Source organism: Passer domesticus, chromosome 1 (assembly GCF_036417665.1).
Source record: "Passer domesticus isolate bPasDom1 chromosome 1, bPasDom1.hap1, whole genome shotgun sequence".
Classification (NCBI taxonomy): Eukaryota; Metazoa; Chordata; class Aves; order Passeriformes; family Passeridae; genus Passer; species Passer domesticus.
Window position 1 is genome coordinate 65,427,690 of NC_087474.1, and position 222,531 is coordinate 65,650,220.

Consider the following 222,531-nt stretch of genomic DNA (forward strand, 5'->3'; position numbering starts at 1 on the left):
TCACAGCCTTCCCCAGGAAAATGCCTGGGAAAGTTGTGCCTGCTGCTCTCTGTGGAGAGTGCTGCGGCTACACCAGAGAACTCGTTTTCTTGTTACAAATAAAAACGTGGTGGTTGTTCATGCCAGAATACAGAGCTGCTGGAGAGACATTTATGAAACTGCAAATTCTTATGCTACTGTTTATGTTACATTTGGGGCTACTTAAAGCTATTTCGTGATCTCTAACACTGAAGTCAGATTACAAATTTATATTAAATAGCCTAGTTTGAAAGAGTGTACTGAATTTTAGGAGACCTTCTCAAGGGAAACTTGGTATCTATCAAGTGCTCTTGATGCAAATGTGATATATATATAGATATAGATATGCCTTATGAGTGGTTATAAACATAGCATATGCCATCACTGTATGTATTTTATGTGCATGAAAGACTACTGTTCTGGTTTGTATTATTTAAGCAAAATAGCAATAGCACTGAAACCATTTTTCTGTGCCCTGATTTCTGCATAACTTCCTTTCCAAGTTCTTGGTTGCTGGTAAGAATAGATGGTTAGTTTCAACATAGCGATAACTGACCAAGCAATCCTTCCTCCTTCTGATATAAAAACTTTATTTGTTCACCTGATACATTACTCAAACTTGTTTGCTTCTGTAGAAACCAGTAACAACAAAGCACATCAGGGCAAGTAGTAACCCAGTGTGTGAAATCACTACCATAATTACTCTTATTCCATTCTTTGGGATATTTAAAAGTGTTTGTGGTGTCATTAATGTAGAAGACAAGACTGTTTTGGTAGCAGGCTAGCATAGCACACAGCGGATTCCTTGACTCAGCAAGTTTGTGTCTGAGATGAATGTTTAACATGGTCAGTGGCAACATCTCTAGACAGGTTCAAAAACACTGAAACCTCTTTAAAACACAGACACAAATTTTCTCCTTTCCTGTCCTTCCCAATTCCTAGGGAAAAAGTGATGTAGGGAGGAATTCACAATATAGAGGTGATAATTACATCTGTAAACATATTAGAAGTTATTATTTACCATAGAGATGCTATAAAATGTAAAGAACATTTATGCTAGCCTAACACTGTGGTATTAACCCTATACACTGAACTTCCTGGCACTGAGCCTTCACATTGCAGATACTGTACAAAACCACTTTTTTTCTTTGGCTAGTGTCATATGTAAAATGCGTGCATCTGTAAGTTGGTATCTGCATATATGTGAAGTATTGCCTAAGTGCAAGAATTTAAAAGCCATGTGTCAGAGTACTAAATCATGACAGTTTAAATTTTAAAAAATATAGTAATTTCTGCCTTCTTTCTTGGAGGTCAAGTTTCGAAACTTTTGCTTGAAAGCTAGAAGGTGATTGTAATTCTGCTTTTGTTTTGTTGGCGTTGCAGGCACTTTGCCTATTCCCATAAATATGAAGCATTGCAAAAAACAAACTTAACATTGAACTTTGAAACCCATCTGTGGGATCTCTAGAGATTTCTCTTTCTTGGTGGTCCTTTGTCCTCAATGCAACGGAATTGCAAATATTAGCCACTGTATTGCCTAAATCAGCCAGAGGAAGTGCCTCGTGCTAGAATAGGCTGGCTGTAAATCTAGCCTCTAAGAGTAATAAGGTGTTTATTACTGCTTATCACCTCTATGAGCTTGTTTCTGGAACTTGCTACAACAAGGTCACATCATGTTTACATGGGGTCCTAGTCATAAGAGGCATGCTCAAATCCTTTTCTTTGTCACTAGTAAATATGCATTCACCTCAAATGAGGTCTCAGTTACCATCTGAGTGTGGTGTGTGTCAGCAAATCCAATCCTATTAATTAAGTTCCTTTTTGTTAATTTTAGCTTCTCCCCCTCATCTTGTAAATCAATCTTGGTTCCTCAAAGTCTGAGCTCTCCTGATAAGGAGGCAATACTTGTCTTGGGATCTTGGTGTCTGTTGCTGTTATCTCTATCCAGTTAGGATAATGCAAAGAATTTCTTGGTTATCTTTTCCATTCCTTGAGCTAGTTACGAAAAGTATCTTACATCACACAGTTTCTATTTTAATATTATGCTATAGCCTAAAACCTAGATTTACCCACTACTTAAAAGAGATTAATACAACGTAACTTTCTGACATAACACATATAGTATTCATTTTAATATTTGCGAAGAGCCAATATTGTAATACATATCTATAACAGGCAGCATCTAAGCAGTGATTTTAGGGATCATCTTTGCATCTCTGGCGCTGTGCTGAGAAACTAACAGGTGCAAACCTCTCGGCACCCAATTATTTTGGCTTCCTTATTGTGGCCGCTTTGCACGTGGCTGCTTATGGGTGTTAGCCTCACTTCTCTGCCGGCAGCCACGCCAAGCCGTCCCGGAGAGAGGTAAATGCTCTGGTTCCAGGAGTTGCAACTTCTAGCCTTGCACTTAAGCTCAAAGTCGCCGGGATACAGGGAGGAAAGCCAAGCCATGCAGGGCCCTAGGGGTGGCGGCACTCTCCCGGCCTGAAGATTCCCCACCCCCCTCCCAAACAGACCAGCCTTCCGAACGCGTCAGGCTTGGCGCGGAGAGATGGCGCCAGGTAGCAGGCCACAGGAGGGGGCCAGTGTCGCCGCTTCAGGGTGAGGGGCAGCTAGGCTGCCCCGTACCCCCCCACCCCAAGCCGGGAGCAGTGCCACGCGCCTCTTCCCCGCCCCCTCTTCAGCCTTGATCGAGACGCTGGAGGCTTCTCACGGCGGGAGGGAGCACAGGAAATAAAAGCAAGTGTGCGCGGCGCTGGGGGAGGGGGATCCCTGCTCCCGCTCCCCGGCCTTGTCCTGTCGCGGAGCCAGGAAAACAAGGTAAACTTTGTCTGCCGTCGTGATCCACGGGCGCGGTGCAGCGGCGCGGAGCTTTGTTCCTGGCGGGGCGGAGGAGATTCGGCGGCGGGGAGGGAAGGGAGGCCCTTGGGCGGACCGCGGGGCCGCCGCGGTGGGGATTGAGGAGATGCGGGGCCCCCACAGTCGCCGCTACCGGGTGCCAGTGCTCCGCGCGCTCGCCCCGGAGCGTGTTAGGGCGGGAAGGGCGCAGTTCCCGGTAGTGAGGCCGGGAGGGGGTTCGGGCAGTCTAGAGGGATTGGGAGCGCCGTCTACTGGGACAGTATTCGGGAGTTCATATTACTGGGAGGGTAGAGGTGGTGGAGCACTGCCGCAGAGAAGGCAGGATGGCGCCGGGGCTGAGGGCCCCGCAGGCAGGCTCCGGCCAAGGGGGCGGGAAGGCGCTCCCGTATCTTTGCAGACACGCTAGCTCTCTCTCCATGCTGGGCAACTTAGTGGCCGGGCACTCGCTTCTCTCTTAGAAAGTTACTTCAACCTGTGGGTTTGTCAGGCAGGGAGACCCCCGGTCTGGGGCTGAGGTGCGTCCGCCAGCAGGGAGCCCTTCCCCTCGCACTTAGCTCGTCGTCCACAGACAGCCCTTGCTGAGGGTGCCCTGGACCTCAGCACATCTGCTGGTGTGTGTGATAAATGGTGCTGTGTTTGGTACTCACCCAGATCTCTCCCGATGCCAGCTTTTCTGAACTGTTGGCAGTGTCTTGCCATCACTGGCTAAAACTTCCAGATGCTTGAAGCTTTCTGGTCCCTTTTTTAGATAAATGATCCTTACTGAGGATCGATATTCAGGACCTTTGTATGTCTTCTCACAAACGTCCTGGTCTTGAACAGCTTTTGACATTGGTGCTGGCCAGTAGTGCAGGCTAGATGGCTCAGGCTCCACAGCTGTGATCCTCCATGTCTCGTGGTCTCCTGAATATTAAGGAGTTGCACCTTAACCAAGAGTCACATTTCCAAGTCTAGGAAAGTGAGGTGAGAAGTCTAGGATTAGGTGAGAACTACAGTATTTTCTGTGACTTGAATTTTTTATTTTTGAATGCTGCTTATATGTTTAACAGCGTTTTTTCCTTTTTTTCCCCCTTTTTTTTTTGGTAATGCTGAGAACTGCCTGGTGGTAGTCATTGAATTGGTAATTGCAGTGTTTACTGTCTACAAGGTAGGAAATAAAACAGTAGTGAAAGCTATAAGGGCTTTGGGACTATTTCATGTGATATTTGATAGGAAATTTCTGTGTGCTGCTCAACTTTAACTGATTACAGATGTCTTAAGCTGGCTAAATTTTAAAAGAAACAACTACAGTTAGTCTAGGCTAACAGGACTTTTGCTTAAATAAATGAGATTTTTGATGAGGTTGAAGTTGTGAAAGAGAACCTCGGGTATTGAAAGTAGTGGGTTTTTCTTCCTACATAGGCAGAATTGACTTTTTTTTTTGTGTAACTAAATTAATTACTTCTAATAACTCATGTTTATTGGAAGTTTTAATTAGTCATGTAATTTGTTGGAAGTACATATGCTCATGAATCAGTGGTGCATTACCAAGAGTTTTCTGTGATTTAAGTTAAAATATTCTATTTTAGATTGTGTATGTGCCCCACGGAATGATTATTTAGAGAAGGCAGTGGTCACAAGTAGCTTAATCCGTGTTCCTTGCAATCTCTGATTAATCCAAAGTACCTTTCTGCAGGTCACACTTTGTTTTACTAAAACAGCTGTGATATTTTTGGATATCATCACCATTGCCATTACCTTTTTTGGCCTGCTCTTTTTTTCTGGTCATTCAGAAAATATTTCTATCTCGAATACAGAACCCACAACAGGGATCTTTTTCTTTCTCTCTGTGGGCTGCTTGCAGGGAGGCATGTGAGTCCATTCCTCAGGGTTATCTGTCTCTTTGACTATAACCTCTGTAGCTAGCAGATCAGAAGATACCACTGAGATAGCAATATAATAATGCAAAATACTGGAAAAACACAGCAATTTCTTTTGCATTAGAAGAAGTCTCTTAATCCCTTTTGTCTGACTTCCCTTCTCTGGAAGTATCCATAATGACAGAGAATGAGTTGGTATTTTTGAAAGATAGATGGCACATATTTGGGTAAAACCTTGTTAGTATAATCACCTACGTGTCTCTTAAATATACTCTTTTACAAAAAGAGAGATGGTAACTAAAATAGAGTAGTTCTGAAATTGCAGAACAGGTATAATGAAGGAGAACCAATATAAAGAAATGATTTTAGAAGTCAATCAAAATGCTATAGAAACTTAATAATTGGTTAGCATTTAATTTTAGGGCTTACAGTTCCATATTACTCCTGATGAGAATTTCCAGTGGTGTTTTTCTGGCTGCCAGTTGAAGAACGGGATTATTAACTTATTTGCATTTTGGAAGTATCTTGGCTCAAATAGAGGACTGAAAGTAACCAGAAGTTACCATGTCATAATGAGAGTCTATATATCAGCTACACACTTGACCTATTGCTGAAGAGTCTCTTGGAAAATACCTCTTGATGGAGTCTCTCCAGCTGTGAAGGAGGATGTGTGATAGGGGTGGGAGACAGGGAGTGCATGATTCAGCTTTTTTTTTTTTTCCTGTGGGCTTTTTTTGTGTGGTTTTTGAGTTTTGTTTTGGCTGGGCTGGGTTATGGATATTTTGTTCTATTGTTTCTCCTGGTCTTAGTACCTTTGTGGGTGGAAGGTGAGAAGCAAACCATGTGACTGGATACCATGTCTGAAAGTGAAGTTTGGTTCCTGCTTAGTTATTTCGTACACAGCAGGCCAGTAAGACGGATTTGTATGTAAGTATTTGCAGGTGTTTGGCAGCAAATTATTTTAGTGAGGGGTAGGGAAAGCAAGCATCTGGGAAATGTCAAAGCTGTTAAAGGTTTTGGCAGGCCAACGTCCCCAAAGCCTGCCATTTGATGATGAATAAAAACTGAGTTTCAGAGAAATAGGCTGCAATATGATATTTTACAACTAGGGATAGAGCAGGCTGCTGTTTCTGATAAAAGGCATACAATAGCATATATAACAAATAACAGTTTGTTAAAAATTCCATTTCAGTTGCAAACGTGACAGGAAAGTCCATCAGGTAAACAAAGCTTAGCACATATTTTCAGAAAATCAGATGTTCCCAGAAGTACACACTACCCACAAAGATATTCTTTATAGCTACTATTTCCAGGACACTGACTGTTTAGAAAAGTATCCTGTAACAAGTCACTATCACCCTGACCTACGTCTGAGCTTTTCTTATATTTATGGTAGTGTGAGGTCCCGGGTTTTCTGCTTTTGGGATGACCCACGAGTCTTTTTTTCCCAGCCCGCTGGCTGAAGAAAGAGTCGGGATTCTTCAGCTCATGTTCACAAGGTCGTTTATTGTCTATTATCCAAAACATTTCCTCTCAGACCCGCAGAGGTCTGATCTGCAGGTCTGTGAAGGGCTCCCTGCCCTGAGGTGGTGCTATCTCTTTATACTACTTTATTTAGAGTTATTTTCCAATACCTATCATCTATGTTAGACTGTGTACTTCTACTTTAGGCCAATCCAAATGTGCCACCATCACCAAGAAGATGGAGGCTAGGAGGAAGAAGGAAGAAGCATAGGACAACGCCCAAGTCCCTCCATCTTGCCTCCTAGACCCCTATAGCAGAAAATCTTCAAAATTCCACTTTTCACCCGGTGGCAACTATTATTATGCTACTTAAACTTTTGTGACTTGTGATTCTTCATACAAGTTTGGTAATTTGCTCCATGGGTTAAGATCAAAATCCCAAGTGTCTTTGGCTTCCTGCCAGGGTCTCTGGGCCCCTGCCAGGATCTCTGAGCCATCCAGGGCACCCAGAGAGATGTTCTGGGTTCTGACAGTGAGGGAGTCTGCAGTGATAATGGTAATACACTTAATGCGTGTAAGTGCCCTCTCACCCTTTTTTTCCCCACTTGATTTGGTAGTTTTCTGTATTGATGTATTTCACAATGTAACTGTGCTTTTAAAGTTGCTTTTTTCACAGCTTAAGAATGTAACTGAATTTGCATACTCGGGACTTGTTAACTTCTGGAAAAGAGTATAGCTTTTCTGTGCTTGATATATTAAGCCAGAATTTTCATAGTCTGCAGGGTGTGTTGTAGCGATCTGCCAGTGACAGGAAATTAACATTGCCTTGCTTCATGGGGATTAGTTGTCCACCTTTCTTTTTTCTTTTGCTCACTACTCCCTCTCTCATCTTGCCTACCTCACCATGCTACTATCTAATTACCCTGCAGGTACAGACCTGTGTGATAACAGAATTGAGATAATGAATTACTTGAGGCATAAGGTGGCAGATTGATAGGCAGAAATCTAATGCACAGATGTGTTGATGCAGCCTGCTTTCAGTGTATATCCCCTGAAAAGGATCTGAGGAAATTAAGCAGCCTTAGAGACAGGGGAAGGGAAGATGCTGTTACATCTTTGTAGTTCTGTGAGCTGCACAGACACTCTCTTAGCTGTGGGCATGGCAGAAAGCTGATATGAATCCATTTAGGAGTTATTTATTGTGATTTGGGGAATACGAAAAAGAATGGTGGTGTTTGGAGAACAGTCTATTAGGTTTTATATGTTCAGGAGAAACCTCTAGAGGTTAGTTTTTTAGTCTTGCATTAATTTACTGAAAAAACAAAACTTTGGTGATGATATCTTTTAAGCCTTAACCATGAGACAAACAAACAAAAAAAGCAGAGTAGAGGGCATATTTTTCTTCCCCATTTGGTCAAATCTATATGCTTGCAGATAGACTGAAAAGGTGTTTGTAGACATCTGATATTACTTGCAGTTAAAATGCTGTATTATGGTTTTTCTTGAAGGATAATTTTAGTTGGGGAAACTGTGCAATCCTGTGATGTGAGTTTGAGCTCTTTTCAATACAAGGAAGTTTGTACATTAGACCATATATAAAATTTTTGATGTACTGTACTACCTTGTGTACCTTGCATACTACCTTGTGTACCTTGCATTCCATTTCTCAGACTCTGCTTTGTAAGCACATCATCATTGATCAGTAGAAGAGCTGTATTTACAGCTGTCTTTTTAGTTGAAGAAAAATGGGTGGCCTTCCTTCTTCCTTAGGTCTTTCTGTACTTGTTCTTTTTCTGCAACTAGTACTACTAAAATTATTTTGAGGAGATAAGGTAAAAAGAAATCGATAGTATCTAATTTGATGAGGGATATTTATATTTGTGTAATATTGCCTTGTTGGATACCAGGGTCTCTGCTGAAATATTTTCTCTATCAGTATTTCTTTGTGCCATATAAAGCATGTTGCACCTTTTATCTTTTGACAGACAAAAATGTCAGGTTTTTGCAAGGCTTCTTGGTTGCGAAAATAGGACATTTGTATGTCCTAATCATCTTTATTCGTCTCAGTCAGTGCATTTTGGAGCCTTTTTTTGTGCACTCAGGTTTCCATATCTCTTGGTTTAGTGATTCAGCAAGTTGCTGCAGTTGAAAAGTGACCCAGAGAAGCTTTGATCTATTTGGCTTGTCACCTGTTCTCTGGAGGGGATGAGGAGGGCCCAGAGAGCTGTGTTCTGCATTCTGCACCTTCTTTCTGACTGGTCAGTGTCAGGATGCTGCTGTTGCTTCTTGTCCTTGCATAAGTGGCTACATCCTCCTCCAGTCCTCTGGCAGCAGTAGTGTCAGTAGCTCAGTCCTCTGATACACTGAGGTTTTTTCCTGTTTCAGGGCTGTGGCTGTGCTTATAGTGGTTAGCAGAGATAGCTTGCTGCCGTTAGGCAGATAAGTTGGTAGTTTAGCAACATAGGGGGAATTGAGGGCAACCCACTGTGAAGAAGGGGGGTAAAATTGGTGTTGGAATCTGAAACTAAACCATTGTGGTAAATAATCCACTATTCAGAGAGCCAAGAAAAGATCACACCACTGTGTTTGTGTGCTCATCTGCAACCTGGAAGAAAAGGTGATAAGGAGCTTGAAGGTGAATCTTCCACATCAGAGGACAGTGTACTGGTTTAGAGGTCTTCCAGTGTCCCTCTTAGTATGCTGTACGTGCAGATTATCCCCTTCCTGCTTCAGTGCTTCAGTATGAAGAGCAATTGCTGTAACAGGAGAGACTGAGATGTGCTCAGATCAGGCATTCCTGACTGTTTTATACCAGCCACAAGCTAGTGGATTACTCCCTTAGAGGTTTATTCCAGAGCTGGACGGTTTGTAATGCCTAGCTTTAGCAGTGTTAGATTCTGTACCACATTGTGAGCATCCTTGTTTTCTGCCTCTCACGGAGCTAGCGAAGATCGAGACACGATCTGTGTTCCACAGCCTGGTGTGACTTTTACCCTAATTGTAAATGAGTTAGTCATGGAAATGCAGCTTTTGTGCATGCAAGCTTTTGATGATAGTGTCTTGTTACAGGATACTTTTCTAACAGTCAGTGTCCTGGAAATAGTAGCTATAAAGAATATCTTTGTGGGTATTGTGTACTTCTGGGAACATCTGATTTTCTGAAAATACGTGCTAGGTTTTGTTTACCTGATGGACTTTCCTGTCACGTTTGCAATTGAAAGTTAATTTAAATTGCTGATATTCTCTGTCTGCCAGGTTATGGGTGATTTGCTGTTTTTTAATTTATTATATATACATGAAGAAACTTTAGTTGCCTGGATTTTGGTAACAAGCTGTTCCCTCTGGCTTTGATGAATGTGGTGTTATCTGATTGTAGCTAATAAACACATAGACTGTTATAGTGGTCAAGAAATGAGAATCTAGGTCTGTGGTTTAATTAATTGCTGTTGATTTTAGTATGTAATCAATTTAATTTGTGCTTGAAAAACCTCTGAAAACACTTCCTTTAAGAACACAAAGTATTTCACTAAGTTAAAAATAAGTAATTCCTGAGGCATGCTATCTTTTTTTGCAGTCATTCAATTATTCTTGCAGTTATCAGCCACACTCAGTCTTTAGGACTATTTTTATTTTCAGTTGAGATGGATTTGATTTGGAAGATGAAAAGTCAAGTACAACCTATTACTGCAACTATTCCCAGGTTTTGGGAAACCTGGCATTTCCAGTGCAAATTCAGTAAGTTAGGGTGTTTAAGATCAAACTCTGGGGGAAAATGCAGGGTTTTTTTAAGTAGTGGACTGGATTTTAAGACTTGGGTTTTAAGTAGTAGACTGGTTTTTAGACTTGGATTTTAAGTAATAAATGTTTGGATTAGTAGATTTCAATTGAACCACTGAGATAGTTATTAGCCTGTTTCCTAAAATTTCTGTCAGGTCTCTACTGGGGCTCTGGTCTAATCCCAGTATTAGAAATTTTTTTGGATCTGTAAGGTTATAAACATCTAAAAAAACCCCGTTATTCTATTATAGCTGCTCTTGCTCTTTGAGTATGGTTTGTTGAAATAAAACTTGTCTTTCAAATACCAGCAATATGCATGTTTTAGAAGTGCATCTTCATGAGTAAAATATAGCACATAAATATGGGCAAGTCTTACATACTTTCTTTATGATTGTGGAAACAAATGACTGACAATTCTGTGCTTTTTGTAACTTTGCAGGTATTCCCTTTCAGCAGGTATTCAGCAGTGGCCTTGCTGCAGTTGATACCAGCTGTTCTGTGTTATTTTGGGAGCTTTTTGTGTTCTGCAGTATTTTATGGATGCTAGTATTCTTTTTGTCTGATTTCTTTCTGTCTTATATACTGTGGTTACGTAAAGTATTTTGGTGCTGCCCCACTGCTCCTTTACCTGCCTGCCTTCCAAAAGTATATTTAAATGTGTAAGCTTGAATCTTATGTTAAGATTTCTCTGTCTATATTAAATTATGTGTGTTGTTTCAAGACGCTTAATGATGGGGCAGAGGACGAAATAGTTTTAGTTCTGCCTTGACACTTAATATTCTTCCATAGAGCTCTTGCCTTTTGAAGCTTAAAAATTTTGCCTTTTCAGTCTAATATTTTGCTTTGACTTCTGTACTGCTTTCTGAAATGTGGTTAATTTGTGATATTTTTCTCCTCCCTCCCCCACCCCCAGCCTTGGTAAGCACTGGACTTTGCTCCAAGGAGTAGCTTTGTTGAAGCACAATAGTTTTATTGTTAGTATTGATAAAATGCATCATAGGATTTATAGCTCCATCTAGGAAATGAACCTCTAGAGGAGTTATGCCATAAGCCAGTTAAAAATCCATTCCCCAGGAAATGCAAGAGTAGCATGTCAAAATCTTTTAGCTTTTGCAGGAAGTATTCTTTTGTTTAATACCTGCTGTCTCTGCTGTACAAAAGTAATTTGAAGAAAACTAATTTTTAAAAAAATTGCAATTTTAACTTTTTATGTCATTGAAACATTTTGACTGTTCTCTGTGTGTATATATGCTGTTACTCTATTTTATTTTGAAATGCAGATGCTCATTCTGCCCTGAAAAGAGAATAGCTGTTCTCTTCATATGCTAAGGTAGTAGTGTATCAACTAGCTGACCTTTACTGAAAGCTGGAGACTACTTAATGAGGCACTCCAGCTTTCATTATGGTCTGCAGGAGATGATATGCCACTTACCAAGAAAGAGGATTTGGGGGCTAATTGGGAAAGAGTGGCTGTGTTCAGCTGTGACATCTTGAGTCTTAAAGTACAGAACAGTACTTCTGAGGAAAACCAGGATTCTCAGTCTAGTTTAAGATTATAGATTCAGAATGGTCAATGATCATGTGGTGCAAGATCACATTTTGCTAGAAGGAACTGTTAAATAATCAGAAGAATCTTTGAGAATTGTTTTCTAATGGCTTGTGCTTATTTGTGAAGAAGGCAGCCCCTAGTTGAATTAACAATTAATATAAAGGATCCAGTTGTCCTGGTTAGTGCTTTTAGCTGTGTGCTTTTAAGTGAGACTATGTCCCCTGTAGGTGTGAGATTTTATGAAAACATAGTTATTCCACTTAATGCAGAAAATTTTTAGTCTGAGCTGGACTGAAATGTGAGTAAAGCCATATTGGTTGTGTGTGGCCTGGATTTTGGTACTCGTGGTGGGGGGGTCACAGAGGTGGCTTCTGTCAGAAGCTGCTAGAAACCTCCACTGTGTCCAGCAGAGACAATTCCTGATGGCTCTGAAGATGGACATGCCTCTGGCCAAAGCTGGGCCAATTAGAAATTATGGTAATGCCTCTGTGATAGCATATTTAAGAAGAAAATCAAAACAAAGAGGGGGCATGGTGTTTTTCTATCCAGAGAAGAGGAGGAGGTAAGAACATGTGAGGGAAGCAACATGGAGACACCAAGGTCAGTGAAGAAGGAGGGGGAGGAGGTGCTCTAGCTGCTGGAGCTGAGATGCCTCTGCAGGCTGTGGTGACCGATGACCATGGTGAAGGAGCTGTGCCCCTGCAGCCTATGGGGATCCACGGGGGATGCAGAAATCCGCAGCCCATGGGGGAGGTGCTCATGCTGCAGCGGGTGATGCTTGGAGGAAGCTGTGATCTAGTGGGAGACCAAATGGGGAGAGGAGGTCCCTGCTTCCAGGCTGGAGCAGCCTGTCGTTAGAGGACTGCACTGTGTGGAAGACTCACCCATGCTGCAGCAGTTTTGGGAGGACTGTTTGTCTGGGGAGGACTGTTTGTCTCTGGGAGGGACTCATGTTGCAGTGGTTTTGGGAATACTGCTGCTCATAAGATTGGAGCCACATTGGAGAAGTTAATGGAGAACTGTGTCCTGTGAGAAGGAACCCCACGGTCCCTCAGGGAAAGGACTTCTCTCCCTGAGCAGTGGAAGAAGATCTGGGGTGATGAACTCACTAAAACTCTGCTTCCTGTCTCTGTTGGTGGGAAGGAGGGAGGCATTGGGGGGAAAAAAGTGGTTTTACGGGCTTATTTTACTTGTCATTATTCTCCTCTGATTTTGTTAATAATAAATTTACTTTGTAGTCTAAGTTGAGCCTGTGTTGCCCTTGGAGTGTCTTCTTCCAGTCCTTATCTCAGCTCATGAACCCTTTGTCAGTTATAGCAGGGGAGGGTGACTTTGATGGGTGCCTGCTGTTTGGCCAGTGTCAAACCATGACAGTATTCTGGGTAATCATTCTAATTTCAAAGACTTTAACTTCTTGCTCTGGGAGGGACAGGAGGGATATAGTATGTGTGAATGGGTAGGTGGTGAACATTCCTGAAGGGGATTAATTTTGAGGTGACTTAGATGCTTTGATCCTTGCCATCTGCAGGCTGGCTTGTTTTAGCTTGCTAATATAGGGATAGCAAATTCCCGCCTTCCTTTTATGTTTGGAAAATTGCTTATAGCCCACACATGACTCTAATTGGGGAGAGATTGTTCATTCTTGCCTGCTGGAAGACATTTCTCTGTCTGCTGATACGGAGTTCCAGACTAGATAGAGAAGAAGAATGCAGATGGGAAGTAGGGCTGCACAACTTCTAAGCTACAACTCTTGAAGAAATTTACACTAATTGTCCAGAACAACATCATGTATTCTTCAGAATGAGGGAAGTAAAATTGCTCAGTAGCACTCTGAGCCTCCTCTAGTAGCACTCTGAGCCTCCTCTATAGTATTTTATTACTGTGTAGAAACTTCAGTGAGTTTCGGAAAATTTTATTTGTTGACAATCCACAATAGTTCACTCTCATGAATATGTTATTCTTGTTTATTTCAACTTCAGACCTCTTAAATGTGGGTAGAAGGGATCATATACATAGACAAGGGGCTGGTGATAGCAAATTTTATGCTCTGCTTTTCAACCAAACATCTTAAAGACTGTTAAGCTTGTTCTCTGTTGAAGTTGTATTGCCCTGGCTCCTCTTAAGTTGCTCTTTTTTAAGTCAAGATTTTCCAAAAGAATGAGGATTTTCTTTGCTTTGTATTTTCTCAGAATTCTGCTTGGGTGCTTATCTTGCAGGTAAGATAGCACTTGTTGGGTTACAGAGAGATTTAATACCTTACCTCTCCCCACCCCAGAAGACATTTTCAAACGTTTTTTATGTGCACATGTGTAATTTGGAACTTTTTGTCTCTCTGAGGGTATTTATTTCTTATTAAGATAGAAACTAGCAGCACATGAGTCAGAGTCCTGGCGTCAGCTTATAGGTTTTTTTTAGTGGAATTTCCCCTGGTGTTGCTTTTGCATTTAAAGACTTTAGGAGTTTGCTTTGGATTGGGATCACTCTTTGATTATTTTAAGATCTCACAGAATTTTGTTCAGAAATGTGTTTGACAAAGGCCATATTCTAGGATGAATAAATGTAGTCTGTCCAGCTTTGGTTAGATGATTTACCTTGATGCTTTTGTAGTTTGTTACTCATTCTAGGTGGATTTGGGTCCTAAGGAAAGAATATTAAGCACTCTTCTCACCTACCTCACAGAGGTCTTTTAAAAAGAAGCCAGGGGCAGTTGAAACCTCCTGAACTCACAGTGACTGTCACGTGCTGGTAGCTGGTCCTCTGCTAACAGGAGATTGTGTATTTGGGGTTAAATATGAATAAACTGAATGGGACGTTTTTGTTTTTTGTGTTTGAGAGACCTTGGGTGATATAGTAGTGTTAAAAAAAATTAAAGAATTGGCAGTTCTGCCATGGGCTACCATTTTTGAGGAGCAGTAAGTGGTTTCTAGTAATTGAATTGCTTTCTTAACAAATGTCTCTTTAAGAAGCTGATGATTAAAGCAAGTTGAGTGAGTCAAAGAACATAAACTGTGCAATGCCTATAAAAATGATTTTTTTTTTGAGGACTGTGTTAGATATTGGCACTTATTATAGAAGGACCTTTGAGACACCTTGGAGGTTAATTTTTTATTGCTGTCTTTGTGGAAGTATTTGCTTCTAGATTTAGATAGATCAGTCAGTGGTGAAGAGGAAGTCTTTGCATAGGTCATGATGCAAGCAAGCTTATAGAGTATAAACTATACAAGCTTATGCTGATTGGAATGCTTGGAAATGATGGTGTTATAGGTAACAACCAGATAAGGCCAAATCAATAATTTGAGAAAGCCAGATTAAAATTCAAAGAAGACAGATTTTATTTCATGAATCGAAATGCAATCTTTGCCAGCCACAATCAAAGGGACAGTGCCGAGCCTGGGACTCGACACTGGGTGAACACAGATCTGACTTCCTCTCATCGTATCTACCAATTTCACAAAGTTGGTTCAGTGAGCCCTGGTTATATACAGTTTTTCTTGCCCAGAGCGAAGTTTCCTTTGTTTCTTTCTTTTTCCCAAATATTCATGTGGTCTTCATCCCCTGTCAGGTGTTGGAAGAAGCCTATCTTCGAGTAGACAGAACTGCATCCCAGGAAAGATTCAAATATTCATGCAGTCCTCTATCCTCCTTCAGGTGTTGGAGGAATTCCGTCTCCTGCCCCAAGACAAAGCTGTCTTGGGCAATACAATACATAGTCTGGGAAAAGATACATGTAAAGTCCGAGTTATGGGAACTGGGTATTCACATTCCAGGGCTGTCCTCGGTTGTCTATGGTTGTTATTGACCGATGATGACTTGGGTGTTCACTCAGAGTTTCTGCCAGAGCTAGTTCCTTCACTTGCAAATTAGGACTCCTATTCAGTGACCACCTGGGCTTTACAATCCAGTGAGGTAATGGATTTCCCAACCCCTGTGTAAGATTTCTGAAACCTTGGTGCTTTTTATAACATACATTCTACAAACATGATTTAATATATATTTATACAAGCACAATATCACAATGTCATGAGCTGGACAACTATGAGTCTAAATTCCAGTCAACTGATTCTGCTAGAAATTTTCACTTGGATGACCTTGTAGGATCACCTTGCTTACCTGAGACTGAGCTCACTGGAACACTGAATCTCAATTCAGGCAGTCTGATGTTTGGAGGATGCTTTACATAAACCAAGTCTCTCTCCTTTTCACAAAGCACATTCAGTCACAGAGAGACAGTTAAACACAACATTCCTTCAAGAGGCAGAGTAATAGAAAGCTAATAAATTTTCTGCAAACTGTTACTATGACAAGACATATCATTTAGTCTGAAGACATCTGTCTGTACTCACAGCACCTGCAAGCAGTAAGAGGAAAAAGGGCATCTCTGTGTTGTGGTACAGGAATTATACAATTAATAGATTGTGTATATGTGCATGTTTTGCATGGAAAAGATTAATTTGTCATGGTTGGGTGACTAGAATACAGTAGTTCGCTTATGAAATTGCAGAATTTTTTTTGTCTTAACTTTAAAAGAATTTTATCACTTATTCTAAGAAAAATACTTCATCCTTTATTTGCTTGCAAAATGGTATTTCTTTGTTAAAAGTTTCTGCACTGTTCTATCAGCAGTAAATTTTGGTTTCCAGAGTTCAAGCTGCTATCATATATAAACACAGTACCCTTGTGACTATTTGGAGGACTTGGAGACAGGCTGGAGTCTCCAGTTCACATGGTGAACTGTGGTGTGTTAGGTTGTTCAAGGTGGTGAAAGAATAACTGGAAAGCAAAAAGGTAGACAATTAATTGCAGGTAGGGGAAGGTGACAGTTGCAGTCAGTGTAATAACAGGCTGTGAATTGAACTTAAGCTGAACTGAACGTTAGTTTTGTTATAGGCAAAAATAAAAATTGACCCAATCATATTAAAAATAAAAACAAAGAAAATTTATTTGTGACCATATTGCAGCCTCGACAGCCACCAAAAAAATTACAGCACATGAAATAAATGGGCAGGAGATCTTTCTCCTTTTTAATGCCTTCATTACGAAGAATCAGCTCAGGTGGGGAGAAATCGATGGATCGTGCCCACACTGCCGTTGCTCCCAGGAGTGGCACGGAGGGGGAGGGTGATGCAGCTTTGTCCGCTGGTCTGCAGGCAGAGCTGGGGATTCCGTCCTCACGGGAGATTAGCAGATAGCAGATTGCGCCTTTTTGGTTCAACACCCCGGATCATCTCTTTAATCAACATCTTTTGAGGTTAGGGTGAGAAGCAAAAAGGATCCAAGCAGGTACTGGACTACATTCCCATCTTTAGACGTCACTTAGGTCACTTAGTTCTGTGTTGGCTCGTAATTCTTAGGGGTTTTCCTGGAAAACTGCAAAATTCGGGGCGCAATGCATTTCTCATCTGCATACTAGCTCTGATGCCACTCCCATTCTCCTGGTACCTGCAGGGTCTGTCCCGGTGTCCCTCCCTGGTAAGCATCAGGGTGACAATGGTTAATCAACAACCATTAACAGGTAATTGAAGAAGAACTCTTAACAATGAAACTAACTTAACAGCAACTGGTCTGACTTGTTTTTAACTCTGCAACCTAAAAAAAATAACTTTTTATTCATAACAGCGCAGACCTCGGGATACAGGCTGGGTGGACGGAGATTCGGCCTCTGTGGCACCAAACCCCGCTTCGTCCACACTGCTTTGCAGGGACAGTTCTTATACTCTTTTTCTTGCCATGGCTGAGTCCCTTTGTCTCTTTTCAAAGTTTATTATATTCATGTTGGTTCTTTTCTTTACTCGAAGCTGCACAAAACGCCAGCCGACTGGGAAGGGATTGATGTTCCTTCTCTGATTCCGGAATCCTGTATTGCACCTATGGCAGGTGCTGATGGCCCTGGTTATCTGGGATATGTATCTTCATGGGCCATCATTACCGGTTGTCCTCGGGTACATGCCACCTTGAATGACCATCTCCTGTGCAGCAGTTTCCTTCGTATGTTAATGCTGCATTCCCCCCTTGTCAGCCAGCTGTGGTCTCCTCATCCTAGGATTACACCCTGGTCCCCCCCTTTAATAGCATAGTTAATACATGTACCTATATTTCACAGGCACGAATTTCTATCATATCCCTGACAGTCTGAACAGCTGTCTAGCATTTTGTTTTCCTTTACTCATTTCCCCCTGTGCCACCAGCCTTCCTTCTCCCTGTAAAAAAATTCAGACCAAGTGGGATCTGATACAGGTCTGAAATAAGTGTTGCCTTCATCTCTGCTAATAACATTGGAAAGCTTTTACAGATGCTTTGGTAAACATTTTTATTTCTCACTTAATTGCTCTTTTGATGTACAGAGGAGAAATGGATATACTTAGAGCATACCTATATGGCTGTGTAGGGGTTAAGTGCTATTTAAAAATTGTTTTAGTGAGGGGAAAATGGTTTCTAATTCTAGTGAAGTATTTTTGGAATTTGCCCTGTCAATTAGTAATATTTCACTAGTTGAAGCAACCCTTTATTTAAAACAGGCTCACAACAATTCATCTGGAGAATTGGCTTGTGGGCAAACAGGGTACGTTCATTCATCAGTGATTCAACATATTTTATATGCTGATGTTTCTGAAGTAATGCTTTTAACTTGGAAGAATGTAATCACATCTGTGCATTCCTTGTGGTTTCTCTACTGCTGAGGACTGCAGGTTACAAAAAATTGCTGCCTTACAATCTTGTGTGTAGTGGAAATTAAACAAAACAAGCTTATAGTCACTAGGCTCTCTTTGGCTGTTAGTATCAGGTTTGTTTGGCAACATTAAGGCATTATAAATTTTTGCTGAAAGAACACCATGAAGAGGCAGGTCTCTCTTTTCTCCTTTCTCTTCTGTATGCTCTTTCTTGGGACAACAGTGTGTATTCTGACTGTAGTTTGCTCGATATTCTCATATGTGTTTGTAGGAAAGTGAGTTATTGTTTGGAAATTCTGCTTTTGCTGTAAGGGAAAGGACAGGACAGAGCCTATGTTGATATACAGTGACAGCTGAAAAATGTTACACATTTTCCTGCCCTAAGCTGCATTATACAAAGAAAGTCACGTAATTCTAAAAGGTCAACATACAAATCTTGAGTAGCTCACTGTACACTTGCAGGTGATGTTTTCCCTGTACTGCAGAATCACTACTTGTTCTTAGTTGCTTAGTTTTGCCAAATGGCTTGCTGCTTGTTAAGAAGTCTACTTTGCCAAATAAAAATTTTTGAAAGAGTAAAACCTCTAACCATCTGGCTTTTTGGGTGAAATCTGTGGAATGATGAAGACCTGCTAATACTTTTGGCTGGACTGAAACGTGGTAGCTTTTTTTGGAAAGATTGCCTCTTCTTCATTAATAGATGATCGCAGATACACCTCAGGTTTTAACAAAACAGTATTTGTGCTTTCCCTTCACAGCATTTATAAAAATACCAGCCTGCAGACCTGCCTTGTCAACAGACCTGCAAAAGAACATGTCCAGGCAATAAAGATGCTTTAGAAGTTGTAGTTGATTTCAACAGCAGTATTGATACACCACATGATATACTCTGTAATAATGAAAATGATACCGGAATGATTGGATGTCAAAACTAACTAAACCTTTTAAATAAGCATTCAGTGGCTTCACATGTTTTTTGTTATTTATTTCCACGAAATTTCAGATTTTGGCAAGTGTATCATGGGACTAATGCTTTTGTAAATTGCTGTTATCTAGAAAATTACTTTATTTGAAGAATCTATTCTAGCAGTGCTTCCTGGTTTTTTCCTGTGGGGCAGAAGGAGTAGTAACTGCTCTGATAATGAAACCCTCTAGAAATTTCTTTTTCTAGCAAGAAAAAGAATCTAACCTATGATAAAGTAGAAATTATGAAGGCTTTAAAGGAAACTTTTTTCCTGAGAAAATAGTAAAAAAGCAGAGTACTTTTCCAGTGTGCTAATATGAAAGTACCCTTGGTACTACAGATATGAGTGGAAACCAAAGATCCCTGATGAAGTGATACTGATGAGATTGGAGAGTATTTGATAAGAATAAGGGTTTGTGGAGCTTTGTTGTTGGTAGAAGGAAGAAGTTGGTGTTTCAAGTGGATTCTCTGGGCCTTTGAAAAGGATAATGAAAATCAAGTTTGGCATGTCTTGCTGCTCAAGTTTGGCTTTACTTGCTGTGGTAAGAGATCCTGATTTTAGTGCCAGAGAAATAACCAGGATAGCTATTTAGAAATTCAAAGTACATGGTTTTTTGAGCCAAAAAAAGAGAGCCGGATAGTTGAGTGAAGCAGCAGTTGCATTTCATGTAATTTTCTTGATGTAATAGTTTAACTGTTTGTCCTTGGGTGAGTGTCCAAGTTAATCAGCTACAGAGCAGCCACTGTATAATAACTCTATAAATGTTTCTTGTGTTTGATTTCCATTTCCACAAGAGCTTTAGGTCTTGTACCTGAATATGATCCTTGTACTTATGCCATTTTACATTATTCTGGTTCATTCACGTGGTAGAGGAGAGGAATTAAAGTTCCAAGCCTCGGGCCAGTAGCAACAAATCTTTTTTTGGCTGGATGAGAACGTAGAGTGGTCCCAGTTGGTTGCAGCCTGCACTTGTCAGTGACCTGAATTGATAAAGTTTGTCAAGACGGCTATTTTCTTGTACTCTTGCTAGAGGTAAACATTTAAATGGGAATAGCTAACTGAAAAGGTAGAGACCATTTGGACAGGCAGGCAAGGGTGTTATCCCATCTCCAGCCTGTGACTGAAGTGACTGTGAAAACAATTATTGATAAAAGGTGGGATTAAGGTTAATTTATTTAAAATTCTTTTATGTATAAAAATCTGAGGTTCAGCAGAAGTAGGTATAATTATGGTTACTAGCTTGCTATTGATGCACTGTTTTACCATAACATGGCACACTTTGCTGCTAAATATTTCTTACATTTGCTCTCTCAAATAGAGGGAAGGTTGAACCTGACATGGCAAGTGCTTTCCCCTTCTGTATGGCAAAGTGTAAATGCATTTTGTGCTTAGCATGTCTGCCAAAGCTTGAACAGCCTACTTTCTATAGTACTGACTCAGGTACTAGAGTGTAAAGGATGGTTAGAGCTGGAAGCAGTGTGCAGATTGGAAGAAGAGCCTTATTTTGCTGTTTGTCACAGTGAGCAATGTGTTTGTTATCATCAGGCAAACACTGATTCCTCCTTAGCATTTTTAAAATTGTTGTGCATCATGAAAATGTTGTAATATAAATGGCAGTTTTAACCAGGAAGTTTTTACACTAGTGCTTGCTGGTTTTTGTTTGTTTGGGTTTTGGTTTTTTTTTTTTTGGGTGTCATTCATGTTCTTTAGTAAAAAATACAAACCTACCCAGTACTTGCCCTATCTCAAAGTTTCCTCTGATTTGTTTAGATGGTGGGTGTGGGTTCTGTATATTATCTGTGGTTAGTAGCAATAAGGGAATATGATCAAGGCTTTGATCCAGTATACTGCTTTAACAAGAAACACTTGTGTTAGTGGTTGGTACCACCAATCTTGTATTATCAAAAATTAAAAAAAAAAAAAAACCCAGAAGGTATGCAAAGACTACAGTTCCAAGTAGAGTGTTTTTTATCAACTTGTGCTTTCAAAGACCACACAGGAACACCAGAATAAATGCAAAATAAATGGCTAACCACAAGTTGTCTGCTCTCCAGTGAAAGTAATGAATTTGCATCCCAGAGCAGAACTATTGAGTAAATATTTCTGATTTTAGGAGTGGCACTTATCCTATAAAATTTTTTGTAGAAATCTGTGTAATACTAGTTAGATTCGCTTTCCTGAAAATGGTTGATTATAACTTGATGGAAAAAAATTGTCAAAGAGCAGGAAAAAGTGAAACTAGATGTTGTGAAGGAAATTAAACTTTACCCAAAAGTGCACAGTGGAGATTTAAATTTTCTGCATGAGGTTCTCTCCTGTTTCCTAAATTACTGAATAAAAAATTTTGTAAACAAAAAATGTTGAGTCCTCAGGTTTAATGAAATGCAAAAAATGTTTCAAGTTGTTATATGAAATATGTTGGTCTAGATTACTGTTTGGAATAGTCTAAAATAAAAATAAAAAGAGAAAATAGATAAGGACATAATTCCAGGCATACACACAGAGTGTTGTTTTCAATATGAGTTACTATCGTTAGTATCAGGTAGTAATCTGTATGCGATTGGTTGTTTAACTAGAGCTGCTTACACACTGAAACAGGAGTGTTTGGAATACCATTGCTTCTGACCTAGAGGAATAAATTTAAGTACTTGCTTTGGTGTGGAGAGTGAAGGTGTTGAGTCAAGATGTTTTGGGCACAGATGCTGGTCTGCACTCTGTTCTTTGCCTCCAGCCTTTCAAAGTGTAACAGCCAGGTAGACTTCATGCAGTCACTAATACTATGTTTGTCAGTAGGTCTTATGAGCCAGGATGATAGCCTGGGCATAAATTATGTACGTAAAATAAGGATGTGTGTGGGGAGAGGAGGAAACTGAACTGAGATTGCAATTTTTTCATCCTGCTGAATACCTTTAATAAGATCTTCCTGCAGACTTGGAAAGCTTGTTAAGTTCTGCTTTTGAAGATGTAATGGTCTGACTGATGACCTCCCTGATAAATGCCCTTTCAGTGTGTATTCTTCCTTAGTACAGCAGCTGCTGAATGCATGTATATATGCAGTGTGCAGCTGTCAACTTCCTTACCTCTGTGTACTTCTATCCTGGATGGTGATTTTTTTTTTCTGGAGGATAGTGGGTAGAAAAGATATATCTGTAAGATATCACTTCTGTGTGGCATACATTTGTGGATGGGTGGAATGTAGGAAAATAGAGATAGTGATGAAGCTAATCTCACCCCTAAGGAGTTACAGCTGTGCTAATTATCAAGAAGTAGGAACAGGCCTTCCCTTAACAGGCCACAGCTGGATCCAATTAGGATAGGTGTTGTAAAAGAGTAAGTGAACTGGTTGAAAAGTAAGATGGAGTTTGTTGGCTGTGCAGAGGAGGAGAAGGAGTCTGTGCTGAGAGGAGCTGCCCATGAGAAATCACCAAGAAGGTATGAAACCTTTGCAATAAGATGACAACAATTGGTGATGCTGACGTGATCAAGGACCCAGGATGGTGCTGGGTTCTCCCTGAATGGCAGTGTGTGCAGCAGGACACAAGCTGTGTGACAGAAGTGGCAAATGGTATGGCCACAGCAGCAGCCGGTGCCTCAGCAATAGCATGGCCGCCAAGGAGTACAGAGGGAGGTTTGCCAAGTCACTGCTACATGAGCACTGGAACAAAAGCAACATGTAGCTGTGAGAGGTAGAGTCAGAGCTGCATAGAAAATATGTAAGAGGAGCCCTCTAAAATTGCATAGTGGCCACCTCCACAGTAATCTGACGTGATTGGGAGTGGGCTGGCTGCAGGGTGAGGTGCAGCCAGAGATGGAGCCCAGTGTAGCAATGAGAGCAGCAGGGGAAGCTGCTTGTTCTGGACCTGACAAATTTTGACACCTGAGGTACAGGTGAGCCACTGGGGACACAATGAGAAATAACACATGGAGTGCAGAACAGATTGTTTTATATACATGGAAAGAAGTTAAGACTGTGAGATACAGTGTCAAAAAGGGGGCAAGGCAACTGCAGATTTGGCTGCCACCTGGAAATCACTTCATAAGACTTTAAAAGAATGGAAAACAGAGCAAGACAAGAGAGGCTTTCAGTGATCAACTAATACAACAAAAACTGTAGTAGGAAGAAGAGAATTATTAAAGCAGCAGTGGGGGCTGGAGAAACAGTAGCTCTATTATTTAGTGTGGTGTATTTGTTTGCTGATGAAACGTGCATTTTGTTTGTGACTTACAAGTATGAATCTTTGATTAGGCATAAGTGTAAAAGTTTATCTTCCATAAGCATAAGTACACTTGGCAGATGCTGGATCAGTGTTGTTCAAGGTTCTATGGCTGTTGATGAAGTTATGTGGCTGTTGATTTGTTGCTGTCTTAACATATAGCCTTTAACTTATTCTTGTGAGTTGCCTTATAAAGTTGTACAGCTGTGGATATTGTCAATATTCTAGAGATATAAGTTTAAAGGTTTCTGGTGATACGTAATGTGAGTTTGGGTAATGAATCAAGGTCAGCACAAGTGCATTCCAAAGTTAAATAGAAATTACACAAAAGATGATTGTACTGGGTTTACTATCTTCTGCAATGGGCCGTGCAAAAGATAGTAAACACGACATTATTTTAACTCATTCTTGTGAATTTATCTTTGATTAGGCAATCAGGCATGGATCTAAAGATTTTGATGGTAAGTACTCTGGGAATTCAGAGAATGAATCAAGTCTGTACTGTGAAAAAGCAAAACTGAATTAGAATTTAGATACATATACTTTCACTGTGATCTAGAAGTCTTAAGTACAAGGGATTTTGATGATGAGCCTTAAGTTGATGTTCTAGATTCTGAAAAGGAAAACTAAATCAGAACTTAGAAATATATGTTCTTACTGTGATATGTTGCCTGAACATTCATATTACTGTTAGTCCTAAGTAATATATGCACATATGTTATAATGTCAATTTACTTGAATATATCTACAGAAACTGAAACTTTGTAATTAAAAGAAAAGGGGGAATTGTGGATGGGTAGAATGTAGGAAAATAGAGATAGTGATGAAGGTAATCTCACCCCTAAGGAGTTACAGCTGTGCTAATTATCAAGAATTAGGAACAGGCCTTCCCTTAACAGGCCACAGCCGGATCCAATGAGGAGGGGTATTGTAAAAGAGTAGGTTGGCTGGTAGAGATGTAAGGTGGAGTTTGTTGGCTGTGCAGAAGAAGGAGTCTGTGCTGAGAGGAGCTGCCCATGAGAAATCACTAAGAAGGTATGAAACCTTTGCAATAAGATGGCAACACACATTACCTGCTTGAAGTGCTAAATTGTATATGTATTAGTGTAGCACACTTACCTCAAACAGGATTGTTAGGGTAGGAGAGAAAACTCAAGCTTTGAGCCTAAATGAAATGGGTAAAAGTATCCACTGCATTAGTATCAGTAATATTTCTTCTACTTTTTAGTGACATCTTCATTCCTCTCAGCTTTTTCTTCTGAGCAATGTTCTGACACATAGCTGTTTCTGTCTGTCCTTTCTTTAGTGCAGGTATGACCTCTTCTTTTGCTTTCTCTTCTTTTTCTGCAGAATTTGGTAAATTTCCTGGTTATTCCTTGTTATATTGTTCCTAGTTGTTTCCTTGGGAGATTTCCTGTTTGGGATTTTTTGTGATTTTTGTTTTAAATTATTATTTTGTTTGGTTTTTTTTTTAGTATCTGGTTCTTAGCACATCAGAAATCGCTGCAAGAGAACTCTTGGTAGCGCTTCGGTGTTTGGCCTTGTATCTGCATTATGTCATAAGGGGTTTACTTCACACATTACTGCAGTTCTTTGTTGCTTCTGGAAACAGTCTCATTAGGGACTATCAAGACAGAGAGAGGAAACATGCATGTAAACTCATGCATGTAAAATGTGTGTACCTGCAAGAATTCATCTGCAGTGGGAAAAGATTTGATTGGAGATTCTGTGTGTGAGATGATTTAAAAAAAATACTGGTTACCTGGCAACATTTTGAGGTTAAATGCCTGATGTATTTGAATTGTAACTTTTCTTATGCTCTTCATTTTTTCCCCCGGTAAACAGAATAAACCAAGTATGTTCAGATATGGCCTTTCCCCCCCTGTTATGTAAATAGATGAATTCTAGTCTTCAGCTGTCTAGTTCTGAATATGAGGGAGTTCCAGTCATGATGTAATAAAAGCAGTGTTATAGTCTCAGAGAAGACAGAGTTCATTTAACGAAGAAAAATAGCCATTGACAAACACTGAAATTTCATGGAAAGCAAAGGATAGTCCTTTGCTGCTTTCAGACATTTCCTTTCTGTGGTATTTTCCCATACAGAACAAATGTTGGCTTGCCAATGAGATGAGGATAAAATAGACAAGCTTTTCCGTGTCTGGAATAGTGATTGTCTTAATGGGCTGTCCATCTGTCTCCTAATTGCTATTCTACTTATACAGATGCCTGAGCAGTGGAGAAATGGAGGTGTTGAAACAAAAATGCAAAGAAGTGATAAAATAAAGGATGTGAGATCTGCTGCTATTTTATGTGAGGAGTGAACCTCAGGCTCCCCTGTTTGTTCCTGTTGGGAGGAGTGGGAATGAACCACTGCTCTATACAGGTTACTGATTCCTAGCGATATTAGGATAAAAGAGAGCAGTGAGGATTTGGCTGGAGAAAGGCAAGAAGGTTGTGTTCCTACAGTAGGCGTGTCGCTCTGCCTCCATTCTGCTGGAAGAAATGTTAGACTACTAATGGGCATGCAGACAATCCTGGGTGCTGTTTTTCTTCAGCAGGTGTTACCTACCTCTGTGCAGATCTGAACCTATTATTTTCTGGGCTGAAATCTCGGCTAGATCATAGAGGAAGAACTTTTTGGAAAATTGCAAATACGAAGTTTGTATTTGTTGTTTAAAGTTGGAGGTGGTCAACTTCAAAGTTTAAAAAAGGAAAAGAAATTTATCTAATTACCAGTCTTCTTCAAACACTATTCTCTTATGTTATGTTTGCATCCTGTAGAAATAGTTTTTCAAAGAAAGCTGATAAGTGCTTTTTCTCAAGAATTTAAAATTTTGAGAAGAGCACCTGCAATTGATGAAGGACCTAGATGGTCTAGATAAAGGACCTCCTCTGAGGTGAACTGTCTACAAAGGACAAATGTGCATGAAAGAATAGTACATGAGACACAGATCTACTTTCAGAGTACAGTGAAGATGCTATTATATTTAGTAATGGCATTCTTTGGACAGGTCACTCAGTAGAGTAGCTAAGGCTCTGGACCCACATTCCAGAACCCAATGCAAGACTAGATTTGTTCTGCTGCTTCTCTGTTGCATCTTGCGCTGCCTTGTGTCTGACTGGCTTTTAACTTGTTAGTTCAGAGCTGTAAGTAAGAAAGCTAAGTTGAAAAGCTTTGTGTGAGGGCCAATACAATTTTCCTTTCATCTACCAAGGTGTTTTCTTTTATTCTAACAGTAGGAATTAGAAGCAGGCATGTCTGGAAATCTAGATCTAGAGTACTAGGCTGTATGAATAGGCTGTGGAGCAAATTTATCCTTTTAGGTTGTTAACTTGAGACTTTGAAGTATGTGTCAGATCCCAGCCTGTATAAAAGCATGTGTCGCAAGTCAGTGTGGCAGGGTTATGAAAATGGTCAGGGGGATGTAACAGTTGCTTTTTGGGAAGGGACTGAAAAGATGGGGACTCTTCACTTTGGTTTTCCAAAAACATAAAGATGTTGGGTAGGTTAACATACAGGACAAGTTATGTAGACCCATGATGCAGAAACTAGTAAGCATCAGACACAGTGGGAGTTTACTTTAAAGTGAACAAATAAAGATGTCACCATGATATTTTATGAAAAATCCTTTGCTATGTTTTTTCCCTCCTGGGAAGCTGAGGAGCCTCAGGAGAGAAATGTAAACAATAACTATCTGCTGCTGTGGAATGCAACAGATGCACCTGTGATTGGGGCATGTTGGTTGTTTCTAATAGCCAATCACAGATGCAGCTGGCTCAGACTCTGAGAGTCAGAAGTCTTTGTTATTCATTCAATTCTTGTTCTTTCTAGCCTTCTGATGAATCCTTTTCTCTTTTAGTACAGCATTTAAATATAATATATACCCAAATATAATAAACCAGCCTTCTGAAACATCGAGTTGAGATTTGCATCTCTACACATGGGGCACCAGACACAACATAAAGATATCTTAAGCAAAGGAGAATATAACTTTTTGGAATATTCTGCTGTAGAATATTGTGGGGCAGATAGTACCAATATGTTCAAAGCAAGAGTTTGACAGAGCTAGTGGGAAATGGGTTTATTAGCATAAATGGGGAGGATGGGTCTGTGATAGACCTTCTAGCATGCTTGTACATGCAGGAGCATGAAGGGAGTGGGACACAGAAGGGATGGGCCTGGCTTGCTCTGTTTGAATAGTTTCTCTAGTTTCTGTCTGAAACAACAGTGAAGTACTTTTGTGAAGGAGGTGGATGTTGTGCTAATCCAGTAAGGCAGAGTTATGTTTTGAGCCATGTTTTTTGCAGTTGGCTGTTAATACACTGAATAAACATTGAGTGTTGGTGCTTTTCACTTCTGACCTTTTTCTTTAAATCTGTATGGCTTGTAAGGTCATTTGGACCCTGCTTTTTAGGGGCTTTTTTGGTTGGATTTGTTTATTTATTTGTTTTTTTGAAAAGTGTGTAGGTTTGAAACCCTGGTACCTGGGAAGAATTTCTTATGAAAATAATGAAAACCTGGATTTTTTTTTAGTCTGAGAAACTACAAAGGCCTCTGCTGCTTGAAATTGTAACACCAAGTATTTTCAAAAATCTGGCATAAAAGTACCTTCTGTCATTTTTATGTTACTTTTTTGGCCCCTTATACTTCTATAGTAAGGCAGTTTTGTACTACCAAATTACATTACTTTTTTCTTTTTGACATGAACTTAACTGGTTTGGTGAGACATTTTTTTCCTCACTAACTTCTCCATGTGCTGTCACTTGAATCACAAGTCAGGAGCAGACTCCACTTGGAGACATATTGCTGGTTCAGGTTGTATGATCCTAAGTCATACCTCTCTACTCTAGCTTGGTCTATTTGTTAATCTTTCTTTGAAACACCTTGAATGAATGAGGAGAAAATGGGGTATCTATAACAAACATTCCATTGTCTTTGAAATTCCTCTTAAGTTATTTAGTAATAGTGTTAGTACTATAACTTGCCATTTGTGTACATTTTAGGATGTGTGTGTAAAAATAAAACCATGTTGTTATACATACACACACATATATATATACAGCCAGAAATGCCTTATTTCAGCTAGTGTAAAAATACTTCAGTGTTCTAGTTCTTTCGCCACTATCCCATATTCTTGTCATGTAGCATAGGTTCTACAATATTTATACATTCATTGGTGGCACTTGTGGATGTACTTAAATGTGCGTGACAGGTTTAGTTGATGTCGTTTGGTTAAAATACAGTGAATTTGAAGCAGTAATATGTTTTCCAAGAGATTCTCATATGAGAGCTTCAGGGAATCTCATATGCTATGCTCTTTGTTATTTCTGGGAAGTTCTTAATTGTATATTCATACTATCCTTGTGTGAGACTTTTGACGTAATCACTTTTTTTTGTCACCAAGAAGTTGTGGTCTGCCCTGTTCTAAAAGCCAGGTTTAGAGGGAAGATGGACAATATATTACTTGGTCTGTATGCACAGTAGGCATTCTTAAATATTTTTCTGGAAATGAAATCTGCAGCAAATGTGGAGTACCAGTTCAGGAGGAGGAAAGTTAAAAAATCCTCTTTTACTGCATGGAGAGTAGAGAAACTCAAAACTATTAACTACTTTGTTTCATTGTATTGTGTATTGTATTCTCTGGGAAGCTCTATCTCATCAGTATTTGCTTGAGGAATGCTGGTTATGGGAAAGTGTGGGTAACCGGAAGAGATTTTATTATTTGATTTTTCCCTGGGATCTTTAAGTAACTGGGCAGAAATCATGAAACTTCTGTGGTGCATTTCAAGTAAGAAGGGAGAGTGGAACTAGAGAAGTAACAATGAGCAGACTTAACAGAAAGGACTGAGAGATGACATTCCTCTGTTTGGTGTGCTGTTTTCTTGTTAGTGATACAGTTTATTTATATACCTTAGTTTTGCAAAGGTTTCCTTTTTTGAACTGGGGCTGAGACTTTTCACGAAGACTTCTTTTAGTCATCTCTTGTCTGAACTTTTATTTTGGAAACATCTATGGACATTTTTTTAGCCTATGAAAGGTGGTGAAACACCTATTTTGCTAATACATTGCTGGCCCCTCCCTCCATGTGTTTAAAATAATAGTTGTAACCATTACATAATCCAGTGGATTTAAAGCTACGTTGGAGAGTAGAAGAATGCACAAGGAGAGTCCTAGGAAATTGCAGTATAGGTTGCTAAGTTAGAGGATAAGGAAAAGGAATTTGTATGACCACAGGTGGGAAGTGAACAAAGCTTTTTTTTTTTTAATATGATTCTCTGTCAAGAAGGAATTGCTGTACTGGTATTGCCAAAAACAAAGTTGTGGATCTTGACTGTTTTAATCTACATTGGATTAAATTTCAGTCTGGAGAGTTTTTTGTGTAAACTGCCTTTGACAGAGTTGCTGTGAAATTTGCATTTGATGATGTTTAGCCTGTAGCTACCTAGTGAAAATGCTCTGTCATGAGTATTATTTGAAGTTCATCAGCTGATGAGGACAGCTGAGGATGCATCTGTAAGTTTTTACACAGTCTGCAGAGTTACATTGATATAAGTCTGGGACAGAGTTCCAGCTTCATTAGATTTCTGTGTGCCAAAGAGAGCACAGCATGGCAAAATATTTCCAGAGTAATTTTTATAATGCTATCAATTGAGACCACATGTAATTGCAGCCTTTTCTTTTGACAAAACCTGAGTCTGGAGCCAATGGTTCTACGCTGTTTTCTTCCTGTTTTTGCTCCTAACAATTATGTGCACTTTGGATTCCGATCTTGAGCCTCATGAAAGTAGCATTGCTTGCTGTCTGGTGTATTTGCTTTGCCTTACCTTCCCATCCCCTGCCCCCACTTTCTTTTTATATATTTTTTCTTTTTCCTCAATGTCTTTCTTTGTGGTTCTCCACTAAAGCTGTACCAGGTGACAAGAAGAAAACTGGTTTTTAGGCTTCTGTAGATTTCACAGTAGGTTATGCTGAGTTCTCATATAAAGAGACTGTAAGTTGTGGGTACTGAATTTCCTAAATGAACTGTTTAACTGAATCGCTTGCAGAGCCCACAGTGGCCTAAAATGAACAACAGGGAACAAAACATGCATATTTTTAAATACAGATGCCAAGACTGCAATGCAGAATATTTCCTGAATACCACAGAGAAAAATTGCGATTGTTTTTTATGTTATAAATTGAATTGACAGGTTGACTAGTTGATCAACTAATGTCAAGACCTACTTAGACTAAACTTCAGTATATAAACTGTGAGTCTTTCTTTGAAATAGTAATTTCTTAAGGTCTTTCTTTGTAATAGTGCAAGTGCCAGGGTTTGCAAAGCAGTGTTTTTGTTAGGTAGGAAATAAGGAGAAGCAGGCCTAGCAACAGAATAAATTTACAGTGAAGTTTATCCATTAATTTCTTCAAAAGTGCAAGCTCTGCTGAACTCATTTTCAGAGAAAGTCACAAACCTGTCCCAAAAGTAAAACTCTGCAGAGAAGAAGGAATGATAAATCTAAAGTAAGAATTGTGGGTTTTTGTTTAGAAGTCTACAAAGAGAAACTGCAGCAACCAGTGGAGATTGCTTCACCCCCCCCCCCCTTTTTTTTTAAAAATGTGTATGTAGAAGAGGCTATGAGGGACTAAGGGAAATGAGGGACTCCCAGCTCTTTGGGAACAATGCCCAAACCCAGTACAGAACCTCCTTGTCTTGGATTAGAAAAGTAACCTGTGTGTAATGACACTTTTTCTTCCTCCCAGACCCTGTCTCCTTAAAAACATCTGTAGTTTCAAAGGCAAAAGAACCAATCATGGCAAAGATTTTTCAAAACTAAAAATTTTGATCTGTTTGCCATCAGCTATGTTCCTATGTAATTCTGGAGTTCAGCTATTCTTTTTCTTTATTGTTTATTTTTGATATGAATCATACTTCTGACAATATCATCCAATTTAACCTGAAGTAACATGCTGCAAATGTCATACAGGGGAATTTGTGCCTTTGATTTCTACAAGGAGTGATCAAAGTGTCTAATTATCCTGGTTTTAGCTAGGGTGGAGGTAATTTCTTCTCAGTAGCTGTTACAGTGCTGTGTGTTGGATTTGGTATGAAATGGTGTTGATAACAAACTAATATTTTGTGTTTTGCCAAGTTATGTTTATACTAAGTCAATAACTTTTTTCTCCCCCTTGTCTCACACTCTGCTGGTGAGGAGGTGGGCAAAACAATCTGGGAGGGAGTGTAGATGGGACAGGTGACCTGAACTGACCAAAGGGATATGCCATGCCATAAAACATCATGCCCTGTATGTAAAAAGTGGGATGAATTACTGAAAGGGTGGCCAGTCTGCATTCAGAAGGGTGATCTGGCATCAGTCAGCAGGTAGTGAGCAATTGCATTATGCACTGCTTATGATTTCCTTTTTATTATCATTCTTATTTACCATTGAGAATTAAGTACAATAATAATTATTAATAAATTGTTTTTATCTCAACATACAAGTTTCACATGAATTCTACTCCCCATTCCATGCAGGGTGGAGGGGAAAGAGAGAGAGGAGCTGACTGAGCAGCTGTGTGGCACTTTATTTCCATCTGGGTTTAAACCACAGCAGACCTCTTCCTGGGTTTTGGCACCAAGAAGACTATAGTGGGTTGACTCTGACTGGATGACAGCACCCACCACAGCTTCTCTATCACTTTTGTCTGCAACTGGACAGGGAAGGGCTTGTGAGTTAAGGACAGAGCCAGGTGATGACGCCGCAGCCTGGATCCCGGGAGAAAGGGCGAGCCTCGCAACCGGCTAGCTGCCCAGCCCTTTTCCTCCAAGCGGCGCCACCGAGTGGCCGCTCCCCGCCTCGAGCTCCTTTAGCCGGGGCCGAGGGTAGAGGTTCGGCCTTTCGGCTGGAACCTCCCCTTCTCCCTGGCCTGGCCGAAGGTGGGCACCCGCAGAGATTCCTCCTCGACGCTGAGTGACACAAAGGGAGAGAGGGACTCTCTGGTGGCAAAGTTCCAAGACGTTTATTCTTCCCCCGAGAGAGAAGTGGCGCGATTGTTTTGTTGTACCATCTCGGAAGAAGCACACTCAGGAAAGAACCGGGAGAGCACCCATGACAACAGCTTATAAAGGGGGGCAGTCCCCCGGGAGGAGACTGCCTACAACCAATTAGAGATTAGCAAGGAGGAGCATAGGGTGGGCTTACATTAACATAACACCAATGAGGCAGAAAGAAGGAGGGGTGAATACATAATAGACAAATGCATGAGAGGAAACAGACAGGAAACTGACACAGAACTGACTTTCTGGTAAAAGGGGTACAGCAAACCCTAATTGACAAGCTGCAGGTGATGGGTTTAGAAGATTGACAAGGGAGGATTTACAAGTATGGGAGGGGTAAAGGGGATTGGCATGAGGATTGACATAAAGAAGGGCGGGAAAAATGGGGTAAACAACTCTGGAAAAAACTATTTTTGAAACTGTACAGGGGGGTGTGGAAAAAAACATTTCATAATGTAGGAAAATCTAACATATTACAGTTAAAAATCCAAAAACACACCACAACAAGGTGACTTGCCAAATGCCATCTTGGGCAAACTAGGCTCACATTAGAGATATTAATTTAATTTGTTGTTAACAAAATGAGAGCAGGCAAATAAAAAATGAAGTTAGACCTTAAAAATACCTTTCCCCACCCCTACATTTTTACCAGCTCTACCTCTTCCCTGCCCGCAGTGCAGGGAGATGGGGAATGGGGATGAACATCAATTGGTGACAAGTTGTTTCTGCTGCTGCTCAGGGAGAGGAGTCTTTCCCCTTCCTCCAGCATGAGGTCCCTCCCATGGAAGATAATGCTTCATAAACTCCACTGATGTGAATCCATCCCACAGGCTGCAGTTCTGCATAAACTGCTGCAGTGTCGGTCACTGTTCCATGGGTTCTTTGAGAACAGTCTTTCCCGGTCCTCCATGGAGTCACAAGTCTTACTAGGAAACCTGCTCCCTCCTCTGCAGGTCCCTGCCAGAAACCTGTTCTAGCACAGGCCTCCCATAGGTTTACAGCCTCCTCTCAGGCATCTATCTGCTCCAGTGTGGGTCTCCTCCATAGGCTGCAGGTGGATTTCTGCATCCCTGTGATCCTCCGTGGGCTGCAGAGGGACAGCTGCTTCTCCATGGTCTTTAACACAGACTGCAGAGGAAGCTCAGCTCCCATGCTTGGAGCACCTCTGCTCCCTCCGTCTCTACTGACCTTGGTGTTTGCAGAGTGGTTCCTCCTATGTATTCTCACACTGCTCTTCTCTGGCCAAAATTATATCTGCACAATAACTTTTTTCTTCTTAAAAATGTTATCATAGAGGCATTACTACAATTTCTGATTGGCCTAGCCTTGACCAGCAGTGGCCATTTTGGTGCCAGCTGGCATTGACTGTGCTAGAAATGGAGGAAACTTCTATCAGTTTCTCATAGAAGCCACTGCTGTAGTCACCCTGCCCATCAAAGCCTGGCCATGCAAACCCAATACATTATTAAGCACTATTAAGCATTATTAAGTATACAATTCAGTTGTATTTCTCAAATGTTTCATCCTCTCTTTTAGACTTCCAAGGATGTGGACTAGTAAATTATTTCTCTCACTAAATTCTGCTGATTAATATACTTTATTATGGGAAAGATTTTCCTGAAAGTTTATTCCTGTAGTCTCTAATTTATTGTTTATAGATGTAAGTGAATTATCTTGAATTTACACTGCGGGCAAGACCAAAAATACTTTGTGAAGCTATTCTTAAGATCAAACTGACTGTGAACTCCCAGTGGGGATAGCCTCTGAGTCCCCCCACTGCTAAGTGTGGTCAGTTGTTGTAATCTGTGCTCCTCAGGGCTTTTGTGGAGTTTTGGATAGGCCCATGTGGAGGCTGTATGTGAAAAGTGTCATTGATTTTTGTTACTGTTCTTGTGTCTGTCGTGTAGTTGTGTTGTAGTTATTTTTGGAGTCAATAAACCTTTCATCTAGAGTGATGGTGAAAGCAACTTTAAGGTTGCTTAAAGCTACAAAGAAATCTTGTGATACCTCTTTACCATGTTACCGTGTGCACTGCACCATGCTGGGAAGCTCTCTCAACCAATGCACAGGTGGAAGTCTGGTGCTACAATGGTCTAGCTTTCTGCTTCTAGACACTTGTGCTAAAGCTCAGCACAGCTGTTAGTGTTGAATGCAGGCTTGATTGCAGTATTTTAAGGACAGTAAGGTGAAATATGAAATGGAAAATGAAGAAATGTGAAGAGTGCTTGGAAGTTTTCACGGTCTGATGAAATGTATATTTATTTCTGAATAAGTGACTGATATTTCTTAGAAGTCTGCCAATGAACACGAATGTTGTTCTGCACCTTCTAGAAAAGATAACAATAGCTTTTGGTAGCCTTCTCTGTTTTTCTACCTAAATGTTTCCTAAGTCACAGAAGCCATAAAATACACGTTGCAAATATGGTATCAACTTCTTGAATTCTGTCCCCAGTTAGAAATGTAATAATTGCATTATGTTTCAATATGATATTTCAGCTACTGTGGAAATAATGCTATTTTAAACTAGTCTATGTTTCTTATGCAGGAAAGAAACAAAGGGATTTTAAGGCCTTGATTAAATTGGCTAATTGGTGATAGGGCAGTACTTAGGATATTTTTAACCGGTTTAAACTGAACCAATGCTAGTTTTTTTTGTAGATAAGACCTTACATCAGATGGCCATATGGTGACCCTGTGTTGGGTCATATCATAGACATTGTTCTGTATTTCCACTTAAAAGATAAGTTATAGAGGGAATTGTGAAATTATGATAAAAAAATAATTGCAGTGGTCATGTCCTTATATGGAAGAGGTTCCTCACGTTCTGTTGTCTCCCACACTTGAGAGTGGAAGAGCAAGGATGAGAGAGTGAGTGAGAGCACTTTCATATCACTACTATTATACTGCTAAATATAACATTACTGTTAAATTGTATTATATACAGAAGTATGCTGTTAAAGTGTTTTATATATGTACACTGTTATATATAACACCACTGCTATTTTTATTATAAATTATTTATATTTCCCTTAAAATTATTACTCAAAAGCTGAGTGATTCTCACTTTTTTTTATTCTCCTTGCTTCCAGCCTCAAGAAACAGCTTCAAGGTCTCACACCTTCAAAAATAAGTCTTTTAAGAAATCCAGTATATGTGGATTCTGCAAACAAGTCATCAAGAGACAAAGAATTTCCTGCAGAGGTGAGTAATACATGATGTGGTCTTTACCTTCTTGCTTTGTTAAAAAAATGAGATTTATGTTAAAGTTTCTAGGAATACATATTTCTGGTAATTCCTCTTGGACTAAGTTACCTTTGGTTTATTTCCTTCCTTAGTACAGCAAGGGTCCCTGCTACTGTCAGGGAATAGCGTTCTGTAGTAGGTAATTGGACTTGTGCTTTTACTACTATGCTATTGAGACAGAATAAGGCAGTGCCTGCTGAGGATCTGTGAGGGGCATATGAGTGACATTTGCACAGTGGATGACACTTGGCTCTGGAATTCAGTCTACAAATGAGGAAGTGTATGCCCCTTGCTCCCTAAGGCATGAAGGATTTATCTATGTTAATTTGTAAAAAAAAAAACCACAAGAGCAGTTGTCTATTTACTTTAATTTTTCCATTTGCATTATGCTCTGTCTAATCACTCACTGAAAGAATGAAGATCTCCTGGATAACACAGACTAGAGACTTTCTGCCTGCGGCATTCCTACCTGCACCTTGATGCTGTTTTCCCTCACTCATCTCCCTTGCTGTGTAGAATTGTGCATCCTTCCATCTTCTCCATGGGCTCACCTGTGATAAAATTAAATATTGGGAAAGCTTAATAGGTCTTTGCTGCAGGTTGTCCAGGGATAGGGCTTTTGATCCCCTGGTTCCAACTGTTTAATGTTTGACACTTGTTATTCTTGTTACGTTAATCAAGAGTTTCTTTGCTTGCTATATGCATGGTTTACTTCCTAGAATGAGAGTGTTATTGTCTGTTCATTTAAAAAGTAGTTGCTGTTTTCACTTAGAGGTGTTTGCACCAACTTCAGGTTCTAGTTGGATCTCGTTCTCCCATCTCCACCCTTCCGTATTCTTCAGACACCTAGGATCCCTCTGAGGGTTTGAGAGGGAAGTATGAGAGGATGTGGAAGGAATGTGGCCATTTTTTGAGCTGTGGTACAGACTGCACCATAGAACAGCTATATATTCGGCGTTATAGCTATCATCATTGTAGTGGTAATTATGTGTGCGTTTCTTTAAAAATTTATTCTGTCTGTCGTTCTGGAGGTTGGTTCCAAAGCTCTTACGATTTAGTTGTTTTCAATTTAGCAGAAATTTTGGAAGGAAGACTGTTCAGTGAAGGAACTGCCTAAAGACCCTCTTGATCAGCTTCAGTGTAAAAATTACTCTATCAGAAGAGAATCAGAACTTTGATTCATAGAATTATTTAGACTGGTAAAGACCTCTGACATCATTGCGTCTAAGTGCTAACCCATCACGTCCAAGTATAACACTATGTAAATCATGTCCTAAAGGGCCACATTGATGTGTCTTTTAAATGCTACTTCCTTCCAACACACTCCCCGTTCAAATACATTCATGTCTGTGATACATCTGTGTCTATATCTAAGTCAGTTTTGGATAAAAAAGCTGTGAGTGGGTGTTGTATAGGTTTTTAGTAGTATGTGGTACTCATTTTGGGGGTGTGTTTTTTTAGCCCTGTCTTGTAAATGTGGTGCGTAAAAACTTATTGTGAACAATTAATGTTTGAATGAAAGGTGCCTTTGAATGGTGTCCCTTTATACTTTTGTCGTGGTTTGGCCCGGAAGTGAGTTTCTGGAAAAGTTGTGGTCAAACCAATCAGTGGCCAAATTTGAAATTGGCACCTGTGGGTGGCCACTGAGGATTTGGATACGCCTCTGAGAACACACAGGGGTTAAACGCAGAAGATTCCCAGAGGACTTCCTCTTTTGATCCAGTGGTGAGTGGAGTCTGAACCTCTCCCCTGCCCAGCTGCGTCTGGGTGGGGGAGGGGAAGGCCATGCGGCCTGTGGGGAGGTAGGCTGGAGCCCTTAAAGGTGCAGGGGTGGAAGACACCCCCCCCCCCCCCCCCCGGGAGAGAGTGATAGAGACTGTGCTGGTAGCACAGCCGGCCAGAAGCGGGGGATGCAGGGAGAGAAGGTGCCCGGCAGCTGTGGGAGTCCTGGGCAGACAGAGGTGAAGATTTTAACCCCTTTCTAGAATAATGGAAACCTTACAAATCCTGAATCAGAATGAGGAGAGAGAGATGACGGACTGACGAAATGGGCAAGTGTGAGGAAAGTTGGAAGAGGTGAGAAGAAGGTGGGAAGAGATGATGGAGTGGCCTTGGGCTGGACTCTTTCTTGTATGGCCATGGACAGACCCATGTTTTTCCTGTGACCCAGAAACTGTATTTAGGGGGAGGCAATACCTTGGAGTCAAGAGTGAAGCAGTGGCATGAACAGAGACAGCTGAGGAGGGTGTGGGATGCCCTCTGTCTCCACAGAGAGGAAGATCTCTGTTCATGAGGCCCCTCGGCCCCAGGGGATGAAATCTTGGGGGGACTGGTGTCCCGAAGTTGAGAGACTGCTGCTTCTGGAACAGGGTGGAGCATCTTTAAACAGGGAACCCTAAAAGCAGTCCTGGCCAATGTCCAGTGGTGAGAGCACTGGACAGAGCGGGGGAGAAGTCACGAGGGCCGATGTTCTCTGGGCGGGGCCATGAGTGACACAGAACCACAGGAGGTTTCAGTTGTGTTTCTGGGGGAAGCCTATGGTGCAAGGGGGGACTCCTCTCTCCCTGATGGATTTGAGGGTTGATTATTTGAGGGGTGATGATGGACTGGAAGTTGATTACCTGAGAGATGGTGACTGGGTGGAGATCTAAGCTGTTATTTCATTCTGTGGAAAAGGGAGGGGGGAGGAGGAATGTATTTGGAGGGTTTTCATTCTTAGCTTTGTGTGTGTTCCTTTTTAGATATTGTAATTAATAAAGTGTTGTGTTTTTCCCTCCATCCCCAAGTGGGAGCCTGCTTTGTTCTGTTTCTGGGTCACATCTCACAGTAACCATTTTGGAAATACACCTGCCATGGGGGCCCTGGCATTGTGCTAGGGTCAAACCATGACAACTTTCATTCTGTCCCAGTAAAGCATTCATAAAAGTTACAGGTTTTTTTTTTACAAAAGCAGTGGCAAAAAGGAAAGAGTTGAAGGAGGGGAAGCTCCTGGCTGTTCTTCTGCATGGTAAGCATGTTTGTCTTTGATACAGATTCTCATTATGAAGGACAAAAAGTTGTGGATTGATTTGGACAGTACCTGCATATCTTGCAGTAAGCCCAGGACTGCACAACTCCCCATGTCTCTTCAGCGCTACCTCAAACTTGAATGTTCTGGTTTGATTTTCCCTGAAGTACAGTATAATTTAATTCATGGCTAAGCAAATAATACATAATAATCTTGCACATTTACATAGTTAGCAAAAGGCCACTAGAGTTACAGGAGCTTTTTGATTTTTTTTTTTAAGCTTACCCCAAATGTTGAATGTTCACTATTTTACCTTCTTTGTAAATGTAGAACCCCCTGCTGAGGATCCCCCTGATGGGGAAATCCCTAAAATGTTCTGTGCCAGTATTGAGAGACAAATGGGACTTGTGGTTTTTTTGGTCTTCAAGTTGCTGTTTATTTTTCTTCTTATCAAAAGTTCAGCACACTGTCCATATCTCAGACTTGGCATACAAGAAGAAGGCACCAAAAGTCACAGGGCACACAGGTTCAAGGTCTTTTAAAGCTATTTTGTCCAATTGACTCTTAGAACATATTTTATTTCTTCCTTTCTACCAATAACTAATTATTTATCTGTTCATGCAACATCTGCATTGTGGTTTTTTCTAACCAATCACTGTGCCACCAACACTGCAGAAAATAGAGTAGATGAAGAGCAAGAAGGATTTCAGACAATGCCCAAAATCTTCCATCTTGTCTTCTATCTACCTCCATACTAAAAACCCACAACTCTTAAGTTTTTCACCCTGTGATAAACTATACAACTATCACACACTCATAGACTTTAATTCATCCCAGAGTGTTGGAAGCTTCCTCCATGTTTGAAGGTGGAAAGCAGTGTTCTCCTGGGTATCAGGACTTCTCAGGACAGGCAGAGAAATATTCCCTGTGCAACAGGGTTCCTATTGTATTTGCAGGGTGCCCCAATGAAGGAAGGAACGATGAATCTGACTCCATGTTCTCAGAAGGCTTTTTTATTTATAAAATTTATTATTTTATGATGCTATATTATATTAAAGAATCCTAAATTATACTAAAAAATACAGAAAGGATACTTACAGACGGCTAAAAAGATAATAATAATGAAAACTCGTGACTCTCTCTAGAGTCCTGACACAGCTTGACCCTGATTGGCCATTGAGTCAAAACAATTCACATTAGAAACCCAATGAAACAACCACCTGTTGGTAAACAATCTCCAAACATGTTCCAAAGGAGCAAAACACAGGCGAGGCAAATGAGATAAAATTGTTTTCATTTTTCTTTAAGGCTTCTCAGCTTCCCAGAAGAAAAATCCTGGGCAAAGGGATTTTTCAGAAAATATGAATGTGACAGGTTCCAACAGTAAACAAGTGGTCATAAGGATGTAATTTCTGTCCTTACAAGTGGATTTCTATTTTATTATTTTTACTTCATATTTTATATTTATAAAATAGGTGCTAAAATTTCTTTTATTTTCCTTTCCTTTTAAAAATTATTATTTATCTTTGTGTTGTGACTAAATAATTTTTAGTGTAGAACAGAGAGCTCTGAATCTCTAGACTTCTTGGCAATTAAAAAAAATGGAGACCAGATTTGGGAGATGTGAGTAATTTGAAATAATAAAGTGTAATTTCACAGCTCTTAGAACATTGATGTGATGGGTGAAATATATGTGAAAAGTTGAAACACTGTATAAATGTCTTTTGATGAAACTCCCCTTATCTCCAGTTGACAGTTAAGTTACCTAGTTTAGGTTTAGCTGCTAGTGTGGCTTTACATGCAATACAAAGCATTCCATAAGCTAATTTTTGAACTTGAAGCAATGAATGGTTGTTTGAATGAATTGAGTATCTTTTTGTTAATCTAATGTAGCTATGAATGTGCTTGTTTTGGAAATATATATGTTAGAGTGATCCAAATAGGAGTTCTTGTAGAATTTTAGTTCCTCTGTCTTAGGTGTTTGTTGTTTTTTTTTATTTTTTTGAAACCTTTTTCCTGGATGCTTTGACTACATTTGAGTTTTGCTTTCTTCCTTTGATACTTTCTTACTTTAAACCTTGTATAAGTGTAAGCTGGAGGTGTCAAATTATGTTGGTATGTGCTGTTAGCTATTGTAAGCAGAGAAATGCTTAAGATGATATTATGTGCAAGCTGAGTGTAATAAAGAATACAATTTATCTTCTTGTCTTATTTGTAAGATATTATCCATCTTTAAATGTGAATTGTAAATTGTGTTAACATGTGTCTTATTCATTTGTTAATTGGCTTATACTTACTATTGGCTTATAGTAAGTAAGTCCTGGACTATTTCATTGAGCAGGTTAATGATAGAAACTATATTCTCATCAAATTGCAATATCTGTGTTTAATCAAGTGCTTTCACATGCTTACAGACCATAGATCAAGATTTGAAGACAATTGGAGCAATTCTTCTTTAAGAGGTTTGATATTTTCTTTTGAAATTCACTTGTTTGTGACTGTGCTTGTGGTTGGCTAGTGATCCACTTAATATCTTGCTTTTGGGTTAGTTGGAGTTACTCAATTGAAAAAGCCCTCTGAATTTAATCAAATTCATTGCTTGTCAAATTTATGGCAAGTCAAAATACGTTTTTTTTTTATTAAGACTCATATGGACATGACAAATTGTTTGGGCATACTCTGTGTCTAAATATATGTGTATTTAATTTTATATTATTATATTGCAGGTGGTTTTATATACTCTGTTTTTCAGTAAGTGTTAAGATCAGTAATAACTTACAAGCATCTTCATAATGTGCAAAGAATGTCTCTTGTTAGAGTCCTGACAGACACACTAGAAAGCTTGAAATTGAATTTGAACTGCCAAACTAGAAAGCAAGAATTTGTATCCTGCTTCGGTTAGTGGCATTACAGTTGGCTCTAAATAGCAAAGAGTGCAGTGAGATAGGAGTGTTTGTGTCAGTCTGATTTCCATTGAGTGATCTTTGTGAATTAAGGTTCTGTAAGGTGTTTACATGGGTGTATTATGAGATCTATCTATTATATATATATATATATAGATACACACACTGTAACTTCAACATAACTAAACCACCTTCTTGTTAACTATGGCAATGGGCATTGGTTGATTAACCATAAGATCATTAGTTATGGCAACAGGCATACCTGTCTACTCATGTCGATGTTATAACATGGGAAGTCTTTGAGAGAATGAAAAGATTGTCATCAAATTGAAGGGAATTTTCATCATATCACTGTTTGCTCTCTGTGTGGTGTTTGTACACTTTTATGTTTTCTTGAGGACTGATCCAGCAAATCAGATTGTCTTCTGCGGGATTGTTTTAAGATTGCTTTGAATCTCTTGTGTGTGTGGTTTAGACTCGCCAAGAAACAGCAGAAATCAAACCAGAAAACCATACTATTTTCCAAATTGGTTAACTGCCAATTACCTCCAAATTTAAAGCAGGACATGCAGCCTGTAGGACCAAATGGCATGGTCTGTTTTTGTCCCTATAGCAGATTAATAACTTACAGCTCTGGTAAACTCCAAGGAAGAGAGATTACAAATTGCCCAAGCAAGGCTGAGTTAGGTTGGGACCCAGGTTCTTGCTGTAAAATTTCATTTGACTGTCAGTCTTGTTTGTGAAGATGTCCAACTGAGACTGCGTTAACTGAAGCAGAGAAGCTTTTTAGTGACCCCTCAGAAATGGGTGGATGTTGACTTGGATATGACTGACACAGAGTGTACTGTCCTAGAAAGAAGGAGAATGAAAAAAATGTGGACTGCAGCCCATCTGTGGCATTAGAAGGTTGGGATTGTCAGCCCCTCTTCCCTAGATAAAAGTTGCACCCAGTAAATAGCAAGTTCCACTGGATTAGTAAAATGTACTCTAACACAATTCCTCAAGATATGCATTAATATTTCAGAGTTTAGCTAGTGAGACATGGAAACTATGCGCACCGTGGAAGTTTTGTGCATAACAACAACACAGACATGAAAGGGAATGATGATTAAAGATGTACTGGAGCATATAGAGATACAAAAGAAGCCACTGTAATCAGTAGGCACTACACAACTGGTACATAAGCATTCTGGCTGAACACAGCCACTCTGTAGCTGAGAGTGACAGTAAAATTGACATCCTTTGATGGAATATTTGTACCTTAGTAAAAAGTCGGGGAGAGGGGAGGAATTTTGGCAAAAATCTGAGGTAAGTTCCTACTAACTTAAAAATAAAAAATACACAAGGCAAAGACCTCTGTGGAATACTTACTGTTCACAGCTGTTACATGATGTTTCAAAAAATTGTCTGTAGAACCTGAGTTCCCTATTTGTTTACCTCAGAAGCACCAACTTAATGATACAAGAATTTGATCTGTGATTATTTAATTTAAAGTTAACATTTAAAGCTTACTTTTAACCTTAGTGCTTCTAAGTTTTTTAAAAAGCTGTAACTTCTCTTTATTATGGCCAATAAATAATTATATAAGAAGTAAATTTGATCCCTCACCCCACAGTTTTTGCCAGCAAAGTCAATGACTATTGGCTATTTCATCTGATATTCCTGCAATTTTATAAGCTTAGCCCACTTGAAGGGAACATAAAATTCCTAAGGGCAATTGGAAATCAGAATTATCTGCTCTAATGGGAAAATCTGAAATGAAATGCTAGTATCTTTAGAGTATATGATGTGAATGTGACAAAATTCATATGCTATGAGAGGAGAGGAACCTCAAAGTAATATTGATGCATTTCAAAAACAACTTCACCCTTCTAATTTTCTTCAGAACAAGGGGCGGGACCAGGGGAACAACTACAATGGGAGACAGAAATAATGTATAGGAAGATAAAATTTATTTAAAGAGGTGGATGAAGAAAATTGTTGTAATACTGAAGAGTTTGTTTTGGTACATGAAGAAAGCTTCAAGACCCTAACGCAGGCTACAAGCGTAACATATTGATTATATAAGCATATGTCTTAGGTTGGAAATGCAAGATGTGGCTAGAGGTGTGTATTCTGTTGCCATCTGTTAGAGGTGGGGCAGTTATCTTCTGTTAATTGGGCCACCACTGAAAACCAGGTGGGGCAGTTGTCTTTGCTCTTCAACAACCAGTCCTCCCTCTGGAAAGTACCTCCTGTTAATGGGCCATTGAGTATCACTGCATGACTGATAAAATTCCATCATCCCATTGTGAAATGCTCCACCCAGGGGGAGGAGCCAGGCATTCCTGCCTGAATATAATCTGATATTTGGGACACCACAGTCAGCCTTTTTTACTGGATATCCAGGGGAAGACCAGGCCCATCTATAGCACCACTAGACCTTCAGAGGAAAACTACACCCTTCTACAGGATCACTGCTTCAACGGAGCCACATCTGTCACTGCAGTAGGACTGCAGCCACCATTTAATCGGACTGCTACGAACACTCTGACCAACAGGGTGTCAGGTCATATTCTGACTCTGTTGGTGTTGTTTTTTATTACTGCATTTTTATTTTTATTTTTTCCTGATAAAGAACTGTTATTCCTACTCCCATATCTTTACCGGAGAGTCCCTTAATTTCAAAATTATTATAATTTGGAGGGAGGGCGTTTGCATTTTCCATTTCAAGAGAAGCTCCTGCCTTCCTTATAGGACACAGCATATCATATTGATGATTTCTTTTTCGTAGCCCATATTATATTTTCATCTGTTGGTGGTCTTTGTTGCATTTTTTGTATGAGCTTTAAGAACAACTGTGAATCAGAACCTCCAGGTCCATAAGGTTTTACCCACATAATCTAGCAACATCTGCCTTCTTACTTACTTTGGAGATCACCCATTTTAAGCTGATCTCTTTTTATTTTTCTTTGATCCTTGCTCTTAGCATAATTTATGCAGGAGGTATTTTCAAGATCCATCACAGACATGCAAGCTCTTGAGATCTTAGACTGTCTGCAGCTGAAGACAGAAGAAAAACCCGGAGACAGTCCAGCCATTTTTTGGGTTTCATGTGAGTTGCTGTCTACAGTAATCCACAGTCTTGTTGGAAAGGTTTTGTGGATGAAATGTTGCAACATGGGTTTATCTTTTTAGCTGGAGGAAGGAGGTCTAAAAATTACCTTTGTTTCTAAACTGGAGTAAGGTTGATTAATTGACAGGCAAGTGTACCTTAAAAAGATCTGAGAAATTAACAATGTGAGTATTTTTTTAAATGTTAAAACATTTTTATTGTTACTACTGTTCTGCCTTTGTAAACCTTTTGTTGTCAAGATTTTTCTACAGGACAGGAAGAAGGTGGGAGTAAAGGAAAAGAAAGGACATGCTATTGCAGCTGTAGGACCAAAATATTTTTTTCTTTATAAAGATTTTCCACAGCTGTTGCTGGCAACAGCTAGTGGAATATTTCATCTGTGGGAAGGTTCATTCACAACTCTGCATTGCCCCCCCCCACCCCTGCCCCCCATCAAAATGCTGATGTTCTGCACAAATTTCCCATAACTGTCTGTTAGCCTGGTCATGGTTTAAGAAAGTCTGGTTTTCAGTTGGGGGAGGTGGTTACTTGTGGGGAGCCTGGTGTTGCCAACGAGCTGGCTAGTTTTGACGAACCAATCATCTGGCCAGGTTTGAAGACTGAGATCCCGTTAAACCACTTCAAAGAAGTGAATACGCATCTGTGGAAAAGCACTTTTTAAAACTAAAAACATCAGGGAAAGCTTTCTTGGCTTCTGGCTTTTGAGGAGGTAGCTGGCTGACCTGGCCCTGGGTGACCAGGTTGAGCAGGGCTGGGCCACGCCTGCGTGGCTGGGCTGGTGCTGTGTGGCCAGGTTGGCTTCACCCACAGCACAGCTGAGATTTCTGCCCTATGAGGGATGGTGCATGGGCTTTTGAGCCCCTCACCAAGGAGCCTGCTGGGCCCCATCCTGGCAGGCGGCTGGGGCCTCTTCCCAGCAGGGCTGGGCCCCTTCCCAGTGAAGCCCGCTAGTCCTTTGTTCTACTGGTGCCGCTGTGCCACGCTGGCCAGAAGCTTTATCAGCACCAGGAGCAACCATGCAGTGGGGACCAGCACAAGGAGTGGCCCCATGGTTGGCGCTGGCTGCAGCCCTGAGGCCAGGAGTGGCCGGATCTGGGGTGGCTGTGTGGCTGCCACCAGCCTGGACTGGGAAGGGGCCACAGGGCCGAGACTGTGCAGATGAAATTGGCATGACTGAGACAAAGGCACACAGCCATGGCTGCCTCAGCATGGCTCATAATGGACTTTGTTTGTTTAGCCACTTTTAGTGAGCCATACTGTGGACAGAAGGACAAAACTGTCAGCAGCAGCTTTTCTTGGTTTTGGCACTCTGAGTGAAGGAAAAGCGCTAAGTAAAGCCAACAGCTGCCAAGGTTTGCACGGTGTCGGCAGAGACCACATCAATAGCAGCGAAAGACACAGCAATTTCCCTGATGCAGAGCCTGGATAAGATCAACCTTTGAGTGCTATAAAACTCTATAAAAACTGTTTCAGTTGATAAAGCTTGAGAACAAATGAACCTATGAACACCAATACTCTACCGAATCAGGAAGAGGAAAAGGTGAAGAGATGTAGGGAAAACAGTGTGAGACACTGATGTCAGTAAAGAGGCAAATCAAATTCTAGATGGGAGAGGATTGAGGAGATGCCTTAGTCTTGGACTGAAGTTCTTTGATGAGGCTATGGTGAAGACATAAATTTTTGATATATCTGACTTTGTTTTTTGCCTGTAATTTGTGAAGTACATGGGGGGATGCGGCATTCACTTGCAGCCCATGAAGAAAGGGCACTCATGCTGGAGTGTGTGGATGCTGAAAAGCTCTAATCTAATAAGAAGCTTGAACAGAGAGAGATGAGATAGAAGAAAAACCTTGTTCCCAGAGATAAAATAATAGAACTTTTGTTTTTATGCTAAAACAGCTCATCCTTAAAATTAGTACCCTGTAAGTTGACATGGCCCATGAAAGCAGCAAGACATGGGAGGGACTTTCACACTGTTTCTGCGAACAGATTTTCCTTACCCAGGTGGCTGATTGGCTGTGACATGGAAGCCAAGACTGCTGAGAGAATTGTTTGTTGTGGAGAAGTCTCCATAGCATGGCAAGAGCGACTCCTCTCCTGAGTGGACTGAAGAAAGATTATTTTTAGAGGTGGTAAACTGATTGAAAATTCCAAGTTTTGTCTCTTTACATTGTTGGTGGGAAAGAAAAGAGGGTGTGGGGGGAGAAGTGTTCTGAAGGTTTATTCTGATTTTTTTATAATTTTTCTTTAATTCTGTTAATAAAGTTTTCTTTATACCCTTTAAAGTTTTGAACCTGTTTTACTCTCCTCCTCCTAATCCATATTTCACAGCAAGAAATGAGTAAATAATTTCTAGTGGGTACACTGCTGTTTGACCAGCATTAAACCCACTACATATACTGGTGTATTGACTGGGAAACTCAGATTGGCGAACCAGTACCACTACAGTCTTCTCTTCAAAAACAATGGCACTGTCATGAAGTAGTGGGAGCAATATTCAGATGAGGAGACAGTGGTTGGCTGAATATGAGAAAAAGAACAAAAGAAAATGAAGGATAATATTTGAAGCACAGGAAATGCACCAGCAGATGTTGCTGTAATGTGGCTGTTAGAGTAGTGAGATCTTTGGCATGTGGCTTTGGTAACTTCTTAAAAATAGAAGTGTTTATTTTTGCATCTAATGACTAGTATTTCCAGCTAGTCTATACTTATCCCACCCTCTACACAAAGTGGGCTGGGAGAAGAAATGCACAAAACTGCCTCACACAAAATTGCATACCAATTTATTTTTAATGTTGCACTTAATTTCTGTGTGTCTGATTTTCATGCTGCTTTCTTTTGATTTTTTTCTTGAGTTGAATTGTTGCAAAGTTGGTAGGAGCAGGTCAGCAGAATTTTTTTTTTCTCATAATCTGATCACAACATTATTAAACACTTGTTGAAATAAAAATAGCTGGTAGACTGCACTTGTAGCAACATTTCATCCACAAAGCCATTTCAACCAGACCGGTTTGCTGTAGCCAGTAGGCATTTGGGAGATTTTGGTCAAAAAATGGCCTCTTCTCCTTCTCTACCCCAAGGAGATTATGTTGTGGTGACCATAATTTGCATTTTTAGAAACCAAATCAAGTTATTTTAACAAAAAGAAAATACATTTTCTTCACAGCCAATGACAGTCCTGATATTTTGTGCATGATATTTCCTGCAGGTGTGAGCTGTTGGTCAGTAGCAGTATCACTAGACTTCATATTAAAATAGCTGGGCTCTACCATTTCTATTACCCTCTGACATCCATCTGTGCTGGTATTTAAGAGAGAAGTCTGGAACTATAAAACTTTAGTCTTGATTACATGAATCTTTTTATATGCTTGGTTTAGATTACATTCTGTTGTGAATTTTCGAGAACTCTTCTATTACTGTCAAAATCTATCTTTAATAGCATGTGTCTGTTTTGTTGAATTGGAGTTGCTGAGGGAAAGAAAGCATCTTTCAGACATCTAGGCCTTTGATTTGATATCCCAGTTTTTTTAGTCACCAGGAAGTTAAAAATTAATATCCAGGCCTGTCTGGTGTATGTTTTTGGAACAAAAATTTTTGTTAGGGATTAGAAAGGTGTTAAACTGGGTTACATCTCTTTGATTCTCTACTAATATGCAAGTTTCTACCCCAAGAGTACTCCTGAATTCTCTTTTTTCTACCCTTTCCATACATGGTGGGGTTTAAAAACAAACACACAAAAACCTATCACAGAGGATCTCTTGATAAAAGCTGTGATTAAGTGCATGGTTGTCTTTATAAACCAGCCATATTCACTATGTGTGCATTGTGATGGAACATGTGAAACATTGCCATAACATAAGTCCATTAAATACTTAAATGTGTCAAGGTGCAGAGCCCTTACCAGACAGAGAAAAGTTTCTCCTGGTAAAGCATAAATCATTCTGCAGTTTGTTTACAGCAGTAGTTTCTTGCTTTGTAAATACATTGCTAGTGGTTTTCGCTTCTTACACACAAGAATGTAAGAAGCAGAACTTTCATTTTTCAAAACCTTTGGAGCTTAAGTCTAAAAAATATGATTCACTATGCTTATTCTTCTCTCTTTACCCTGGCAGCAATATTGGTAACTTGCAGGAGTTAACACATCTTCATTTTGATACCCTTACTCCCTTTTTCTCCCTGTTGTTTAGGAGCTGTTTTGAAGTGCAGTAAATTGACTAAATATGGCTTAGTCTCTATTTTGCTACTAGCCAGCTTGGGACAGTTTTTCTTGAAGCTTCTGAAAGACTTAACCTTGACAGCAACTTGATGACTAAGTTTACATCTGACTTGAGTGATTTGTTTCCAGAAAAAAACTGTAAGAGCTGTTGTGTTACACAAGTGCAGAAAAAGCTGATTTGCGTGTACATGAAAACTTAAAAAAAAAAAAATCAATGCTTGCATTTAGTTATCAACAACTTTAATAGAGACTTTGTGTTTTGGTGATATTTGTGATTTGGTTTTACATGAACCAGTAGCAAAATAATGGAAGTTGTCATGGAATTAAATCTGTTTTGTATTTCTTCTTGCCTCACAGGAATCTAGGTCTAAGCACCTATAAAGTAGATGAGACCTTATCTGTAATATCAGGCCTTTCTGTCAGGTTCACCATTTTATTATGTACTTTTTTTGTGGTTATCTTTATTTTTGGAGGAAATCTCAAAGTAGCTTATAGAATAAAGAAGTAATATGTATATTTTTAGAGCATTTTTTATCCTTTTTCAAAATTAAAGCTAATCACTGTACTTTGGACCTGATTAGCATAAGAGATGTGATAATCAGGATACCTTGGCAAGAACAATCAGAGCAAGAAGATAGAATCAAGAAAGAAGATTACATCAAGACTTCTACAAGCAAGAGGTGTTGCAAAATGTGTAAGTTTGTTGATGTGATGATTAACCCAATCATTGTAGTAAAAAATTACTAGCTTTCCTGGAATAGTACATAAGCATATGTAGTCCACAATAAAGAGATTCTGATCACCTCTCAGTCTCCCTGCCTCCATTGCCAATAAACCATACTGATGTAAAGTATGGATTCTTCTAAAAAACTGACAGTTTTGGTATGTGAAATAATTTAATGAATTTAGCCATTTATCCCCTATGCTGTCATGCAAGAAAATTGAGTTTTTCCTCATGATTTATGAAAAGTCTTCCATTTGCTTTAAGGTTGATAGAGTTTTTAGGTGGTATATATAATTATCAATGCTAATAGTGTATTTGTGTGAATGTTAATATATTTTGAAAATAAAGAAACTTGATCCTGTAAGGCACTATGAACAAAGAACTTGCTTCTAACTTATATGTGGGGAAAATAAATGAACATAGCATGTTGTCCTAGGGTGACATTATGATGCTTGTATCCCCAAACGTGTGTTCTGTTCATGCTGGATATTGTATCCTGTGCCTTCAAGACTGGCTCTGAAAGCAAAGGAAGGGAGAAGAATTTATCAGCCTGCACTTACTCCTCCACATTCTGCTGAACTGTGTTGTCTGGGCACGGAGAAGGCAGAACAGTTTTTTGCTTTTTAGTTAGTTTAGATAGCTGAGGCAGAAAAGTTTTGTGTGGTATGCTGAATAAATAAACAGTTCCTAGAAAAGGGTTTTCTTTCCCTTTTCTTGGAACTGTTTGAACCTGCTAAGAACTGGGACCTGGGGAGCACTGAGAGCTTGTACCTTGTGGCCTGCTGGGGCCTGCTCTGGGCAGCAGCCTTTCCCAGTGCTGGAGAAAATTATAACACAATAACCACCCACAGGAGAGACTTTCTGAATTTCTCATCTCTTCAGAGCAGCGAATGAGTTTCGTCATCTGGTATTGTTAATTTTTTTTGTGCTGGGGAGTGCTTTTCCTGTTAAATAAACAGGTTTTTTCCACTTCTCTCTGACTAAATTTTTCCCGAACCAGTTGAGCAGAGGGGCCATGTGGGTTTGCTTTCTGGTGGGCCCCTTTTGGAGATTTTCTCCCAAATCTGCCCTATACCAGGACACATGTACAAGATAGAATAGAAGATGTGTCAGTAAGCCTTACTTTTTTTCCCCTGAGCAGTGATTGGAGCATTAGGGCTTTTCATTCATGAATTGTTGCACTTGAATGAGTATGAGAATTTGCTGACCTTACACCTTGGTAGTTTTATCTTTCCTGTTGGGTCAGGAAGCACAGAGATACAAACATGGCTTTCAGCTTCAGTGGTCTGAGGTTATGCCCCAGTTAATCTTGCAGTTAAACCTCTATTGTATTCTGCAGCTTAGTCTTGGAGATTAAATAAGTAAATTTTCCCTGAATTTAAAATACACCTTACCTGATGGTAACCCAAAGGATAGACACTGCATGGTATTAAAGCAAATTTCAGAATAAAGGAGGAAGTGCATATTGAAAATCAAATTTAAAACAGCTTGTGTCAGATTCTAGATATTGTGCTTTGCATCACAGTTACATCACTGCTCATCTGGCTGCTTTTTAAGTTAAATGCTGTTTCCTGAATCTAAAATTGCTAGTACAATTCATCCTTTCCTGCTCTTAAGAAGAAGTAAATTAAAAGAAATCAAGTGCTCACTTCTTGAAAGTAATGTTTGCAACACTGTATAACCTGAATTTAATAATCAAATTACAGTCTGGCTAGTACTGCTGTCCTGTGACTTTGAAGTTAACTTGCTTTTCTTACATCTCTGGGCCTGCTGATATGACTAAGATTCAGAGGTTACACTGGGAGCAATTTCATCTTACTATCTGTGCGATGTAAATGGTAACACTTCCGGTATATGTGAAGCTTTAAAGGTGTCAAGATATTCAGCTCATGATGTTTAACCAGACATGTGGTATCGTTAGCTGATAGAATGCACAAATCGGACAACAGTGCTGTAATTAACTCGTCTTTCATGAATGGATGAAAGGTAAAACGCATATTTTCTTTTAATTTTGTTTTGATGTAAATACTTTTAGAGATATAGAGTTGAGTTTGGCTAGGTCTCTTACAGAAAGCTGATGTAAAGAAAAGGAGGGGACAATTCACTTACTCTTTTTATTTTTTTTTGTTTTGTTTTAGTTTGCAAGTATGCCTGCCACAGGAAATGTGAAGAAAAGGTAAGCATGTTTTTTGGCCTCCCTTCTTGCTGTTGATCTACATTTTTTCAAAACTGAGGTAAAAAAAATCTGTATGAGGTAATAAAGAATAAGATGGGTAGCTGGGGTATTATTCTTGCCATTGATTAAAAAAAAAAATCCAAATATAGTTGAAACATTTGCACCAATGGTTGAATTTCTCATTCTTTCCACAGGAGGAGATGTTTTAAGTTGAAAACATCAAGTTAAGTGGGTGAAATACAAATCACACAGTTCTGCCAGAAAAGAAAAAAAAAAAATCTGAGTGAATAAGGTATACATGCTGTTATGATCTGGCTTAAACCCAGAAAAGCAAAGAAAATTAACTCTCTGTGTGTAAACTGGAAAGAACTTGGGGGGTTCAAAATATACCAAAAAATGGGATTAAAACCAAACAAGGTTAGATGTTGGTGCCAAGAAATTGATGTACTTTATTTAATAGTAGAAGAGGCAGAAAGAAAAGAAAGAAAGAAAAGAGAAAGAAAGAAAGAAAGAGAGAAAAGAGAAAGAGGGAAAAAAAAAAGTACTTGTGGGGGGTGTGGGGAAAGTGACAGGAGTTAGGTGGAATCATATCACCCATCCAAGGGTCCCAATGTGGCCTTGTTGCTCCCTTCCATCTGGTCTTCTTGGTGGTGAGGGTCCCATGCCATGCTGACACATGCTGAGGAGTACATAATCCTGTGGATAAATACATGCTTTGCCCCACTTGCAGGGGGCCAGTTTGACATTGTCCTTTGCAACACTGAAGGTCTGTTGTGTCATCTCAGGTGCTGTGGTGCAGGGTCTGGAGACCCCTGGGAGTCTCCAGATTTGATGGGTCGTGTCACCTCCTTCAGCTTTGGATAAGCTTTCCCCTCAGCTGAGCTGGTCTGCACACTGCATCTCTCTCCCCCCCAACCCCCTTTGGTGGGAGGGTCTGATCAGCATTGCAGCTGTTGTGTTCTCCCCAAAGGTGCTAAGGTTGTGCTTTGTGAATGTCTCCAGTTCCTGAGTTTTATCTTACCTTCATCAGTGAATGGTCCAGGCCTCACTCTGAAGGCCTATTCAGAGTGTGGTGGTATTCTGTGCAGCTTTTGTAATACAGTTATAAAAGTCCTTCATGAAAATGTTTAAGTCAACAACTATAGTATTTCAGTCTCTGTCACTTGCACACCTGTATATCAGCCCCCATGTATGTGTGTATACATACACCTATACAAATATATATAATATGTACAGCAACAGACATTTAAAGGCAAATGTTTGGCATCTGATTATAAAAGTATAAACATATTATTAATTTTCAGTGATTACTGTAGATTCCCCCAGTTCAGTTTCATGACTACATTTTTGTTACTTTAGAAAATTTTCAAGTTCCTTTTGCACAAGATGAGATCAGTAATTCCGTGGTCTCACGTGACTTACTTTCCCCACTGTTAGATTTGTGTAAATCACAGACACTTAGAGATTCCGTCTAAATCTAGCACTCTTGGAGGGCTTTATTTTTCCAGCAGCACTTTTATGGGGTAATATTCCCTTCTTTTAACTTAAACTTTTGATTAGTACTTACTATCTATTACGACAGCATATTTTATAGTCTCTTCTAGAGACCAAAGATCAAGACCTAGTATCTGTGTTGTTACCTTGTTTGCAAGCATTTGTTTGATTCAGTGCATCCAAGGTGTATAACTAAATTCAAGAGAAGAATCTTCGCTTTGTGGAGGACTTAGAGACTTTTCAGGTAATTTTGGAAAATTCTAGTAAATACAAGTTTCAATAGGCTAAGCATTTCCCATTTTGAGTAAAAATGGTACATGTGCATTTGAAAATCACTGTGTAGTGTGGTATGCTGAATAAATGCAGAATTGTGGGTTTTTTAATGAAATAAGATGATAAAATACACAGTGGTAATATTTTAAAGTAAGATAGTACATTTTAAAGGGTTTCATCACCTATATACATTCAATAATGACTAGTAATAATATTATAATAATGGTGGTCTATTGGTAGAAGCAAAGCAGTTTAGTGGAAAGATGTATTTTTTCTTAGACCAGGTGATGTAATTGCTCCCTCTTTGCACAGTAGCTTTGGTTCTCAGAATAGTACTTGCAATATGGAATTCTACCAGTCGTATAAGAAAGAATCTGGTTTGTTGATAACATTGGTAGTTTGCAGATTTACTTGGGTAGGTGCTGCACAGAACTAGAGTTTCCAGAAATGATGATATTTAAATTATTCTAGAGACTGTTGTGATTCTTTGAACCTGTTTTGGAAATGAACAATTTAATATGTGTGCCTTATGATTAAAACAGGAAACTCTCATTTCAGCTTTCAGCCATTTGGGTGTTGACTGTTGAAAAGAGTAGTATATGGAGTACCAAAACTATATAATACCCTAACATCTAGATACTGACTGGCATGTTTTATGATTTTTGAATAACTGAAATGAAATTATTAGCATTTGTTACAGAATATTAAAAAAATAATGAAAATAAGATAAAATTCAATAATCAATTATTTCTCACAAGAAGCTTATTTTCTGATTTTCAGAGAAGTAGTCAGTCAGCACATAGCTTAAATTCAGAATTTTTTTTATGAGTCTTTTTTTCTTTCTGACTACTTTTTAAGGCTTGTGATTTCTGCACCCATCAGTGTATGTAGTTTCATGTCATAGTTGAGATGGTCACAAGACAAAGCAACACTCCATTTTCAGAAGGCTTCAAACCCTGTTTTATTATGGCATGCATGCTTTTTATACATTCTTACAAAACTCGTAATTTTACACCTTTTGTCAGGTGTAAATTTTCAGGAAAGACAAACAAAGTGCTAACTGGAATAGAAAGTTTCCCTTATTTATCCTTTCTTTCTTGGTTTCTATGTCAATGACTTTGGTAGAAAATTCTTTCAGGGGTGAACATGGATCCTCTCTTACCAAAGTTCTCTGGCTCACAGAAGTTCCTGTAAAACCTCTTCCGCAGTTTCAGGTAGTTGGTTGTGTTTTGTAAGATCCAGCTCGTACATTGTCTTGGTTGAATGGACGGGTGTCTGTCAAGGAAGGTGGGAACCTCCCTTGGAATGGAAAAATGTGACCCTCTCCCCTCCAAATTATTATAACTTTGAACTGACAGGGCTTTCAGACAAAGATATGGGGAAATGAATAACAGTTATATATATATATATATATATATATATATATATATATATATATATATATATATATATGCAGGTATGTATGTATGTATATTGTAAAAGCAGGCAACCCCGATGAAGGGAAAAATGATGCATCTGACTCCATTGATATCAGAAGGCTGATTACTTTATTATACTATATTATTCTATACTGTATTACACTACATCTAAACTGAATCTGCACAAGCACTGAACTTCACTGAACAGAATCTTGTCATTGTCTCCTGACCAACAGTCTGGAGACGTGCTTGGCCCTGATAAGCCAAGGAAACAAAACACCATCACATTGGGTAAACAATCTCCATATTGCATTCTACTTTTGCACAAACACAGGTGCAGCAAATGAGATAAGAATTGTTTTTTCTTTCTCTGAGGTTCCTTGCTGCAATTCCCAGAAAATATCCTTGGGAGGTTGTGCCTTACTTTTCTCTGTGAAGAGAAATGCAGCCACATATGTATGTATGTTTGTATGTATGTATGTGCAACGAGGCAAACAAATAACCACAATGGCATCAACAGCAAACAGAGCCAGAAACCCAGTAACAGCCTTCTCTCGGCTGCCAAGCACTTTTCCCTTTGTTGTAGTTACGGTTACAGCTGGCAGGGGTGCCGGTGGCTCCCAGCCGGACAGGGCAGGTGTGATGATTCCTCCCCAGCTGTAAGGGGTGCTGTGGTGTGAGCTCAGCTGTCTCTCTCTACATGGTAGTGGCCGCTCAGCCAGTGGAAGCGATAGAAAGGGGCTTTTCTTTACAACTGCACAGGCAGGCTGTCCTGGTGCCCCTCCAGACACTGAAATGGGCTGTAGCAGGAACCTCAGAACAGCAGGCTGGAACAGCAGAGGCAGGCACACCCAGAGTGACAAACAAAGTGTAGCAAAAATTCTAAAGCCATAGCAGGAGCTGCCGGGTGTCCCAGCAGACACAGGGCCGTGGATTAAAATGTAGCAAAAAAAAAAAAAGGCCCGAAGCAGTGGGGAGGCGGGGAGGCACTCCGTCCGGAGGTTGAAGGGGGTCAGGGCCCCGGGATTTCTCCTGAGGCATCCGAATCCGAGTAGATGGTGAGGGTCCTTTCCAGTGCAATCAGATGTTGAAAAGGTCCCGTTTCAATGGCAGCTGTTACAAAGAAAGGCTCACCCATGGTAAGGAGGAACTGTGATGGACAGAGCTTCGCGGTGGCAGTGAATTCTTGCTGCAGCAACAGTCCCACACTAAAACCATGACCGTCTCCCCTCTGATCCAGAGAACAAGAGAGAGCGAGGATGGAGTCCAGCCCCTCATCCCCCACCCAAAATCTTTTAAGACATGGCAGCAAACTGCACCCTCCCCCTCCTCCTCCTCCTCCCATCCTCATCTTTTGTCTCTTAAGTGGTGTACTTACCATCCCTTAGGCAACACAAAGGAGAAAATTCTCTGAGAGAAACAAAAATAAAAACATAAAAACATAAACCCCAAACAAACAAACAAAAACAAAAAAAAAGAGAGAAATTTTAAAATTCTAACCTCCAACAGCGAGGAGTTGCCTTACTGGCTTGATAGAGGATTGCAAACTGGAGACAGACATAATGAAAAACCACAATTTGGTGGAAACAGAATGACAGTATTATCCATTATGAAGCCTTATCCCAGCAGTTCTGTTTTTTTTATCAGCTAGCTGAAATGTCTAGGCTTTGTTAGAACTCGCTTTTACTACTTCTGTTGATAATACAGCATTTAATAGCATTTTACTAGTAATTATTTCTAAAAGGCTGCTTCCCTTTTCTTGTTCTGTGTAGCTGAAGAAAGCATTTAAAATACTTCCTACAATTAAAGCATAATAAAGCAAATTCAGTCTTAGTCTGGGAGAGCTAGTTTTGATGATGAAGTATGTATTTAAATGCCATTCTGTACCATTTAATTGCATTATCTCTTTCCTGAATAGCTGGAAAATGGAAGATATATTTGGAATGTAAATGTTTAAGACTTTATTCTAATGTGTTATGAGAGGAGGGACTTTTAAAATATTACTAGAGAGCTGTTAAAGTCAGTATTGTAATACATAAAAGTCAGAAATAATGCTGTAAAATTCAGGTATTTCCTTGCAGCCTCCAACAAAATGCTCTCAATCTCAAAAATGAGTGAATTGGGTCCTCACAGAGGGGGACCGTGTCTTTTCAACATGGCATTTTCCCACTTTTTCTGGGAAAGTGGAAAGGACCTGCTTGGTTCACAACTCTCTGGGCTAGTTTGGCCTCCTTTGGCTTGCTAAGCAGCAAAGCATTCCGAAAGTGCAAATGTTTTCTATAAACTTCCTGCTGCTGGAGAGATCACTACCTTTTTGACATCATTCTTGCAGGCCTTCTGTCACAGACTGAAATCAGGCCTGTGCTAAATTGCTGTTTGCATCTTAGTATTGCCTGATGCAAAGAGCTATTTTTCCTTCTTATGATTTAATACATTAAGCATTAAATTTACCCTAGGGAGATACAGAGTCATCCTGTAGATGGATGCTTTTCAACCATTTAATGTAGGGAAATAAAGCAAAAAACCAGAATGACCCCCAAACGAATTTTTGATTTTTGCTTTTTTACCATTAAGTTTGACATGTGTCTTCTGCCTTCATATTTTTCTGTGATGTTGAGTAGAGAAGACTGACATTGCTGCCTTCTGGTGCCTTCTCTACCCCATTCCTTTCTTTCCTGCAATATGTATTAAAGAAAACAACGCATACTTCTCCCCCATTTTAACCTATGCTTGTTGTTTAAATATTGCTTTTCTCTTTCATCCCTTTATTTGATGGGCATAGATCTGTCCCAGGTCTTAGATGTACACTAGATGCAGTGAAATCTGTGGGCTAAGCAGCGGTATCTTCAGTTTGTTGTGACAAAACTCCTCTCTCCTCACCCTAAAACTTCAGATACTGTTGACTGAAGTGCCATTTATGACCATAGGAACCGTAATGTCTAAAGCTTTTATCACTATTATTCAGGTGTTGGAAGCAGACTGAAACCCTGAGAAACCAGACCGATACTTAATGTTATAGGTCCAGAATTCTGAGATGCAGTTGGTCTGGTATAGTTTGTTTCCATTCAAGAAAATTCAATCCATGCTGGTAGTTTGTTCCATTGGGAGAGGAAAATGTTGGCAGAACAGAGAATCCCTCTGCTCCCTGGCTCCCTCCATATCTGATAAGATTGCAAGTTTTGTTTGGCTTTGCAAATGAAGAATGTTTTCTCATGCAGATTGTACCAACATACATACATATGGAATACTTAATAGGGTATTCACTGAGTAATCTATGCCTCATAAAGCTTGGAGAGGTCAGATGGGATACAAAGAAAACAGAAATTAAGTCTTGTTAATGATATAGTTAGTAATTCGTGCAGATAAAATATATAACTGTATGAAATATATATACCAAACCAACTGTACATAGAGAAAGGGGGGGAAAGAATTCCATTCTCAGGATGACGAAACCGCAGCAGGCTGGCAAGGAGACACCATGACATTTACATGCAAAGGAAACTTCGGCTGCACAAGAGATGGGCATTCATGGAGGCATGTATCCAGTGACGCCCAAGAGATGATGGCCCGGACGAAATACCTATCTGAGATAACCGGAGCCATCAACACCTGCTGCCTGAATACCAGATTCCGGGAATCGGGGAAGCGCATTAATCAATTCCCGGACGAAGGCTTTGTGCAGCCTGGACCGAAGAAAGGACACAACTTGAATATGAAGAACTCTGAAAAGAAACAAAGGGATTCTGCCGCGGGCAAAATAAAAGAGGACAAAGAACGGCTACCTCGGAAGGGCTAGTGTGGACGAGGTGGATCTGGTGCTCTTGAGGCCAGATCTACGTCCACCCAGCCTAACTCCCAGGGGTGTTGCGCTGTCCGTTTGATTGTCGGCTGTCAGGACTGTCATGAATAAATTAATTTTTATTTTACTAGAATTAGAATTAGGCGTATTTCATTTTTACCTATAACAAGTCTCAAAAAGATGTGTACAATTTTCAAAATTAAGATTTTTTTTTTTTAGCTGAGAGGCAGCAAAATGAGACATTTTGAGCAAATATACTATATTTTTGCACTTATTTGTGTTAAATAAAGCTCTTTCATGTGTTACACAGATTAAATCAAGAGGGGCAGTAACTAGCATTTACAGTTCAGGTTGGCAAATTAAACCACAGTGCAGAGAGCTAGTGCAAAGTCCACTAAAATCTAGTTTTAAGATCTTGGTTTCTGCTGTCTGGTTTAACCCCTGTTAGTAACACTCAAATTCTGACTTTAATTTCCTTTGCTTCTGAACTAATTCTGAACAAATCCCGTTATTTGAAGAAGGAAAGGACTTCATCTCTGTTTACTAGTTTACAGTTATCAAGGGAAACTCACCAACTTTTGCTTCTAAGTACCTTCTGTTTTTATTAGAGGATTAAAAAAAATATTTTCCCCAAATAACCTATGCACCAAGTGTCTTTGCTTTGTGTGTATTCTTCACAGAAGTGAAGAACTTTTATGATGTAGGTCAGGACTGTGACATTGCAAACTAAAATACCACAACATGGAAGAAAGCCAGCATTTGTCATGAGTGTTTTAGAGGGTAGGTTGGAAAAGGAGAACAATAACTGACAAGCATGCCAGAACAAGAAAACTGAGCAAAAAATATTTTTTCCTGGGCTTAACTTGAGAGCTCTTGATTGGAATAAATAGGTGTGTGGTTTTTGTAAAAAAAAAAAAAAAAAAAAAAGATGTGTGTATAAATGTGTCTGTGTATATCTATATATCTATCTAAATTCGTATTAAATACATCCATGAGCTTACCATATAGCTTACTATGTAGGCTTCTGACAGTCGTCTATGTAACATTCAGTAAATCTCCTAACATGATTATAACTTCATGCTATTTGCAGGATGTCATTGACTTCATTTTGCTGGTCTTTTCACCCTTTCTCCTCCATTTTGTAACGTAAGTACTGAACTAGGGTGAACAGGTTTTTTAGTATATTATTTTATAGGTGAAGATTCTTCCCCATGTGTATAGTTTGTGTTACACATAACCTGTGGCAAGCATGCTAGAATTTGTTACTTGATAAATCTGTAGCTTGAAAGTGATTAATTATAGTTATGTGGTTAAACTGCTTTTGCAAAAGCAATATAATAGTGATTGAGATTTGGACTTTGAAATGCACCTTTGGTAATAACTTGCTCATTCTTTGAAGATGGTTCTTGCTCTGAAAAGTCACATACTTCTTGCAAAAAGAGAATAAAAAGGAAGGAAGATAAAAATGAAATATGTATCTGGAAGTGGGAAAACAAAAATGTAACTGAAATGTAACTACTGGTTATCCCAGCCAATGAACTATTGTGTTTTGTGCAGGGGCATTATTGTGTTGCTATTAAGAGCAAGCAGGAACAGATTTTATTTTCCTAGCACCAGATATCCTGCCATTTGTTGACTTTTTTTTTGTTTGTTTGACTTAAAATTTATCTCATGTTACTCATTAACTGATATGGCTGATGCTATAGTCATGTGAAGGAAAATTACCCGCAGATTCACTGGAATCAGAATTCTTCATAAAAGAAATTATTTTTAATCTTTTCTCCATCAATATGGGACTTTTTCAAACTAAGACTGAATGAAGGAAATACCACACCAGGAAAATGTTTTCATATTAACTATGTATGCAAGAACAGGTAATTTGTCTTTGAAGTAGTTGCTTGATTATTTGTGAATAAACTAACAATGTACCTCTGTGTCTATGTGCTGGGCACCAAAAAGGTAGCTCTTTCTTAAAAGGCAAAACGTTCTTACATTCTGGTGTGGCTTGTTAATATGTGAATATTATTCTGTACAGAAGTACAGAAGCTAAATCCACCTTGATGTGGAGCTATAAAATATTCCACTAGTGCATATGCAGTACACTTCTTACAAGAATAAAGAAACTATTGAAAGCTGACAAACCTGGTTATTGTAGATGTTTTTAAGATTAGCTGTAGCTTCAGTAGGTGGACCAGAAAAGTCCTTCTGAAGTTTATTGTTTTGTGCGGTTGGTACTGAAATAAATGGGCAGGAGATCTTTCTCCTTTTTAATGCCTTTATTAAGAAGAATCAGCTCAGGTGGGGAGAAATCGACGGGTTGCGCCCTCGCCGCCGCTGCTCCCAGGCGTGGCACGAAGGAGGAGAATGATGCAGTTTTGTCCGCTGGTCTGCAGACAGAACTGGGGACTCTGTCCTCACGGGAGAGTCGTGGAGTCCTTGGTTTGTTTGTTGAAAAACCCGGGGGGTCTCTTTAATCAGTTTCTTTTCAGGTTAGGGTGAGAAATAAAAAGGTCCAAGCAGGTACGGGACTATGCTCCCATCCTTAGACGTCACTTAAGTCACTTGTTGGCTCGTGATTTTAGGGGTTTTTCTTGTAAAAACTGTAAAACTGTAAAAACCCAAGGTGCACTGCATTTCTTATTTGCATACTGGCTCTGATGTCACTCCTATTTTCTTTACCTCGGAGGGGTCTGTCCTGGTGTCTTTTTTTTGGCAAGTGGCCAGCATCAGGGAAACAATCAGTTAATCACCGGCCATTAACAGGTATTCGAAGAGCTTTTCTTTGGCAGCACACCTAAAGAAGTCTGACCGGTTTGACTTGCTTTTTTTAACTCTGAAACTAAAAAAAATACAATTTTCTATTCATAACAGGTACAGAGTGTGTAACTTTTTAAACCAATGACTGAGACCTTTATACTTGGTTTCCTATCTCTGCGTTGTCACTGTATTTAAGTCTTGCTGTTTTACTTTTTAGCTCTATACTTTTTCTATAAAACTTATTTTTTAGCATGTCTCAGACCTTTGAAAACTAGGAAAGAGACTTGGAGCCACTCACATATTCTCAAACTAGACTGTTTGGATGTCATAATATCCTCTGTTATCTGTTAACAGGTTAAAAAACTCTCTTGCTTTTAGCCTGTGTCTGGGTTAACAGTGGAAGAATTTGCTTCAACTGCTCACGAGAACTGAAGCTGGAATACAACAAGGTCTTGATTATTTTGCTTCATCTGTGAAGAAATGTGCTATCTGTGTATATGGAATTAGAAGAAAAAAAGGTCAGTGCATCTTGGGTGTTCATTGAGTTTTGTAGCTCAAAAACAGCAGTAGGACACCAAAATATTTGATTTCTGTAAAAAGGAAGTGCAGAAGACACAGAATCAGAAGAAGAAATTTTTTTGTAGTCAGTTTGCTATATATAGCTGTTTCAAGTATAAGGGAGCTCAGGGAAGAAAAAAAATCAAGTGTTATTTTTAGTGCTAGCTCTCATCTTCTCACAGACCAGAGTTGCCTGAATAAGATGCCACTAATCTGCAGAGATCTGCAATTCTCTTTTTAAGTTCTTGTCCACTGGATGTCCCCAGTGTTCTTATGTCAGAAGAAAGGGGATTTTTCTTAGGCAGTGAGTCAGCTGTAATTAGCTAGCAAATTACAGCAGAACTGTGTTTTAGTTAGCCAAAGAGGTAAAGATATGCTTGATTCCTCAAGGGTTTTGATCAGTGGAGTGAAGGCAGACATCAGAGATTATATTTATGTATGTCAGTGATGACAATTTTATTCCATAGTGGTTCCAGTAATAATTACATGAGCATGTAATGTTAGTTCATCTCTTCCACTGCACTACACAGCCAGTCTGCCAACTCCTTTGGTGTTTCCAGTAATTCTTTCTTCCTGGTGTATGCAGTGAGAGGAAAGAAATTGAAATGTCATGTTTATCTATTTTAACTTTAGGTGTTGCTAATGAGAACACAAGCAAAACCATTTTATAAGTATGAGGTAATTCCATGGTCAGGACAACTGAGACAGTCTTTCCTCCCTAGATGTAGGTGTTCGTTGCTTGTGGTGGTGGTGCAGGGTGCATGTGCCTTTGATTCTTTCAGCTGGGCACTGTTCTGCTTGGTGGTTTGTCACTTTGCTTGAAAGGAGAGTTGGTGGTTGTAATTTAAGGTGACATATGAAGTTTTACATGCTATGTTAGGCAAGAGATCACCAAGGCAGATGATGTCCTATTGGAAAAGCAGGCAACCCCAGATGCAGGGAAGAATGATGAGCAGGACTCCATGATATCAGAAGGCTAATTAATTACTTTATTATACTATATTATTCTATACTATATTACACTATATTACACTGCATCTAAGCTGAAGCTGAACAAGAACTCAAGAAAATCTCATGACTGTCCCCTGACTGACCGTCCGGACACAGCTTGCAGGGATTGGTCAAGAAAATAAAACACTCACACCAGAATCCAATTACCAAATCCCTTCAGGTAAACAGTCTTCCATAATGCATTCCACTTGCGCATAAACATAGGAGCAGCAAATGAGATAAGAATTTTGATCATTCTTTTCTCTGCTTCTCCAGGAGAAAACCTGAGAGAGAGAATTGTTTCTATCTTTTCAGAATCCTACAATGTCCTTGCTTCCCGCAATAGGCATGTTATTATGACAGGTTAGTTAACATCTTCCATGTATGGGTGTTTGGTTGGACAGAGTAGTGAATCATGAGTTGCAGTCACAAAACGAACTGCAGAGGTGCAGCATATTAAAACCTTGGACTTGACCCCACTGAGGAGTCAGAAGGGAGAGCAGACAAAGTGCAAGAGTTCAATCTGTCCTGTTTTCTTTAATGGTAGTCTAGAGATCATGAGTGAGCTGGGAGTTGAAGAAACAATGTGCTACTTTTTTTTTCCCCCTTTCTAGGAGTAATTTATGATTTAAGAAGCACTGACAATTGGAGATCAGTCTTTTTCATAACCATATATGGAGGCAAATGCTGTCTTTTCCATGCTAGTAGTTAAAAGCTGTTCCTGAGTGTTTAAGCTGGAGTTGGTTGTCCTTGTGTAGTCAGGTAGTAGCCCCTTTGACTCTTTGCCTGTGATGTGTACAGTTTTGATGTTTCTTTTTGTTCTTGCAGCTTGTTCTGTTGCATGGGCTGCATCTTCATTGTAATATTCTAAGGATCACAAATGACCTGAGTATGAGGCCCCCTGTACTCAGTAACCCACTCTGTATACCGTGAATTGAGTCATGATAGGAGTGTTCAGAACATCATAGCAGCTGTTCTGAAAGAAAACTCCACCTTTGTTGTCCAGGTGTTGCTGCAGAGTTTCTGGCTCCACTCTGCTGGCTGAGAGACAAATCTGTCTGTCCTGGAGAGCCATAATTTTGAAGGTGACATGGTAAATGAAACAGTTTTCACTGGGGTTAACCTCAAGGTACTTGTTAAAGTGAGCATTCATGATGACTATTACTGAAGCTTAGCTGAGTGGTGTAAAGGGATGAACCTACAGTCTTTAGACTGTATGTGTGAGATTTGAGGGTGCCTGCTATATGAGACTGTAGAAATAATCTAACTCTTGGTTTTCCCTAGATCATAATGTAATCCAAGTTAGTAATGCTTTTCCTGGCTTTCTTTGTGTTTTGGTTCCTGAATATCAAAATAAGGGGGTTTGGGTTTTTTTGATGTGATGTATACAGACTATGTTCTTCATAGGAAGTGTTTTTAATTTGGAGGCAAATCTCTGAAAATATGAGTCCACAGAATATCTGTTTTTCTTCCTCTGCTAAACCCATGACCCAAAGTCAGTTCCAGAACAAGGGTAAGGTGTTGGGAACTGCTGAAGTTCTAGATTTCTTGAAAAACAGAATATTTACTCATTAACTAAAACTGAGGTGATGATTAAAGGCTAACCCTTCATGTTTCCCTGTATATGTGACGTGAGGGAAGGCATTACTCTTCACCTGGTTTAATTGGTTAGAGTATGTGAGCAGGGCACTGAGTTTGCATTGAGCTAGGCTAATGTTTTAGGGAGCTGAAAGTAGATAGTACAGCTGACAGCAGCAATAGATGCTGAGGTTCTGTTCCTGATCTGATTGGCGCTTCTTTGACTGTCTGGACAGAGCTCAAACAATGCAGCTGGGACATCTCCAAAGGTACTATCTTTTTTTCCTTAATCATAATGTTTTATTCCCGGTGGTGACACCCTGCTTTCTTCCAAGTAGCTATGAGCTGGTAAGTATTTTTGGCACTACTCATATCCATCAGGTTTTATTAGGTTATAGGTTAGATTATTCTTGTAGTCTCCGGTAACCTCTTATTATTTCAGTACTGTGCTATCACCTTCCTCTCTGAAGGCTTGACAAATTGGTTGGCTTGGATTGGCAAATTGAAGGCTTGGTCTATTCCTGAAGCTTGTTACTGTGTGCTGTCCCATGCAGGAATCCACATGTTTTATGCTTTTATTTGTGTGTTTTAAATATAAAAAATACTTCAGTAATTATTTGTTTCAACATACTCACGTTTCATGCCAATTTGGAAGTACAAGTACCGTAAGATTTATTGGGACCTGTTATTTATTTGTTCCTGATGAAACCCATACTTGCTTAGGACAGGAAAATCTTAAGCCTTTTCTGGCTTGCAATACTGTATTTGGTTGTTTTAGCTCCAAGGATGAGTGATGCTAGGAAGATGGATTCTAACAGTTGCTTACTGAACCAGCACTGGCAGCTGCTAGTGTCATTACTAGGACTAAGCAGCCACCAGCTGATGCACAAGTGTCAGCCAAGAACTCTACGTATTTTAGATAAATGATACAACCACTGGCAATTAGCAATCCTACATCTCACTTCTGCATTGCTGTGTGAATTGGCCAAGTTACTTTGTACATTTTTGTGTCTTGATTTCCCTGTGGGAAAAATAGAGGGAATGGTACTTACCTATCATGAGCCATAAAAGTCAAAAAGTGCTTTTAAAACTATTGTCCTGTAAAGCAAAGCCTGGAAACTGAAATCAGTAATTTCTGGTATTATGAGGAATGTGAGTATCAATTCATTGGAGGTCTCTCCTAGATTTGATCCAGTAAATTTATGAATTAACCCATATAGGAGTCTGAGGATCTTGTATAGCATCACTGCTAAAATTATAAATAGAAAATAAACCATTTCTTTGTAGCTCACAGTATTAGGGGCATACTGGCAACAGCAGTTGCTCTTGTGCACACAACCCAAGTATTGATTCTGAAATGGAAAACCAGTTACTGTGGTTCAGAAGAAATTTTAAACATATAGCAACCTGTGGGATATGTTACTAGTTGTTAATAATTCTGATTGAAGTTGGTTTGTGTGAACTTGGTTTATGTGTACATGGGGCAACGGAGATAATGTAGTCCCAATGGACTCTGACCTGGTGGCACGTAAAGAGTGTAGATGGCATAACTGGCCTAACCTGTTTTAGTTTACTAGCAGGATTGTGGACTGAGGTGTATTCAGTCACCAAATAAACATTTACTAGTTTGGGCAGAAGGAGTGGAATTGTATTTAAATTTCTTGCAGGGATATCTGTAGGTGAAATATTTTCACTACACAGTATACAATATGTCTTATTTCTGAGAGTGAGACTGAATAGTGTGGCTTGCTTTTGGTGTGAAATGTGGTGACATTTTTATATTAGGAGTCTTTGTTCAGCACCAGTAAATTTTATCTATTTAGTGAAGAGTTCTGTTGTTCTGAAGGAGAAATAGCTGCAAGCAGTTTCTTTTACAACTGTTTTGAGTGTAAAGTTTTGACAAGATCAAGTAGTTGAAAGGTTTAGACAATAGGGAGGGTAACATCTATTGAAATTAAACAAAACTTTGTGGCATCATAATCTACTGCTGAACCATGGATTTATCCCCATTCACTCCAGCTAAGGAATTCCAACCTTTTAGTCTTCACATGAATAAACAATACATATGCCTTCTTTAAATCAGTGTTGCATCTATTTAATCAATGTAAAGGTTGCCTATATTGCGCTCCTTAAACTGGCTTATAGCAAGATAGTAGTTAGACTCTCAGTGAAGTATTTCTTGGAAGACTATTGAACCCTGATGAAATTCACAGATGTTCTTTTTCTTCAAAATGTGTGTTTTATTGAGTATTTTCTTTTGTCTTGTTACCAAACTGGCCCTTCACATTTCTCATGAACCACACATCTTGAAGCTTTGTAATGACATCAGGAGCCTCATATATCAACTCAATGCAGCTGTTTGGGCTTTCAGGTGGTAAAATATAAAGTAGTTCCTGTGTTCTAACACTACTTACTTTATGGTGTCATGCACATTCCTCAGAATGTGGGATGGTGTTAGTCTAGCTCTGTTAATTCAAATGTTTAGCAGAGATGATGTATTCTGTTGCACTTAATTTTATTTCATGAAGAAACAATGGACTATTTGTGGAAATGGTCTTTCATCGCAGAGATTTGTATCTTAACCCAAAAATGGAAGAAAAAAAAAGGGGGGGCGGGGGGGGGGGGGGGGAGTGTCATGGTCACTGTATTTGTTTGTTTTTACCTTAGAGGTGAGTGAGCTTATATAGTGCTTCTAAAATTAGATAAAAATCAAAGGCGGTAGATTTGTTTAAATGGCCTTTACTGGAATTATTAGATCTTATTTTGAAAGACTGTTAGTTTAATCAGTTGATAGTATTTCTTAAATTGATGTTTTTAATTTAAAAAAATGCTGACAACTTAAGTCTTTTTCTCTAGTGCTGTCAAAATAAGAAAAGGTTTAGGCCCTAACTATAAAGCTCTGAATACTTGTTTTCATCTATTAAAAAAGATAAAGATTAAAAAGAAAGCCAATGGAAGTATATTATTTTAGAGATAATTTTTTAATTCCAGGAAATAGTCTAGAGTATTTTAAGATGCTTCAAAAGTGCAGTAAGGTAGTCCTCTTCACTGAATTTCTTTTTTGTCCTTCATGAGAGTGTATATTAGAAAAGAATGAAGCAAACTAAATCTTAATTCTTCAGTCCCATCATCTATGCTGCCAAATTTCTTGAAGTAAAGAAATGTGTGAAGGCCCAAACCTCTTACATACATGAATTCTTATCTTAAAATGACTTAATTATGAAAGGTCCTTATGACTGCAGGACTTGTCAGTTTTAAGACACGTTTAAAAAGTGATCTTCAGCACAAACATTTCTGATTTAACCTTAATAGCCTTTCTTCCTTACTGCCCCCTTTTTTTCTTATGTTTTTTTTCCAAATGGTTACCCCAAAATTTTGCATACCTCTAGTCTGTCACTTAAATATCACTTGTCATAACTAGCTGTTATAATGTGGACAAATTAAATGGACATATATTTTATAATATATGTAAAGTAAATTTTACCTAAATATAGGTAAAGTATATTTTACCCTAACAGTCACTTCAAGCTGAAGTTTGTTTAGCTGTTTTGCTAAGTCTTTGACTGGAAGTTTGATAGTTTTGATAGAAATTCGGGAAGGGCATCAATGGTTCTGGTTCCCACCCCCTTCTGCTTCATTATGCAAGCTTCTTTTCTGCCTGTAGAAAGAAAAATCGAAGACTTGAATATTCAGGCCCCTCCTAACAAACCTGATTTTGAACAGTGAGTGAGATTGTGCTCTGTACTGTTTCAAAATAGGGGAAGAAGAGAATAAAAGTAATTGTGGGAGAAATAGAGATTGGTTTGCTTTTTTTTTTTTTTGGGTGTGTGTGTGTTTTTAATTTGGTTTTTTTAAAAGGAGCAGGAGCATACCTTGAAAAAAATGCTGAAGAAGTGAGTGTGAAGTCACAAAGGCTTCATTTTAATTGCCTATCTCATTTTTTTTACTTGAAATCCATGGTACATATACACCTACATACGTTAAACCTAGTGCCAGTATTTTCTCAAAAATGTTAAAAATTAAGAACTGGAAATACATGTTGATATGTAGAAGTTAAACCAAACTCTCAGCTATATATGGGTAAAGTGAGGAAGAGAACAGGAAACTTTAAGAAAATTCAGTACTCTTAACAGTGCTTGAAAGAATGCTTGTCCCCTGTTGCAGAAGAACCCTCTCCTTCCTTTTATTCATGCTGTTGAATGTAATCCTCTCCAGAAGCTTTGTATGAGAAAGATCAGTGAATATGAAAAAATTATTTTTTATTCCTCTTGCATTAATTTTTAAACATGTTTTGAGAAAAACAATGTGAGACAATTTACTGTTCCCATGGAACACAGTCAGTCTGTTTTTAATGTGGGCATGCAAGAGATTTTTTAAGAAATAGGAAGTTGAATAATTGTTTGTAGTATTGGGAAGGTCTGTGCATGTAGATGAAGGATTGCATTCTCCAATTTCATCTTAAGTGGGTGTCATTACTAGCAGATATGTTAATTTGGGTTAGTCAGGCACGAGCTTCAAACACAGTGGAGTTTGTAACAGTAACTAAACTGAGCTAAAACCTGACATATACGATGATTTTGCTCTGCTAGCTCTGAATTTGGTTTCTGGCTTACATCAGTAAATGCTTTTGTGAAAAATTTATCAAGTGGATTTGGTTGTAGTAAATGTCTGTGACTAATGGCTAGTTAGTTCTCATGTTTTCTTGTCTTCCTTCCAAGAAATAGTGTGGAAAGCTTATGGAAAACTAGGAACATGCCCAGCTCCATTATTTAGGTAAACTTCCTTTTTTTCCCCCTATATACTTCATTCAGACTTTAGCTCACAGGATCTGTGAGATGTATGCATGCATGATGTAGTGAAGGTGAAGGACATGCTAAATCTACAAGACTTTCCCATTGATACTAACTTTCCTGGCTCCTTCCAAGACTGTCACCAGAGCAGTTCTTAAGGCAGTGCTGCAGGCTATAGCTGCCTGTCTCATACAAGAGCCTGCACATCATGGGAAGGGAAATGCAACAGCTTTGTTCTGTTCTCTCGTTTGTTTGTAAAGGGTGGAAATATCCAGTGGAGGTTTGTATTTGTCTGTTCAGTTCCTGCTGTCACCATCCAGAGCCATAGTGCTCATGTCTCCATGAAAACTGTGGGCTTTGGAGAAACGTTTAAGGAGGGATGTTTCTTCACTTCTGGTTCATACAGCTTTTCTGAAGTCACAAGGAAGCAAAGGTGAAACTTTTGCTTGAAACTTCTTGAATTTTTTTTTAAAGCTCTCTCTGTCTTGCTGTTCAGTTTTTCTTTATTAAATTTTGATGTGTGCTTTTCCCTTCCTTTTTTTTCTCTTTCAGCTTCTTAAAAAGATTTTCCTAGTTTTCTCAATTTCTTGATTTGTAGTTATAGATATGCAGAAGAAGAGACTAATGAGACACTTTCTTGACAAAACGTGTGAGCTGATGCCTGATTTGAAATACTTGACAAGACTGTGTTTTAAACTTTTTTTGGATTTCAGTTCTCCAGAAGCGGGCTGGTGTGGGCCTCTTTGTACTGCATTTCTGTGAGGTTTGTTTTTTAGTTTTAGATTTCAAGTGCTTACCAGAGTAAGGCCACGCTCTTCAGAGACATGCAGAGTTGAAGTTCCAAAATGCTGCTTTAAGTGAAGTCAGTCTCTTGTTAGTAAATGTCTCTTAGTCATAAGAGAACACAGAGAATAAAACTGCATGAATTGGCTACTCCAATCCCTTAAATTAATGAAATGCAGTGATCCTGAATTGAGCTGTGCAAGGCACACTCAATTCAAAAGCTAGTCATTGCATTTGTCAGGAGGGAGGGCTCACATTGTTTCTGGAAATATTAGAGGATTACAAGATTTAATAGGAATTCAAATATGAAGTTTTGTTATAATACAGTATATTCAGTTCCAGGCATTCATCCAAAATTAAATGAAAAGCAGGCTTTCTTTGAACAATTGAAACAACAGAAACAGGGAATGAGCAAGAGGGAAAGGTTTGGTAGTTTCCAGAGCCAAGTTTGCCTGCTTATTTATTTTCTCAAAATTGACTTCAAACATTTCTACTGAGTGTAGTACTTTTTCACAAGGCAGAAGCTTCTCCTTTTCAGAAGTGTAACACTAATTACTATAGCAGACAAATCCAGAAGCCTGGTTTTCTTTCAAGATATAGCATGCTTCTTTCTGCCTTCCCAGCTTTCTTTTTCTAAAGCAAAATTATCCATGTTTCAGATTCCTCAGTATCAATAGTTTTCAGATGGCATAGAAATTTTTCTTGTATGTTTGACTTCACTAAAAAGTAAATGGGCTCGCATAGGTTCTGCTTGACAGCTTACACTGGAAAAGGGAAATACCCACTACAGGGTGTATTTTTTCCTGCTTATCTGCATAATTTTCTATTCTTTCGTAGCTTATCCTCTGAGTGACAGATCTTATATCCCTTGTGAAGATGACTCTGATTAATATTTGAAAATGCTTTTTTGACACTGGAATGTGTGAAAGGATAGGACAGTAATAAAGCCATCACTATAAGTGAATGCTAGCCAAATATTGAAATAATAAACGACTGTGGCATTACTTTTACAATGTAATTGAGGACTTGCCACTTGCCTTTCAAAAGGAAAACACAAATCTTTTAGTGTTAATTTAAAAATCTCTTTTTCTCACAGTCAGAATTCATTGTAAAAAGCACAATGAATCATGTATCTATGTGGACCCTTCCCTTCAGAAAGAACTGTGAAGGAAGTGTGATACTTTAGCTAAAAATTCTGATGTTTGGTCTGACTGCTATATAATGGTGGATTTTGTTTGTTTGTTGCATAACTAAACTTCAGCCTCTGGCATCCCATTCAGTTTTTGTTCTCTATCATGTCAAAAGTCATACTTGCTTCATTTAATTTAGGTTTTTCACATTGGTGCAAAAATCTAGTACTTGATCATAAGTAAAATGGTGTGGCAGAAGTGTTACATAAGAACTTGCTTTTGATTGTTCTCATTTAATGTCATTGAATGTTGGACTCGAACCTCAGGCCTGTTCTCGGGAGAAATGTCTTGGAGAACACCAGCTGGTAGGTTTTGAGGGTGGAAAGGAGGATTAATTGGGTTTTGGATGTCTTTAAAGTGCAATCCATGGGAAAAGTGTTCAGGGCAAGGTAGCCCTACTGATGAGCAAAACAAAGTTAACTGCAGTGGTGGCTGGCCTTGAAGGGGAAAGCGATTGCCCCTTCGGGATGCCCCTGCTAGCTGTGGCCAGAACCACCAGCAGCACTGGGACACTCTCCCGATCCTCACTCCGGTCAGGAGGGTGCCTAAGGCTTTCGCTTTGAGGGACGAGGATCAGCGAAGAAAGGGCTGCTACCCAACAGGACGAGGAAAAGTGACAGACTACAGCCGTAGTGTAACCCCAATTTACTGATTTATGGGCTCCAAGAGAACTGACAAGAAGACCCTGAATTGGGCTGTGACACTAACTTTTAAAGAGCAGAGGATACAGAGGTGGAGTCTGGTCTTCAACTAATCAGTGAGAGGGTGGGGGTGGGCAGATGGTGATGGACACAGTGGAACAACCAATAGAGAAAAGTCTGGGGAGGGGCCCTGACCCCTGAACCAATCACTCGATGCCCTGGCTGGAAGACTCTAGAGGAAAAGGATGGGCTGCCAAGTGATGGACAGGGCACCAGGGAGGGTCTAAGGAACAGATACATGGGTTGCCAAGGGGAATGGGGAGGAGAAAACTGGACTGACAGGGTGGGTGAGGAGAGAGAGAGAACCAGGGCAGAACCACTACAAACAAAGGGGTACATGTAACAAACCAATTTACAACTTAACAGTGCTAAAGCATATAAAACACACCACAACAGTTAACAAAGGTGAAGAAACTATAAGTGGTGTCATTTTATCTTTTGCTATAATGACTTCATTTTTCCTTCAGAGAGGCTGTTTTTAGGGAGTCATTGTCAAAAATCTGTGATGGTTTTCTTCAATAATGGTAGGAGAGTTGGGATTGGTTTTGGAATGATTTTATTCGTTCCACAGAAAAGTGTTTTTTATTTCTAACTATGTCAATCCAATTTCCTTTGAACTGTCTTTACTGGGGGGTGACAAGGATGCTTTGTCGTATTTGTTATTGAAATGCTGTGATTGGAGAGGTGCAGAGGTAGAACCATACAATCACAGAATGGTTTGGTTGGAAGGGACCTTAAAAGATTGTCTAATTTCAACTTTCCTGCCATGGGCATGGACACCTTGCACTAGACCAGATTGCTCAGAGCCTCATCCAGTCTGGCACTGACCCCTTCCAGGGATGGGTATCCACAGCTTCTCTGGGCAACCTGTTCCAGTGCTTCACTACCCTCACAGTAAAGAATTTCTTCGTAATATCTAATCTGAAACTACCCTCCTTCAGTTAAAGCCATTCCCCCATGTACTATCACTGCATATGCTTGTTAAAAGTCCCTCTCCACTTTCCTTGTAGGCTCCCTTTAGGTATTGGAAGGCTGCTTTAAGGTCTCTCTGGAGTCCTTTCTTCGGCAGGCTAAGCAACCCCATCTCTCTTACCCTGTTTTCATAGGAGAAGTGATCATCTTCATAGCCCTCCTCTGTATCCTGCTCCAGCAGGTCCGCATCTTTCTTGTATTGGGGCCCCCAGAGCTGGATGCAGCAGTCCTGGTGGGTTCTCGCAGGAGCAGAGGGGCAATCTGCCTTGACCTGTTGACCATGCTGCTTTTGAGGCAGGCCAGGATATGGTTGGCTTCCTCAACTGGAAGCACACGTCGTTGAGATGTATCAAGCTTCACCAACATCCCCAAGTGTTTCTTCCTTGGGTTGCTCTTGATCCATTCTTGGCCCAGACTGTATTTATGCTTGGGATTGTCCCAACTGAGGCACAGGACTTTGGATTTGACTTTGCTGAACTTCATGAAGTTCAAACAGGCCCACCTTTCAAGCCTTTCCTAGGTCCCTGTGCATGGCATTTTTTCTCTCCAGCATGCACATCACACAACTTAGTGTTGCCAAACTTGCTGAGGGTGCACGTGATCCCACTCTCCATGTCACTGAAAAGATGTTATAGTGCCAGTCTCAGTAGCCACCCAAGGAATACCACTGGTCTCCGCTTGGACATTAAGCCATTGACTGCAACACTGTGATTATCCAGCTAGTTCTTCATCCTCAAAGTGGTCCATCTGTGAAATCTATGTCTCTCCTATTTAAAGACAAGGGTGTTGTGTGGGACAATGTCAAATGCAATGCACAGGACCCGTAGATGATGTCAGTCATTCTTCCTTCATCTGCCAGTTGTTGTAATGCTGTCATAGAAGGCCACCAAATTTGTCAGGTGAGATTTGCCATTAAGTGAAGCCATGTTGGCCATCACCAATCACCTTATTTCCCATGTGCCTTAGCTTAGTTTCCAGGAGGATCTGCTCTATGATCTTGCCAGGCACTGAGGTGAGACTTACTGGTTTGTAGTTCCCTGCGTCTTCCTTATTTCCCTTTATAAAAATGGGGGTTATGTTTCATTTTCTTCCAGTCAGTTGGAGCTTCAGTGGAATGCTACAACTTCTCAAAAGTGATGGATAGTAACTTAGCCACTTCCAGTTCCCTCAGGACCCATGGATGTTTCTCATCATGTCCCATGGATCTGTGCTCCTTCAGGTTCTTTAAGTGGCCTTGGACCTTGTAGTCTCCTACATCAGACAGTTCTTCATTCTTCCAATGTCTGCCTTTACCTTCATTGAGTACCTCAGCCTTTTCCATGTCCTGGGTAACCAAATTTCATATATTTCCTGAGAAAACCCACATTTTCCCTAGTCTTTCTTTCATCATCAGTATACCTATGGAAACCTACCTTTAATGCCCTTGGCCAAATTTAATCGTGTGAGTTCCCTGGCTGCTCAGACAATTTTTCTGTTTTTCTTAGTCTCTACCTTCACTTTTTAGAGCGTATGTTTTTGTGTTTGAGTTTGTGCTGATGCAACTTGTTCATCCATGCGGGCCTCTTGAAATTTATGCCCAGTTTCTTCTTGGTAGGGATGCATAGCTCTTGAACCAGGAGGAGACAATCCTTGAATTTCATCCAGCTTTCTTGAGCCCCTTTTCCCTCCTGGGCTTTAAGCCCACGGCATTCTACCAAGGAGATCCCTGAAGAGGGCCAAGTCTGCTCTCCTGAATTCCAGGGTAGTGCGCTTGATATGCATGCTCCTCTCTACCCCAAGGATCTAGAATTTCACTGCTCTGTCTTCACTGCAGCCCAGGCTTAACTTGAGCTTCATGTTCTCCACCACTCCATTCTTCTTGGTGAAAACAAAATCCAGCATAGCTCTTCTTCTTGTTTACTCATCTGTCACTTGAAGAAGGAAGGGATCAATGTGTTCCAGGAACCTGCTGGATTGCCTGTGTCCTGCTGTGTCATCCTTCCAACAGATACTGGGTTGTTTGAAGTTCCCCATGAGGTCTAGGGCTTGTGACCTTTGAGGCCATTCTGTTTTCTGTAGAAGGCCTCATCAGCTTGGTCTTCCTGGTCAAGTGGCCTGTAGCAGGCCTGCACTATAATGTCATCTGTTCCTGCCTCCACCCCTTTCATCCTGACCTGTAAACTTTCAAATCAGCTCCTCATCCATCATGAGGTAGAACTCCATGCTCATTCACGGAGAGGACAACACCACCTCCTCATCATCCTTGCCTGTCCTTCCTAAAGAGCCTATAACCTTCCGTTCCAGAACTCCAGTCACAGGAGTTGTCCCAGTATGTTTCCATGATGTCAGTAAAGTCATAAGCATACATGTGTGTTATGCAGGTTAGCCATAATATACTGAGTATACTGTTATCATGGTGTTCAATATCTTATATTGAATTTAAGTATAATGACTACACGTGGGGCTAATGAAATGTGATAGGCATAAAATCTTCTGTTGTCTCTGATTTCTAGTTTTACATCTGGAAAATAATTCTCTTAATACACATCACACTTTCCCCATGAAAACCTCCTTTTATGCTTAGTATTAGGAAAAAACACCCCAAAAATGATGTGGTGAGATATATTAATATTTGGTGATGTTTTCCATGTGAGATATCAGACCTTTTGCCTATGGCGGTATGTCTTCCAAATAGAAGAGAAGTCAGAAACTGGAAACAGCAGCCATGGGAAGGAGGAAAGGGAGGATTTTCACAGTCATGTTATAGAGATTGTAAAATGTGACTGTTCTTTTTATTTTTTTAATGAATTTTTTTCTTTACTTTTTTTCACTTGGATGTCCCATAGATTTATGTGTGATCCCTTCCTTTTTATTTTTTTTAGGGCTTAAAACCAGAAAGATTTGTCATTGGCACAGCTATCTCTTAGAGTGGTTAGAATCGTCACCCCATGCTGGTGTAGTAAATAGTGTTGAAGTTTCAAAGGAAATGTCAAGCCTTCCCTAAAATTTTAGGAATTTGAAGTTTAAGTCTTCAGTCTCAACAGGGCTGATAGTCTTGGTTAAGATGTTTTAGCTTGGATATTAGAATTACTTTCAAAGCCCCTATTCATATGTGTTCAGTCGGAGACTTGAAGCTGGATTGTCCACATCTTGAACAAATGTACTACAGAAGTTAGCTAGTTGAGGAGTTTGTTTGTAATTTTAGTCCTAGAGCTGATGAATAGGCAGCAGGAGTAGCAATGTTTGGCTTGGGGCAACAATTTTAAAGCTGTGAAGGGAGCATATGAAGGCTTGAGTGTAATCCCTTATTACATACATGCATACATACAGACACTCCATGTGTATACAAACATGTATGTTTACTTGAGATGGTTCTTTCAGCTGAACTCATTTCAGCAGTCTTTCCCTTAAGTCAGAAGAAAAAAGAAACAGTGTGATCCTACAAGCTGAGATAGTTATGTCAAGCCCTGTGCTTTCAGCACTCTGTGTTTCCTCTCAGTACTAAAGTGGAGAGAGCTATTGCATCTAGCGTGAGAGAATATGAGACATTTCAGTAGAAGCTTGACAAACTAGAGAGCAAATTCAAAACGTTAAAAAAGAAAGTGAAGAAGGGCTTCTTGCTTCTTATTCCAGATTCAACCTTACAGCTATCCTAGGAAACTTGCAGACTACACCAATCCAATGCCAGACTGAGAAATACATGGACATAAACCCCTTTTAACTGCCACACATTAGGTGTAAGCCCCATTTATGTCTCTATATGCAATTACACAAATAGGCTTGTTGTGGAAGAGTGGGTGCTGAGTTCAGCTTATGTATGAACTTTCTGGTGAAGGGCCAAAGCGGGCAGTGTGTTTTCCCAAGTGCTCTGCTCGTGCACCTGATGAAGTCTCTTTGTACGGAGATTTCCAAGTGAATCCAAAAACACTTTTGTGTGTTTTGCCTTTTTCTATTTGAGTCTTTGTTTTTTCCTAGTTAGCAGTAGATAAGACTGAAATAGTAGTAACTAAAGTTATAGTTATACAGTTGTTTGTCCTATATATCACCTTTGATCTGCTGAAAATCTGCTGGATGTTTCAAACAATAGGGTTCATGGGTTGAATTAACAACACTGATCAGTCTGTATGTTAGTTCTTCTGAATGACAGATTTGTACTTTCAACACTGGAGATTTCATAGCTGATAAGGTAAGTCAAGCTTTTAAGTAATAAAATCAAACAAACGCAAAGCCTATTCTCATGGATTGTGAGTCAGTCTCACATTGTAAGCATTATGGTTGATGTGCGATGTTATGCCCTGGTAAACTGTGTGTGGTTCATTTAAGTTTTGAAGGTGTTGTACTTTATACACACTGAAAACATATAGCTCTTTCCAGCTGACATTTGTAACTTCAGTGAGCAAAAAAAGTTGACAGTTATGAAACTTCCTCTCTAGTTCAAAACATCTTTTCCACAGCAGGATTTAGAGACCAATTTTTAGTTGTACCACTGCTCATATTAGACTTTTTGTAGTAATGTATTGGCTCTTTCCTTTTAAAAGGTTTGTTTTAAACCTCCATTGATAAAATTTAGCATGTTTTTAAGCCTTGGGAAGATATTTTTTCCAGTACTTATAGAAAATTCTCAGCAGTTCACTTCATTAATGTCCACTCAAGTGTCTGTTCATGCTTTCATGAAAAAGCATAAAATGAGAGATTGGGTAAAAATGCAAAAGGGAATAAAGTGGTTAGCAATGTACATCTCCATAGATCTTGTACCTTGGAATAAACAATTCAGTCGCTGAGGTCTGTCATAGAGACCTGAATATGCAGGACAATAATGCAAAACTAATTTTCCATATCTGTTTGAAAGGTAGTTAGCTTATTAGTACTGTAGAATGAATATGTACTTCTGAATTTTTTTTTTGTGCATAAATATATATATATGTCTTTAGGAGGGGATTTCTTAGAATGTACTTAAGCTATGTGGATAATTAAAGTAGTTTGTGTTAACTTTTCTCCTTTTGCAGACTAATAACTCTGAGATGTTAAAAATCATGTAACCAGAAGAGTGTAAGTAATTCTGTTTTACTTACTTTTTTTTTTTTTTTTTTTTTTTTTACTTGGCCTGATTTCTTTTCCTGCTTGTGGCTGCTTATTGTATCAGATCTTCATAACGCATTTGTTGCTAGCCATTTTCAAAGTACGCACTTTGGTTTCTGTACTGTGTGAAATTAGCTTCTGATTAGGACCATTAGTGTTTTTTTCCACCACTGAGTTTTTTTCAGAAATAATGAAATAAATTCTGCATTCCTTGTTTTTAAATCAAGCGTAGGAGAAATAAAGGGAAATATTATAGTCTTCATAGACTGAATTGTATACAGAGGCATTTAGAAAGTCAAGAGGTTTTTTTTTTCAGCAAGAATAATATTAATTATTGTATTCAATATGAAATTGATCTGTTAGCTTATATTAGTTCCAGTTGCTATGACATGTTATTTAAAAAACAGATTAGATGCCACTTCCCAACCCTTTATTACTATGGCTGTAGTACTCCTGGTAAAAGTATAATTAATGACATTTATTGAAGTACAGTAGAACCCAGTTGTCTAATTGATGTAGAAATTTCTGCAAATAGGAAGTACAGCCCATTTCAATACTAGCAGCACTTAGAAGTATACTTTTAGCACAATTTTTGTAAAATAAATAAGACAAAAAGAAAACTTTTTAAAATCCTTTGGAGTTACCTTTTAACAGAGATGTCAAATCTTGTAGATTTCTAAATAAATTATGGGAGATGCCTATAGTTAACTGTCTGCTAGTAGGCAACTGTGATGCAGGTGTTTGATTTACCACTGTGAAAATGAGGCTAAAATTTAAAAAGGGGCAGAAGGAAGGACTTGCAAGGACTCAGCATATGGTCTTGGCTGATTTATTGTTCAATTTCAGACCAGCTCTCTATTGCAATAAATGAGCATCTGTTTCACAGTGTTAGTCCTCTGTGCATTGCATTTATTTTGTGATGCTGTCCATGGTTCTGTGCTGCTGGCTTCTGACATACCACTCTGTGCAGGATGTGAAGAGACTACCTATGCAGACAGGAGATGTTCCAAGAGGTTTCATTTGTATTAGCAGTATTAGCAGTATAGTTCATTTCCTTTGTCTGACAATAAATGTTTTGCTACAACCAAGGGTATCTGTGTTGGATCCTTGCTGTTATCTACTCTGTTTCAGTAAAATTAGAATTATTTCTAATTGCTAGAATATATTTGATATTGAGACCAGCTAAAATGTCTAGTGACATGATTGTTCCACCTTTCAATTCACTGTTCTCCTCCTTAACTGGACAAATAGACTAAAATTAAAAAATCAAAAAAACCTTGGTTATTTGCATATGAATAATTGGTTTTGACAGCTGCTTATCGTGAAGCAAAATAGTGAGATCACTCTCTGATCTAGTTGCTAGTTGGAAGTTTTTAGTGTCTTTGCATTACATCTGAATACTTCAGAGGGTTTCCTCTTTCTATTGGTTGTTACGCAAGCCAAGATCATACATTTCTTGGCTTTTTTTTTCTTTACATGTAATACTTTGTGCACAGCCATTTTGAATGCAGCTTTAATAGCAAGCAATGTTTTTTCAGCTGTGCTTTTTGTCTTATTGTGTTTTGCATTGATTATTATTTGACCATTAGTGAGCTTCCTGAAATTGTCAGTACTTAATTTCTGTGGACCAGTATATTCCAGGATTGGCATGCAGAAGAAAGGTGCAATCTGAAACACAGATGTCTATTTGGTAAAGAGAGGAGATGTAAAGCTACAAGACTGGGCAATTCACAGAATGCTGTCCCCAGACAGTGGGGCTGGATGCAGCCATGAGATGAGGCTTAGATGAGGCTTTTTCAATTCTCGTTCTGTGACTGCAGCGCACATCCCATCTGTGTGGTGCTAATGGGAGGTGCATCTTTCTCTTTTCTTCTTTCTGACTTTGTGCCATGCTTGTTTTCCTTTTTTTATTAACTAAACTGTAATAAACTGCTTTAACTGTTTATTGTCTCTGGTATTGCTTCTTCTTTCTCTCTTTCCTTTGAATATTATTTCATGGCATCTGCTCCAGGAAAGAAAAACTCTCTTGTTTTTTTCTGGCAATATGTCTGCTATTGGAATATTTCTGGAGTCAGTCCTTGCTGCTTTATAGGAAAGCTGTGAGAACATCAGCCAAGACAGTTTTGCCTCAGTTGTGACACTACCTAGAATTCAAAATTTTGTTAGCTTTTTTCTAGCATTCAGGGTGGCTGTGAGGCATGGATAGCACATTGTTACTTGGGAAATCAAAAGTGCATTTTCTTACATTTAAAGGCCTTCCTCATAGACTGTTATTTTATTCTTAATATTAACATATTTAAAACAAATAAATCGAACTTCTTGTTTCAGTTAAAGGTTAGCAGAAGTGATTCTGTCATATTCTATTCAAGAATTGTGTGCACATAATCTTCTGCTAGTTAACAGGTGCTTTAAATTTGTGGTGAAAGTTTTTCTTCAGTTTTGATCACTTTCATCTTAACTAGGTCTGAGAGTAACTCTGTAGATCCACTCTGAAGTCTTTCCCTCTGCTGTCACCTCTTTTTTTTTTCCTACTCTGCACATAACTATCTCTTTAGAGGAAATAAAGCACATACATACAACAACTTTGTGTTAGGTGCTACTTGGTCATGCCATCCAGAGCCTCACAATGTGGTAGGTGTGAATTAATGCAGAAACCTTTACAGTCTGCTGTGTCTGTCTTTTATGCTTAATTACATTGCCTGTGAATAGTACTCATTCAGGAAGCTGTTTCAAAGCTCCAGCATAATTATGAAACTGTTACAACTAGAGCTGGAGCACATACATTATTTTAGTCAGTTGAGGCAAGCTCCTTTCCTAATACATAAATTACTAATACTTACATATGGTATACTAATTTCCCTCATAGATTTGTAGAGGAACACAGTCATTTGAGTGTTGACACGACTCTGATTCACCCAGGCAGGTGTGCAAAAGACAATAGTAATGATTAGGGCTAGGAGCTAACCTCACAAAGCTTTGTGTGAACTCCTATTCTTGAGATATTGTAGAACTAAGGCTTCAATAAATATGATTTTCTAAACGTGAGCATGTATACCTGTAAAATTTTACACTAGGACACAATTATACGTCATTCTCACATGAGTAATGTCTTTCATGCATTCAGTATCTTCTTCTAAAGAGTTCTTAGTGGCAGAAATATGCTATGCCTTCTCTCTTTTATGAAAAGAGACCAAACCATGGATAGACAGCTCAACTGTACAAGGAACTTTCAGGCCATGAGCAGGGCTGTTTTCTTGAATCTAAGTAAGTTGGAAGATAATGTTTCTGCCCTGGATAGTTCCTTCTTGCCCTGACAGATTGGTAAGCAGGACTCTATATCCAAGGCCCCAGCACACTTTTTAAAAATTGAGGTGGACTACAAAGCTCTACAATGAATTTTTTTGGGGACCCTAGCAGTTTTGGCTGAAATGTTGTAGGAAAGAATCATGGGATTAGCTTTGCCAGCTACTAAGAGAGAGAAAGAAAGCAAGCTGGGATTTATGAGTTCTGTAGACACTGCCATTTGCAGGGGTCGCATCTGTCTGGATTCCTGCTGTTACACTATACAGGGAAACAGATCAGGATTTTTATGGATCACGGTATACAAAACAAAACTAAATTTGCTCTCAAACAAATAGCTGATTGCAGTAGAAATAAATCTCTTCTATGGAGTCAACTAAAACAATATTTTAAATTAATATTTAATATTTACTACAGGAATTGATACACAATAGCATAGAGATATTTTTATTTACAAAGCATGAATATTTTCTGCACTTGGAATCATTCTAAAGCCAGAAGCCAAAAGATGATGCAAATTCTGGTTCTCATTCAAAACATTCAAACATGTTTCACTGTGTTAGTAGGAATTATTATGGTGAGCAGTGTAGTTCATTGTCCTGTCTTTTTCTGCAGTATGCTGAAGTGTATAGAACTATTGCACTGTGCCATAGAATAGGTTGGAGATTTTCTTCTGATTCCTGTCCATGGCTTGAGGAATGAAAATGCATCACAGATCTTGTTCAAATGCATTCAGATATCTTGCTGATTAGTCTCTCTCTTCGTATTTTTACTTATGCTGTCTGAATGGTGAACAATCACCCCGATAAAAAGTTTCATAAAGTGATTAAAATATGTGTAAAACCAATGTAATTTTATGCAGATTAGCAAAAAAAATCTCTGTTGCTTATAGCACCATTAAAAATAGGCACAAATAAAACACTTATATCTGGAGTAGATACATGTCATTCTTTCAAAATGTCCTGATACCTTTAAGTCGCAGATTTGTCATTGATTGATATTTCAGATAATTGTAGTTTCTACTCATTGATCCTTATGCCTGTTAATGCTTTCATTCAAGAGGGAGCCCAGGAGAGAAGCAGATCGCTATGTGAATGCATGCCAGATCTTGTAGGCATGAGTTTGCAGTAGTGCACTTCCTCAAAGGAACATCTGTAGGGTTGATGTACAGCTGACTCAGCTGTTTAGAATGACCCAGTCCTTGAAACCAGATTTTTTTACATTCTAGTGAGATAATTTTTAAGCAGATACTACTACTATATCATTCTACTAATACTATTGTATTGTACTTCAGTGCCAGCAACTGGGTCTTAGGAAAGGCAACTGCTTGATTTTTCATTTGGCTTCCTTAGCCTGTCTTTGATTCTAGTCTCAAAAGGGGCAAGTCATAATCCCACGTAGGATTCTAAGCCCATGTGTGGCCCACATGTCTAGTTTTACTTTGCTATTGGAAACTAGTAGGTAACATATAAGGTTTTTTATTTACTTATTTTTCCAGTCCTCTGTAGTAACTCAGTGTACTGCAAAAATGCCAATGAATTTGTCTGGGGCAAAACTGAACTCCCTTCTGTGTTGGGATTTTTCACAAACAGGACGGGACTGCTGGGGTACGTTCCTTGAGCTTTATTGCAGCATCAGCCTTATTACATGGTTAAAACAATAGGAACATGGCAACAGCTCACATACTGTCAGCAGCAGCCAAAGATTTCTCTGTTAGAGAGCATTTAAAAAACTTTCTAGCCCATAGCTTATTGCTAAAGCTTACAGACAATTGTTCTAGCCAATCACTAAAAGCACATGTACACCTGCTTCACATGATGCTTGTTTATATGCTTTCTATTAACAATACTCAATACACCATTATTAAGCTTAAAAACTATTATCTTGGTATGCATATTTTCCTGCAGTCTTAAAGTCTATCTTAGCCAAGCCTAAACATCAAGTTAGTGTTTCATGTCCTTGCTTGCTATACCATTGTAATTTTTTCTACTTTCAGACTTTGCAACTGCAGCTAGCTCTTAAGTTTTCTGTTCTGTTTCTGTGGCCTGCTTTTACAGCTTTCTGGAAATCTTACCTTTGCTATTTCCCACATTTCCCTCTCTCGGTACAACTACAAAGAAACTTTCTTAACTTTGTAGTTTATTGACTACCTTGTATTACATAGCCCTATTATAATACATATTTCTTTTTGCTTGTTTGAGGAACTTCTCTTGCTTAAGTGTTGCTATTTTACACTACAGCAATATTAATGCTGTAAAATTCTGGTCTGTTTTCAAAGAATATAAGTAAAATCTAGTAGTAGTTACTATTTATTGTTCTAATAAGTCTTGTTCGTTCTAAGCTCTTAAAGCACTCATTTATGTCTATACTTGCATCTACTATCTTTATAAGATCTTGAGAACTTTCTATGATTCTATTTCATACATCTTTCTCTTGTACGATAAAAACTTCTTTGATAGTTTTGTCTATCATTTGTTGCACACACTGAAGTATATAAGGTACTACTACTAGTATCACCACTAAAACTACTAACACATAAACCTATTTTACAAAGTTTCTTTAAGGTGCAAAGCTCTATCTTTCGATCAAATCGTCTATGATCTATTGTCTTTGATTCGAGCTGTTAGATCTTTCAGCCTTTATATGCTTTTGTGAATGGATTCAAAATAGTCAGACAGATTCATGTAACACAATCCTTCAAATTCCTCACAACCATGTCTATATGCCAGTAACAGAAAATCAGTTGCTGCTCTATTTTGAAGGGTAATATGTTTAACACTGCTGACGTCTGTTAGCATTTCACTAATTGCAAAAGCGGCATTGGTTTGTTTACTCATCCAGCATCTAACTTGATCTAACTGTTTCAACGCCATGGCAGAAGTAAGTTGAGATAGAAGCAAACTTGCTGAAACTTTTTGCAGCTTTCTAGGGCCTAAAATCACTGTTCCAATTTTCTTCATATTGATGGGTGAATCTTTTTCCTTTACGTTTTTTCTTAATGACTGTTTTAGTACTAGGTGCTAGCACAGTAAGTTGTCTAATGCTGCATGGACTACCTTCAAGGCGTGATGGAATGCTTTGCTAAGTCCTATCTCCACAAATGAACTAATATCCTTTTGGTAATTGTCTTGGATATTGTTCAACCCTGGAAAGTCCACCCCAACTATCTGAGTAATTACACCAAAAACTTGAGTTTCTGTAAGCAGGGTAATTGGGAGTGACATTGTATTTCAGAGGATCATTGTCTCGACAATTGCTATCTAAAACTGTAAGTCAGAAATCGATTGTTAAGGAACTAAGAATCTCCAATTCCTGGGGTTCAGATGGTGCTTTAGGAAGTTCTTTAGTCTGAATGTCCTAATTAACTACAGGATTGCTCCCATCAGCAACTTCACCTGGCTGCTATTGTTTTTTGGTCAAGGGATCGTAATACATAGGTATCGGCTAATCTTTTACTAGCATACTGACTAGACAGGTTGAAAAAGGCTTTTCCGGGTTTGAATTGAAGAGGCATATGGTGTCTGAGCCTGCTGCCTTGGGTAAGATCATTCAAACATTTGTTTTTGGTTGTTCTACAGGCAAATCTGCACTGCAAGAAGCAAGTAAAGTTAGCCAGCACCAGTGTAGCACTCGATTTTGCTCTATACCTTTAAGAGCTATTTTTTGGCAAAACATTTTCCCATATATTTCAGCTCACAAAGTCTGCTTTTGTTCCTTCTTAAAGTTGCCTGAAGACTAAACCACTGTGTTAAAAAGTGTTCTTTCTGTTTCTAAGGCCTGGTTTTACAGCTTTCTAGAAATTTTCTTACCTTTACTATTTCCCGCACCTTCATCCTTTGTCCTTTTCATAATCTTTCTGGTGTCAGAAGCTCTATTACAGAGGACTTTAGCCTATGAACTGTGCAAGACTAATGAGGTATGCAAGCGTACTGGTTGTAACCCAAGTTTCCTTATTCTGTTCTTGGAAAAGTTGAAAATGATCGTCTAGCTGAGGTAATGACTTTTCTTACAAATACTTTTTTTTTTTTAGGCATTATTTTTTACTTGATTGTCTCAATTTCTTTGAGAGACAGCCTTTCAGCATAGGACAGGGAATGCAGATCTAGCAGAAAGGTTATTTCTTATTCCTTCTGTTTCTGGAGTTGTTGAAAAGTTGTCTCAATGCCATCTCTGTGCCACATGCTGTGAGATAGCCTATACGTGACCTTTGTCATGTTTTTGCTCTGAAGCTGTGAAGTGGCTCAAAGTAAGATTATGAAAGTATGAGATATTTGCTGTGTGGGACAAGCACAAGGTTGCTATTTGAGGCAAGCCAGGAAATCCATGAAGAAATTCACCCTCTTTGGTGTCAGAAGAACGTGAATAAACAGGGCTGATCTCAAAAGTCAGCTTTGCTCCATCTGTGCTTTAGTTTAATTGGACTGTTTGGCTTACTTTTTTCACTTGCATTGGCAGCAGGCTGTACTGGGAAACATATGTCTAGTGACTGTTGTGAGCTGGTGAAAATGATTCAGAATTAAATATGGGACTGTTTCTTAGCTTCTGTATCATGTCTAGGCTGTAGGTGACTCTGGGATGGTGTCATGGTTTGACAATGGCCCAGTGCCAGGCACCCATGAGAGTTACTTGCTCACCCTCCCTTGCCACAGGTGGGCAGAGGAGAAGGAAAAAAAGGTTGATGAAGGCTTCACAAGTTTAAATAAGGACTGGGAGAAAACACTTCAAGGGCAATACAGGCTCAACTTAAGTTTGCAAAGTGAAATTTATTACTAACAGAATCAGAGGAAGATAATGAGAAGTAAAATAAGCCCTTAAAACACCGTTTCCCCCCAGCCCCTCCCTCCTTCCCACTGACAGTGCAGGGAGGCAGGGCATGGAGATTTTGGTCAGTTCATAACTGAGATTTTCTCCCTCTGCTCTGGGAGAGTTCTTCCCCTGTGAGACTGTGGGCTCCCTCCCATGGGAGACAGTTTTCGCGAACTTCTCCAGTGTGGGTCCATTCTCATGAGCAGCAGCCTTCTGCACTTTCTGCAATGTGAGTCCCTCCAACGAGCAGACTGTCCTTTCCACAGGGTGCAGTCCCCCAAGGACAGGCTGCTCTAGCCTGGAAGCAGGGACCCTCTCTCTCCACTGGGTGTTCCACTGGATCACAGCCTCCTCCAGGCATCCACATGCCTGGAGGACAGGCACATACTCTGATGTGGACGCCTCCCCCATGGACTATGGGTGGATCTCTGCATCCCCCATGGACTGCAGGGGCACAGCCTGTTTCACCATGGTCTTCACCATGGTCTGTAGAGGAATCTTGGCTGCAGCGCCAAGATTCTCCCTCTTTCTCCATTGACCTTGGTGTTGCCATGTTTTTTTCCTTCACATGTTCTCACTTTCTCCTCTTCTCTGACTAGGAGCAAAACCTGTGACTTTTCCAGCAGCCTCTCACAGGAGCCATCTTTGTGGCTCCCCTCCTAGCAAAAACCAGGCTGTGCAAAACCAATACAGGTGGTTTTGTCTGAGGACTTAATTTTTGAGAAAGTTGGCATCACAAGCTCTGTGATGAGTCCAGTACTAGATGCCGGAGCCAATGGTGGTAAAAGAAGGAATACAGAGTGTGTCAAAGGGGAGAGTTGTATGGCTTGAGTTTTTACTGGAAAAGGGCAATAACACAGTACCTTGGATGCAATGAATTTCTTTATAAATTCACATCTGTGACTGGAGAGAAAACGTTTGTTGAGAAGCTATTGCCTCTACCTGCTGGCTTTCATACAAATGCAGGTAAATTTGACCAAATGGCTCCTTGCACTTGCTTATGTAGAGATACCTTCTATGTGTTATTGTTTGGAATTTCAAAATTGCTTAAAACTGAATAAATAGGTGAATAGAAAGTGTTTACTTTATTGAAAACTGTCTTACATGACTGGTTATACTGTCAGATGTACAGGTTATGGCAGCATTGCCCGGCATTTTAAGGGAAGTAGGGGACAAGAATCATGGGGAGAAATTAACAGAAGAATAGTCTCAGGGTGGTCTGTCCTACTCATAACATATCAAGCACCGGTTTCACTGAATCTATTGTAGTTGCAACTCTAAATTTTTAGCCAGGCGTGATTAAAACACTCCATATGGATGGAACCATTGTTTTTCATTGCCCTGCATCTTCTCTACTGCTGTTATTTGTCAGGAAATGAAAATCATACCTAGTTTTGTGAGATTTTTAGTGTAATAGTCCATTCTGGGGTATGCCAGATGGCATTTGCTGTCTTGGAAGGTTAGTAAAAATTTTTTGCCATTATCCCTCCAGTGTATAGCAAGCAGAAAAAAGTGTTTGTTTGTTTTCACTTGGATGGAGATTATTTGCCTTTAAGGATGGTCTGCCCTGTGCTGCTGAATCCTTTCCTTTGGGGAAACTTGTATTCTGATGGTTTGGTGACACAGCATGCATACAGTATATATTTCACTAATGGGTTTTTTTTTTGCTAGTGGTTTGCATTATGTTATTGCTCATATGCTTATACACTAGGATGCATGCTACTAGGATTTATTCTAGTTTATCTGGCACAACAGTGTGAAATAGAGAATGATTTTATCACTAACTTACTTACCAGAGGAATCTGTTTTAACTGTCTGATTATTCAGGATACATGACTGTGGGATTCACATTCTCTGAACCTGAGAGAAGCAGAGAAGAGAATGATCAAAACAATTCTTATCTCATTTGCTGCTCCTGTGTTTATGCACAAGTGGAATGCATTATGGAAGATTGTTTACCTGAAGGGATTTGGTAATTGGATTCTGGTGTGAGTGTTTTATTTTCTTGACCAATCCCTGCAAGCTGTGTCCGGACGGTCAGTCAGGGGACAGTCATGAGATTTTCTTGAGTTCTTGTTCAGCTTCAGCTTAGATGCAGTGTAATATAGTGTAATATAGTATAGAATAATATAGTATAATAAAGTAATTAATTAGCCTTCTGATATCATGGAGTCCTGCTCATCATTCTTCCCTTCATCGAGGGCTTGCCTGCTTTTACAATACATGTCAGTTTAGTCATCAAATTTTTAGTAAATCGAAGAAGTACTTCTTAAGCAATGGATACTTTTGCCACCAACAGAAACCAAGGAAGTGTAGAGTCCTGATTCATATTGATTTCTGTTTACAAAACCAAAACAAAATACGCCAAAAGCTGTGTCTTGAATTTCAGTTACAGTTATTCACTTTTTTTGGCACCCAAAGCCTTTAAAATTTCAAGGAGGGATTGGGTAAAAAGAACATGAAGTTTCCTCCTCTTCTGTTGTCTAAGTAAAGACAGAAACTAGTGAAACTGGAATCAAACGCTTACATGAGATGAACCTTATGCCATCAATTGTGGTTTAAAATTTGCCAGAACAGTTTACTTTGAGAAATTCTGAAAGAAAATTTGCCACTTTCATGCTTATATGTGTCCTAGCTGTTCCCAGATTTTGATACACAGCATCAATTTATGGAAAGTTTTAAGGTGTCTTCCATTCAAACACAGTTTATTTGGTTTGGGAATACTTGTGTGTAGTCAAAATAGATAGGGTTTATCATTCTTTCAGCTCTAACTTAATAAATAAGCTTTTATGTGCATGTGTCTGTATATTAAGCATGAATTCAGGGCAGGGAGAGGAGAGAGTACTCTTTCTCTTATTGATTTACTGATGCATGATACTAAATTGAACTTCTGATTTTCTGTATCAAAATGTATCCATATCTAAGTGCTAAATAAACAAAAATCCAAACCACATGAATTAAATATATATATACACAAGCTAAATATATATATAGAAATAGCTAAATGTAAATTGAATAATATTATTTATTTTTATTTAATGTTTGTATAGTAGTAGCTGTCTTTTTGTAGTTTTTTTCTTTTTAAACCTGTCCTGGGAGGAAGGGATACTGCCCCCTCCAGATGTCACTTTCTCTCTGTTATATACAGAGCTTGGGTGACAATCACATTGCAGCTTAAATCTAAGACAGATACAAATTCTACTACTATGAGGTGAGACAAATTCTACTACTATGGTTCATGTGGGAGTATATTTTTACACTTTTTTCATTCATAGTTACTATTACTGAACAAATGGAACTTCAAAAGTAAACTACTACACATTCTCAGAAATAAATTCTCAGTAGTCTGATACAGGAGTATACATATTTCAATATTTAAATTCTCAGGAGTCTGATACAGAAGTATATATTTCAGTATTGTCATAAGAAAATCAGTGGAGAGGAACTTCTTTTGCAGGTTTATACAAAAAATCAAGTTACATTTTCTCAAAGCCCGCTATGTTTTCTCTAATTTTAATGCCAAGAGTACTAAAAATGTCACAAAAGACTTTTCTGGCAGTAGTGAGTTGGAAGAGATAGTAGAAAGTTAGACAAAACTTGAGCATAATCAGTGTTTGCATTCAAAACATAGGGCATCTTCTTGTATTCTCTTGTTGCTATAGTCCTTCAAATCATAAATGAGGAAAAAAGGTAGAAACATTGACATCAGTGACAGCAAGTTAAGGTTCTGGATTGATTTTCTGCTTTCTTTGTTCCAGAATTCCAGCAGTGTTTTGAAGAACTCACCTTTCAGTTGTGACAAAGTATCACGGCAAGTATTTCTTTCAAATTTATGTAGCAGCATCATGTGGTGTGGAGGTGGGCTTAGTCTTTGTTATTTGTGGTTGTGATATCTGGGAGTTCAGTCTTCTGCAAGATATGATATGCTGTGCAAGTTCCATTTTTACAATGCCTTTGTGAGAAAACTAGACATATTTACTGAGCTGATCTTCTGATATTTTATTAAGAAGGACAAAGTTGTGGAAAAGACATCACATGGAAAAGAAAGAAGTATTTGTAGACTAACCGTGAAATTATTTTAATTACATTCCTGTCTGTTGTACTTTGGGGACTGGTTTTAGATTCAATTCAGTTTTACGCAGAGCAGGCTTCAAGATCTGCAGTATTTTACAGATCTCTGGTCAAGCTTTCAATTTGTAAAGCATTTGCAGAATTCTACAAAGAGATGTGTACGGACAGAAGTACCTATACATTTCTATTTGACTCACAAATTTGTTGTGCTGGTATTTATCAAATTGCTTGTATTCATTTTTCACATTATTGGTTGCAGAGATTTTTCACTACAGTTTTGATGTGAAGAATACAGGTGAAGAACTCTATTTTTGTTCTGAACCGAATACTTTGAGCTCTGTAGGCATTTAATGAGTTGTAATTGTAATAAGGTTATTGGAAACATCTGATGCTTGGCTGTAGGAGTCTTAAGTTGCAATTTCTTCTCATTAATATGCCATGTTTCTTCTTGGCTGCATTGCTCTAAACTGCCACATCTAATTTCTTCCCAGAAGTGCAGACTTTGATCACATTATGGAGGAAGGCTCTGAACTTGACCTCACTTACATCACAGAGCGGATTATTGCTGTATCCTTCCCTGCTGGCTCTTCTGAGGAAACTTACCTCCACAATCTACAAGAAGTAACGCAAATGCTCAAATCCAAACATGGTGATAATTACTTGGTATGTGTAAGATCAGCCATTTGTGACACATATTACTTTGTCATGCAGGAAGACTACTTTATGTCCACATAAACCTTTATAAACTAAAACTCACTCTTTGGGCCATCTTTACAGGCTTGTAAGCAAGTTCAAGATTTTCAGTAGTGTTTTAAGCGGCTAGATATTGAAAACACTTTTTGTGCTGGGCTCTGTGGTGGTGTGGTGATAACACGTAGTGAAATGCTGAAGATTAATTGCGCTGACCATTTTCACTGTCCAAAGCATGCTCTTAAAAGATACACACCCTGCAATGAGGAGTGTGTTCTTCGTTTGTAGCAGTCAGCTACATCTGGTTTCTCAGGTGGGTATGTGATGGTCTCTCACTGTCATGTTTTCACTTGTGAAGGCAACATTTAAAAGTAGGGTTGCTGTTAATGTGTTCTGTCCAACTCTTCCTCATTAACTTCTTTTAGGTGCATTTTTCATGACATTTAATTTTCTATAGGAAATCAAACAAATATATAGTGAGCTCCATGTGCAGATTTTTTTTAAATGTTGCTATTTAAATTTAAATGCTATTTGCATTTAAAAAACTATTAATCTTCTGTGCTATTTACTGGCTACTGCCATGGCATGTATTGTCTCAGCTTGTTCTGTGAGGGTGAATTTGAAACAAGGCCAATATTTTATTTACTTTTTTTCTTGTACTGTCTTTTATGTATTGTGTGTTAACTGTTAGAATTAAATCCATGACTTCAGGAACATGAACTTTATTCCCAGTAGAAATTAGTTACTGGAGAGATTCCATCAATGATTTAAACACGTTACCTTCTTCTCACAAACTGAGAAGGTTATAGGTGCGTTTTAAACTAGACTGAACTTGTGATGTGGAGTGATGTCCTCAGCATGCTGCCTTGCTGTCCTTGGCTTCCCTTCCATCAGGCACTGGTAGATTATAATAAGATTATAATAGTAACAGTTTGAAGGTGACCTGTGTGTAAAGTTTTTTTAGGTTGAAGTTCACATGTTCTCTGCCCATTTCCATGCAATAGCAGTGTAAGCTTGTAGTCTCTCCACTACACTTAATTTCACTTAATACTTGATTGTACTACAAAAATCTGATATATGGTAAATCTGGTTTAGTGTCTCAGAAGGATTGTAGTCTCTGCCTCTGAGAGGGATTGTAGTAAGTTTCTCTTGCAAAGTTGAGATTTTTTTGATTTTTTTTGTTTTAGTTCTGTTCTAATTATTAATTTATTTTCTAATGGGTACTTTGGTAATCAGCTGTCTTGATAAAAAGAAAGCTTGATGCCATCTACTCTAAATATGTTTCTGCAAATTTGCAAAATAACCTGACAAAACACAGCCAAGTTGTAGATTCAGAGAGCTTGTTTTTAAACTACCTTTTGTTTCTCATGTTTTGAATACCTCTTCAGCCTGCTCAAGAGGCACATGTGAATCAGCAAAGAAAAAAAGTCCAAAACCTCCACAAAATGGTATGCAAGTCAGCAGTCTTGCTGAAGTTGGTGGGAACAATTCTACTCTTCTATTGGGTCAGGGTCTCAGAGAACAGAACATATAGTACAGCATTTGTCTTTTTTTCCTAGTTGTTTTCCTTTCACTACAGTGAAAGGAGTGAGCATATTGTGTCCTGTTTGAATCTGTTATGAAGAGTATGAAAAAAAACCCTAAGTATCTAATTTCTTTAACAGTAGAGGATTATACTTCGACAGTCTGAGACAAGAGTCCCTTAGGGAGAGATGCAAGTCTGTCGATAGCTTACAGTGAATTTTTCTCTGCTTTGATGTCCTAAAAAACCATATTCCCTGTAGGCTTTGGTTCCCAGAAGAAACATGACTTTTCCAACAGATAAAAATTAGAAACCAAAGTTAATGCTCCTCTTTCTTGTACCAAAATATAAGTAAGTGGACCTAGGATATGCCAAAGAGGGACCAAAAGGGTTGCAGTTAATCTTCCACTGTGTCATGGTTTAATCCCAACCAGTAATTTAGCCCCACACAGCTGGTCCCTTGCTTTCTCACCAAGAATGGGGGAAAGAATCAGTAGGGTAAAAGTGAGAAAGTACATAGGTTGAGCTTAACAGGTTAAACAAAAGCTTTGCACACAAGCAAAGCAAAACAAGGAATTATTAATTGCTTTTGATGGGCAGGCAGATGTTCAACCATCCTCATGATAGCCAGGCTTCATAAGCCAAAATGATGACTTGGGAAACCAAACACCACCACTATGAATGTCACCACTCCCTCCTTCCTTAGGCTTATATGCTGAGCATGTTATATGGTATAGAAAATCCCTTTGGTCTGTTGAGGTCACCTGTCTTCGCTGTGTCCTTTCCCAGCTTCTTATGCATCCTCAGCCCACTTATGGTGGGGTGGTATGAAGTCTCTTGAAAAGAAAAAAAATTATGGAAAAAGAAAAGTGCTTGACACTGTGTAAGCACTGCTCAACAATAATGAAAACATCTCTGTTTTATCAATACCATTTTCAACAAAAATCTGAAACACAGCCCCATATGAGCTATGAAGAAAATTAACCCCACCCCAGTGAAAAACAACACACAATGGCATCTATTTATACCATATACTTCTCTTCAAAGGCTTCTGTGATGTCTTACTTTGTTGTATGCAAAATGTTTGTTCCTGTACTTTCTTGTTTCTGTTCTGTGCTGTTGGGATTCCTGGAGTATCTCAGTGTGATCACTGTAGCTTGACGGGGACTTGGGCACAACAGCATCTTTGAGTTTGGTGTCTGACCCAGCAGTTACAAGTACCCATCATGAACAGGATGAACAGGACTGTATCCTGACACAGGAATTCTTAATTGTTCTTAAATATAAATACAATAAGAAAGATGAATAAAAAAGTTGTTGTCAAATACCCCTTCTTTTCCTGTGGAAAATTTTAGGTAATTGATTTCTCAATATAGCTTTAGCACTGATTTTAAGAATTCGGTATTGAGACCTACACCTCTCTGTTACTTTCTTTTCCAGTTATGAAAGCTAGTAGTAAATTACAAAAAAATTTGTGCCATTTACAGAAGACAATGTTCATTTGATTCCTGTTTTACTATTGGTATTTCAGGAAGGATAAATACAGTGATGTAGTTGCTTTAACCTGTTCAGTTTTTGGCTTCTTTGCTTAGACAGCTGATAAGAGTGCTGATTAATGTAAAAGGGTAATACTTTAGAAGAGTCTTACACTTTAGAAAAGGGTTCTTAAATTGTTCTCGGGTAGTATTAAACTGTATAATGGACTTGCCTTATAAATATAAGGCTGTTTCTCATGTTTATTCCATTCTCTCAGTGTAATGAATGAGACTTCCAATGGTTATGTCATCTGTACATAACTCAGCATGTAAAATAACCACGCTTTGAAGGAGAATCTGCCTCATTAGCATTGTTTCAGTTCTTGAGTAATGGTATTTCAGCTTTTTGTTATTGATTGATACTAATTTAAGGCACTTTCTAATGAAAGAGTCAATTATTCTTGTATACACTGCTTTCTTTTGTTTATTTTGCTGTCTACCTTTCATTTATTCCTCATTAAATACTAAGTGGAGGGTAACTTGCTATTTAGTGGGTTAACAGAAGAGTTGGAAGATCTCATAGTCTAACTTATAATTAAATAGGTATATCCTATCATCCCTGCAAATTTTTGACAGATCAATACATTCTTGTCAGGCATGCAAATTCAAATACTTAACAGTGCAACACCCTCCCAGACTTCTCATTGTTAATTCTTATGGTCTGCATTATATTTCATGGTAGCCAGGTTTCTTAGTATACCCCTGACTCAAAGCCATGTCAAATAAATAAGATCTAGCAGAATTTTAATTGTCCTTTTCCAAAATGTGCATTTAAGTTTAGCTTTAGTTTTAATGTAAAATAACTGAATATCTAAAATATGTTTGCTGGTGCTATCTAATGTCAAATGTTAATTTAGTTTAGTAGAACAGCAGGCAAACCTGAAGCCATATCACTGTAGTTTCAGGCAATATTTATGTTTCAAATACATATATTTACTACATAAATTATAGAATCTTGATGGTTAATATTTTTTTCTTTCTTTCTGAACAGGTATTAAACCTCTCTGAAAAGAGGTATGACCTTGCCAAGCTTAACCCAAAGGTATCGACTGTCTTCCATAACATAGCTTTCTAGAGTTAAATACAACTTAAATGGCCTGATAATCCCTGAAGCTATGCTGGTGTTGATAGACAGAGTAAGAGAAGAAGTTTTGGAAGATAAACACCCTAAACACCCCACATGCATCCCTTTTCATTTTTTCTCAAGTTCTGTTTTGTGTCTGTTAGATCTGTGTTTTACACTGCTATTCTTTTTATTTTCTTAGACTTCACACACATAAGCCTGTTGTGATTTCTGAAAAACTTCTATTGGGTGATACAGGTTTCACTTCAAGTATACTTTTTTGTGCAGTCAAGGATACTGGGGTTGTATACTGTGATGCACAGTCAGCTGAAGTTAGTGAACTTGATTCAGATAAGGACTTCCTGTTTGTACTGTCTTTGAGTAGTTGCTTCTCTGCACAATAGAGACATAAAGAATTTCAGAATGATTGATGTCTGACTCTTGTTCCTTCTCACCAATTGATGTGTTTGTTTGTTGTAAGAAATGGTGTGCAGGTACACTTCATCATCTGTTATAAGGCCAGACAGAGTGGCACAGATGTGTATTTACAGCAGTAGATTTACAGAGATAAGCTACCTGAGGAAAGTATTAAAACCCCTCTTAAGTTTAACTTTTTGCATGCTTTATTGATCATAAAGGATGGTTTTTTTTACTATTAGGCATATGTTGAATGCATTATAAGTATGTATTGCATATGTTTTGTTAATAAATATGCATATAATGAAAATAGGCTTAGTAAACTCTATTATGTAGTGAATAGAAAATCTGAGCAAAATTTTTACATGCTGTAATCATGCTGCACATGAAGGAGATAAAAATAAAATGAAAGCCATAAAAAAAATCATTATTTGCTCTAATTCTAATTGAATTTACTGGTATAAGATACCAGAAATTCTAAATGAAAAATCATGTAAAAAATCAAGACCTTCAGAAATGTTGTCACTTCTAAGTGGTTGGTGAGATTTGAATGGGGCGAGGAGGAAGAGGAGGAAGTTTTTTGTTTATTTGTTTTTGTAAAAGTACTAGTATCTTAAAAATCCACAAATTCCCTCTTCCCCTTTAGAGACCTGTAAGCATCATGACAATTGAATTGCATGATTATCTGAGATGGGAAAAGTTGTGGAGACTTTCAACCATAACGTTTATTTGAATCCAGATTTTAGTATGCGATATTAGGGTCAAGGTGTCTCTTGTAAATGTTACTTGTTTAATTGCAGATTATGGATGTGGGGTGGCCTGATCTTCATGCTCCACTTCTTAATAAGGTGTGCACCATCTGCAAGGCTATGGAGTCCTGGCTGGGCAATGATCCTCAACACGTGGTGGTGATCCATTGCAGGGTAAGTGCTGTGGATGAGTTTGTAATTCATTTTCAAAAACCTTGTCCTTTTCTCTCCTTGTTTAAAAAAATAAAAAGTTAGATCTGTTTTCAATGTTGGCAACAGTGTGCCAGATGTTTTGTTGATGTAAATAAGCTTAAATCCATTGACCTTCCATGCTTGTTAAAGATTTCTTTTTTATTACTTATGTCCTAGCCCTTGCTGCAGATATAGCATGAACTGGTGTTACTTCATCCTTCAAAGATCACTGTTACTTCTGTAAATATATTTAGAAGCTTGAGGTTTTTTCCAGCTGATGGAAAATTCTCTGTGTTCTGTGACACTCATTAATTTTATTGCTGGAAAAAAAGATAGGCACTGTATCACACATCATCTCTTTGTACTGTATATGGTTATAGGAAATGAGGTCATTAAGGACCTTCTGGATACTTTGGAAAGATTTTAATTGACAGCATCATTGCAGTGCCTTAGAGCAAAGCTACCAGTGTGCTGTGTTGCTTCCTCCTGCTTGCTCACAATAAACGGAAATAAAGAAAAACCTTAGTTAAATTTGGATAAAATGAATTCAAAGCTGGGTTGGTAGCTGCGCTTATGATACTTGATACAAACCTATCTCTGTATCACTGGCAGATGTTACTCTAAACAAAATGATGGTGATAATGGGATGGAAACTTCAAATCAGGTTGTGTAGTCTCCAGTCCCAAATTTCTTCCAGGCAGAATGTCATTGTATGAAACACTGAAATCTTACTAAATGCAGGAGTGCAGCCAGGAAAACGGCCCATACGTGGGACAAAAGGAAACAAAGTATTTCTGGGTATACAGTCATATACAAATTGATAATGCATGTTTTTTATTAATGCCTTTTGCTAATGTAGGTTTCCAGCCACAGAGATAGGTACAGCCACCTACTATCAGCTGAGAGAATGAAAATATTTTGAAATCTGTGAGCATTACTTCATGTTAAATTTTACTGCATTTGTAATATAAATTATTTAAAAGTACTTTAGAACATTTTTTAAATTATCCATGGAAAATAAGTTACTATAAATCTCAGGTGTTGGGGAGGTAAAAATGTGAAAACATGACAGAAAGGCCTATTCTTTCTAAAATAGGTATTTTATTGAAATATATTAAAATATTTTATATTTCATCCTGGGAATTGCAGCATTGTCTAGACCTGTTGTAAATGATCTCTGGAAAAAATAATACAAAATTAAAGTAGTTCATACATTTTTTTTTCTTTTTTCCCAGTTGATTCCTCTTAATCATTAGTAAGATTTGACAGGCATGCACATAGAAATCATACTTAGTGGTTTTTTATGTCATTTTTCAGCCAGCTTACATTGACAGATAAACTTCAACCCATTATTTCCACCTTTCCATCAACCCAGGGGGCATGAGCAAAAGGGCTCTGAATCTCTTGCCTTGGAATTGTATTTAATATGGGTCTTAGATATAATAATGCCCAATAATGTAATACATGATATAAGCTGTGATTCCCTTTTTCCTAATACAGGGAGGAAAAGGAAGGATAGGTGTAGTCATATCATCATATATGCACTTTACCAATGTTTCTGCAAGGTAAGTGTGAATAATGCATGTTGTGTGGTTTTTTACAGTAAACATTGGGAAAAAATGCCTTTTAGTTGATTACTGTCTGTCAGCTTACCGTTTGTCAGGTTTTCTTCTCAAAGAGTTTTGGAGCATGTCTTTCTTAACAGTCTGTTTTCGTGATAGTTTTCTTGTAATCCTGCTTTCAGTAGGAGACTGGATTAGGTGACAGCCGGAGGTCCCTTTGAAACTGAGATTTTATTGTTTTGTAGAATACTTTTCTGAAGGATGCTTTCAGATGAATGATAGAATGTGCAAGAAACCATTTTTATGTCATGGTACTATCTTTATCTGTAAATCTCTCTGTTTGCCACATCCATCAAGTGGCCTCTTGAATTGGTGAGAAATCATTCCTTAAGTACTTGAGAAAAACTGTTATTAAAATCTGGAAAGAGTGTTTGAATAGGGCATTCCTGGACATTGATCCAATTGCAGTAAGAAGTGTAAGAAATAATCTAGACTTCAGTTTGCAATCAGTTCAAACAGTAGATGTCTGATTACTTAGTTTTAATTGTTTCTTTTGAAGTGCTCAAATTATGAAATGACAATTGACAATTTATATTAAAAAAAAGATACAATTTGATAAATGGTCTCAAAAAGGATGAAATGCATTTTGGAGATTTTTGTTTGGATTCTAATCATGTTGTTTTCTCTTGGGGTTTTTTAGTTTATACACATACATAAATGTATGTATATACATTTTACACACATACATAAATGTGTTGAAATAAAAATACACTCTAAATGTCATGGTTAAATCAAATTTGGTCCCGAATTCACACCAGCATGTCAGTAATAGATTTGATCCACTACTGTCTTTGATGGAGTCTTGAATCACTAGAGGTTGATGGCAAATTACTCATGGATGTCAGGCAAACTAGAATCCTGGAAAATAATCTGTGTTCGTTGAGGTAAACCAACTTCATAAGTAATTATGGACCAAGAAACTAAGTGCATTGTGTACACCAATATGTGCTGAAAAAATTACTTGCTTCAGTGATTGTCACAGTTTCATGTTTTGTTGAGAAGTATTGTGAATGACAAAAACTGTCAAGTGAGGGTAGTACAGTTGTTGTTGTGTGATTTCAGTGTTGCAGTATTATGTCATCCTTAAAGGTGTTACCTGGCTATAAATATGTTTTTATAACACCATTACAGTCACATTCAGATGGTGTTTTGTTAAGCCCAGCAATGAAAGGTACCGCCTTTTACCCCAAACAAATTCAGGATTCCTCCAGTGAAGTTGCAGGAGAGGAGTGAGCTTGGAAGCCCTCTTTAACTTTCTGGATATCTGGCAGCTGCTATCCAAAGCTTAACTTTTCTGGGTAAGGATGAGGTTGGGGGTTTCCTAGCTAGGATTTGTATATCCCTAGCATTATCTAGACTCTTGAAAATGGTACACAGCAACTTTGCAGAAGCAGAAATTACTGCAGGTACTGCTGTTAAGTGCCTTCTACTGTGTTTGAATTGGTACTTAGAAGACCTTGAAGATGTTGGCACTAAAGAAAGTTCATACTTGTCAGCATGCATAGGTGTCCTGATTCTGGCCAGGACAGGGTAAATTTTTCAGTATGCTTGAGGGAGTGTGGTCAGTACCCAGAGGTTATTGTAGACCACTTCATGTCATTGCCAGGCGTGGGGGGAAGGGGATCCTTCAAGGGAGAAGGGGTCCCTTTGGGTTGAGAAAGTGTGGCAGGTGGAGCCATCCAGCATTGTCTGTTGTTGGGGGTTTCCACAGTGGGCAGTAATGTTTCCTTTCTTCTACCCTCTGTCATTAGTGGTGTTGTTGTTACTATTCATTTTCTTATCTCATTCCTGTAAACAGTAAATTGTTCTTATTCAAAGATCAAAACCTGTGATCTTTGCCATTGTCCTCCAATTCTCCTCTCCATCCCACTGCAAGGAAGGAGAGAGGAGGGAGGGAACAAGTAGCAGTATGGTTTGGAGAGCATCAGTAGGAGCACTAAATTAGGGAATTCTGTTCCTGAACCAGAACAACATGCCAAAAAAATCCAGGCTTTATGAAATCCTGTGAATTTATGCTTAGCACCTCTGCTGTAAAGACAGGGTAAGGATTAGGGTTGAGGTTGTTCAGTCTGAAAGAAGAGTAGACTCCAAGGAGACTCTCTGGTGGTCCTCCGTACCTAAAGTAGGCCTACAAGATGGGTGGAGTGGGACTTTTTCGAAGGAAGGCAGTGATAGGACAAGGAGGGGATGGCTATAGACTGAAGGAGGGTAGATTTAGATTAGATATTAAATATAAATAATAAATTCTCTACTGTTAGAGACTGGAACTGGTTGTCTAGAGAAGTTATGGATGCCACATTTCTGGAAGTGGTCAAGGCCAGGTTGGATGGGGCATTGAGTAACCTGGTTTGGTGAAAGGTGTCCTGCGTGTGGCAAGAGAGTTGGAACAAGATGATCTTTAAGGTTGTTTCCAAGCTAAACCATTCTATGAAAAATCCTTATTGATGCAACCTCCCTTTAGTTATATGTTGTAATATCAAATTTTCTCATTTAGGAAGGAATAATGTGACATCAAATTTAATGAGGTCAAACTGAGATCTTGGCAATTGTTGGTAAATTCTATTTTAGCAAGCAAAGTTCTAGCAGTTTTTGGCCAGTTGGGAACAGGCTGCCTAAATTTTGGATGGCAATGTGGGTGAAGATGAATGAATATATATGATGGATTGGGTGAGAAAGAGGTTTTGGGTCAAGAATATTTTAAGTACACACTATGTAATTTTTAACACCCATGAAGAAAAGGCTTGACTTCATAGCCTGATCCAGCACCCTGTCAGGACAATTGGCATCTTCTGATTAATTTTTGGAAAAGGCATAAATTTAATTTTTATCCTGATATGCAAATGTGTACTTTGCACAGTTTTTTTCCCCTGTGAGCTCATTTAGGTTGAACTAGCTGTGGAATTTAAAAGTTGAGATTTTGGTATTTTCTTGCTTTAGGGCTGATTTGGGAGAAAACCTCAAAAAGGGCCCCCCCTCAGAAAGAAAACCTACATGGCCCCTCCTCCCAAACGGTTTGGGAAGAATTTTCTCGGCAAGAAGTGGAAAAAACCTGTTTATTTAAACAGGCAAAGCACTCCCCAGCACAAAAAATGAACAATACCAGATTAAAAAACTCATTTTCCACTCTGAAGAGATGAGAAATTCAGAAAGTCTCTCCTGTGGGTGGTTGCTCTGTTATCAGTCCCTCGGACACTGGGAAAGGCTGCTGCCCAGAGCAGGCCCCAGCAGGCTACAAAGTGCAAGCTCTCGTTGTTTCCTGGGGTCCTAATCCAGAGCAGGTTCAAACAGTTCCAAAAAAAAAAAAAGAAAACCAATCCAGGGAACTTCTCTGCCTCAGGTAGATAAACTAACTAAAAAACAAGAGAGCACCCTTTTCTGTCCCATCCATGCCAGACACCACACTAGAGGAGTGAAAGCAGGCTGATAACAAACTCTGTGCTTCTTCTTCTCCCCACCTTTGCTCTCAGAGCCAGTCTTGAAGGCATAGAATATAATATCAAGCATAAACAGAACACCTGAGTGGGGATACAAGCGTCACAGCCTCACCCTAGGACAGGTGTGTTCTTGTATTTTGGAACTTCCAGATCTTTTACGTTCTGATGCAAATTAAAACTGTGAACTATATTTGTTATAAGACACATTGTTTTTATCTGGAATAGATATAAAAGAATCACCATAGAATGTTACTCGTCATACGTGATGAACAGCATTCTTACTGATTTTTTGCACTTCTTTTTTTTCTGTAGCCTCTTGTCTTCCTTCACCCAAAAAAGATCCACATAAGAGCCATTCTGGATAAAGAATAGAATAAAATGTATTTTTTTGAATATGATGCTCCTTGATTGTGTGTTTGAAGAATTTATGGTTTTCTGATGTAAAATAGTTATTTTTCAAAGACAGTCTCTTCCTTGATGGCTCAGGGTACAGGAAACAAAGGCTGAATGAATTATTGACTGCTTAAATTAACCTCTATCCTGGTACTACAGTTTTTTCTGTAAAATAAAATAAATTTGTATTTTACAGCGAGAACTCCCAGTGGCACATTCAGGAAATTATGGCATGTATCGTTCTTTGGGAGCCTGAGCTATTTGGTTCTGCCATTCTGATTTCCATGTATTCATGTTGGAAGTATGCAATTCAGTTTATTGAATAAAGAAGTAGGTGCTTTGCTCAGGAAGGAAACTGTCTTAAGATATTGAATGAGAAGTTGTCAGTGGAATAGGCATAATTGTCCACAATATTCAAATTGCTAGAGTTGCTAGTTAGGTGCTTGTTTTTTTTCTATTTTTCTTTACTTCCCTCCTTTTTTTCTTCCAAATATTTTTGCATTTTTCAAGCAGTAGCCTGGTGAATTTTTGAAATAACACTGAAGTAGAATAACATGTATCTCTTTCTTGACAGTGCTGATCAGGCTCTAGACAGATTTGCTATGAAGAAATTCTTTGATGATAAAGTTTCAGCTTTAATGCAGCCGTCCCAAAGAAGGTATTCAATTGGTTTCTAATTTATATCAATTGGAAATGTCATAATTATTTTCTGCATCCATCCCTTAATCCCTCCCCAGCTATGTGAAGGCTATTTCCACAAGATCCTCCAGTGCTTCCTAAATTCTCAGCACTTTATCTTCTATTACTATTCCTTGATTGATGAGATCTCTCCTTCAGTTCCTGCATGTGGTCCCAGACAGACAAGACCTTTTGTACCAAACTGTTCTCTAAATGGGTTCTCACTGCATTTTTTATTAACAAAGAGATGTCACAATCTTGATTGTTCCAAGATAATAATAAACTAATTTTTCTGTGGTATAATGGTGAGTATGGGAAGTGTGCTGATTAGTGTGCAAAAAAGATCTTTTTATTACTTGTTTAGAGGATCTGCAGATTATGCACTTGCCCCATGTCCATGCTAGTAAATGTTTGTCAAAGCATGCAACATTCATTGTGTTTATCTGGATGTGTTACCATTTCAGTCTGTCTGTATGACAAAGGTTGAATTAGGATTCAAAGTAATAAGCACTTTGGAAAGTGAATAGTTCTGGGGTTCACTGTGTACCTTGTTTTTATGACAGGTAATTGAAGGAATCAGTACCAAAAGAGACTGATATATATCAGGCAAATAATTGTGATATAGGTGAATCTCTTTTAGAAATACAAAATATCATCTGGATTTGATTTGGTAATTACTGGGGTTTTTTTTTCTTAATCCATGTGATTGCAGTAGGTAGTTTAGAAGTTGTTTAAAGTATAAGAATTTGCTAGTAATTAAAACAGAAAAAACAGTAGTAACAACTCATGAAAGGTGTTTGGTTCTGTTAATCTCTAAATAAAAACTTACCAGTTACTTTTTTAACTCATTAGGTGACATGCACAACTCCTTTTAACTTGAAAAATAGTAACACAACATTCTGTTAGACTTGAAATAAACTTTTCATTAGTAGAAGTTGACTGGCCTTTTTTTGTTTCACTTTTGTGCTTGCATATATGTGTATCACATTTCAATAATAAGGATTTGAGAATGCTGCCTACCAGACAAAGAAGTGTGAGCCATAGCAGCAGAAGGAAAGGGATATTGTTTATCTTCCCATCCAGAAGCCCTAGACAGCAGGCATATTTCAGTGAGAGCTAGGAGCGTCCACAACAACCTGTGAATTGTGCATCAGGACAGTTTTCCAACCATATTGACAGGAAGTTTCAGTAGCTTCTAACTTAAAGGAACTGTATGTGAGCCATAAAGCTAGATGTTAGGTATAAATGGTTGCATCTATCTTTCCTATACCCCCTTCAAGGACACTTGCTTAATTCTTCTGGGGTAACTGCTGGGGGGAGGGCCTCAGAGATACTCAGTTTGCTTCTTGACTGATAGAGTTAATATCTTTGCTTACCAGTACTGAACTTGAACTGCCTTTGCCATCTTCCAGACATATGCACATACTTAGGAGTGTAATTTCTCATGAGAACAGAGGTAGTTTTCCAAACTGTTTGTCAGAACTGTTATCCCAAATCTCACCTCTCCTATCTTTGCCTGGCCTGGCAGTGGCCACTAATCTTACTGCAGAGAAAGGAAAACCAGCTCTCCTAATATTTGTGGATAATTTTATACTCATTTGCTCCCATTCTGATCAGTTAGTGGCCTTTTAATATGCTTTTTCTCTGAAACCGTTGCTGGGTAATTAATTAGTGATATCCTTGTTAAAACCCAGTTGATGTATAAATGGGCATAATTTAAGTGGATCTCAAAATTGTAAAATATGAAAATACTCCCATTTTTCACATTTTGAAACCTTTTCTCTACTAAATCTTGTCCAGATAAAAATAGTGGCCACTAAGTCACTTAGCTTTTCCCTACTGCTAGTTGGGTACTGTAACAATGGCAAGAAAAGTAACTGTAGACCAGATCTGTTTTGAATCCATTCTCAGATAAGCAGTTGAAGATTTCTCTGAATGAGAAATGCAGATAGAGACCCTTCATATGAAAAAAATTTCTCATAAACCTTTAGAATAAACACTCTTGAACACTCTTCTCAAAAATAAGCCAATTGTCTCTAGGCTCCTTAAGTGCACTGCCTTGAGAAAGGTTTTCAAAAATTCAGTCTAAGTTTTGTAATAATTAAAAGCTGGTAAAGAGAAAATGTTCACATTGATAATATTAAACTAATTTATTAAAGTTGTGAGAGGTCACTGACAAAACATTTTAACACAATATTTTTTTTATCATGACAGGTGTGTCAATTTGTAAAATTTGTGCTTTTGATGTACCAAATCCTTTCAGAAAGACTGAAGGAGAAAACAAACAAAAAAAAAGTTGTCTTTCTTAACATTTAAAATAAATTGAGCTTTGAAAGTTTTCTGTAAAAAGAATTGTTTTAAATTACCTACAACCCCCATTCTGGGGTAGTAAAGCTGTTGTGACTTGGCAGGATATCCTTAGCTGTGGTGTTACCAGGAGTTCAGTTAATGAGATCTGTGTACAAAGGTGAAGAAAGGTGATTTTCTTCTATACATTCCTGAGAATAAAGTTAAATGAAGATCTTTTCATAGGCATGGAAAAAAAAGGGACTCAAAGCTGGTGGAATAATTAAAGACATTTGCAGTGATGTTTACTTGCATGTATTTGCTCATGAGCTTGTGACCAAACCACATATTAAATTGCAGAAATAGAATAATTTTCACATTGCTGTGGTAGTTTCCCTATTGTTTTGTGCTGAATGAGATCACTTCTCATTATGATGTTATTTGACCGCATTGCCCTTAAGATTTCTGATGAGGGCAGTTCTTGCTCTTGTTTTAATAAAGATGACTTCATTGTAAATTGGATGGCAATCATATCATGCTGCTGTGGAAGACATTTAAGACTACAGTTGTAACTGGGAATGTGTACCCAAACAATTGACTTTACTGTCTCTTCTACTTAATTTCTTTCTTAGAGTAGTAATGTAAATAACTAAAATAAAGATATCAACAATAGCAGTGTAACAGCCATGGATTTAATACAGTGGTAAATTAGTGTATTTTCATGCTGTTTTGTGAAGATTATTATTTTGGAGTTATATGCATTGCCACAATGATATTCATTACCCATAATCTGGAAATACCATTGCGTAAATAATGTATTTCCCTAGTATTAGTGGTTTTATATAATTCAGATAAACTTTTTGTTTTCAGATACGTGCAGTTCTTAAGTGGCCTTCTATCTGGATCTATGAAAATGAATGCAACCCCTCTTTTCCTGCACTATGTTATCCTTCATGGCATCCCCAACTTAGATGCTGGGGGAGGTAAATTACCTAATTTTTCCTATTCAGGTGTAGGATCAAAGTCTTGTTTCATTTTGGAACTTTCTAGAAAGCCTGCATGAATCTCAAATTAGAATTAATATCTTCTTGATATCCATCCAAATATTCCCAATAAATATTTATAAATAAATATTCCCATAAGAGAACCATTCTAAGAGTAAAAATTGGAGAAGGTGAAATCAATTTCTTGTTCTTTGTTAAATGAATAGTTGATGCTATTCGTGTCTGCCTATCTCTGAACAGTTGTGGTCGCTGTTACTGCAAAGGATCTGGGAACCTGGTCAGGTTTCACAGTAATTTCCTTGCTATTTTTGGAAATTATTATAAATATAATATCTTTTCTGTTTTGAGTTTGGATTTTGTGTGGATCAGCTGTTTGGATAGAATGTACTTACAGAATTACACAGAATTATGTAGTTTGGAAAAGGACCTCCAAGATCATCAAGTCCAACCTTTGACCCATCATCACTTTGTCAACTAGATCATGGCACTAAGTGCCATGTCCAGTTGTTTCTTGAACACCTGCAGAGATGGTGATTCCACCACCTCCCTGGGCATTCTGTTACAGAGTTTAACCCTTTCAGTGAGAAAATTCTTCCTGCTGTCCAAAAGGAACTTTCTCTGTGCAGCTTGAGGCTATGTCCTCTTATCGTATCATTAGTTGACCAGGAGAAAAGGCTGACTCCCACCTTGCTACAATCTCCCTTCAGGCAGTTATATGGAGTGATAAGGTCTCCCTGAGCCTCTTTTTCTCCAGGTTAAACAACCCAGCTCCCTCAGCCTCTCCTCATAGGACATGTATGGAGATTCTTCACCAACTCCCTTGACCTTTTCTGGACACACTACTGCATTTCAGTGTCTTTTTTCAAGTGAGTGGACCAGAACTCAACGCAGTAGTTGAAGTGTGGCCTCACCACTGCTACTAATGTGGCTTGCTATCCTATGTGGATGTAAAATTGAAATGATAGAGTGAGATAATGTGCTGGGGCAGTGAAGGAATACAACTTTAATGGTTGCACTTGATGAACTTAGAGGTCTTAATGATTATGTTTTGTTTCTGCATTTTTATTATCCAAAGGTAAAATAGCACTGGTCTTTTGCAATATAATCAGCATGAATTTGCAATGATTATATTGTCATTGTTGTTTAGTCTGATTTTATTTCTAAAATAACTGCTCTAATGAAGTTAAGGTATTGTTTGTTCTAGGTAGAATTTTTTTTTAATTAATTTTGAAATCTGAAGATCAGATAATTTATTTGGAAAATGTTTTTATTTTATATTGGGGGTTTGCTTTCTTTTGGCCATTATCATTCTTCCTTTATTAATTTTGTTTTCTTGCAGAATTTATTTCCTTCCTTACTAGAATCCTTTAAAGTCCCTCCCTATTGAATTCAAAACTAGTCTGCAAGAAAAGAAAAGAAAATTAAAATAAAACAAAAGAAAATAAAATAAAATACCTTTTAGCCAGTTTTGCTTTGAAAGGTATTTTGACAGTCCAGCATTGCCGCTTATGTGCCATTTTGCTCAGTCTGGATGTGCATGAAACTTCCTAGTTGTAATTGTTTTCCTATATCTGAATGTTACAAAACACCCTTTTTTGTTGGATTCTTTTCAGCTTGTTGGCCTTTTCTGAAGTTATACCAGGCTATGCAACCGGTTTATACATCTGGAATATAGTAAGTTATAAGGATTTTCCACTGTGTTTGAATTTAGGTTTTAATTTCCATGATTGCAGAATTACATAACCTTTTTAAGTTTTGTTCGTGGTTTTCTTGTTTGTTTTGTGGTTTTGTGTCTTTAAACCATGTATTTTTTTTCTTCTGTCAAATAGCATAGGGTCAGAAAATCAAAGTCGAATCTGCATTGCTATAGACCCTGCCCAGCTTTTGAAAGGAGATATTATGGTGAGTTAATTGTATGAAATGAAAATCTATTGACATGACATTTAGTTTTCAGTTTCTGACCTGTCTTGTGCTGTAAAAAAATTATTTGAAATGCCTGGAGATACTACAGAATAATTTAGGTTAATTTAGTCATCATCTTTGGCTTTCATGAGAATAAAAAGTCTTGTAAAACTCAAACAAGAGGTTTTTTAGGAGCAAATTGTTTTCAAACAATTGCTCGCAGCATTCTCATTTTATAGCATCACCAAGTCCAGTAAGGCCTGTATTGCTCTTTACTTTATAAAGGTTACTGTGGGGAGTACTTGTAATTTGACATTAAAATATCTTGCCCTCTAATTTGGCAGGCAGTGTGCACAACTGTAAAACTATCTGCTATAAAGAAAATATCTAAGTAATTCTAAATTGTTCTGGCACTCAAAAAAGTGCAATACCAAATAAGGGATAATGTCCGAGGTCTGGCCAGCATAGGGTTAAATCTTGCAGTAGCCAGACAGAGCATGGTTTGGACCCAAAGGTTATTTTGTATGACCTCATGTTATTTTTCAGGGACAGAGGGAGGGCTTCCTTCCTGTCAGGTAGCATGATGGAGGGAGTGCTCGGGTATTGCTGGGGTTTCTGGGAGGTGGGGGGGAGGAAGAATGGGAGAGGTCTGTGAGCAATCATGTGTGAATTGTCTAGGTTTTGTTTACTTGTACTCTCTGTCATTTATATTCTTGCTGTTACTGTTTGGCATCCAATTCTCCTCTCCAGCCTGCTGTGGGGGAGAGGGGGAGGGGTAGTGCTTGAGCAGTGTGTGTGATTTGGAATGTTTCAGTGGGAACACTAAATTGGTGAACACCATTTTTGAACCACAATAGTCTTATTTGGCACCAATGTGAGGCATGAAGGGCTAGGATAGCAATAGGTCTGCCCAGAGTGGGTTTGAAACAATTTCATCTAAGCATTTTGTTGCATTAGGTCCAGAGCCAGTGGTCACAATGTTGCTTAATTTGTCCATGTAGTGTGGTACTTAACTATATATATTTCCATACCTCATGATATTTTTAGATCAGGGAGAGGGATCAGGATTATTTTGTTGGTGTACTATGTGATACAAGCTTATGATATGGTAACATCAAGGACAATGAGGGTCATTTGGATGTCTATGGAGGCTGCTCTACTGCCCTTACCTCCAGCACTACCTTTGGGATAATCATACGCAGTTTGTGGGGGGAACAGGGGAGAATGATTTTCCTCAGCTTTTCACCTCATTTTTCTCCTTCAGACCTCTTACAACAGTTTTTGAAAATGTTAAATTCCCCTTGAATATTTAGGAAAGCTTGTTTTTGTAGCTAGGTCTGCCAGCTCTCCTCAGTCTGGTCCACAACATGTTAGAGTTACAGGAAATTTTTAGGAGGGTCTTTCAGAGATCTGCCCTGAGGGTGGGTATTCATGAGTGGCATGCAAGACAGGAGAAAATGGACCAGCTTCTGAAGGACTGTTCTGCTCCAGTGATTTGTAAGTTCATCCCTGAACAACTACAAGACTCTGTTGAAGTTATAAAATATGCAAAAGAAGAAATACTCTGGCAGTTCCAGAGAGAAATGAAGTTATACAATGTGCTGGGCTCTGGCTGCTGTTTATTGGACATTGCTCATTACCAGACAGCACGATCAGGGGGAAGGGAGGAAAGCAGATCAACAGGCACTGTGGCCACCCCAAACTGCAGTTAAACCAGGGGAACAACATGTGCTGGTAGCAGTTGCTCCTATACAGAAGAGGAAATCCAAGACTAAATCAATTGGCATAATGAGGGATGAAGAGGCAGTAGGGCACTCCACAAGAGGAAGAAGCAGGGCTAGAGATCTCTGTCCCTGGGTGAGCTATGAGGTATAAGTAAAGATTTCAGCCACCAGCTGGGTAGCCACTGGTGATGTGGCTGGTCCAATACTGATATATTGTGGCCCACAGTATGAAACCAGATGGTAGTGAAGCCAAGAAATTGGGATCTGTGTCCTGGAGTGTGTACATTGGGATTGGGAAGAGGACAGTATCTCAGCCTCAGGAGGTGACTCCTGTCAAGTATAAGGAGTGTCTTGTATCTTAACAAGAGTGATCTGTTAGTACAGTGAGACAAGTGGAACACGATGAAGAAAGGTATCCAGTTCTTGAGAGAATTAGCTGTGCTGGAGGTACTTTATAAGTAATAATGAGCAATTCCCTATAAATCCAGATGAAGTCTGGTGACACAAACACCACACGTGGTGGAAGTTGCTAGGAAGTGCACCATTGCTGTATATGAACTCCTTGACAGTGATGTCATGGAAAGAAGGTGAACAAAGAGTGGATAATTTGGTTGCCAAACTCCAGCTATATGAAGAAAGTATCTCTTCCTCCCTATGGGCCTGCATCTTGTCCATGGAAAGACTGCCCCATGACCTCTTGCAATTTTTAGACGACTACCAGCAATTTAAAGAAGTGTCCCATGTCTTGTCAGTACAGACCAGTCTCTGCTATTAGCAACAAGTGTTGTCCTGCTCAAGAGAGAGGATACACACCACAAAGTAATCTGTGGTTTTACCTGCATAACCATGGAGAGGGTATATGGAGGTGGGATGGAAAACCCCCCTCTGTCTTAGCAGCACTGGAGTGTGAATTGAGAGGAAGCACAACTACTGCAGAAATTTCTTCAAGGATAAATCTTGCTCCAGTTTCCAGTAAGTAAGACCTCAGAGACAATAGGAGGGCTGATGCTACTTCCAATGCTCTTGAAGGGATCTCCATACTTACAGGAAATAAGTAACAAGTACTGTTACAGGAGGGGCCCTACCTTCAGCCAGGTGCAGGAAAGGATTTATTAGTCTGATTTATTTGACTTCGTGGATCCAGTGGCCTGGAACATTGGACCCACAAGAGTGTAAGGTTTTAAGCATACAATGTATCCTGATGCTGTTGAGATATGTAGGGCCAGAATCTTTTGCTCTTTGTGGTGTGACAGCTGACTATAATGGAAGATATATTGAGCGTGACTGGGAATGAAAGGCAAAAACAGCCAGCTGTGACTGGTCCAGAGACCCTGTGCATCACTGACATAGATTTCTTAGGAGAGGGTGTTTTGAGGACCCAAAAGGGCATCATTGGGTTTTTGGTGTCTCCACAGCTGCTGTGGAGACAGAGGAAACTGGACAGCTGAACACCTTGCCTGGTCTCTCAGAGGACGCTCCTGCTGTGAGACTTCTGAGAGTTGAAAAACAATAGGTATCGGTCGCTACCACGACAAGGTACCCTTGACAGTAGCGCAACAAACACTGACACCATGATTTGTCGCAGCATGGCGTCCCCGGACGGGTAATAATTAGCATTGACTCCATGATTCCAAAAGGCTGATAAATCACTTTATTATACTATACTTATTAAGAAAAGACAGTCTGATACAAGTGGACCCTATTGGTCCTTGAATCAAAACACCTCACCATTGGCCAATTAAGAAATCACCTTTTGGTAAGCAAATCTCCATAACACATTCCACAGGTTCACAACAACAGGTGCAGCAAGTGAAGATAAGAATTGTTTATCATTCTTTTCTCTGATCATCCCACAGCCTTCCCCAGGAAAATGCCTGGGAAAGTTGTGCCTGTCACTCTCTGTGACCAGAAAGCGGCTGCCACAGTGATTCCCCATGCATGAAATGATTCGTCCTCCAGAAAGCCAGGGAGTGGTCAGCAAGACTTGCTCACCCTTTATTAGTCCTGTATGGCCAGTGTATAAGTCCGTTGGAGAGTGGAGACCGCTTCTGATTGCAGATGTGCTGGTCATGCTGGAATTTCACTATGAACTGGAGTCCAAGGCAGCAAAATGGTGTCACTTTTCACATTGGTAATGCATTTTTCTCCATTCCTTTAGCAGAAAAGTGCAGGCAACAGTTTGATGTTACACGGAGGGTTGTCTTTACACCTGAAATAGACTGATCCGGGACTTGAAATAGCCCCACTATTTGCCATGTACTGATCCAGACTGAACTGAAAAAGGGCAAGGCTCCAGAATACTTGCAACACATTGATAACATCATTCTGTGGGGTTACACAGCAGAGAAAGTTTTTGAGAAAGGCAAGAAGGTAATCTAGGTCCTCCTGAAGGCCAGCTGTGCCATAATGCAGAGTAAGGTCAATGGACCTGCCCAGGAAATTCAAATTTTAGGAGTAAAATGGCAAGATGAGTGTTGTCAAGTTCCAATGGATATAGGCAAATAAAAACAGCAGCTATGTCCCCACCAACCAGCAAGAAGGAAACACAGGCTTTCCTAGCTGATATAGCTTTTTGGAGGATGTATTTTTCAGATTTCAGTTAGATTGTAAGACTTCTCTATCAAGTGAAGAACAATGATTTTAAGAAGAATGATTTTAAGCGTGGTCCTGAACAACAACAAGCTTTTGAACAAATCAAACAAAGAATGCTCATGCAGTAGCCCTTGGACCAGTCAGGACAGGATAAAATGTGAAAAGTGTGCTCTATACCACAGCTGGGGAGAATGGTCTTTCCTGAAGTGTCTGGCAAAAGGTATCTGGGGAGACCTGAGGACAAGCCCTAGGGTTTCAGAGTCAGGAATCCAAGGCCTGCTATACCCCTACTGAAAAAGAGATCCTAGCAGCTTATGAAGGGGTTTGAGCTGTTTCAGAAGTAACTGACATCATAGCACAGCTCCTCCTGGCACCTCAACTGCCAGTGCTGGGTTAGATGTTAAAAGGATATTTCACACATGCCACTGACGCTTCATGGAGTGTGTCATGCTGATGAAATGGTTAGCTTGAATAGGAAACCCGAATTGCCCAGAGATCTTGGAAGTCAGCACAAACTGGCCTGAAGGAAAAAAATTTTGTAGTAACATCAGAGAAGCAGGAAGAGAAGGTGACGTGCTGAGGAGGCCTCACTCCATTATCAGCACCAGAAAATGAAAGCAATATGCTCTCTTTACCAGTTCCTGCTTATTGTCCATGGAAAGACAATATTGCAGCGATACATTGAAAACAGAAAGCTGCTGTATGGAGTCCTATGTGGCAAGTTGCAGAAGCTATTGAGGGGACAAGGTGGATCAAGTCAGGTCACAGAGCTGAAGGGCATCCAGTTGGCTTTAGGTATCACTGAATGAGAGAAATGGCCAGCACTCTACCTGTACACTGACTCGTAGATGGTGGCAAGTATTCTCTGGGGGTGTCTGTACCGGTGGAAAAAGATTAATTGGTAGCACAGAGGTAAACCTATCTGGGCTGTTGAATTATATAAAGACATTGCTACCTGGATAGAGAAGTTGGCTGCAAAAGTACCTCATGTAGATGCTGAAGAGTCAGGCTGCCAAAGAACCTTGCAACAACAGGGGGATCAAGCTGCCGAGATTAAAGTGTCTCAGGTGGATCTGGACTGGGAACATAAGGGTGAATTATTTCTGGCTTGGTGGGCCCATGACACCTCAGATTATGAGGGAAAAGATGCAACATACAGATGGGCTTGTGGTTGAGGGGTGGATTTAACCACGGGCTCTATATCTCAGATTATCCATAACTGTGAAATGTGCTTCAATCAAGCAGGACAAGCAGGTAAAGACCCTGTGGTATGGGGGACAATGGTCAAAATATAAATATGAGGAGGTCTGGCAGATTAATTGCATCACACTCAGGCACACCCACCAAGGCAAGCACTACCTTCTTACAATGGTGGAAGCAACCACTGGAAATGTACCCCGTACCTCACGCCACTGCCAGCAGCACCATCTTGGGCTTTGAAAAGCAAGTCCTGTGGAGACATGCCACCCAAGAAAGAAGTGAGTCGGACAAGGGAACTGATTTCAAAAATTGCTTCATAGACACCTGGACCAGACAGTGTGGTATGGAGTGGATATAGCATATTCTTTATCATGCACCAGCCTCTGGGAAAACTGAACAGTACAATGGGCTGTTAAAACCGTATTGAAAACAATGGATGGTGGGACATTCAAACATTGGGATGTAGTGGAGGCCACTGAGAACATGAGAACTCTACCAATTGAGGTGGTCCTGCCCAAACAAAAGCTCCACATCCTGCATAAGGGAATAAAGACCCTTTATGAGGAAGCATGAGGAATCTGTTAGGCAAGACAGTTTGAATTAGTTCTGCTTCAAGCAAAGGCAAACACATCCATGGGGTTGTTTCTACTCAGGGACCTGGGTGCACTTGGTGTGTAATGCAGAGGTACAGGGGAAATGTGGTGGCATTTCAAGGGGACTTGATTTTTGGGTGAGAACCATAATATTAAATTGTATAATGCTGGTTGCTGAATGACACTGCCAGTATATGCCATCACCACCATGAACAGTGAGAATGGACTGCTCCAGATACACCAGACACGAGCTCCTGATGCAGCTTACAACCACTCAACAGCACACCAGCCCTTCTGCCTTAGAAGATACCTAGAAAAGATGGAAGTGATAGTCATAAACTGAATGAATGCAACAGACAACTTGGAGGGATTAGGCCAGTGGCTATGGAAATGATACCTGTGCTTGTGTGTGTCTATAGATGGAAGTTGCGGGTTTTGGGCACGATGTAGACGGCATAGAATAAGGGGTGGATAATATCCTGATCCACACAGGTTTAATTTTTGCAATAGCCAACACTCTGTTGTTAGTATTGTTGCTGTTACTGTTCATTGTCTTATTTCACTGCTGTTTTCAGTAAATTGCTTTTATCTCAGTCTGTCATCTTTAGATTTTGTGCCTCCAATTCTCTTCAGCCTGCTGTTGGGGAGAAGGTGTGGTCTAATGGTGTGTGGTTTAAAGTGTTTCAGTGGGAGCATCGAATTGGGGAATACCATTCCTAAACCATAACAGTACTGCCATCTTTTTACAAAGGTTTTGTACCTTCTTAGTGATTTCTCATGGGCAGCTCCTCTCAGCACTGCCTCCTTCTTCTCAGCACAGCCAACAAACTCCATCTAACTTTTTGACCAGTTAATCTTTTACAACACCTATCCTAAATGGATCCAGCTGTGGCCTGTTAAGGGAAGGCCTGTTCCTAATTCTTGATAATTAGCACAGCTGTAACTCCTTAGGGGTGAGATTACCTTCATCACTATCTCTATTTTCCTACATTCCATCCATCTACAATTCTCCCTTTTCTTTTAATTACAAAGTTGCAGTTTCTGTAGATATATTCAAGTAAATTGACATTATAACATATGTGCATATATTACTTAGGACTAACAGTAATATGAATGTTCAGGCAACATATCACAGTAAGAACATATGTTTCTAAGTTTTGATTTAGTTTTGTTTTTTACAATCTAGAACATCAACTTAAGGCTCACAACCAAAAACCCTTGTACTGAGACTTCTAGATCACAGTGAAAGTATATGTATCTAAATTCTAATTCAGTTTTGCTTTTCCACAGTATAGACTTGATTAATTCTCTAAATTCCCACAGTACTTATCATCAAAATGTTTAGATCCATGCCTAATTGTGAAGATTAACTCACAATAATGAGTTAAAATAATGTTGTGTTTACCATCTTTTGCAGGGCTTTTTGCAGAAGATAATAAACCTAGTACAATCATTTTTTGTGTAATTTCTATTTAACTTTGGAATACGTTTGTGCTGACTTTAATTCATTACCCAAACTTACATTACATATCATCAGAAACCCTTTCACTTTTACTTTGAAATATTTACCTAAACCTACATTACATATCATTAATCAAACTTACATTACATATAATCAGAAACCTTTGTAATTATATCTCTAGAATATTGACAATATCCACAGCTGTACAACTTTATAAGGCAACTCACAAGAATAAGTTAAAGGCTATATATTACGATAATCAACAGCCACATAACTTCATCTACAGCCATAGAACCTTGAACAACACTGATCCAGCATCTGCCAAGTGTGCTTATGGAATATAAACTTATGCTTATGGAAGATAAACTTTTACACTTATGCCTAATCAAAGATTCATACTTGTAATTCACAAACAAAATGCACATGTTTCATCAGCAAACAAATACACCACACTAAATAATAGAGCTACTGTTTCCCCAGCCCCCACTGCTGCTTTAATAATTCTCTTCTTCCTACTACAGTTTTTGTTGTATTAGTTGATCACTGAAAGCCTCTCTTGTCTTGCTCTGTTTTCCATTCTTTTAAAGTCTTATGAAGTGATTTCCAGGTGGCAGCCAAATCTGCAGTTGCCTTGCCCCCTTTTTGACACTGTATCTCACAGTCTTAACTTCTTTCCATGTATATAAAACAATCTGTTCTGCACTCCATGTGTTATTTCTCATTGTGTCCCCAGTGGCTCACCTGTACCTCAGGTGTCAAAATTTGTCAGGTCCAGAACAAGCAGCTTCCCCTGCTGCTCTCATTGCTACACTGGGCTCCATCTCTGGCTGCACCTCACCCTGCAGCCAGCCCACTCCCAATCACGTCAGATTACTGTGGAGGTGGCCACTATGCAATTTTAGAGGGCTCCTCTTACATATTTTCTATGCAGCTCTGACTCTACCTCTCACAGCTACATGTTGCTTTTGTTCCAGTGCTCATGTAGCAGTGACTTGGCAAACCTCCCTCTGTACTCTTTGGCGGCCATGCTATTGCTGAGGCACCAGCTGCTGCTGTGGCCATACCATTTGCCACTTCTGTCACACAGCTTGTGTCCTGCTGCACACGCTGCCACTCAGGGAGAACCCAGCACCATCCTGGGTCCTTGATCACGTCAGCATCACCAATTGTTGTCATCTTATTGCAAAGGTTTCATACCTTCTTGGTGATTTCTCATGGGCAGCTCCTCACAGCACTGACGACTTCTTCTTCTCCTCTGCACAACCAACAAACCTACGCTTTTACAATACCCCTCCTCATTGGATCCAGCTGTGGCCTGTTAAGGGAAGGCCGATTCCTAATTCTTGATAATTAGCACAGCTGTAACTCCTTAGAGATGAGATTACCTTCATTACTATCTCTATTTTCTTACATTCTACCCATCCACATAACAGTGTCCTAGGTATCCGATTATTATTTTTTTTTTTCCCTCCGCATTCAGTTTTCTATATTGTCATTTTGTTCTTTCACTGAAAAAGGGAGAAACAATTTTTAAATATACTATTATAAATTGGCATACTCTGAAAGTTTGAGACAGTTTCAAATTAATGACATTTTGTTAGTTTTTGCAGGACTTTTGGTGCTTAAGGAAATGGAATATATCACAACAGAAATCAGTCTGAGATAAATTCAGTATCTCTCAAATGAAATTTTAGAATGGAAAAAGAGCATGTAGCTTTTCAGTAATGCATCACTTTAAAAGAGATAATCTTCCTTTATCTTGTGCTATTATTTTAGATAATTCTGAGCAAACCAGTGTCTTTTTCAGCATTTCAATACCTCAATTTAGATTTTTTTTTATTATGACTGAGCAAAATCTTCAGTGGTATTAGACAAAAGTAATGATCTGTAAGATGCTCCACCTCCAGTTCCGTGCATTTAAAATGCATGTTTGTTTGTTTGTTTGTTTGTTTTTTAAAAAGTAAATATCATTTATTGTCTTAGATTTAGGGAATTTGTTTGTATCATGTGAATAGCATGTGGTCATACAGAACAGATGAAGCTGTTGAAATGCTGCACTGATATCTGCAAATTCGTATAGGAATTTTCCAGCACATTACAGTGGCTTGCATTAATTCTTGATTATGGCATCAAGAGTTAGTGAAGGCAGAATTGAAAGTTATGCTTAGACTTCATTGAAAGTTTATTATGCATATTGAGCACTAAACTATGTTTTTAGTCTCTGGATATAGAGGTGAAATATTACTGAATGTAAGAGAGAACAGATTTTCATTAAAATGACAATTCTCTGTAAGTAAGTTCTTTGGGGCAAAAATTAAGTTAATTTTAACTTAAATTAATTAAAATTTTAAATTATTTAATTTTAAGCTAATCTAGGTTAAATCCAAGGCTGGTACTTTGAATTAGAAAGTAGAAAGAAGAATGAATTCCTTCTTTTATTCAGCATTTTTATAAATGAGATTATGTAAAAGACAGTACATTTTGAGTAAATCCAACAACTGTGCAAAGCCAAAATGTTAAATTATGGATGAATGTATATAAACTTAAAGATGCTCTTTTCAAGTATTTTTGCTCACATAATGCAATTACATGGAATTTTCACAGTTACTTTCATATCAATTCTACATTTTGGATCAGGTTAATGTGGGAAATAGATTTGTAGAGACCCATGAGGGGTATTTTTAGATTATTAGCTTTAAAGCATCTACATCATAGTGTGGCAAAAAGCTGACAGGCCAAGAAACACTTAGTGTATTGTAATTAAGTAATAGTAGGCTTCTGATTGTGATGGCATGAATCATAACATCTGTATTGTCTCAACCTTCTCAGCAGACTGAAAATGGAATAAAAGTTTTTAAAACGCCTCTCAGTTGCCCCATCTCTAGATTAAAAAAAAAAAAATCCAACAGGCTAGTTCTAATATCTCTCATTAGGGCTCTCTTAATTCTGTTTCTGTCCATTTTTGACTTCTAGGCAAACTTGCCTTTTTCATCCTTTATGATGGTGTTTTTTCTTTACAGAGTTGCTTGGCATGCTGGAGATTGAGCAATTGTTTATTGACTCAAACAGTCAAGCTGTTACTCATACCTTACCTTTTGGTAATTAAAGTAGTCAGGTCATGCTGATAGTTGTGTTGGACTAAAAGGAAGTAGATCCCTTTAACGGGAGTGTGTACATAATTTACACAATTAGTGCATGTAAAGCACTGTCTAAAAAAAGAAGCAAATACTATTTTGCCTGGTATTGCCAATACACTGTTGGTGATTCTCTTAAAAAACCAACCAATCTCCTCGCTTTCAGATGAAATAGAGATTACATGCATAGAGAATCACCCAGCCCTTATAATGATTTAGGAATATGTGTGACAAGAAAACATTTCTGGTATATGGGCTGAAATATTTCAGATGTTGTCCTGTGTGCCAGGTATATGGTGAGTGCTGATTAACTTCTGGAATTTAGGATATCATGAGGTTACTATAATGAAGGCTAGAAGGTAACATCTTATGTTAGATTTTTCAAATTCGGTAGTGAGAAGAATTTCATAACTGTGTTTTAACCCCAACTTTCAGAAGCATCCTTCATAAGCTCTTACATCTTTGTTGCATTATTTCATTTGAATAACTCTATGCTATTCAATTGTTTGGCATTTTCTATCTAGGATGCTTTTCTTATTCTGACTTTAATAAAAATGATATTTGTTTTCTTTTTAATGCATTTCAGTAATATCTGCTTTATCATAAAATCCTGATATAATCAGGATAGTATAACAAAATTTTCAGTCCTGTGACTAAGGTTGCCTATTATTCCTTATATTCCTATAAGAATGGTGAGTGCCTTTGTATGACAGTAGAGTCAGAGAATTAATAGGTAAAATATCCATAGGTTTTGTCTAAGGGAAGCTGGTGTTAGAGAATGGGTATGGTGTTTACTTTTAGCTACTGAAAGTCATACTAGATGTTTTGGTAGAGTTCTTGTTCTAGCCAAGATGTGAAAACTTCAAATTTCAATCAACTTCCTGCAGTAATTTAAAATAAGATCCTATAATTGGAGAAGGTTTTTTACAAGTCCTAAAATAGATATAATCAGCTTGCAGGCTTGCTTTGAAAAAGTCCTCATATTCTTCAATTATTTTGAAAAGGGTGTGCTGAAATTCATTAATTTGGTAGGGAAGAAGTCTGTATACAGGTCAGAATTTCAGTATTGTACTGCCAGATATTGTGATTCTGGCTCATAACCTACTGCTGGGTGACTGATAATGATGAAAATAGTGATGACTTTTTTACAATAATTTTATTTTTTACATATTAAAAAAATTATTTTTTACATATCTAGAAGTATCCTGCCTTGGGCCTGTGTAATCTTAAAGGATTGAATAATACATACCCTGCTTGTTCAAACATCAGAGGTGTCTACAATAAATTGTGTTGTGGCTGCTTTAATTAGCAAGTAATATATACACATTTGTTCAGAATTGTAAGAAAATACTGTTTGACGTAAAACGTTGCTCTGTCTTTCTAGATAAAGTGTTATCACAAAAAATACAGGTCAGCTACTCGTGATGTGATTTTTCGCCTTCAGTTTCACACCGGAGCTATACGAGGACATGGCTTGGTGTTTGGTAAAGAAGATTTGGATAATGCCAACAAAGGTACTTGTCTTCTGTGGTTGGTTGGATGTGTATATGTGCAGGTGTGCAAGCATATGCATGTGATGACCTTCTTCAGCACCCGTTTTCAAAATCTGTTTCAGAATCCGTTCAAAATCTTCAGAATCTGTTTTCAAAAGGATTCTTCCCCACCCCCCCACCCCCCCTTCTTATTTTTGGGGAAAGGGAGACTGCTTTGAGTTAGTTAAATTGTAGTGTGTAATACCAGTAAAACCCTAATGACAGGAAAAGCTCTTCAAGCAAGTTAACTTGTCAGAATAATTCAGATACTCCTACACAGTCCTTATCACCTTCTCCCTCATTTAAATGGTGACTTTCTTTGTCACCGTTGAAGGAAGTAAGATGAGCTAAATAATTATCTATTCTGGCTGATGAAAACAGTCATAAAGTCTGATAATGCATTTGTGACATAGTCTGAGTCTTTTAATATGCTTCAGAATATCAAAGAATGGACACAAAGTTTTCAGACACACTTGAAAATGTGTCACACTAGTCCTCATATTTTCCAAATCATATTGTTAGTTTTATTGTGTTTATATGCAGGATTGGAAGTTCCTCAGTCTATGTTACTAGCAAACTAAAATCAAGCATATTTTTCTGCAGCATGCAGCATAAGGATACCAAGAGTTTTGTGGTCGAGTATTGTGGTTTAGTCAGTATGCGGAACAATTTTAATTTTCCTGCGTGTGTTTTCTTTATAAGTCATGTCTGTCTACTGTCTAGAGAGGGGGTTAGGAACTGCACATCTCTTCTGCTTTTGACTGTTCTAGAAAGCAAGCAAAATTCCTGCTGGCATTTATGTCGTCTTTTCTGGAGAATGTGTGGCTCTGGCACAAAGTATACGGCTTTTAAAAGCAGATCACTAAGCTGCAAGTGGGAAGGGAAGAGTGATGAGGGTACATGTATAGACAGCTGTAGAGAATCCTGATTTCTGAGTGCTCTGAAACTGCTCTCCTGGGAAACATCTTGCTGAATTCCTGTCCTTTTTTCTTAGATGACCGTTTCCCTGACTACAGCAAGGTGGAATTAGTGTTTTCAGGAACTCCAGAGAAAATTCAAGGTGAGCATAGAGAACCAGAAATATGCTTAATTTGAAATAAATCATATTGAAATACACATTTTTTAAAAAATAAAATATTTTTCCTCTTTTCTTCCACTTATCTTCTAAAAATATAAAATTTTACTTTTTCATTAAATTATATTAGTTACTGGTTTAAATTTGGAAAAGTTAATAAAGACTCTGCATTTATATCAGCATAGAAGTCATCAGATTTTGTCTTAAAGCTCTACCAGAACACTTGCTACAACTAGTAGAAAACATTAATGTATCTGTTTAAACATAGATAGTAGGTGGTTTGGCTCAGCATAAGTGACAGCAGTGGCCTATCCCGTAACCTTTTTAGGATGTTGTCATAATTGATTATGTTTGTAGTATTAAAGTTTGGACTGTCTTCTGTTTAGCATAAAAAGAGATACAGCTGTATTCTTCTTGGAAATGCTTCTGCTTCAAAGTTGGCTTTTAAGATATTCTGCACATTTCCAAAATTCTGTTTTAATATGTTTAAGATTATGTGATAATTCTTAATTGAAATAAGAATTTAAGATTATGCATATCATTGCAGCTTAATTCTGTTAATGAATATGTACTTAATAATTTTATGGTGTCACAAAAAGTGTGGATTCTGCCTAAGACTGATTGAAAACCAAATACTCTTAACTGTCTGTCCCATACATATTCCCATTCAGTGTCCTCACTGTCCTGTGAATTGCATCTTTTCCTCCTTTTCCTTTCCACGAGTTTGATAATCTAGAAAATTATGGCCATAGCCACTAAGAAGTTGGATTCTGTCCAACTGAGCACAAAAATCTCACTTAGCCTGTTTGAAAGCCATAAAAGAAAACCAGTTTTATAAATTAATTTGTCTAGCTTGTTCTAAGCATTTCTGGACAGTAAATGTTTGAAGACAGGCCAGTTAACATGTCTAAAAAAGGACCAAATTTTTTTTCAAGTTTCCCTTCCTTAGATGACACATGAGAGGTGTGGATTTTTTAGTAGGCTTCAAGCTGTTGAAAAGTAAGGTTCTAAGTAAGTGGATATTTGTATTCAGTTGCTGTCTGAGGAATTAACTAGCTAGGAAGAGCAGCTCACCTTTGTTACTAAACAAGTTATATTTTTTTAAGAAGAAGTCTATTTAGCGATCTGGGAAGACATTGAAAAATTCTTTAACTTTAGCACAATGGTATATGATCCTTCTATTATGGTTAATGCTTAGTTTTGCACCATACAGTGCTTAATACAAATACCACAGATAAATATGACCTTGTGTTAATTCTCTACATCTGGGACTGACAAGTCTTGTGCCAGCTAATGCTTCCTTATTTACTTATATTAATGATTAATATGTACTAGTAAAAATCTTAGTTTTGAGAATAAGGATCATCTATCAGAACAAAGAATGATAAGAGAAGGACATTATGACATCACCACATGTTTGAAATACTCTCAAAAAAAAAGATTTATCAGAAAATCTGGAACCACATCCAAATAAGTCCACAGAAATAATTAGCATATATGCATGTGTTCAGGAAATGTGATGAGTATGTATTTGTTTCAGGAATATAACCTGGTCTGTTAGGTTACTGGGAGTACCTGCTTTGAGGAGAAATCCCCATGCAGCCAACGCTACTGGTAATGTTGGCTTTCTAACCTATGAATTGGTTGGAGAGTTTATTTCCCAGTTTTTGATGACACCTTGAAATACTTACTTACAATTTCTGCAAAATGAGTTTTCCACATCTGAAAATATTATAGACTTATAGAATAACTACAGGATATCTCTAGTCCATCCCCCTGCTGAAACAAGGCTCATTTGTGAAATCAGACCAGTTTCCCTAGAGCTTTGTCCAGTGAAATAATGAAAAACTTCAAGGACTGAGACATCACTGCCTCAGTGGGTGGGCTGTTTAAATGTCCTCACAGTGGAATTATTTTTTTCTTATATTGACTCTAAATTTATCTAAATTCAAATTATTCAAATAATTTTCAAATATTCTTTTCCTTCTGCCTTGCTCCAAACTGGCTGTCTCCTCTGCAGCCTTCAGGAGGCTGCTGTCAGCTCCTTGTCAAGACCATCTCATCTCCAGACTGAAGCCCTGACCCCTTAGGCTTTCCTCACAGGGAAAGTCTTTCAGTCCTGAGCATCCTGGTCATGCTCCCCTGAATTTGCTTCAGTTTATTAATATAATTTTTGTATTCTGTAGCTTGAAGCTGGACACAGTGTTCTAACATAACTGACTGTGATATTTTTAAGAAGGAATGCAGTTGCCAAGAATATAAGATCCCTGAATATTTAATAATAAAGTTTATAAATCTGCCTTGTGACAAATGTCATCACAGAAATGCTCTATAGATGGCTTTTTCCAGGCTGTACATAAAGGTACAGGACCATAGCATTCTTGTCCTAATTGTAACTATTTTTGTTTTAAATGTCACAGTATGTGCATAATACTGTTGCTTTAGAAAAATTTACAGTGGGACTTGCTTTGTAAACACAAAGCAAGTGTGTTTACAAAGCCAAAGGTTTGATAACTGAGGATTTCTTTGTTCCCTAATCTAGACAGAAGAGAAAAGACTGTCTGTTTGATTTGTATCAGTATCAAAGCCAGGTTCAAGGTCATGAATTCTTGATGCCTGTGCTTTGCTTTTGAATCACTGGATTATGCCTAAATTCCTCACTGTATCCATGTAAAACCTGAACATTATTTAATGCCTTGTTAAGGGCACAAAAACATGAGTTACTGCTGAAAATTCCAGGTACGTTCAGCAGAGCATACTTAAATGCAGCAAAACACGTTGAAAGCCAGCTGTCTAGTCTCAGATTCTGCAGAGCTACCACCTTGGGGGAACTGGAAGGGACATGAAGTCACAGTTTTCAGCTCTTCCTGTTCATCCTTAGTGATAAATTGCTCTGGTATCAGAATGATAATCTATATGAATCAGAATGAAATCTGTAACAAAGTCTAATTTTATCGTTCCTTTAGAACCATATCTTTATAGATACTCATGGTCTCATTCTCAGAAGCTCTTTATCATGTCTGACCCTCTAGGGCTGGATGGACCGTCTTTGTTAGTTGTGTTTAGGGACTGATCCAAGTTATCAGCCTACATCATAATCAAAAAGCTCAAGATAAAATTCTCTGAATGATAAATTAACCTTTTTTCTTTTTTTTAAACTGTTTTATTTAACCTTTCTTCCCCTTTTGCTCCTTCTTACATTTCAGAATAGGGTGTTGCCATTCAGAAAGCAAATGTTTGTCAGAAGGCTATATACATACATATGTGTGTGTATATAATTACATATGTGACTGATAATTTTTGGTTTGAAACACGTCTCATTTTAGGATGTGAACACCTTCAGAATGATCATGGAGTAATAGTTGATTACAATACATCAGACCCACTAATACACTGGGATTCCTATGAAAATATGAGCCCTGATGGGGAAGGTGAGTAATTTTGTTACATTAGACCAGGGCAAAACCTTTTGCAACAGTTCCAGAGTGTTCAAAAGAAGAAAGGAGACCTCATTTTCTTGAAGCTAATGCCATTATACTGATGTATAAAGTAGTTTTCTACCCTTCCCTATTTCACATCAGTGGTTCTAATTTAGGAAAGAAAGCTGTAGTAGTTAAGTGAGATCCCTGTCAATACACAGAATGAACTGAGACACAACTGATTTATAGAAATTACTTGTAAATTTGCCCAGAGACTTCTCTTTGTTCAAAAGCTTCTAGTTGGAATTCTAATATTGAATTTTAAGAACAAAATTATATGGTGACTTTGTAGCTTTTGGCTACTATGTTATCTGGAGTGTTTCAGAACATGCACCAGGCTGTTAATAAACAAACAGTAAAGGACGTGCCTATTTTCATATCTTCCTTTGTAAATGGAACTTGTTTACAGATTTTTTTTCTGTATCAGATGGCATGTACAAAAGATGAAAACATCCAGTACTGCCTTCAGATTCTGACTGCAGTGTGAATGCTCTCCTGAGGTTTTGCTTGAGTGAATGCTGTGCTTTTAATGGATGTAGTTTTCATGTAAGGACTCAGAATGTTACACTTGTGGCTGCACACATCAGTGCACATGCAGTCCTGACTTCTTACTGACTACTTCCTGACTTTTTTTTTTTAACACCTTGCCTGTTAGCAAATGAGAGACACATGAAGCTAGGATACTTAAGTAGCTGCTCTCTAGGTTCAGTTTCAATTGATTTTTTTAGTTTGGATTCAACATTGACCATCTAATGACCACATCAGTGAGGGCAGAAGTTTACTGGGAGCTTGACCTTCTTCCTGTGCCTCACTCTTGTAATAAGAGTATTTCCTAATGCACAGCAGACTCCAATCTGCAGAAAACTGGAGGAATAGAGAGAGTGGAAAGAGAACAGTCAATGCACATGGCAGGTAGACCACTCCACGGGGAGTCATCAGAGTTGGATGAGACTGCGCAGTGTTTTTTAGAAATAACGTCAGAGAGACTGAATCTTAACTGGAGGTGATGTTATAATTCCTACCCATGATGTTTCAATATAATTTATGATTCCTTTCCCTTCCTCCCTCTGCCATTCTTTCCCCCTTCTTTGCATATACCTAGCCCTCAACAAGCAATGCATTGATGTCAAATATTTTTTAATTGCTGAGATTGATTGGTTAGATGGATTTGACCTTCCCATCATCATGCATTGCATTGTAGGTAACTACAACAGTACAGGAAGTTGAAAGCAGAGATAAACACGCAGGCGGCATTCCGTTGGAAGATACAGAACTGTAGGCTGCCCATATCTTCGATAAGAGTTGGTCAGACCCCATTTACAAGTATAACTAGCTTGCTTGCCTGCTGTTCAGAAGTCATATATGCTATTTAATATATTTTTATATCTAATTTGTGTGCAGGGTACTTTTTAAATTACCTGAGATAGAACAGAAATATGATATGATAGCATAGATAGTAAGAATTTCATTGTACATCTGCAAAAAAAAAAAGCCTTAAGTTTAAGATAGAAAATATACCACAAGATGAGATGTATATAGTTATTCTTTTCTCAAGTAAATATTTATGAGGCAGACTGTTACAGACTGTTACCTTATGATATTCAATAGGAGAATTGCAGGCAGAGCAATGTTTCTGCATAGGCTGGGCAAAAGATCACAAGGAACACATACACAGGCAATAGCTGTATTTTTCTCTTAAGGATGGGGTCTTAACACAAGTTTGAGCTTAGTCTGCTGCTTAAGGTAAATATAGTGCAGTTAGATCATCTTCTGTGTAAGAGTTATAAACACCAGGACAAGCTTCTCTTTAGGGTCTGTGCAGATGTTTAGTATCATGCTTGTGCATTAAAAATGTGTATTGCATCCCAGTTTTCACTAAGGTGAGAGACGACTAAGATGAGATGCTGATTTCACATCCAGAATGGGATCAAAGTCAAAAACCTTAGAATATGAGGCCTTTAGCTGTAATCCTGAAGTCTGAGAGAGAATCTCTTCTGTACTTTAGAAAATATAAAGGTGCAATACATGGTACATTTTGAATGTGCATAACTGCATAAGTGGTGATATGTTTAAGGTGCAGGGAAGTGTCATATAGAGCACCTTTTTCAGTTCTACTGTACATTAAGTTAAACCCATAGCCTTATGTAGGAGCTCATCTTCATGGTTTTACTTGTACCTGTTTTCCCACAGGAATTTCAGTAGGAATAGTATGAGATGTTAGTGTGACAGATGATTCTTATATAACAGTTATACACCTTTTTGTTAATTTCAAAAAATGTGGGCCCATGAAATTCCTTACCAAGGTGGTCAGGAAGGCTACAGCATAGCCTTCTGAATTGTTTTGTAGGTATATGAATTGTTTTGTAGGTATATGTGTGTGGAATGTATATTTCCAAGTTGCTGTGTTCCAATAGAAATGAGAAGTGAATAAGAGAGTAGTATCTCTTTTGAAATGGTACAACTATTTGGCTTTATTACCAAAATAACAAAAGATGGGAAGACATGATAAAAGAAAAATATACCCAAAGGCTCTTGATTTACTGGCATGATACAGTATTATGGACATAAGCAACTGCCTTTTAAATGATCTTGAATCCTTTGCTAATAAGATTGTGTACATAGGTGTTGAATAGCCAGGCTATGTTCAGTTTATTATCTGAATTTAGTTCCTTGTCCTTCATTCTTAATATTCTGACAATTGGAAAGCAATAAATTATTTGCATTTCTTCTTATAAATACTTTCTTTTCAGATCCCTTGGGAAGTGATCCTCCATAATAGATGAAAAATTATATTTAGGTCCTAATTTTCAATTTATATCAGATTTCCTCCTCCTTGAGCAGTACATTAGCACAGAGACTTCTGTTACACTGATTTAAAAGTATGCAATTAAATGTAGTATTTGGAACCAGAAGAATCGGGTCTTCCCACTGCCATGTAGAAGTCTGACATAGTTGCCATTGCTTTTCCTGTGGTTTTGAAGTCAGGAAGAACTTTTATGATAGACAGGAACAGAAATTACTTTTGATCTTTCTGAGCACTCTTATTTTTTCCTTTAAAGTGTCACTTACCATATAATAAATGTGTATGGATTTAAAAAAGGTTGTTCATTTGCTGCAAAATAGCAAGATATCTGTGGCCACACGTGTAGTATCTTCCAAAATCTCTCTCAGATATGAAATGACAAATAGTATTGAAAAAAGTTCCCCCCACCCCAAACCAGAGGGATTGAGGTAAATGGTAAAGGTTTGATTTGTCTTTTGTTGAGGAGTTTATTTTTAGTTCTCAGTGATAATTGCCTATTACTATTGGACTATTACTTGGAATAGTGCATGAGAGATAATGTTCTTAAACACTTCCCTCCTGCTAAAATATGCAAGTCTCTTTTGAATAGGAACCATCCATTTATATGAAACCTGACAGTGGATCCTGGTAAAAGCTTGGGTTCTGAAGTGTTCTGAAAATTAAATCAGATTTTAAGAAGACATTAAGATAAAAAAATATTAAAATAATATATATTGCTAAAGAACATGAACTCATTTTAATAGAAAAGGTGAATTATTGGAAGAACAGATGAATGCTACTCTCCCTTTTGCACTGTCTGACTGCTTCATCTCTAGTCTATTCTAAGTATCCTGATAGCACGCTAAAATTACTCTTGAAAGAAAATGCCATTTGTGTGTGTGGCATTCAGTTGCCTGAGATACAGGATTTTAATATTTTTTTAAATAAAAAAAACTGGTAAACACAAAGTTCATTGTTGGCCAAAATAGTATTTGTTTTGGTTCAACTGAATTCAGTGGCTTGGCAACAGAAATGCACATGGTTCTTGTTCAGTGTTCCATTTTAAGACGTTTCACTTATTTTAACTGCTAAATCCCTCTGCACTCTTTTGTCTTCCAACTCTACAGTCTGTGGAAAAAGAAGCACATGGGCATGTTAGAATTTCTTAAAATGACAAATGAAGGACCTTGGTTTAGTCTTTAGAAATTTAAATATCTGCTTTATTTCTCAACAAAACCTTGCTGCTTTTTTTTTTCCCCAGCAAACTACCTTTGCTTGCTCAGTGGTGCTTCAACAATTAGAATAGAAACAGCTTTGGCATAAAAATTATGTTTTTAATCCAAATTGGGTAGGGCTCAGTGAATCCAAATCGCTATGTGTCAGGAATGTTGCTTTCCAAATTTTCTAGTCTTTTGTAACTGTAATCAACAACAATCAGTCAAAATTTGCCAAGTATTTATAAACTGGTTTGCTCCTGCTTTTTTTATTCTCATAAAGGAAAGTATCTGAAAAGTGTCTCCATGTATGCAATAAATGTTTCCATGAAGGCAATAAATAACCAACATTCTGGTATGCACCCATGTCATGTGATGAGACAGGATGTTTGACTTTTACTGAGATTTTTTTTTGTGCTCTTCAACACAAAGTAAATAGCTATTCAGTAGGGAGGTGCCCTCTTATGTTTAAACACTTGTTTTTCCCAGAGGGCCCCTTCAATATTGCAAAACTCAAAAGTTGAGGCAAAACTGTTTGGTTTTGGCACATTAACAGAAATGCAGAGACTACCAAAGAAAATGGCAGCTTTGATGCCATTTCTGGTGAGTGAAGCTGAAGAACAAATTCCTAGTGAATAAACGTGTCATGGTTTGAGGCTGGTACAATGCCAGTGCCCCCATGAAAATACACTTTCCCTAGTGGCTCCTGTGAGATGTGATCAGGAACAGAGCAAAGCAGGCTCCAACTTAAGAATAAGGGAAACAAACTTTATTAACTACAACATCTAAAAGGAACAGACACAAAACTAAGAATGAAAGCCCTCCAAATACATGTCTCCTCCTCCCCTTTTTCTCCACAGCATGAAATAACACCATAGATTTCCAGACCGTTACCATCTCTGAGATAATCCATCATCACCCCTCAAATAATCAACTCTCAAGTCCATCAGGGAGAGAAAGGAGTCTCCCCTTGCACCATAGCCTTCCCCCAGAAACACAATTGAAACCTCTTGTGTTTCCATGTCATTCATGGCACTGCACGGAGGACATCTGCCCTTGTGACTTCTTCCCTCCATGTCCAGTGCTCTCACCGCTGCACATGGACCAAGACTGCTTTTAGAACCCTAAAAGCATCCTTAACTCCTGTTAAGGATGCCCCACCCAGTTCCAAAAGCAGCAGTCTCTCAACTTCGGGACACCAGTCCCCCCCAAATTTCACCGCCTGGGGCCGAGGTGCCTCATGAACAGAGATCTTCCTCTCCACTGAAGACAGAGGGCATCCCACCCCCTCCTCAGCCATCTCTGTTCTCACCACTGCTTCACCAGTCTCTTTGGCTTCAAGGCATTGCCTCCCCCTAAATGCAGTCTATGTGTCACAGGAAAAACATGGGTTTGTCCATGGCCATACACGAAAAAAGTCCAGCCCAAGGCCACTCCATCATCTCCTCCCACCTAGGATTCTTCTCACCTCTTCTAACATCTCTCACTTGTACTCACTTTCATCACACTTGCCCACTGCTTCATCTCTCTCTCCTCATTCAGATTCAGGCGGATCAGTATTTGTAAGGTTTCCATTATTCTAGAAAGGGGTTAAAATCTTCGCCTCTGTCTGCCCAGAACTCACACTGCTGCCGGGCACTTCTTTCGCGCCACATCCCCCACTCCTCCTTCTGGCTGGCTGTGCTGCCAGTGCGTGATATCGAATTTCAAGACAGCACGGGCACTGGCTCTCTCTCTCTCTCCCGGGGGGTAGGGGGTCCCCCGATGCTTCTCAGGGCTCCTCCACCCTTCCATCTTGCAAGGCCTTCACCCCCCTCCTCTGCCCGAGCCTCCCTCACCCAGCCGCATGGCTTCCCTTCCCCCACCCAGCCCTGGCTGGGCAGGGGAGCTCTGACCTCCTTCACAGACTGGGACCAAGAGAGAATTCTCCTGGGAGTTCTTGCTTTTAACCCTCTGTGTTCTCAGAGGTGGTCCATACCTTCAGTGGCCAAACCAGGTGCCAATATTCAAATCCAAGCACTGATTGGTTTGACCACAACCTCCCAAAAAACTCACTTCCTTCTCAACCTATTACAAAACGTTAATTTCAGTATTTAGTCACCAGTTGGATGCAGTATTTTTTGAGACAAAGAGAAATTTGGTAGAAGGTAGGGATAAAAATGTGTCCTCTTACAATTCCCGTCTATTTGACAGTAAAAATAGAGAAGCCTATAGAAGATAGACAAATTTACACTATAACATGCTGCTGGCTTGAAACAATATCTGAAACATTGTGGAGTGTGCTTTTAATTTATTTTTCTTTGAGAAAACTTAATTCCTCTATTTCTTGAAGTTTTGTATGTTCTTTTCTTTAACAGATATAATTTAAATTAGTTTGTCTATTTAATTAAGCTGACAAAGAGAGAGAAATTAATATAAGATGGTTTCTTTAGTATGTTAGAAACATTGAATGCAAACACAGGATTACAAGGTTTCATTTCTAAGTGTGCAGCAATAGGCAATGCTCTTTTGCCTTCCTCATTAATACAGCATTAATTTTAACAGTACTGTGGCTTAAATTTTTTGTTACCTCAATATGTGCGGGAATAAATATAATTTCACACAGATGCTTTCAAGTTTGTGCCTGATAAACTAAGATTGGTCTGGAATGTATTTTCTCTGGACTTATGCTTTGGGGATTTGGGATTTTTGGTTGTGTTTGATTTTGTTGGGTTTTTGTTTTGATTACCAAAAAGAAAATTATTATAGTATTTTACATAGGTCAGATAGGAGCCAACAGTTAAGTGCAGCCAGAGGCCAGACTTTCAAAGGATGTACTCATTCAAAGTTACTTTCTTTTCTCTTTTAGGAATATATCATAAGATACACTGAACACGTCATTGAAAGTCTAGAGTGTTCACTTAAGTGCTGAGCTGAGGACCAGAACTTCACCTGTCCAGTTGAAAAATTTTTTTTTCTTTTTACCCATATTGATAAAATAGTGTTTGAAGTGAGAAATTATGTGTATTTTACTTAGTGCCCTGAGACAGTGATTTTCTTAGGTACTATTTGCCAGTTCTGCTTAGTTTAAACCTAGCTTGGATAAAAGGAGGATCTCCCCAAAATGCTAAGGGCCAAAGACGAAGTTATACCTTACCTGAATATTGAAATTCTTATGTTTGAATACAAGAAGATATGAGAACCAGGGTTCCCGAAGCCCGTGGATTTTTTCTGTGAGCCTCCTGCCTCTCACTACCTGTACTTCCATTTCTGGGAACACTTGCCTCCACACCCCTTGATATCAATGTGTTTATCTAAAGCACAGATTGCACTTGTCTAATACTTCCAAGCTACTGCAGAGCTAATTTTTTGCTTTCAAAAGAAAAAATGCATTTTAATGTCCTCCAATTTATTTCTGTCCTGTCTCAGTAGTAGGCAATGTTGTTATCCCAAGGATTTATTCATTAGCCTTTGTCAAAAGCTTTCATTACACTTCTAAACCCAAAGACCATAGGGTGAAATTTGAGTGTTTTAACAGATGTTAACGTAGTTTATGTGACATTTAAATGTTCTCTGCAGTTCTACTTTTGTAAGACTGTGCAAAATACCTCTCTCTTCAGCACAGCAGATTCAGATAGTAGAAACTAGGAGGAAGATAACATATGTGACTGTGACTATGTGGCGGTTTGGGTTCAAAAACTGAGCAGAAACAATGATTAAGTGTAGTGCTTTTGGTCTGCCAATCTGAGTTTCCCGGCCAATGCACCAATTAATGTAGTGAGTCTAGTGCTGGCCAAATCACCGGAGCACCCACTAGGCTCAAAAGGGTATACTTTAAAGCGTATAAAGAAAACTTTATTAACAGAAGTGAAAGAAAAAAATAGTAAGAAATATAATAAGAAAATCAGAATAAATCTTCTGTTCAGAACACTTCTCTTCCTCTTCACACCCTCTTTTCTTTCGCACTGACAATGTAGAGACAAAACCTGGGATTTGAAGTCAGTTTACAACCTCTAAAATAGTCTTTTTTCAGTTCTCTTAGGAAGAGGAGTCTGTCTTACCATGCTATGGAGACTTCTCCACAAGAAACAGTTCTCTCGTGGCATTAATGTCACAGTAAATCAGCAAGGGCCCACAAATCCGCAATCGTGAAGTCCCTCCCATGTTTTGGAAGTTTTTTCTCATAACTACCACCATGGTAATAGCTTATTGGGGTACTATTTTAAGGATGAGCTGTTTTAGTATAGAAACACAAGTTCTCGTCCTTTATCTCTGGGAACAGAGGTTTTCCTCTTTCATCCCTGAGCAAAGTTTCTCATCTCTCTCATCTCTCTCTGTTCAAGCTTCTCTTTGGATTACAGCTACTGCAACATCTGCTTATTTCAACACTGGTGCTTCTGCTCACGGCTCTAGTTAGAACGCTACAGCCTCCCGATGCATTCCATGAATTACAGGGAAAAAACAAAGTCTGATATATCAATTATATCTTCACCATAGCCTTAACGGAGAATTTCAGCCTAAAACTAAGGCATCTCCTCTCATCTAGAATTTGACTCCGTCTTCACTGACCTCAGTGTCCCATGTTGTTTTCTTTACATGTCTTCACCCTTTCCTTTTCCTTATTTGGGAGAGAATTGGTGTTTGTAGGTTTGTTTGTTCTCAAGCTTTATAAATTGAAACAGTTTTTATAGAGTTCTGCAGCATTGAAAGGTTAATCTCGTCCAGGCCCCACATTCAAGGAAGTGCAGTGTCTCTCGCTGCTGATCCCCGCTGGCACCACGCAAGCCATGCTGGCTAATGGTGCCACCCTATGACTTTCCTTCAAGTGGTGCACCAGAAAAACTGCTGCCACTGCTTTTGTCCTTCTGTCCACAGCACAGCTGGCTAAAAGCAGCTAAGCAAACAAAGTTTATTGCGAGCCATGTTGAGACAGCTGCAGCCACATGGCACTGCCCCGGTCGTGCTGATTTCAGCTGTGTAGTCCCAGCCACATGGCTGCTCCTGGCCTTGAGGCTACCCACTGCGCCGGCCGTGGGGCCACTCCCGGTGCTGGTCCTGGCCATTTGGCTGCTCCCAGTGTTGGGATGGCCCCTGGTGGCATGGACTGACGGGCTCTGCTGGGAGGGGGCCTGGTCCCACCGGGAAGGGGCCCCAGCCACCCCATTGGGATGGGGTCCGGCAGGCTTCCCGGGAAGGGGCCAGTCTGGCCAGTTACCTGTTCAAAAGCTGGAAGCAATAGAACTTTACCTTTTACCTTTACAATAGGCTTTGTTTGTTTCCCAATGTGTTTTTCCACAGAGGAGTGTTCAACTCTTTTAAGTGGTTTAACCTGGTGTCAATCTTCAAAACTAACCTGCTGATTGATTCTGCCAGGTCTCCACAGAGAACAAAGCCTGCAGCCTGTGGACTCCCTCCCCAACTAAAACCCAAACAATCTGTTAAACCACAACAGACTAGCATTAACTTAGGGGTCATGTAACACTGCTTTTTCAACCAAGTCTATATTTGTCCAGCTTATATGGTTTTTTAGTAGGTTTGTATTTATCTTTTAGCATGTGCCTATTTCTTAGTCATGTCAGCTTCAGTCTATGTTTGTTAATGTTAATTTAAACACTAATGTCCAAATCAATATGTTATAAATGAAAAATGAAAAATAGCAAATTTTAATAAAAAAATTAAAATTAAATTTATTTTGCGATCGTAATACAGTCCCGACAGCCACCAATCAATTGGACAGCATACCACCCCCGGGAGGTGAGCTGGGTGGGCATGGGTTTGGCCTCACTAGCACGAAATCCTCCTCGTCCACACTGGCTGCTCTGAGGCAGCGGTTCATATATGATTTATTTTGCCCACGGCAGAGTCCCTTTATTTTTTTCTGGGTTCTTCATATTCAAGTTGGTTTCTTTCTTTGGTCCGGGCTGCACAAAGCCTTGGTCCGGGAATTGAATAATACACTTCCCCGATTCCTGGGATCTGGCATTCAGATGGAAGGTGTTGATGGCTCTGGTCATCTTAGATAGGTATCTTGTCTGGGCCATCATCTCTTGGGCGTCACTGGGCGCATGCTTTCGTGAATGTCCATCTTCTGTGCAGCCGAGGTTTCTTTCTCATGTAAATGTTTTGGTGCCTCTCTGCCCATCTGCTGCGGTTTTCCCATCTCAGGGAAGAATTTCTCCCTCCCCCTATGTACCAGCCGTTTATTTGACACATATATATTTTATATATCTTTTATTTCCACGAATTACTAACCATATTTCTAACAAATATCTCTTCCCATGTACAGATACAACAGGAGAAGCCTCCTCACCCAATCTTACAACCTGTTTAATGGACCATGTTGAATAAAAAGTTGCAAGAGGTGATGCCTTAAGATTTTAGCCTTTCTATTTTTCAAATTCTGTACTGCATTAGTGCATAACTCTAAATGCCATATAAAGTGTTAGCTACTGTCTACATATTTTGGTCAGACAAAACAATTCCTCTAGGCCTGAAACTCAAGGACACCCTACAGCCTCAGGCCCAAAAAAGTATAAAGAAAAGTGAATTGACAGGGAGCAAACTGGGGGAATATGACTTCATTACCTGAAGCTGTAATTGGAGGATTAACCCCTGATGTGTAAATAGACCAAACTTATATCTGTCTGAAAAACTCATGACGATAGTTCATTTTGGGTGTAGCCCTTTGGGGAGGCTTTGTCTGCCCCTTCATTAAATATATCCACTTTTATTCTTTGAACTTTGTCTGGCCTCTGTTTCTAGGTAAGCTTCAAAAAGGCATCAGAGGCAAGCCTCTGCCACAGGCGTTTTCCTTCCCTGCACCTGCTTCCTGAACAACTCTTCCTCCTTCTTTTGAAGGCAATAGGACATCCCTTAGCTTCATTAGACAAGGAAAAAAAACCTTCTTGATGTTATAGGTATTGGATATATTTTAACACTGTACTTGCTTGAGAATAAAATTAGCATGGCAGCATCAGAGATTAAAAGTGTAAGGAAGAAACAATCCAAAATGCCTTAGTACAAATGAGGATTTGATTCTTTCATAAGACCAGAAGGAGGAACAATTAAATCCCCACTCTGTGTCCACACCAAAGTATGCATACACTGAACTACTTTATGCATCATATATATGTGAGTGTTTACTCTAGTAAACAAAGGAATTGTGAATAGATGGTATTATCAGTCATGATGCCATTTGTACATGATATAAGAGGTCATAAAATCATTGCATGTGCATGAATGAACTTGAATTAAGACACCAAATTTGATATGAATGTCAAATGACAAATCTCTGGGAAGACTTACAGAACAAGAGAGAGGTCTTTTTAGGCCACTATGAAGCAATAGCAATCTTCTTTTCTGGTGAATCCTGAAGTAATCATATTGTCTTGATTGGGAGTAATTTCTGCTCTTTCACTGGTCTTTTAGCATTATGTACATTTCCTTTTTTGGCTAGACTTCTTTCCAGTGACTTTCTTGGTCCTGCTTGGTGGTTTCAGCTGGCTACTGCAACACTCCTTTTATAAGATAATAATGTTGTGGTGTTCACACTTTTCTCCCCCTTGGCAAGCATGTTCTGTTGATTATAAAGGCCTGAAGAGTTAAAGCTTGTTCAAAATGTGTTCTTTTGTTATTAAGGTGCTTTGGTCAGGAAGGCTTGATTCAATGACAAGTGTTGTTTTTTGAAGGAGGGCTCTTTCAGCAAATAGTCCAAATAAATTTCATGCTGAAATTTATTTGGACTATTCTGTAACTGTAAATTTTTTTCAGTGTCTGGGACACTGGTTAATTAAACAATATGTGTTAACTTTTTGCCATTGAGTACTTACTGAAGAACTGAGGACTTTTCCTGGAAAGTTTTCTGCAGGAAGCATCTTCTACAAATACGTAGAGAGGTTTTTTATTTCCTTGCATGTATTTCCAAGATGGTGTTAGTAAATGAACAACTATCTCAAATATGTGCTGGTGGGTTTTTTTCCTTGACTTTGGAAAACACCATAATAAAAGACTAACCCTCCTGAGTCCCAGTTTTAGATTTTAATGTTTGAATTTTGAAGAGGTTCCTGTTATATTCAATAGTCTGTACAGAGTGAAGCTTAATACTCTGTAGGTGTTTTTTTTAGCACTAAAGACCACAGACACTTCTGATAGTAAATTGTGGTTAAATAAATTCCTCCAAACCAGGAGATTATATATATATTTTTTAATTATCGAAGAATTTTAGCTGTACAATGTGACAGTCATATTTTCTGGAAAAATCCCTTTGCCCAGGATTCTTCTGGGAAGCTGAGAAGCCTCAGAGAAAAAGGATAACAATATTATCTCATTTGCTTCTCCTGTGTTTTGCTGCTCTGGAATGTGGTTGGAGATTGTTTATCCAACAGGTGATTGTTTCATTGGTTTCATGTGAATTGTTTTGACTTAATGACCAATCACAGTCAAGTTGAGTCAGGACTCTGGAAGGAGTAATGAGTTTATCATTAGTATCTTTTAGCTTTCTGTAAGTATCCTTTCTGTATTCTTTAGTATAGTTCTAGAATAGTATTCTTTAATATAATATAGTATCATGACATAATAAATTAGCCTTCTGAGAACATGGAGTCAGATGCATCATTCCTTCCTTCCCTCCGGGAACCCTGCAAATACAAGAGTACAAATAACATTAACAGCCTTTAGTGTAGTTAGGTCTAGTGTTTTGCTTGTTTTTTAATGGTAAGGGAAGCCTTACTAGACATAATACAATTTGTTATCCATGCATTGATCCGAGAAAGCTGCCCTGGACACGTCTATCCCTGCTCCAGCAGTTTCACTTAAGTGTTAAATATTTATCTGTGATTCCTTTTGTTTAAGGCTTAAATTCTTTGCAAAGATTTTCCTGGACATCAGAAAGCTTTGGATCAGACTGCTAAGCAAGAGAAAAGTGAGAGATGGGGTAGACTGCGGGTCTACCTTCATATTTATCATACCTACTCTAGATTCTGCATTCAAACATGGGCAGAATCCAAATGTTGAAGAAGAGCACTAGTTCAAACACCTTCCAGAGCAGTGAACTCTCTCTCTAGGGGTATGGGCTAGATACTGTTTTTCTCTAGCTTATTTGAAGCTTCAAGAATGTTGCCTAAACTGTTATCCATTTAAAAAACTTGCTAAACTTCTGAAGCTCATCTAAAGTTTTCTGTGTCAGGATATTCCCTGTGTTTCTTTCAGTAAATGTGCATAAAATATTCTTTGTATGAAGAACTTTTGTTCTTAAATCATTTAGGTATAGTATAAGTTTTCCACCAAATCTATAATTTGTTATGTTAGTATATGGTTATGTTGAGCATATGTGTAGACCATCTTAAAACTTTTTTTTACAAGAGATAAATACTATAATTATTATCATAAAATGTCACCGTTGAGTCAGAGAGGACATGTAGTCAGATCAGAAGGCAAAGTGGCAAAAAACCTAATTTATTTCATCCTCTCTTTTTATAGCTTAGTTCACCACAGATGGACCTGATTGGTCATTTAATCAATACATTTCACATGACTGGCTAATTAATAAGACACCCATTTGTAAACAATCTTATGGGATAGCAAAACAGATTATTAGAAAAACACCACCTGCAGGTTGTTTTTTATATTTGGCTATCATTGTTTATCTCTAGCTCCCTAAAGCTTCTCAGGCTGATTCTGGGAAAACTTATCTAGCTTTCTCTCTCTCTGACCATGCTGTCACATCCACAATGTAAGGTTACCCTGTATCGCTTGTACTATTGCTCTATTACTTGAAAATAAATGACAAATTTTTTGAGTCCCAGTGCAAAATCCTTTAAGTTCAATTAGTGAGTTAGAAAATCAAAGAGCTCTACTAAACATATATGTACCTGAACTTCCTTTTTTGATATGTGTACTTTTTCAGAAACACCTGAAGATCGATTTATTGTGCCATGGAGTGGTGGAGCAATTTTATTGCGAATGGCAATACTGTGGAACAACATGTTCCATACTTAAAGAAAGGAGTAAATCCACTATGTTCACCTTTTAGACAGCCACTTTAAGCCTTTTCCTTTGGTTCTGTACAGTTTTTGGCAACCATGTAGAGCCATCAGTGTTTTTCTGCTGCTTTATATTTGACGACTGTAACTAATTTTTGCTGAAAGCCTAGCAGTGTAGTAAGAGAAATGCCATGACTGATGGTGTGTGTACTGTTTCAGCTGTTTCAAAGAATAATGATGAATTCTGAACATCAGCACTTGGAGTATGCACTTGCAAATTATTGAAGTGTTCCTGAAATGGGCCTTGTTTTTGATAGGAACAAAGGGAGATAGTTTCACATAGTTTAGTGGCTTTGAAATAAAACTTTACTTAGTGTTGTGTTCTTTTGGCAATGTTTCTGTACTGCGATGTTATGTTATTCTTTTGCTGGTTAACCAAGCACAAGGTACTTGAAGTTGAGTCTTTGCTTAAAATAACTGAAGAAAAATTTGCAGAATTAGAATCAAAATGACATAAAAGCTTCTGTATATTGGGTGACAGTTGTAAATGTATCAGTCTATTCTTTGTACTTTGGATCGTGGAACAAGTATTATTTTCTGTTGATCCCAGGTGGGCAAAAGTGGGATGATAAATTACAGTAGTATTGTAAGGATGAGCCTGTGCTGGCTGACTCTGACCGTGTTGCATACCGGCTGAACAAAAGCCAGCCTCTGGTCTAGAAAGTAGTACTTTGTGAAGCAGTTTTTTCTTGCTCCAGTGTACTTGTAAAAATATTGAAGTACAAATGTGATCCTTTTGATTGGCAAAATTCATCTTAACCTTTGCACAGATTAAGGTTCTCTTGGGTCTTGGATGTCCTCTTTTCTACTTCTCAAAAGATTCAAGGTTTAAGGACTCATGTGATCCTGTGTGTTCTGCTTGTTAGCATTTTGTTAACAACAATCCCATCAGTTGTTTTCCTTTCACAGTGTTTGTTCACATTTTGGTTTTGTGCTAACATGCCTTGTTTTCTTCAGCCTCCTTTATTTTTCTGTTATACTCAGGGACTCGAGAAACTTAGCAAACCAAACAATTTCCTGATGATTTAGGTACTGCTCTTTCATGTTGGAAAACTCATTTTGTTTAAAATGAAATGCATATATGAATATCAGGTTTGCTTGGGTCAGGTTAAGGAAAAAAGTGATAGATGACTTCATACCTTTTTCCTTCCTTTCTAGTTAAATTCTGTTATCCTCAAATAATAATTTTTAAAAGCACTTTAAAAACATATTAAAGGATTGCCAGATTAATTTTTATGAATCAGAAATTGATCTCACAGTCTTGAACCAATTTATGAAATCAGGACCTACTTACGTACCTTTTATGTCACAGTTTGAGGTTTGCACTAAGTGCAATTCTAGGTCTCCAAATTGTAGAAAGCACTACAACTGGACAATGCGAGGTTCTAAGATGACATGGATTCACAATCCATATCTTGTTCCCCAAATTTTTTATCAGTTCATTGTGATTTGTTCGTTTGCATGACCCTTCTCTGCCACTCTGCACCAGTTCAGGTATCATCTGTACTTGCAAGTCAGCACAAAAATTTTGAAGAGGTGCGTATTGTAGCCTTGCTTACAAAATTTATATCTGCAGTGGATCAGACTGGTGAATCCAGTAATCCAATTGACCTCAGATGTGGGAATGTGCACACAGCCAGAAATACCTATTACTGCAAAAGGTGATGCATCCCACGAGGCCCGGTACTGATAACAGAGGAAGTGAAGTCAGTTGAGTGGTATGGTTAGAGAACATCTTTCTAAACACATCCTTGGATAGGTTTAACTAGTGGTTATACCAAAGCATTCTTGTAATGGAGCAGCACCAAAAGCACCATATTGTTCTAGATCTAGAACAATAAAATTTGAGCAGCATAGTGACCTGTCTGAATGAATCCATTTCAGGTAAACTTATCCATAGGGTAAGTTAATTTATGCACTGATGCTATTATGTTGTCTGTGTTTCTTCGGGTAATCTAGCTAGGTGTCAGTGTTGAGCCTCAGCCTGTATGCAAGCATGCTTAGTGTTAATGGTCCAAAATCACTGGCATGTATATGCATTTCAGGCTTATGGAAGAGCAAAAGTATTGTAGCAGGGAGCCCCTGAATGGGGAATAATTAGCATTGACTCCATGATTTCAGAATGCTGATCAATCGTCATGCCATGCCATGCCATACCATACCATACTAAAAACCCATTGCCCTTGCAGTTAGTCTGATACAGACTGATCCAATTGGTCAATGAATCCAAACACCATCACCATCCAATTAAGAAATCACCCTTTGGTAAACAAATCTCCATAACACATTCCACATGTGCACAACAACAGGTGCAGCAAGTGAAGATAAGAATTGTTTCTCATTCTTTTGTCTGAGCTTTTTCACAGCTTTTCAGGAAAATCCTGGGAGAGTTGTCTCTTTCTATTCAGAGGATATCTGATTACCACACAAAAGAGGCCTCTAATTGAAGAAAAGAAAAAAGCTGGGATTTTTTCCTCACAGAAAACCAAAATGCAGTGAGATTAAAACTAAATTTGCATCTTAAGTGAGACTCATCAGTTTGTGTTAGGAGTTTTTAATATACTTCTTTGCTTCTTTTCATATCTTTGAGGCAAATGTGGGACATTTCAAATTTAATAGCAATTCTGAAATTTAATAGCAATTCTCCTGCCTGAGAATTCTGGCAATCCCAAAGGGTCATCCCAGTTCTCTGGTTTTTGAAAAGTACTGCCAGCATAGCTTGTGTTGTGTGCTTTGTGTCTTTTATCAGAGTTCTGTCTTGTTTCATGTGCAACCATTTACTGATTTGTAAGAACAGGAACATTTGAACCAAAAAGTGTGTACTTAATTTTTAACTCCTACATAAACAATAAACAGGTAGATGTATTTTGGGGATACAAGAACCACTTTTATCCTTTGTTCAACTGATAAGTCATTAAAGTGCTTACAGTCTCTGAAATAGAAAATGAACATTGTCCGGGGGCACAGCTGTCTGGTGGTGATGCGTGTGTACATTTGGAATTATGTTTAGAGTAGAAGTTTGTGGACTGCTCTGTGGTGAGCTACAGCTGTTACTAAAGGAGGAACTAACAGCTTCACTTCCCCTAGTTTGAAGTGATTCATTCCAGAGACAGAGAAGGTAAAGCCTTCTGGGATCTGGGAGCTTGAGAGCAGCAGCTGCTAGATAAAATAAGTGTTACTGCTACAGGACTGCCAGAAAACTTTTTCTGCCTGAGAATTCTGGCAATACACAAATTCTTGAAGATGTGAATGAGTGTCTAGCCTAATTGGTCAGTGCAGGAGAACAACTTTTTCTAGCAGCTGTTTATTTTGGGAAGAATTATGTCAGTGATCTAGAAATGGAAATTCACTCAGCTTTGTTTGGAAATTGAAACAGAATGTGAAAAGAACCATTATAAGGAAATAGCCTGTAAACTGAATTATCTTGGCAGCCGACTTGTTTCCACTCCTCCTTTGCTGCAGTAGTTCAGATTTCATTGAACACGATTGCCTCCTCTGGCTCCTCTCTGGTGTTTACATTTTCATTTGCTTTTTCTGGCTGTTACAAGTCTCACGATTCTTTAGCAAGACTACTTTACCTCCAGGAGCAGAAACAGTGGCTGCAGCTCAAACAGCAGTAGAGACATTTCTGGCCTTTTTAAGCTCGGGGATTTGCCCTAACTTTGGTTGTCCTATGTGCAGAGTTTTTCTTAGAGAATATTAGTTGATGTATATATGACAGTGATTGACTATTGCAGAAAATTCCTTGTCATGCCTAGTAAAGAGGTAAGTGGCTTTGTTGTGGTTCAAGAGCTGGAAATACAAACCACATTATTTCTCTATGGATTTTGTAGGAGTTACACAGGGAGAGCTTGTAAGGAAGAAGGCCTGACTTTGTTAAAGAGGGAGAAAGGAAAAGACAAGCACACATAAAATAATTTAACTTCAAAAGAATGTAGCTCAGGACTTGTCCAGGTTTGCCTGAAGGTAAAAATATTTATTTTTGAGGTTGATAAAAGATAATCGAGATCTTTTATAATGTTTCCTGCTGTAACATGAACAAGGGTACAGTTTGAAAAAATTTGTGTATTTGCAATCTTTTTGTTCAGGTGGACTGGATCAGAACAGCTCTTGCTGAATTTGTGGTGTCTGGGTTTACCTAGCTGGTTTTCATTTGTGTATGTTTTCCCAAGTGATGAATGGACAGCAGATAGCTTTGGGGACAAGTCAAAAGATTTAGAGACTGAAATATTTTTAATTCACAAGCTTGCCTTAGGATATTTGGATTTCAAGAAGAGGAGTGCTGGGAAAACATAGGCTTGGAAGGATGTCACTTAATTTGGTATGTGTTAGTATTTCAGGTCATAATTTTAAAATAAGTTACTCTTTGTATATCAGGTAGAGGAGTGAAAATAAACACATAACCTTTGCTCTGAGATTTTCAGTTAGGAAAATCAGTTAATGTGTATGTGTGTAATTCAGATTCAGCATGGGAATATTGCTGGGCTTCAGCCTGGGCAGTTCAGAGAGTTGGAACAGCTCCTGGGAAGAGTGATCAGGTTGAAAGAAAGTAGGCCCCTTTGGTTTAGTTAATTAAATTCCAGCATTACTTAGGTCACTTCTGTTGCGATCTTGTTTTTTGACATCTCTGTTACTGTGCATTTTAATGTGTTGCTTCCTTGGAAAAAATGGTAGCAGGGATTGAGTCATGCATGGAGATGAGACATAGAATTTATAAGGCCTCTGTGGTGCCATTACTTAGCAAGGTGTAAAGAAGGAAATTTTGCACTGCTGTTATGTTTCCTCATTTTATTTTCTCAAAATTGTTCCCTGCCTATATGCATAGTTTTACTTTTACAATTAAGTTGGTGTCTTGGTTTGAAAAGACAGGAGCCTGTGAAGGAAGGCAAAAGCCTCCTGTGAAATGGAGAAGGTAAACCCCCTCCCTCCGAATTATCACAACTTCAGAATTAAAAAAGGGCTCTCAGGCAAAGATATGGGAACGGGAATAACAGTTCTTTACTAGGAAGAAAAAAACTAAATAACAATGTAATTTAGTACAAGCAAAACAACCACTGGCAAAGTGAGAAAAAACCTGACACCCTGAGAAGTCAGGGTGCTGATAGCAGTCCAGCCAAAAGGTGGCTGCTCCTCCTGGAGCGGCGATCTGCAGAAGGGTGTAGATCCCTTCCGAAAATGCGGCGAAGGAGCAGCTGGGCCTTGGTTCCTGATTCCTCTCGGAAATCCAGCGAAGAAGGCTGTCTGTGGTCTCAGAAATGCTTGTTTTATGGTGTCAGGGATGCTTGGCTCCTCCCTCTGGGTGGAGCATCTCTCAATGGGATGATGTAACTAATCTTACCAGCCACAGTGAGTAATTCAATAGCCCATCAGCAGGAGATTATCTTCCTGGCAGTGTCATTGTTCTTGAAAGAGATAAGAAAAACTGCCCAACCCCCAACAGATGGCAAAATAGAATACATGCCTACTTTACAAGCCAGGACAGTTGGTTATCACCTTTTTTGGGAAACACATAGATGAAGACCATAGTAAAGTGATATCAAAAAGTCTTAGTGAAGAGGTATTCTACAATTACATTTAAGAAAAATGTAGACTATGAAATAAAGATGTTATATAATAGAAGAACAACTACAAACCCTTGTATTATGTAGGTTTGTAGTATTTGAATAGTTCATTTGTCTTAGTTTTATGAACAAACCATACATGTAGATAGCTTTTATATATTTATGGTTGTATATGTTTATAGTTTTTATATATATAGTTTATAGTTTAATAAGACCAAGTGCAAGGTGCTGCACCTGGATTTGGGCATCCCCCAATATCAATACAAGCTAGGTAATGAACAGATCAAGAACAGCCCTGCTGAGAAGAACTTGGGAGTGCTGGTGGTTGAGAGGCTGGACATAAACCAGCAACATGCTCTTGCAGCCCAGAAAGCCACATGTCCTGAGCTGATCAAAAGCAATGTTGGCATCAGCGTGAGGGAGGTGATTCACCCCCTCCACTCTGGCGAGATCCCACCTGCAGTGTTACATACAGCTATGGGGTCCCCAGCACAGGAAGCAAGATGAGAGGAGTCCACCAAGTTGGTTGGAAGGATGGGTGGTTTTCCTTATCTCCTGTGAGGAAAGGCTGAGATAACTGGGTTTGTTCAGTCTGGAAATGAGAGAGGCACAAATGGGTGACCTAACTGCAGCCTTCCAGTAGCTGCAGGGAGCCCACAAGAAAGATAGAGGGAGATTATTTACAAGAGCATTACAGGACAGGCTTTAAACTGAAAGAGGAGAGATTTAGATGAGATATAAAGAATAAATAGAGAGTGGAGAGACACTGGAACAGGCAGCACAGTAAAACTGTGGGTGCCCCATCCCTGGAAGTGCTCAAGGCCAGGTTGGACGGGGCTTTAAGTAACTTGGTCTAGTGAAAGGTGTCCCTGCCCATGGCAGGGGGGTTGGAACTAGATGATGTTTAGTCATCCACTGCAACCCAAACAGTTTTATGATATATTCTATGATGATAGTTAAAATTAAAAACTCCAAATTAATCTAAGAATGTTTTACTTCAACTGTACAAATGAGAAAATAATTTTGATACATGCAATTTTAGTTTCACAATTGGAAGCTGAAAGTTTAAATATCCAGACTCCTCAGGAACAGCTGAACTTTTGTTTAGCTATGAGTTTCATTCTTTCTTATCTGTTTAGAATGCAGAGTGGTATTTTTTGGTTCCTAAAAAGGCAGCTATCTGTTAGAGCAAATTGTCTAGCTGCAAATAAATTGTTTTGACCCACAATCACAGTTGTTTTCTTGTGATGTCTAGTAGTATTCTATTAATATTTAAATTTAAAGCCAAAAATCAGCAGGTCCCATACTCTTACGTTTCTCATTTCATTTGTAGACACATAATGTGGCTCCTCAAGTTCTATAGTAAATATGAAAAGTCATGTCTGTCAGGCTCACCATCCTCCTTATGATCAATGAGACTTCTGTTTGGAAAGCTATTATTTCAAGAAATTGCTTTAGGGATTGTGAGAAATGACTGCTCACTTCAAAATTTTAAAGGTTTATTAAGCCTCAACAACAAAACAAAGGACTGAATAAGGAAAAAAGGGACAACACTGGGAGCGTGGCTAACTGCCAGAGGCTCACCCACAAAATGGCTGCTCCACCTTTTATATCCCTGGTGTTGCTTCAGGCAACCCTGGCCCCTCACAAATTCTGCCAGTCAACTCTTCTTTGCTGTCCATTGGTGGAGACCTTCATTGGAGGTGAGGTGTTCCCCATTCCCAGCTGCCCTGTGGAAGGTGGACATATGTGCATGCTCTCCGTCCACATGTCCCTGACAACTGAAGCTGTCTGGTGGCAACAATACACTGGGGGGGAAAGGGGACTATGGGGTGAATAGACGGTGTCCAAACAACAAACTACAATAATATAATCATACATCAACAAAACTTCTCTTAACATACACACAATATTCATCCCTTAATTGTGAGAGCCAGTCGTCTTATTACCCATCTATAACAGGTTTTTTGAAACTTGGTAGTGAACCAGACTTTCAGCAGTGACGTCCCTTTTCCTAAAACGGTGTCTTGGCATCGATGTGGGGTGACCCAGGCCTGGGACTGGCTCAGGCTTTGTGCTGCTGACGGACTTTGCAAAATTTACTCCAAAACAGTTTCTGATTGTGAAATTCAGTTGAGTTGTTATTTTTTTGAGCCCAGAAGAATCTACCTGAAACAACCTCTGAGGAAGTGAAAGCCTCTGTCTTGAGGAAAAGCCACCAGGGAAAAGAGAACCTGGCTTGTGTGCTCTAACTTTGTAAAGAAACCCTGGCAACCTCTGGTGCTGTTTCCAGCCACAGAAATGGGTCTTAAGGAGACAATAACAATCTTGGGCATGGATAGATATGGAATACAATAAAATTTTGGTTACCCAGGAGAGATAGCTTTTAAGTAAATTTAAAAGCTGTTTATTTGTTAAAGTTATTTATTTATTAAAATTATGATTGTTATTTATTTATTAAAGTTATTTATTTTTATAAGCTTTTAAACTTACTTAAAAATGATCTGACAATACTGAAGTAGAATAAGGCTAAGGCTAAATTGAGGCTACTAACACATAAATGCGTTACTTAAATTTCTGTTTGTGGGCCTTTTTTTTTTTTGTTTGGGGTTTTCTTGGGTTTTTTGTTTGTTGGTTTTGGTTTTTTTTCTAAGTGAAATTTTAAGTAAGCTGTACTTGTGTCTCTTCTTCACAGTAGAAGCTGTACAATTCACAGCTGGAAGACCCCCATATATTTGGGGTTGCCTCGCATTCCTAGCAGGATGCAAAACAAATCTGATAATTTTGTATTAGTGGAAGAAATACTGGACAGGGTGATCTCTGAATCTTACAGAGTGCACATGTGCAAGACCCTAGGGTCAATAGTCCGCTGTCAGTTTGTCTTTTTTGTCTGTACTTCTGCCACTATGCTTGTATGGTACTGTATGATGGTAGTGGAAGGGCTAAGAGAGGAAGATACACAAAGGTTTTGCATTGCTTCCATGGCTATACTTGAGAATTTGACAGTTTTTTTGTACTTACCATTTCTGCAAGGAGAACCAAATCTGCATGTTAGAATGTTTGATCTTGTGCGAGGTATTGTATTTGGTCTGGCTGAGCTGGAGTTAATTGTCCTTTGGAAGCCCTCACAGTGCTGTGCTTTGTATTGGTAGCTGGAAATGTTGATAACATACCAGTGTTTTGTCTGCTGCTGAGCAGCACTGGCACACCAGCAGCACTGTCTCTTTTAACAATTCTCTCATATTCTCCTCCCATCAAGTGGGCTGGGAGTGGACAATACCCTGGAAGGGGACCCAACTAGGTAAAAATAGCTGACCCAAATTAACCAAAGGAGAATTCCATACCATATGATGTCAGCTCAGGTATAAAAGCTGCAGCAAGGAAGAAGAATGGGGGCATTTGTTATTTTACAATATTTGCCTCCTAGAGCAACTGCTGTGTGTCAAAGTCATGCTTTCTGGGAAGCGGCTGAAAATTACTCTCTGCTGGAAGGTAGAGATCACCTTTTTTCTCTCTTTGCTTATGCACGCAAACTTTTGGGGTTTTTTCTTGCTTTAAAAAACTGCCTTATCTCAACCTTTTCCATCTTATTTTTCTCTCTCATTCCCTGGGAAGGGCAGTAGATAGAATGGCTTGTTGGGCACCTGGCATGAGAGCCAAGGTCAATCCACTACAGTGTTTAGGCTGACTAGCATTTTTAAAGAATAGAACCTAGTTTTGAGTAATAGAACAATCAGCCAAGAAGACTTTAGACTTTGTAATAGCTCAAGTGTACTGGTTCTGTATTAAATTTCACTGCATTCCAGTTCAGACCTGTTTTCAAGTCTGTGTTCTGTCAGGATATACAACTATTCCAAACAAAGCAGGGTTTTTTATTGTTTTCTAGTTTTTTTAACTCAAAATCAAGCATACAGTAAAAAAAACCCCACCTAATAGTTCTAAGAGTTACTCCTAGTTCTGGGCTTGTTTGGTGGTTTTGTTTTTTTGTGTGGGTTTTTTTTTTTTTTTAATTTGTTTATTTGGTGGTTTTTTTTGGGGGGGTGGGTTTTTTGTTTGTTTGTTTTTGGTTTGTTTTTGGTTTTGTTTGTTTTTTTGGAGGGTTTTTTGTTGTTTTTTTTTGTTTGGTTTTTTTTTGTTTGTTTGTTTTGTTGGGTTTTTTGTTTGTTTTTGTTTGTTTTGTTGGGGGTTTTTTGTTGTTGTTGTGGGGTTTGGGTTTTTTTTTTGTTTGTGTTTTTTTTTTTTTTTTGTTTTTGGGGTTTTTTGGAGGGGTTTTTTGTTTGTTGGTTTGGTTTTGGTTTTTTATGTTTTGTTTTTAATCCTGGAATTTATTGTGGTAACTGTATGAAAATACTTCACATGAAATACCAAGTATGCTTCATAGTCCTAGAAGGTTGTGAGAGCTTATGAGAAATCACATAATGAAAGAGCCTGAGAAACTGTTGGCTGTATTTTTGATACATCTTGTTTCAAAAATATTGTTTTTAAGTATCTGTATACAGACATTCAGCCTCAAGCATAGCAGCCCTTTTCAACATGGAATTTACATGTCAAACTTGATCCACAGAGAAATTTTACAGCAAGGGGAGTTGCTTTCCTTTTTACTCAATTTGATAACATTTTCTGAAAAGGAGTAGTTTGGTGTTTTGCATGTGCTGTTTTTAAAATAAACATCAGACAAATAATAGTTCCTAGTTCCTAGAAAGTAAAAGATTGTCCTTTAGTTTAGCTGAAATCTATTAAAACTATTGTATAACCTTTAGTATGTAAGTATTTTAACTGATGTAACCTTGTCAGTGGTTTGTCCCCAAAACTTTTTCCAACCAAACCACTTTTCTTGCCATTATAAAGACAAATGAATTAATTACCTTTGTGATTACAATTTCTGCATAATGCTTTTTTTTAAATGGGTATTGCCTAGAAAAGTTTCCTAGTTTGGAAGTTTATTATCATGATGGCATTTTACATGTATTTTAAAAATGTGTGGTAGAGTTGATATTGAAATGCATTGGGCTCTTCATGGGGCTTTTGATTCTGGAACTACAACAGATGTAGTTGACGATAACCACTGAGAAAAGTCTACCTGATCCTAAATTGTAATGGTTTAATTTTCTTAATCTCAAACCATTCTCAGACTATGAGTAGGAAAAGTTTTTCAGAAATATCTGCTTAATATAAATATTCTGGTAAATGAACATTAAGTCCTTTGAATGTGGAACTACTTACTTTACTTTCTTGGCTTTACAGACACTAGACATATTCATTCCTAAAACCTTGCTTGAGAAATAGAATTGTGCTTGTTTTCAGCACTGGATAAAAATTCAGTAGCCATACTTTGACCTCATATTGGTCTAACCTGTGTGATGTGTTCAGTGTAATGTGTTAGATGGGAGTAAGACAAATATAGTTACTTCTGTGGAAGTAACTTCCACTTAAGTTCATTAGTCCTTTGAAACAAAAACATGACATGCATACCAGATCCTCCATATATGGAGAAATATCATACTTTTAATATTTACTTGTACCTGCTTTTATGAAGCGGCTTTATGTATATTCCAAGGACTGCAGCTCTGATTGAAAGCTTGTCTTTTCCTTGCACCACCAAGAAAAGGAGAAAATTATTCTTTGTAGTATAGTCAGACCATCAAGTGAAAATGGACAAAGTAATAATTACATTTTATATATATTAAAGGCAAGTATTGCTGATAGGTTTCTACCATTCTTGCTCTGAATGGAATGCATAGTAGCTACCTCTCAAATTTCTAGTGCTGCAATAGTGGGATTCTTTAAATTAGCTTGAAGAATTTGTGTAGTCATAAACATGCACTCAAAACAGCATAAAAAGAAAGGATTTTATTTGATCTTGAGCTACAAATGGTGTATGGTATTTCCATCAAGAAAAGTCTTGTGAAATTAAAGAAGATAATGTCATTGGTCATTGGTATTTGCTGTAGTTATAGAGTTGATTTAGTTTTGCAGAAACAATACTGTTAGTGTTAACAAATACTTGTGGCATGACACTAGTCAAAGCCCTTATATGATGCCTTGTCCTTATCTCTCCTTTTCCTTTTTACTTGTACCTCCACAGTGTTGCATACTCAAGGTCCCATTGATGGCAGTCTGTATGCAAAAGTGAGAAAGAAGAGCTCTACAGACAGCAACATCCCTGGTGTTGCTCAGAGTATTCATGTTACAGGCAGTCCTGATCACAGTGATCATACCCTGTCTGTCAGTAGTGATTCTGCACACTCCACAGCATCCATCAGAACAGACAAGACTGAGGAGCGCCTTGTCACAGGAGTTAAATGGGGTCTGAGCCCACAAGAGAAGGCAGAACTGGACCAGCTACTTAGTGGCTTTGGTCTAGAGGGTTCTGTCAGCATGGCCAAGAATATGACCGATACTCAAAGCAAGTACAGTGCTACTCACCACATAATGCCAGCTCACATTCACATGAATGAAGTAACCAAAATGAAGGACAGGGAGACTGATATTCTGGATGATGAAATGCCTAATCATGACCTTCACAGTGTGGACAGCATTGGGACGTTGTCTTCCTCAGAAGGGCAGCACTCCACTCACCAAGGGAACTTCAGTTGCCACAAGAGCAGTCAAAACTCACTTCTTTCAGATGGCTTTGGAAGTAATGCTGGGGAAGAGCATCACAATGCTTTTGCTGCAGACCTGAGAATTGGTGTGGATTCCCTCTTTGAGAGATCATTTGGAAGCACTGAACCAAAGTCAACTGAGCAATTGCAACAGAATCTTTCTGTCTCACCCCATCCACAAGCCTATGGCCCAAGTAACTATTCTACTCAGACCTGGGTGCGCCAGCAGCAGATGGTCACTGCTCACCAATATGGTTTTGCCCCAGAGAATAAAATTAGGGTTGGCATTCATAACACTGTGGAGAATTTGGGCAGTGTCCAGAGCCAGTCCCAAGTCCCAGATGCTCCAACACGTGGCTCTAGCAGCAGAGATGCTGTGCAGAGAGGGCTAGGAAGCCTGCTGGGTGCTGCAGAAGCTGAAGAACACGCAAGTGCTGACAATTTTAAGTCAAGGCCAATGCCTCAGAGGAACACAAATGACCTGCATCTAGGACAAAATTCTGGGGACTTGCCAGCTTCTCCAACTTTGGATATTGATCAGTCCATTGAACAATTGAACAGGCTGATCTTGGAGTTAGACCCTACATTTGAACCTATCCCAACCTGCATTAACACTCTCATCAGTGACAGAAATCAAGTAAATGGCGTCAGCAGCCTTGATGCTCACATGGAAGCTCTTAACAGTAGTTCTGGCTTCCATGACAAATTTGAGGTCAGAAACAAGAATGCCTCCAGACATGGTAAGCTGTATTACTTTCTGAAAATCATTCTTTTTCTAGCACCTGTGTGTTCATTATATGGTACAGTGGGACCCTCAGGTCATTGCTTACAACTTTGACGATGATTATCAAGGGATTATTTCTGATGTCCTCTTTACATAATCATCCAATATATGGAATCAAATGATGTAAGGTGAGTTTTGCAGTTATTTGCATTTTTGTTTGAAAAAAAGTACTGTTCAGCAAGTTCATATCTGTTATCGATCATCTCTTGGCATTATTTTGCTGTTGTGAATTTAAGTTATAAGGGAGCAGAATTTGTACATTGAGACTTTTTTAGAAGGCATTGGTGGTGTAGGTTTTTAATTATTACAATTTCCATTTAAATTAGGAGAAAAATTTCCAACCACTTTATCTTCAAATACAGTGTAATGATGCTGGCATTAAATTTCTGTGCAATATTTTCACAAATAATGTAATATTTACCAGTAAAGTATTTTAAGACATGCTCTTTTGGAAAGTTTTCTGTTTGAAAATGTACAAGTCACAGTGCTTGTTTGTTATATCGAACTCTGAAATGATTACAGCTGGTGGAATTAAATACACAACACTTTCTGACTATGTTGCCTAAGTAATGCTATTAGAACTAGCAGCTTTGCAGAAGAATGAGTAGTCTGCCTCTGGCTAAGTCCACTAAACCTATTATTAATGGTCAACGTAAAATATGTGACAAATAAGCTCTTGCTTATCCTACTGTCATGTTTGAAAATTGTACGTGGTCTAATTTCTCTGGCAAAACATATGCCCTTGCCTCTCTTTCTCCCCTTCCATCTTTCTCTTCCTCCTCTTCTTGTCTCCAGTCATGTGTCGGAACCCAGGACATCCCTCTGGATGCACTGGATGGCTCAAAATCCGGACAGGGGCTCGGAGACCCTGGCAGGAAGCCAAAGACACCTGGGAATTGGATCTTAACCTATGGAGCAAATTACCAACTTTATATGAAGAATCACAAGTCACAAAAGTTTAAGGAGCATAACAGTAGTTGTCACAGGGTGAAAGGTGGAATTTTGAAGAATTTTACCATGGGGGTTCAGGGGGACCAGATGGAGGAATTTGGGCATTGTCCTGTCCTTCTTCCTTCTTCTTCCTAGCTTCCATCTTCTTGGTGATGGTGGCATTTTGGGATTGGTTTAGAGTAGAAAGTCACTGTCTAACATAGGTGATAGGTATTGGAACATAACTGTAAATATCGAATACATAGTTTATAGTATAAAAGACACCAGCCCTGTGGGTGGCCGAAGTATGCCTCAGACTGACCTGCAGAACAGATCTCGGCAGGCCAGACAGAAAATGTTTTAGATTAAAAATAATAAACAACTTTGAGAACGCGAGCTGAAGACTCCTGATCTCTTCTTCGACAGCCAGGTTGGGGAAAAGAGACTTTTAACACACCTTGGGATCATCTCAACCAGAAGGAATCCTGAGAACTGGCGTCCCTGGATGGGTACCCCAGAGAAAATCTTGAGAGTCATGGTGCAATGAAAGATTTGCTTGTGTCCCTAGGATTTGATTGAGTGTTAGCCAGCATGACAGAAAATCTGCCCATGGCTTCACTGGACACAAATGAGTTGCTTCAGCTCAAGCCCTGTAGGATATGCTAAGCCATGAATGTGCCTAACTAGCATGTGGTGTCTGTTCATAGGCAGGCCTATGTGGTCAGGGATGGTGATTCTTGTAGAGAAGGTGAAATCACAGTTCTGTGTTTAGGAGGGTAACCAAGGACTGAAGATGTCCAAAAATCCATGACTAATAAATGTGAGATGCTTTGCTGCTTATTTTTAATACACAATATCTATTTTGTGGCATTAGTTCATAATATTCTCTTGAATCTTTCCAAATTATTAGCTGATGGACAAATTGAGATTTTTCCAGCAGGAGAGAACTCTTCTCTTTATATACAGTAAATCTAGTGAAGGGGACAAAGAGATCATTTAGAATAAGCCACCTTTTACAGTTCAGTGTTTGAATATATGAAGTTTAAAAGAGATATTTGCAATTTTCTCAGAGATTCTGGTCATCTCATAGGAAGTAGAAGTCACTGTAATTTCCCTTCCATTTTTAACATGAGGTAAATAAAGACCAGTGAAAATAATTGTACTTGGGGAATGATCTGGAAGAGGATTTGTTTTAAAGAATTAAATTGTGGAATTTCTGTATTTAAGGGAATCAAATATAAATGTATAGACAGCATTTAAAATTCTGGATATTTGAGAGAATGTATCAGGGCACAGTAGAAGAGGAAAGACTTTAGTAGTCAGGAACATAAGAATAGCCTTTAATGAAACAAAATTAGAAAAATAATTTGTATAGCTTTAGAACAATAATAAATTTTTAAGTTTGTCTTTATGTCAAGTGCTAAAAGGTTCCATTTCTGACTTCTGCAACTAACATTCAATTTATACTAGCAAGAGCTTGATTTTAAAACTACTCAGGGTTCTAGAGGTAAAACAACACATATATGTGGCATGCTGCCACCTCTGCTTGAGACTATGAGGTCACCAGCATGTACTGATTTTCTAAGTGCTGTAGAATTTATTTATTTACATATCTGGATTTGCCCCACTGAAATATACAGAATCATACATTTATTCATGCATGTTGTGCACAAACCAGCATGGGGAAAAAGCTATTTACCTGAATGAATATTAAGAATTAGTAACACTGGAATGGTTTTTGTTATATACACCACTGTTCTGAATCACTGGATTGAGAACTGGCTGTATATCAGGTCTCAGAGGGTTGTGGTCAGTGGCACAGTCCACAGATGCCTGTAATTCAGGGGTCTAAATCCAGTGTTGTTTAACTTATTAATCAGTTGGATGAAGGGGTAGAGTGCCTCCTCAGCAAGTTTGCTGATGCATAAAACTGGGAGGAGCAGCCATACTCCAGAATGTGTTGAATGTGGTTTATCTTACCTTGGAGTAGACTCGTAGAATTTTATAGAATTAGGATAAGCAGGGGAACATCCAAGGCGCTTAATTAGCTGTTTAAACTAGTGCAGCACAGGAGCTATAATTGATAGCACAAAGAAATGCTGGCTGCCATGGGAATGAAGAAATAGCAATTAATAATGGATAATGAAAACAACAGTTGCTTACAATGGCTGATCTTGCAGAGTCAGGTTTTAGAGAGAGCTCTATACTCTGTGACTTAAACAGTCCTTGACCTAACAAGTACATTAATAGAATGAGTTGACCTGTGATAAAGAGAATTGGCAGACCAGGACTGAATGGTCTGAATGAGGTTGATTGGACGAATGAAACATTCTGCATGAATCTCTTTGTTGGGAGGAGTGACCAGTGCTGGAGGTGAATGAGATCAATGTGATGCATGGTGTGTGTGTGTGTGTGTCTAACTTGAGGGCTGTGTTACAGGAGGATGGTGGAATTATCTGGTTTCCTGTATGACTGTGCAGAAAAGACATGCCTTAAAGGTGAGTGCATATTTCCAGTGCCCTGCAAAGCTGGAAGAGTGTGCCTAAGAATGAAATGTGTGTGTGTCAGCTGGGATGTACATCATGGTGCATTCTTGCTTCTGTTTTCTCATATGATTCTGCAGCAACTGACAGGCAACTATCTCTCCTTTCATGCTTTTTCCTAGATGTTTTTATACACATGTATCCGTAGCATAGGTCAACCTGGCACAAACTACTGACTGCCCATGCAGTAGAGTTCTGGGTTCTTTCTAAAATGATTTTTTGTGTTGAGTGCTTAGCATTTTTGGATCATTGAATTTCTTTTTACTAGGACGTATCTTTGTGAACTATGCAGAACAATGGTTGATGACCTCTTCTCTCCTTCAGTGTCATGTGTGTTGCTTATCAGAGGTGAATCACTGCACTGTTAATTAAGATTTTTCCAATTTTTATCTTTTATGTGAGCTGAGTTAGGCACAGATGAGTTTCTGATAGTGAATGAAGTTGCTGTTTACTAATAGCAGAGTGCTGCAGTAGTGCTTAATTTAAAATGACAGGAAGGTTGTAGCATGAAAAAGTTTTGATGTGTATATAAGCTTTTCTTTCAGCCTTATGTTCCCCATTTACTTCACTCTCTGTATATTCTTTTATGCCTAATAATTAACACATGACCTGAGTCTACTTCTAAAGATATTAGTAAGACTTCTTTTCTCAAATCAGCCATCTTTTACCACAAGGCTTATGCTTGTTCAGTAAAAAAGGAAAGCGAAATAAATGTTTTGCTTCAACCTACAAAACTGTACAAGCAAGAATTTGTTAATAAATGTAGAGAACAGAAAGCTTTTTACCCATTTTCATTATAACATACCATCATTGTCACCCATGTCTCATCTGTGTACCCCACCTTTTCACTGTTAAAATGTTACAATTTGCATCTTTAGAAAAGTACTAGATGCAGATGAGGAATTATGTGATCAAGTGAAGACAGAACACAGAAACACATGCATACAATATTTGGGGCAGCCTGTTTTAATGACTGTGGCCAAGATATGCATTTCTATCTAAATTTGCCAGCATGAGGAAAAGAGGTTCTGTATTTGCCATAAGGTTGAAATTATATTGTTGCTCTCAGGTAATTCTAATTCTTCTTTATGCATGAATTATGGTGTTTGAAATTACCATCTCAAAACTTCCCTAGGTTACTTACTGTAGGAATTACACAGATACACAGTTCATACAGTCTTATATTTCGCTTGGCGTTTATCAGCTCAACACAGAACTGAGCATTAAACAAAGCCTCCCTCTCTCAAAAAAATAATGTGAAATGAATAAAACCAAGGTGTCTGGAATACCTGCACAGATCTTTCCTCTATCAAAAATAAACCTTTGGAGATGGCCCAACATATAGTATCATAAATCATGCTACAGTGTCTTTGCAGACAAAGGAGAGAGGAAGAAATCATTTCTGCATACCTTATTAAGTAATATTTTTATTAGCATTGAACTGTTGCAGATGTTCCCATTTACTGTGCTATTCTGTGAGTAAGTGCAGTCCCTCTGAAATAAGTTGTGAAGTGAGTGAAAAGCAAAGCTTGTCAAACTTCTCACCTGCCTTATTTGTATGTAAAATGCACTACAAAACTTATCATTTCTGTTGCACAGGAAAATTTTGTTGCCTGACTTGGGAGTTAATTTTACGGTGGTTAACGGTAAATTCGAGTTTTTAGGTAAATTAAAGGTAAAAATTGAAGTTTTAAGTTATAACTGAACTAGAGTAAATTTTTAAACTAAATTAAATAGCTTTTTAAGCTACAGTTAAAAATTGAATTTTAGTTACATTTAGCAGCACAATAACTTAATTTGTGTCATGTACGTACATCACAAATTTTTAAGTCTTGTAATTTTCAGCATGTGGGCCTGAGTGTACCATCATTATGAACTCTCTCTATGGGTTTGGAGATACTAGTTTGTATTTTGCACTGGGCTTGCTCTCCATTCTTAGCATAATGTAAATGGGCTATGAAACTAAAGTGACAGATCTGCAAAGCTGCTGTGTCCTGTGCTTGATGATCTGCTTGAATTCGGGGTAGAGTTTAGACCTTTTCATTTGCTTGTTAGATTAATTGATTACAAGGAATTCACACTTCTAGTCTACTAGTTGCTAGAAACTGGGGTTAAAAAAAATAGTCTGCTTGTTAGTAATTGCTAATTATTGGGTCTTTTTTCAAGAATAAAGGGATTTTCTGACTTCAGCAGCACTTTGTGTTACATTTTAGATATGTTAAGGCATTGAATGTATCACAGGCACAGCATAGTTGGCTTTTGTTCTAGTTAATGCTTTTGAAACAGTGTTCCTAAAGATCTGGGAATCTGAAAGCTTGAGCATATCAAGATCCTTGTTTAGTACTTGCATCACAAATGCACCAAGGTAATGGATTCAATCCTTGTACTTCATTTAAGATTTGGACTCAGTGATCCTGTTGGGTCTCTTTCAACTCAGAATATTCTATTCAGAGATTTTGTATTTCAACTAGCTATATATTTGATTATCCTTTTTCCACCACAGCAATATTTAGTTCAAGTTTTGTCTTGCTGTCTTTGAAGATACTTTTTCTTTCAGTATGTAATTATGATTCTAAATTCTTAAAAGTAAATTTGCTATGGTTTAATCATAATTCTGTTTTGAAAGCTTGATCATTACATGCCTTCTTTAAAAATCTTAAACTTTGTAGAAGATAAACGGTGGCAAAGGAGGAGATCACTTTTGGTTTGGATAGTGTTGTTGGTAACATTTTTAGTATGTGGGATAGTCGCTGAAGGCTCCTCTGTTACAAGTTAACTTACAAACTTTTTTTCCTTGTTGCATTCTTAAGGCTCATGTTGCATTGTATCCCCGTGTTTCACAATAATTGATAAGTCTTTTAAACTGCTGTGTAGTCATTGACTTCTGAAATTTCTGCAATGATAACACAGGTCTCCCCAGAGTGTTATTTCAGCCTTCATGACTTCTGCTGAGATCTGTGAAAGGGACACTGGAAAACCAGATTTGTGGAAATTTTCACTGTTCCTTTCACAATAGAGCCCTGCATTTTATTGCTCTGTGGGTAGAACTGGTAGAGCTTCTTATGTTATGCTAGCTTTCCACACCAGTTGGAACTGTGGTAGGAAGCTCACTTGAAGTGCAAGCACTTTCTTTTCCTCTCTGTGTACACAAGCAATGAATTCCAGCTTGTCTGTCTGCAAAGTCTGTTAAGTTGTATTGATTGGTTGATTTAGCATACATCCTAGTAAGTTTTCCTTTTGTTTCTTCAAAAAATATTTCATTTTCTTAAACCACTTAAATTTTGTTAGATTTTCTTGAATGTATAAATGTTACCTGTTTCCTCTTGTGAAAGCATTAGAATTGAAATGAATTGCAGATTCTAAAAATCCTGCTAGACAATAAATGAAGTTAGGTAAGTGAGAAATAATAAGTGTGAAATAATATAGTTAACACTGCTTAAGCTGTATCCAGAGAAAATTATCTCAACTGTTGCTCAGGTATTGATGATTGAAATTCAAGTGGTTAAAATCAGTTTTACAAGTTCAGACATTTTATATTTCAATGCTATCACAAGCAATTATATTTGCAACCAGTTGGATAATTTGCTAATAAATGAGATACAGCACTGTTATTGACAAGCCACTGGAGACAAGATTTTAAGTTTAGTGTTGTTTACTTTCCAATAGTTATAAATACTTCTTAACAGTAGTTGAGGAAAGCTAAGCAGTTAAAGAAACCAAAGATTAACCTTTAACCACTGGCTATGCTTCTCTTAGCTGTAGTTTTTGCATGGTGATAACCATCTGATGAAGTGCCTGATGTTGTTCTGATGCCAGTCTGTTGGAATGTTATTATTTGTTCATCAGGGAAAATAAAATTATTTTGTAGGGAAAAATTACATTTCACATGGGAAAAGAGAGAAAGGACAGTATATGAAATGCTTTCAGATAAATAAATATGTGCTCCTGGGATATTTATGAAGCTCTGCCAAAACTTTCAGCTAAATGATAAAAGCAGAAATTAATTTTGTAACTTCTAGGAAGTCTTGGCAACTGACACCTTACACTGTAAAAGATTCCTTTCAAATTAATAAGTCTAAAATATTAAAATATTAATTATTAAAATATAAGTCTAAATATTATGAAGTAAAGTTTTGAAACTAATGACCTAAGTAGAAGTAATTTTTTGCTCACTCCTTCACTTAATCTCTTAGATTTATTTGCTTTAAGCTTTACTGAAATATATCAGCTCAACTTCTCCTCTCTGTTGTCCAGCATCTAATGGTAATTTGATATGTAAAGCACTTTCAGTCTGTTTTTAGAAAATATCCATTTTCCCACAGAGACCTGTTTGTAGCTTTCTGAGGACTACACTAACTTTGTAGAAATTACAAGCTTCCTGAGTGTATCAATATTATTGATAATGAAATCCACTCATTAGTATGACAAGCAAAACTTGTGTTAAATTTCAAATATCTTTTTTGACCCATCCAAAAGATAGATATTCTTCATCATAAAGTGGTCTACAGGGCTATGTTAACTAAGAGAAATATTCTGAAATAAATTGTCTATGCCTTTGTAACTTGGTTACAGATGGAGTGAAACGCTTATGTGCTGTTCCTGGCTCCTACTGCCTCCTGTGGAGAAATTGTGGGACTGGGAGTGTCTGGTCTCAGATCATCTGAGATTCTCCAGTGATTCCCACTCATTTTTCTTTACAGACATTACAAATAAGAAAGGAAATCCAATGTAAATGTTGGTAAATGCTGGAATAGTATTAACTCAGTCTACATTCTTAAATGTCTCCAATTTCAGTAGAATTCACCGTGACTGTTTAGTATCATGTAAGAGGTTTAGGAGATATTTGTGATTTCATGTCCTTTTATGGCTTCGAAAATCTTGAGTGATGCATCTAGTTTGCTTACAAAGTCTTTAGCACATACTCTTTCCATAAATGAGAGACCACACATAAAGATTCAAGTTGTGGGGAAAAAGAGTTAAATATGGATGCTTGAAAGTTTTTGATTTGTCCAGGATGCAGCAACCATAAAAACAGAATCTCAGTTGTGTTTTTTTCAAAATGTGCTAGGTTTATAAATACTGACTTGATAAAATTAATAACTGGCTGTATTTGGACCCTGAAATTTAATCTTAGTGGAATATTCAAAATATTGGTGGAATATTCAAAAATTACTAACAAGGTTTTATGTATTTATTTATTTGCTTCAATAGTAGTTATTATAACACTGGCTTGGATGCTAGCAGAGATGGATTTTTTTGAAGTGTCTAATTCTCTAGTTTAACAAGAGATTTATTAAGATTTTTGGAATAAACCACTACTTGCCAGCAAGTTACTCGGGTTGATACATACATATGTCAATGCAGAATCAGTTAAGTATCATGGATTTTAGTCTAAAATCCCTGTCTCTGTTTCAAGCTTGAATAAAAACTGTTCCACTATACAGAAATGTATTTGTGCATTAATGCTTTATAATTGTGTAGTGTAATCAAGGTGGAATGTCTATAACACAGATTTATGCTGCATGCCAGATTTTATACCTCAGCTTCTATCAGCTACTTCAGATTATGAAATCAATGTGCATGTAAGGTGTATGCTATCATTTTTCTCTACCCAAGCTGCTGATTAAGCCCTCCTGCTGGTTTAGATGAAGGACACACTTTGGACTCCTAGTGTTTTGGCTCCATGATCAGGGTCCATAGGAGATGTGCTTCAACAACACACACTTACAGTTGGAAATTACTGTAAAGGTTTAAATGATACCAAGCAATTAAAGTAACTTCTTGTAGAAATACTCAACTCTTAAGAGAAATAGCTAATCCTCAAAGATCTTTTGCATATATATATAGACCATAGAAGTTCTCAGAGGAGTATTTGAAAAGTTGCTATGCATGTGGTTGTTTTTGTGACTACTCAGTATGTTCTACGGATCCTTATTGTTGATTTAAGAAGGGTAGAAAAAGCAATTGTTGCAGGAGTAATCTGGAAGTACCTGCTGTTTGGAGTGGATGACCATGTATAAAATCCTGCTAATCATAGCTCTGCATCTGGTGACATGCTCTTAATAACGTCTTTGGAAAAAAATAGTGCTTTATATCCTTGAATATCCTGCATCGTTCTGCTGGTTAAGGTTACTCTTCTGTGCTGTTCCTCAAAAGGATTACAGCTTCTGTGTGTAGCTAATACCTAATTTTTGTGATTAAGTATGATTGCTATGTGTGTCACAAAAGGTGTACAGTGAACTGAGTTTATAAGGGCCAGGATCTGTTTTAGCTAAAAATAATCTACTTTTGGGAGGGGAAAGGTGGGAGTGGGGGGAACGCAGCCCTGGACCGCAGCAATGGTTTTTCTGCCAAGAGCCACTGCGGCAGAAATGGCAGGAGAGGCTTCTCATTGGAGTGCCCGTAGCGGCCCCTGCTGGCTTGCTCTTCCGATTGCACTCGGGGTGATCGCTTCAAAAATGAGCATCAGGAGAAACTTACTCTAGAACAAAGGGCACTGTGAATATTTTCCAACTGGTGTCAGCAAAGAAACTACAACTGGTGTCTTTTCCCCACCTATGTGGTTTTGTAATATAGTTTGAACATTCTTGATTATAATCACTACAGAGAGAATAGTGAAGTTTGTTTTTAACAGTTCTAACTGGAAAAAAATTAGTTTCTTAATCAGCTTGCCTGTTTTCAGCAACAAGTATGCAAGATGATGATGCAACAGGGAAAAGGCTCAGAAAGTTAAGTGTTGGGCAGTATGACAATGATGTTCCTGGGGAATCATCCTATAACAAGTGTGGATGGATGAAGTCTGCTGCTAGTTACCAGGCCGTAATTCCAAGATCGCCGGTTGCTGGAGAAAAAACCAAGGAGGTAAACAGGAATTTTTCACTAAATACTGAAGTGAGTGGCCAGTAGGAAGTCTTATGTTCCGTGTCCAAAATTATTGTGAAGCAATTGGGCAGTTGCATCATGGCAATAAGAACAAATAACTGAATTCACCTCAGTAATGCAATTCAGTGTTTAAGGATGCTCTTGTCTTTGCATGTTTTGGATGTCTCTTGTGTTTGCATGTTTTCAGTGTTCCAAGATCTCTCTGCTGGAACACTAGATTACATTATATCTGATTACAGAAACCTTTTGTAATTTGATGAAGAATGCCCCACTGTGTCATAGGGTTAAATGAGAACTATCACACTGTAATTTTGCTTTTTTGTGTCTTCTCTTAGATGATTGTTGTACATTACCAAGATGAAATAGATGGGGAAATCTTCTCCCCAATAAAAAATGGAAATGAAACTGTCACATTCACATCAGCTTTTCCCCTGTCACCAGAGGTGACATATGGTAAGAAAATGTCTCTATTTATTTATTTATTTATTTAAATAGCACTATTGACATTTTAGCTGTTATTGAAGAGGAACTGCCCTTTTCCTTCTCTCCTAGTGACAGCAGCTTCACCATGCTATCAGCAGATTCCCTCCAGCCAAAAGGTCAGCAGCCCATCTGAGCTGTACAGAACCATTTCTGGTAAGGTACCCCTGTTTCCTAAGGAATGTGAAAATGAACTGTGGAACTGTGTATGAAGGCAACTAACACAACAGTGGTATATAAGTAGGACATATAAATAGGGAATTTACACATGTGAGTCAGAGAAGCAGATCTTAGCAGTCCTGTTTTAATCACACCAAAAACAAGTGAGTAACGAAGAATTATCCAAGAAATATTTAATACCTTCCAGATTTTAACTGCCAACAGGGAGTCCCATGCTCACATTCATTGTGCCAATTTAGTGTGAAGCAATTAGGCAGCTGTGTCATGGAAATAAGATGAAACGCATCTCAGTGTTTGAGGCCATCCTGCTCTTGTTCTCACTCTGTGTTTGCATGGTTACAATGTTCCTCAGTCTTTCTGCTGATATTTGATGACATCAAAATACTATATCAGGAGACTTGAGTTCTTTGTGATTTTAAGCAGGTTTTGTCTCCATCTCAGGAAAGATGGGTGATATCCGTGTTGCCATCTTTCCAGGCAAATGAAGCTGACAGTAGAGCTTGACAGTAGCTATGCTTAAGTCAAGGAGATCCTTTACCAGAGGAATTGATGTTCTGGAGGGGTTTTTTTTTGCCATGATACAGTTTGTAAATGCGCAACCATGAGAAAGTAGTTGGTAGTGGATGATTACATATTTAAAGATTTATTATGATCTAGCTGTTATTTTTTTGTAATAAAGGATGATTTTCAAGGCCTTAACTCTTTGCTACTAAAAATAGCAGCTAAGCTACTGTTACCTGTCACCTTTTTTGTGTAAAATTATTTGAAAAATAGGATTAAAGGAAAAAAGAATTTCTGGACTGCATCAGAAAGTGCTGGACATGGCAGGAAGCCAGCTAATGTATTTAAAACCTGAATAAAAAACACAGGCATTCATTTTATGCATTACATGATGTTCACATGAAAATTCATGTATATTATGTGTAGTTTTACTGCTTAGACTATGACTGTATTCTCCAGCAGCATCTTGACAGTAGACTTTTCAATAAATGTGATGATGGGTTTTGATGCAATACTAGTTAGTTTTAAGTTTTAACTTAAAAAACCCTTTATGTTCAATTTGCTTCACTTAATAATAGTCAAAAACAAATAACGTCAGCACAGAATAAAACTATCTTTAGCTTTAGAAAAATCTTCTACCCAGTTCAAGACACCTCTTTATGGTTCTCCCTACTTCTATATAATTAGTGGCAGATATCCTCCTAGGGACAACTTCATCAAATCAATTATAGGTTGATCTACTGAACACTTTGTTGCTAAATGGTTTCTATTAATGTTGCTACGAGCTAAGACTTACCCTGGAAAAATATTTGGCTTTCAAAGTGTTTTTCTATTTCGATTCTCCTGCTTAATTTTAAATAATGTCATCTCTCAAAGGCTGGTTTTATATGCTCAGTTAATGAAACACTGAATATAATTATTCCAACAATTAGAAAAGGAGGCAATTCTTCATTTGAGTGCCTGTTTTAAAATGAAGCTCAAGGTGCACTGAATGCTGCAGGTTACATGCTCATCTCCATGCAGCTTTGGTTTTAGCTGTAAACATAATGTACTTTGACATTAAAGATGTTGGTTGCTAATTAGTTAAAGGTTAAAATGAGGTATGAGGTAGGTCAGCTAGAAAACGTAGTAAAGACACCTGTTTGCAAGCATCTCTTCGCAATGTTAATTGGGTGATTTTCCCATCAGAGCACAGAAACTTCTGTTGTCAGAGGCGAGTCAGAATCATACTTTATATCTTTTTAAATTTTCTCTTTTCCCTTCACTTCTACTATAGTTATTGCCTGTATCTACAGTAAGCATCCACTGTATCTACTTGCTTCTATGTCTTCTGATTACTTTTGCAAGAAGTGCCTCTTATTTCTGCTACCAATCCCTAATTCATGCCTTGAGTGAAAGGGTTATGTTTTGTGTGTTGAAGAGGCCAAGAATCTGAAGGGAACAGATGCAGCTGTTCCTGTGAATGCTTTCATGCACATGCCATAAAGGTGACTCTTAAGAGTGTGCACTTTGCAAGAGTTCTTAACAGCCTCAATTTTTAGTACTTTCCCTTGCAGCCCAGCTCTTCTTTTAAATGCTTACATAGTATTTATTTTGGCAAAAGTCAGGAAACATACTGTCTTCTTCAGAAATTTTCAACAGCGTGAGGCCTTTTGTGTCATGAACTCTGTAGTCTTAAGTTCTGCCATTGAGATGTGACTACTTTTGTCTCAGTTCAGATCACCCTTGAACAAAATTGCTTTGTTTTGCATATCAGCTTTGCTGTTTATCTGCTTTTTAAGTTACCAGTGAGGATTCTGTAACCTGGTAACCAATTATCTAGACTTATTACTGTTTCATTTCCTCCCTGTTTCATTGTGGAGAACAGCATTCAGTGTAAGTAGCACTTACCATATCAAGGGATTCTGTTGTGCTTTTAGAAAAGTACAAAAGTATATATTTTAAAAGAAAAATAGTCAAGAATTGCAAAGACATCCAGTCCTTAAGTATAAAAAATTATAAAATTCTCTCTTTAAGTTATTAATGTAAACTGTGTATCTAGTATCTTGAATGCATCTGATTTTTGACCTGTTTACCTAAGGACACTTTTTAAAATAAAGTCTTATAAAACTTTAATCTTTAGAAATCTTAATTTTCTTTCCAGGTAAAACCACTTTGCTAGGGAAAATCAGTCTAGTATTGTTATGTGTCTGCCTCGCTTATATTAGCTATGCCCTAACTCTTCATTCTACCTGTACATTTATTGGAGATGTCCTGCCTGCAGTATTTCAGAGCCTTGTTCTTTATCAAACAGGTATAAATTTAACCTCCCTCAGTCTGTATGCATGCAGTCAATTTTATGTCAGCACTGCTGCTCCAGTGATAACTTGTGCAGCTATGGTTTCATAGTCCTTTTCTTCACTTTATGTAGCTTGAAAGTAATACAGCACCCACAGAGTTCATTCTGATTTGTCTTTGAAAGACACCTTGTTTCTTGTGATGAACCCAAGTGGTCTGTACATTGGCTAGTAGCCTATAAGTTGGCTAGTTTTATAAATACCCCTCAAAAAATAGGGCTGCTCCATCCAGAACGCAGATACAGCTCTCTGGAATTTCACAATAGCTGATGTATATTACATGGGAGGGAGAGTCCCACACATCAGTGAAGGAACTGAAGCATTATTTGTGGGCCATTTTGAAACTTATAAAGGCTCTTTTTTCTCTAACAGCAGACAGCTAATTTAAGTCTCTTTGTATACAGAAGTAACACATAAAAGCGTAGCAAGCTCTTTGCCAGGGGACTGAATGCTGGCTTGCTGCCCTGCCACTCCACCCCCAAGGCTAGATGTGAAGAACTGCCCCTTCTTCAGCCCTGGTCAAAGCATAGACAGAACTTTGCAGAAGGTTTGCATTCACAAACAGGCACTGTCTTGCAACAGAGGGGAGGGATCTGTGAAACAAGGGAAGATTGTCTATAATCTTTTATCAATGTACTGACAAAAGAGAAGACATGATGTCACTTTTTTCCATCCTTTCTGAAGAGCCTAACCAGACTTGTGTAGTTCAAGCAGTGCAAATGATGGAATGAAAGCATTGCTGCTGGTATAAGGAATCTCTGAGCCTTCAACCATGTGTAAAGCCTTGCCATCTCATCTCTTCCATGGAGCTTAGACACTGTACTGTACTGAAAGCTTGTGTATGAGCTGCATCTATTCTAAAAATTTTAGAAAGGGCAACTTTTCTCCTCATGCCATTGTGGAACTCTTCAAGACCACATACTGGAATATTTCCACAATTTTTCTCATACAGACTCTGTTTTTATTTGATAGAGACTTCGGAGCCCTAATTCTCCTCATTGACTAATACAGACTTACTCTATTACATCATCCAGCAAAGTGATGACTCTTCCAATAAATGTATTGGAAGGCAAACCCACAACGTAACAGCCTCATTATTGCATAATTATGTTACTGATTAGAATTTTATAGTGTTGTGGTATCATGCTGTTATTCCAGGATTGTAATTTCTTCCAGTTACAGAGTTGCAAGGGAAATGATACATACTGCTTAAGTTTTTGATTTAAAAAATATCAGTGTTCTAAACTGAGGGTCAGTTTGGGAATAAAAGTGAAACTAATTTGTGGAAGGGAAAAATTCCCTGTTTATGATGGGCAAAAACTTTCTCCACAATGTGAAAAGCTTTCATATAATATTCACTTTTACCTTTCTCTCCTCTTCTTACCTCTTTTTGTAAGATATACATGTTCAAAGCAAGTAATAGATTCAGAACTTCTCCAGACATCTGGGTTCATTTGCTTAGAACATCAATGCATCCACTTATGCGGATGGTTAACAAAAGCTGTCCTCCTGGAAACTGTGCATTTTCATTTTTGCTATTGGAGTGTTTGTGTTTAGGGTTTTTTGGATGTTTTGTTTATTTTAGTGGGTTTTCATTTGTTTCTTTGTTGAGGCTATCAATGAAAAATAAAAAATACAAGTAGAGAAGGGAAATGTATGACTTAATGCAAAGCAGATACACCAGATTTCTGTTACATTTTCCATTGTCCTGCAATTGCCCTTGACATGTTTATGTCATGGCTGAATATGGTGTTCATCTACACAATATTTTTATAATTAAACACCTAATGTTTCTTAATTGATATATTACTCTTTGAGCCAGGTCTTATGAGCTGTCCGAGAACCCATCACACCCAAGATAGCTCAGCCACCCAGAATGGCATAAAATTAGCAGGATGGCTTCTGAGGTAGTATTGGAAACAGAAAAGGTTTAATAAAAGGCAAAATAACAAAGATCTTACAGAGAAAAAACCAAGCCAGGCAAGAGGTCTTTGCTTCTGCTAAAACACCCCACAAAAGTGATTATTTCCTTTGTTCTCTTCTTTTTCTAGTGAATTACCTAGGTGGGATCTCTTGGCCTCTGTCCAATTGGGCAGCCCCAGGTCTGAGGTGAAGAGGTGTCTTTTTACCAAAATGAGGAGAGAAACTTCTGGGTTTTTTGCCTTTTTCAGCAGACAAAGAATAATTTGGTCACTCCGTCAACGGGGGGCACACTACACTTAATTATTTAGAAATACACCATTTACTAGTGCATAAGAAGCCTCCATAGCCTTCTGGAGCAAGCAGGAAATTACTTGGATCTCCTGTTGGGATTCTACCAGCATGAACTTAATGAGGGCTTCCAGAAAGAGCATTTGGAATGCTGTAAAGCAAAATCATAAGTGTTCAGAGACCATTTCTTGGTTGTTGTAAACACTGGAGTCAATATAATGTACTATGATCTATCACACTTTTCTGTCTCTGGGTTACTTTCATTGAGACATTTCAGCTCAGTAAAACTAATCTTTGTACAAAGTTTTTATTGCAGGAAGGTTGGATATGACTTGATGTGTTTTCAAGTCCCCATTGTCAGAGAACTCATTCCCTTTGTGCCACTGATTATAATACAGTTCTCAACATATCCTTCAAGTACAATCATGGAAATGTATTTGTTTGGCCTGTGGAGAAATAAGCAACGCTTATTATCAGTGATTTCACTCTGGTAGTCCAAATTCACGGAAAAAGTAATAATATTCCATCTCATGTGCTAAAAAGCTTAACCATTTCATTTGGTTTATACCAATATGAATAGTGAAAAATATCTTGTAACAGTAGAATGAAATTGAAACTGAAAATAACTTAAAATACTTGTAGCCTATTCCTCCACTGAGTGGTATTAACTACAATCCTTACAGTGTAAATGTCTACAACTGAGCTATTTGATAATCAGGTGTAATTGAGCTTCCCCCCACACCTCAGTTTGGCTAAGATTTTCATAGGAGGAACTCTCCTGGTCTACACTACTTAACTTCCTAAAGCTTTAGAGATGAAATTATTTAGAGTTTAATCCACCTAGCTAGCTTTGTTTACAGCTATGTTATATGTTTCTACATAAAACTTTAAAAAATCTGTACATATTTTAGCCACTCGGCAAACACGCCAATGTCATTGATTCAGAAGAGAAAGGAATATTATTATACCTAAATGAATATAAAAATCTAGGGCATGCCAAGTCCATGGCAGATGGTATGTGATGATAAACCAGTGGGATAATATAAATGTGTGTTTTCTTTGGCTGATACATTAAAGCTGAAATAGGCCACTCTCGTTACCAGATTTTCATAAGAAAACTCATTCTCTGAAATATACTCTCTCTTCCACTGGTTTTGGATACTCTAGGTTGATATAATATTCCAGAACATGAATACATTTTGTTTTGTAGGCAGTGTTGTATGTGATCACAGAGTCAATAATTCTTCAAATCTGATACTTATGTTAAGACAAAGATATTTCATGATTAATTGTTCTTACAGCTCCCCGAGCTAAACTTCTGCAAAGGGACACAGTCTGCTGTGACCCACATGTTGAACATCACATTGAACATAAGAAAAATTCAAGTACTACAGATGGTCATGGAAAATACTGTGCTAGCAGAATGCATAATCTAGTGCATGCATATGTATATAATTCCATGTGCAGCTTCTCTGTAATACTGAAGAATTTGGGGAAAAGGGGAAAAAAAAGAAGATAGGTGTGTTTGGAGGTCTTTTCCTGAACAGGACGGGACTGCTGGGATATGTTTCTTGAGCTTTTACTGCAGCATCAGCCTCATTACATGGTTAAGATAATAGAAAGATGGCAACAGTTCACATACGACCAGCAGCAGCCAAAGATTTCTTTGTTACAGAGCATTTTATAAACCTTCTAGCCAGTAGCATAGTGCTAAAGCTTACAGACAATTGTTCTAACTAATCACTAAAAGTACATGTATGCCTGCTTCACATAATGCTTGCATGTATTCTATTAATGATGTACAATACACCATTTTTAAGCTTAAAACCTTCTATTATCTTGGTAAGCATATTTTTCTGCAAGCTTAAAGTCTATCTTAGCCAAGCCTAAAACTCAAAAAACAAACAAACAAACAAACTTTTTACCTTTACTATTTCCCACAGATAGTTTCTTCAAACATTACATTGAAGAGATATTGTGAAATTATTCACTGTCTCCTCTTCCTCCCTCCCTTGCTTTTGTGGCAGGATTTGCATCTGTACAGAAATACTGTGATCATGGATCAGAATGGGCCTTAAACCATTAAAACTGCTCTGTTAAAACTGCTTTGGAGATAGACTCAGATACTGATTTGGAAAGACTTTGTCTCATACTGTGTGTTTAATTTTCTGTGCAAGTATTTACATTGGTTTGTTTGCTTGTTTTAATGGATGACTTTTCATTCCATGTGGGCAAAGTGCTGACAGATATGTAAATCAGAGAACTGAGACTGTTCCCCTAGAAATCGCCCTCTTGGAGGTCCCTTGGCACTGCCTGCATTATTCATTTGAACCAAGACACTTCTGAAAAGTTATATGGAGTCTTCTGCCTCAAGCAAATGTGAATTAAGTTTTTTCACAAGAAATGAGTATCCAAGTAGTGTAGACCCTACATACAAAAAGAGGTTCTCTACTTTCTCATCCACTCATTTTGTCCTGAATTCAAATGTTGAACTGCATTAAAGGAATAGCAGGTCTTGTGACAATAGAGTTTTCCTACAGGAATTGATATGAAATAAGGTTTCTAGCTTGGGACATCTTTGCGGTCTCTTGCATGTTATATATTTTTCATCAATGGTACCTCAACAAGTCTAATCCTTCATCTGTCACTACTAGCATTAAATCAAGCAACTGCTGATCGGCTCTTCATCAAGAACATACCCACCCTCTATGTGCTTCCCTTCTTTGAGGCACCATACTTCAATCCAGTTTGTCTGTTACTTGTTTTGTCTTGACTAACTTTTCATATCACTGTGAACTGAAAATGAAACAACTGCCTTGTTTCAAAAGGATTTATTAACTGAGAAAAAACTTGAAGTTTTGCATAAGACACGTTATTGCCTGTTGCAGTTTCATGCAGGAACCACTACAACTGAAAGTTTAGTTTTGCAGCCTGTAGCTTTCATCCTTCCTGTAGCTTTAATCCAAAGGCATTTTCTCTTGAAAGAAAGCAGTAGCATTATCTGGTGTTTATTTATTTTTGTGGTTGTTTTTAGTTTGGAGGGTTTTTTTTGTTTTTTTGGTTTTTTTTTAAGTACTTGGCATACAAGATAACTGACTGTACTTGGAATATGCATTTATTAGTTGAAAAGATGACAACACTTCCAAGGGTGCTGAGCACAGTTTCTTGTTATGTTCACTAGTATCTGTGAGAGCTCAAAAATTCCAAAATTCAGGCAATAAAATAAGCTGTATAATTCTGAAGTTCCAAATGCCAAAAAAAGTTGTTTATATAATCAAATATTACATGGGAAAAATGTGTTTATACAATGCTTCAGTGTTGTTACTTGATCATGGTCTCAAAGCATATGTGCCTCTACAGTTAAATTTGAAATGCACCATGATAATACAGTGGTGGGTGGTGGTGATTTGGTTTTGGTTTTTTCCTCTTTTTTCTTGCTAAGAACCACTGAAAAAGTGATTACTTGAGTGGTTTTTAAAGCATTCTGTTTTAGAGAGTTTGGTTTCTCTTTCTTTTGCTTTCCATGGGAAAAAGTAATGTATTTTCCCACATAAATCAGTCAATCAGTCATTTGATAAATAACTATCTTTGTATATATTCATTGAAATACAGGTGAATATTATCTTACACATATATAAAAACCCAAAACCAGCTGAAGCCGCGAAATCCATCACTAATATTTTCTTCTTTTGAAGATGCAAACAATAAGCCATTGACAGAAACTTAAAAACAATTTTAATAGAAATACAGGATTGGATGGGCATACAGCCTGGCAGATGTGCTTGTTTTTACACATGACTGAGGTTGCTTGTTTGCAGTACATGTGCATAGCATACATTTTTGAGATGTCACTAGTCACTTTGTCTGGAAAAGGTTAAATTAACAAAAACCATAGCAACGACTACTGCTCTTGCTATGATTCTATGAAATAATTTCAACTTTTCCAGGGTGAGGCCTCCTACTATATGACATGGCACTTCATGACTGTGATGTGCCAAATTATTCCATGTAGTTTGAGGAAAGCCTGAAGAAGAGAGCTCCAAAAATCAAAGTACAGCTGTGAGTGCACATTTTCAAAAAAATTGCAGTTTTAAAATGATCCCGTGTTTGAGTGAATGGGAAGGTCTGTCTACTGCATTTGCAAGTTAAAGATATTCTTTATTCAGACCTTCCAGTGTTGATTAGGAACAGAGAGGAAATTCACATTCAGTTCTACTTAATTGTTTATAGTCTGAAGGTCATATTGCTAATTTTTTTTTAGGATGCTGTTCTCTCCTATGTTAATTCTCTTCATGTTTATTCCCTCTTGCAGAGGAGGAGAAAACCAAATTAATCTGTGTTTTTCCATGCCTGAGTTAGGCAAGTTATTTCACAAAGCCATTTATATGCAGGCACCTTGTAGACAAAATCTGAAATGAGCAATCTACTTGACATTGACTCCTACATTTCTGTCTGTCATCAGAGTAGCAGGGAAACATGTGACATTCCTTCACAAATTGTGGAGTTTGCTGAATTTGTATGAAGGGCATGGCATAGCCACTCTGTTTCAGTGGTTCTTGCTGGAGAAAGGTGCATGTTACAATTCAAGCCCTACATTTAAAACTATTTTTGTTAGAATTTGCAGTGTAATGGTTCTGATCAAACCAGGAATCATATGTAATATATCTAGGAGAACTGTACACTGGTACCACCTGGCAGAGATTGATTTGCTGTGTCATGCCTGGAACAGCCATGAAATCAATTCTTCTTGCCAATAAGAGACTTTCTCCTTTTGAGATGGCAGTATCTTACACGCTGACCTAAACCAAATCAGTTCCTCCATGGAGACATCCAACACTGCCTTTCATTCTCTTCTGAATTCTTCTTTTGTGTGCAATCAGCCTTGCCCTTTTCATCTTCTGGCTTTAGAGTTTCAGACTTTTTTCTTCCTTGGAGAAGAAAGTCTCATTTGGTTGAAACTTTGAATTTGTGACAGAAAGACAAGCGAAAGGTGAGATTTTTGTTATGTGCCCTTTTGTTTGTTATTAATTGTTCATATCAGAGCGATTTTCTTGATGAGTAGCCCCTTAAATATAGCTGAGTCTATTAGAAGGATCATGCAAAAAAATTTTTTTAAAGGGTGAATTTGATAAATGCTGACAAAACTCAATTATATTAATACTTTTGATTACATGATTTCTGCTTATATTACATCCTTATAATAGTTTGGAAAGTAAGTTTCTTACTTAACCAACCTACCTCATAGGTCATCTCAGACCACTGTTATCTTCTTTGTTGAAGGTTACTATTCTTGTTCCCTTCTAATTCAGCAAGTGTTAATATCCAAACAAGCAAAGCTTTCTAGATTTGAAAATCAGGAAAAAAATGAGATATCCAAAGGTCCTGTGGTTACAGTGCTTTTTATGCAGAGACAGAGATGCTTTATATGGAGAGAAAATTTCTCTAATCATTATTCTTTATAGAAGTGGGAAGACTGTGTTTGACTGTATCCGGGTCTGCCAGGAAGCATCCAAGACAAAGTGTAGTTGTATAATAAATTATTCAAAGTAACGGATGTCACTTCTGAACTGCTGCATAATAACCTTGTCCGACCCCATGGCAAGGATTTTCTCTTCTTTGTACCTGATGATATGGTGTATATCACAACTAACCTTTGGTATTTGGTTCTTCTGAGTGCAATCTTTATGCAACATGTTTAATAGGAGCAACTACTATGAAGGAAAACAGTGGTAGGAACAAATATTTTTATAAAGGAATAGTTTGATTTACATTATGGTCTGTGGAAGAAAACAAAATGTTGATTACTTTACCAGTACTCATCTCTATAACCAAGACAGCTTGTGTATTTTAATATTATCAGAATGGTTTAGTACATGCATTCAAAACATGGCACCAGTAGAAATTTGAAAGCAATAGAATAATTCATCATGGGAAAGTTTTAAAAAGTTGTATTTGTTTCTGTCTAGATCTAGTAATTTCCTGCAGTGATCCTTTCAGAAAATACTGTGTGCTGGGCACTGATGAACAATCTGAAAAGGAAATGTGCTTCTCATTGTGGAGCTGTAGAGTCTTCCTGAACGGTGAATAAAACGTGCTCAGAACAATGCTAGGGGGATGCTGAATGCAACACAGTAAGGCTATACGTGTTTTGTAGTCTTGGGAAGTAAGTAAAACTTTATTCAGAGCTCTGGATGCTAAATTTATCCTAGAGTGTTGGGCCACTTTGGTGTAATGGAGTAGCTGGGCTTTGGCCAACATTACAAAGCATTAATCTGACAATTCTCGGTTCCGTGTCTTGCATCTCTCTGAAAGAAACAAAATAAGTGAGGTCAAATGAAGTGGTGGGGGAAGAACAACACCCGCCCCCCAACTCTCAAAAAAATTCCCAAAATCAACCAAATACCACCACACACAACCCCTCCCCCCAGTCCAAGTTCCCAGTCCCCCCGGTTCGTGTGCCGGCCGCTCGCTCTCCGCCCCCGCGGCGCTGCGCCGAGCACAGGACCCGCTGGGAGCGGCGCTCTCCATGGAAGAGGCGGTGAGAGCCGGGCGAGACGGGAGGGGAAAGTGGGGGAAACAAGTCAAACGCAAATGAGGTGGAGTCAGCACAGCAGGCATACACTGAATGGACAGTTGAGCTGGCGAGTGAGCAGGAAGCCTAATCTAATAACTATCGGGGAATTACTTTCTGCCTGGATGAAGTGAACTGGCCACATTTCTTTGTCTAGGTGGCTGTATTGAGACAAGGGAGCCTGTGCTTCTCTCGCCGCAGATACTGGAACCCACTTTGCGGTGAAGTTTTGAACACACGTGAAGTTCTAACACGTGAGGGAGAGTGGCGGGTGCTGGCAAATGCGGACAATAGCCTTTCCCAAGTCTCTGCGTGGCGGGTTGGCGCGCCCCGCTGCTTCGATTCCGTGAGCCACAGGCAGCATGCAGCATGGCGGGAGGGGAAGCACGATTTCGCACAGCTCCGTGGGAGAGCAGCTGTCACGATGGCTTCCGTAGGTGGGTTTGTGGTTCGCTGCTCCCCTGGTTTGGCGTTTTCCTAAGTCTGAAAACTCGTTTCGTGTGTTGGTCTTGTGTTTGGCGGCCGCGAAACATGACCCCGGGAAAAGGAGAGGGCGGAGGGAATTCACTAAACGGAACCAGCATCAGAGGCCACCGGGGCCGCTCCGGTTGCGGGGTGGGGAGATGGGAGCACGCACGAAGCTTGTGGCCTGCTGCTGCTGCTGCGAGCTCTGTAGAAATTAAGTGGGAGAAAGAGTTACGCCTTTTGTAGTCATGTAACAACGTTAGGAGTCTGCCCAGAAACTGAGAAGGTTTGCAGACAAGGAGTTCTGTCAGTATGAGAGTTTTCTGCAGTCGCTGACAAAGATTGAGGGCATGAGGCAGGCCTCGAGAGTTTTGTCTAGTCACTTTCCTGCCGAGGAAGCCTTGTAATTTTCTGTGTGCCGTGGTGAGTTTTTTTCAAAGTAGAAGAAATGAGGGCTGCCTGGAGTATACATAATTTCTGTCTGCCTAGAAAAAAAAATTGTCCAGGCTGAATCTTTTCTCCCCTGCAGAATTTTTAGTAAGGTTATAGCAGCACTGAATTTCTTTCCAAAAACTTGAAAGGTGTAAGATTTTGTAAACACGAGTCTTTCTTAAATGAGGAATATGGTGTAGTTTTTCTGCTTTCTTGCTTAGTGAGAAAAACACTTCATTGTGCCATTAGCACTGGAAGGGTTATTGGTCTAATTTGTGCATCCAAGACAAAGTGTATTTGTGTAATACATGTAAAATACTCTCTTGTTCAGATCTGAATTTTCCATGAATCTTAGAGTAGCCAGCTATTACATGACACAGTGTACAGGATACAGCAGAATAAAGATCTTGGTTCTTACTGCCTTAATGCAAATCATTTTTCTATTCAGGCAGTAGCAGCACATGGTTGAATAAAGACTGCAACCCTAAAAGGAGAGTTACTGAATCACAGTTCTCGAGAGACAGACCAAGAAAAAAATGCAAGACTTCTTAGTGTGTGTTTTGTGATACTGAACAACACTAAAGCTAAACTGAGTTTATTTTTAGCAGTTTCAATTTCAGGCTACTAAAAACAGCCTTTGAAAAGTCGTTTTATTTTTTCTGGTTTTAAAATAAAATGGTTTAGGTATAATGCTTGAAAATAAAAAAACAGCCCTCACTTTTGTTATTCAGGCTGCAGTGAGTTTGGTTCAGCATTTGGTTGCAGGCAAGTGACTAGAAAAGTGAACAGGTTGAAGATTGTCACGTTTAGGGAGAATTTTTCTCACAGCAGAAGAACAGGACTAAAGTGGGAGTTTTGATAGAAGGTCCGAACATCAGTTTGATTGCTTCCATTTGTTCTATGAGGTAAGTATGCCTCAGACATCAAAAGCTGCATACTGGGACCTCTCTGGTTCCTTGTGGCACCAGGGGACTGTACTGAGATAGAAAAAGAGGAGTTTAAAGTCCTTTGTCTCTCTTTCACCTTAGGAAAAGTATATAGGATCATATATAGGAACACAAAATAGAAAATGTCACAGTCTTTGTGCTTGCTTCTCAGAAGTGTCAGAAAGTCAGGCCCAAGCTCTGTTCCTTCTTCCTTCACTCAGTTTGCCTTCTCTACCTTCACCCCTGCCTTCTTTCCTTTGGTTTTGCATTGTATCTTGTCAGTAGACATGAGTGGCACTTTTCAATTCAGCACAGACAGCTTAGTCCTGCATCTCCAACATTTCAAGCAATTTTAATGGATAATGAACTTTGGAGCACGGTGCTGATATTTTACTCTTTTCTTGAAAGGTGCTTGGTCTTTCAGTGCATTCTGCCTGAAAAAGTATTACTGTTTATTGGAAGGTACCATTTGTATGCTTCATAGGTTCTTCTTTTCTTCTCTAAAACTATTGCAATTTAATTGTATGGTTGGATGAAAATTGTTGTATTCAGCAATGTGAATGTCTGAAATTCCATTACGAGATGAACCATGTCTGTCTCTAAAACCATTTTACTAATTTGTTGTGTAAACTTAATGTGGACATGTTAATAATTGTATTATAATTGTTTTATTGGATTTATTTTTTTCACTGCTGAGTGATCTGCTGTATGTAGAGTCAGAATAGGGGTTCTCTTGTTTATGTGTTATGTACTGATAGTGATTCTCTTCTAAAGAGTGTTTTAATCACATTTTATATTACATGTGATCTGTAAGTCTTGAGGACATGCCTCTACAGCTGATTTGCATTCCTAAGACAGCAAAGCTTGCTTAAAGTCAGTAGCACAGCACCTGCAACATCTTTTAAAATACACGAAAAGACATATGCAACTGATTGCTTTAGTCCTTGGGGAAGTTTCTTTTTTTCCCCTGGTATTACTTGGGAGAATAAAATGAAATAGTATAAGAAAGCTTTCAGAAAGTCATGATAAGGATTTTACTGCTTTCAAGATGCTGTATTGTTAATTCTGTTCAGCAGATAGGAGTTATTTGTATTTTGGTGTTTGAATGAATGTATGATACCTGTAAAACTGTGTACCTATTTTCTCAGAAAAGAAGCCGTATCGTACAGGTCTTAGGGCTTTAGGATGGGATAAAATGTAGTCTGGTAAATCATACTTTTGATTCTCTGTGCAGAGGGTAAATGCTGTTAATTGTGTCAGTCTGTGTTTGCCTGGAGATAAGCTGACACCTGGCATAGCTTCAGAGGCTGCATATGGCTGTTACTGGCAGGCTGTTATGGGAGCTAGAACTTGCAGAACACAGGAATGTAGCAATACACTGCCCCTTTTGTCGTGCATCTTGCTGGCAGGCCAGAGTCTCTCCTAACGGTGGTGAAGTGCCAGTCTTCCTCAGCCAGTGCTGGCTGGGAAAGACTGCTGTGCCAAGGATGCTTCCTCAAGGAGTGACAGCTCTCTTTAGAGCATAAGGCAAGAATGATTTTTTTTTTTTTTTTTTCTAAATTTATTTGACAGGCTCCCAAAACACAGTGAATGTCTTCTAAATGCACACAATAAATAACTGCATGAAGTTAAAACCCTTCAATACTGTTGTGTACATTACGTTTAATTATTAGCAATTTGGGTTCTAATTGTTGAATGTGTTTTTTCTTCCACCAAATAAATGTCCCTGAGAAATACTTTACTGCCTCTCCAGATATGCTGTTTTATTTCTGAGGTTGTCGGTCACTCCATTGTTGTATTTTCTGTAATATCCAAGCATGTAATACATATTCCACTGAGATTCTTCTCAGATGAAGTAACTAAAGCTGACCTTTTTTTGTGCAGAGAGGTTAATGCCTCTAGATGCTAGAGCCACTGTCTTAATGACTTGCCCCAGGTTCAGCCTAACTGATTACTTGCAAAGAGTGGGTTACTCAAAACAGGCATCAAAACAGCAGAATCTCCTAGCAATAGTAGTTTTGTCTTTTCCTTCACAAATATGAAAAATCCTGTTACATTTTCTCTGCTTGGTATTAGTGGGTTTTTGGGAAGTGTAGGAACCAAAGGTGTCTCCGTGTTGGTACATGACATGTATTACTTCTAAATGAGAAGTGGAGCTACTTACATTGAGTAGGAAAGCAAAAGACACAACAAAGTTATTCCATTCCCTGGTATTTGAAGTTATAAAAGACTTTAGGCATCCTTTATTGATTTCCACGTATTCTGTGAAAGGGAAGGAACAGTGACCAAAGTTGATGGGTTTTATATAAGGGAATAATTTGGTTCACTGTATGTTAGTCAAATTGAAAGCAGAATGTAACATGTTTAAAAGGTCAGAATTTCAATAAAGTTAATACTTTGGCTGAAAGCAGCTAAGACTGTTGGTCTCTCTTACTATTTTTGGCACCTTTGTTTTTGGAAAAGCAAGGGAGTGAAAGAGATGATAGATAACCTGTAAGAATCTTACAGTGCAGATAGACTCTTAAAGGCATTAGTTTGTTATCTGACTCAAGTGAGCCATTACTTTGGCTTATTTCAGAGCAGTGTTATTTTCTCTGTCCATTCGGCTTTTATACTAGCCTCAGATAGTTGTGAGGTAGTGAGTTCAGTGTTTTGGAAGCAGAATACTGACTTAAAGTGACTTAAAGCTCTCTTTCCCCAGAAGATGTAACTGACGATTTTTATTTGAGTTTTCAAGCTGATACAATCTGCACTAACTAGCACCTTCTCACAAAAAGGATTACAAAGTTTGAAATGTATGAGAACCTACTAAAATACAAGGTATGGTAGTGAAATGACTGAAGTTTGTTACCTGTATTTTATCTGGACCATAGTGTGGGTTAAGCTACTCTGTTTTTTTTTCTTTTTCGTTAGGTTTGGGGTTGTTTTTTTTTTTTGGGGGGGAGGGGGTTATGTGTGGTTTTTTTGTTTGTTTGTTTGGGGGTTTTGTTTTGTGGGGGTTTTTTGTTTGTTTGTTTGGGGGGGGCATGGGGCGGGTTCCTTTTTCTTCTTTGTTTCAGTAGGTTTAGTAGATTAAAATATGAGTTAATCTATAAGGTCTTACTTCATATGGCTGTGTTGTCAGCACACCGAGCAGTTTCTGCTGACAGCTGAAAAAAGCCTGCAACTTCTACAGGTTTTACCTTTTGCTGCCAAGTAGAAGAGTGAACTGGATATTTTTGTGCCTTGCATGTTGACACAAATTAGTATTCTTTTCTTAATCTCATTTTTCAGTAAGGTATGGTGCAAAGAGTCCAGCTCCTTTCTAAGGTCCTGCCTTTAATGTTGATGATCAGTGATAGGAAACGTAGATCTGACCTGGGTGCATGAAAAGATACAAACATGAATCATCCTGGCTTTGTCATGTCACTTCTTGAATTAGGGAGCTGCACTTTTACATTCACAGTGTTTTTACAGCTATAAATGGCATAGTAGGGGCCTGAACCTAGAAGCACTGATGCTTTGCTTTCTGTCAAATGTGCCAGGCTAGTTAATTCTGTAGAAGCTATGAAATTGCGGAGTTATTGATTCCGGGAGATAAAGGGTTAACAGCTGACCAGTGAACTCTGCATCAGACAATGAGAGGACATAGCTGAAATATCCAGCCAGTTTGTTTTTAATTGAAGTAAAAACAAGGCTGCTTTCATGGGAAGTTCCTTTAAGATATACTCGTTTCTAACTGGGAAGAGTTGTACCGAGTTTATGTTTTTTTCTGCAATTTACATGCCTGGCTGCCAGTGGCTTTTCACTCTACGTTTAGTATTTTACACCTGTGAAAATGGGGTGTGAAATGCATCTGTGAGCATGACAGTGGTCCTTCCCTCAAGCTCTGAAGATAATTGCAACAATCCAAGGCCTGAAATAGGGAAGAATCAAGACTTGGTCCCTCTATTCAAGCAAGTGCTGTGGAAGGAGTGGAATTTGCTCTGTAAATCTGTTGGACTAACTCTTATGCAGGTAGTTGAGGTCGTATTAGAGTGGGAGATTTTAAGCTATTTCAGAAGGAGTGCCACTCCCCTCTTTGCCCCCAGACTCTTGGTAACTGGATTCCAGTGACTCCCCTATATAGTCTGGTATCAGGAGAGACACAGAAACCTGAAAACAAGCAAGCATGTGGAGATAAACTTGGAATTGTAATTCCCGTTCCTGTTGGGAATGCATTCAGAGCAGAATCGTCTCAACCTGCAGTGTAATTGGGAAGCATCTGGGCAAGTTCATGTGCAGAGATGAGATGCTTGTTTTACTTGAGATACTTTGTGAAATACTGGTCTTTGGAAATTTGTCGAAGTTGTGTTTCTCGGGAGGCTCTAGTAGTCTTCCTGTGTACATCAAGTTGACCAATATGGGTTTGTGCAGCCAGCTTTTCTGACTCTTATTTGCACCAGTATGAGGATGACTGTAATGTAGCTGATCTGGTAAATACAGATTCAGATTTCTGTAGCTCTTCCGTATGAAGCATTTCTGCAGTATTTCCTTAAAGTTCACTTCTGTGGTTGTTATGAATATTGTTAAAGTAATGGTGTAGTTAAAAGACAGTTTCTGTTAAAAGGCAGTTTTCTGTTTCCCTCATCCAGTTATGATTGCTCTGCTCAATGTGTGCTGAATTCAGATGGTTTATAGTGAGGGCACTAACTTGCGTATTTTCTTGTCTCAGACATATCTTTTAAGTACCTTGCACATTCCTCATTCAAGTCATAGCAGAACCAAGCTCTGCCATGAATTGAAAGGAAAACAATATTCATTTTGACTTGTTTTCAGTGGCTTTTTACCTTAGGAAGATTTGCTTATGGAAAAAATGCATTAGTGTGATCTTAACTCTTTGTAGGAGTGGAATTATTCTCTGACTTCCTTGGTTTTTGGTTTCTTTTCTTCTCCCTCCCTGATTCTTTGGAAGTGTATCGACTCAAGAGACAGCAATTAGAGATTGCTTCATCTGTGATTGTCTTACTGGGTTTCAGTCCTGCCAGTGTTGAGGTCAGTAGGACTATTCAGGTGAATGAAGCTCTTCAGATGTGTGGGCATTTGTAGTTTTATAGTCTTCTGTCATGGAAAACAGTGTGATTGAGCCTGGACCTATGTGAATAGGTGTTGACTTCTTAATACTAATATATAATAATTAAATATTATCTCCATTAGATCTTGACTGGTTATTTAAGTGTACCTCTGAAAAACAGGGTGAAACTGTTCCTGTATAAAGCTCTGCAGTAACAGCATCCACATTATTCCTCACCTAAATGCATCTGTTTTAACTATATCATATAATATTTATGTGCAGTATAATTAAGTTGAACATATTTCCTATTTCAGTCAGTTTAGAAACCAGTTACTCTGGTGCTGTTTGCAGATTGTTAGGAAATAAAAGTTACAGTTGTTTTGCTTCTTTGTCTGTGTGATGTGGACAAAGTCACACCTGAAAACTGTAGCTGCACAGGTGTCATGGTTTAAAGCCCAGCCAGCTGCCAAGCCCAATGCAGTTGCTGGGCACTCTCCAGCCCGTAGGATTGGGGAGAGAATTGGAAGGGTAAAAGATAGAAAACTCATGGGTTGAGGTGAAGATAGTTTAAGAGGGAAAGCAAAAGCCCCATACACAGAAGCAATGCAAAACAAGGAATTACTTTACTTCTTCCCATGGGCAGCAGATGTTTAGCTATCCCCAGGAGAGCAGAGCCCATCGCATGTAATGGTCACTTAGGAAGACAAACACCATCACTCCAAATGTCCTCCCCTTCCTCCTTCCTCTTCCCATTTTGTATACTGACCATGATGTCATGTGAACTGGAATACCCTTCTGGTCAGTAGGGGTCACCTGTTCTCACTGTCTCCTCCCAACCTCCCATGCACCTCCAACTGCCTTGCCAGTGTGGCAGTACGAAAAGCAGAAAAGGCCTTGGCTCTGTGTAAGCTCTACTCAGCAATAACACAAATATCTCTGTATTATCATTGCTGTGTAAAACACATATCCAAAACAGTCACATACCAGCCTCTGTGAAGAAAGTTAACTCTACCCTGGACAAACCATGTGCTGCTCTGTGCTGTTAAACTTTAAACCCCAATTGTGTCCTTTTCTCATCCTGTGAGCAGAAGGCACCTTCATGCCTTCACATCAGACAGTAATGCAAAGATGCACCTTCATGCCTTATACAGACAGTGATAATATATGCATGAGCTTTCTTTTCTCCAGGCCGTACAGTCCCAGCTGTCTGGGACTCAGTCTCTGTTCCTATAAAAGATGCTTCAGTCCCAGTGATGGTGTCTTTGTGACCTTGTGCTGAACCTTTTCAAGCAAGTTCCTGTCTCTGGTGTACTGAGGAGCCCATATATAGGCACAGAGCTTCATGTGTGGCCTCTGATGGTGAGCAGGGAGGAAGGATCACCTCCCTTGACCTGCTGGCAGGACTTTGAGATGCAAGCCACGATGTTATTGCCAACCTTTGCCATGGAGTTGTATTGCTGGTTCATGGTCAGCTCATTGTCCATGAGAACCACCAAGTCCTTCTCCACAGAACCATCTCCAGCCAGTCAGCCTTCAACATGTGCTATTGCCATGGATTATTCCTTCTCAGTTGCAGGAGTTTGTATTTCTTCTTGTTGAATTTAAGATTCCTTTTTTTCCCATTTCTCCCATGTCTAAATAGTAGCACAACCATCTGGTTTGTCAATGACTCCTCACAGTTTTCTGTTTGTAAAACTTGCTGATGAAACTTTATCTTACTATCAGTGTTGTTAATGAAGGATGTTGAGGACTATTGGTCCTAGTATCAGCCCCGGGGTATAATGCTATGACTTGCCTTCTAGTGGACTTGCTGCAGCAGATCACAAGCCTCTGGGCCCAGATATTCAGGCAGTTTTTATTAGATCTCACTTCCACTTATCTAACCCTTGTTTTATCAGTGTGTTTATGAGGATATTATGGAAGACCAACATAAAAACCTTACTGAAGTAAAGATAAGGAACGTCCACTGCTTTTCCCTTGGCCACTAAGTTAGTCAGTTTACTGAAGAAAGTTTTCTCAGTGGATATGCATGATTCCCCCTTTGTAAATCCATGCTGACAACTCTCAATCCTTTTTCTGCCACGTGTTTTGAAGTGGTTTCCAGGGTTAGTTGCTTCATCACCTTTCCGGAGACCAGGGATTAGACTAACCAAGCCTGCAATTCCCTGGATCATCCTCCATACCTTTGTTGGAGGAATGAGTGATAATTGCTCCCTTCTTGTTCTTAAGAATCTCTCTGAGTCATTGAGACCTTTTAAGGATTATTGAGAATGGTCTTGCAGGATATCAACCAGCTCCCTCAGCTCTCGTGTGTTCATCCTCTCAGTCCCCAATGGACTCAACTATGTCCAGTTTGTTTTAGTTCTCCTTTGCTTAGTCCTCTTCCACTGAGGGTTTGTTTTGATCCAGATTTTTCCTGTGGTCTCACGGGCTTGAGGTTCCCAAAGGCCTGTCTCACTGATATGAGGAAGGCTGTACCTCAATGACATCTGTGACCTTATGCACCAGGTCCCCTGCCCCATTCAGAAGAGGGCTCCACCCTGAGACCCTCCAGCTTGCAACCACCACCACCTGTTCCCTCCGCCATGCGTTCATAATCAGAAGGAACCCTTTCTCCCTGGAAGAGACTCCCTTCCCCCCACCCTCAGCAATGATGTGTGGTGGTATACAGTAACTCCAGGTCCTAGCCTACTGCCAAAATTTACTCTGTAGTGGCTGGGACCAGGACACCCAGTTTTCTACTGGTATTTTAAGTGCAAATGGTGCACTTGTCTAGACTTACCTGATTAGCACTGTGGACTGTGAAATGCAAAGCATCTTGGAACAAACAGTCCATTCTCATCTTTAGGGCTAGAGAATGTATTCTGGAGAAGTGATCAAACAGTTTGAGTGTAGCAATTCTGTAATCTCTATTCCCTCTGCTATTTGACCTGCTGGATGTTTTCAGCAATCAACATAATTTTGTGAAATAATATTACTGCATAAACAAACAAAAAATATTTTTTATAATCTTATTAAGAGAAAACCAAACTATTTTAGGAACACTTTTTTTACTACAAGGTCCATAAAAATGCATGTTGTTTTTAAATTTGCATTTACTTTGTTTTCTTTGCTGCAGAATCTCAAAGTTACATGGAAACTATTAACCTCTCTGTGGTGATGTCTGATGGAACCGTGGGCACTAACTCTTCTTTGCTGAGGGTCAACATGCAGACTGATCCCTCTTTTCAGCGCTGTTTTGCATCTTCATGTACTGTTGCAAATAGCAGTCCTATCCCAGGGGCAGAAAGGTAGGAAAAGATTCTCCTACATTATTGTTTAGTTCTCATAATGGTATTTCCCAGACAAGACATTATGCTTGCATCTTCACTGCAGACCATTTTCTAAGAACTTTGAGGTGGGTTGTGACATTTAATGTTGGTGTCCATTGAATGGATTTTAACACATACAGAGGTGCTACTTTTATGTGAAAGACACAATTAAATTTGAAGATAAGTGAGAAGACAAAAATAAATAGAATTTTATAGCTCAGTTATGATTTTGTGCTAGGACATATATATAGCTCATATATAATATATATATTTTATATATATATATATAATTATATATATATTTGTGCTAGCTCATATATAAGCTCATATATATTTTTCTGTGTTCTTAACTGGTGTCTCTGATGTTTAACTTAAAGCCATGTAATGAAAATTCACACTGGAATAAGCTGTATATGAGAGAAAGGAAGCCCTCTTCTCACTGCTGACATATGTTTTTAGTCAGTAAAATGTCAGTAGATTTGCTTTGGTAGTGTATAGCTGATTACCTTTCAACTGATCAGGAGGCTTAGACATTTAATTATTTTACAATTAGATTGTGGTAAATATGTAGGGCTCTGGACAATAGTGTCAACAGTGTAAATTTACAAAGCAGTTCTTGTCCAAAGGGCTTACAGCATAAGCTAAGAAATGGCAAGAAACAGCAACCAAACAAGGAGTCCTTAGTTACTGTTAGAATGTTCAGAAGACCATAACAATGCATGATCAGTCATTAGATGTGCGCTATATTTACTCAATGGACAAAGTGGCACATTAGACCTGAAAATATTAGCTTCTCTATCACTCTGCAAAACCATTCCTTTCTGGCTAATTATCCTTATTTTTGGCTATTTGGCTCCTTTTTCACAGTAAGTATTTGGTGGTACTTCTGGTTGGAGTGTCAGTGTGTCAGTACTTCAAGTATGTCATTACCTATTTATCTTTTATTTATCTTCCAATCTAATTGGTTTCATTTTCAGTCAGTACTGGGACTGTGAAAGAATGTTTTAGCTTTGTGATTACAAGTGTGAACCTTAAGATGGAACAAAATATGTTGGTATTTGCTGCAGAGGAGGCAGTGTAACAATTACAAGTGGATATGTATTAAAAGCTTACCAGGCAATTCAGCCATTATCAAGTTTACATTCATACTTCAGACTTTATCTAGGAAATTTTGTTCACTTCTTTCTAAATATTTTTCTATAATTTTTTTATTTCACCTAGAAGATAGCTACAGCTCTAGAGGAGAAGTTTTTTTCTTGCAGCAATGTTTTCTTCAATTTGCTTACCTTCCATTTCTTTAATGGCCTTTGTAATTTGAGCTGTTTAAATCTACTGGCATTCATTTCCATAACTCCCTTTTAATTAAAAATCCTTTCTTTTTTGATATATATCTTACGTCAGCTTTTTCTCTTTACATTTCGCAATGAGTTTGTTCTCTCTGGATTTGGTGATATTAGTAATATTTTCCAGCTACAGCCTAAGGGCATTTCATTTTCAGAAGCAAGGAGACAGCTTAAACTTATCAAATGATTTTATCAGATACTTAGTTAGTTTTGTTTGGAAGGAATTTTTTTTTTCATTTTTTACTTGAGCAGGTAGAATTGCTACCCAGTAGCAAAACAAAATGTTTACTGTTGAAATATTTAATTCTATAAATCAAAATTTTTCCACTGTGAAATAAATTAACCACTGGACCTGCCTCCTTTTTTTTTTTTTTTTAATATAAATTGTATTGAAATAGATCTGGTCTACCAGTTATTCCTTGTGAACTGTGTTCTTACCATTATCACAGTTACTGATATGTTGTGTGGTGGTGCACAACCACCTCCTCGGCCCATTTATTTTCTTTTTTATTCTGGTGAGCATTTATTCTTACTCTGCATGTAAGAGCTGGTATGGCCGTGTCATGTTTCTTCCATAAATCTCTACCTCTGTGCAGCTTTGGCATGAGAAATTGTTGCCTCCTATTGTTATTTTTCAGGCAGCACTTTAGCTCATCAGGACAGCTGTATGTGAAGCAATGCTGCAAACAGCTTCACTAAACTGATTCATATTAAAATTAACCCCCTCAAACAAGGAGAAGTGTTTTTAGCTGTCATTAATTTCATGGACTGGTTTACAGTGCAAACTCAGAAACTATCCCATCAACATTGCTAGGTGGAGGGTGAGATAAGACAGAGCATAATGATGTACATTGGAAAAATTACTGGTGAGGGTAAGGTTGGAATCCCTTGATCTAGCTGTATTACCTGTTCCAGCATGTTTTCAAAGAGCACCATGAGATTTTTTTTGTCCTGAGTGTGATGTTTCATTTCTTTCAATGACCACTGAAGTACAGGTTGTACAGTTAACATTTTAAGGGAATGATGTGGCTGGTGTTTTGTTTTCATGTTCAGTTTTTGGCTCTTTTTTTTTTTTTTTGACAGCTCTTCTGCAGCAGAATATCCTTGGCTTGAAAACAGCTCTAAAGCTTCCCTGTCAACCCAGTTTTCAATGGGAAACACCAGGCAGCCAGGAGGTTACCTTGTGCCCTCTGAATTATCAAGTGCTGCACAGGATGTCTCTCTCCTGTCTCATTTCCAAACACCAGGAATGCAAGTTGTCACCCTGAGCAACCTGGAGAGTTCACCAGCAAAGCCACACCAAGAACATGATAGCAGCAGCAGTGCCCATGCCTACCTGAGCTACAGTGCTGGTACCAGGGACAGTAGCTCCCCGCAAGAGGAGACACAAGTTACTTGCATGGCCAGTGCTAGCATGTTTAAAACGCTGAGCTCATCAGTGGCAAGTGCTGATGACAGTGACTTTTTGACACAAAACTTTACAGTGGTCTCTGGACACAACAGCCAGAACAGTGCAGTTCTGCATCACTATGGAGGGAATGTACATGCTCAACCGCCTCTTCCAGAGAAGAAGAGGTCCTCTGAAGGAGAACGTTCCTTTTCCTCTATGTCACCTTCTTCAAGTGACTTCTCTAGCCCTCACAGTGGAAGCACAATCAGCATTCCCTTCCCAAATGTCCTCCCAGATTTCTCAAAAATGTTAAGCTCTTCCCCAGTGCCAGGTAGGTTCTGTATCAGAGAAATGCAAAATACATTAGATTTTGTATAAGTTTATAAAAAGAATTTTGGGGGTTTTAAAAGTGGAGAGGGGGAAAAAAACGTAATGGAATGAAAATCGCACAGAGCACTTGAATGTTTGCAGTAAATGGTGCCAGTTCACTGTCTTTGGATGCATTATTCAGGAAACGAGGCTTCAGATTTCTTCCTTTACTTCCTAGAAGTCAGCCATTGGGCAGCCTATGTTTTCAGCTGTCAGATTACAACGAACCAGTATTGAGTCTTTTAAAAAGGGCTGGCTTCTTTCTGTCCTTTTAGAGTTGTGCCAAGAAAAGTAAAAGATGTACATGTGTGTTCACTGGGGCCCTGTTGAGAAGTTTGTATTTAATGCAGCTTTATAACTAAAAGGTTTTAATATTTTATGGATTTTGCAAAATGAAACATCGAAGATGCTTTCACAATCTTAGTGTATGTCATTATATTTGCTGGTTCTAAAACAGCTCAGTTTCTCTAAACTGATGAGTTTTTTGAGTAATCATGGTGATTGGAAATTGGAAAGAAAAGTAAAAACACTTGTTTTAAAAAAAATTCTTGACTTATTTTTCCCTTTTATTTCACAGAAAACACAGCTGATAAACATGTGACGGTAAAATTTGTTCAGGACACATCCAAGTTCTGGTATAAGCCAGATATTTCAAGAGAACAAGGTATATCAATTGATAAATATTCTGACATATCTGTTCATAGAAAAGCTAGTTGGTGAAGTCTCGATTTTAGATACATCCCTGATCTCTAAAAGAAATATAAAACCTAGAAGGGCCACAGACAACTCCTCTTGTTTCTTTTATTGAAAGGCTGAATTTGAGTGTGGAGGGCAGGCAAATAGTCCTGAAAAATATTCAGTTAATCAAACAAATTATTAACCTATATGAAGTAATATAGATCTACCTGTGGTAGCTGCTGCAAATGCTCTTTGGTGTGAAGCTGCAGATTTTCAAATGGCAGATATGCATGAAACAACACCAAATGGCTGTCTGTTCTCTGAAACTTTTTGAGTATAAGTGTGCTGTTCTGACATGATCTCAGAATAATTCATTAGCTAGGTCACAACAGAGGCATCCTCACCCACCAGTCATATTGTAGCCTGAATTTCAATGTCAAGTGACATACATTGTTTCTTAAAGGTCACTACCATGGAATAACATCTTTATGATGTATGATGCAGATACAATACTTTTATATGTAGATGTATTATTCAGTGAACTATAGAAAACTTTTATTATCTATGTGAAAATGAATATTTATGAGCACCTAGGGTACTGCATCTGGCATACAGGAAAGACATAGACAGACCTGTTAGAGTGAGTACAGAGGAGGGCCACAAAGTTGGTTAGAGGGATGGAGCACGTTTCCTCTGAGGAGAGGCTGAGACAATTGAGATTTTTCAGTCTGAAAGGAGAAGGAAAAGCTTCGGAGTGACCTAATTGCAGCCTAGCAGTACCTGAGGGGAGCCTACTAGAAAGATGAAGAGGGACTTTTTAGAAGAACATGTAGTGGTGATAGGGCAAGGTGAAATGGTTTCAAACTGAAAGTAGGTTTAGGTTAAATATTAGTAAAAAAATCTTTACTGTGAGAGTGGTGAGGCACTGGAAGACACTGCCCAGAACAGCTGTGAGATGCCCTCCATCCATGGAAATGTTCAAGACCAGGCTGGATATGGCTCTGGTGTAATGAAACTTGTCTCTGTTCATGGCAGGAACATTGGAAGTAGATGATCTTAAAGGTTCATTCCAATCCAGGCCATTCTTCCATGATTCTATGAACTCACACACTATCCCTACAACAGTACGTATATAAGCATGCTGGGTGCTTGTTACAATCCACTAATCATAGAGGAGCAAAGTGAGCTCTCTGTGGATTCCGGATAGAAACTTCAGGTTTGAATATTCTGTGAAACAAGACTAAAACCAAACAAGGTTAAATGTTGATACCAAAAATTGATATATTTTATTTAACAGTAAATGAGAGAGAAAGAGAAAGAAATAGAAAAAGAGGTTGTGGGGGGACAAGAAAAGTGACAGGAACAAATTATGTAGAATATCACCCCTCTGTGGGTCCCAAGATTAATACAAGTTGGGCCCAGGTACCTCCCCTGAAGGGGCACAAGTTTGATACTCTCTCTTGCAATATTCTGAATTGATTGCATCACTTTGCATCATGTATACTGCTGTGGTGCAGGGCCTCAGGAATGAGTCTGGGGAGTGCTTTAGGGGTCTTTGTTGGATTATGACACTTCCTCAGCTGCCCCTCACCTGAGCGTCCTGTGGATGTGGCTTTCCCAGAGTGAGGGGTTTTACAGCTGAGCCAGTTTGTGTAATGGAGGTGAATGTTCACTGCCTCTGACCAGAGGTCATGACATATACCCAAAACTGTCTTCCTCCTCCCTTGGTTGGGGAGGAGTCTGTGTAAACCTGGCTGCAGATGAGCCTGTGGGCTATGGCCTCCACCCTGAAGCCAATTGGGGATGATTTTCAGGACAGCTGCTGAGCTTGGCCCTCCTGTGAATGCATCCTTCTCCCCCAGCCTTATCTATTTCTTCTCAAACCTGAGATCATTGAAAAACAGTGTCCCTTCTGTCTTATGTCAAGCTCTTTTAGGTGGCTTAATTCACAGTTCAGGATTTCAGTCAGGAGGTCCGTTCAGGGTGGGGAGGGCTTTGGTGGTGCAGCTTCATTGCTGCAGCTTCGTTACACACTTTTGCCATAAGGGGAAAAAGTCCTTTGTAAAACTATAACATTTCAGTCTCTGACAGTGCTTTCCAAATGCAATTGGTCTGACTGTGCTTGTGTTTATACTGTAATAGTCAGCTATAGTGAATTGTGATTAATGAGATAAGGCAGGAATTTAAGCTGGGATTTTTTAAAATGTGGTTGTCAAAAAGGAAAAATTACTAACTAGTTCCACGTTGAGAAGGAAGGATATTCACACTAAACCAAAATAGTGTGAACTTCAGCTATTGGCAAATGATGAATTGCTGTTGTCTAGTTATTAGATTCTCAGATGGAGAGGATGTTCTTTTGTAGTGGTAAATATGATGCCAGGGGAATAAAGGTCATTAATTCATTTTTGGATGATACTTTGCTGGTCCTTTCACTCCAGCCCCCTTCACATTATCTACTCACCACCCATAATGAAAACTGAGTCTTTAAATATGCAGAAAAATACCCTACTTGATGTGTGTCCAGTGAGGGAAGTAGATACAAAGCAATTTAAAGCCTAACTGCTTGAACAAATGAAACAACAGTCTTCCCAACCTTTTAGTATGCCTCTTTTCATCCTTGAGATAAAGCTTCTTTTAAAAAATGTTTTAAGGACCTCTGGCTGATCTTCTTTGATCTTTTTTCCCCTGTGTTTAATAGACTGCTCCTGTGACAAATTATTACTGTGTCCCTTTGTATTTAGAAGTGTTATGTACTGCTTAATTGCAGGTGTTTGTGTATTCATCCTTATCCTCTCAAAACAAGACATATTGTTGTGAAAAAAGGTTATTTTCTTTGCCTTCTGACAGATGAAGAGAATAGAATGCATATATGTATGCTTTACTTGCTTTGACAGAACAGAAGAGATAATTGTCTGCATTTTTCTATATTTTTTTTACTTCCCCTTTTTTCATGAAAAGAACCTTTGCTTTGTAAACATTGCTCAGGCCTTGCAAAATATGCCTTTGTGCCCCATACGCATAATATCCATGTTCTGTATGGACAGTCAATTAAGCAGTCCAGTGTCAAATTTGTCAAATTGGGCTCTTTCTAGGGTTTCTCTGAAGGCATGCTGATGGTTGGAAATTCTAGAAACAAAGTATACTGGTATACACAACTATTTCTAAAGCTTGTATGGGGGAGGAAAGAAAGCAAAGTACAAAGGTTTTATTAAGATCAATCATTAGATTAACTTTTTGTCTGTTTTCAAAGTAAGTTTAAAATTTTGGGCTACTAGATTTCAAAGTCTGCTACTGACTTGTGCAAAGTAGCAGCAATTACCCTGCAAGTGTTCCCTCTTGGAGAAAACTTCATATTGCACTTATAGAAGAGACCCCAAAATACAGATGAAAAATAATTCAAAAAGCAAAATATACAGTTACATTTTCATTTGCTTTAAAACTCCTAAGGCAGTGAGGTAGCTTTGCAGGGACAAAAACTTGGTGGTGGATAAAAATGAATCTGTCCTGCATGTTGAGGCTGAATAGGAAGTGAAAAACAGTGCTGTCTAGTCAGTGTGGGAATTACAGAGAGCTATGCAGTATTTTAACAAATTGACAAAATCTAAGCAGAAGTAGGCTTGCTCTTGCACTGGTTGTAGGAATTATGGTGGGACCTGAGCACTCCTCTTAGTTTAAAAACCAGTAAAAATCAGTGTTCTGTACTTCAGGCTTCTTTTAAAATAAGTATCTGTGAGATTTGGACAATTGGAAACAATTTGGACAAGGTGTTTCTGTTCAGGTCCCCCAAATATGCTTGATTGTGCTTTGTTGTACGGCAATGAGAGAGAGAGAGATCTTACTTCTTCTGGCGTCCTATTCATTAAATTTGTACTTCTGTACTTTTTGAGCATGTGCATTGTGCTTAAACTGTTTTTCTGTCTCTTTTCTGGAATCCCTTGCAGCCATTGCTATTCTAAAGGAAAAGGAACCTGGGTCTTTCATTGTTCGAGACAGTCATTCTTTCCGGGGAGCCTATGGGCTAGCAATGAAAGTTGCCACACCACCTCCTTCTGTGCTACAGTTAAAGAAAGGTACTTCTCTATGTTATTAAAAAAGCTATACTGAGTAGGTAGTCCTTATTGGTGGGTGGCAATCTGCTGGAATCTTCCCCTCTTCTCATAAGTGCAATTTGAATTACAGGTTACTTTTGATATGTTTTTAAATGAGACTGGATACGATGCCTGTTCTACTATATGGTTTCACCACGACTTCTGTTGTGGCTGTGCATGTGTTGTACGTCATCAACCTAATGAAAATTAGTGTCATCTCAGCAATTGGTCTTCCCTAGCAATCAGAAGTTTGCATTTGATTCACAGCCTACAGTGTAAAGTTTTCACTCAGCTGGAGGGCTGAATATTTTTGATCCCAAAGTTTTGGCTTGAGACAGTTCTATTTTAGATATAAATCTGAAGAGATTCCTAAGGATAATTGTTTAAAAGAAGTGGTGATTTATATATCTACTCTGTCAGCTCTAGTACCTCCATATATGACTTGTGCCTAATGGTTGTGAAACGTGAAGTGAGAAGAACATGCAGAAATCATTAATTGGTATATAGAAACTCAGCAGCCAATATCTGTAGTGTTCTTGGTTCCATTTGTACTACTGCAATGTTAGTGGAGTGGTTTTTGTTGCTGCTGTTTTTCTTTTACAAAGCTTATTGTGTTTCATTAATACATAATGACTGGTGAGGTAGGCAATTAAGATTACAGGAAAGCATTTATTCTTAGTGCTGTTTTTATGGAAGTATGATTTTGGCTGTTTTGGTTTGTTTTTTTGTTTGGCTGTTGGTTTGGATTTGTTTACTCTGCTTCAATGTTAGTTGTTCACCTCTATTACAGTAACGCTTTGAATCTGTTTTAATCTGGTGTCTTGAAACAATGTTTAATAACAACTTGCCATGTAGTCCTTTTTGTTGCCAATAAATATCAGCAGAGCCACTCCAATGACTTATGTAATGAACTCAGCATAGGTGCACTGGGGTGTTGATAGCAACCAACTAGGAGGCAAATTGAAAGTGGCTTGTAACGTGTTTCTAGTAGTCTTTCTTATTGGTGAAGTCCAGGAAGACGTGAAAGCACACACTTTCCCAGGCTTTAAGAGAGTTTATGTTAGTAGTAGTAAGACTAGCATTCTTCCACTTCTCGCTTCATGATACTTAGCTTTTTTGGTTTCCCGTGTTTAATCCCAGAAGGCACAGATTGGTTCTGTTTCCTGTAGTGTTTCTTGTTCCAGGCTTCCCCTCCCGACATACCTTGTAGTAATTTATTTTTAATTTGATGAGAGTATAACAGCAAAGAGTAAGCTGTTTGAAAAAGCGATCAGTGCAATATTTGCTTGCGTAGAAGTTTCTGCTGTGCATATTAATGGTTCATCTGTATTGGCCTGAAAGTCAATCCTTGAGGTTTCCTGATAAATCAGAGGGAACACCTGTTTGCAGCTCTTTCGTTAAGGTTTGAATGGTTTGATAACTTTGTCCTGTTGGTATGAAATAACCTTTTGACTATTTGGAGAAGGATTAGTTTTGTAGTCAGGTATGAAATACTGTGAATCCATCTTCCAATAAATATTTGCTTTAATTATATGTCTACATATATATACACATGTTTAAAAAAATGTTAAATCTCGAGAGAATCTTTACGTGTCTCTCGGACTTTGAATCTCCTCATTTCATCCAACTCTACAGTTTCGGTTTGTCTTAGATTCCTGAGATTAAAACTGTCTTAGAAATCTAGTGAAACCTTAGTGATTTATGTAAGTGTTTGTTTTCAGGAGCAGAGACATAGCATAAAACTGCAGACATTTGGAAACATAAAAATGCACGGAGGGAATTGCCATCATTACCTTTGTGTAGCTTAATCTACTCTTCTTTTAATTTGGGGAACTTCTGTGAACAGAAATGTCACTGGAAATGGGCATATTTTTTTGTACTTTTCTTTCTTGTCACTTTGGCTACAACTTCTTTTAATGGGCAAGTGCATCAAAATTTCTAACCATTATTTATTAACCATTACCAAATTTCTGTTCCTGTCTGTAGCTGGGACCATATTTGGACATTTTTGAACACCAGTGTATATTTGGATGCCAGTCACTTAAGAATATAAAACCATTTCCTCTGGCTGTCTAAAGTGAGCTGTTTGCTTGTTTGTTTTTTGAAAAATGACCTTTTAAATATGTCTTGTAACTTGCAGAGTAGGTCTAATTGTATTATTTGCATTTTGTATATAAGACATTTGGAAGTAATGTGGAAAAACTGCTTCATAAAGACCTAGTTTGTGAGAGTTGTCTGTTAATTGCTTCTTTTTATGAGCTTTTTTTTTTAACACAGTTGGAGATCCATCAAATGAACTTGTAAGGCATTTTCTGATTGAATGTACTCAGAAGGGGGTACGCTTGAAAGGATGCCCAAATGAACCATATTTTGGTAAGTACTTTGCATCACAGGGACTCAGAAGATGGAAACAGTAGGCATTTGCCTGTGCTGACTTGGATGGAATACAATGAGAGACTACTTTGTCTAAGTCTTCATTACTTCTGTAGGAACCCATTCCAAGATTCCAGGAGCCTTTTACACATTTACCTTAAGATGTGCAGGGCACTCTAGCATAGATACAAGTGACCAAGCTTCAAACAGTCAAGCTTGTCTACCACTACCAATGTAGCTGCAGAAAGCTGAGCAGCTACACTTAAATCATTCTTATCATCCTAAGATAAATCACTCTTATAATCCTAATTGATTCAAGACCTTTTGTCCTGTGTTATATTTATGCTGCCTATTAGGTGGCTAAAAATGACACCAGAGTGAGATACTCACAAAATATATTCTGTTATGTCAGTACATTATTTAATATAATATGATGGAAGTACAATACCCGTAATGACAAACAGCCAAAGACCTACCTACCTCATTTGCTTTCCACTCATTTGGGGTAGAAGGGGAAAATAGGATGAGATGAAAACAGGGAGATGCTAACCAGTTACAGGGCAAAGGAAGCTCAACTTGGGGAAAATTATTTTAATGTTTTTCCAATTAAAATCAATATTCAGGCAGTCAGATGTTGGGGGATGTGTTTAGTGAAGGTAACTGTCTTTGCAAGCTGGAAGTGCAAACTGCAGATTGATCTATGAGTGTCCCAGGCAAGAGGCTGATTCTTTGCATAACAAAGGGCCCAGGGACCTGTATGGCCAGGTGACCAGGCACTCAAGATGTGCAGCAGCAGCAGCCAACCCCAGACTTTCATGCCTTTTGATTGTAAGGGTATCTCTCCTCGGAGGCACCCAGTTTGAGCTGTTTCTTTGTTATTAAGTTGTTGCACCAAAATTAAATTGTTTTAATGACCTGGAAGTCTGAGACTCTGCTAAGGAAAACCTGGCGTGGAGTTTCTGAGGAAACATTTGACTGTAAGTGTGGGGTGTGTATCTGTGAAGGGGCTTTGAGTACCAGCTCAGGTGGTGCAGGAGTGGCTGCCAGAATGGCTCCTGGATGGTCAGACAGAGAAGTTTCCTTAACATGAGAAACAAAGACAAGTATTAAATAACACTTTTCCTTCCCCTTTTCCAAGCTCAATTTCACTGCTTCCTCCCAGACTCATGCCCGCTGCAGTGGGTGTGAGGGCCTATGATCATCACAGAGCAGTTCCTCTACTGTTTCATCTCTGTCCCAGTTTTTCCCTTCCTGGGATGTGGGCTTTCCTTATAGGCTTCCATCCTGCAGGAAAAAAAAAAAATCTGTTTGAGCATGTGCTCTCTGTTGACCACAGAAAATGTCCCATCTGTTCCAATGTGAGGTCCTCCAGAGGCTACAGGGTGGGGGATGGCAACTTGGATACCCAGAGAATCTCCTTCTCCTCCTCCTCTGTCCATAGCATTCTCTCTGCTGGTGTCTCACCCAGCCTTTTTTTCCATAGGTGTCCTGCAGTGGGTCTGCTGGAATGGGTTGTGTTTGGCATGAAAAGCTCCCCTGAACTTAACCCAGAAGTCATCCTGCAACCCTCTCACCCCGTTACCCGCCTTGTCACATACATCAGATACACCTGTGAAAGGGTCATCTACCATAAAATTAACAGATGTAAAATTAAAGTCGTACTTAAAATAAAGGTGGATTGAAGTTTATCAGTATTTGGCATGAGACTTACCTTAAATGAAAACTTTTAGTCCATTCCTACCTCAATCTTGAAGTACCTGTTTAGGCACCTATGTAGGCTTACTAGTCATTTAGTTTGAACCTCTCCTAGTCTTATAGTTTGTGCAGCCTGTGCTGGTTGAAAAATAAACCACAGTGAAAGATGAACGCCACACAAATACCTTGATAGCAGGTCAGAGTTACAATTTAATAAAAAATATTACTGTAAATGCAGTGATACAGAAAAACTGGCTAAAACTCACTAAGTCGGAGTACAATCTCGTACCCTGTTGGTCAGGGTGATGGTCTCAGTCTGATGAAGCAGTGGTTGCAGTCCTGTTGAAGTGATGATTGCAGTCTTGTTGAAAGCCATTGTCCTGTGAAAGGTCTGGTCCTCCTCTGGGTCTGTTTAGCAATGGTGGTGGTGGCCCAAGTCCCCAAAACCACAGATGATGAACAGTCAAGTTCAGGTGGTACCTCCCTCTGAGTGGGGAGTTTCACAATGGAATGGTGTAATACTCTTGAGTCATTGCAGTCGTCCATTCTTGCTAGGACCATTGAGTCCACAATGGCCCCTGAGTAGAGATGACCCCCTCAGGACAGGTTGTAGTTACCATGTCTGAGTTAATTGTGAAGGCCATTGTGCCTTGCAGGCTTTGCCTCTTCTTCCTTATCTAACACCAGTCTGAAGGGTTGGGCACACGCTGGGCAGCTGTTAAAAACGACCCACTTTATTAACACTTCATCAACAGTTATGTAGATGGGAGTAGAATGCCTAGCTTGGTTACACCCCATGTTGTAACCCAGGACACAGGCTCAAAACTGGTTCACAAGTAGGTCAACAGGCACTGTTACAACATGTTTATGGGTGAGGTCATGAAGGACTAATAGTATAGATCAGTCTTTGCATTTCTGTAAGACTTTTGTGGAATTGGGTCATCTTTGTGTTTCAAAGAAATTTTTGATGGACTGTAAAGATGCGGTTGGTTTTGGTTGAACTGGGATTTTTCTCCAGCATATGGTTATAATGTTTGCTGCTTGTTAGTAAATGGGATTGAAGGATGGCTTTTTGTACAAACAGGCTGATGAATACTATGCCTTCCTCTCACACCTTGTAGTCTGACATGCTAATATCAAAGATAACTAATATTAAATTACTTCAGTTAAGCCAAGACTAAATTGCAAGAGTGACTTTGAATAGAAAAGAAGAATCATTTAATAGAGAATTCTATGTACATCACTGCTGCCTTAAATGGAAGAGGTTTTACCTGGACTGTCTTTTATACTTTCAGAATTACAGAATAGAGGTGTGTGTAGACAGAATACTAGATGAGGAAGACTAGGTGGCTGAGAAGGAGAACTTGCTTTTTTTTTACCTCATCGTGTAGCACAAGCAACCTCTTGTGCTCTTGCCACCTTCATAAGAATTTACTACATTTAATGTAGCAGAAGCTAAGAGCATTGAAAAGAATTTACTGACTTGTATATGTTACTGACTTTGTCATTTTTGTGCTTTCTTCATTTGAAGCACAGACATTTAGGTTAGGATCTAAGCAGTGTATATAAGAGTATAAGTATAAGCAGTGTATATAAGAGGGAAGAAGAACATACAATTGTGATTACTGAGTTCAAGAAGATCTTGGCTTAGGTCCCAAGATATTTTTAAAGTGAAGCAGTCAGGGCCCTTAGTCTATAAAATACTTGAGAGTAAACATAACTTAAGCATTCTTGTTGTCTACCAATTTAATTGTGCATGTCTTGTTACTTTTCTGACCACAGGGAGTTTGACAGCTCTAGTGTATCAGCATTCCATCACTCCGCTGGCATTGCCCTGCAAGCTGCTCATCCCAGACAGAGGTATGCTTGTTGAAGTACAGAAGAGATATTCCCAGCCAAGTTTTGCTTCAAACTGTCAATGTCTGAAGGCAGGTGAATGTGTCACAAGTTAAGATCTAAGCAAAAACTCACCAAGGAGGAAGCTGAGGTGTTGTCTTCAGTGATAACCCTTATCCGAAATGTGGTTGTGAGCATACTGGTAGTGTGGTATTCCAGTCATAAGCATATATTCATCATGGAAATCCATGCAGTAATTTACCATGTGGAAAGACAAATGTACTTCTTAGACATGACACTATGCCAGTGTATGGTTAGATTTAACCACTCATTCAGGTCTGGATAGCAAAAGGACAAGTAGATAAAGCGTAGATGGTGTCCTGAGTGCAACACTGGCAGGAAGAGTGTAGCAATTTGCACAGGTTCAAATATTGTTCAAGTAAATGATCAAAAAGACTATGTTGCTTCATGGGATTATGATTCTAATTTTGCTTATACTGAATTCATAAACCACTATTAAGACAAAAATAAAATGCTCATGCTTGTCAAGTAATTAATTCGTTTTATATTCTTCCCCATGAAGTTAACCCCAGACACATTATTGAAATATTAAATGTTCTTGTGGTTTGTGACTTTAAAGAGTTTTTTGAATCCTTTAAACTTTTGTTGTAGACCATATGTTAATATACAAAAATAGCATTTGATTTATTCAAATACATCAATGAAACCATTTTAGCACAAAAATATGCTGTGGAAGATGTTACAAGAGATCTCATGCATTTATGTAGCGAAACAGTGTGGAGGTTGGCTTGTTCTCTTTATCCCCCTCACCTAACGTGGAAAAATTACTCTGTTCTTCCAGAGGTACAGGTCTGGAACATTTGCCTTGTCTTTAATAAGCATACCAGAGTGAAATTTTATTTTGGTTTTATTTTTTAATCCAATTTGATTATGCATTTTAAGATGATCTTCTGTAGTTAATGACAGGATACAGTGCCTGGAGTATTTAAAATGTTTGGATAACTGTAACTAACCATATGAATTGTGTCACAAACTGTATTATGGCTCTCTTCCTCATTTGATTATATTCAAAGATGGCATGCCTCATGCTAAATGCAGCAGTAAGTGAGATCTTTTTACATGCATTTATATACCTGAAATAACATGTTGGTGGACAGTTTCTTACTACTTTTAACAATCAACTGGGAAGAAACGTTTCACTGCTGTCTTAAGGTTCAGATATTTTTTTCAACTTAAGAAGAATGTTTTGTTGTCATCCTCTGAATCAAAATGTAATTGATTTCATCATGGTAACACAAAGTCTTTTTGTGTAAATGACTGTAAATTATACAAATCAAATGATATAATTAAAATCACACTAGTCAAGATATTTTTGGGTGTATTGAGGGAATACAGCTATCTGTATTGTCTTACTGTGTAATCATATGAGTCCCTACAGCATATGCCTCTGTTATGTCTTTTATTTTCAGGAAATAAAAGTTAAGCATCCTGCTTGCAGTGCTCAAGGCAAAAAAAACTTGATGCAGCACAAAACCTACATAGATGATTATGCAGATAAAACATGGTTTCATGTTTCTGGCCAAGAGTTGTCCAGTAGATGAGATCACAGTTATAAGTGTAACAGCTCATACATGACTGTGGACTTCGATTTGTTGATTTAAGTCCATACAAGACATGGACAGTGTTTTCTGTTTGCAGATCCCTTGGAGGAGATAGCAGAAACTTCTCCACAAACTGCTGCAAACTCAGCTGCAGAGCTTCTCAAACAGGGTGCAGGTCTGTTAAACTTTTATCCTTGTATTTGACAGTTACCAAAGTTTGTATTTTACAGGTTGGGAGAAGCTGAAGCTTAGACTGGATTAAAGGATATGTAAAGGTAGCAATTAAATTTATTGGGCTGGGTAGAAGTGTATAGTGAGGATATGTAGCAAGTTTTTTCTGTTTTCTGCAACCAGCTCTTATGTTCTGTGTTTAGTTTCCCATCATTTGTCTTGTGAGGTTACTTCAAGCACGGCAATTTTTAAGCAGGACAGTGCTTTCATAACTGATAAACTTTGAGAGGATATTTTCAACCTGTGGTTGCAGAGGTTCAAGAACTATGTGTGAGGTCTGCAAAAGCTAACTAAGGAAGATGTTCAGTTAGGGTTAAGTTCTTATCATGGGGTTAACAATTCCACTGCAAAATGCTTACTGTTTTTCATCAATGTGAAAAAAATATTAAAGATCAGTTCTCTTTACTTCACGTGGTGCTGTATGTTTTTAGGAAATCTCATGTGTCTTTTCCACTGGATGCTTTTATGGATTCTTATGCATAGTGCAGCACCCATTCTGGCAAGCTGAGTTGTGTTACCGCAAGATTATTTGATGTGTCAGAAGAACCATGACCAGAGTATGTTCAAATTATGTGATGCTATGCACTGTTACCATCTGTATGGCTCTCAAACTGGGGTGTTTGCAAGAGATGCGTAGAGGTGTGGTCTGCTTCTTATCTGCTTTGTTAATGTGCAGCTGATCCAGAGAACTAGTTAAACAGCCTGTCTGAAAAAGTGTGGTGACATTCTAACTCACGTATTGGACAGTGCTCTAAGTACTCCTGCATAATCTTAAAGTTGTCCTTAGAAATGTGACCAACTGTGTTACTCTGCTGTACAGTGGGCATGTCTGGGGGATTCTGCCCATGTCCTGCAGTGGTCCTTGGTTTTCAGGTTGCTGTGCATTCTTGCCACAAGCCACCCAATTAGTGCGATTATAGCACAGGAATACACTACATTTGCCCCTTTCTTTTGAGTTTAGCCAACCACTGGATCCACAAGTGAGTGTTGTGGCAAAGCATGCGTTTCTAAGGATGCTGTCTCATTGCCCTCACGCATTTTTAGAGCACTCCTGAAGGGGCAGTTGTCAAACTGGCCAGCTCTGGAGAGAGGCAGCAATCTGCTTTGACTTCAAAATTTGGAGCACCACTTCGAGTGCTGTAATTGAGCAGGCATGTGTAGCTGAGGAAATGGGCAGGCATGTGTAGCTGAGGAAATGGCAAACCTTTGTGAGGCTGTGCTGTGAGTGAGCATGTATTAACTTGCTGGTTGGTGTTTGTTGTGGCCAACAGGAAAAAAACAAAAAAACAGAGAAACAATTTTTGTAGAGTGCTACTTCTTAGAAAAGCTATCAAAAGGGGCATATATTGTCTTCCAAAAAATATTGGTTTCTCCTTGCTCAGACAATGCTTTTCAAAGAAAAAGAAAGAATGATTTCTTCAGCTGGGGCAGTAGTTAGATAAGTCTTTATGGGAGCTTTTGTATCATGGATCATTTAGGGTACTTAGTACATTTGGTTTTAACCTGTTTTGATGTTTTTAAACAAGGATTTGGAACCCAAATAGATAAATTAGCTATGAGAGGTTCTCAGAGGGTTGTTGGGTTTTTTTTGCCTTGCTACATCAGGGGTCCCTTTCCAGTCACAGAAGCATTCAAGTTGTGGAGTTCAACACTGAAGTGCAAATTCAAAACATGTAAATTGAATCCTTTCAAAGAAACTTTAAAGCAGATACACTTTCTCCCTGTCTTTCTATACCCACACTTCTCTCACTCCACAAGCAAAAAAAATAATGTGTTTTCCTAGAATGATTATTTTTTATAGCTCCCTGAAAAACCTAATGAGCATTTCCAGGTTCTAAGTGCTGAAGCTGACTAGAAATCCTTTGCTTCTTAGACGCTCACAACTGAAGACTAGAAATCATACAGATAAGAGGCTTTTCCCTAGAATATACCTTGCTTTATTAATCTTCCTGTTCAGCAAACAAATTTTCTGCTCAAATAAATTGCAGTTCTTAATTCTCTTTACACTGATACAGTCGAGAAACTAAGCATTCTGGGCAAAGGACATTCCCTGTCTAAAAGCAGCATTGTTAAGCTGTTGCTGATGGCACAGATGTGCTCCAAAATGTCACCTGTGAAAGACAAAAGCAGCAACATTGCAGGGCAGCTGCACTGAACAAAAGGTCTTCCTTTTGTTGTGGCTTGGAACATAGTTTCTCTAGGATTAGTGTTCTAGATACCTTGTCAGGCCATGCATGATGTTCTTTAACGAGAAATCTTTCTGGGTTTCTCATTTCCTTTACTCTCCTTTTTAAGCTGACATGTTTTAACTTTGCAACACTTTTGTAATCCATTTATTATTTTCCACAGAAGCAAAGGCTACCCTGTATTGGGTAACTTCTGTTTGAACTATCACTTTGAGGGCAATCTAGATAAAATGCTTGGAAATTTCATTTGGAAACATAACCTGAAAACAGTCTGTTGACAACAATGCACTGTGTGGCGGAAGAGGACAGGACTCTGATGTGTGTGGCTGTGAAAAAAGGAAAACTTCCTGTTCTTGGGAAAGACCCACAAGATAGCGAAGAGCTTTAGATCTGTAGCAACCATATACAGTAATGAGGGGAGAAGAAGAGAGCTTATGGTTTGGAATGTTCATTGCAGTTTTGGGTTGCTGCTCATCATCTCATGTCCTCTCTGCATGAATTTAACTGATTCAAACAAAAGTTACTGAAATTTTCGCAGCAGTGCAAAAATATATTTTTGAAATTTTGCACTTGCAAATCAAATACATGAAATTTCAGGATCCCTTCTTTCACTGATGGACTCCAGAGCTTGAAGTTACTGGGCTGATCATTATGCTGGAGTCAAACTTAGGCTTATGCACTTTTTAACTGTAAGATTACTTCGTTGTTTTGAAAGTGCCAGTGTCAAGCTCTATAATTTTATGTAGATAGTCATAGGAGAAATCTTAAGACAGATTACAGAAGAGCTAAATAAGAACATAAACTATTAGATTTAATTTAATCTTTGCTTTCATAGTAATGTTGGCAAGCCAAATGAAACTGCTAAACAAATTAAATGTTACCGTGGTAATTTGTGTGTGTCAACTGATAGAGTTGTACATTTTTTCCTGGATACTTACACAAGTGTTTTTACCAAATACAGAATCTCTTGGTGCTAGTGTTTAGCTATGGATGTGCATAATCATTCTTGCTTGTTCTTAATTTGTTTTTAAGTTTGACTTTTTACCACAGTTCCATAGTAAGCATGTGAATAATTCTGTTAATACCATATAATAGTCCATACTTCAGATGCCACTGTACTATGTGGTATTATAGAGTAGTATAGTACTACTGTATAATGCTATATAATATTAATACATACTTTCCTAGTGCTCACTTCAGGTTTGATTCAAAATCATGTAAAAAAAGTAACTGTTTGGTAACCTTAGAAACCAGTGAGCATCTTTTTTATAGAGATATTTCAGAAGTTGCTAGTATCTCTAGAAGAGGAATAGTACTTCTAGAAGTAAGTGCATGCTGAAATAAAGAAAAGGCCTAAAAAGGTATGTCAGTAATTTTTATCAGTATGGAAATTGTTTTACTTGCTCTGAAATAATTAAACATATGTAACACTATTAATGAGAATTGAAGAGAAATGAGCTTTGAAATAACGCTCAGTTCTTTTTGATGTGAAAACATTCCTGTCTTGCCAATCAAGTGAATGGTTCCCTTTGAATATAGTTTAAATATTTGAAACTGTAGAATATGTGAATGTATACTGCAAATGTGTATTTTCTTACTGGCTGATGTATTTGAACTTAAAAGCAAAATATCCCCATTCTTTCAGGGATGCCTTTGCTCCAGTACTACCTACAAGTGTACTCTCTGGTGTTGTCTGGTATTTATTTAAATTTCAGGATATCTATGGGTAATAATAAATACAGTAATTTGCTTTGATATAAAGGTATTAAAACCAAAGGGAGAGTAAAAGGCCTATGACCTCTCAAAATCTTTCCCCTCTTTCATTACAGCTTGTAATGTTTGGTACCTGAATTCAGTAGAGATGGAGTCCCTCACAGGATACCAGGCAGTACAAAAAGCTTTGAGCCTGACACTAATGCAAGATCCATCTCCTGTCTCAACCATTGTCCATTTCAAGGTGTCTGCTCAGGGAATCACATTGACAGATAATCAAAGAAAGTAAGCAAATAAGGATGGGAAGGGAATATCTGGCCCTGGCCCTGTCAGGTGTTGGCCACTGTTGATTTGGCGTTCCTAGTTACATTTTGCAATCTCTGTCTCAGAGGATACGAGGATTATAAGAATGGTGGTGGCTGTGTAAGATGGCTGTAGTACAGGAAAATATTTTTTAAAGTGGTGGACTTTATTTCCACATGGCGTATTTTACCTTTGGAAGGTCACTTTGATATGACATTTTTTATTGTTATTTCTTAGGAAAGTAATGGCTTTGCTAGCATTTGATATTGAACCTATTCTGTGAAACAATTTATCTTCATGATTTCTTTCACCAGTACCACTGAACAGACCTGACTTAAGCAGATGATGTGTATCTCTAGGATCTGAAACAGTGTTTTGGATAGACTGTAAAAAACTGTGATAAGAAGTTAATTTATATTTACTTTTTCTAAGTGGTAGTTAGGCTACCACAAACTCTTCCAATTAAAAAAAATTACAATAACAAAGGAAGGAGAACAGGAATTCATTCTAAGTTAAAAAAAAAAACTACCAGACTTCTTCATTCCATGGGGCTTGCAATCATTTGTAGCAGATCACAGAATCTGTACCTTAATTGTAATGAGTAGGAGTGTGAATATTTTGAAATGTAATATGATCAAATTATTCACAATTTCCACAAAGCTGTCTGTCCCACTAAAATAGTATCTAAATGGCAGTTTTTAGAAAAAATACATTTCATACTCCTAGCTCTTAGCTTGAGAATCAGTTTTCATTTAGTTAAAAAAACTTTATGTTAGTGTTTTTAACATGTATTTATTGGGCTGGAGTAGTTCAGGTGGATTTCAAAGTCACTCAAAGATAGCAAAAAATATTGTCTGTATTAAATTAAGACTAAATACAATTTGTTTTTCAGATTAGTTTATTGTTTAGAATTCTAAGCATCTTCACTGTTTCTGAAATTTGTTTTCTTTCTTCGTATCCAGACTCTTTTTTCGGCGACATTATTCCGTCAACACCGTTATTTTCTGTGCTTTGGATCCACAGGACAGAAAGTAAGTATGACAAGCAGTATTTTTAATATGTTATTTGTATTGTCCTAACAAAAAACCCTAACAAACACACTAAAACTAACATTTTTATTTCTTCATTCTGTGTTTTTCTACTGCTTCCTTAATGGACAAGGTGGGTGAAAGATGGCCTTTCTGCAAAGTAAGTACACTCTCTTTTAACTGAATGTTTTAGGAACATCATTAAAGTGATCAGTTTCTTGGTGTTCTAAATTACTTTTGTCTGAGCTGTGGAAGGGAAAGCATCTGTTCTCAGCCCTCTGTAATTAGACATTAGTTACTTCATCTACACCTCTGCAAATTGGGGCCTAATTATGTGTTGGGTGAGGGTGAGAAGTCTGGTTTATTTAGACTGCAGGTCTGTGGTTTCAGGCATTGGAGATATTTGCTCTCTGTTTTGTGTTCCACCTGTCCAGCAAGACTTAACACAAGCTTTTCTCATTTAGACTCATAGCTTTTAAAAAAATGCCTCTCCTAGTACACAGATGAAAACACTCCTAGTAATATTAGTTTATGGTATAAATATATGATTACCTGTGGACTGCAAAGTGTTTTCTGTTGAAGGCAAACATTGTTGTAATTTTTTAATCAAAAGAAATAACTTAAGCAGAGAGGCTCAGCACTTGTTTCTGGAAAGGAAGAGAAATAGATGGCTTAAATCCTTTTTCCACTACTCTGTCCACTAAGATGTGTGACCCTCAAAATCCTCTCTTTGGGCAATTCCTGACACACCACAATGCACCACATGCCCCCCAAACTAGGTTAGAGAACAGCAGTATCGAATCAGATTAAATATATCTCCAGGGTTAGCAGCATGTCTCTGACAGCGAACAGTACAGGATGCCATATGGACAGAGTAGAAGGAAGGGGACAGTCTGCTTCCCTGATTATCTCCTGAGCTGGCTGGTCTATCTGGACCACTGTGTTTAGCAGCCATGTGGAAGCTTGTCCATCAGAACAGAGAAGTCTGCTATGTGTGCTTGGTTTCTGCAGTATCTTTTCTGTTTTATGAAGTGAGGCAATGCCTATCTGTCATTTCTCTTACATACTTTGATTGCTGCCCTTGCAGAGTGTTTGGGTTCGTTGCCAGGAAGCAAGGCAGTGCCACAGACAACATATGCCACCTCTTTGCAGAGCATGATCCAGAACAACCTGCCAGTGCCATTGTGAACTTTGTATCAAAGGTCATGATTGGATCCCAGAGGAAGATATGATGCCTTTCTATCCTTGATTCAGAACTCTTCACTGACTTCACGGAAGGAAATCACTGTGAGAGGGAGAAAGGCTATTCAGTAACAATGTCTGAATATTATCATTCCCAATAAGGAAAGCAGAGAATGATCTGTGTATTGTGTTTGTGAGAGCTCAGGCTTTTACTTCAAGAAGCCTCACAAAGCATTATTTCTTATCAGAAATTTTATATCAGACGACAAAACAAAAGAAGCTGGGTGCCACCCTAAACCACGTAGCCCTTACCTGAATGAAAAGTGTAAATGAAGAACTTTTCTCCTGATGGGTTTCTAATGTATCTTCATATGCTGTTTCTCATAGTTTATTGGAGCAGAAATACTTAGTAGATTGAACTCCTTTTTTGTTCAGGAAGTGTTTTGTAAAACCTCCACAAAGGCACTTGCTATGGTTGCATCAATGGTAGTTATAGGCCTTGCAAACATGCTCTTAGGAGAATGATCATCTGAGGAAAACTATTTGCTCTTCCCTATGTCTTTGTGATCAGTGATGAGAACTGAATGGAGAAAGGGGAAGATGTATGTGAAGAGAACGTTTGTGCAAGTTGTTTTATGGTAAGAAAGGAGTGGCAGTGTTGAATATTCAGGAAGATTGCTCTGTATTTAGTGCTAAGAAGGCTGAGCTGTTTTAGTTTGAAAATTTGTCAATAGAGCAGAAGTGGCAGAAGAAAAAGAGGTGTGAAAATATTTTCTATAATTAGGGTTTTTTTGTATTTTTTTTTTAATACAGAGAACTAAGCAGGGAAGATTAAGCGTTTTAGTTATTGCAGGATAAAAATGAGGGAAAAGCAAAGAGGAAGATTGTATAATTTTTGCATTTTTACCAGTGACAGATTATTTATAGTGGATTTCAGATCTTGATGTGTCAGAAAGATAATTCTTAACTAGACCACTGTTGAGCTTTACCTTTAGCACTATTTCGTACAAGTAAATATGTATGTAGCCTGTGCCTTGGTAGAGACAATAGTCTGGTATTTAGTCTTTTGTTTTACAGTGACAAGACGCTTCCCATTTTCTGCCTCTGCAGTACTGTTTTATTCCCCTACATGATAAGTAATTATATTTATGGATTCTTCTGCCCCATTATTTTGCTGGAGTTATGAGGATTATTTTACCTTTTGTTTTTTTCATATATAGGAACTATATTTCATATGTTATTCCTTGAGTTAGGGAATCTGAAAGTGAATGGAATTTATTTTGTTATTTCATCTCATTTCTTGAGAGCATTTATGTCATGATTTCTACATCCATCACACTTGTAAATATCTCATTATCTTTCTTAACACATTGATATTTGAAATGCATAAGAGAGTGCTATTTAGCTTTATAGGAAATTGATGCAGTAGGTTACAGTGGAAGCCTGCACAAGGAGAGTAAGCCACTGAGATCTCCTGTGTAGTTCCCATTCACTCAAAAAGAGCAGTACTAGACCTGTGTATGAGAACTCATAATGCAACTTTAGTGTGGCAAGTGCTGAAAAATTTCATTGCTTCTATTTCTTTCATGTGTAGCTGTCAACATTATATTAATAACCTGAGGAATAAAATAACATTCTGTATTTTACATGTTGATAGATGAACCACTTTATCCACTTGTACATTTTAATCCTTTTATCCACCAAGTTTAATTACATTTGTCCTGTATAAAATATGGGGGTTTTTTAACAGCTCTCTTTGTATTTCCTGAAGTATTAGGACCGTGTTAAGTTTTATTCAGTGACCATAGCTGAAGTCTTACCAAATTATTTGTGTAACTACCAATTTTGTGTAAATAACTTTATGTTTTTTAAGAGGAAGGTGGTGAGGAAGAAAGAGAGAGAAGAAATATTTGAAGTTTAATGTATTTGCACCAGAAAGTGGTTTATTAGTAGCAGTAGGTATTGGATATCTATAGGAGGGTGAAGCAATCCAAAGTGCAGAATTCAATAGCTACCATTGAAGCAACAAGGACAAGTACCTTTGATTAGAAACATATAATTCTATTCTTTTGGGACAGAGGTATACTACTTAAACAGTGTTTATGTACCATCCAAAAAAAATGCAGTTCTTACATCTAGGAGCTTTTCTCCTTTTATAAAATGTGAGAACAAGTTTTCTTTTAAGATTCTTTTGGTGTACCAAGTTCCAGTTGCCTAATGTCATCACCCTGTTGGAGCCCACAGAAATTCTTCAGCTGACATCTCAAGTAGATTTCAGTCTCAGATATTAATCTGATGTGTTGTAAGAATTGAAATGAGGAGGATTTTTTATACTATATTTTTCACTTGTGTAGATAATAAATTTTAGTGTGTCTTCTTAGACACTAAGTGTTGGCCTTTGGGCTGAAAGTAAAGTGGTTTTTCTTCCCCGTGTATTTTCATTTCCATTCAGGACCTTATTTTTTATTTTTTGTGCTTTCTCAAGGTCTGCTGAATTCAAAAGCATGAGGGATTGCATGCTTACACTCCTGGTGGTATTTTCTGGGAGTTTAGCTCTACTTGCTAAGTGGGAAAAAAGAAGTTACCCTGTTTGTAAGGGAGATTTTCTATTTTGCATTCTTTTGGATGGTATATTGCCATGTGCATTTGCTTTTTAATGACTTTTAAAATGGACAAAGCAAGATAGTTCAGTATATACCATTATGTAGTTTGTGTAGAAAAAAATTCATGGAACTTATATGTTCATGGCAAATATAAGACTAATCTTTATATAGCACTTTCTTTCAAGATTTTTGGTAGATGTGTATATGCAATTTCATAACTAATGGCAGCAAGTTGACACATACATTTAGCCAGACTCCTGTTAATGTGGTTCGTAAATACACTATTATAATCATACAGTGTTAAACTACAAAAATGCTAAAAGCCATGTTTTAATTAACGGTTTCACTGTATCAAATACTGTCATTAAATATTTAATATTTCTTTTTTGGTTTTTCCTACTAGTGAAAATTTTCGGTTTTTTTCCCCTTGAAACTGTAAAGAAGCATCTAAAGTTCTTCATTTTATCAATGAATGTTCTATAAATTCTTTGTATTTTCTCTGCTCTTCAGATACTGCCTCTTTCAGATTATAATAAAATTACAAATGTGAAATTCCACCACACAATGTCACAGGGCAGTCTTTCCTGAATGAAAATTACTTTCTGGCATTTGTAATCAGCTAATAAGCAAAACCTTTTTCATGAATTAAGAATAATGTGGGTGGTGGGGTTTAGTTGTAGGAAATGTTTGAGATTTCCTTCAAGGACTTCAGATGAGCTTGTGTTAGTGGTTCAAGTCAGTTGAAGCATATGATTTTTCTAGTTAATTTGTGGTTATAATGGTATAAAATTATATTGTTTGCATTGCCTATTTCAGTGTAAGAAGGAAGAATATGATTCCATCCTCTGAGATGTTGTAACCAATTAATTTTGCCTATATTGTGCTTATGCTGGAAAACTTTCCAGAGGGGGCTGAGCAATTTAACCCTTGGCTGAAACAGACAAAAAATCAGTGCATCAGCCAGACAGTGAAGTTATATACATGGTTGAGTTATATACATGCTTTATCAGGGTTGTTTCTGAGACTGATAAACTCTGGTATGTCACGCTTATGCCTTTTCTGTGAGTGTCTTGGTTTGAAAAGACAGGTGTCTGCTGAAGAAGGCAGGAGCCTCCCCTGAAATGGAAAACATAAACCCCCGCCCTCCAAATTGTTATAATTTTGAAATTAAGGGGCTCTCAGGCAAAGATATATGAGCAGGAATAACAGTTCTTTATTAGGGAAGAAAATAAAAATAAAATAAAAAATGCAGTAATACAAAACAACACTGACAGAGTCAGAATACAACCTGCATACTGTTGGTCAGGGTGTTGGTAGCAACCTGAATGAATGGTGGCTGCAGTCCTCCTGCAGTGACAGCTATGGTTCTGTTGAAGCAGTGATCCTGTAGAAGGGTGTAGTTTTCCTCTGAAGATCCAGTGGTGGTATAGATGGACCTGGTCTTCCTCTGGGAATCTAGGGTTGGAAAAGAAAGCTGCTCCTTTGGGAATCCAGTGGAAAAGGTTGCCTGTGGTGTTCCAAATATCAGATTATATCCAGGTAGGAGTGCTTGGCTCCTCCCTCTGGGCAGTGCATCTCACAATAGGATGATGTAATTTTTTCAGTGAGACTCAATGGCCCATTAAGAGAAGATATTTCCCTGGAGGGAGGATTGGTTGTGGAAGAGATAAAAAACCCCTACCCAATTAACAGAAGATAACTGCCACACCTCTAACAGATGGTAATAGAATACACACCCCCACCCACATCTTGCAACCCAGGGCAGTGAGGCATACACTGGCAGGAATTTTTCATTCAGAGTGCTTGACTAGTCATTCATCAGTACAGGTGATTGTGAGGTTTATGCATGGTTGTAAAGTCACATTTATCCATTAAAAGTGTTGGTCTTTTATTAGAATGAATTATAATGTGGAACAGATGACAAGGATGCAATAGTAAAAGGATCTTCTGTGTCAAGAGTCCAGTCTCTTCTGTTAAACTCTTGTCCTTGAACCTGGATGCCACTGCGTATGTGTGCTGCTGTTAGGTGCATTTTAAGGCTGCTCTGGAGTCTGCTCCAATGGAAGAAAATCTGCTTTCAGGACTCATCCTAGATATTTTTACAACTAGTTTATATGCAGTTGTTCTTATACCACTGTCCCCTTAGTATGAATAACTGTTCTCTCCTTGAGATATTTATAGCAGGAGATCTGCTCCCCCTTGTGTCCCTCAGTCTTCTTTTGGCAAGGCTAAACAAGTCAGCACTTGGCCTTTATGTGCTTTTGTGTTTGAAAGGCTGTTTTTTGTCAGTTATGTAATTTCTTTGGAGAGACTGTTAAGTATACAGTCAGACACTATAAAAGGGGCAGAAGCTGCTGCCTTGTAATTTTTTAAATGTTTGTATTAGAAAACTCTTGGAACAAGAACACTCGGCTTATGAGATAGGCAGAGTAAACCTCTCATCTGCTTCTGATGTTGATACCTAGAATAAACGTTACAGTAATGTAAACTGTATCAGGTGGTGTGGACAAAGGAAATTACAAGGGCATATAGCTGAAGAAGTTTTTAAAAGCCAAAGTTGGAAACAGGAAGCTTGCAGGAGACCAAGCACATCTGGCAAACTACCAAGAGGGCAATGGGGAGCTTTTTAGAGAATTAAAGGATCTTGCTGAATAACTGAAAAGGGATTTGCATCTCATGTCACAAGGGATATCAAACCATAACTATTCCCTTTCTTTGAAGACATTTAGTGTCTCACAACTTAAAAATGTTTGGACCAGTTTTAATGTTTTATTATTTGCAGAGTCACAGGGTGGTTGAGGGAAGGGACCTAAGTAGATCATCTAGTCCAACTCTGTTGCTTAAAGAGGGACATCTAGAGCCATTTGCCCAAACAGCTTAAATTCACTAGGGGTAGAATTCCAGTCTCCCTGGTCAATCAGTGTCTTCTTAGTCACCCTTACAGTGTTTCTTAATATTCAGAGGTAACCTCCTGAGTTTCAGTTTGTGCAAATCACTTCTTGTCCTGTTAAGGAGCCCTACTGGAAAGAGTCTGGCACTCTCCCTGTACTTATACACATTGATGAGCTCCCCCTGAGCTTTCTTTGCCAGGCTGCACAGCTTCCACAGCCTCAGTTTTGTGTCAACAAACTTACTGAGGATACGCTGCCTAATCATCCATCCAGATAATCGATTAACATGGTATAAAGGACTCGACCCAGTATGGACCCCTGGGGTAGACCACTAGTTATTGGCCTCCAATTAGACCTTGCACTGCTCATCAGCAGTGTCAGTGCCCAGGTATGCAGGCAGTTTTCAATCCACTTTACAGTCTGCCCATCTAGCTACATCAACAGCTTGTCTATGAGGGTGTTATCTGAGACAATGTCAAAGTCCATACTGAAGTCCAGGATGACAGTATCTACTGGTTTCCCTTGAGCTAAGGCAGTCATTTCATCACAGAAGGTGGATCAGTGATGACTTCCCCTTAAAGAAGCCATGCTGACTCCATGGAGGTGGACAGAGGGTTGGAGTACCTCCCCTATGAAGACAGGCTGAGTGACTCTGGATGGCTTAGCCTAACAGAATGAAGGCTCCAGGGAGACCACAGCCTTCCAGTACTTAAAGAAGGCTTGCAGCAAAGAGGAGAAAGGACTCTTTATCAGGCAGCATATTGATCAGATGATGGGTAGCAGAGTAATTGTTTTAAACAGAAAGAGGGTAAGTTTAGAAGAGGAAATTCTTTGAGTCATAGGGTGGTGAGGCACTGGAACAGGTTGTCCAGAGAAGCTCTGGATGCCCCATCCCTGGAAGTGTTCAAGGCTAGGTTGGATTGGGCTTTAAGCAACCTGATCTAGTGAAAGGTCTTCCTGCCCTTGTAAAGATCTTCAGAGTTTTTCTCCAGCTCAAAACCATTCTATGATCTATGATTCTGTGGACCACAAACAAGTGATGCTTTGCCTTGCGAAGATTTCTTCTCTAGGTACACAATTTTGGCATTGTTTTATGGAAGGTGTTCCGGGTTGCAGCTAACCACTGGTGCCTTTACAGTAAGATAAACAGTGTTTACAAATGGATTCACCTCAAATTTCTGCATGACCTTTTATAAAAAACTAAGTCTTTAAAATCATTAAAATATATTTTTGTAATTGTAAAAATCTTCTAATGTCTTTGGTAGTGTTATTTGAAGAGTTGTTTAAAAAGCAGAACTAGCTTTTTATGTTACAATGACTTCTTTTCTGTTACATACTGTCCTCAAATTTTGTTTTAAATATCTATAACTATTTGTATCCAGTCTAATTTAATCTGACTTTTGGGTTCTTTTCCTGTTGCCGCCTGTATTATATACAAGTCATGATTTGTTTGTAAAGCAGATGGCAAGTATGAAAGAAGATACAGAAAAACTGACTTGGATGAAATGCTCCATGGATGTGGGATCAAAATGTGGGATGGAATTGGCCCAGGAGACCTGTATGCTTGTGTTTACTCTAATAGAATAACCCAGCTTTAAAAACAAACAGAACTATGTTGATAGAAGTACTAGTTTCAAGTCTTTCTGTTTGCAAGCTAATGTGAAACTCCCACTAAAGCACATGGTAATTGTTTATACCTAGGGTATGCAAGTGATGAGAGGAGGCCCTCAGATTTCAGCAGGAAGCTTCAAAGCACACAGATTTCTCCCTGCATATGAAAGTAGTTCAAATGCGTTCGTATAACTTAATTCTACAGTAAACTTGGAGTCATATTCTCATGTAAAAGGATGTTTTGTTCCAAGTGACAAAAAGACAACACCCCTAAAAGTAACTGCTAGATTAAATAATTTTCCTTGTTGGAGCACTCAACTTCTAACCACGTCAGTCTCATTCCATAACAAGTACCTGGTACCAGGTATTTGAAATAGCATTTAGAAGTCTGTTAAGGATTTTTATGAGGAAATGTGGCTTAACATGTGTCAGTATGTTCTGTCACAAGGCAGTTAGGAAGAAATCCCTAAAGGTGGTATTGATCATGTAGTGGCATAACTACAATATATGGTATCTACATGTGCTGAAACCTGTATGTAAATTTGTTCCTGTCAAATATATATTTGTTCTCATGCCAATTGAAGAACATCCAGATTTAATATTTTTTTTTTGTATTCTTACATGGGACCCATCCATACCTGTTTCTCAGCAGAAATGAAATAAAAAGTTTCGATCTCTTCAGTCGTAACATTTAGTCAATTTTCACTGTAACTTAAAACTTTTATGCCTCATTTTGTTAGAATAACATGTTAAATAGTGCAGAATTTTGCTTGCTCCTACCTCTGATACATTTCTTAGGTGTGGAATACTTCCCAGCCTAAACCTTAGTCCAGTTCATTGAGTGACATGCAGTCTGGGTATACATTTTCCTCTGTGCACTGTCACACAATGTATTGGATTTGTGTGGCCTGGTTTTTGATAGCAGGGGGGCCACAGAGGTGGCTTCTGTGAGAAGGTGCTAGAAGCTTTCACCATATCCAGCAGAGCCAATCCCTGATGGCTCTGAAGATGGACATGATGCTGGCCAAATCTGGGCCAATTAGAAAGGTTGGTAATGTCTCTGTGGTAACATATTTAAGAAGAAAATCAAAAAGTGAGGACATAGTTATTTCTAGTCAGAGATGCCAATATAACTTAGATCAAAGTTAAAAAGTGCTTATATAGCTTGAGTTATAAGATATCTATATAACCTGGTATTTCTATATAACCTGATATCAATATAACCTAAATCATAACTTTTTGTATATCTGTATAACCTGATATCTATGTAACCTGAATCATAGGTTTTTTATACCTATAAAAGCTGATATAAATAACTTTTTATACAGGGTATTGGCTAGTATATGGTTAACTACTTGCTTGATGCTGAATAGACAAAAAAAGAAGAAAAAACTCACCAGGTGGATAGCTTTAGAGATAGATAAGTATAGTGCCAATGAAAAATTGGCAAATACAAAACCAGTTAGCCACAAAACAAAGAATTTAGTCCGGTTAAGACCAGACAGACCAAGGAACACCATAACTGTACATGCTCCAAAGACAAAGTTGAAAAGTTCAGATGCAAAGAAGACTTTGGAAGCCTTCATCAAAGACCCCTGACGACCTCCAAATTGGGGAGATGCAAGCACAGTGCAAAAGAACTAATAACCATGAGATCATACAATGTAAATTAGTTCTGGCGTGTACATGATGATGTTGTAGTTACATAGTGATGCTAAGCAATACTTATTGTAGAAATATACCACAGTGTGGAGGCCTTTGAGCCTGTTAGGGAAACTTCTAGGGTATTTCCTTGGAAGAATTTACTAGAGGCTTTGAGAATATGTCACTCCTCAGGGTGAGTCAAAAAGGGCTTCTCCCATGATGCCCTGTGGCATTATGTTAATCTGCCCTTTCCTCATAGGTCACTGCTCTTTGCCCTGCCCTTGTACTACCCCTGTGATCCCAAATGATTGCCTCTTGAACCTATACGTAACACAGGGCCCTGCACTGTTTGCCTGTCTTTGTCCCTGGAATCCTTCAGTGTGACTCTACAATAAACCTCGCTGGAACTCTATATAGAGACCGTTTCTGTTGGTCTTCACTATCTATTCACTCACTATGTGAGTGTGGATTGAGTCACTGTACTTGCCAAGCGGCTTTCTCAGAAGATACTTTCAGGAAGGTAGCACCTAACAGCATCTATATTACCATGCTGCTACACCACACACTTGCCAAAGTGGGTGAGTTAGGCAAAACTATCCCACTCACCACCACCGCTGCAGTAAGCAAATACCTGCTCTATAGAGCAGGTCTAGGGGATTTATTTCCAGCCTATTTTTCAGGCATCACTGAGAAGAGGAGGAGGTGAGAACCTGTGAGGGAAAACAACATGGCAACACCAAGCTCAGTGGAGAAGGAGTGGGAGGAGGTGTTCCAGGCGCCGAAGCCAAGATGCCTCTGCAGGCTGTGGTGATTGAAGACCATGGTGAAGCAGCTGTCCCCCTGCAGCCCATGGGGATCCATGGGGGATGCAGCGATCCACCCTCAGCCCATGGTGGGGGGTTGCTCATGCTGGAATGGGTGAATTCTTGGAGGAGGCTGTGAAGAAGGCTGTGATCCAGTGGAAGACGGTAGAGAGAGGGGGCCCCTGCTTACAGGCTGGAGCAGCCTGGAGGACTGCACCACAGGAAGGGTGACCCATGCCACAGCAGTTTTGGGAGAACTGCTGCTCATGAGATTGGACCCATGCTGGACAACTGTCTTGCTTGGGAGGGATCCCATGGTCTCACAGGGGAAGGACTTCTCTCCCTGAGCAGTGGAAGAAGATCTGGGGTTACAAACTGACCAAAACCCCCATGCCCTACCTCCCTGCATTGTCAGTAGGAAGGAGGGAGAGCCTAGGGGGAAAAGGCGTTTTAAGGGCTTATTAACTTCTCATTATCCTCCTCTAATTTGGTTAGTAACAAATTCACTTTGCAGCTGTAAGTTGAGCCTGTTTTGCCCTTGAAGTGTTTTCTCACAGTCCTTAACTCATGAACCCTTTGTTAATTTTTTCTTTTCTCTCCTCTGCCCAGATGTGGCAGGGGAGGGTGAGCAAGTTGACTTTTGTTAATGCCTGGTGTTGGGGCAGTCTCAAACCATGAAACACAAAGGCTTTTTTAAAGTACTATGTTCACAGTAAGGCTATCTAAGTGTGTATGTACTTTCAGACTCAGGCAAGATGTTGCTGAGATGTAATAGATAAGATTTTTAGAAACTACTGGAAAGATTAAAAAAATCCCGCATGAGTTTGAAATTGTAGAACAAAAACAAAAAAGAAAAACAATGTAAAATATTTGACAAGACTTGATTGTTTTTGCTTAGGGGAGGTGATTAATCATTTATGAGATGGGAGATGCTTGCATTGAAAAATCCAGTCTCAAGTTTTTGTCTTTAAACCAGACAAGTAGTTGTTGGCAAATAGCTGTGAACATTAATACTCTGGTAAATTTATGATTTGTGATTTCTGATGTGGGTAAAGTTGTAGGGGTACATATCAAAAAAATCATGACTTTGAACCTATTCCTCCTGTATTTAATTGCAGTAGCTGAGGTTGACTTAGTATCTCTGGACATGTATCTCTGTTTTTATGTGTTTGTATTCCAGAGCTGGCTTTTGTGTCCTTAAACCTGTGTGCTCTTATAGCCATGTAGAATCTTACCCATTGTGCTCAAGGTCCTTTTGGCTGACTGAGAAAGGAAGAGCAACATGCCTAAAGAGGAAGGTAGTAGTATGGTATGCTGTGAAAAAAAAACAAAAAATTGAGCCTTGGAAAAAAGGAGGCTGCAGAACTAGATCTAGGGTTTTTGGAAAGTGGGATGTTGTGAACAGGGAGAATTAGTGGGAATTTAATTTTTTTTTCTTAATGCGTATTTCTATTCTAATTAAAATATAGGTAGTTGAGACTCTAATTTGCCTTACATTTAGGTTTACATAAGGGAAGTAATATAGTTAAAAATTGAAAAGTGGAAGATCTAGACAAAACCAGGTCATTAAGGAAAATGTAAAATCCTTTCCCTGTTAACAAAAAATGCTGACCTTGAGAAATAAAAAATTGCAAAGAATACTCAAGAAATCAGGAAAGATGTCCCAAAGGTTGTGTTGTGGTTTTGGGGGTTCTTGGGTGCTAGACATCCAGAAGTTCTTCAGGGTTCAAAACATGCTTATTTTTAAAACTTTTACCTCAGCTTCCCATTTAATTAGCCATCAATGAGAATACAAGGCAAAGTGCGGTGAAAAAAACTCAGTAGAAATCCTGATTTTTTTTGCCTTTTTGCCTCCTCCTGATCTGACCTCTTGCCACCTGATGGAATGATGTAGACACAAAGCTGTAGTGATGCAGCTCACAGTAGCACAGCCCTATGGAGGTTTCCTGAGCAGCTCTTTGGGAGCTGTAACTCTGTTTTTCTACTTCTTGGTTTGCACCTGTTTGCGATGAACACCAGGGCAGCACAACAGGCAGCAGCAGGTCCAGGAGAAGGAACATATGGAGAAGGCATAACTTGTCTGAATGGAGGTTGTTCTTCCCCAGCTGATCTTGGACCTTCTGATGGGCGTTGGCAATGCAAGTAATGGCAATCCCACAATAGCCACTCTCTCACTCTCCTGCAGTGGGATGGGGGAGAGGTTTGGAAGAATGAAAGTGGGAAAACTCATGGGCTGAGTTGATAAAGACAGGTTAGTAGGTAAAGCAATAGCTGCATGAACAAGCAAAGCTAATCAAAGAATTGGTTCAGCATTTCACATGGTAAGGCTGTTTTTCAGAAAAGTTGTGCAGCTGTGGGATGAGTGAGTTCATGGTGCACTGGGTGAAGATCTTGCTGAAGGGCAGAACTTAAGGGTTGCAGTAAACAGGGCTACATCTGGCTGGTGACTGGTCATCAGTGGTGTTCTTCAGGGTTCCATTCCAGGGCTGGCTCTGTTCAATATATTTCTCGATGATGTGGATGCAGACTTGAATGCACCATTAGAAGTTTGCTGATGATTCCAAACTGGGAAGTGCTGCTGGTACTCCTGAGGGACAAGATGGCTTGCAGAGGGATCTGGGTAGCTTGGAGCATTGGACAGTGATTAAAGGGCTTAAATTTAACAAGTCTAAATGCACCTAGGATGGAGTAGCACTTGACACAAGTCTAAACTGGGTGAGGAGTGGCTGGAGAGCTGCCTTGCAGGAAGGGGGCTAAGATTACTGATTGGCAGCATGAATGTCATGCAGCAGTGTGAGCCTGGGCAGCCAAGAGGGCAAACCATGTCCTGGCATGCATCAAACACAGCAGTCCAAAGAGGTGATTATCCTGCTGTATTCACTGTTGGCACAGCCTCACAGTTGGGTATCGTGTCAGACCCACCGTGTACAAAGGATGTGAAGGTTGTTGAATGCATCTGGAAGAGGGCAACAAAGCTGGGGAAGAGACAGGAAGATATTTTCTCTGAGAAGCAGCTAAGGACACGAGGAGTAAGCTCAGGGTTGACTACAGTGCTCTCGCAGTTTCCTTAGGAGGGGCAGTGGAGACGTGTGGTGGCCAACAAGTGGCCTGGAGGACTCACAGTTACACATAACCCTAATTATATAACAACTAGTTTAGGCCATTAGGGACACAGACAGCTATTGGCCAGTAAGCCAAGTGGTAATGAAATGCAGCCAATCAGGACCAACCGTGTGAGCTTTCTAAAACTATATAAAAGGAACTCAATAAAAGTTGACTGTTGTGGCATGAATCTCAAATGTTGTGTTGTGTGACTGTCTTGATTGTGACAAGGGGTGATACCCAATGTGATTGGTAATAGCCAGGCCATGGGGATAGCGGCAGAGATGGAACACCAGTGGAGGAGGGCAGCCAGGAAGAGCTGCCCACAGTAGGGTTTGCTGCAAAGGTCCAGACTGGGTAAATAGAAAAAGCCACTGGGGACATGGGGACAAAAGTTTCCACTGAAGAAAATGCCATGGTATTGGTATGGACTCTCTTTTTATGCAAACGGGCAAACGGGGGATAAAATACGTACACGAACAGGCTCTACAAGACTTGTCAGGGCTCGAGAAGCCTGGGGGACACTGTGGCAGACAGCACCACTGTCAGCACCTGAGGGGCTGGAGGACCCTACTGGCTGTGAGAGGCCCTGGAGACCAGTAGACTGGAGCCACGCACCACCGAGAGCCACCCCGGAGCGGGCGACGAGTCACATGTCTAGCAACCACCGTCTGTAGCAGAGCCCAACACAGCATTCTGAACCAACCGTGGCTGCGCTGAGAGTCACCATCCTGGGTGAAATAAATGAGTAGTGGCGGGAGATCTTTCTCCTTTTGGATGCCTTTATTAAAAAGAATCAGCTCAGGTGGGGAGAAGCCGACGGGTCACGCCCATGCCGCCGGGGCTCCCAGGAGTGGCACAGAGGAGGAGGGTGATGCAGCTGTGTCCACTGGTCTGCAGGCAGAGCTGGGGCTTCTGTCCTCACGGGAGAGTAGGAAATTCCCCCTTTTTTGGTCTAACATTCCAGATCCTCTTTCTAGTTAAGACCTTTTCAGGTTAGGGTGAGAAGTAAAAGGATCTTAGCAGATACTGGATTAAGTTCCTCATCCTTAGACGTCATTTAGGTCTCTTAATTCCATGTTGGCTTGTTGTTTTTAGGGTTTTTTTTCCTGAAACTTACAGGTGAAATGCATTCTCATCTGCATACTAGCTCTGATGTCACTCCCCTGCCACTGCTGCCTGCGGGGTCTGCTATCACCCCTGGCAAGCATTAGAGGGGACAATGGCTAATCGCCAATCATTAACAGGTAGTTGAAGAAGAACTCTTAATAGGTGGCTGCAACATGCAGGTAACCTTCAATTTAACAGCAATTGGTTCAACGGTTTTTTTTCTTGTTTTTTAACTTTGCAACCTTAAAAAAAATTGATAACTTTTTTATTCGTAACACTGGGGAGGCCCCAAGCAGCCACCCCACCCTGGGACTGGGGAATGGGGCATGGGCAAGGTAGCCGTGGGGAGCGGCGGGCGGCGCCCTCCCGGCTGCTGCAGCCTGCCGTAACCCGCTTGCCTGTGGTGGTGCAGGTGCCCGATGCGCAGAGCAGACACAGAGTTATTTACCGAGTTGAAATGCATTGAAGAAGGCTCCTGTGGTGAGGTCTTCCAAAGAATTGATAATCTGCCAGACACGGCAAGGCAAGTGATTACTGTGATAGAACACGGCGTGTTTTGTTCACTAAGGGATTAAAGTAAGATAGCAGGAAACAGACTTCCAGCTCTTGATAAAACCCGGGACTAAAGTAAGATAACAGGAAACAGACTTTTAGCACTTGATAAAACCCACATTGTCCAAAATGCGCTTGCATAACAACTTTTAAGTTTCAGAGAGACAAGCATTGGTACTAAATAAGAAAAGGGTCGCCCAGAGGAAATCTGAAAGACTACCGGCCTTTATCTAGAGACCACCGGGAGGCAGGATACGACCACCTAGCAACAGAAGAACACATACGCAGAGTACAACTTAAAGGACACATCGGCAGGAAACGATACAGCATAAAAACCGACTGGAACTGACTGTGGTTGTGGCAGTTGGCGGAGCACAGACTATCCTTGCTTATGCCTTGTTTGCTGTAATCAATAAATTCTTATTTGATTATACCAATAAGGCGTGTCCCTATTTATCACAATTACCACAGAAATTCTTAGCCAGGAAGTTTCCAGCAGTAGAAAGATGCAACAACAACCAACAGTTTGCTAGATTTTGAAATGTCTGGCATTATGGAATTTAAGGACCATATCTGTGAGTTGTTAAATATTACTGATGTTTGCCAAGTCTTTTCTGATATTGCTGTAAACTTTGAATTAACAAAAACTACTTAGATTTAATTATGACTTACACAACTCTAATGAAAGTCTGCTTTATTAAATGTGAAATTATTTTGCAGCATTTAACTATGCACAGGAATTGTTATGAATAAAAAGTTATCAATTTTTTTTAAGGTTGCAAAGTTAAACAAGTTGAACCAATTGCTGTTAAATTGAAGGTTACCTGCATGTTGCAGCCACCTATTGTTAAGAGTTCTTCTTCAATTACCTCTTAATGGTTAGTAATTAACCATTGTCCCCTCTAATGCTTGCCAGGGGTGACACCAGACCCCGCAGGCAGCAGTGGCAGGGGAGTGACATCAGAGCTAGTATGCAGATGAGAATGCATTTCATGAGATTTTGTAATGTTTCAGGAAAAAAACCCTAAAAACAACGAGCCAACATGGAATTAAGAGACCTAAATGGAGAAAGATCTCCTGCCCCATTTATTTCAGGAATGACTTCTGAAGATTCTGGTGTTTAATTCTGCTAACTAGTTTTACTATTTTCCCACTTAGAAATAAGATAAAGGTTTTTAAGTTTGCCTTTTTGGAATTGGTGTAAGATCATGTCAGCTACAGATTTCAGAGAGGGATGTTGTTAACTGCACTGATGATGCATTTGCAAAATTTAGTAACACTTGACAAAATTGAAATAAAAATCTGAACTTCACCTTGTCTGTTAAGTGTGTATTTTTACTAAGCTTTAAATTATATGCCTGGCATACATAGGGATCCAGCCATATTATTTGACGTTAGTTGTGTGCATTCCTTTGATTATTTGTAAGTTATTTATGTTAAGAAACTTTTTCAGTAGCTATTAATAGAGGTTTGTTTTTAAGATATGATAGGGAAAACCTCCCAGCCAAGGTCTTGGCTCTGGCCAAGCCATGGCCCTAGCTGGCAGAGTAAGTATGCCATCAAACCCAGATGTTTCTGTCCTAAAAATAAAATCAAGTCACTTTGAATTGTAAATTTGTTCTTATAAAAGCTGGACTCCATTTCTCAAGGTAGGCTTGGAGGCCTTGCCTGAGAAGGGCTTTCCAAATCCCTGCTAGGAAAAGGGGCTCTCCAGCTATTGCAGACCCTGGGTGATGGTAAACATTTAGGCAGTTGTAGGTATTTTTTTTCAGTGATGCTTATTATTTTGTTGAATGTATTGT

The 222,531-nt window shown here is 38.7% G+C and overlaps 1 protein-coding gene across 22 annotated transcripts; it reads left to right on the forward strand.

Moving 5' to 3' along the window:
• The first annotated feature begins 2,643 nt into the window (after positions 1-2,643).
• Positions 2,644-209,573, forward strand: TNS3 (tensin 3). 22 transcript variants are annotated; one of them, XM_064421562.1, is made up of 35 exons: positions 38,605-38,661; positions 41,076-41,123; positions 49,477-49,589; positions 51,758-51,795; positions 51,990-52,087; positions 61,891-62,054; positions 78,084-78,126; positions 88,090-88,250; positions 90,021-90,073; positions 90,825-90,996; positions 95,072-95,122; positions 96,361-96,483; positions 98,002-98,066; positions 102,525-102,608; positions 105,785-105,897; positions 107,532-107,592; positions 107,748-107,820; positions 119,910-120,039; positions 121,052-121,117; positions 124,459-124,563; positions 150,273-151,532; positions 161,732-161,910; positions 162,267-162,384; positions 162,484-162,567; positions 184,184-184,355; positions 186,803-187,440; positions 188,056-188,142; positions 192,098-192,226; positions 194,522-194,617; positions 198,095-198,172; positions 199,868-199,945; positions 204,017-204,185; positions 205,166-205,234; positions 205,365-205,391; positions 206,319-209,573. In XM_064421562.1, exons 10-35 carry the CDS (start codon positions 90,847-90,849, stop codon positions 206,461-206,463), a joined length of 4,350 nt encoding a protein of 1,449 aa, XP_064277632.1. In that variant the 5' UTR covers positions 38,605-38,661; positions 41,076-41,123; positions 49,477-49,589; positions 51,758-51,795; positions 51,990-52,087; positions 61,891-62,054; positions 78,084-78,126; positions 88,090-88,250; positions 90,021-90,073; positions 90,825-90,846; the 3' UTR covers positions 206,464-209,573. The 22 variants fall into 22 exon arrangements, with proteins under 22 accessions (XP_064277650.1, XP_064277652.1, XP_064277653.1 ...); XM_064421571.1 differs by lacking the exon at positions 88,090-88,250; XM_064421551.1 differs by lacking the exons at positions 78,084-78,126; positions 88,090-88,250.
• Positions 209,574-222,531: the final 12,958 nt, after the last annotated feature.

Bases quoted from the DNA above. Each gene is read 5' to 3' on its own strand.
- TNS3 (XM_064421555.1), top strand. From the start codon at position 62,034: ATGGAATTAGAAGAAAAAAAG. The intron at 184,356-186,802 runs GTAGGAAAAGAT...TTTTTTTGACAG, and splicing joins CCTATCCCAGGGGCAGAAAG to CTCTTCTGCAGCAGAATATC. The intron at 205,235-205,364 runs GTAAGTATGACA...TTAATGGACAAG, and splicing joins TTGGATCCACAGGACAGAAA to GTGGGTGAAAGATGGCCTTT.